The sequence below is a fragment of the Larimichthys crocea genome, chromosome VI (genome assembly GCF_000972845.2).
Source record: "Larimichthys crocea isolate SSNF chromosome VI, L_crocea_2.0, whole genome shotgun sequence".
Lineage (NCBI taxonomy): Eukaryota > Metazoa > Chordata > Actinopteri > Sciaenidae > Larimichthys > Larimichthys crocea.
The window spans coordinates 2,030,570-2,255,590 of record NC_040016.1 but is presented as its reverse complement, the minus strand read 5'-3'; the positions used below and the strand labels follow the sequence as shown (position 1 = coordinate 2,255,590).

General features: G+C 40.3%; 14 protein-coding genes across 23 annotated transcripts in view; 9 read left to right on the top strand and 5 right to left on the bottom strand.

Annotated features, from left to right (window-relative positions):
- The first annotated feature begins 1,777 nt into the window (after positions 1–1,777).
- On the top strand, positions 1,778–4,546 carry myl2a (myosin, light chain 2a, regulatory, cardiac, slow). Its single transcript, XM_010742140.3, has 7 exons — positions 1,778–1,871; positions 2,325–2,417; positions 2,985–3,060; positions 3,290–3,394; positions 3,496–3,574; positions 3,795–3,843; positions 4,084–4,546. Exons 1-7 carry the CDS (start codon positions 1,869–1,871, stop codon positions 4,186–4,188), a joined length of 510 nt encoding a protein of 169 aa, XP_010740442.1. The 5' UTR covers positions 1,778–1,868; the 3' UTR covers positions 4,189–4,546.
- Positions 4,547–10,856: 6,310 nt separating this feature from the next.
- On the top strand, positions 10,857–36,219 carry pxna (paxillin a). 2 transcript variants are annotated; one of them, XM_027278913.1, is made up of 14 exons: positions 10,857–11,154; positions 25,353–25,528; positions 25,653–25,738; positions 26,027–26,166; positions 26,323–26,518; positions 26,657–26,804; positions 27,647–28,939; positions 29,860–30,135; positions 30,446–30,772; positions 31,997–32,155; positions 32,795–32,968; positions 34,255–34,336; positions 34,447–34,595; positions 34,692–36,219. In XM_027278913.1, exons 1-14 carry the CDS (start codon positions 11,142–11,144, stop codon positions 34,956–34,958), a joined length of 3,486 nt encoding a protein of 1,161 aa, XP_027134714.1. In that variant the 5' UTR covers positions 10,857–11,141; the 3' UTR covers positions 34,959–36,219. The 2 variants fall into 2 exon arrangements, with proteins under 2 accessions (XP_027134714.1, XP_027134715.1); XM_027278914.1 differs by lacking the exons at positions 27,647–28,939; positions 29,860–30,135; positions 30,446–30,772 and having other exon boundaries at positions 10,885–11,154.
- Positions 36,220–39,228: 3,009 nt separating this feature from the next.
- Positions 39,229–41,947, top strand: rplp0 (ribosomal protein, large, P0). Of its 2 annotated transcripts, XM_027278915.1 has the most exons (8): positions 39,229–39,368; positions 39,644–39,751; positions 39,880–40,055; positions 40,285–40,372; positions 40,905–41,051; positions 41,142–41,327; positions 41,429–41,569; positions 41,732–41,946. In XM_027278915.1, the coding sequence occupies exons 2-8, from the start codon at positions 39,698–39,700 to the stop codon at positions 41,882–41,884; spliced, it is 945 nt and encodes a 314-aa protein (XP_027134716.1). In that variant the 5' UTR covers positions 39,229–39,368; positions 39,644–39,697; the 3' UTR covers positions 41,885–41,946. The 2 variants fall into 2 exon arrangements, with proteins under 2 accessions (XP_027134716.1, XP_027134717.1); XM_027278916.1 differs by lacking the exon at positions 39,229–39,368 and having other exon boundaries at positions 39,644–39,771; positions 41,732–41,947.
- A 566-nt stretch (positions 41,948–42,513) lies between these two features.
- On the top strand, positions 42,514–45,230 carry golga7 (golgin A7). The gene is made up of 6 exons (XM_010742135.3): positions 42,514–42,609; positions 43,049–43,171; positions 43,254–43,406; positions 43,519–43,620; positions 44,088–44,146; positions 44,432–45,230. Exons 1-5 carry the CDS (start codon positions 42,601–42,603, stop codon positions 44,133–44,135), a joined length of 435 nt encoding a protein of 144 aa, XP_010740437.1. The 5' UTR covers positions 42,514–42,600; the 3' UTR covers positions 44,136–44,146; positions 44,432–45,230.
- A 128-nt stretch (positions 45,231–45,358) lies between these two features.
- Positions 45,359–51,919, top strand: r3hcc1 (R3H domain and coiled-coil containing 1). Its single transcript, XM_027279264.1, has 9 exons — positions 45,359–45,526; positions 45,788–45,926; positions 46,592–46,729; positions 47,181–47,712; positions 47,848–48,029; positions 48,221–48,291; positions 48,384–48,479; positions 48,599–48,739; positions 50,488–51,919. Exons 2-8 carry the CDS (start codon positions 45,829–45,831, stop codon positions 48,706–48,708), a joined length of 1,227 nt encoding a protein of 408 aa, XP_027135065.1. The 5' UTR covers positions 45,359–45,526; positions 45,788–45,828; the 3' UTR covers positions 48,709–48,739; positions 50,488–51,919.
- loxl2a (lysyl oxidase-like 2a) lies at positions 49,029–76,272 on the bottom strand. The gene is made up of 14 exons (XM_010742133.3): positions 76,081–76,272; positions 73,382–73,695; positions 70,688–70,863; positions 62,882–63,090; positions 60,479–60,695; positions 59,288–59,471; positions 57,601–57,752; positions 57,350–57,517; positions 53,947–54,112; positions 53,381–53,621; positions 53,113–53,228; positions 52,754–52,890; positions 52,178–52,289; positions 49,029–50,275 (listed from the first exon to the last, which is right to left on the bottom strand). The coding sequence occupies exons 2-14, from the start codon at positions 73,662–73,664 to the stop codon at positions 50,205–50,207; spliced, it is 2,232 nt and encodes a 743-aa protein (XP_010740435.2). The 5' UTR covers positions 73,665–73,695; positions 76,081–76,272; the 3' UTR covers positions 49,029–50,204.
- A 2,415-nt stretch (positions 76,273–78,687) lies between these two features.
- Positions 78,688–108,945, bottom strand: tacc1 (transforming, acidic coiled-coil containing protein 1). 4 transcript variants are annotated; one of them, XM_019253360.2, is made up of 14 exons: positions 108,794–108,945; positions 89,674–89,783; positions 86,013–87,468; positions 85,448–85,489; positions 84,976–85,039; positions 84,058–84,247; positions 83,221–83,285; positions 82,640–82,768; positions 82,466–82,542; positions 82,295–82,338; positions 81,532–81,695; positions 81,348–81,454; positions 81,080–81,200; positions 78,688–80,432 (listed from the first exon to the last, which is right to left on the bottom strand). In XM_019253360.2, exons 3-14 carry the CDS (start codon positions 87,395–87,397, stop codon positions 80,367–80,369), a joined length of 2,454 nt encoding a protein of 817 aa, XP_019108905.2. In that variant the 5' UTR covers positions 87,398–87,468; positions 89,674–89,783; positions 108,794–108,945; the 3' UTR covers positions 78,688–80,366. The 4 variants fall into 4 exon arrangements, with proteins under 4 accessions (XP_019108905.2, XP_027134994.1, XP_027134993.1 ...); XM_027279193.1 differs by lacking the exon at positions 108,794–108,945 and adding an exon at positions 103,415–103,500; XM_027279192.1 differs by lacking the exon at positions 108,794–108,945 and adding an exon at positions 91,326–92,023.
- On the top strand, positions 96,327–102,955 carry aggf1 (angiogenic factor with G patch and FHA domains 1). Of its 2 annotated transcripts, none has more exons than XM_027279195.1 (16): positions 96,327–96,401; positions 96,487–96,548; positions 96,707–96,938; positions 98,052–98,151; positions 98,242–98,465; positions 98,657–98,788; positions 98,890–99,090; positions 99,258–99,327; positions 100,517–100,616; positions 100,904–100,955; positions 101,058–101,159; positions 101,247–101,412; positions 101,606–101,685; positions 101,767–101,894; positions 101,979–102,078; positions 102,169–102,955. In XM_027279195.1, the coding sequence occupies exons 3-16, from the start codon at positions 96,726–96,728 to the stop codon at positions 102,421–102,423; spliced, it is 1,923 nt and encodes a 640-aa protein (XP_027134996.1). In that variant the 5' UTR covers positions 96,327–96,401; positions 96,487–96,548; positions 96,707–96,725; the 3' UTR covers positions 102,424–102,955. The 2 variants fall into 2 exon arrangements, with proteins under 2 accessions (XP_027134996.1, XP_027134995.1); XM_027279194.1 differs by lacking the exon at positions 99,258–99,327 and adding an exon at positions 99,927–100,368 and having other exon boundaries at positions 96,329–96,401.
- Positions 108,946–112,502: 3,557 nt separating the features above from the next.
- On the top strand, positions 112,503–117,599 carry nsg2 (neuronal vesicle trafficking associated 2). 2 transcript variants are annotated; one of them, XM_010742130.3, is made up of 5 exons: positions 112,503–112,752; positions 113,102–113,235; positions 113,523–113,639; positions 115,146–115,256; positions 116,189–117,599. In XM_010742130.3, the coding sequence occupies exons 2-5, from the start codon at positions 113,107–113,109 to the stop codon at positions 116,387–116,389; spliced, it is 558 nt and encodes a 185-aa protein (XP_010740432.1). In that variant the 5' UTR covers positions 112,503–112,752; positions 113,102–113,106; the 3' UTR covers positions 116,390–117,599. The 2 variants fall into 2 exon arrangements, with proteins under 2 accessions (XP_010740432.1, XP_010740430.1); XM_010742128.3 differs by having other exon boundaries at positions 112,504–112,752; positions 113,081–113,235.
- A 377-nt stretch (positions 117,600–117,976) lies between these two features.
- Positions 117,977–133,726, bottom strand: stx18 (syntaxin 18). The gene is made up of 11 exons (XM_010742127.3): positions 133,521–133,726; positions 123,613–123,680; positions 121,979–122,094; positions 121,741–121,818; positions 121,427–121,493; positions 121,217–121,308; positions 119,862–119,953; positions 119,492–119,550; positions 118,975–119,044; positions 118,800–118,880; positions 117,977–118,703 (listed from the first exon to the last, which is right to left on the bottom strand). Exons 1-11 carry the CDS (start codon positions 133,671–133,673, stop codon positions 118,608–118,610), a joined length of 972 nt encoding a protein of 323 aa, XP_010740429.1. The 5' UTR covers positions 133,674–133,726; the 3' UTR covers positions 117,977–118,607.
- Positions 133,727–195,738: 62,012 nt separating this feature from the next.
- Positions 195,739–198,202, top strand: msx1a (muscle segment homeobox 1a). Its single transcript, XM_010742126.3, has 2 exons — positions 195,739–196,685; positions 196,882–198,202. The coding sequence occupies exons 1-2, from the start codon at positions 196,253–196,255 to the stop codon at positions 197,298–197,300; spliced, it is 852 nt and encodes a 283-aa protein (XP_010740428.2). The 5' UTR covers positions 195,739–196,252; the 3' UTR covers positions 197,301–198,202.
- A 3,100-nt stretch (positions 198,203–201,302) lies between these two features.
- LOC104927934 (limbin) lies at positions 201,303–220,627 on the bottom strand. 3 transcript variants are annotated; one of them, XM_027279372.1, is made up of 23 exons: positions 220,021–220,623; positions 219,762–219,837; positions 219,254–219,435; positions 218,892–218,948; positions 218,588–218,774; positions 218,398–218,498; positions 218,203–218,268; positions 217,932–218,066; positions 217,613–217,752; positions 217,201–217,525; positions 216,743–216,982; positions 216,459–216,634; positions 216,103–216,262; positions 215,815–215,991; positions 215,414–215,724; positions 215,151–215,325; positions 214,394–214,543; positions 213,940–214,167; positions 213,600–213,832; positions 213,427–213,514; positions 213,108–213,283; positions 210,139–210,240; positions 209,348–209,920 (listed from the first exon to the last, which is right to left on the bottom strand). In XM_027279372.1, exons 1-23 carry the CDS (start codon positions 220,273–220,275, stop codon positions 209,515–209,517), a joined length of 4,146 nt encoding a protein of 1,381 aa, XP_027135173.1. In that variant the 5' UTR covers positions 220,276–220,623; the 3' UTR covers positions 209,348–209,514. The 3 variants fall into 3 exon arrangements, with proteins under 3 accessions (XP_027135174.1, XP_027135173.1, XP_019108891.2); XM_019253346.2 differs by having other exon boundaries at positions 209,507–209,920; positions 220,027–220,624; XM_027279373.1 differs by lacking the exons at positions 209,348–209,920; positions 210,139–210,240 and adding an exon at positions 201,303–201,374 and having other exon boundaries at positions 220,021–220,627.
- LOC104927935 (uncharacterized) lies at positions 206,303–208,863 on the bottom strand. Its single transcript, XM_010742125.3, has 4 exons — positions 208,414–208,863; positions 208,260–208,304; positions 207,211–207,357; positions 206,303–207,111 (listed from the first exon to the last, which is right to left on the bottom strand). The coding sequence occupies exons 1-4, from the start codon at positions 208,756–208,758 to the stop codon at positions 207,010–207,012; spliced, it is 639 nt and encodes a 212-aa protein (XP_010740427.3). The 5' UTR covers positions 208,759–208,863; the 3' UTR covers positions 206,303–207,009.
- Positions 220,628–220,825: 198 nt separating the features above from the next.
- Positions 220,826–225,021, top strand: part of evc (EvC ciliary complex subunit 1) — a 7,493-nt gene continuing 3,297 nt past the window's right edge. The window contains exons 1-9 of the mRNA XM_010742123.3: positions 220,826–221,352; positions 221,434–221,547; positions 221,712–221,798; positions 222,493–222,716; positions 222,824–222,908; positions 223,030–223,128; positions 223,236–223,364; positions 223,459–223,620; positions 223,746–223,962. Of these exons, the coding sequence (XP_010740425.3) occupies positions 221,173–221,352; positions 221,434–221,547; positions 221,712–221,798; positions 222,493–222,716; positions 222,824–222,908; positions 223,030–223,128; positions 223,236–223,364; positions 223,459–223,620; positions 223,746–223,962 (1,297 nt within the window). The 5' untranslated portion in view covers positions 220,826–221,172. The remainder of the gene's footprint in view (positions 221,353–221,433; positions 221,548–221,711; positions 221,799–222,492; positions 222,717–222,823; positions 222,909–223,029; positions 223,129–223,235; positions 223,365–223,458; positions 223,621–223,745; positions 223,963–225,021) is intronic.

Here is a 225,021-nt window from a genome sequence, read left to right as displayed (position 1 = left end):
CACCCCGGCCCATTCAGCTCATTGTGACAGGCTGTCACTTTTCTTGACCTGGGAGCCACAAGTGAAACTGGATGACTTGTTAATGTGTACGGAGAGACATGGCACATTGTAAGGATGTGTTCGGTGTCAGCAGTGTTGCACTTGAGTATCTCACACCTACTGCTGTTGACAGCACTCAGTTTAGTTTTACAGACTCTTCAAGCCAACACCAATGAAGTGTTCAAAGTAGACCCAAGACATCCTTTCATGCAACTCCTTCCATGAATTTAGTTAGTTCATTTGTTTCAGGACCAACTGAGCTGTGGGAGCTTCTTTTCATCCCATATAGAAGAAGCCAGTTGAGGTGAGAAAGGTTCCAGTTAGAGATTTCATTGGCATGAATGTCAGCCAGTGCATTTACCTTTTAAAGAATAAACGAGGTCTCATAAATACTACTAGCTACTATGCGTGCTGTGCCATACTATGAAAAGGTAAGCAGGCGCCAATAATGTGAAAAAGCATGTGAGAAATGTGACTAAGGTTGGTGGTAACACAGTCCTGACAGGTCAATAAATTACACTTAATGACCTGGTGAATTTCACGCTCTCTCATCATGTCTTGTATCCAGTGAGGACAAGAAATGATTGATACACAGATCAAATTATTAAATCAAAACTGGTAAAGATTTTGTTGGTGAAAGTCCTTGGACGAAGGCCTTGCCAGTTCCTTTTTTTCAAAACTTCAGGTGAGTGGATCAAATATGTTTGAAACTTTGAGATACACCTCTTCAGACACACATATTAGACAGTATATATACGATATATAGAATAATTTAGGATTTTTCTGCAGTGAGTATCCATTGATCCAAGAACAGATGTATAATGTATTTTACCTAGCATACAACAGTTGCATCACATTGTCTCAGTCAGAGGTTTTCAAAGTGGGAGGTTGGCTTCTTCAAAGGGGCTCCAAACTGTTTTTAGGGGAGGCTCTTTGAATGGAAGAGGAAAAAAAACATCACATAGAGTAGTTGGAATAGTTCTGTGATACAGATGTTTTGGGGGATTTTACTGTTTTTTTTTCCTTTACTAGAGTCTGAAACTAATAAATCTCTTAGGACAGGCATTTTTATGTATTTGATGTAGTTTGAAGTTTCAAGTGCTGTGTGTCTATGGGATCAAATAACATAATCATGATCCCATAGGCATCCAGGGTTTGAGTAAAGCAAGTAAACTAAGGGAGGGTCAGGGGCGGCATTTTTCCAAGCCCACAGACTCAGACTTTGCAAACAACTGGTCTAAGTAATATTTAATGCATTAGGTGGGGGCAGACCTCCTAGCCTTAACATTGCTTTGTTTTCTTTTTTAATTTTTTTTAGTCCAGTTCAGAATACATATTGTTTTAAAATGGGACTGGATCACCCAATCAATCCAAACCCCAGTCACTGAGTTATCAGTTTTTAAACGGCTGGTCTAGGGAGTCATTTAAAGGTTAACTGTGAGGACGTTTCTGCCATATTAAGAAGAAATTTCAACACTTCATCACTTTCCTTGAGTTGATATCACGGTTGTCTGTAGTTAAGACAGTCAAGACAGTGGTCTGTGGCCAGAGGGCAGTTTAAAGTGATTAACTGCTTTAACCTTCAGTCTGCTCTTGATATTCTAAACCAGTTATTCCAATCTCTTTGTCCAATGTCAGTCATGACAACATTGAGCGAGTGCATACAGTATGTGCTGTATGAAGCATCATTTACCTGTCACTTCCTAAACAGGACATAGTTTATAAATATCATCCAGTGGAGATGAGGGTTGGGTCTACAAAAGGCTACGCACAATCTCCCCCATTGTTCACTGGCATCATTGTTGGACTGACATCCCAGCTGCTCAGCTATGGTAAGTCAGTGTGTATGCGTGTGTGTGCATGCCATTTAATGATGCATGGACACATATGGGACTTTTTTTTTGTTTTGTTTCAAGAATGCCAACTTTATTTTGGACAGACATGTGCAATCAATAAATACTTATAAAATAAACTATTATTTCAGACTATTTCAGTCTTTAGTATTTTTGTAAATTTTCTGTGATGAATGGTCAACTCAATAAGATGAATACCAAAAAATTAAAACATCTTTGGATTGTCTCTTACCATTGCAATTTTGCCAACGTTTCAGCAGGGTTAGGGTTACAGTTAAGCTACGTTTAACATATCCTACATTACAAAACATCTTCTAAGCATAAAATGTAATGTTTGTCCATTTTTCACCATTTATTTCTGTTGTCTGACATATTTACCATAATTGGTGACTAGTCTCCACCTCATCTCTCCTCCTTTGTTTGTGCCAAAAGGCCCCCAAGAAAGCCAAGAAGAGGACAGCAGAGGGAGCCAACTCCAATGTGTTCTCCATGTTTGAGCAGGCTCAGATCCAGGAATTTAAAGAGGTGAAAGCTGTTCAACTGATTTTTATTTTGCTGAATGGTATGAGAATTGCGTATGAATATGCATGTTGGCTCACCGTGCCAAGTGTTTTCTGTCTTAAAAATACACAGCAGGACACACACACTGGTCTCTATTTCTTCTTCTTCTTCCCTCTACGTCCTACTCTTTCCATTTCCATTGTTCATTGTTGCAGTATGTCCACCTGTCTATTTTCCTGCCCCTAGCTTGGCAGCAGTGAGGCTTGTGGTATGTTGGTATGAGAGTCAACAGTGCCCAGACAATCCAGACCGTGTCATCAGTGATTAGGCTGCAGATAAACTGCTGGGCATGCCCTGGATGCCGGACTAAACTCTGGGGGGGTCGCAGGTTATAAATACTTAACAGTGTTCACCTATAAAGATGGCACATAAAATATTCAAAGGAGGAAAGGCAATCTAAAACAAGTGTGTGACAGTGATTGGATTCCTAAGTTCTGAGACGTGGCCTGAAAGCATACGGCTGCAATCTGTTTGCAACTATGGTTTCTCAAGGAAGAGAGACTCATTCAGTATCCTGTCCACTGACCTCAGGCCTTCACCATCATGGACCAGAACAGAGACGGCTTCATCGACAAGAATGACCTGAGGGACACTTTTGCTGCTCTAGGTATGTTGACATCAACTTTATTCAGTCTTACAAGATGTGAGTTGATTAGTTTTCATGTGTTTGATGTGGTTTCAGAAAGCAAAAAGACCATAATTTGAGGAGTAATCATGAACTAGAGAAAAACAGATCCTAAAATCAACACACAAAGTCCATATTTTTGTTCATGAGCAGCAACTAAATCTGTCTGGTTTAATGTTTAATTGTCATAACATAATGTTTGGTACCATAGGACGCCTCAATGTGAAACAGGAAGAGATCGATGAGATGCTCAAAGAGGCTCCTGGCCCAATCAACTTTACCGTCTTCCTCACCATGTTTGGTGAGAAGCTGAAAGGTAAAGACAGCTTTAATCACGAAAAAGTAAATCCAAGTTATGTAAGTAGTGTTACTTATAATATGTTTGGAGAACTGTGCTCACTGTTTTATTGTGTCTAGGTGCTGATCCAGAAGAGACCATCCTCAATGCTTTTAAAGTCTTCGACCCTGAGGGAAAAGGTGTGCTGAGGAAGGACTAGTAAGTGACTTAACACACTCCGCCACTCACAGCATGTCAATTTGCAATATGAAAATTCATTGCAAGGGCTATTACGTAAGCTTTCACTCAGTTTATGACTGTGTCTGACTACAGTTGTTTGTCCCAGTCCACAATAAATAAAGCCACTATGAGCTGCACATTTCCTCCTCCAGGCCTCGTCATCTCATGCAGTGTTTTTTTTCTCTCTTTTCCTGTTCAGTGTGACACAGATGCTAACAACACAAGCAGACCGATTCTCCCCTGAAGAGGTACGTTTGCAGTAATTATCATTATTATGTCTGATTGCTTTGTGTGGGTGGGTGAGTCCAAAAAAGCACAGCAGGATGAACATCATCATGACGATTGTACATCCACGTCAGAAACTATTTCATACAAAAAAAAATGAAGCTCTCAGTGAATCATCGTCACACCTTTCCATGCACACGGACTTCTTGTTGTATTTGTGACAGGATAAAGCCCTGATGAATCTGTTTTTTTTTTTCGGTTAGATGGAGCAGATGTTCGCTGCCTTCCCCCCAGATGTAGCAGGGAACTTGGACTACAAGAACCTGGTTCACATCATTACCCACGGAGAGGAAAAGGACCAGGAGTAAACCATCTTGTCATCGAATAGAAAGTCCGTCTTTTGTCAGTACATGACTTAAAACTGGCCCACTGCCCTTGAAGGAAATATAAACTGTGGTGTATTTATACATCTTCATGTTGGCTGCATTGTGTCTGTACAGTACTCAGTCAAGAGGGTGAAGACAAAATGTTCTCTTCCAGGCCCCAAAAGTGGACAGTTCAACAGCAAAGTGGGCTATCTTGCTCCCTTTTAGCTTTTTCCGCAGACGAATTAAATGATTTCTCATCATTTTATACACTCAAAACCACTTGCCAATATTTTTCACAGAAAATATCCATTTGCTAGTTCTGTGCATGTTCGTCTAATAAAAGTTTTCAAAGACAGTAGCCAGCCTGCTTTCTCCTTCTGATTTTGAAACATATTATCAAGTGTGGTGCTTAAATGTTCATAGCACCATCAAATTACTGCATGAACACATGTCTATACTAGCCAGTCCTTTAATTCCATGTTAGGTAGTGAATGTGTGTGCTTGAAAATAGCGGATATGCAGTTGGTGCTCCTCTTAAAATCCCCAAGCGATTAATTTAAAACATGTGTGGCATTGTTTGTGTGTGTGTCTATGAGTATTTACGTGCATATAAGTAGGGGATTTGTGTATTGTGTGTGTGTTTGGCTATTGAAACAGAGGACTTTAGTGAGACAAAGCCCTGTTGTTATTTTAGTTCTGTGATTATGTGAGGAGGGTAATACTATACTGTTTGGTCAGCAGACACCCAATAGGATGCCAACAAGTGGTCCTGATAAAATCCCTCCCAAAGATACAGAGAAGAAAGAAGAAATATGCTGTAGTGTATCGTTTATTCCTATCAGTATGGAAGAGGTCGTTTTCTGCAGTGGAAACAGGCTGTATACAATTTATGGTTGAACACATCTATATGAAAATGGTTATGTACAGTAATATTGGTTAAGAGGAGTATCATAGCTAGCTTTTGTGAAGTCTTACCATACAATTTCTCTGCAGGGTTAAAAGTTAGGTGTTTCATACCTGGTTGCAAGTCAGAATGACCAACAGCAGGTTCTAAAAAGAAGAAGTCATCCTGCTCATTGTAGACCTGGACCAGCAGGTTATTAATACTCTACTCGAGGGAGGAGGTTAAGAGGTTTAAGGTTCTCTAGTCCACCTACAAAAGGAGTGTACATTGTTGTCACACATCCTCCTACATTATCTTGTCTGAAAGGCCATTGATGGCAGTCTCAGCTGGTCCAGAGCTGAAATAAATTTGTAAACTGCGACTGTGGCCGCAAATGCACAGCTACAGACGTGATTATACCATCAAAACGTAGGAAAATTCGAGGCGGTCGCAGTGATAACACTGTTGAAGCTGTCTCTGTTATAGTTTTGGCTCCCTACGCGCTCATTGATCGACTACTCCCATCCTCAGCCTCATATACTCCCATGTTAAATAGGAGGGAAATTTTCTGGAGGAAGGCAGAAGTAACGTTTCTCCCTCTTGCTCCTACGGGCACATTTCTTTATTTATCGACACCAAACAAGTATGTAAAACGATCGGGAAGGTCTCATCTTGCTTGTGGTTAAGCCAGTTCAATGATTGAAAATACGGTTTTGGTCAGAAATCCTTCCTGTTCGAGAGGAGGTCTCAGCATTTTCTCTCAGTCTCTAACTGACATTCTAACAGGTGCAGTAACTGCTCTGCTGATTACAGTTGGTCCTGGTTGCTTGGCAACCTCAGTCTGCTTGAAGGAGGAGAGGGGCCAGCAGAAGCCGAGCGGCGGCCATTTTAGTAGTTCTTGGCACTTAATTTGAACTTGTCTGTCTAAAATGGCAGATAGAGATAGCAGAGCAGCTAGCGCGTTAACATGCTAATGATAATTAGCATTAGCCACAAGGAATTAAATACATGCTAATGCTAACATGCTAATGTTAATTTGCTAATATTAACATGCTAATGCTAATGTTAACTGCTAGCGCATCAGCGTTAACAATGCTAATGCTAAAATGCTAATGCTAACATGCGAATGCTAACATGCTAATGTTAACATGCTAATGTTAACTGCTAGTGCATCATCATTTACATGCTAATGCTAACTGCTAGCGCAGCAACGTTAACATCCTAATGCTAACAAGCTAATGTTAACTGCTAGCGCATCATCGTTAACATGCTACTGTTAACATACTAATGCTAACATGTTAATGCTAACTGCTAGCGCAGCAACGCCAACATGCTAATGATAACAAGCTAATGCAGTAATAAGGCAGGGGAAGACAGGGCCAGAGTTAGGACACTCAAAATTTCTTTAGAAATTTTTCTAGTTTATTTTTTTAGATTTACCCAGCCTACAAATGTCTGTCAGTATATATACTGACAGACATTTGTAGGCTGGGTAAAGGACTGGTGATGGTGCAATGAAATGCGTTATGTACATGAGTCTGTACAACAGACTAAATGTAAACAGTGAGGATAAATAAATAAATAAATTATAATGAGCAATATAATAAAAGTTCAGCTCCATTTACAGGAGTTTTTACATTGTGACCAAGTTTAAAATAAGGGAACTGAGATAGTTTCATGTGTGACAGTAAACTTTATAGTATATAGTTGGATGATCTCAGGAAGATAGATCAGACTCAACCATGTTCCGATAGCTGATTAATTAATGTTAAGAGGAATTCTATAAGAATGAAGGGAGATGTCACATTTTTTGGATATGTGGCCCAGATGCAGCAAAAATAATGTCAAAAATGATCTGATCAATCAAACAAAGCTTTTTAAGTTCCATCAGAAATCAGATCAAGAAGATACAAGATTTGTGCCTGAAATTGTGTTGCTAGGACACAGCTCAGATCCAAGTTTATTTTGTATGAGCTACCTAGCATTATACTATAATTAAATGTAATTATAATCCTGCTAGCTACAGACATTAGCAAACACTACACTGCATCAGAAAATAAAGCAGGTTGCAGTTATAATATTTATAGTATGTCTGAGACTACTACTCTGCTCATTTTATAATCTGTTGTCTTGCTCCAGGAACAGGATTTAACTCTGAATGAGAAAGTTACAAAAGGTTAAACTATGTATGTATGTATGTATATACGACATGTTTCCCTTTTTGTTTGAGAGTGCCACCTTAGACTTTTCATTTCTTACAGTTATCTGCAGCCACACAGGAAAGACACACAATAAACACAATGCACTGTGTGACTATACCTGAACTATACAGACATGTTCTTTTTCATTCATATTGACACATGATTTAAAATGACATTTCAGAGTACAGTAATTTGTATGTCCATCTTGTGTTATAACTACCTCTCGAACCATCTGCTTGCAGATGATCCTCTTAAGCTGGTTAATTTCTTCCAGTCAGTTGTAGTATTGATCCCTCAAAATGTCTGCTTTCATTTTGATCTGAATACACAACAAGGTGCAGTTTAACGTTAAGTGATAAACTGGTTATTCCTGACTCATGACACATAAATACTTTGGCAAATAACCATATACAGGTTTGTGATGATAACCTACGTGACAAATATGGAGTAAGATCCTGATTAAATCTAGCAGGGAGTAAATCTTATGAGGAGAAATACCCAAACAGTTGGCTGGTGCATTTCTCAATTTCAAACATAAACATTCTGAAAGCATCTAAAAGCATAATATCCTATTTTATTATATGTAGATTAAAAAAACAGGATATTACCTCCAAAAATTAACAAAGTCAAAGTAGTAGTATTAAGCAGGAATTCTGAATCTGAATCTAAAAGTCTGTAGAAGATTGTACATGAATACCCCCTGGTGGTCACTCAGGAAAATGAAAGATGAAATAAATGAAATGTGTACCCCAAATGAAGAGTTGAAATGCTCACAATATGCAGAACATAAATACATTCTACAGAGCTAAAAAAAATCTTAAATCTTAAACCTATGAATCATCATGCACCTATTTATTATATCTTTCGAAGAAATCTTGTTGAAAAGACATAAAATACATTTTTTTTTTTTTTGGGGGGGGGGGGGGATTTTTTTGGGGGATTGTAGGCGAACCAGAGCTCCTGGAGAAAACCTACAACCCTCAACCCCTCCGCCACCTCACTTTACACCGTTGCACTGATGCAGGAGAACCTCCAGGTTGGCCTCCATGACAGGATCTTTCTCATCTTTCTCATCCTAAAGAGCCTGACAAAAAACCTTCTGAGGGGTTTATTTTCCAAGGACTCCTGATCTTCTCTATGGCCTGAGTGGCCCTCCTCTTGGACCTCCTTCACAATCTTTTCATCGATCTTTTCATCTGCTTGTACTTGTTGGTTGGCCTCAGTCATCTCTTGCTGATCACTTGTGAGGGGTTCGCTTTTCAAGGACTCCTGCTCATCTCTGAGGGCTGAGTGGCCCTCCTCCTTCTTCAGTTCCTGTAGCTCCTGCAGAATCTTTTCATTGATGTTTTGATTTGCCTGAACCTCCTGCAGCCCCTGAACCTGCACACTATCTGGTCTGTCATTCTCAACCATCACCTGAAGTCTCTGGATTTCTCCCTTAGGAGCTTCATTTCCTTGCAGCACCTGTCCCAGCCCCTCTTTAACCACAAACATATTGTTTGAGAGGTCAGGAATCACTTGCTGCAATCTCCCATTGTTTTCCTTCAAGATCTTATTCATTTCAAGAAGTTGGTTGATGTCATGCATCTCTTGCTGATCACTTGTGAGGGGTTCACTCTTCAAAGACTTCTGGCCCTCACTGAGGGCTGAGAAGCCCTCCTCCTTCTTCAGTTCCTGCAGAATCCTTTCATTGATGTTTTGATTTGCCCGAACCTCCTGCAGCCCCTGAACCTGCACAGTGTCTGGTCTGTCATTCTCAACCACCACCTGAAGGCTCTGGATTTCTCCCTTAAGAGCTTCATTTCCTTGCAACACCTCTTCAGCCACACACTGAGCTGAGAGGCCTTCCTCCTTCTTCAGTTCCTGAGGCTCCTGGGTCTCTATGTCGTGTTTCCTATTACCTATAGCTTCCTTCAGTTTTTCCCGAAGAGCATTTATCTCTATATTTAGGTAGTAGCTTTCTTGATAAACATCAATGTTTCTGTCCATAATGCTATATACCAACCCTTCAAAGTACTGTCTCCAGGGCTCTGTGACATATTGTTGGCTTGCATCAGGGTTTGTATTAGGATAGTTAAATTCAAATGGTTTGTCCCACTCATCTTTTAGATCTCTGATAAGGTGTGTGCTCCTGTCCTCTGGGTCCAGGCCCTGTAATTTGTTTATTATTCTTGGCAATTCCATTCTCAATGACTTGAGGTTTTTGTATCTGTCGCACAGTGTCTTGTTTACACTAAGATTTTTCTGAATTTCCCAACCGATAGCTTCAATAGTTGCCCTTTCAAACATTTTGTAATTGTTATTGAGCTGGTTTTGTAACAACCACTTTGGACTAATGTAGTTATCCTACCTGCTTTTCGCTTCTCAAGACTTGTCTGAAAATACTTGAGGTATGCCCGTGCTCTAAACGATCTATTATATCGAAAGCGCGAACACAGCGTCACGTGGTGGTGGTATTTTCCTTTGATCTCGTTGGAATTTTCCAATCCAAATCCCGTTGCTATGGTTTCGGTTCACCATGGCAACCATCGGGCCTACCATAGAACTGTTTGAGCAGCATGAACTGCGTTGTGTCTATCTGTCGTAGACATAGGTTTATGAAATTATTTCATTTTTACTTAAAAGAGATAAAGAATGACTAGTAAACTAAATGAAATGTATTTATTTGGCGACTCTTGAAAGAAAATTGGTCGCATTTGTTTGTTTCTTTTCTTTTCGCACAATTAGTCTCCATTTTGGGTTGTTCTATTACCTGGCAGGGTGTTGCAGTCCGAAATGTGGACAGTACTATTTAAAATACTATACCACTATAATGGCGCATGAGCTTTCTGGGATACGCAGACTCTGACCATCAAACAAACCAATATAACATTTTTGTTTGTTTTTATTGTGTTTGCTTTTTTTTCATGCCCACGTGGCTTTGACTTGTAGACATCATCAAATTATCGTGGTGTAATAATTATTAGCTACAGCAACAAGACTTTATTGATACCCAAGAAGGAGGAGACAATAGAAAATACACTGTTGCCCATAAAGTTGGAATAAAACATTTTCACCTCTTCTCATGAAATTATTGTGACAATGTGATTCTTGATAGATAAAGTGTATCTTCTCAAAACTTTACTGATCAATCTCTTCCAAACATATCACAGTAAAAATGAATCCGATGTGTATAAATAGGAATAAAAATAATAAAGTGATTCCAACTTTATGGGCGACAGTGTACATAAGGAACTGATTCGATGAAATAAATAATATCTATTATAATGCAAAACAAATGTATCTTAACTGTCAGTAATTTAGTAATATTATTATTTTATGGATTGTTATTTAATTTTTCTTAAATACAACCTGTAAACACAACGAGACTTGCTGTGAAAAACAAACAAAAAGAAACAACAACAGCATATTGTAAAGTTAAAAAATCTTTGAAGACAACAGTCTACGGTTTCACACTGTGATAAGGACGCTGACATCCAGTCTCTTTTATTTATATGATAAGGCTGCAGCTAACTGCACCATTTAAATGTTATGCACTGTCTGGAGAGTCGCGTCAGTTCCGCCCTCCGTCGCTAGATGTCGCTGCTCCCTGTGTGTAGGGGCTGGTGGGCAGGCAGGGGGCTGGATGTGGACTGTTGGAGCCTCCAGGGGGGCAGCAGCAGCAGCAGCAGCGGGGTATGAGCGCGTTTGTGAGTGTGTTTGAGGCTCGTCGAGCTGCAGGGCAACTTGAAAACTTCACTGCGATCAGTGGGGGAGGTCTGTGATCTGAGATTTGGCGACTGGGAGCTGAATCGGCTGCTTACACTCCAGCTGTGATCGACAGACGAGGACCGGTCCGGTTCTCAGCGTTGGAACGATTTCCGGCCAACATGGATGATTTAGGTAAGTTCGCTCGCCGTGAACATTTACACAGCGCGTGTGTGTGTGTGTGTGTGTGTGTGTGTGTGTGTGTGTGTGTTTGTGTTTGTGTGCTGTTACCGCAAACAAATAAAGCTGGTATCACATGAACGTCCGAACCAAGCTTTTTTTTTAATTATTTAAATGAGGCTGTTGACTAGTTGTGTGTTTGGGTCAGCGGTTTTTCCAGGTAGGTGAAGTTAAACAGGTTCAGCGCGAGCTTACATGCCCAAAGGCCCCGCGTGCTGACACAAGGAGGCACCGGAACCTGGTTCATTGCAATAAAATTGTCCTAATTAACGTGTATTAGCTGGTATTTGTAAAGTATGAACCGTGTTTGTGGGGACAGTTCGCCCTGGCAGTGTCTGTGGGCGAGTTACGCCTCACAATTCCTCCACATCACTTAACCAGGCATGTTTAGCTACTCCACGGTTCCTGTAACTTTTTAATGTCCAAAACTAGCTGAAATATTTAAACCAGAATTCCTAAATGACATGTGACATTTGAAGAGACACTGACCTATTGAGCCCCTCCTGGTGATTACATAACTGGCTCTGCTGCAGGTGGGATGGTAACAGCTGGCTTGCTGTGATTGCAGTTGTTGAATGACCAACAACCTCTGTGGAGCCAGCTCATTTTCAGCCCTGATTTCAGTCGATTGTCACATACGTGTCTCATATACTGTTGTGGATGGCAAAGTGGGAGCTGTGCTGTCTTCCTGCCTGTAAAGATGAGCTTTACTCGGTGAATTCTGGCACACTTGGTGACAGCAGGAAAATGTAATGCCTTAGGGCAGATTGTGGTGACAGGGAGGGCGTAGGGAGCTCAACAAAATGTTCTCGATGCGCACAAGATTGTGGTTCCCCAGACTTCCTCTGTGACAGTTCATTTGCTATTATTCTTGTAGTTTAAAATACTTCCAAGTATGACGCAAGCAGTCTTTTTTTTATGGTTTTAGCTTAGCAGTGCATATAGTAGATATAATAAGACTGCTACAAACCTTGTGGGTGAAAAACGATGCGAGTGGTGGAATAGTGCAGTGTGATTAAAACCAGAAGGAAACCTCTGAGGTAATGCAGCTTGCACAGTGCTATCAAGACCAGACGAGTTTTTGGTATTCATTTGCAATCATTGACTGTGCACGTTGTCTTTACAAGGCTTCGAGTTTTACCCTGGCAACTGTAAGGTTAAGTTTAGCAGGACATCCGTGTAATGCATCGAAGGAGTCAGGTTCATGGGATGCTAAAAAAAATACCCAAATGTGTTCATAAAGTCAAAGATGATAAATGTCTTGTAAAAGCCATCCAAAAGGTGTTACTTCCCTCTGCTAGCTTCTAGTGTACTTTCTATCAGGTATGCGATGTGGCTCTGTTTACTGTATGTTAACATAATTTATACTCCAGGCAGGACCAGACTTTTTGTTTTCTTAGACTTATGTTTGAACTTGTGTTTGCTTCACAGCAGAACACCTGGATATATCTAATTTGGGCTTCAAAAAAACCCAGTCCTCTGCTTGACATCTTGGTAGCGAGAGTGAAACTGTACAGAGAATATTGGTCATTCTATATCCTGTCAATATTTATGGATACCTTCTCAGCTTTCAAGGGTAAAGGGCTTTCCTTAAAGTAGCTGCTTAAAAAAAGAGTGTCATGCAACCCAGAGTAATTACCATGTCACAGGGTTGTAAATTCTGTCATCGTTTTAGCAGAGACCTGTAAAAGTGTGGTACACAAACTTAGAGAAATGTAGGTTTCAGATGCTTCCCTATCCATATGCTGTATCCCTCATGCTGTTAGGATGAGACTCACAGAAGGAAATATTTCCTCCATTTGTGAAAAATAAAAGTTTCAAAATGGTTTAAATGCTGCCCTGGATCTTAAGAAGCAAAGAGCTTAAGTGAGGCAGTACAGAGTACAGGAAGTCATCCTCCTCAGACCCAAGAGAGGACAACGAAACCTGCATGTATTTTTAGCGAAGTCCTTCTTCTCAAGTGCTGAGCCAGCAGGACCTAGAAACCTTCCACCAGCCAGCAGATATCCCTCTTTTCCCCATTCCCTCTCTTTTATTGTTTACTTCTAACAGTTTTCCTAATTCCCATCTTTCCCCGGGACATCAAAGCAGTGACTCTGACTGGCAGGTTCGCTTTCTCCCTGAAAGCATCATTGCTCTGATCCGCACTTGTACACACACTCAATTTACTATATCCTCATGGTTCCTCCAACACCAGCCGTGGGAGCAGACTCACGCTGCTCGCAGGCAGGGCGTCGGGGTGGATCAGGCCCACATGTAGGGATTGGGCCTCAGCCAAATTTTATCCTCCTTAAACACTGCACTGCCCCACCCTCTCTCTCTCTCTCTCTCTCTCTCTCTCCCTCCCTCTCCCTCCCTCTCCCCACTCCCCACCATTCCTGTGGTGAACCACATAGGAAGCTGCAGGCTGCAATCTATTGACAGTAAAGCTGGCTGAGTTTGCAGGAGTGCAGATTAGCTGTTAGGAAGAGTTGGACGAAGGCAGATTGTGATGTTTGATCTCTGGTAATCATCAGGTTTTGAACTCCAGCCGCTAATGAAAGTCAGAATTGGAAAAGCTTTCTTTTTATTTCCGTAGACATGTATTTCTGTCATTTGTGTCTCCTCTTATTTCTGCAATCTCTGCAGTTAAGATGCTGTGGCATGTTCTGAGGAAAACTTTCACTGACCTCCCCTCCTCAGCTATCAGCGCTGCCAAGCGTTGCTCCTTGCTTCACTGCTTTGGGCCTGCACCAACAAGACATGAATGTCAAATAGCCTCCAAAGTTAACTTCCTCTTACTTACTTTGAGCTGCAGTACATCTCAGTATTTTCTTTTTTTTATGTCTGCAAATACAGTAAATGTTCACTGATTTGTTCTACTGTCGCTTTAGTGGCATCATTTTCAACGTTTGAAGTGAAGTGAATCCCCAGAGCCCTGTCAGCACAGCAGACGCAGCGTTAGAAATGTCACTCATGGAGTGGGCGTGGGTGAAGTAGTTCTTCACTAACCCAAAATGTGATCTGATTTAGCCTAGATACTCAACCAAGTCTAAATTTAGGTTGGTTCATTGTTCATACAACAAAGTAAATGTCAGGCAGCTCATGTGTGGACATTTGACATTTCCACTACATGCTCGATATGACTTAACTGGCACTACACCCTTGTCAACTTCTTTATTTTAATAATGATGCAGTGATGAATCAGTAGCTCTGTGGTTCCTGCAGTGTAACAAACAGTGGAAACAGTGAAAAATTGCATGTAAAAATTCTGTCTTGTTAATATGAAAAATAAATGCTATTTTCCCTGTGATCTTTCATAGAGAGAAACATTAAATTGATATTTTGGAAACTGCTTCTTTGGTGTCTTGGCAGGAGGTGAAGATGAGAAGACTGATTACTTCCTCAGTCTGAATATCAAGCTACAACCAGCAGTTGCTTAGCTTAGCATGAAGACTAGAAACAGTGAAGTAGCTAGTCTGGCTTTGATTTTTAAGACAGGATATCTTTTCCCAAGCTACTTCAATTATGACCATTCTTTTTTTTTAGTCTGACTTTTGCAACTCCCCAAACTTCGTAGGAGTGAAATGTTCTATTCTTTTAATATACTTCTGAGTGTAAAGTCCGTCTGGACTTCAGAGTTCCCATATTCAAAAATCCCCGTCCATTTAACTTCCTCTTGACTCAAGCTCAAAAACCTGGCAAGTTTTTATTGCAAATTACATCTTCACTAGCAATAGCAATAAAGGACAAGCCTGCACTAGATGATAAGTCTCTTGTGTGTGACACATGCATATAAATCACACACAGAATCATTGTAGCATCTAAAGGCTTTGAAGAGAATCCTCTGTATCTCCTTCAGTGTTTGTCCATCTGTTTGACTTTGAGATGAAAATGCTGTGGGGCTTTGAAACGCCATATGTTTCAAAGCCCCACAGCACAACACAAACACACACGGACACACAAAACACTCATACACGCTCTTGATCACAGGCTGCTGGTGTGGACAGACAGCTCCAGAAGGGGAAGCTGACTAAGCAGCGACAGCTCTACACTCAGCCAACCGTCATGTCATCTCTCATGGGCCCAGCACACCATAACAACAGCCTGCAGGGTCGATATCCGAACAGATACTGTAGGTTTTTGGAATCAGGGTTTCCATGTAAATTAGCCTTCAAGCCAAAAACTGTGTTTAGCCTCAGGGATTCAAACAAAAATCAGGCTGTGGTTAGGATCTGTGCAGTTTTATAGACCAGCATTTCATACAGTATAGTTACTGCATGTGTCAGTCATGTTCCTGTGTCCTGCTTCATGTCAGCTGAGCTCAATGAGCCCTTTTTATTGGATAGGCACATGTGTCATGAAAGTGCCCTTAGTGGCTTCTCTGTTGTAGTGGTAGTAGACATCATATTTTAGTCATTGTAACTTGTGGCCATGCCTCATCTTGTTCTATCTTTGGCAACTTCTTTAATGTGAACAGAAAGGGAAGTGGTTTGGTCTTATTTCATCCTGAATTTTCTTTCTTGTTGTTTTTCGCTGTTTTTCATCTGGTTTCCAGGCAACCAGATCAGCTCATTAGCTTGATGTAGCATGCTGTCAATGGGAAAAAAATGAAGCAAAGTGAGGAGGAAATAAGGTGTAGTTATGACCCATTTTGTATCGTGCATTAGGTACATACTGTCAGCCTTCCACCATGCTGCCACGCTGTGATGAACTGAGTTCCCTGCTGACTTTGTGAGATTTTCCTCCCGGCATTCAGTCTGATAGCGACTGACAGCTCGCTTGACGTGATGCTACTGATCCTCTGATGCCAGCTGTAGTGGGAAAGCAGATGGTATAATGGTTTTGCCTAGAAGAAGACGCCACATTAATTTCAAAATGTGATTGGAAAGAACCACTAAAACTGATGTAAAAAAAATAATGCCTCTTTGCTCCAGTTCAGTGAATACTTATCTGTCACATAAAATGGAGCTCTTACAATGTCAGATGGCCTTTCAAATACACCTGCATTGGGGTTTTTTTTAGGCTTTCCTCTAATTGGCTCTTAAATGTCATTTTTCTAAGAGGATGTATGGAGGCTTGGCTGCAGGCTTAGATAAGACATCGCTCTTTTATTAGGAAATGGGTTTGTGCCCAGCAGGTTTCCTCTGGCCCTGGCGCAGGTTTAAATAGTCACTAACACACTGCTGGTACTGCCCTATTTCGGATATAAAGCCACCACAATGAAGGCCTTTGATGCATTGGGAAGTTAGAGGGGGTGGAGAACAAGTCAGTGTGCGCATGTGTGTATGTGTGTGTTTCAGATTGCTTGCACTTTAGTTGGATTTACAATCAGCATCTGGCTTGTTAAAGAGGATCATTCACGAAGCCCGATCTAGACCCCACTCGGGTTAATGAAAGCATCAGTGATGCTTAGGTCAGGATTACTGGTATACAGGTTTATGGGGTGTTTACACACATATGTAGGTCCAGGCATCCACACCGAGCTGACTGTTTTCCAGTGGAATGATTTGGCCTGCTTTGCCGACCTCACAAATCCTTCTCCCCATCCTCTTCCCTCTGTCCTTGTCCTGCCGGTGGGGGACAAAGAGCGGCTTGTTTCTGGGCCTGTGACCTACTTCAACCCAGAAAAGACAGAACCAGACAGAACTGATTAGGGGAAGGAGGGGAAATGACCATCCATCCATCTAGCCAACTATTTTCTGCCACTTCTCCAGGTCACACAAAGCTAAACAGAGTAGCTCAAGAACTGAGCATCATGCTTGACTTGACAAAAAAAGAAAAAACTTCACTCAAGATGCTCTTTTCCAGAGCTTGAATGTCATCTTGAATGTCTTTCAGTAGGTGGAAAGGCATCACCACAGGACATATGCTTTGGATTTCCATTTGATAATATTGCTGATGTATGGGGAAAATGTCTTATTTAACAATTGTTCAGTGGATAGGTTTACTTCCACTTGTGTTCTTTTGTGTGTACATTTTGAGTCAAAAGCAAAGTACCAAAACACATTTTGCTCTTGTTTGCAATTAAAAAAAACAGCTCACAAAAGTAGCAATCGTTCATACAGTCTTCAATAAATGCACCCTCAGTTCTGCTGAAATGCTCACCGCTGTTGCAAGCATAGAGATACTCAGAATAACCACATGGGGTAACATGTAAACCACAGGAAGGCTTTTGTGTCCGCAAACTACCACTGTGTTTCTCTGCAAGCCTTTCGATGTGGGGGAGAAAAAATGGGAGGTGGGTTTGAGACAGCAAGAGGAGAGTGTGTTTTTGTCTCTTGACTGCTATTGTTTTAGTTACAGATAGTCTCGCCTTACTGTTTTCTTAGAGTTATTATAGTCTGTATGTACTGAAGGTAATACATTATTCATACATTCAAAAATCTTTTAATGATTTTTATTTAAATGTAATGATCCAGTTCAGTAGATATTTATTATCCCTGTGGGCATTTGGTTAGCAACAAGGTTTTAATAAACAGTGCAAACATGACTAACAAACTGTAACAGAAAGCAGTTTACCAGAAGTGAGAAGACGAAGTGCTTCAGTGTGATCAGGGTATAAAATTAACTTTTTAGCATGGTATGGTAATGGTAATAGCTTGTGATTGTTCATATTTTAACAGTGATAGAGTACCATTTTGTTTTTTGGCTGGTGAGTGGAGCAAATCTACCAGCCACTTGAATATTTAACAGCATTTGGCTGGTGCTAAGTTTGTGCCCAGATTGTGGTAATGATAATAACAGAATCTATTATTTAGAGTGATCACAGATATTATTTATAATGAGTATGTTTTGCTCTGAGCTGCACAAAGTAACTGTTAAAAAGGAATTATAGAATATTTTTTTATGTTATGTTATTTCCAACATAATGAATTTCCCACTCACTCTTGCAGTTAATCCCAGAAGACATAAAAATACTAATTAAAAAGTCCAATCCAAAATCTCACATTATCCAGTTTTAGGCTGTTCTACCTGTAACAGTGCAAACAAAGATGATACAGTGGCTTGAGTTCAGTTGTGAGACTATTTTACAATATATAGTTATATACAATATAGAGTATATATTATAAAACAAATGCTGGAATGATTGACCAACAGAGAGAGATACAGATAATGTTCTTAATCCACATGAATGCCATTTTTAATTTCAGGTCTTATTGGGCATTAATGATTAGACCCATAACCTAGAGTAGTTAATCTAAGTTTTGGCACAGCAGATTTTTTCATACTTCAAGGTCAAACGTAGTGTGAAAACACATATCGGTAAGATAAAAGTTGGTTATAAACAGAGGTGAAACGTCAGACTTGTGACTACTTTTTAAAGTCAACTGTGAGAAGAATTAACTGCATTAAGTGCCATGCACTCGGTATGAAAAGAACTGGTTGATTGCGATCTTGTCAGTACGTGATTATCAAAGTGGTAGTTCTGTTTAAAAAAAAAAGCCTTGATGCTAACCTATAATTCGAAAAACATTTTGAGTTACAGTAGAGGATCGATACCCCGCTCATGTCTATGCATTAAGTATGGAGCTTGAGCCAGGACGTGGTTAACTTTGCATATAACCACTGAAACTAGGGGGAAACAGATAGCCTGGCTCTGTCTAAATGTCACAAATAATTAGATAAACATCTTAAACCACTTTACATGTTTGGTCACCTCTGTTGAATTCTCACAAGCAGAAATGTAAAAACAAGTGGCAGAGTTAGTCCACAGAGAAATATCTTTATCTTTAGCTGCTTCACCAGCAAGTCGAGCTTTAGCTACATGTTTTGTCTGGGTGCCATTTTGTGCAGGACTGTTGATTTAACATTGCTTTTTTTTTTACTGAAAACAGCTCCCGGCTGCTGCTTTGCCTTCATCAGAATCTTGTCTGTGTAGATACAGACAGGAAACATGGGGAGTGAGAGAGACGATGTGCAACAAAGGTCCCCTGGCTGGAACCAGACTGTGGAGGCTCATATAAGGAAAACATCTTAAGCAGCAGCCCAGCAGGAGGGCCCTCGCTTTATGAAGCTGATGGTTTTTTTTTTTTTTTGTTGCAGCATCTGTCATAAGCCTAAAATTTGTGTCAGCTTGCTCTGAGTGCAAATATCATCTTACACACATACACGGGAGTTTTTTGTCAATTTGAAAATTGTCATGCTGTGGCAGTTTGAAGTCACACCGTACTTTAAATCCTAATAATATATTACCATATTCATGCTACCACGAGCGGTGCCTTTCATCAGGAATCACTCTCTTTCTCTATGTGTGTTATATTCAGTCACTTTGCATTAGACTAGATTTCTTTCTCAGCCTGAGTGCAGCATTAAGTTTTAGATTGCATATGTCTAAACAGACTTGCTGTAATTGTATTTATTAGTTCAGAGTGGAGTGCAAGCTGCTGCGTAAGTCGTATTTGGTGCCATTTTCATTTAATAGCATTCGTAGCAGCAGCACTCCATTGATCTGAACATAAGAAAACTCCATCCAGGCTCTTCTTTATAACATTTAGAAGTGTATGAGAGTACGTGAGTACTGTAGATCTAATGTAATACTTAGTATAGTCTGGTTGGGTGGTCTGTAATGTCCTACTGTTCCTTTGACCAGCATGGCCATCCATCATCACTGTATGCCTCTGCTCCCACAGGTCAGGGTCGAGCTGGATGGTATTTATAGTGAGCTTAGATGCCTCAGTCTGTGTCTGGTATGTGTAGGCAGCCTATCTGGCACCTGTGTGTGGTGTTGTTCTACTGTTGCACCTGTATTTGTGTGTGTCTGTGTGTGTGTGTGTCCACTGAAGTGCTCCAAATGAGCACAGACACAGGCTTTCTGCTGTCTAACGCGAGGCCAGACGGGAGGAAAGTGTGCCATGTTTGAGATGGTCTGTCATCTTGTCACACTGAAAGGCCATCTCTTTCTCGCAACCAAACATGAAAGGCTGTCGACTCGTAACTGAACGTTGATCCTCACAATAGAGATTGTTTTTACATTTTGCAGATATTAAATTCACACACTCCCTTCGACTCAAGAAACAACTATATGCAAAGCGTCTGACATTTTGTTTTCGTTCATCTGTCTTTATCTTTCCCTTTTTTAGTCCCTGCTCGCCTGTCTTATCACACCATCTTCTCCAGCCTGTGTGTGCCTCGCATTACTCCGTCTTCTCTCATATTTTGAAGACGAGCTGTGGCATGCTAGGAATTCATATCATCCAGAGTGCACCTTGCAACATGTCATATACAGAGGGAAAAAATTTAAAGGAACGAGTGTAGAGAGATGCAGAAAGGAGGTCAGGGAACACAGGTAAACTTGCAGCACCGACAGAATCTTACAGCTGACCTTCATCCTGTTAGATTCACTTTGGTGTCAGCTCATATCTCAGTAAATGCCTCGGCATTTATGAACCCTCACAGATAAAGCCTGCTCTGTCTATCAGCCCTCAGAAGAAAGAAAGAAGCCAGGCGTGTGTGTGAGTGCTCGGCTCTCACAGACGATTCGACATCACCCCCTGCAGGTTGTTAAAAGCCGTGTTTTGTTACATTACATTTGATAGGACATATTCACTGAAAAGAACCGCTACCAGCTGGTCCAAACAGACACGAGATGTGTTGAGTAGTAGACAGCATTGATTCCCTCTTTGCAGTGGTCAGCAATGATAAGGGCTCAAGCAGTGCATGCAATGCCAAGCAGGCAGGATGTCCTGTCAGGGATAATGGGGGCTTGCCTCTGTTGACGTTCAGGAATTATATTGATCAAACCTCACAGAGCAAAAGTAGCGCCCAGCGTTGCTTTGTTTGATTTATATTTAAGTTTTTATGTTGATTCTGACCACGAAAGGTTGCAATTCAAAGGCTGATCCAACATCTGTCCTCCCCTTTGCTGTTAACATTCTTGACTCTTCAAATGGTTTCCTTTCCCTCTCCTCATTTTCCTGCGTCCCCCTCCCTTCATTTCTAATTTTCCTGTCTTTTTCATCCCTTCCTCTGCCACCCCAGTCTTCCCAGTCCCCCCTTTTTTTTTTTATCTCGTTCCCTCTCTCTTTCCTATAATGAGCCCCATGCGGAGCAGCGTTTGTGTAATTAAAATGCACACCATTCATCTGGGAGGAAGGGAGGCTCCTTAATCTGCGTCAACCCACATTCTAGCCTCTGAGGATTTGCCTGCCGCGCCACGCACACACACTTCCCAGTTTCACTCGCTCTCTCAGCACTCCAACCGCCGTTCCTCATTGTTTGAGCCCAGCTGTGTCCTGCCATGTCACATTTAGTGTTGCGGACACTCAAGCTAACCGAGTGCTGGTGATTTTTTTTTTTTTTTTTCATTGTTCATTAGTGGCAAATAAAGAGGCTGTGCTGTTAATTGATACAGGCATTTAGCCTATTTTAAGTAGGCAGGAGTAGATCCGTCAACCTCCAACAACTTTGTGCTTCTCAGGAACATGGGTCGCTTTGGGTTTTTGCATAGCTTTGTTCTTATTACACATCAAACAAAAGTTTTATCCCATATGAAATGAATTCAAGGGATTCCTGTCCTTCATGCGTTTCTCTAAAATTTATGCTAAAATAAAGTATTTTCTAAGTCCTTGCCTCTCCTTCCAAAAGATAAGATTGATTCAGGATTTTTTAAGACTGGGCACTGAGATCTTATGACTTTCTCATTTTATTGTAGTTCCATTTTTGGTCACTTGGGATCGAGTCTGTGCTCTGAACCAGAGTCTGTGTGTCACGGTATGTTCCCTTGGCAGAGGAGGCTGACACACCTCTGTGTGTTTGTGTAGTTTGTGGATGGGCCAGAGCATGCCTTGCACACCGTTTGCAGTGAACAAAGGCAACCCTTAGGCTTATAGTGTCTATGTTTTATGTTTAGCCCCAATCCTCCTAAATTATATGTGTGAAGTCCAGCTACTTTGGTGAGAGATTTTAAATCAACTTGCCTCATCTGAGACCTCTTAGAGATTAAAGTCAGTGTGCCGCTCCAACACAAGAGATTGCAGAGCAGAATATGTATTTAATATAGGAAGGAGGTCTGTGTTTTAGCATAACTTTATTTTGGAGCTGCAGATTCTTTATAACCAGGGCTAAAGCCAGTTCAGCTCGAGAGCTAACTTGATTAACATCTCTTGTGTAAACCATCTGGACTAACATCTGTTGACTGAGGTCTCCACCAGCTGCAGTAAAACTTCTGACATCAGCAGCAGATAATGCAGTGAGGCCTTCAGATTTTGCCTACATTGTATTTATGCTGTATTTCAGACAATCTCAGACAATACTTAGTAATTGTCTCTGACAATTTCAGACAAAGTTAAATAGTATCTGATGAAATCTAAATTATGTTTTTGGTTTGGTTTTTACTTCATTCTAGATCAATGTCTGGACTTTGTCTGATCCAGTCTTTTTTTGTAGTTTGTCTCTCTTAACTTAAATGCCCATTCATGTTGTCACCCTCTCTCTTTGTGATAAAAATCAGTTGTGGTAAATGTCGAAAAGAACAACCTCTACATTTGAAACACAGGAAAACCTCTTCGAACAAGTTCACACGCTTGTTGACTTCTCCTTCTCTTGGTCCAGAGACTGCAGTGTTGAGTGCACCTGACTGTTGGTTTTTGTCATACGCCGTGCTAGGTATGAACTATGAATATTTGTTGTGTTATTTCTGCCTCTTTATTTCTGTGGGTGTGTTTTTTGTTAGTACCAAGCACAGAGCTGGCTGCAGTAGTGTAAACACCGGGCTGTACTGTATCCATAATGAAGCTCTCTGGAATGTGCTCGGGCTTCTGTGTCCAGAACGGAGTCTCTGCTGTGAAACCTAGTCAACTGGTATGTTAACCATGCTAATCATGCTAATGCAAAGTTGGGCCAAGTGGATCTGGCAGTGATCTGGCTCTCCTTCTGCTGTGTCTCCTCTCAGTCTGGGAGATGTTGCATTCTGTGTTACGCACTGTACTGATAGTACACCTGACGAAATCCTGTTGTGCTTAGAATCTCAACATCCACATGCTTATAATGCAGAAGAGATCATTAATAATCTGATCTTCATGCACTTTAATGTAGCATGTAACCTTTCAAATGTGGTAAAAATGAGTGTGAGTCATGAGTAACCCAAGCAAAGCGCTGACACTGTGAAGGAGGGGCTGATAATACCTTTCTATACCTTGTGATACCACTCCCTTTGTTGGGCATGCCTCCGCTGATAAGAGCACTACTTGCGCTCAACTTTTCTCATTTCACACCAGCGCATGCTCCTTCTACTGCTGTAGCGTGCTCAGCCTGCCAAAGTTGGACAGCTCCGTCCTCAGAGACTGTTTTCAAGGGGTCGTCATTTGCGTGAGTAGTATCTGTTACTTGGGCTTTCAGGCAGCTTAGGTTGAAGCTGACATAGCAATGGAAGGGGGGCTAACTTGGTGCCGTCCCCTCTACCCTGACCCTCTCCTCTGCTCTCAGTTGCAACCCCCCCCCCCTCGTTGTCTCTTGCTCTCATATGCTGATGGTAGAGTTAAGAAAGGCAGTTCCTGCCTTGCAAACAGTGTGTTTGGGTTGTCCTTTTCCTCATCCTCCTCCACCGCTTCTTCTTTCTCTGTATTATCTCCTCTCCACTTCCCGGGTTCGTCTTGTCTTTTTCTAAGGTATGTCTCATCTAAATGTTACTCTAGCTATGGTTTGGTCTGCTTTATTTTAAGATGGAGCTTTGTAGAAGTTGGTATGTCTTCGTATATCTTCGCCATACTGGAAGTATTGCATTATACCTTGAATTTGAAAGTTTAAATAATTTTCAATAACCTTTTCTGCGATTAACATTGTACTTTACAGTTGCTGTTTCTTAGTATGGTTTGTTTAGTTTTACATTCATTTATGAACTTCATATTGACAGCCTCAAATATATCAGTATAATATAAATATAATTATGTGTGAACAGTTATTTTGTAGTAATAGATCAGACATTTCTTGTTAGAGGAAGTTTACTAATTTGAAGCTTTTATTTTTTAGAGACGTGAAAGTCTGCAAGAGAAACTAAACACTGCTGTGGTTAGTGAGCGCGCTAAAATAAGCCCAGGTATTCAGTAATAGAGTCTCCACTCTACATTAAATCCCCTATAATGTTAGGCCTGCTAAATTAGTAGTTGTTTCCTTGGCCTGTGTTCTTTCCAAAATAATAAATAACCCCTTCATGTAGAGATTGTAGCTGGTGGTGTGTAGATTGTAAATTTGAGCATGTATGACCTGGTCGCACACTTGACAGTGACTCTTGACATGGTAAGACTCCAGGCTGACCAGAGTCAATGAGTAACCAAAGGAGTGGCTATGACAGTCTGCATGATTCAACTTTTACAACTGCACCCCTGATGTCGAAGCACATGCGTTTTTAGAATGATTGCAAAAGACACTTGCAAGTTTTGCTGTGTCAGTTGTGTAGATACAAGATAGACCGTAGGCTGTAGACCTGACTGACTGATATGCAGTAGTTGAATACTAACATTGGACGGGGTGTGCGTTTCTCGTTTTATACTGCAGTGTTGATTAATGTAATAATATAGTACTAGGAAAGAGTGAGTTAGATACTTGGAGTTACTTTTATCCTATTGATGCAAAAATCATGTAAATCTAATATTGCTGTAAAGTTTTGCAACATTGCCCACAAAGAGAGATATTAAATGGATAGCCAGCTCATTAGACCTCATTTTAAATGGTTTTGGTTGAGGCTCTGTCAATGGAAGTGTAAAAAAATAGTACATTTTGTTTTTACATTAGTCATCAAATGGAGATTATGAAGAAGAATGTGTGTGATCTGGTAGATAGTTCAGAGATACAGTCGTTTTGGTGGATATTACTTTTATTTATTTATTTATTTATTATACTGTTACTGTTATTCACACTTTCCCAGAGTCAGAAACTAATAAATGCCTCAGAACTGATAATTTGGTGTTGTCTAAAGTTACATAAAACAGCAATATTAGGATGTTTTGGCTCAGTTGTTGTTTCTATAGGATAAAACAACATAATCATGATCCCATAGATATCCAGGAATTGAGTGAAACTCAGCAAATAAGGGGGTTGAGGCCTTTCTTCCAATCTTTGGGTGAGGGGAAGCCCATAGTCTCAGACTTTGATACTTTTCTTTCACCCAGCCCTACATGTGAATATCATTAGCTTCAGACCTGTGAACTTACAATCTGTGTTTTGTATTTTCATAGATGCTTTGTTGGCGGACCTTGAGTCCACATCATCCCACATTTCAAAGCGACCACTCTTCCTGTCTGACGAGACCGCCTACTCCTTCCCTGTCGGGGGTCAGACCCAGCAAGACATCTGCTCTCCACCACCAATCCCACCCACTCCCTCTGAGCAAAACGGGCTAGATGAAACAGAGGTAAATGTGCACACACACACATGTTATTGTGTATGTCTTTTGCACATTAAAGATAAATTATTGATGTAAAGCATATATTAGTTTCTTCATTTGCAAATGGTCTTCTGGAATTTCCTGTCCTTAGTCTTTCAGCTCAGCTCAGAGAAGTCCCTGGTCTAGAGATAGCAGCAGTCCAACCCAGCCCATTGGTGAAGAGGACCACGTATACAGGTATGTCTTGGAAACATGCTGATCAAGAGTTTATAAAAAGTCTCGCAGTAACTTGTTATCAAAAAAGTGACCAAACTATAACTTATTTTACACCATGGTTGTGAAAGAGCTCAACCTTATTGTGCTAACTAGAGGGAGGACATCCAAGTGGAAGCATAATGTTTTTTTTTTACCTCTGACTCATCAGTGAGCCTGTCCAATGATGATCCTAGTGTCAAAATATAGCAACAGTCTCAGTCCATAGCTCTGTTGATGATAAATATTGGTTCTTGTCTCTACTCTGTATAGTTTCCCTAATAAGCAGAAGAGCAGTGAGTCATCAACTGTTGCCATGAACTCATCCTTGGGCAGCAACCTGTCTGAGCTTGACCGGCTGCTGTTGGAGCTCAACGCTGTCCAACAGAGCACCCCTGCCTTCCCCACAGAAGGTACACAAAGAGATGTTTTTCTCGAGAAACTCTAATGTCATTAACTAAATTTAGCACTTGTTTTTCTGTTGTTGTACCTACTCTCCACTATATTGTCCTGTTTACAATTCTATGAACTATGGACCCATACATTTAGCATTTTGTTTTCTGTAATAGAAGAAGCAGCTCCCCCACTGCCTGCCAGCACCATCATCCACCATATCCAGGAGAATGGGGTCTCTACTGCCAACAAGACTGCCCCACCTGTAATGGAGAAGCCTAAACGCAGTGTGGCAACTCGAGGAATAGAGGATGTACGACCAAGTGTAGAGAGCCTTCTGGACGAGCTGGAAAGTTCTGTGCCCTCACCCATGTAAGCAACACATCATGAAAGCAGCATAAAAATTATGCTACAGCATGTTAGAAGTTAAATTAACAGTCAGTAACTGATCATTCATATTTAATGTAGAAAGTCTTTACATTTATTTGATTTTGATCCTTTCCTCTTTAGTCCCACGCCGTTGGTTGTGTCAGATGAACAAACAGATGGACAAGAGGAGACCCCAACACAGCAGCAAGCCAGAATGTCTGCCTCCTCTGCCACCAGAGAGCTAGATGAGCTAATGGCCTCCCTGTCTGACTTCAAAGTCCAAAGCAATGTGAGTATGGTTCATAAATGGGTAGATTTTGAGTCATAACGGATTGTGCACTTGATAAAGGATGTTTATATTTGGCATTGTGCATCTGTTTAGGGCTGCAGATGTTTGGGGGGGATGCACAACTTATTGTAGAAATGCATTCCGTCAGACTAACTTAATTTTCCATATTTGTGGTTTTGTAATGTTTCTGGATTGGTTTTGGATTACTGGTAGTGTTCCACAATAGAAATGGTAACATTTTCCTTGAACGCATATTCTGCTGTTTTAATGTTTCCTTATATTTCACTTACAACCGTAATCGTTTACAATGTTGCGGTGGCTTACTGGATTCATTTACCTCAACTGCAGACAGAATTATTTTAACCTGCCCTTGATTTTGGACCCAAACAAAATATTGTAGAACTGACCTGTAATTAACAACCAACTTTGAACTTAGAATATACTTAATGTTGTTGTTGATGACCAGATGAGGTTTAGATTTTTTGTGGTTTATTTGCATGACTGCAATTACACAGGTTTTGGGGTTGGAAAATCAATATATGTTGACAACATAACATCACTCAGTCCAATACAGTTCCTCATTAAATACAATTAAAACATAGCAATCAATGTTATAATTATTAACACAATCATTTGATTTATTTTAGTTTATTTTACTTACTTTTACTTTAAGACAGTTGAGTGACATCTGTCCCTGCTTGGCTTTGTTTGTGAGACAACTTTCAGTTCACTCCCTTCATTCTCAATGTGTTTTTCCTGGTCTCTCTCTCTTTTCTCTACCACTGTGTATGTCTTGTCTTTATTTGGACATTGTAACCTTTACATCATGGCACCCAATTCAGCCTGGCTCTCAGTTGTCTGTGAATCAGGAGGCAGTAGACCCTTCATTGGTAGCTGATTCAACAGTTGTCCAAGCTGTAACTGCCCCATCAATAAATCCTAATATTGACGTAGTGGATACTCTGCTGCCTTCTAGTTGCACGACTCCCTCCTATACACCGCTTCCATTAGAGCTCCATATAGATGAGGATGGTTGTTCAGTCCCTACATCTTCAGCTGGTTCCACTGTAGTTACTGTGTCATCCAAGACCCTTCAGTACTCTCAGATTCAACAGATAGACGATGGGGGCAGTGTCACCTCTGTGATCTCTCACCTGGAGAGCCTCAGTACCTCAAATACTAAAGAGCCTCCTAGTCAAACTATAGGTAACATCCCTATGTCAGTCACTAAAGATTCTGATAGTAAAGTGTCAAGTCCACTTGGAAAGAGTTTAAGTCCAGTTACTGTTGGCAAAAGTTCTAGTCCAGTACCCACTGCCAGGAGCTTCAGTCCAGTAGTTGTTTCCAAGAGTCCTAGTCCACCTAATCTTAAATGCTCCAATCTAAGTCAGTCTAACAAGAGTCCAAGCCCAGTCCCTAAAAGCTACAGTCCAGTTCCTATAAATCATAGTCCAGAGATAAAGACTGCTAGTCCAGTCACAGTTCCATCTCTTTCAAGTCCAGTTCCGAAAACTGCAAGTCCATTGACAGTCCCTAATATCTCTAGTCCAATTACCATCCCAAAGAGTGCTACTCCAGAAACAGTTCCCAAGAGTGCTAGTCCAATGCCAATTCCAAGACTTTCAAGTCCAGTTCCAAAGATTTCAAGTCCAGTAACGGTTCCAAAGAGTGAAACTGCAGTTCCTAAAAGTCCAGCTTTAGTCACCAGAAAAACTTACACTGTTCCAGGTACCAGCAGTTCCAGAGCTTCACCAGTTCAGCTTGCTGCTGTACCGTCAAATACCTCTTCCCCTCCTTCAGAAAAGCAGAAAGGTGAAATACTTGATTTAACATGGCCATGCCGGGAGCCTTTATTGGATGATGCATTAGACAGACTCTTATTCCCTGACTCCACACAACCGACTGAGAATCAGCCACCTGCCTCCTTTATGCCTGGAGATGAAGACAGATCTTGGGAGGAGGAGGACGGGATTTACCCTGATCTTAGCCGTGAGGGAACCCTGACACCAATGACTGAGTCCAGCTGGATGGATGAATGTTTCACCCCCTCCACCTGCCCGGGGACACCAGATGCAGTGATGGACCTTCCCACACAGCAGCCCTCGGCTGTTGAGCGACTATCTGCTTCTGGCCAAGTAGGACGTGCAACTTGACTCTCCCAAAATAAGCTTCTGGCATAAAGCTAGAGAGACTTAAGTACCCCATGTGGTATTTGGACTTGTAGCCTAAGATATTAATTACCCCTAACAATAATGTAGAAAGGCAGCTGTTCAGCAGAGTGTATCTCTAGTTGTTGAAACAAGCTTATTTTTGGAGAGCAGCTCCTGCAAAAATGCAAGAACAAAAACACCAAGTGTCTTGATGAGGAGAAATTCCTCCATCTATGCAGTGTGATGCATGTGGTGTCATTACATAGCAATTGCAAAATGGCCTGAGGGAGAAATTTCTCTGTCGAGACTATTTGTGGCTGATGTTGAAAGCTTTGCTGAAAGGATGTTTCCGCACGCCCCTACTTGCCTCAGTCGACGTTGCTGTGTTAGTCACAGGGCCTGGCCTGTCGTGTTTACGCAATGAATGGATGATGCAAAAAAATCTGTTTTCAATCAAGGATTGTGTCAATACAAAAACAGTGGGGTGGATACTTTTCCCTTTTTTCCAATGCATATAAGCACCAAGAATGTGGACATGTAAGAACTTTGCTTCTTTGATGTTTGGCCTTGCTTTGGTACATGCAAACTTGTGTGCAAGCATTTTGTGATAGACCTGTGTTGTCTTGACTTGAGTTATAAAGCATGCCATGCCACTGATATATGAGAAGTAGACTTGACATGGAAAGCTGTTCTTAGCTAGGTACGTTTAATTGGAGTGCCTGACAAAACCTCCAGGACATTTTGAAAAAGTTCAAGTCTGGAGTCAGTGCTTGAGCATTTTTGCCACATGATTGAGACAACCTGTGCTTGGCCTGTCCTGCTTGTGTTTGTAACCCAACATGGACCTTCTGGTGAATGGCACAACCCATGCTTCCCACACGTCCTTATATCCATCTACTCTCCAGCTCAAGTCAGTTATCCGCCGCACCAAAGAGTCCACCAATGTGCATCCAATGTACAGGGAAGGAATGTTACGGCGTAAAATGGGACCAGTCATTGTGAAGAAGAGCAACTCGCAAGACCGACTTATTGAGGAGCTGCAGGGGAAACTGGGAATTGGGCGAGCTGAGCGGAGTGTCCGGCGTAAACAACAGCCAGATGATTGGCTGACAGAGGGGGTCATCGTTATGTCCAACCCACAGCGAACACGGGAAGAAGGGGCCCATCCATCTGTGGATAAGGTAGAGGCACACAGCAGGAGGCATCGCTATTCTGGGACCACGTTAAACCAAGAGTCAGAAATGATGTCCCTCTGATGGTTTAGCTTATGTTTGTTTGGCCTGTCATCAAGAGATTAACTGACACATATTAAATATAAATGAATCATCACATTACCATGAAAATTTGTCATCTGCAGTCACTATAAACAGTTCCGTTTGTGGTGCCAATTTTCTTTTTATTACCATTTCTATTTCTTCAGTCTGACCCTTGTTTTTCTATATTATCTGTTTGCTCTCTTCTCTTTCTTTCCTTTTTCCTTCTTTCCATCAGATCGTTCTCCCTCCAGAATCTCCTGCCCCACAGAGAAAAGTCCTTCCCCCTCCGCAATCTCCCCCAGCACCCAAAAAGCCTCCCCCAATCAAGCAGACTCCACCGCCACTACCTCCTCCTCCTCCGACCCCTCCCCCTCCTCGACAACCTACCCCTCCACCTCCCAGGGAGCCTACTCCTCCCCCTAAGGAGCCCACGCCTCCCCCAGTCCAGCCACAACCATCACCTAGCCCCCCTCCCAAGCCCATCACGCCACCCCCACCTCCCAAGGTCTTTGTATCAGTGGGTTGTCAGACTGAGTACGACCCCATCTTCCCACCATTGCAGGCATGAATCACCTTTCTTCACCTATCATTTTGTCTGACCTCATACTTTCTGTCAGCCGCTTTCCTTTAAACTTTGAGTTGTTTTACTTGAGTGCTTTTTGTGAGTTATCTGGTTGAAATCCAGTCTGTCTGGTCAGCAGCTCTGTTTTCGAACTTTGGTTTCCATTCATTCCAAGTTGCAACAGGTAGCCTCTTTCGAGCTTTGTCTGAAATCCAGTCAGTCCAGGTTATGAGTGGTGCTGACATTCAGGCTCGAGAGACTGAGCCCCGTTTCTAATTCTGACGTCTGGTGGCGCCAAGGGCTGTGTGTTCAGAGTAGAGTGCAGATTTTAAGAGCTTAGAGGCAGGAGGAGCGTAACCCCCCATGTTCCCGTTACACTAACCATCCTGCCATGCGCAGGAATGGTTGGCTCGCAGTGCAACCGAAACCTAATCTGCCACATGACAGCACAGTTACCACCACAATTATAGCATCTTCCACAGGACTTCCGTCAACAGGTCTCAATAGGTTGGATCCCAGCACGTTGAAGATGAATGTCATGTACCGCCATGTCTTTTAAAATCATAGTGTCTTTATTGATGTAGTTCTAGAGAAGATTGATAGGAGGGCTAGAGTATAATTGCACTTGAGGGTCAAAGGCGGCATGGTGGCTATTTTATTTGTTCAAACGTAAGTGTGTGTGTGTGTGCGTGTGTGTGTGTGTGTGTGTGTGTGTGTGTGTGTGTGTCAGAATACATAGAGCAGTGATGCTATTTTCTCTCTGAGGAATGTAAAAGTCATGAAGCTCCAATAACCACACCATCTGAGAAGGTGTCTGTTTGCTTACATTACAGTAGCCAGACACATATAGACACGCATTCACACACACACACTGTTGATTAAAGAGAGTCCTCATCAAAGCCTGCAGATGTGGATTAGGGTTGATGACATATTTTGACCTAGTTAATATGCCCATTACTTATCTTGGTATTTTCTCTCCATCTCACGTCTGTCTACAACAACAAATGACAGCTGACCATCATTTAGATTTTTCAGGGAGAGACTATTTTAATATAACACAGAGGTAAGTCCAAACAAATGATCATTTAAAATTATTAGAACCTGTGCCAAACACAGGAACACTGATTTAGTCAAGAAGAGCGGTCAGTAGACCCCCACAAAGAAAGCATTACAAATTATGATTGCAAAACTAACTATGATTCTTTGGTCTTGCGTCTCTGACAGATCCAGTCCCAGGGAAAGACCTCTCCCACCAGTCCACCCAAACCAGCTAACAAGCTGGACAACATGCTGGGAAGCCTGCAGTCTGACCTCAACAGACTTGGAGTGCAGACGGTGGCTAAAGGTGTCTGTGGAGCCTGCAAGAAACCCATCGTCGGGCAGGTAACGAGAAACCTGAATCGTAGTGCTCATAAGAAACAAGGCTTCAGTTTGTGCACACATGATTTCTGTAATATCTACACAAATTACCAAGTGCAGCATAATTTAGAATACCACATAGGCTTCTAAAACATCATCATAGTTTTCTTGCTCAGAATGATTTTAATGCACTCCAGATGTATTTGCCCAAGTTGGATGGATTGTTCCACATATCTCAGCGCTGCCGTGCTGAATGCTTAAGGTCCAAGCCAGTCAATCTATGAATAATTCAGCTTTTATATAATTGGCAACCAGTAAGTGGAGCAATATAATCTTTTATTCCGTGATTTATTACATTTACTCTACCTACTTACTCTGCGACTGTAACGAAGAAGTGCAAACATATTCTTTCCTGTGAATAATGGTCCAACTGCAATGTACAGAGGTTATGTTGAATATATGTTTTTTTTTATATATATAGAATATATAACATGTAAAATGTATTTTTTATTTTTTTTAAAAACCTTGTCATGAGATCTGCATCTGTTTGCAGTATCCCCCTGGCTTCATGCATGCAAGACTGCAGCGATTTTTTTTCTCTGCTGAGCCAGGTCTTTTCCTGAGAAGCTCATTTTAATTTAATGCGCTGTCTCTCTCCACCAGGTGGTGACTGCCATGGGCAGAACGTGGCACCCCGAGCACTTTGTGTGCACCCACTGCCAGGAGGAGATAGGCTCCAGGAATTTCTTTGAGCGGGAGGGACAGCCTTACTGTGAGAAAGACTACCACAACCTGTTCTCACCGCGATGCCACTACTGTAATGGACCCATACTGGATGTTAGTAATGCATACATTAACACACACACACACACACACACACACACACAAAAGCGTATGTACTGTGGATGGGTGGGTAATGATATTTATTTATTCATAACTTAATGGATTAAGGCCTTACTGGAAAAATCACTACATGTCGGAAATTGCCTTTATTTCTCAAGCAAGCTGACATTTGCAGTTGATGAGAAAGCCCCACACACACACACACACACACACACACACACACTCGAGGCAGCAGAAGTGAAGGGCTCACTAACTCGTGTCCATCTCACTGCATGCTACTCTCCTCTCTCACTTGTCAGCGCTCAGGCTTATCCTCATAGTGACACACTCCCATTGGGGTTTTTCAGCTCCAACACATACCCACATGCAAAAACACACACACACACACAGTGCCAGAGGTACTGAAAGGGAAGTAGACAGTGGACATTACCCTTGGGAAAGGCCAACATGAGTCACTGCCAATGTGTCCTAGTTCAATACTTCTTTCTTTCTTTGTCTGTCTGTCTTTAGTGAGTCATTTTTGTACTTCTCTTGGTTTACAGTCAAACGTTGGTTTGAGGTTTTTTACCAGAGAAGCGTGTGAGGTTACACCTTCTGTGAATTTCTAAATAAAGAAACCTCTGAAAGAGCTTTAATACAGAGCTGTATATATACATTTTTATATTGAATAGTGTTAAACATCTGAGTGGATTGAATAGCTCAATTGTTGTTTGGACCTGATTTGCTTTGTTGATACTCACATGCAGCGTTTTTACCTCTTGTTGTAATACTTTCGGTTTGGTTGCTCTCTTTCTATCTAGATAATGAATGTTTTGCACAACCTTTAAAGAAAACTCAACACTGCACCCCCTGGTGGCAAAGCTAACAATCACATGTGTTCTTAAGCATAAAGGGCTTTGTAATTGGGGTTTACAGCAATGAGCAATTCTTGCCCTGCTGCAGAAACTCAGCAGGTGTGAATGTTTTGAAATCTTGTATAAGATGGACAGTGTGAGAGTCCATCCAGCTGAAGCTGCTGAGAAATGCTATCAGGCCTGGAAAACATGAGGTAACAGTCATAGCATTCCAGCACCTCCCACGCTCCCTCTGTGGACTTTGTCTGCCCTCTCCTGGCCTCTGACTTTCTCACTGTCTAATAATGACAGGCATACATATTTACACTGTGTGTCGAATTTCTTTTAAAGTAGCATGAGGAAACAACTCTTTCAAGATTGTTTATGGGTCACATCTTTGAAGCAGAAGTGGAATGACTCACCATTTGGTTCTTCTTTGTTTCACAGAAAGTAGTGACTGCTTTGGACAAGACTTGGCATCCAGAGCACTTCTTCTGTGCCCAGTGTGGAGCCTTTTTCGGACCAGAAGGTACCAACTGCTCATCAATTAATAACAACACCTGGCTTGTGTAGAAAAAGAGCAATGTTGAACTTTCATGCACACAGAGTGAGAATGACTGTGTCTCTGCTGCCCTCTAGGTTTCCATGAGAAGGATGGAAAGGCGTTCTGCAGGAAGGACTACTTTGACATGTTCGCCCCTAAATGTGGCGGCTGTGCTCGTGCCATCCTGGAGAACTACATCTCTGCTCTCAACTCTCTGTGGCACCCTGAATGCTTCGTCTGCAGAGTGCGTCATTCGCCATATCTGGAATGAATAGGAATGAAATAGATCATTTGTATCAGCCCGTCAGTATAATGTATCTTTTCTTCTCTGATTTTCCAGGAGTGCTTCACGCCTTTCATTAACGGCAGCTTCTTTGACCACGACGGGCAGCCGTACTGCGAGGCCCACTACCACGAGCGGCGTGGCTCGCTGTGCTCTGGCTGCCAGAAGCCCATCACGGGCCGCTGCATCACAGCCATGGGCAAGAAGTTCCACCCAGAGCACTTTGTGTGCGCTTTCTGCCTCAAGCAGCTGAACAAAGGCACCTTCAAGGAGCAGAACGATAAGCCCTACTGCCAAGGTTGCTTCATCAAACTCTTCAGTTAGATCATGCATTTGTGTATAAATGTATGTGTGTGCACACGTCTACACGTTTATTTACTAGCTGAATGCACGTGTGGAGGTGTGTGCACTTGTGTCTGGCATGCATGAGTCAGTGAAGTGTTTTTTTTTGTTTTGTTTTTTTTTTAAGACTGAGGGTGTTGATGCACTAGTGGATTACATCATAAGGGTGACAAATGTCTCTGACTATTATTGACCTTTGACACTGAAGGGACTTCACTGATTGTCCAACCTCTCAGGCTCGCCATTTCACACTTTTGCTAAAGACATTTTTAACAGAGCCCAAAGAGATTTTTATTTGGAGTTTTCTTTGTGCGTGCAACAAAGAAAATACATTAATTTCCCCTTGTGCGTGTGTACACATATAAGCATATGAGGGTAGACTTTAAAGCCCTGATTTGTAAATGATTTTGCTCCCCAATTGCAGGGCAACACATTGCACCATATGGTGGTTTTATGCAGACATGAGACCGCTACTTGACTGCATGGACCACCAAGAGTTGACTGAAGCAGTTTTAAAATATGATGAGAGAATACCCAGTGCTTAGCCAATGAGTGTTGGAATAATCTTATGACAAAGATGTATTTTTCTAGCTTTGGAAACTATTGAGGTGCCATTTAAAATAACCATGAAAACACACCATATGTACACACACACAGAACTCCTCCTTTGTCTTCACTTCTTTAAAATACCAGTTCTAACTTTTTGCACACTCTCTCGATGAGACCGTCTTAAGGTGCATTTTACAGGTGTCTGCGAGATATTAGCTAGTCCTTATTTTTCTACTGTTTTACTATGAAAATGAACCCAGATGTTTTCTCAGTTTCAGTATACATTACATTCACATTTGTGCTCTTGTAACTTCAGTCAAATATGAGTAACCAATCAAGTAATCATGTTGGATTTTTCTCCCTGTAGCAACTTTGAATTTGTGTGTTGTGTCATTTACATTAATAATCCAAAAAGAAAAAATAAACGGTTGCGACTCATGGAAAAAAGTAGGTCAATAAGAGTATTATATGTACTATGGTTATTGTTGAACTTGCGATGCAATTTAAAAGCCAAAACAAAGTTAACTGTCTTTCCTCCAGTCTAAAAGTGGAGATATTACTGCTGTATGTACCCAAACAGAATAAATCAGAATTAATTTCAGAATAAATAATGCTTCAGTTCAGCATTCTTCACCCATATTTTACTATTTCTTTTGTTGTGACTTAATAAAATCTATTAATGTGGCCGTTTCAAGATTTAAAATGTGCATTTGGATTCAAAGCATGCTTTCTTTTATCTGGAGTTTTCTCAGCACTCGCTGCCAGTTGTTACAATCACAATCTGAATTTATATACCTGTAATGTGCTCGACTTTGTGACAGAACTGTGTTTTGTCACTGTTTTGATGAAAATCTATATTTTTGAGCCGTTTGGGCTCACACTGATATGCAAAGAGCTGGCTCTATTGGCATGTAGGCTAAAAGATAGTTAACCCCCTTCTCACACACAACACGTACCAGCTTAGATTCCAGTGTGTCAAGACTTCCAAGGAATCGCAGCTCCTAATCTTTTTATTGTGAGTCATGAATTACGATCCTGCTGTCTGAGTTGACATCAGCACTCGGTCCACTAATGGAAGCTGGATGTCGGTGTTAGCTGGTGAGGAATCAGAATGCAGCCAAGCCTTGAGCAAAGTCTCTGTAATGACTCATTTCATCTTTATTTTACTTGTTGCTCTGTTTTGCCGCATATATGAGACAGCGTGTGACTTTATTATTATTTTTTGACAATATTGCCTGCCTTTCATTTTGATCACTAGGTGTGCAAGGCGTGAATACACAGTATCCACATTCAGATTATTTTGACGTTGAGGAGATGTTTGCTCTTGTGCCAAATGTGTCAATGCAATAAGGTCTTATACACTGTGGAGTTCTCAACCTTTCCTGTGATTTGATTCTTTATGGGTCGAACTCTGGGTGGGGTTTCTTCTGCTGTGCTGCACCCAAAGGTTTACACTGTATTAGACAAGCCAAGGAGAAACCTTCTGTACTGAGTCATTCAGCAGACTGTTTAGTGTACACTTGTAGCTGATTCAGATTTGCAGAAAGTAGCAGGGGGAAAATGAACAGGAAATGAGTTAATTTTGCCCCATGTATAATTATCTGCTTATAGTTTTTGCTTCTGTCAAAGAATTCCTGGAAAAAAAGAAAAAAAAAAGCCTTTTACTGTTAATGAGAAGTGGACTTTGTAAATGGAGACATTCATGTGATCTTTTACCATTTGAATTTTTCTCATGAGCCAAAAATTTTACTGGCTCTTTGTTTGGGTGGGGTGTAAGCCTATGTGGGGTCATGATTACTGACTGATTATTATAACTGCTGCAAATAAAATAAGTACTTTATTTCTGGCATTGCTTTGTCCAAAATGTGATTGTGTGACTTTTTTTTTTCTTCCCCCACCAATACATTTACTCTAGTGTGTCTGTGTTGCGGTGTGTATGTGTGTGTGTGTTTTGCATAAATTAAACCAGATCTTTGGCACACAAGATTTTCACAAAACTTTAAGACACCCAGAACTGAAAGTAGTTTATTGCATTCACAATGTCTGGGGTTTTAAATTTACAAAATAATTTCAACATGCACTTCAAACTAGGGCTGAACAATATGAGAAAGTTATAATAAAACATATTGCAATTATTTTGATCTTTACAGATTCTTCACTGGTCAAAACAATATGTCAACAATCCGACTGGTCTGCTAAAAGACAGGGATTCAATATACCGTACAAGCACAGGTACAAGACCACACATCTCTCTGCTGTGGAGAGGCTGTCACCTGAAGTCTGTTGTTTGCAAGAGCTTGGATTTTTCCACAAAATTCAGGGAGACGCATGTGGCCATCCAGAATCTCCAAATATTCCAGGTCCTGAAGCTGGTGAAGCTGTAAGAAATCTTTCTCTGGTACATGCTCATGCCGGAGTTTGAGACTTTTGAGCTTTGGGAAAAGTTGAGGGATTCGAGCCACATGAGCTCCCAAATGTGAGGGCCAGGAGTCTATGTGAAGGTGCAGGAGATTTGGTACCTGCACTGCTACGGCTGCCATGTCCTCTGAGGATAGTCCTGCAACACACAGTGTGAGGCTGGTCACTGTGGCTGGGATGGAGGTGACATACCTCTGAACAGGTGGGCTACTGAGAATGACCAGGGTTGACAGTTCAGGGAGGTCACTCAGCCATGTTTTCAGGCGACACACAGGTGCTGGGCTGAGTTCTGATAGGACCCTGTACATAATAGAAAGACTCTTGAGGCCAGGCACCAGTTTCATTAAATCTTCTGAATCTATCGAATCATCGAAGCAGCTGAGGAGCTCCAAACTGGACAGGGACGTGGCACCAGCTTGTCTGTGTGCTCCCTCTAAGGAACCTGGATTGGGTCGGTGCCAATCGTAAATGACTTGTGGCATTTGATGAAAGGACAACGAGAGATGCTTCAGCTTAGGCAGGGAGACAGGTATGGAGCTAACCAGCCATGTTGTATCTTCAAAGACGCGCATGTGATGACAGATCAGAGACAGAAGGTTTGTAAACTGGGAGACACAAGAAATGAAGGTATCCAGCGTTAAGCTGGGCTGTGTGTAATCACAGATACTGAGGTGGGTCAGCTGCTGGGGCTGTAACACTGCTGAGGGATCTAGCAAAAGAGGAGTGCAACTGCTTCTGATACTCAGACGCTTTAGATTTGGAAAGTCCTTCAAGCAGGGGAGGCTCTCTCTGGAGCTCTGCTCCATCACCAACGTGCTGAGAGCAGGTAGACACCGGGCGAGGTTTTTAAAGTCCTTCACTTTGCAGCTTCTCACCACGGCGCTGGTGACTTTTCTGTGGCGGAGCGTGGCCCAGAAATGACTGTCGTAAGAGCCCCTTTGAAACCCCAAAACTATCGACCAGTCTTTCCACAGAGACCCGTGGTCAACAAGCTTTTTGAAATACTTGCAGGATGCCCGGACGCTGAACTTGTCCGCCGGTGACAGATAGCCAAAAACGTGGTTCCACACCTCTGACGGAAGCTGCAGAGCGGGCTGTGCCATGGTAACAGTTCACTCTACTACCGGTTATTAAGTAACGACTAACACCGGCATCTATTTTGCGAGTCCCGGTCGCCAGTAGTCCAGTTTGACAGACAGAAACACGGTTTCTTTACACCGAGTTTGTCGCTTGAAGTCGAAACGGCGTTTATTTTGTAACGCTTAGTGGGCGTCTTCTCATTGGCGGTAGAGGTGGTTGGCATAGCAACTATCCAATAGCCGTGCAGCTACGACCGTAGCTTCTCTGTGATTGGTCCATATCTGGTATATATAGTTCGTGCGCCTTTCTTCTTCCTCTTTCTTTCACGCGACCCTATCGTAATAGGTAAGGCCTTTATCCCCGCGCTCTTTCTTTATTAATATTCGGTGAAATTACAGCGTATTAGATATTTGGACTCTTATTGTTAAAGTCACACGGCACCTAAATGTATGTAGTGTGTCTTGCTGAAGTTTGGTATCGTCATTTTAACCTAGTGCGGCCTGTGTCGCTATTAGCCTGCTAGCGTTAGCTGTCGGCCGCATGTCTTCCTGCGCCATGAAGATCATGGCCTGTGTGTTTCTGATGTACATGTGCTAACACCTTCATTCTCGTGTCTTTAGGTACTACCTTGTCTTTAAACCAGCTGTTAAGCGATCCTTGGAAGCACTGCAAAGATGCCCAGGGAAGACAGGGCCACGTGGAAGTCCAACTATTTTATGAAAATCATCGTAAGTAGGACTTGACTTATGTAAGTTTATATTTACACATAATCCACTTTTTTTTTTAACTCTCTGTAAATGGGGATTTATAGATGAGTCTTGATTTGACTGTATGCTGTTTATTTCCTTTTTTATAGCAACTTCTGGATGATTATCCAAAATGCTTCATTGTGGGTGCAGACAATGTGGGCTCCAAGCAGATGCAGACCATCCGCCTGTCTCTGCGCGAGAAGGCTGTGGTGCTGATGGGTAAAAACACCATGATGCGCAAAGCCATCCGCGGTCATCTGGAGAACAATCCCGCCCTGGAGAAGTGAGTTTACCGCCCCGTCTGTTTTTCTTATGGCAGGATAAGTTACAATGCAGCTCGTGTGGTGCTGCTTTGTCGTTCCCCCTGCATACAGTAACTTGTCTCCAGCTATCCCTGTCTGTCTACATCCTATGGACATCCAGGGACGCAAGGTCTCAGACACTTAATAACTTTCTTTTTGTGAGAATGTCCATCTGCTCACACATGTGTAACAGATCTTGCGTTTTGACAGGCTCCTGCCCCACATTAAAGGAAATGTAGGCTTTGTCTTCACCAAGGAGGATCTGGCTGAGGTCCGGGACCTGCTGCTGGCCAACAAGGTAAGAGTCCTGAAGATAAATCTGACCACAGGAAGCACCTGTACATGATGGAACCACTTACCTACTACAGTTTATTGACTTGTACACCTAATTTGCTGGTTTTGGTACACCTCACTAAAACTTCTCACTGTCTTGTAGTTTTTACATTCAACGGCACAAACTTCAGCCTCTTAGGTGCTCCTAATTTGAGCTAGCACCTCAAATGTGGATTGGTTTTATGGCAAGGCTTTTGTAATGCCTGCATTAGTTTTAACAAGGTGTACCAGAAACTCATGTATCAGCATTTAAAATACCAGTATCTGACCGTACATGTGCAGGATAAGTTACAATGCAGCTTGTGTAGTACTGCGTTGTCGTTCCCCCTGCAAACAATAACCTGTTTCCTCGCTATACCTGTCATGTCAGCACCCCTCGACTGCCAGGGACGTAAGGTTTCAGACACTAGATCAAAACTTGACTTTTAAACACTTGTGCTCAAACTTCTCCTTTTAAATTTGAGCAGAATATTAAACTGTTTTTTGCTCCATCTCAGGTACCTGCAGCTGCCCGTGCTGGAGCCATCGCCCCTTGTGATGTGACTGTGCCTTCCCAGAACACTGGTCTGGGTCCTGAGAAGACCTCTTTCTTCCAGGCTCTGGGTATCACCACCAAGATCTCAAAGGGAACCATTGAAATCTTGGTGAGTTTCAAAGAATCATGTTATGCTAGCTGGAATGAAATGGACATGGTATAACATTTACAGTGACTAACCTGACATTTCTGTCCTCAGAGTGACGTCAGTCTGATCAAGACCGGCGACAAGGTTGGTGCCAGCGAGGCCACGCTGCTCAACATGCTGAACATCTCGCCCTTCTCCTATGGGCTCATCATCCAGCAGGTGTATGACAACGGCAGCGTTTACAGTCCTGAGGTGCTCGACATCACTGAGGCTTCTCTGCATGCCAGGTTCCTGGAGGTGAGATGCAGTACTCGTATACAAACTAAATCACTTGAGAGCATTGTCGCATCATGTTTGAAATATCTGTAGCTGCAAATGCTAAGTTATTTTTGCTTTAGGGTGTGAGGAACATCGCTAGCGTGTGTCTGGAGATCGGTTACCCCACTTTGGCCTCTGTACCCCATTCTGTCATCAATGGCTACAAGAGAGTCCTGGCTGTTGCTGTGGAGACAGACTACTCCTTCCCTCTGGCAGACAAGGTAAAGCAACAGACTTCATAGTTTCTAGTCAGGGTCCTTGCTCTCAGACCGCTCAGTTTAAGTTGTACTAGAATGCTTTAATCAGGCCTGAGACATTTCTTTGACCAGGAAGCCACTTGGTGTAGCCTGTAAACTAATGTCATACCTTTCTTGTCCTTGCAGGTCAAAGCCTTCCTGGCTGACCCGTCTGCTTTTGCTGCTGTCGCAGCACCTGCAGCTGCTGCAGAGACAGCTGCAGCCCCAGCTGCCAAGGAGGAGGTTAAGGAGGAGTCTGAGGAATCAGACGACGACATGGGCTTCGGTCTGTTCGACTAAGAAACACAGCGAACAGAACATGAATCAAATAATACCATGATTCAATAAAAACTGAAAACTATGTGCCTTGTCTTGTATTTGAATCCTATACTTGTAGGTTGTGTTTGTCATAACTGATACTTAACATGAAGGTTATTAACACAAATGTTAAACTGATGCTGAACTAGTTGGTCGAGGCTTAGTGTACGGGAAGTGACGCATAGTGTTGCGTCAAAATTTAGTAGAAATTGGACAATGGGCCCCAAAGACTTCCTGTTGGGCGTGTCAGCCTTCAAAATAAAAAGCTACCTTCTAATATGTATCTTAGATTTAATTAAAACGTGGAAACACTTGGCAAACGGTGCAGGTGGCTTATCCACTGCGTTCTTTAATGATGCCATATTCTGGTCTGTTAACTTCCCACGACCTTACGTTGTACATACGTCTATCAATCAAGCGTTTTACTTTTTCCACTCGAGCTTTTGCAACATTTGAATCACATTTTGGCTAATCGTGCCGTTTTAAATTGCTATGACAGTGGCACCAATATGTTTTATCTGTATGCTCTAGTAGTTAAATGGCATACACACTATAAAACAGTAATTTTAAAGTGTTTCAGTTCACATATCAGTATTTCGGGTTGGAAGACACTCTTATTGTGAAAACAACAGACCGGAAGTTGCACTGAGCCGAAACGGGAGCGTCGATGCGCAGCAGCTTCAGGGGAACCGTCCACTATGGCTGAGGTAAGATTTTTTGGGGGGTTTTAATCGTTTTTAGAGATTGACATGTTACTAAATGTTTCAGTAATGAACATATTCATGATAATTTATTGGTTCGGGTCATGATAAAGGTTAACGCTGCCGTACTTCCTAGCGGCGCTGATGGGTCAGCAAACGTAAGCTAACGTGTTATTAGCTAGCTAGCATGTCTGAAGCGGTTCGTAGTCTTTAATGTTATTTTCTGTGCATAATTTCCCTTAGTAGCCACAATTAACAGTGTCAACGATACATAGCTCGTATCTGTCATCGGACTAGAGCGATAGAAGAAATGATATGTGGTAACATCAGCTGTTACCTTGGCTGAATAACAGGCTTCCCTTTATAGTTGAAGCGTAGCTAGCTGCTCAGTAGGTGAGACTCTGCATGAAACACAGTCGCCTAAAGTTTTGGATCGTGTGTCCAGACCCACAGCTTACAAGACCTCCAGCAGCCGGCTGTCTCCTCCAAGGTGTTCATCCAGAGAGACTACAGCTCAGGAACCATCTGCAAATTTCAGACCAAGTTTCCCTCTGAGCTGGAGTCCAGGGTATGTGTATGGTGTTTGTTTAGATGTTGTAATTTCTGACCGGATATTAAAAGATAATGTTTAAACTTACGTGTGGTTGCAGCTTGATAAGCAGCAGTTTGAGGAAACCATCCAGACTCTAAACAACCTGTACGCAGAGGCAGAGAAACTAGGGGGGAAGTCTTATTTGGAGGGCTGCCTGGCTTGTCTAACCGCCTACACCGTCTTCCTCTGTATGGAGACACACTACGAAAAGGTAAACACACCCCGCTGTATCATCAGCTCATATGTTTTTATCCGCTAAGTTAGACAGATCTGTATATCATTGAATATCATAAATGTATATATGTTTCTGTCTCTGTGTTCAGGTGTTAAAGAAGATTGCCAGGTACATTAAGGACCAGAATGAGAAGATATATGCTCCCAGGGGCTTGCTGTTGACCGACCCCATCGAGAGAGGCCTCAGAGTCGTATCCTTCACCTGGCTAATGCCACATGAAACCAGTGATAACTGATCGTGACGGAGTCCGTACGGTCCTGTTTTGTGTCCATAGTGAGGATAATCCACTAACAGCTGTCCGCTTTTTCTTATCTCCGGATCGGACATAATTGTACCGGATAAAGCCTGTAGCTAGATGCACAGTGTGTTGACATATGGCAGTAAACAGTGGGGTCGAAAAGTATTGATGTTATACCGCTGTAAAATTAGATGATGTTGCCTGGCCCGTCTATAAATATTTTATCTACATGCTTGGCGATGTTATTCTTTGAGGCACATATAATATTACACTCCACCTTTAAACTCTCTACTCAACCATGATCTATTATTATTGTTATCATATAACAGTAGTACAGGCTAAGAAAAGTCAGATTTGTTTATTATATAAGAAACTATGCATATAGCATTGTGTGTTTCCCTTAACTCGCTATCTTCTAGGTTGAAATCACCATCTTTGAAGACAGAAGTATTGGCTCTGGAAGATAAAGAAACTTGGGGTATGGAGTCCTGATGTATCTTTAATGAAGAGTGAGCTACAATTTGACATTTTTATCCTTAACTCAAGAAATCAGAATTTTATGAAGGTATTTTCTTAAAACATTTTTTTAACTGACTACTTTTAATTCTATTATTTAAAAAGGCTGCTAATCACTGAGCTGGATATTTACTACCATCTAGTCAAAACATAAAATGAGCCATAACGCTGAAATCTCCACTGTCTGCTCCTGTTGTTTTTTCTCAGTGCTAAAGGAATCTTCTTTTCTTTCTACCTCACTGTACAGGCTGATGAATCTGACCAGATAATCTTCATCTGTCTGGCGGCACATATTCAGACATCTGCTTCACCTGAATGGATGTATATAATTCTGATCTGATCCATTTCTCTATTATTTATAACTACTCGACTGTCTGCCTATACTTATATGTTTTTAAATGTGTTTTCATGTCTTTTTTTTATACATGTCAAGATGTATAAATGTCTTAGTTGATCCAGACCAGTCATTATGAATAGTGCCATTGTGTTAAATGCAACTTTCTGACCATGGTAAAAATAAGTGATTTGACTTGAGTATTGTTTTGTAAATGATATAAAGTCAAATAATATGTAATCGCCAAGAACTGTTTGAGAGATAAGTTGGGACCGAGTTGGTTGTAGCCTTTGTTGAGGCAAATGTTTCCGTATCTGTGCATGAATGTGTCTTTTAGGGGTTCAATCAAGTCCTGTGAAACGCACATTGGAAGTCCTGAGTTGTTTTTGTGACTTCAACGATGGAGCATGTTTACCATTATTACAGAATAATAACATGATATATTACATTTTGAGAAATGTCTGTCTCTACAGTGTCATAATATACCTGCACTAAATCTCCTAAATCATATTCAACCTGTTAAAACCTGTTAGCTGATTCGCCATGTACTTCACAAATGTCATCTCCCTCTTTTCATTTTCACCAAACACCACAGAAACCTTAAACACTCTGAGTTCCACAGATGATTGCTATAGTTGGTGTTTGATAAAACCGGTGTACTTTTCTTACAAATATTGTTCTGTTTTATCTAAATAAATTTTCCTGAAATCTGTTGGCGTTTGTAGAGAATATGTATTATGTATGCATTTGATTTTTCAATCAAATTCTACAAACTAAACTCGCATTAAACTAGTTTAGTCAGATTTGTAGAGCGTCGCTTTTATTTTGAAAAAGTCAGACCGGAAGTCGGTGCTTCTGAGGCGAACATCTGCTTCCGGAAGCTAAATACTGATCGCTAGCTACTGAGCCACTGCAGCATGTTACTCTAACTGTGGTCACCTCCGCTCCTCTGGGAACAGCATCCTACTAACACAAGCCCAAGTCAGAAAAGTCACTTTAGCCGTAACAGTAAGTCAACTTTAACCACTACAAGCTCGAGCTAATGTGTGGCAGACTGACAGATGTGTCACGTGTGTTAACCAAAGTCCGCTAGCTTTGTTTTGAATTTGTTGATACGTGGTTTGGAAAATGAAAACATCACAGCCAGACAGATTTCTGCTGCTCTTAGCTCTAACTAACGTAGCTGTGGTTAACATTTTAATCCATGCTTACTGGTCACGGTGGTTGACTGGTTTGGTGGTTAAAGCTAACACAGGTCACTGTCCGCAGGACCCGGCCCCCTCTGTCCACCCTGGCGGGCTCTGGTTTCGATGGCATTTAACTGTTACCTCCCAAAGCAAGAATGTCAATTCATGCATCTTGTTCGGGATGAGCTGGAGACATATCAGCAAAAGAGCAACCGCAAGAGGTGAGGATGCGACCACTGAGAAAAGTGACAGTGAAACATTTGTAGCATTCATTCATGTGACATGCAGTTATTTAATGATCAGACAAATTATCTATAGACAAATCCATTGTACACTTTACCACCGAAGCTCATGGGAAACATTTGGCACAGAAACCGATGATAAAATGTTTTTCTTCTACTGGAATAAATCAAGTTTTTCTCTAGAGGACAGAGAAAAACTTCATGTTTCATTAGGGAAATAAATATCACAGTACTCATCAGTATGTACATTATATTAATTAAACAACAACAAGAGAACACATGAATGTATCCTATTAACGCTGACTCAGTAAACTCACACCTCTTCTCAGAGTTAAATCTTGTGCATCTGACTATATCCGAGGACTCTTGATAAATCTTGAGTAATCTGCACTAAACATTGAAATGAATTACAGACTGCTTTGAAACTTCAGTTTTGGACTTTTTTAAGTGGTTTTCTTTTTGTTTTTGTTTTTTTTTTTGATGCAAAAGTGATTCTTGTTTCAATGAGACTGCCCGATTTAATACACATTATATGCAATGAAATTAAAGCCTCAACTGCAAATGTTTGTGTTATTAAAAATGAACTTTTTTATAATATCAAAAGAAATTAAAGCCTTACTGTTTTTCTCCGTGTCTCTGTGCAGTGTGCTCCTGTTTCCCCCTCTACCCAGCAGACTGCGATACCTGATCCACAATCACATAGAGGAGGACCCAGAGCTCACCACCTTCTCAGTAGGGGAGAGCTGGTGCCGTAGGGTGGTGGTCTGCCATACTGAGCTCAGGTGCTGAAAGTGGACACATTGTTGACTGAACTAAAATCTATCTTTGGTCTATGAGAAACTGATTTGTTCTGATGAGGTGGATGCATGAAATTGTGACATGTTAAGAGTTACACGTGACTAGTATTTTAAACAGGTTTATCCGATGAGACTGAAAGAAATCCCATTGTTTGTTTTTTTATTTAGCGTAGAATATATAACAGCCAAGGTTGACTTAGAGGAGAAAAAGTGTTAAAGTAATTAATGTAATCATCAAATTTGTAATTTAATATAAATGTCTGTCTGCAGACAAACATACCCATGCAGAAGTTTCATGATATGTTTTAGGGCTTGTGCCTAGAATGAATGTCCACACATCTTAGGTATTTGAACTGCAATAACTATCTTGGTTATCTTGCTTAGTAAATGCACTTTGCCAGTGTTTCTATGTGAAGACATTTGTTTTTTTCTGTAGGGGAGAAGCAGAGGAAGACATTGACTTGGAGAGCAACAGCAGCTTTTGCGAAGATCCCCTAACAAGCAGAAGTAGGGAGGAGAAGGAGGGCAATGCCAAGCCAAAATCTTCAAACCCATCACGAAGCAGAGGACCTAAAAGACCAGACAAACCCCTTTACATGCCACGAGCCGCTCGTGAGAGACTGTCTTTACAGAACTCACAAGGACCCTCAGGAGAGCAAGAGTTACCCAGTCCAGCTTCGAGTAGCTGCATCAGCACATCAACTGAATCTTGTTCCTGTCCCGAAATTAAAGACAACACAAAGTCTTCATCGACATCCAGACGGGAACATCTCCCCAGTGTAGTTGACAGTGTCGTCAACCATGTTGCTGACAGTCCAGCGCTTTGTGCTCAGGTGCTGACACTGCACGAAGCTGAGCCTCTTGTCTGGGACCAGACGCAGACCTGCTTTGCTGTCATGAGTCTGGAGGAGGATGAGAAGGACAAGGAAGCCCTTGCTAGTGTGGCCTGCAGTGACGTAACTGAAGAGGTGAGCCAGCCTACACACTTTTTTTCTACTGATACATAACTTACACATCTTAGTGATATACAGCGCACATCATTGTTTTTATGACTAACATTCATATAACATTCACCTTTTTTTATTTTGTGTTTGTCCTGTCAGATCAAGGCACAGCTGAAAGAGGCAGTGAGTGTTTCCATTGAGCACGCTCACAATGACTACACCATATATGTGAATGTGTGTGTCAATATCAACCCGGACGAGTTTCGCCACGTGATTGAGATCTATGACTTCCCTCCCTTATTCAAAACCGATGACCTCCTGGATGCTTTTACAGAGTACAGGTGCGAGCAGTGTCCACACATCTGTCAGCGTGTCAGCAGAAATTCTCATTTTTGTAATGTGTGATTTAGATATTTAGACAAAAAAACAAATCTGAAACTTAAGAAAAAACATCTGGTACATCTACTCTATGTAAACTAAGATGATCTCAATCTAGTTGGCGGTTCAAAACGTGTTTTCCTGTTTGTCTCAGTGATGGTGGCATGAAGATCAAGTGGGTAGACAACACACATGCCCTGGGGGTTTTCTCCAGTGAGTCAGCAGGTAAGAGTCCTCGCTGCACAATGAATATGTTAAAGGTGAAAAGATGAATGAAAAATGCAAAATGTGCTAACGTATAGCAATGTCATCTGCAGCGACCCACGCCCTTTCCATCTGCCATCCCCTGCTGAAAACAAGAACGCTGGCTGATGGGAGTAAAAAAGCCAAAGGCAAGGCCATGAGATCGGCAGGTAAGTGATTTACTAAGCTTATTTGAGCCTGTAGCTACGTGAAATAACATGGAGGTAATATCGTAATCTTTTGCACTGGATGATGTGGATCAGACGTCTTTTTCGGTACCGTGTTCCAGAGTTTATCCAGCCAGTGAAGGAACGTCCTAGGACAGACTGTGCTGTTGCCCAGCGGATGGTGACCAGAGCCTTGGGGCTGCAGGGACGAGGCAGACTGCAGCGATACTGAAGGGAATCGCCAACAGTGTTGGCTAATGCAGGTGAGCAGAATGACACAATTGACATACAGTTTTAGACAAAGTAAGCAGAGCAGAATTAATAGAAAATGATTTTTTTGTGACCTGAAAGTCAGTCTGTTGACTCTTACTATGATTTTCTGAAGAATTTTTGGTTGGTGCTGCTTTTAGGTCCTTAGTCCAATTGTAACTACCACAAAGATCAGAACTTGGGATAGACCATGTAAAACCATTGTCATCCTGGATTTATATTTGTAACATTTCAAACACTGAAACACACTTTAAAAAAAAAACTTCAACATATAAATTAGGATCTGGTTTAACCATTTTTTAATGTAATGCTTTTCCACATTCACCCATGCATACAAAATAAAAACAGTCAGGCAGCAAGCAACAAGTACCCTTTTTAGAATGAAGGATCCTTCACTTTGTTGCATTAAAAAAAACTAATTTACAAAACAACAAGGAGGCATTTTCACAGACATGTGTGGCTTTTACAGAACATCCACAATGTCATCATAGTCCCTGACAATAATAATACAACAAAATTAAGACACTGAGAAAGAAGCTGAGGGGGTACATAGATCATGATGATGAAAATGTGTCTTTTGTAGAAACCAAGAATGAAATCAATAAATAGGGAAAGTGTGTGGAATATATATTCTTGGAAGAAAAAAAAAGCAGTTTCCCACTCAGCTTAATTCTGACAATTTATCACTGAAAGTCTTTACAAATCAAAGCAACTGTTGTCATAGGTTTTCAGCATTGGAGGGGCCCGAACAGACAATGTAAAAATAAATCCAACTTTTAAGTAGCCTATATTACAGTTTTGGTTACAAGTTGTCATCTTTTATAGAAATACAATCTTTATAAGTTATTTGTCTTGTCAGTTGAGTTGTTGCCATAAATGTGACGTGTTGCTTTACAGTAATTATAACAATGTACTGCATTTTTTTGTTTAGTTAAAGCCTTTAACTTGAACTGTCCAATACTGTGGACGCAGACCCTTTTATATGAAACTGTTTCAGGGTTAATACATGCAGTGCAAGATTCAGTTTTAGCACCAGATTTAGCATCTTAGCATTTTTCATCCAGGTTCAAAGTCTGATCTAATAGTTTTCCTTTTTCCAAAATCTTGAAACTTTGGCTATCAGGATAACCTTTGGCACCGTTAATTTAATAAGTTATTTGGCTACAGCCCTCCCTGACATCTCCCCCAATAAGCACCAGGTTAAACTCTTCATTTCACTGATGAAGGCACTTAATGAATAAGAACAATTTTGTACAGCTGAATGTGGTTAATAGATTTAGTAAGCAAGCAGTTCATTTTCCCATTGAATCATCATCTATTGTACCAGTTGAGCACTGGTCTCAACAACAATCCAGCTCTGCAAGGATGCACAGCAGCACAGCCCCCTCTAGTGGTTGTCCAGTATTAATATACTCTTCCCTAATGTCCGTCCATATGTCTGCGTTGTCCAGCTTTGGTCTACCTGTGTGAAAGCTGATTGGTCAGCAATCCAGGGAACGTTTCCTCTGTTTCTGAACTCAGTGAGCCACCTGTGAAATCAGACAGGGGAAAAAAAATGTAAACATCCAAACAATCTATTATAGCATACAGTAACTACCCTTGATGTAATGAGGTGACCAGTAATGTCACAACTAGAAAAAAAAATTAATGGAAATATTTATTTTGTACCATGTTGTGATAAGATGCCTTTGATCATATTGTCTAAGACTCTTTTTATTTTCTTTCGGATCATCCACCAGAGGTCTGCCTCCATCCTCTGGCCCTCTGTAGAGGCTCTACAGCGACCACAAACAGCCAGCTGATCATTGAGAGTACGACTACTGTCCATCACTGTTTGCCTGCTGTGCTGATGGTACTGCAGGTTTGCATGATGAAGGAGGAGACTGCCACACATCCACCCTGCTTAAGTGTCCTCAAGCAAGACACTGAATCACCACCAGCCTGAAAACTGCAGCTCTGTTGCTGAACCTGACCCCAGTGGACATTATGAACAAATGGTAAAGGCTGTTGAGGAAAACTGAAGAAGCTCTTTGCTTGTGTGTTCCATTTCCAGGCAGGGAAATTAAGTTTGTCACTAAATTGGTTGCATAATTCTACGTATGTAGTAATTCCTCTTTAACTTAACGTTGAATTAATCCGCAGTTTACTTCTCAGGATTTGGTTTAATAAATCTACCACATTGTGTGTTGTAATCACAGTCAGAATTTTATATGGAGTGTACAGCTTCAACTGACAAATGTAATGTAAATGATTTGTCAAAGATGTAACACTAAATATTGTTTTCAAGAGATACAGTTGTAAAGAAAAACAACAACATGTAACTGCAAAGTTTTACTGCACTGGACTGTACGTAGATATTTTCTAATGTTTTATTTCATTTTAAAATGTGTTTTATTTTTTGTAAAGATGTTGCGAGATTCTCAGTTTTTAATATTTATTATTTTCCTCTAAATAACGAAAAACTACCATAGGATTGCAAATCAAATGTTATTTCTTACTCTACATTATATACAAGAGAAAATATTACATGTTGGTTTTTTTTATATACTAAAGTTTGCTTTGGAAACTTGGAAATGTTAAGTCCTCTGCACCTGTTATTGTACTGACTTAACACCTGTCTCACCTCTGTAAAGCGGCTGTTCAAAATGCTGTTAAGAGAGAATTATATAAGTTTGTATATAGTTGAGAAGAAGATGTTGAGTATTTTATTTTTTTGTCATAATGAAGTGTGTTGTTTCCCTGAAATCATTTATGTGCCTGATGTCTGTGGTATGTCTCTATGCATAACCTACAGATCGGTGACAATGTAAAGGAAAATCAAAAAATCAAGTGTCTTAATAAGTTGCTGTGCCAACACAACAGCTTCAATGTGGTATCTGAACTCTCCTGCAGGGAGATTATCAGATGATATTCTCTCATTTGTGTTTGTTTCTCTACAGTGGTTAGCACTGTCACCTCACAACAAGAAAGTTCCTGGTTCAAACCTCAGCTGGATGGATGGATGTTTCTCTTCTCATTTATTCATGTTTTTCCTTTAATTTGTCACCGATCTGTATGTTGGTCAACTGTAGAATTGAACTGCATCCATTGAGTAATTTCAGGGAAAAGAAGACCGGATTGTAGCATTAAATACTGCACAATCACATAACAGTAAAACATATAAAACTATACTTTGTTCTTAACTTGTTTCATTGTGTAAAATAAGTTTCAGTGATGTCAAGTTTTACATAAACATACACAGTATACAGTATAGCCAAGAAGTTGAACCTACTTCAACACACTGGATTATAAATGAAATGAAATAAGATTATTAGATGACTAAACTTTTAAAACAAAAACCTTTGCAAACATCTGGTTAAGAGTATGAAAGCTGTAAAAACACATTTAATATTTAAGTTCTAAACTCCATGACTATAAGATAGTGGTCTCACCTATATGACAGTTGTATGTCCATATCCGCTGTCCATCGTACCTGGAGCGGCACTTCATAATGTTGTTGGTGTAATCTGATTCTGCAACCTCATAATTAGGGTTTATCACAACCTGGGAGAGCAAAAAACAATATCTGTGAAATACCTGAAAGAAATATTCCCTTTCATTTACATATACAAGTAATTTGTTTAGGACACAATAATAGAGATTTAGTGACTGGCCGTAGAATAAGAGGGTAGCATAGTGACTTAACAGTGGCTGTCCTGAAAAGAATAAGTTACAAGTTTAACTGCTGCAACTGATTCAGAAATGTTATTTTATATGCCTAGAGATTGTAAATTTCAGCCAAAGTGTCCGTCAGATGTCTCTGTGTCCTCCAACAACCCCTGCTTGCTTGTTTTAGTCTGAATAAGAGTTTACTTAGACAAAATGCCAAACATAAGCAGATGCAGAAAGTGGAAAGTCTTAGTTATCTGTTTGGTCTATAAGACTACGCTGGCGTGAGATGAGTTAATCTTTCCAGCAGCAGATGTTCTTTATCTGCTATGGCTGGTCTGACAGACCAAATGTATTACCTGCAAGATGTAGTCGCCGGGCTTCAAGTCTGTGATGTCTATCCACTGACAGTCAATGTCGTGCCTGTAGGTATCCGAGCAGCCAACTGTGATGCCCTGTGCCCCGAAGTTTGCACATTCATACCTCTTCTGGATACCTGTCGGGATTCAGAGCAGTTTAAGTTTTGGTATTAAGCCTTCAGACCTGGCTTTATCAAGATATTTTCATTAAATCAAACAACAGCATAGTTCTTAACTTCCAAACATAATCATAATTTTAATGTTTTTCCCTCCTTGTGAAAAGAAATCAGTAGCATCATTCTACACAAAGCCACAGCATGTAATAAAAATGAAAAGAGAAGGAAGAAAGCTGCATTTACCTTCTTCACAATGAGTGTCCTCCAGACAGAAGCTGGCTTTGTGTCCCTCTGCCACTTTAGTGCCATTTAGACTCAGCAAGTCATAATGGGTGAACACCTCCATACTGTGGTAATGTCTGGATTTGATGAGGAAAAACACAATGTCGACACAATGTTATTATTGTATGTTTATTATATGTATATGATTTCATTCAATTTCACATGTACAGTATTGAATACTTTCACATTAACAACATGTAACCAGCAACCTACAAACTGTAGGTCTCACCTGTGACACTCATGCCAGATCCAGGAGTGGTGTGCTGCCCGTGGTCTGAAGTCTGCCTGGCCGTTGTTGTGGATCTGGGAGGAGAAGCGGAGAAGGCGGCGGTAGGAGCTGGGGTCGGCTTTGTCAGCACTACTGGACAGACAGTTTTCCTCATGGGCACACTGCAGCACGTACATGGGTCTGTCCTCCAGGTAGGTGGTCTGCTCCACAGACTGGGCATTGAGGACCAGGTCCGGGGCCGCTGGAAGAGATCGGGCAATATGGTGGTTAATAACGGCATGTGTTAACAGAAACTCTATTCCCCTACTGGCTATGTACCCTCAGGTTAGTCTTTGACAAGATGTTTTAAAGAAATTTTACCAGCTTTAAAAACTATACCCAACAAAGATAATTTAATACTTTCAACATGTTTAATTTAATTGCAACAATATTTCGCCTAGTGGGAAAAGCACAGGTGGTACTAATATCCAACTCTGTCCTAGTAAGCCAGCATGAACAAGACCAGGACCCTGAAACTACATTATAATTCTGAAAGTATGCACTATTTGTGTTCTACAGCATCTTACCTTGAGTACAAGAGACTCCAGCAGCAAAGCGTCCACCTCCTTTGGGACAGTGAGTGTGCTTCCCGTGATGCAGACACTGTTCCAGACTTAACTCAGCTCCTGAGCATCTCACTCCACTCATTATGATTGCATCAGCTGAGGCATCTCCTTGCCAGTAGTATGTTTCCTGATAAAAGAGAAGCACAGAAAACAAATTATCACTCCGCATGACACCCATCAAGCTGCCTTTCGGTTGGCTTAGACAGACCTGTGATGCTCTGGAAAAGTTTCTGCTGAAAATATTCTGTAAATTTGAACTCACATTTTTGAAAAACAGATGTTCATAGGAAATGTGTACGGGCAGCTGCAAACCTTCCAGGTCTTTGAACGCTGACCATTAAAATGCCACAACATTACGTGAACATACGGCCAGATGTTTTTGCTTCTTGTTTTGAAGACTAGTTGTAGTAGTGAAGTCCCCTTAACTCCCCAGTGGATTCCTTAGTCCTAAATTCTGTGATTTTAAAAAAATTCCATATTTTGGGAAATGTAGTTATTTTCCTTCTTGCTAAGAGTTAAATGAGAAGATTAATATCACTCATATGACTGTACAGTAAATATATTAACAGCAGCTGGTTAGCTCAGCTTAGTGCAACAACTGGCAAACACCTATAAGACTTGCTAATTAAAATATACTTTTCGCCTAATCCATGCATAAACTGAAATGTAGCCTCTCCTTAATACACGTTTGTTACCTTCTGACAGAGCCAGGCTAGCTGTTTCCTAAATAGCTCTTGTTTTTGTGCTGGATGCAGGCTGTAGCTTTATTTATCATGTAGTTATAAGAGTGGCATCAATCTTCTTATCTCTTCCAGAAAGAGCACACCACATGTCAAACCATTTCTTTAAATCTAACTTTAAGTCTTGCTACGTGGTTGAGTTGTTTATGCCCAGGCTGGAATCAAACAGATCAAGATCATTTTGCTTGTTTTGGAAATTTGTGTGGGAACACTTTAAGCAGAAACATTATCTTAATTTTCTTCCTGTATTTCATTTGCAGGCTTCTTATCCCAGTTGTCCCACAAGGCAAATTTAATCAAAGAGTCTATTACACATCGCACACAGCATAACACAGGGGATTCTGCTGTCCTCACAGTCCTGACTCAGCCTTATAACAGCAGTTTGCAGACCACAAGGACACGACCTGTAAAAAAAGGACCTCATATTTTCCATCGTCTTCCAAGGAAGTGGGGGATTCATGAGAGCGAAATTGAGCTGAGGGATATGGATGTGGGAGTATTTGCTGGTGGGTTGAGGTGGACAGACATACAGCAGTATAGTTTGAGCTCTGTGTCATTTGTTCCATGCGGTGGTTGGGTTTGCCTGCAGAAGTATTTAAAAGTCAGACAGGAAAGAGTCTCTAGAGGGGCTGAGCTGCCCTGATAACAAAGAACAGACATTTATGACTCCTAAACCTTCCATTAACATAAAAATACATGTAATGGCAACTTATGGCATGTGGTGACAAAGGGATACATTATTATGATACCAGGCCTGATAAAATACACTGAAATATCTACTTGTAATTACAAGTAGGCATTGAATGTTGAACTGCTCCAGCAGTGACCACAAACACACGAAGACATGTTTACATGTTGCTCCATTAGAAGTGCATGGCACATAATTGTACCAAAAACACTGACAGCCTCCAACAGATCTTGTCCAATTTCCCCTCATAAAATCCCCTGCTGTTATCAACGGACGTCCCCATGAGTCACACATATTTTCCAAGCTTATATCATCTTAAACCACAAGTGGCACACCAGCTTCAGCCTTAAAAAAGAAATATATAAAGAACACAAGAGGGGGGTCTAACTTTATCAGCCTCTCACCTCATGATATACAGGGAGCCCTGGAATCTCCTTTAAAAAGCAAGAGGTAAGCAGCAGGACAGGACCGTGACGCTGCAAAATCATGCCACGGGCTTTAGTGGTGGAAGGCTCCACTAAACTTCAAACAGCAAACGAAGACTTTCCCCATAACTCCCACAGAGGAGTTTAAAGCTCATCTGCGTCACAGGTTTACCATCCCTGATCAGGTCTCCACAGCAAATGTGTGTTTTTGATGTTTCTAAGACAGCAACATCCTTATTTTGCCCTCTGGGATCAATAAAGCTCAAGCTTGTTTTGGTGAGAGTTAATGGCATCCACTGACATGCACACAGAGCCATTAAAGAAGGTAGTGTACTGCCAGTGATTTCATCTCGCCTGTATCTTCATTTCATCTCACACACTCTCAAAGTGATTAAGATAAATATATTTTAATTTTATGAACATAGAGTGTGTGTATGTATATAATTCAGCCAATACATGTTTTGTTTGGACTTTTTAAGTTTTAATTGGACAGAGACAGCTGAAGAGTGATACGAATCTGCGGAGAGAGAGATGGGGAATGACATGTAGCAAAGGGCCGCAAGTCGGATTCGGACCCTGGGGCACTACCGCAAGAACTGGGCCTTTGTACATGGGGCGGATGCTCTACCAACTGAGCTAATCGACATGCCCAATTCATGTTTGTTTTTTTAAATGTTAGTTCAAGCCCCTACAAGGAACTTAGATTTTTTGCGATTCTAGCCGCCCCTGTGGACAGGAGCGGTAGTGTTTCCTCTACCTAGTTTCACTGATTTCAAGGAGAGACCAGCCAAATCTGACCCGGTGGCAGGTATTATGAATAACTATATAGAAATAGTCAATCCTATCTCTGATAGTCTTGTTAATGTAAGCCATATAGAGGCATCAGATAAAACTGTAGCATATAAACTATTCTAGTTTATTACTATTATGCAAGCTGGCTTGCATATAACTATTTAGCTGTTCTACTGTTGTTAAAGTTTCTGTGGGGGGCAGATATTCCATACACACATAAGTGATGTGATGTGGTTTAGTGACTTAAAGCACAACTTTAAAAAGATTTTCCTTCTGGGGTGTCGTTTAGCTCAGTTGGTAGAGCAACCGGCCAATGTACGAAGGCTCAGTCCTTGCCATGGCAGCCATGGGTTTGAATCTGACCTGTGGCTCTTTCCCACATGTCATTCCCCATCTCTCTCTCCCCATTTTCCTGTCACTCTTCAGCTGTCTCTGTCAAAAATAAAGGCTAAAAAATATCTTTAAAAAAAAGATTTTCCTTCTAAATGGAAGTAACAATGACATAGGTCTACAAATAAAAGAAGGGAAATATAAATTTGAATTTCAGTTACCCATCAGTGTATTAAATCAGCTGGATAAATTATGTCCCATCCAGTTTGTAGTGTCAGTGTTGTGCCAGAGCCCAGACCAAAACCAGCCCATCCTTTATGGGGAAATTCTGTACAATAAAGATAATCCCATCTTTAAAATGATTTGTTAGGAGTAGATATGGACCTTACCTGGAAAGCATGGCTGGCAAAGCCTAAGCCAAGCTGTCTGCACACCACCATGGCCTCCATGGTCCCCCAGCTGTCACTGCACACTGTGCCCCACACCAGAGAGCCATTCCTCTCTGCCAGCACCTCCACACGGCCCTCATAGGGATTACGGCCACCAGCTAACCGAAGCTGAGGACAGAGATAGGCAGATGAGACCTCCAGGTCTATATATAATTTTTATGTGTTTGTGTACTATAGAAAGAAGTACTCACTCTTTTGTGGAAGCCCATGGCAGGAATGTTACACCTGACTGATGCGTCTTCCTCATGGCTGCAGCCCAGGGCGTCACGGTTGAAGTAGCACTCAGTCAGTGACTTTTCAAACCCAGAGCACTCCACCTCGTTCATGTGGACCGGCCCAATCCCTACAGGGAAAGCCATCAGACATGTATGTATGTTATTCTGTTGAATTTATGACTAAACTTACTGTGACTACAAATTAGACAAACAGGTGGAGCATTAACGTCATGAATTTTTCAGACAATGATCTTAAGAGTAGTCATCTAGTTCCCTTAATGGAAAAAAAGAAATCTGATCTCTGGGTTACTTAGTGTTTTTAGGTGTTCTGCCCACTATTTCTGAGTACAACAGCAGCAGGCTCGCCTGCTTGTGTGTGTTTTCTTAGAACAAGTCAACCAGATGTCACGTTTCCTTTTCCCTAGTATTACAGCACAAATGAAACAAGCATTCAGCTATGTCAAATGAAAATGAGACACTTGAGGCCCAGAGTTTTCGTTATCAAGTTAAAAAAAAAACTCAGTGTAGCAGAGTTTCCACAAGAACATGTGTGAGTACTCCCTCCATGTTTTCCCAAGTGGCTGACCAGGAATTTCTCTAGTGATGGGAGCTCTAAAACTACAGAGCCCAAGAGGCAACCTCACAAAAAAAAAAGAAAAAACCCTCACAAAACAGGAAGAACACAGTGTCACTATAATCACAGTCAATTTCCATGTCTGACTATAAAAAATTAAACAAACTAAATGTCTATTTTACTTATCAAATGCATGACAAGAAAATCACAGTGTGTAAGAACTATTCCTAGTCTCCAACACAAATCAAGGAATCACTTGGTACTATTTCAGTTTTAGTGGCATTCTTGTTTAGTCCATTTCAGTGACTTCTGAAAACAAACACAATAAGCTATTTCATGTCTGTGTGTGTGGTGCCATTTTTGGATCCAGTGGTCAGCTCATAAAGAAGTCTCTGAAATAACCCTGTGCACTCTCCAACAAAGAATTCCTCCTCTGAAACTCATAAAGACTGTTTTCCTTGTTGGAACATTTTGTGCGATCTTGTGTTTTGCTCTGAGAATAAACCCGAGGAGAGAACAACTGCTCTACTGCACATATGATTCTTATAATGCTGTGGTATATATTATTTCGCAGAATCAGGTTCTGGGTCAAGGTATAAACATTGATGTGTTTCCACATACATTCCACAGCATGTTTATATGCTGACTTAAGGTCTAGACTGATTGAAGTGAGACAAAAGCAGGGAGTGATACAGAGGCCACAGATAAGGTGGAGGTAAAGGACTCTGGTTTCAGTCCACACCTTTCATTTTCACAGCTGGGAATGAGTTCTGCTTCAACTTTTATTGAGTGATAAGTGTGCTGTAAATGTGAAATGCCATCAAAACTAAAAATCTGTGAACAGGTCCAAGTTCATTGTTATCTCAAGATGATCCCTGTGTGTGTTTTTTGAGTCCCTGTTTCAAAAATGTGAGAACAAATATAACTTACATTAAAATTATGATTTCTAAAAATGTTTCTCAAATCAGTTTTTTACTACTACTACTACTACTACTACTACTACTATATTATGTTAGCAGAACTCCATGTGAGTATACCATCGTATACGGTAGGATTATCTTATAGAGTGATTAATCTGTAGAGTCATACCTTGTCCCAGTCTGGCACCCGTTAAGGCCTCTTTGGCGCTACCGAATCCCAGCTCTCGGCACACCACGGTGGCAGCTCGAATGTTCCAGTTGTCGTCACACACTGTCCCCCACTCTCCATTCTTCAACACCTCTACTCGCCCCTCGCCAATCATAGCGCCGCCTCTTAGACGCACCAAGGGTTGCTACGGAAACATTCCACCAAAAACTAAAATCAGTAAAAATGTTACAGACAACAGCCTTGTGAATTACTATTGTTAAAATTTACAGCGGTTAAAGAAGTTTGAATAAAATTGATTTGTTTACTTTACTTTAATTCAGTTATCCAATTTCATTTAATTTGGACATGATTACAATTTGGAGAAACATGTGACATCAGTCATTTTGTAAATATAACTAAATTAGAAATTCAAATAAAAGAAGCTGAAAGTTTAAAAATAACTGACTTGTGATTTTCCTGGCTTTATTTGCTCTATATGAGGTTACAATTGTTCCTTGTTTTGTGGGCTAATTAGAAAATACATGTTACCTTGGTAATAACTTTCCAATAAATAATAAACACCAAGCAGAAATGCTGATAACTTCACTGTGTACATGACAGATGTTCAGCAATCATTCATAAAAAATAGTTCCAGATGTGTGAGATATGGGGCCAGTGCTGGATTCAGGAATATATCATGAATTGATTATAGGATAGTATATCATGTGATTACTCAACTCTGTACTACTACATGTGTCATTTAGTTTGTAGTTGCTCTCCAACAAGACCTTCAGATGGAATTGCTCTGAACAGAATACACAACTGTTCTGACAAAACTAAAACACAATGCAATTATTGACTGTAACTACCTTTCTTTGCATGACATGTTATCTGCATTCATACAGTCATTTATTAGTTTTATCTGTCCTAAGCACAGATTTCCTTCCTGTGCTCATTATTTCAGTATGCACTGTAATGATTCAGGAAATTGCTTGCCATTTCGCAAATGCCACCAAGACAGATTTTGATACATTTACTATAAAACAGCCAAAAATTCTCATGAAGTTCTGCTCATAAACAGCACTGTTCACTCAAGCACTTACATAATATGCAAACTCAACACAGAAAGTACAAACGCTCAGTTTGAAACCAGGATTTTCTTGCTGTGAAGCGAGTAAACCACTGATCCCCTGTGCAGCCAGTCTGACCTACCTCCACCCTGTAGGCCTTCCTGAAACCGGCGCTGACACTAGGAGCGAAGGCACGTCCAGGCACACAGCTGACCACTACAGGCATGCCATTATCACAGGTGCTGTTGCCCTTCAGCTCTATTTCTCTGCCAAGCTTACAATCGGACAGGTCGGCCTCATTGCCGGTGCAATTGACAGAGAAACCCCAGTAGTTCTTCTTACGACGCTTGGCCAGCAATCTGAGAAGGAATAACACAATAATATAAATGATTACAAATTATATTGTTTAATTTTGTTTTATTACTTGTATAATTTACATCACTGCCAACCATATTAGAAAGCATGTCATAGGTTTTTAGATGAATGAGGAATATCAATAATTTCCCAATTTTTCTGGTATCAGTGGTTATCAGTTCGTGTCAAAACCTGCAGACTTGCTTCACAAAGTCAATTCATCAGAATGAAGTCAGTCTTTTTTGTTAGTTTACATTACATCACTGTTGCATAGTAATGCTGTTAGAAGGGTTTTTTGTGGTGCACTGAAGTGTTGGTGAAAGGTTCTGACATCAAACACTTAATCACCATCTGCTGAGCTGCATTGCACTCTTAACATTCAGTTGTCGAAAGACCTCCTTGAGCACATCACACAACAGCAAAGAAGAGCTTTCTAAACAATCTGTTACCAGTTGGGTTATGTAACAATGGTGACATGTGGATGCAAAGGACGTCCTATATCAAGTAAGTTTCTAAAAAAATATATTTTTACACAATTCTGGAATTCAAAATTAGATGTTTGGTTTGGAAAATGTTTGGCAGTACCTTGAAGTCTTCTAATTTGAAATATCTATGTACGTCAGACACTGCAGTAGCGCTTTGTTTGTGTAGAAGAACACCTAAAATATTTTACCATTCTTTCTCACACTTGCTCACAATATATTCAGGAGCTGTTTTATGGGCTTTTAAAATGTGAGGAGTTCAACAATGCCCATCCTATACTGTGAAACACAATGGGAGTATTGTTGTGAGGTTACCTCATGACCCCCATACTTGAATGGAAGTCTTAAACTAAGGGTCAATGAGGAACCCAGCAACGGTGGACCTTGAACCAGGTTCAGGCCATGTAATAAGCAGACCATGTAATGAAACCAGCATGAGCTACATTTACAGTCTTTCAGTTCTTACAGCTTATTCAGATGCTATAACATACAAGGACGATTTGTGATCCATGAAATTTGAAGAGATGCCAAATTTGATTAAGAGACTGTTATCAGCATGTTCGGTAAAAAGAACTGTCCTTTGTTGCTACAGATAAAAGACAGATTGAATGTGATCTTATCCCTCAGTAAAATGGTGAACCATGTGAAACCACTGCAGCATCACACACAGTGTAAAACTCCACAAGCTTTGTGATCTTAAGTGATAAACAAAAAAACAAAGTGTTCATTGCTGGTTTGATGGCCTCCTTCAGTTAAAATACATCCACATGTAAGATTTGCATCTAATCAGATGAGATCACGTCTAGTTCTTTGCCTTAATCACAGCATGTCATAGACATACCAAACCAACCAAGATATGGTCTTCTTGGGGGGCAGGTAGCCACATTTATTTCTAAAAAAAGTTTGATTCTTGGATTTTTACCTCAGGCTGGGCTCTTTAAGACGGAAACATGTTATTCTCTTCCATGCAGTCACCAGATCAGGAGATTTGCTCATGTGGTTATTCTCTCGTGTGCTGTAAACATCTGTTTTGTTTTGAACTTAAGTTGCCTTCTTAGCAGATAAAAATTATGAGACACGAAGTGTTCTAAGAAAGGCTGGCTTTGTGCTAGACTACATATTGAAAATGACATTTAAGAAGGGCAACATGTCAACACTTATTCTAAAGAGAAACCATTAGATGCAGCCAAAAATGCCACTGTTTCACAATGTAATGCACTCAGACGTTTCCCAGCAAGGCCCATCCTTCAACCTCTAAAACCTCCTCTGGCAGTGTTTGGCTTCTTGTCAAGAATCTCTGGCTCAAGTCTGTTTAATCTCAGTATGCAAAATGGATGAAGTGTTGAGTAATGACCAATGTAAACAAACATTGTTATGCAACCTTTCCTAACATTAGTTTGATATGGTCAAACATTCCTAAATGGACTTGACAGTTAAAAAAAGGTAACTTCTAGGAAATGCAATATGTTTAACATAAAAAGTGTTTCATACAGGAATGTGTGGTGTACCTTAAACAACATCTTTATCTACACAGGTGTACATTTAAATTTATTCATTATATGTGTAGCATCACTATATTCCCACAACCTAAACTGTAATTAACTCAACTAAAAGCTAAATGTTTATGTTAGAGTCTAGCTCATGTGAAGACTTTCATTATGTCTAATAGGTCTTATTTAAACCCTGCTGGCCCCGACACCATTACTCACTTATAGGGTCTGGTATTCACGCGTTTCTCCCCGGGGAAGCCATACATGCCACAGATGACCCTGGTGTTCTTCTCTGTCCACCCCTCATTACAGATCTGTCTCCACTTGCCTCCATCTTTCACCTCCAAGAAGCCATCTGTAATGGGAATCCTCTTTCTGTGAGAGTAAGTGGCCCTGATCCTCACATCCTCCACCTGCACCGTCATTCTCTGAGAAACAAAGCAGAGGAAATGATTCATCACTGCATTCCACATTTCAGATAATGTACAGACTTTAGTACTATATGATCAGTCAACCACTGGCCAAAGACCTGATGATGAAGAGCTTTAATGCCTTTAAAACTCTCTACCTGTCCTGAAACATGATTTTTAGCCATACTAGCTGCAAAGCTCTGTGGCTGGCAAAGGCAGTATATATATATGTAATATATCAAGCTATTGGTAGGATGTAACATGAAAACGTGGAATGGATTTCTCCCCAGTTTTCACTCATTATTAGCATCCGAAAAGTGTCATTTTTCATGCTTAACATGTCAAATCAAACAAAAGAGCCCCTAAAATCCCATGGGTGTGATTTCTGTGAAATATTTTGTATTCACATGCAGAACTAATTTTGCATTCCCTTGCAAAGCTTTTGTGTTCCAACTGAGTCATCTTTAAAAACCTCTAACTAATTAATTTACCTCTAAATCATGTTTCCATAAACTTGCAGCACAAATGCATAGCAGCACATTGCACTTGACTGACTTGAAGTTTCCATAAGCTATACTGACATATAATATATTATATAATTAGTGTAGTGAACACAATCTCAAATGAAATACGAGCTGTCTAACAGACTATTATTTAGAGGATGTAGTCGGTTATTTGTACTCTGGACTTCACGTGTACTGTTCCACTTGGTATTCTGTAAATAAAATACAGCCTATACAGCCCAGTTAGGTAATGCAAAAGAGTTAAAGAACATAAAAACCCACTGAGGCTTTTTAGGGACTGCACGGTTTGCACATATGTTTGAAAATACAAGTGAAGTTGAAAAATCTGTAGATGAAATCTTTGTTTAAACTTGTTAAGTGTTGCAGAGAGGCCTTAGGAGGTTGGATGAATGTCTGGAATTTTTTACTCTTCTTTCTACATCTTTGTTGGAATAAGAGTTTAGACGCAGATGTGTTAAAACCAGTCAACAGTGTTTCAGTTTCCTCAGAAAAAAAATTGTAAAGGCAATAAATAGTAAATCAAATCAAGTGTTATAACCTTGATGAAAAGTTACTGGATATTCACAGATGCTGTGAAATATATATACAATGTCAATATTCCCATTCAGATGAGTCGAAAAAGAGAGCACTCACTGAAGAAGTTAAAAAGGAAAATGTTATCCATGAAATTTTAATTATAAATCAACATTTTAAAGACAGAAGCTGCTGTGACTTCAGGTTGGGAGAGTGTCTGTGGGTGGTCTTCTGTAAAGAGCTATAAAGCCAGTTGGTCAAACCGGGGGTCATCAACGACAGCATCATGTGACATGAAGACCCCTAAATCAGGAAGGAATGGTAACCTTTGACCTCCAGGGCTTTATAGGAAAACAACTACCTAATAACTCTGCCATTGTTCATTTCCTTTCTTGGGCCAAGTTTTGCTCCTGGCTGGTTGGGAGGCTGCATTGTGGGTGCCAAAAAGAGCAAAACTCTGAGCTTCTCTGCGGTATGCCGATGCTGAGCTTAGTCATTTCGTAACAGCCAGTTCCTTTAACTCTGCAAAAAACAGGATCCAGGCACGTCTCCCAGAAATATTAAACGTTTGCCCGCAGGGTGGTTTCCTGAGATGGCGTCAGCCTGAGGGAATGTTCAAGGATTCAAGGACTCTTAAAGAAGAAATGCAGGAGGAGCCATGACTAAGTCAGACTATTTCTACAATGACCCCAGTCCTCCCACTGACCGTAGTGGTTGGAGCGGGTAAAAAACACTCTTTCATAGAGACATTCCTGCTGGCCATAGCATGACAGAGTTTTTTCCGTCATGGGAAGGTGAGGAGACGTGATCGTGATCAGGAATCTGGTGTACTGAATTTATCTTAGTGTGCTTTGGTTTACTTTGTTTCAATATAAAGGATGACAAATGAAGATATAAAAACATGAAGCTAATTAAAAACATGTAACAACAAAAAGAAACAAAGAGGATAAAATGAAAACCATACTCACAAATGGCTAAACCAAAGTAAATATGATGTAGAACTTGAAATCAAGTGGAAAATGTGAATAATCAAAGTGAAGCCAGGTGTGAAGAGAAAAATACCAGACAGGATAGGGGGTACGAGGTGAGTATGAAATGGGGCACTGAGATAGGTCTGACCAGTGTTACATTTGGCACAGACAGAGGAAACTGGCTGTCTGCACGTGTGAGACTGAAGAGAAGCGGACTGATACCCACAGCTGGGATCAGTCCAGGCGTTTCCCCCTCCCAAACCCAGTCCACCAGACATAAACTCAGCATAATCCTGTTTGGCCAAAGACCAAATCTACACAGTGGTCACTTTTTTAGAACTCTTTGTAAAGAAACTACGGAAAATTACTGTACAGCGTGAAGAACATGGACCCAGGATGATATCTGTTCACATTCTCTGACTAAAAAAGCTGTAGCCTTCATAATACAAATTTTATAGAATCTATGATCATATCATGCAACTACCAGCAGCCGGTCAGCTTTATTTAGCATAAAAACAGAGGAAACAGCTAACTCAAAAAATAACAGAATCTGCCTACCAACACATCTAGAGCTCATTATTAACACATTAGAACTTGTTTATTAATTACATACAGTACAAAAAACAGGGTAAAAATGACATGTAGTGGATGGATAGCTGTTGCTTCCTATTTCCAGTCTTTAAGCTAAGCGGTTCCTGACAGTAGTTTCATATTTAATGTACAGACATGAGAGTAGTATCAGTCCTCTCATATAACTCAGCAAGAAAACAAAAAAGTGTGTTTTCCAAAATGTCAAATTGTTCCTTGAAGTATCAGAAATAAAAAGATGTCATCAGAACCAGTGGCTTTGACCATTTTGGCAACCAGATCAGCCTAGATGTGTGAAGGAGGAATGTAATGAGTGTAGGCTTTCCATTCTGCAGGTCATTCTTTGCAGGACATTTCTATGAAGCTGCCTCATCGTACAGTTACTTTCTGTGGACCTGTAGTGATTCATTCCTGCTGTGGCTTTTTTGTATAAATGGCCAGTATTTCATAATCTAAATATTTAGTTCTAGTTAGCTGGAAAGTGTCTACAAACATGAATCATTACCTATTTATCTAATTAAATGTTTAATGCAACATTCTCAAATACAGTCACATATATTTTGGTCTTGTTTGTTCAAACATTCCTCATATAGCTCAATTCATTGCTATTCTCTGAAGTGAGCTTTGACCATTACTAAACTCTTTCCGACTGGAGAGCAGACTTGTTTTTCTGACTGGGCCCCCCTCAGTAAGTAGATGTGAACAAGAGACTTTAGTCTAGCCAGGCTGACTAATGCTTCACTACTGTGCATTTCTTCCGATTATTTCAACTCTCCAGCCCCGACGCACATTTCTCAAACACGTGCTTCCAGACAACCCACCCACGAGCTCCCACCCTACCTTACAAAACATGGCAAGCATGAATGATAATCATGCCAGAGTTAAGATGAAAAGCAAGAAAACAGCAAGGCTCTTTGAAAATTACTTTCACATCTGCCCCACCCCAGTCTTTGCCTCACTGGCCCTCAGTTTGTCTGACTGACTGACTTGACTGAGGAAGTGTGTGTGTGTGTGTGTGTGTGTGTGTGTGTGTGTGTATCGATGTGCTTTGCATCTGGAATATCTATCAGTGAGTGTGCTGCTGCCATCACGGCAATGAAAAGGAAAATAATTATTACTAAAGGTAGACACATGCACGCACACACCTAGTCTCAAACTGGGCTTAAATCAGTAAAAAAAATTATAAATGACCAATCATTTTTTAATATTTTATTTTTACTTTTTTTTTTATATTTTATTTTTACTTTTTAAAAAATATTTCCAGCATACTGAAAGCTGCTGTATCTTGTTTGTTTAATCTGTACCAACAAAGAAAAACAACTTTCTTTTGTTTGTTTAATCTGTACCAACAAAGAAAAACAACTTTCTTTCACAAGGGAAAATTTCTAGTCTCAACACAGGACCAGCTCACTGCTTCCAGGCAAAAAAACTCACATCGACGTCTCCATAAAGTCACAACATTATTTTCACATTTCAGTATTTGAACTGATTAAAGACTCAATATCATGTGTTAATAATGAGATTTAGAGGTGCTAGTAGGCAAGTTTTGCTGCCTTTGGACAGATTTAGGCTAGTCAGGTTTAAATAGTTTCTAGTGAAATGCTGAAAAATCACTGTAATGTAATTGTAGACTGGGGCTGTAATTGATAGCATTTAAATAAAAGCTGCATTTATAACATCTCTGAGATTTTGTTTTTAGGTGACTCATGACCTCTTTGTTCTGTTATTCAAAAGCTTTAAAAAAAATGATAAAAGTAATATCTGAAACTTTAGTATTGATGCATACATGCACTGCACATAAAATTCAGTCAGCACAGTGTGCAAATGGTAATCATACAGTACAGGCTTGAATAACAAAAGTCTAGACTTTGGGCACTGTGCAGCCCAAAGGAGAGCGAAGGCTGCAGTGGGATCCAGCTGTTGAACATGTGGTGGATCTCTCTGCTACTCCACCAGCAGGAGAAAGACTTGCTTCAGCCTCCTAACACATCAACCTTTTCTCCCCTCGATCACTCTCCTCCTCACAAGCCTCTTGCATACATCATGTTGGAGGCGAATCCAACTTTGGCTCGGGTTACCTTTTGTTGTATAGCAGCTAATGTGGAGAACTGAAATTCTTGTAAGCAGACACCGCCGCGCTCCGATGGTGCAACCTTTGCCCTGTTTAGATGAGCAAAGATTCAAAAGCCCTTTCAACCACCACATTTTGTTATTACATCTGGCATCTGACGTCTTTGTGATGGCTCTAGATGTTAAGTGTTTGGTTGGAGTAAATACACGAGGCAGTGTGGTGGGCAACTGCAGCTGTTTTTGGTGCACATTTTTTTCTCGTCCCAATAAGAAATACATACAGAGATTGAAATTCTTAGGAAGGTATTTTCTTAGGAAGGACATGTATTTAGTAATCATCCTGTGGACACGTGCAGCACACAATTCACATGTGAACAACAACCAAACATGGCAGAGTTGGCTGAAAAGTCCACACGAACAAATGATAAACAAAGTTGTCTTCTCAATCTTAGTGTTTGGATCGGGTGACAAAGGTAATCTTCCCTGTTGCCTGAAAAATCCCCTCCTCTGAGCCACAAAAATGCTGTATTCATAATAATGCTACTAAACAAAGCAACTTTGTCTGATTAGACAACAAATAATAAATGTAGGGTTGCTGCAGTGGTGTTGCGCACTAGTTGCTGTATGTTAAAATAATTAACATTATTCATGACAATGATTCAGTCATCCAGGAATGTATGTTCTGTTGTTGTGTTAGTAGAGTTGCATAACTGGCTGACAAGGCTGACAAGACATCTGGCTTTTGTCTTCAGTAGCAGCAGTTCAGAGGTTAAAATGATGATTCTGACAAGAGCTTGGACTCTCTTTTTTACGTTATATTAAGTTGATATTTTGCCCGAATATTAGTTCTGCTTATGCTGAAGGGTGCACGTGTCCAATTTCAACTCGTGCCAGTGGAAGCTGCTGTTTTCATTAATGACAGACTCATGTTTTCAGTAGACTATTATTTGTGGTCAAAGCTGAACTTGCCAGAGTGAGCTGTTCTGGTCTTATCTTCACATATTCCCATACACTGTAGTCTCATGATGTATCCCTCACAAAAACAAAATAATTGTAGTTTGAAGCAACTTTGTGACCTGTAGATTTACTCCTGAAATACACTGGTGAAAAACTACTCAGTTTACTGCCACTGACATTACAAGTTAAGAGTCTTAAGTACAGACAATGTGCTGGTAAACTGTTCTATCTTTATATGTTTATATGAGCATAAACATACAAACTTGTAAAGATAGAATGTTGGACAGCATTTACAAAGAAGCCAAAATACCATTTGCTTCATCCTTTCAGCTGACCTCCACTTGGACTGGAGTACACACTTGGTGAGGGTGTTAACTTTCCAGATTGAGCACAGAATGTCAATTCATACTGTGAATAAACAGATTGAAGCAACAGTGCTACCCATTGCTGACGTCAGCCCAAGCATGGTTAAAGAGGTGTAGCTACACCTTTTCCCATTCCTCTGCTCTGTGACATGAAAGGCTACAGCCAGACCGAGGAAATATTTACAGGGTGGGGTACTGAACTGCAGTAACACCCCAGAGACCCTAAATACACAAGACAAATAGGGAACAAGAGGGTGCTGCTTACATACACAACAAATAAAAATAAGAATATTCTGGGTTCAGTGGTCCATTATTAAAGATTTCTCCTCTCGTCCACTCCTCCTTTACCATGACTCATCTAGGCCTGAGAAAGAACTTAACTGAATCCAGTAAAATACACAGTCATCAGCATGTTCTAAGCTGCCAGAGAAATTGTTGCTTCATCTCTATCTAGTCTGGTTTTACTAGGGAAACCCTCTACGGCACTCCCTGCCTTTCTCCTGTCCACACAAACCCACGCTGACTTTCCATCCGGTACACAAGGCAACCAGACAGGATGGTCTTCCTCCTCTCTGAGTCATCTCCCAGGCTGTACAGTGGGGGTCTGGTGTGGGCTAGGAGAGACTAAAGGGAGCCTGGCAAAGTCATTAGTGCAAGTGGTGCAATGGACAGCTTGACATTAAACGCTGACTTGTAGATTATTTCACTGGCTTCATGTCATGGCAGATGTGAATACCCCAACGGGAAAAGTGACGTCTCACTTTTTCCAGACATACTGATTTGGTATCCATTAGGCCATTATTTTGATTACTAGTTGTATCCATTTAATCATAGATCTGGTTGCAACAGCTGTTCAGAGGTTCCCAATAAATTTGCCTCATTATACTGTGCACCATGCATTATGTGTTTATCAAGTGGAGAGTTGTGTATCACTAAATTAAAACCAGTTGCACACACCGTAGTTTGTACATAGAGATGAATAAACACAAACTTCCAGGTGTAACTTGGCGTGCTATTTGATTAGACCGTGCCACAGTTTCCTAGCACCTTATTTACACCTCACCTAAGTCCTTAGTCTTTACTAGCTTAAGTTTTAATGGTGCAACCCAATCTAGAAAACCATTACTTCACTACTAACTGGCTTCTACATAGGAAAGATTTTATCCCACAACTCAGAACTGTCACAACACTCACAATCTGTTTTCACTAGCAGATCTTTTTCAAGGGCCAGGTTTGGAGGAGGGCTTTTCAAAATTTTGTTTCATAATTTTACAATAATAAATTACAGCTAAAGATAAGAAACATTAGTCATCTTAATATCTACAGACAGACAAACGTTTTGTTCATTCCATTGATCTGTCTGAAGCAATCTGGAAAGTTAGACAGAAAATATTCCCTTGGCGCTTCTTGGAGCAGTGTACGGTGATAAAGGTTTTTGCTTTCATCTTAAGCCTATACTCTGTTCTTTATGTGTGTGCTGAACATCTGTTCAAGTTACGTGTGTGTACTTGCACTCTGTGTGGTGCTAATATGATGTTTATATGAGTATAGGCACAGGCCTATTTACTGTAAGTGTACTGCATGTGTACATGCTTAATTGTGAGTGTGTTGCTCCATGGGAACCTACCTCATCGTTAATGGCCTGGTTCCGGATGAACTTGAAGCCTGCAATGCGCTTCTGGTTACACACCACTCCAACATCTTCTGAATGTTTGCAGTCAGACACACCAAAGCCATTGGAATGGCAATGAGCCAGGCTCTTCTCTCCTCCAGTGCAGTGCACATTGTCTAGCCAGATATGGCCTGGAACAGAGAGAGGCAAAGGTGAAGCAGATGGTTATATGCTGTGATATAGATTTTTCTTCAGGAGACCCAAATGAGGTTTTTGCTTTGTTTAGTTTACAATGAGTTGATGAAGCCAATGAAGATTGTAAAACTGAACGCATTAAGTTGATCAATTGATTAGCCAATCTGCAAATAAATCATCTGAGCCATCTTTCAAGCACAAAGAGAAAATATTACCTGAATACCTTTAGGTTTTGGATTTTTGGTTTGATAAAATGATCAATCTGGAAAAAGTCACCTTGACTTTCTCACATTATTTAAACATTATACGACCAAATGATTGATTGCTTATTTGAAAAAAATAACCAACAGATGAATCAACAATGAAAATAATCATTAGTTGCAGCTGAAAATTCATTACACTTGCAGGGCTGCTACCACACCCTACACGCTTCAATTCAGAGTGACTTTCCCTATAATAATAAGGGATTAACTAATGAGAACATATAAATGGAAGAATGGTTAGAACATCGTAGCTTGACAGTATAAGCCGTGTGTCGCCGTGTTTTTCCACATTTCCACTTATGTCTAGTCACAGAGACAGCAAGCCTACTCACGTGGAGATGTGTTTGGCCTCCGACTTAACCTGATGCATTCTTTCAGTCAAAACCTGCCCAATAAATGCTGTCACGGCTGAAGCGGATCATCTGCTGTAGAGCCGGCTGTTCTGAATCATCCGTGAGAGAAACCACATAACTGTGGCCATAGAAACCACCACTGCTCATCACTCAGACAGACATGTTGGAGGAACATCCTGATCATACCAAGAAAGTGACTGCATGTTATACGGTCACATAGCCGCTTCCCAGCAGAGAGATGTTTACTACTGGAACATTTTCATAATAAGTGCCAAATCCTCCAGAGCTGAATTACAGCCGAGTCTCCAAGTGTGAACCAGCTTGGTCTCAGCACACTTTTTTCTAAACAAATATTCAGCATTGCCAGCTGTGATAAATGTGAATTGCTCTGTTAAAGCTGTGCAGGCCTTATGGGAATGTAATTTCAAGCCAGTCAAAAAAGAATAAGGGGAACACTGCACAGGGAGCCATGAGTTTTCTGATCCAGCTTTTATTGCCAACCACATAGCCATAACTCAGAATCATAACAAAGTGGACAGAGCACAGTGTTCTGAAGACAATCGGATTTTGTGCAGCTGCAGTCAATCCTGTGTCAAGCCTTTCTGAAATTTTTTTCACACTTTTTTTTTCAACACTTGCAAATGATAGCTGTGTAAAGGCAGCACAGGCTCTGCTTTGAACACCCCTGCAGGAAAAACCTCTGCATCCAAAAAGGATGTCCTCGTACTTGTTAAGTAGTTATGTCTTCAATTAAAAACACTTACTGGTTTCTTCCAGTTCCTAAGTCATCATGATGGGAAAATGCTCTTGATCATTTTTATGGCCATATGTTTTTACCAAAAACAAGAAAACAGGCTGGATCTCAAATACTCTCCTGACAAAATGATTTCTTACAAACTAAACATTGATTTGCCAGGAAAAGATCATTACCTAAAAGATGTTTGGTAATCCCCTAGTAATGTTTTTTCTGCAAACATCTAATGTTAGAATTTCCTTCCCCACCTGGTATGAAAAAAGCTGCACATTTAAACATTCAAAGTGATACAAGTATCTTTAAGAAAGCTTACAGAAACACTGAAAGGGGATACCCTAACCCAATCCCAAAGGCCCCCATCTTTATATAGCTAAGCCACAGTGCAGTGCAAACAGTTGTCTGTCTGCATGGACAAAGAGCTTGTTAATTACTTCTTGTAAAATATTATGCAAGTGCAACATTACATGTGTGGGGTATATTATTTCATGAATGTGATTGTTGAGATTGCTATACGCTTGTGGTGCTTTGGTAAGCAAGTAACTAAAGTGAATTACTTCACTTTTGAAGTGGCTTGCTGGATGTGGCCGACACAGTGGGAAAACATGTGCCTTTAACAAGGGACGCTGAGTTAATTAACAGTTACCAAGTGACATTTACCACCAGTAGCCAGCAGCCATCAGTTTTACAGAGTTGGGAATCTCATCAGTATTTTTACAGTGATGGAGGAATTTAAACACGACAGAGTGAGAGGAGATGAGATTACGTCTGTGTGTGTCTGGTTTGCACACCCAGTGTTTCCAGTGCCCCCCCACCCTTCATGCACAGAGCTGATTGGCGTGTCTCAGTTCTCGTCTAATGGGGAAACCAGTGCCTGAGGGTATTAGCAGTCAGACAGGGGGAAACGTGTACCTCATTCAAGGATTTCCATGGAACATATGAAACTGTTTGAAGAGATATACTGCCTTTGAATGTGTGTGGTTGGCTGGCTGACAGTTTGCTGAGATTAACACCTCATAATTTAGCTGACTAACAAGACTTTGAGATGATTTTTGGAGGGTTTGGAATAGACAAAACAAGATTCAGATCAAATCCTAGAAACAGGACAGGACAACACTTATAATAAAATCCAAGCTAATTTTCTCACCTTCTCCTTTTCCGTACTTGGCTGACGGCGACCAGGTCTCTGCATCAATGAAGCCAAGCTCTCTGCACACTACTTGGGCAGCGGAGATGGAGAAGTCATCATCGCACACTGTCCCCCACTCTCCATTGTAGAAAACTTCCACGCGGCCTTCATAGTGTTTCCTCTTCTCTCCGGCTAGACGTAGCTGAATTACAGGGGTGCCAGAGTTTGTCTGGGCATTGCACAGCGTCCACGTACACAGCAAAGTGGACAAGACACAGTGGATGGCACCTAGGCGCAGCATGATGCAGGACGAGGGAGAAAAAGACAGTGATCTAGACGGAGAAAATAAGACAAAAGACTGTGAGCATCAGTAATAGAAGGTGTTTTAAGCTGTATATGCTCTATACTGCCCTACAGTACAAAGACAAAACAGTGAATAAATACTTTATGCCACAGAATTTTTACATTTGCAATAACTACAAAACTGACCTAACCAAGCCATACCACTCCTTCTGAAGTTTAACTGTATAGTTTGTGCCCTCGGGTCTGGAAATCTTAGGACAGCTGCATTCTTTACCATAAAAAGACTGCTGACTAGACAGCTAAGAGAGCTATATCAAGTGAAAGCCAGCTTGTGAGACAGCTTTAGCTACCGCTCACTAAAACTGCTGTTATATGTAAATGAAAAATATTCATTTTGATGAACTGACATTTTGGTTTGTTATATTCCACATAAATAAATAAAGCAACAGTTAAAGGGAAGGGTTTGAATTGGCATGGTTAATCTATCTTTAAAGCACATACTGATTATTCTAAGCTTTGGACTGTAAAATAAATTTAAGTTAATTTTCCAAAACAATCTAATTAAAATAGAAAACCTGAAAGAACACCTTTTTTTTTTTATTATTGTTGGTAGAGTATCCCCCTGTGAAGTTTAGGTACTGTGTGGGTTCTGTGGCTGTTCTATTCTGTTATCTATTTGGGTAAAATAATCATCAATCAAAATTAAATCCTTACAAACTAAATATGTGTTTTACAGTGGTTGTAAATTATTTTTTTCTCAACTTCAATGCTTCTGTAATTGCTGCTCTCTTCCTTTGTAGGGCAGCATGTTTTTGAATACTTCTAAATGTGATGGACTTGTGGAAGTAACATGGAAGTAACATTTTCCAATTTCAGTTAAACTGAGGGCTGGATGTTGCAGAGGCAGACAGTAATTTGCGGTGTGTGGTAGTTTTGTCCATAGTTTGACTGAGTGAGCAGTTTCAGTATAAAGTCTTGCACCATTACAGTTTGGTTTGGCCATCGTCAGACTGCCAGAGATCCCTTATTGGCCTCTGTGCAACCACCAGTATAAGCTTGTGAATCTCAGCAGAGTTTTACAGTAGGGCCTATATTGAACAAACAGTGCAAATACATTTGACTGCCAATAAGAGAGAGAAGGGGACGATTTTGGGAAGGTTTGGGTGAGAACGAACGTTACGTTGCTAAAACAGGGTTTCCTCTCGCTCTGTCATTATGACAGCCTAATTATGAGCAAATGTGGGCTCTTGCAGGGTGGATCCTGCCCCTCTCATTTATCTAGCTCATTTGAGCCTGGAGGCTGCTGAGCTTCAGAGGGAAAGTTGACTCCACCACGATATTTCATGGCGAACCATGAAAGTGTCAATGGAATCACCAAAAGCCCTCTGGGAGGAATGCTCCTGAAGTAATGGAAGGGGAGGAAGACAGTGAAAGTAAGGAGACCTTCAGGTTTTTGGTATGCTTTCTGAGGTGACGTCATAGTAACAGCCAAACAATCTGCAGAGCGCACAGGCTTGAAAGAACACAGTATACAGTCAATAAATTGCCAGACTGCATATGATGTCAGCTTGTAATTCACAGACTGAAACATCTGGTTTATCTTCCCATGAAAGGAACAAGTTCAACAGGAGGAAACAGCTACTTTAATTTGAGATTTCAACATTAAGTGTGTCTTCCCATAGCAGTTAGAGTGACAGAGGTTCAGAGTGTTATTTTAGGTGTGTGCTTCATAATGTTCTTTGTAAAACAGTTCACAGTTAATCTGGCTCAGATTACTTGACTTTTAAACGTGTTGTAAAGTAGACTTGAACACTGTAGAACATTTAAAACGTGCAGCCTTGCATAAGGACAAAGGCCAAAGAATAAATAAAATCTGCCTGTCAATGAAAGGCAGCCAAGTATGGTCAAGTTAACTTGGGGATCTAAAATTCCACATGCTGAATTGATTTATTTCTAAGTCAAAGCCATAACTAATGTATCATCCATTGTTCATTTCAGAAAAGCACAAATCAACCATCAAGTGTTTGTTAAGCTCTGGTCGGCACAGATCCCAATATTCACAGTGATGAAGAAAAGCCTTATGAAGAGGCTCCAGACTATGGTATAAATAGTAAAGTGATGCTAATTTCTTTTAGATTGGGGTTATCATTTAGGCATTAAGACACTGTAGTAGCTCATGTTCTCACGAGGCAAACTTTTTTTGGGCTGTGCCTTTAATGGAAAACAAGTTAAATGAATTTAAAAAGAATGAAAATGCGACCTCACAGCATTTTTTATGTTTATACTCGTCCAGTGAGGCCAAAAAAGAAAAGATATTACATTTCACAGACACAATGTTTCACAAATGTATGCACATGCGAGTCAGTGGTCTGCATATCGCGTGAGATAACTCAGAGATGAAAGGAGACACTTACTCTGACAGGCGAAGAACAAGCAGCACACCCTTTACAAGAGGCAGACTTCGAGGTTTCCAACCTGTTGTGGAGGATGAGGTGTGGAGCAGCGGTTCTTTGTCCCTTCAGTACTCTTCAGTACTCTTCAGGACTCTTCAGGACTCTTTAGTACTCTCCTGGCTGCTTTCTCTGCTCCCCTCACAGCTGGCCGCGCTCTCCCGTCCCACTCCTCACCAAGCAGGACAGCCAATCAGAGGTCGCCTCAGCATCCTGAACCCGCCCTCTCCGGTGCAGTCACCAGGGTTACAAAAACACACTACAAGCCATACAATGTCATGGACCTGGATCTGTGGATTATGATTCATGAAACCCTACATTCATGTAAAACTTCCATTTACCAACCTTTTAAGACTTTATATGGTCTCAGACTGACACTATATTTTTCTAACTAAATTAGGAAGTTAAAACATTACTGACTTCTGTGGAATGTAGATTATTTATTTAAAGTATTGCTATATGTAATAATGTTTATTTTGTGTTTTCCATAAAGAGGATTTTTTTTTTTTTTACTGGGTTCAGTATGTCATCTTTGACACCCAAAACTGGCCCCACATCCTAAAATATCCTCACAGCCTCACTCTTGATGGAACTGTTAGTGAGTAAGTAAGTAAATAAGTAAGTTTCACATTATTAGCAGTGAAATGTTGGGCTAAATGTACTAAATCTGTGTTTAGTATGTCATTAAATAACAGTTAAACTGATTCAAGTAACTGCTGTAATTGTGTGCAGGTGTCTAGTACTGCAAGTTTCACTAAGAATCAACATTTGACTCTTATCAGCTCTTAGCCACTGTTAGTTCAGCTGTGGTTCTCCTGTCTATATAGACTGTATACGTGCCAACTGCATTCAATCATATCCAGCAAGCTCAGTCAAGTCCACTAGCTTTCTTCCCATCCTGCCATGGCTGACAGTATAGTATAAGGTAAAGGAGTGGCTGACTAAACAAGGTAAAGGGAGACAAGTATTTTCTTAAGCTTTGGACCAAATTGATGAGAAAATGGTAGTAAATGTTCTCACAAAGGAGAACCAATTTTTTAGTCTAGTAGTCAGATATTGACTTGCTCTGCTATTTAGGAAAGTTCAGATGAAACCAAGAAAAAAATATGAATTAAATAAAGCTTTCCAGGCTGTAAGCAATCCTTCTCACCCTTAGGTCTTACCATCAAAGTTGATGAAGACAAGTAAGAGCCATCAAAAATATGTACAGCCAGTCATTTCTGGATAATGCAATACTGAATGCAAGTTCTTCGTGTCTGTCCTCACCAGCTGTCTTGTGTTGTTTGTAGTGTTGATCTGTCAGAATAAACAGGACATCAGGGCACATGTGGGAGAAGTTTCTTCTGCCTCTCTCTCTTGTTGCTTGAACTTAGTAGTAAGATTTTCTGACAGAAACCAAGAGAGTGTCATCAGGACTGGCCTTGTGTTTGTGGTACTGTGGTGTTTAAGAACACCACCATGTGGTGAGAAGGGTATGCAAAGACTGACATTTGGACAAGGTCAGCTAAAATAGGTGGAAACTGTTTTTGGACAAATATATCAATAGTTAACATGTAAATAATAACCTAAACATCAGATAACAGGTAAGTCTTATAATAATTACTTATAATAATAAGTACTTAAAGTGACATTAAATTTTAAGAAGTGAGTGACCTGTTATCGGATAAAGTGTCACATTACTTGCCACCGTTTTGTAAGTTTTAGAAACCAGAAGCAGCAGTAAAAGGCATACATGACCTGTATACTGGAAAATACCTTTTTATTACTGATTTAAAAATTATTTAGTATGCTAGGTACTTTTAAAAAAGTGATACCTGTTGACAAGATGACTGCGTCTTGTGTTCATCAGCTATGTTACACAGATTTCGTCTTCTTCTAAAATGTTTTACATGGAATAATTTGTAGTGCATCTGGTGGCACAACGATGTGGCTTCAACAGTAAAATGTGCTGGTGACATTTGGTAAACTACAAATTGGTTTGGCCACAGGGGTGTGTTTTAAAAAGCAATTAGGATTTAATGAGGATGACCACTTGTTTTGTCTGAGTAAACATCATTAAGTTATACCTGCTGTGGATACAAACATGAGCACTTAGCCTGTTCTTGTGTATAACTGATTCATGATATGGTCAAATGTGTACAAAACAAAGGGTTAGGAAGAGTTATTGCTCTCTTTGTTTCTTCTTCTGTCAATCCAAAATGTGATTTACAGCTCTCAACAGGAAGGAGACCTTAAGTTGCAACACAATGGACCAAACACACAACTGCACAAAACCTTGTTGATGCTTTTAAGACTATGTCATTGAAATAGCTAAATCTGTGCTGGAGGAAACTGCATGCTCTTGAGTTACAAACAAAATGCCACTAATGACATGTTTGTAAAATCCGACGGTGCAACGACCACAAGAACATGAAAACAGTGAAGAAATTTGGCTTCTGGCTTCCCTGTAGGAATAAACAAAGACAAAGTTTGCATGCGTTTGTGTTCATCAGTACAATGATAACAGGAACAAAGATGTTATGTGTGTCTGATTTGTTATGTGCTCAGTTTGAAAGGAGGAAACTGACAATATTAAATCTTAACCATTTATTCAGGAATGCACAAAATATAGCAGGTAACATACAATCTGAGTATACTTAACTCTTCAATTTTACAAATATTAGGAACAAAATCCTTTTCATAAAGTATAAAATTTACACATATTGTACTGTAACAATGGATTTGCATTGAAAAGCACCTTCAGATGAACTTAACACCACGACAATATGACAGAGTCACACTGAGACCCATCTCTTTTTACAACAACATTTGGCAATAAATTGTGCTGACGTGAAAGAAGAAGAATCTGTCTTTTGTATTTTAAACATATCTGACCAAAAAATACACTTGTGCGCTCCTTCAGGTTCAATCAGACCAGAAAACGCTGATGTTAGCAAAGAAGATAATATTGCATGATGAAGCTCTGCTCACCAAAACACTTCACCTTATAGAGTTATGCAGCCCACCATTCATCTACTGCAGGTAAACCATTAAAACTGCAAACCCACTAGAACTCATTGTTGTTAAGAATATTATGATCATCAATGATTTATACTGTATACAGTACACTTTGGCAACAACAGAGATTGGAAACAACTGCATGATGGAAACTAAGAAAACTACATTTTTACCCATTTTTACAAAATAGACAAAATAAAGGCACACCAGCAACATCTGGGCTCACAGATAAAATGTGAATACAGTCCAACAATATCTACATGGCAGCGACAGAATGTGATTCTAACTTTTCCACACTCAAAAAGCAGAGTGAGAAAATTAAACATGGCACATGGCTTAATATTACAGTATAATAAGAGCAAAGTTTTTACTACTTCATCTTCAAAATGGACTTTAGTTTTCCACCCATCACTGTCAAACTATTATTAAACAAATTTAAGATCTGATTCTCTTAAGTGCTCTTCATATTTAATAATCCCAGAGATTCATGGCGGGGTTTAACTTCACACTCTTTATCACACATTGTATATGTTCTCCTGTGAAACAAGAAAGACAAACAAACTCAAAGGCAACTTAAGAAAAACTCTATAATATTCCTTTCAGTTCATTTGCTGATGGAAGAAGATAACCAGCATCCAGCATATGCGACCAGCATAACTATCCATCTGTATCATAGAAGAAATGGCAGCCAGAAATATTTATACACCAGAAAACTAATACACTATGATCAGTTTAGGCACTCATTAGAGAGATTTGTCCTTTCTGACGACTGTATCATCAACACAGGTGCGTGGTATATGTGGTAAAAGATGTATGTGCTTTGCATCCACGTTGTTTTTCCCTTACTTCTTGCCTCCTTACAGTTTTGTGTTAAACATGCAGTATAAAATGGTGATGGAAATTCTTTGTAATATAACAAACTAGCTGATTTCATTTCAAACGCACAACAAGAATCAACAATGAGTCTTTACTGTAAATCATTGACAAAATAATTAAAATACATCTCATTATAGGTTTGTGCTTCTTTAACTGCCATGATATGATTAACGCAATGGTCAGTTATTGATCTGATTTGATATTTCAGTCTGAAAAATTCAAAAGATGAAGCGATCCACCATTCTGTATTTCCATGTGTTTAAAAAGAAAACAGGGAGTAGATATGAGCAGAGCAAAAGTAAGGTTGACGTGTGCTTAAATGTGATCATGTACAGAATTTACATCGATGCTGCAGAGAGAGTTTGATTAAAGGCCTCTTATTCTGTCCCCAGTTTGGCGATCAGCTCATCACAGATCTTAGTGAGCTCCTCGATCTCTTGATTCTGTGAGAGAAAGAGAGAGGAGTGTTTAGACATTGGCTGTAAAGCTACAAATGGCAGAACAGAAACACAATTCTGCCCAGATACATTAAGGTGTACGCAGAGATCTAAGTACTTCTTCCACCACAGACACTTACTGACCACACTGTTGGCTCAATACCCATTAATAATCACAAAACAGCCCAAAACATTTAATATTTATTTTACGCTTTAGTCTCTTGTGTTATTGTCAGTGATTGATGATGAGGTTCTGTCTGTAATTCTTCATCTCTACCAGATTCTGGTTTTATTACATGAAACACTGCCCCCTAGTGTTCAATGCCTTGCCAGTTTTTTTTTTAACATTGTCAATAGTTACACAAAAGAGGCAGATACTTCTTCAATGCTAGTAGAGTTCCTCTTAGTGCAACAAGTAATACATTGTTGGGACATATATATCCGTCTCACTAAACCTTAAGAGAAAACTAAACAAAGACAATGAAGGGACAGAAAAACAACAGGTTTTGTGGGAACTGTGGTCTTAACCGTGGAAAATAATTGTGCTGAAATCTTACCACTGGTATGAAATAATAATAATAAAGGACTCTCTCTTTCATCATACCCTCTCTGCACTCACACAGTTAAACAGTGTTAATCAGCAGTCATCCTACCTTTTGAAGAACAGCTCTTTCAAGTGACTCGACCTTCATCTGTTCCTTCCTCAGGCTGGCGTTTAGTGCGACACCCTCAGCATTAGCCTTGGCGCGTACCTGGGCTATCTCCTCATTAGCCCTGTTAGACAGCGCGTGAAGGAGATGAGAAAGATTGTCAAAATAAGATATTGATGTCTCGACTTAAGGTAGAAATGTTTTTTTCAGGATTAAAAACCTATCAAAGGATTGAATCCTGGAATCCCAAATTACAGACATGAAAGCTTACTTGTCCAGTTTCTCTTCAGCATGCACTTTGAGGGTTTGGTATCGCTGCTCCTCCTGCTTGATCCGCATTAGGTAATCCTGCGCACACTTCTTAAGCACCTCCTCGTTCTGGAGAGACAGATGTAGAGATTATCAAGTGATCTGGTTGTTGGATAGCATGAAAGTCACATCAAAGCTCTACTGACCTTTTTGAAGCCCTCCAGGACTCCCTTCATGTTCTCATACCTCCTGAAGAGGTCTGCGAAGGAGCGTTCCACAGAGTTGAGGTCTGCAATGGCCTGATCCCTCTCAGCAGTCAACTGCCTGACTGACTTACTACAGGACAGGGTCTTCTGCTGCTGCTCGTCCTCTGCAACCAACAGAAAAGTCAAGATTTGAAAGGAGTTAGACGTGTAAGAATTATCTTAAAAACTGGACTGAAACAGCAACCTTGAAAGCAAAGGCAGAGTTATAAAGTCTCAGCGGCGTATTTTCCATTGTTTTAGATCTGCAGGCCAGTCTAGCACAACATGTTTGACAAGAAGCAGTGACTATAAGATTAGTGCCAACTCTCATCCTTGTAAGCGCTTGAGTGGGACATACTAGATGTAAGGTGTAGATTCTAAGTCCTTTTTTTTTAATACATACTAGTAGTTCTCTAATTTTGAGATAATATAGCAAGTCAGTGATCCAAAACATACAAACAAGGCAAACAAGGAGTCTGCAAATGTGGAATATATTTGATTAACCAGGTCAAAAACAACACTCTCAGAACATTGTGTATAGACACCTTAACCTCACCACAACAGACTTGACTCTGCATGTTTTAAGTGTCATGTATATAATGTAATGTATCCTTGAACTGTATGTATCCTGGAGGTGTAACTGGAAGGAGGAACAGTCATAAAATGACACAGGTAACAAACACAACCATGTAGAATATGTCACCACCAGGTGGCAGCAACTCACCAATCATCTGTGCAACGGTTTTCTCATATTCCGCAACAATTTTTCTGTCAGGATAAGAATAGAAAGTACAACATTTGTCAGCTTCATTCCTCTAAATTGTTTATATTGCATTATATTTGCACTGTAATACTTTTAAATGTGGAGGTTCAGGAGAAACGTGAAGCGTCATACCTCATCTCCAAAACCTCAGCTCTGCTCTCCTCATACTTCCTCTTCCACTCATTGACTTCAATCTCTTTAGTGATAATCTAATTAAAGGAGAGAGTATGAAGAGAAAAAAATGTTCAGATCTTAAAAAATGTATGAAATGAGTGCTGTCTTTCTAAGTGTTTGGCAGTGACGTACTTCTTCTCTGATCAGGGTGAGCACTGCAGCTTTGTCCATCTCACTCAGAGGTATGTTGTCCTGGGACAGGGCTGCTGTGTCTAGGGCCTCACTGCTGGTCACCTTTGTTTGCGTCATGGCTATCTCACTCTGTGGGACATGCAGAAAGCACACAGTGTGCTCAGTCTAAGATATGATATCCACCATTTTTACATTTTGTAAGCAAACCACAAATCACTACTTCAGCTGTTTTTATTTTGCATTTCAGACCACAGGATGTTATGCAAAGAGTTCTCAGGCAAAACAGTTCATATTTGAGTTGATTTAACATTTGTATAACTTGAAGGTGCAAGTGTGCTTATCTTAGGCAAATATTATGTGCATAACATCTATTAGATTCTTGCTAGATGGATCATGGGGCATAATAAAGCAACACACGCAACTATTGTTCCAGGATGAAAAAATAAAAAAGTAGGACTCCAAATATAGCTGAATTATCTTTGTCCAAATTAAGATAAAGAACAGTCCGTGCAAAACAAGCCAGTCATGTTTAACTATTCATTCTGCTCCCTCCCTCCCGTTCATTCTTATAGTCTACTTACTATATCATCTTTCAGACCGCAGGTATCCTTCTCCTCCAGGTGATCTGCTATCTTAGTCTCAGGACCTTTTAAAGAGACAAAACACACAATTCAATGGCAAATTACAACTGTAATAATTACCTATATCTAAAAATTAAAAGAAAGAAGCAGAACCACACAGCAGCAAGTCTTGTTTCCGTAACGAAGAGATAGCACGATGCACAGGCTGGTTTTAATGCACAACTGGTATAAGCATTCGGTCCCTGGTGTAAAACTTCCTTATATCCAGGACAGGGTTCTGCTGAGTAAGCATGCTCCATTTTTCTTCTTCATAAAGTTCGACACGTTCTCGAGGCTTCACAGTCTCCAGTAGTACTTGTTGATAAAATTATGTAACTGAATCATCTCTCCTTCAATTTATCCTATTGTTGGAACTGACACCTCTCTGGTCATGCCTACTTCTTTAACAGAATGCCTCACACAGAGCAAAGCCTTTCATATTTTCTATTAAATACTACCAACTTAAATGCATCACAAGTAAATTAAGAAGGTCGGGTGGAGCAAAAGAGACCAGATATTATAACTAGTGGTAGAATTATTTAGTGTACTAGTGCTGTTTGCTTCACATAATAAAAGCATGTATTCCTTTGACAGCATATTAGTTAATCCATCCACTAAAGTTGACTTAAAGGGATAAAAGTGTCACCGTTAGCATGACTTAATAATCACCTTACAACAAACTCTATCTGTGAAGCTAAAAAGTTTCTTTTCACTGTCTGTTATTGTTCTTTTCAACTCCTAACACTGCTTTACATTCTGCACACAGTGGAGGTTCTTGAAGATCAATCACAAACATACCATCCATAACTAATATGTCACTGATTGGCTGTTTCTTCACAGGTGCTTTATTGCATTCAGGCTCTCCTCTCTCCTCCTGACTGTCTGTTGTCTGGCCCATAATGCCAGTGGAGGCAAGCTTCTCCTCATCAGTGGCATGATGAACTCGCTGAGTGATCTCGGGGGTCTGAACCACCACCTCATCCTCCTCCTAGGAACAAGGGAGGAAGATAGGAAAGCATTATTCACACTAATAAATTCAATTCAATTCAATTCAATTTAATTTTATTTGTATAGCCCAAAGTCACAAAGTACATTTGCCTCGGAGGGCTTTACAATCTGTATATGAGTGACACCCTCTGTCCTTAGTTATATATTTATTTAAGAAAATTAAACCAGTTTTTTTTACATAAAAACTAAATGTATATGTACTGTTGTGGATTTAAACTTCATGTGAACAAATTTGGATATGGATCGTGAGTACATTACTTCAGACATGAACATATCACAGTCCCATAGATCCAATGCAACTCTTGTCTTTAATGGGCATATTGCAGCTGCTTTGGTGAGAAATGTACTATACATTGTGTTAAAGACAAGAGAGGGTGTTATATAATATCTTGAGAATATCACCTATGGATAGAGAGAAGTGATAATGTTGAGGGCACATGGCAGCAGACTAATATTTGACTGCAGTGTGATAAGTCACAGATCTGTCACCATGCCAAGCAGGTACTGCAGAGCTGGAGACACTGCTGATGCTACTGCCAGCTTGTGTCACAGTGTGTATATATATATATATGTGTGTGTGTGTGTGTGTGTGTGAAGAGGTGAGGCCGGGAGGTTAGACAGCTGCTGAATAATGGACATTGCGGTGTCACTGCAGTAAAGTGAAACATTTCAGCTGGCACAACACTCACACAGAAGAACACACAGTACCTGATTGCACACGTCAAGCACCAAGGACTGGCTTTCATCGTATTTCTGAACTTTACAGGAATTCCTGCAAAACAAGCACACAATGACAATAGTGTCAGAATATATAGACTACAAAGTAGTGATCCTCAAACATTTCAATTCTTCTCCCACCTGTTACTACATTCTTAGAGCTGCAAGCATTTCTGTGCTTTTGAGCTGATTGCACTGTGCCATCATAAATGAGGTACAGCTACATACATAGCTAGTATAACCATACTAGTGCTGCCCAACTGAGGGATCACAAGATGGGACAAATTAACTTGTTGATGTAACAGGGGATGGCCTTGTGAGCTGAGATGAAACCAAGGAAGACATTATTTCCCTCACATGCTCCTGAAACAGGTCGCTTCTGACGAGCGCATGCCACGATGAGAGTAAAATGGGAAGCCAGCATGCATGAAAGGAAGAGAGCGTCGATAGTGAGAGTACTTACAACAGAAAACAGAGAAACTTGACTTGTTCAGATGTCCTGGGGCTAATCGTAGTGGACGAAAGCAGAGTTTGAGGGTTGCGAAACACACAAGAGAGGGAAGAATGAAGGATGAAGGGGATATTGATTAAGGGAATGAAGAACAGAGCAGGGGGAAGAGATAAAGAAAAGCGTGTGAGTGACTAAAGGTGTTCAGAGCAGCATGTTATATACTCAGCAGATAGTTTCAAGTTTTGAGCATAAACACAAAATGCAGACAGACCAGGAAAAGCTGAAACTAGTCCAAACCACTGAAGCTATAAGTACTTTCATGAGCCTATATCTAAACTGGGAATTGCATCAACGCTCAGTATGTAGTGTTAAGTGTTTGGCATGTGTTTAAAGCATTGTTTGGTATGCATCCAGCCACTTGCGGATGTAAATACTAACACATTCAACCAAAGCACGCTCAGTGGAGTTATATATACAGTCATATACAGAGAGTATATATTATATACATTGAAATCTGAATTTGTATTATTGGTGATAATCAAAATTGCAAACTCCTGGGACAGGAGGAAAAACTTACGTGATTGTCCTCTCTTTGCTCTTCTTAGGAATCTGCCTCACTTTCTTCTCCCCCGTTGTTTTCGGTTTACCACCATCTTTCACTTTTTTCTCTGGCTGAGGGGCGTTACTTGTTGAATCCACTGTGCTCAGGGTTTTGGGAGGTTTAAAAGGGTCCACAGAGTCATCAAAATGGTCTGGATCAAAACTGTAGGAGCCCTTAGGGAGCACTGGAGAATTGCTCATTGTGCTATTGCTACCAAACGGATTGAAGTTCGGGTCATCCCACTGACTGGGATCAAAGTTATATGTTCCTTTCTTAGGAATAGGAATATCATCAACGTTTACAGGTGCTGAAGAGTCTGAGGATGGCAAAGCAGTTTCTGGAAGAGGATCTGAAATTGGTTCTGATGCTGGTTCAGAAACTGGTTCTGATACTGGTTGTGAAACTGGTTCTAACACTGGTTTGGAATCTGTTTCTGACACTGTAGGTTCTGGTGCTGGTTTGCTGGAAGCCTCTGATCCTTTTGGCTTCTGCTTCTTAGCTCCGAGTTTGCTGATTGTCTTTTTACCACCTAATTTCCGCGGAGGTGGCTTGCTGACTGTCCCCTCGTCCAGACCGAACTCCAACTTTACAGACTTCGCCTCTGATAATGACTCCGTCATCTCCACCTCCACCTGTGCTGGAGCTGCTAAGCTGTCCTCAAAGGCAGGTAATGAGGCACCGAGCGGCTCGAGCCTGGGGAAAGAACTTGAACCATATGGTGGGGGAGAGTTCTGGATTTTGGATCCACCACAGGTGAAAGGGTTAAAGCTGTCATCGAGCTGGTCAGGGTCAAATTTGTAAGTGGCCTTGGGAATGGGAAGTTCTTCTTCCTCATTTGATTGGGGAAGCTCGTCCAGTGGGGTCTTTACCTTCAGGGATGGAGGCTTAGACTTTCTGGTTTTAGTCTTTTTAGTGGGCTCAGTCTGGTTGAGGTCATTGCACTGTGGTTCTGGTTCAGCAAGGGGTTCCTGCTCAGGGGGCTCTAGAGCTGGGCTGGCTGCAGGTTCACTGCTGTAGACTGAGTCTGGTTCTGGGCTTGGCTCTGGGGTTAGAGCTGGAGCTGGAACGGGAGCTGGAGCTAGAGTTGGTTCTGGAGCTGGTTCTGGAACTGAAGCTGGTGCGGGAGCTGGAGCCACATCAGGGGCAGGATCTGCAACTAGGATGGGGACTGGGGCTTGGGATGGCTCAGAGAATGGCGCTGCGTATTCAGACACTTCATGCGTTTCCTTCACTGAGGATGAAGCAGGGACAGGCACAGAGCCCAGGGATTCTGGAAGATTCTCTGTTTGTTCTGCTTCCAGGGTCTGGATATTTACTTTCAAGGGACCACCCATGGGGACTGCAGGTTCATCCTGACCCATGTTGTGGCTGAACAAAATATCCTGATCCCGAACAGGAGCAGTCACTATCAGGTGCTCCTCTTTTTCCACATCTGAAGAAGAAATGAGAGAAAAAAAAAAACACCAGGATTAACCATAAAAAACCACATTACAAATTCAAAAATCTGCATGCACACTTCCTCTGCCTACTATAATCTCTCCAATCAAATCTAAACTCAGATGTAGGTGATATCTGATTGGTTACGAGCCAGCCAACTGTTCCAATTGCTGCTGTTGCCATGGCGATGTCTGACTACGAGGGCCATGACATTTAAACCAAGTAGTGCATTCTAAAATAGAGAGAAGTAGAGAAAACGAGAGCTGTGATTTATTTTGTGTGTTAAGGACAACAGGGACAGTGGCTGCTGTGGTGTAATTATCGCCTCCAGGGAACCTTTTGACACATCAACATATTTCAGTACGCCTGTCATACCCGCCATATTTATGTAATATTATGTTGCTAGGAGACTAGCACAGCCTGCTGTGTTTCTACCTACTTCAGTTCACGTTAGCTTGTCGCCAGAGTGTCATTTTCAAAATGTTCCTGCAGTCCAGCCTGCCCATACAAACACGTCCTCATCCAAATCCAATCCATATGCATGTACAAGAGAAAAGTATAAGAATCCATATTTGTGCTCATATTTGTGTGTTTATAAAGACCGAACATGTCACATCAGGAAAAATCAATTCAGCACCAATAATGCACAAAACATGTAGTCTAATTTGATTAACAAAAAGAATTGTTTTGCATTTTACCATTTTTTAAAGATATACTTCACTCATTTTAGTATGAGTAAAAACTGTACCTGTGCATAGTAACAGATAGTAATCGAGGTTTTCAACTGAACACAAATCTATATTATATTAATGATAATCATGAATTTAAAACTATTTTTGCAATGTTTTTAAAACCAAAACGTTGCAAAATAGGGTTGATGTCAAAGTAGTGTAGTGTCAAATACCACTTTATCATGCATATGACCACAGGAGACATCAAAGCAACCATCTGTTAATGTAATCAGGTACCTTTTTGGCTTTAACAAAGTCTTCAATTATATCTATTAAATATTTATAACCTGTCATCGTGTATAGACTGATGCTGATGTAGTAATGGAGACTTTGGATGGGCACGGACAAACGCAGCCATCAGCATGTTTATATTCAAAGAGGTTTCTAGAGGCACTTTGACTCCTGCCTGCCAGGATCCAAACTTCCTTATTCACAGCTGCAGGAAGGGATGTTTGTGGTGGAAACAAAAGTGAACTCCCTCCTTGCTCTATAGCTACCGGCTGACTTTCACAATGAACACTCTTGGAAAATGTTGTTGGAGCTGTTTTACAGGAAGGATTTATTCCTTCTGTGTCAACACACAGCCTCCTAAAATCCTTCTTAAAAAGCGAGCTACATGTTGGCTTCAGCCTGATAACTGGCTTTGTTCAGTCACTCCCTTCATTGTGACCTCTATCAGTTCCCAATACAAAACGCGGTGAACCAAAGCTTTTGTTCAACCTGTTGAATTCCAGAGCAAAGGCTATTCCCACACTCTGCTCGAGGCTCCTCCTCTTAGTCATTCAATAACAATGACAGCTCTTCCGCCATCATCACACCCTACTGAGTGTGCCTGCCAGCTTACATACCGAGCATGCAGAGCATGTTTCACTGCTTAGGTATTAGTAACCTTAGGCACCTGTGCTAAAACACTGCAATTCAGGAACATGTTTGTATCCATAAGAAAATCCAATATTGCACTATTGTACTAATGCAGAAGGTGGGGACATTCCTGAGACAGTCAGACGGACATATGTATCCAATTACTCTGGCATGGTGAACCTGATACACCACAGTTCACGCACAGTAGTGGAATTCATGTATGCCCAAACGCCCCATTTGAAGTCATTATTTTAGCATATAAAACTCTGATGTAGAAAAATTTCTTCTCTCGTTGACTATAAAGACAAACACATGCACACACACACAGGACGTCTGAAAATTTAGAGCAACATCAAAAGACTCTTGTTTCCATGGCAACTTCAAGGAGGGACATTTTCTGTAATATGTGCTCTGTGTATATGTATAAGGCATTCTGAAGTGTTTAATATTTATATTGTTATCGTTACTATTTATGTGTGATGGTAATGAGGACTTACAACTACTCAAGGGGTTACTGCAGCGTGTTTACATCTTGGAAAGTATGCCGACTCTTGCCTCTCCTCGTGCTTTGTTCTCCGTGTCTGTTATTTACTCAGCAGTGGTCTCACCTGTTTTGTCTGGATCAGCGTTGTTGTTCTCCAGCTCTCCTGGGAAGGTTGGAGGGGCACGGACAGGAGTTGCTGCTTCAGGAGTGTCAAAATGACCCTCTGAGTCAGAGCTGTGGAAGCCAGAGAATGAGAGAGAGAGCATGAACTTCCCAAACAGATTCCTAAATAACTGAGGAGTAGTGAACGCATCATAAATACTCAAATTATGCATACTCAAAAACAAATGGCTGAATCAGCACTGTGAACTGTAAAGATGACTTGCATAAACAAAACTGCAGTAAACTGCATTAAAACGTGCAATATGTGCGAGTAGAAGAACATATATAACTCTTTAGTTCTACTTTCTCCTAAATCTATTCAAACATACAGAGATATTATCTGATTCCAGACACTGTAGGACTTATTGCATCGTAATCTGAGGTGTGTTTCACAACCTGTGTTAACTTGTGATCCTTCAAAATGAATCAGAATCTACTCATGACTGCTCATCACAGTTGGTTCCAGTTCAACTAAAGTGTATTCCTAGAATATTTCGTAATATTTTGTGGTGAAAAAAAAAGATCATAGAAAGGTGATCTAAGGGGTACAAAAGCACCAGTGTTGTTTTACATATGAATTTGAGGTTTACTGAACATAATATAAATCATACACACATTTTAATATGTATCATATGCAAATAGGTCTCCAATTTGCCTTTATTAGTTTTAAATGTCCAAATTCCATCCACAGTATCTTTTCTGATGTCATATTGCGCTTTGGCAACACTCAACACTCATGCCTGTAATGGGGAGAAAGACTGAGCAAAATGCGAGAAAGAGGAACTAGGGCAACCCACTCTTTCCTGTCACATTTTCAGCACTATACATTATGAGGTATAAGACTGCACCAGACAAACATATATATGCTTCGATCTTAATATAATATGTGAGCATTGCAACTGAATCACAGTTTGGAATATAGTTGGACCTGTTTCAATAGTTGGACCTGTTTCAAACTAACAACCGTCAGTCCGATTTGATCACTTCAGGAAGCAACATCAGTGTAGTTAGATAGCAATAGTAGATAGTAAACAAACGTGTTGTTGGCAGGGTAGTGATACATTATCTGGTCAATATACTGTTAAAGTGTGTACAAAAAAAGTGATCTTTGTGTCTTCTTGGAACAATGGAAAAGATAATGTGTTATCCAGGTGGACAGGAGGAGCAGAGACAATAAGGCCATCTGAGCATGGGTCATGTTTGTGTGTGAGCAACGATTACATCACCAAACTAAACCGTACCTGACTGCAGTGCTTGTTATTTTTATGTGAAGCCACAGAAATGAGGATTTACCAGTCAGGCTGAGGCAAACATTCAGTCCAAACACTGTCACAGTTTAAACCACGACCACACCAGGAATGCGTGAACATAAAACATTAAACGTGGGACATTTCTGCACGTCAACGCACACATTTTGATGCAGGTATGACAACAGGTATGTTTTTTCCTCTGCCTATTTAATCTAATATTCACAATATTAAAGGTTCCTCAATTTAACAGGTGGACACACACACACACAGAGTCATGAACACACATGTGAAAATGCCCCCTTCTCCTGTCCAGTCAGTGTGAATCACAGTATCAGTAGTCTCAGGGCTCCAGAACAACACTTGCCTGCAGCCTTGAGATCTCTCCTCCTCCTCCTCTTCCTCTCCTCTCCTACCACGTTGCTCCCTCTCCTCGCTGGCCTCCAGCCCCTCTTCATCCTCCTCTCCCTCTCCCCCTCTCACCGCCGTCCACGTCCATTTGGCCCATGACACAGGTGACAGCCAAGACATCCCTCCTCTTTCCACGAAGGGAGTTCTTCAACCTTCTGTCTACTCAAGGATTCACTGGGCTGGTTTCCAGAGTCTGACAGATCCTTTTCTGTGCGTTCTTCTTCAGATTTTCACCCTGCCAACAGCTCTCACATCTTTCCACAAAGCCTCTCTCTTCACATGAGTTCCCAGTTTCTCATGAAGGGGAGGAGGCACTTCATTTCCACTCTTCTATTTGGATATCCTCGGTCTTAAAATCATAAATCTTTCAGCTGTCTTCTCTCTCTCTTCTCTTTTTCTTTTTTCCAGTCACGCTCCCTCTCCTTCTGCCTCTGTGGCAGAATACCACAGCTCTGATCAGCTGGGTTTCAAAATGCTGTTCTCACCCTCTCCTCCTCTGAACCCCCCTCCAACCGTTCCCTTCCACCTCGGACTAGTCCACTGACATACTACACAGCAGGGGAGGCAGGAAGCTTTAAGCGCTAAAACTGAAGCAGCTTCCTTTTACTCTACTAAATGAGTTGCCCTGTGGTTGGAGAATGGTATGTCCCTGTCAGGCAGTTCTTCCACTCTGAAGCAGAAGGAGGGAGTCAGAAAACAAACACAGGAGGAGGAGGAGGAGGAGCTGAACTGTTGGGGCTCCACATTTTATAGCCCAGAGAGAGGTTAGGAATGTAGGGCTGGATCTTTAAGCCTTCTTTGCTCCCCAGGGCTATTAAACAGTTAACTGTTTCTCACATCCAGTGGCAGACATGCATGACCAAGGGAACCAGTTCTGTTGGATAGCCTCAGAAGATATACCTGGCTGGATTTAATTTGTCTAAGGGTAACAGTTCAGACCAGTTCAGTGCACTCATTTATGGACGATAAAAACCCAATATAGCTTGTGACACAGGTGAATATTGTTGAATGTCGTCAAAGAAAAGAAACAATGATAGTCTGAAATACCAATACAGAGAGACTATTCTCTAAAATGACTAATGCTGTGAGGAAAAAAAGCTATTCTGGCCAAAGCCATTCACTAGTATCACCAAATAACTTGTCAAATAACATAATCACACTGCTACAATCAATCTGTTACTAAGATCTGATGCTGGTTATTGTGCAATTTAAAGATGATCACCTTGATATTGATAGTGCACTGCTTTAAATCATACAGGTCAAACTAAACTTTCTCTGTGGTGGTGGTGACCAGCGTGGTGTTCCCCAAGGCTCCATACTTGACCCCCTGTTGTTCTGTATACACAAGCTCCTACTAGAACAAACATTGATTACCATTGTCACATGGATAACACTAATCTCTAACTATCACCTAATCCCAAATCAAGTCCTATTTGTTTTACTTTAGTTTTAATATGTTTATTTGTCTGGTTTATTTCACACTTTTTATCTTATTGTTGGATATTTTATTCTGTTGAATTTTCTGTACTTTTAGCGGGCTGATTATATTGTACTAAATTGTTTTATCTTTGATATTTTACCTATTTTTTTATTAATTGCATTATTAGTGCATTATTTTTATCAAGTATGACGGCTTATGAAGTAATGCTAATGCTAATAAGGGAACAACATCCACAGTCCTCTGTGGACCAATAAATCAGCTGATATTAGCTGACTACATTGCAAACCTGTTTGGCCCGCTGTGTAAAATGTAAATACAAACAAGATGTGGTGATGTGAACCTCTCATAAAATAGCACAAAGACAACTTATAATATGTTGAAACTGTCTTAAAGAAAGATGTCTTTATGGCTAGTATGAAGAGGAAAATTTATTACAGCCACTAATAACTCAATTTTATTGTACAAGTCGACAAATGAGTACCGTATTAAGATAGATTTGATGATTGATGATACAGATAAACCCTATTGTAAAAAGAAGTAGCTCTCAGGGATTTGACAGACAGCTCTCTTATAAATGACAATATTGTTACCCACAGTTGCAGCAGCATTTGAAATGGTCATTTATTTTAGAACATTTTCAAGACCACCATAGTAGAGCTGATGTTTTTGTCTTTTTGATAATTTATCATGTGTGTATTGTTTTCTAATACTGTACTCCCCCTCCAGAAACTCCTTCAGGGTTTGACTTGGCCACGCAGCAGCTAAACTCCTCCAGAATTCCAATGCAGGAGCGGAGACACACGTGCCTCAGTCAGGCTCAGAGTTTCCACACTGGCCCAGAAAGGGTGGAGTTGTTTTTATCCGCCCACTTATTTACTGTCTGGGTCTGGTGGAGCTTGAGCTTGGGGTGACGATGAGAAGGATCCCTGCTTGCATTGATCATGTGCAAGTAGTAGTTAAGATATAGTACAGAGAGATTATCACTGCAGCATGAGGCTCTGTTTGTGCCTCTTTTCTGGAGTTAGCATCTTCTTCTTGTTGATAAAATATTTGCTCATAAAAGCACCAGGCTTTCCTACAGTATATTTGAAGTCAGTGATCCACAGGGAAGACACTCAGTAGCACAGGCTTATTAGAACAAAAGATTACTGTCTTCTTACATGTTATGACTGGGAATATATGGCAATAATATTTAAGAAAGTGTGATACTGGAGTGTTTTCTGCATCTGTGTATGTTATTTATCTCAATAAATTGATGTTTGTAAGTGGAAAGAGCATTAAACTCTTTGTTTCCATGGATTCTCTGTTTATTCTAAATGGCTGCCTGCACCAGTGGTGAGGGGCCAATAAAAACATCATGGTAGCCAGGGATAAGTAGGTTACATAAGAAAGGGTTCCTATTACCACCCCAAACATAAAATCGTGACAATTTCTTTCCAGTTTTTTTTTAAACACAATAAAGAAACTGAATCTTCTCCACTCTTTTAAAAACAAACCAATCATACTCTTAGTTGACAGCTTCACGTCTGCTTTTTCTAGTCTAAAAATGGCACCAATAAACATCAGTAGACCTGTGAGGCAGCTGTGTGTGTGTCTTTAGATGAAAGACCACCCCATTCTTACAGGCTGCTCTACCACCACCACAGACCAGAGGTCCTGCCAAGGAGTCTAATGCTCCACCAAAACCCAAACACAACTCAGAAGAGCTCAGATTTCAAACACAGTGGGAGGAACCTGAAAGTCAATAAAACTAGAACAAAAACAATTCTGGCCTTCTCATCCTGTTGCAAAGTTTTTCTCAGTCGACACAGAACATTCTGCCTGTCTCAGTACAAATGTGACTAATTACTGATTTATGTTTAGTCTCAATGTCTGACTTAATATCCAACAACAATATTTTTAGGCCAAAGCTGCTCTGTAACTTCACAGCTCGAGTGTCTGAAAGAATGCAGAGAGAGAATATGCTCGATATATTTACACTGCGTCTACAGTGCGATACTTTAAATACACTTTCACCATAAATAGTGATTGTGTTTCAATTTTAGAGAACAATAGTGGAGCCACGCCATTATACAACAGTTCTTCCTCCTGCAGCCTGAAATGGGTGCAGACAGAGACGAAGGAAGTAAATCAGAATATGACCAGACTCATAGTTATGTGTACTGTTAGGGAACAGAGGAGGAAGAGGAAGGACAATCGGAGCTAAGGGCATCTACACATGAGACCATGTGTACAACAATTAGCCTTTGTTAGCCTATAGTGTAGTCCTAACTTTTGCCTTATCGCAACTGTGAGGGGAACGTGTCAGGAAATATGAACATGTGGCACAAACTGAACAGTGTGAGCTTAACTTTCATCAACGAGCAGCTAAAAGTGATGACCATATCCTGCCAGTGATGAGTACATTCACAGGTCAATAAAGTTCAGAGATGAGTACATTCACGGGTCAATGAAGTCCTTATACACACGTCATAATTTCCCTGTTTCACCACACTGTTTCACTCTGAGCTGTCAAACAGCAAAATGTTTAGTAGTGTGTTGCAGTGACATCGAGTGGTGCAAATACAGAATGACAGACAGGCAGTGCACCTTCATCTTATTTAGAAGAAAAACGCCGTTTACATATTCTGATAGTGACAACCACAATCAACTTTCATACTTAAATAACAAAGCTCAAACTTAAACCTAAAATTACCATATGACATATATATTATGTGACACACCTGTGTAGAATACAAATTCCAATTATATTTAACATCACTATTACACGCTAATAAATAGTATAAATGTAGTATAAGTATAGTTTAATGATGCATTCTAGCATATAGAGCATAAAACCCAGCATACAGTCACTTGCACACTGATCAGTGAACAAAATATTCTTTATAATGACATGTACAGCCCATGAGTCATTATGGAAGCATTAAAATGAATTAATGAAAGTATAAAAACTACATTTAAAGGGTCCTCTTCAACACCAGCCTTTATATTCATATCACGTCAGCTCAACTGATATTTTAATGGTGAATACATCAATTAAATGACCCCAAAACATCTGACCCACAGTAAGCCTGGAGCTTCTGGGGCAGTTGCTGCTTTGCCTGGCTGGTTACTTAGGTTGATTTTATAATTAGCAGTTATTTTATTGTACAGATGTACAGTCTGTGTAGACACATCTAAAATTTTTAAATAATAAATAAACATTTTTGTTTAAATGTTTGGAATGCTACAGTAAAATCAAGCCACTGTCTAAAGCTCACTGCACTCTTTATACAAATACAGTGTGAGTGAGAGCAGATGGAGCACTGTGTGCTGTTTTATGACACTTACCGGGCTCCGTAGTACCACATGTGTCCGTACTGAAATATTTCACACATGGTTAAACTTAAACTATAATCGACTAAATGTGCAAGTTGTGCTGCTGAAAAGAAAAACACTTCGTCGCTGGGTGGCAGTAAGGTTCTGTCAGAGCGCCTGGTGAAATGAAGTCCGCCAAACCCGAAGAAGAAGTCCTTCCGCCGTGACGTAGTTAGCCAGTAGTAAATGGCGGTTGCGCTCAGGGTGGACAGTAAACATTACCACGGTTTAACTGTAACTGTCTAATTATCATCAAAACATGTACTCGACTGTGTCGGAAATACAGGGTAGTTACAAAATGTCCTTTTTCAACTTTCAGGTCGGTTCATGTGCCGCGCTGACACGAAATTCACAGCTAAAGAGACGGAAACGAAGCAAACGGTGAGAGAGCATCTTGCAGGCAGCTAACTCTGTTAGCCAGGGTTCATGCTTCACTTTAACAGCGGTGCTGTGTTTATCTAAAGTGTGTGTACGTCCAGAAACACTTTAATGAGCCAGCGTTACCTTCTGTTACCTAATACTCTGACTCTCCTGTGTAGCGTTAAGTTACGTCGTTGAATGTTCACGTCCTCAGCTGAGCTGATGGAAAACGAAGATGGAGAAAAAGACACGACGGAGTCCGAAGAGGCTGAGCTCCGTCTGAGAGTACAGTCACTGAAGAAGGAGCTTCACGAGTGCAGAGCCGAGCTGGCTAAGTTACAGAAACAACTGAGCCAGTCCGAGAGACTGCAGAGGAGCACGGAGAGCTACAATGAAGACCTGAGGAAACAGGTCAGCGCATACCAACACTGTCACTGTGTCACTGAGTGTTTATTGATACTGTAAAGCCCTGTATAGGAAGCTAAAAGATTTTCTGAATGGGTCTGTCAAAACTCTGTTTTTCATAGTTAATCTTAATGGACTAGTTAATCCTAATTGTATTAGATGTTTGTATACAGTCACACTAATGCAATTCCTATGATTCCTGTAAAATGCACTGTGCTGTGACACTGCAAGGTTTCCCTAATGAAATTAGTAGTGAGCCACACAGGTCCTGACAAATCTCACCTTGTGATGATACTAGTTAGTAGATAATAGTCCAAAAATCAGAGCAGAATTAATGAATTTGTGCAAATTAGAGAAATGTTTTTGTTGTTGTTGCTTCTACCATGATTAGTATTCATTTAAGATTGTTTTTTTAAGCATGCACAATCCATGTAAACAACCTAAAATGACCACGAGCAGGCTTAAGTAATAATAAAGAAATATTTAGTAGATTTCAGTTTAACCTTTTGAATTTGAGATATTGTTTAACTTTTTTTCCCCACTTTTATCACCATTAGTTCAAAAAAAGGATGAACATTTTGTCTGAAGAGTCAGCTAGCTAAAATGTAGGACACGTGGTCAAATGTCAAATTCAGTGCTGAACAGACAGGGCAAAACTATTAATCATTTATTGCCCAACAATTATCAATTCATCACTTAAACAAATACACAAATAAAGAGCTGGTAAAATGCCTGACCACAACTTTACAAAATATATTTTGAGAACCTTTAAAAATACAAAAACTTGCTCTAAAATAATACATCTGCTTAAAATTTTAGACTCTTTGGATATTTTAAATATCCACATGCAAGTTGTCCAAGTAATCTGTGTTAATTTTGATATTGTTTCACACCGTACACTAACTTTGAAAACCTGAACTAGAACATCTGCTTGTTTTATTTTATAGTGTATTCATTGTTTATGATCTAAGTGGAGATAGTCTTTATTTTAGACAAGGTGGTCCACATCTGCTATAAAATCCTAAAATTGTGAATCATCACAATCCTATTATCTTGTTATTACAGTGGACGTTTCACGAATGCCTGCCAAATGAATTTATCTGACATGTATTGTTTTAGGTTGACCAGCTAAGCGCGGAGATTCACGAGCGGAAGAAGAAAGATAGAGACAGAGTCAACAGGGAAACTCAGACAGAAGAACATGTATGGACAGAAACTGGTGAGTTACTTTTGTATCTACATGAATTAAATTGGGTGATCATTTCAGATAGTGAGAAAACAAGTAAACTGCTACTATTTTTATTTCCAGATTATTACAACTACTACTATGGAGGCTACGATCAGAACCAAGAGGCTTCGTACTCTCAGGAAGCCTTGAACACAGATGCAGCAGCAGTGGAAGCAGCAGCAGTGGATGCAGCAGCAGTGGATGCAGCTGATGTTAGCGAGGCAGCAGAGGTTTCAATGCCAAATGAAGCAGCGGCTCCTGATGTGTCAAGTCAACCTGACAACAGTGTTCCAGCTACAACTGAGGTTAGTTATACTAAATAATAGTTATAGTAGTTAGTCATAATAGTTAGTTAATCATATTAAAATGTCACTTTAAGCAAGAGTAATGCCTTTATGTTATAAATCATTGAAAAAATTAAATTAACAACACTTATCCAGAATACTCTAATACAGGCTTTTACGTTATGACTAATAAATAACTTTGTCTCTTTAAGGAGGCTGATGGAGGATCCATAGCTGATATGTTGAGAGCCACAGCTGAAGAAGCTATGACGCAGACTGGGTTTGTCTTTGATGAGACTACTGGGATGTACTATGACCACAGCACGGGCTTCTACTATGACTCGGTTCGTCAAACACCCTTTTCCAGTAAAATTAATTCAGTTTCTTATTTGTCAGACATTGTGTGCCTGTCTTTTGATTTCATGTGTGGTTTACTCCTCCCCAGGCTAGTCAGTTGTACTATGATGCCAACACAGGCATTTATTACTACTATGATGCGGAGAGTGGACGATACCAGTTTCATTCCAGGATTGAGGTGCCCACTGCACAAACGGCCGCAGAGCTTTGCCAAGACAAGAGCACTGGTGAAAAGAAGGGCAAAAAGTTGAAGAAAGGGTTTAAGAAAACAGCACACCAGGACGATAAGGTATGTAACACCCAGATCTTTTCTGATGCATTTCATATTTGGTTGCTGACAGCTGGCTTTGACTTTGTAGTTCCCTTTCAAAACCTCATGACTTTTTGGTCTCCGTCTTCAAATGCTGTATTTTTTTTTTTAAAGCGAGTTGACTGATAGATTATCCTCTGACCTAGGTGCAAGAGGTGACTAACTCATTGGCTAAAATGAAGATTTCTTCTTACTGGAATACTGCTTCCCACAGAGGTACCACCTTAATACTAGCATGTAAAGCAATTCAAGAGTAGTACAAGATACTTTTAACCTGGGCCTATTCAGTAGTTTTGCCATTACAATAGGAGGAGGGATTACTAATAAATCACTCATACCATTCCAATAAAGGTTGGTTCTGGTAATACCATAAAAACATTTGAATGTTATATAATGATTTACACAATGTTATTGGGTCTATGTGAAGCTCTAAACTAATTGATGAAGTTTAGACACAATCAACAAATGTGATGGCCAAACTAGTAAAGCCCAAGTGGAATCTGAATCATAAAATGTTCAGTTATTTCACATTTCACATCTGTGTGTTTCAAATGGTTATTAGTTACTCTGTAGTGTGTCATGAACCACAAGGATTTGGTCAGCTATGCTAATAAATGTGGGTGCAAAGTAATATTTAGGTCACTGACCATTTTCCTGGGAATCCTGTAATTTGGAGGTCTATAGTAAATTGCCTTTGAAGACTGAAACCATGTATAAAAGCAAGGAATGAGACATGGGATCTACAAAGTCAGCTTGCCCGCTGTTGTTGAACATCAACAGAGATGTCAGTCTCACTCTTGGCTGTCTGATGGCAGGATATCATACTCGATGGGGTAAAGTTGGAAGAAGAAGAAATTGACTGGGTCGAACAGCAAACAACTAAAAGGACCACTGAATCACGGAAACTCAAGCGAAGGTCTCGCAGTCCGGATGTAGCTCCACGTAGAAAAGACTCTTCAAAACACCGGGAGGAGAGCGACAAATCTTCATCAAAGAGGAAGAAGCAGAGAAACGGTTCACACTGTGACGATAAGGGTAGATCAAAGAAGAAAAAGAAGAAATCCAAGTCAAAAAAGCAGAAGAAGAAAAAGAGCCCGGCTCTGAGTGATAACTCAGAGGGGAACAGCGAACCAGAAGAGGGTGAGATCACAGAGTCGGAGAAAGAGGAGTGGGAATCCACTCCCTCGGTCTCATCATCGTCTAGCTCGCCCTCCAAAGAAAGCCCAGAGTCTGATATGGAGATTCAAAATCAGGAAGGTGAGAAATGGGCAGAATTCAGAGCTTGCTCGGGGCACACATCTGGTTGTAACTTGAACTTGGTCATCACCTATGTGTTCCTAAAACTGTACCTTTTTTGAGGCTGCCAGGTTCCTGTGACAATGCAGTGAGTCTATTTTTCTTGCAGTTTGGCCGCCCTGTGTCAGAGTGACAGTGGTCAGATCTCCCGTGCTGCAGGTGGGCACCCTGTTCATCATCACGGCCGACTCTCCAGCCACCATCGGCAGGTTTGTACTATTTCCCCTCTTGTCATGTAGCAACAGGCGTTACATTTAAATAAGAGGGTTGAAGCTTTCAAACCCAAGCAGAAGTGAGTATGTGTCATTTTTAGAATGGGTTGCCACAGTGGGAAATGTTAGTGCTGAGGCTGCAGGAGCAAAGATGCAATGACTGATTGCTTTGTGAGACTAAAAGTAGTGTCTCACTTTGGGAAAATATGAGGAATTGATCTCTCAGTGAGCCAGAAAAAAAGCTCCAAAATCTCCAACAACAACATGCTGTCTTTGTGTTGCAGAGAGAAAGATATGGACCATGCAGTCCGAATACCAGAAATTGGAGTCAGCAAGGTACACCTCTCCACTCCAATTATTCTCCAGAGACCGACATTATTCATTTGTGTATTGCAGGATTGTGTGACGTTACTAACTGTCAACTGTGTTTGGTTCCAGTTCCACGCTGAGGTTCACTTTGACCAAGAGCAGCAGTGTTACATGTTGGTAGACCAGGGAAGCCAGAATGGAACAGTCATCAACGGCAACAGGATCTTACAGGTTTGTCTCAGTTTGTTGCCTCTGAATAAAACAAAACCTCAACTCAACAATTACACTATCAACCAATCACCAATCACTCTTTTGCAGCCCAAAACCAAGTGTGAGCCACATGCACTGATGCACGGCGATGAGGTAAAGATGGGAGAGACCGTGCTGTCCTTCCATATCCACTCAGGGACGGATACCTGTGATGGCTGTGAGCCAGGTCAGGTGATGGCTCACATCGGCAAGCACAGGAGAGAGGAGCAGACAGGTGAGGCAACAGTAACAGATACAGTAGGGAGCTCGAACATGTTAAAACACGTTTGAAAAGCCTGATACGCATTTTATTTAAGGCTCTATGTGAACTTGCAGTCACAAGATTTTACATATGTTTGAAGACGTGAGAAAAACAAAAAATTATTTGAGTGAAGTGGAAGATTTAGCTTTACTCTGTTTTCCCAAAGGCCCTACACTCACCAAAGAGGATAAAGAAGCACTGAGACAAAAGGAGCTGAAGCAGATGAAGGCTAAATATGGCCTGCAGGTAAATGTTATCAGTCAGTTTAAGCTTTAAACCCTCTTCTTGTTTTTATGCATCTGATCAACTTTGTGCTTCTGTGAACAGAGCAATGAGTTTGAAGAGGCCAAAGCCCTGAGGAAATCCAAATACAAAGACAGAGCAGAGTCTCGGCGACAGACAGTCGGCAGCGAGGGTGTTTTCCAACGAGATGATGCACCCGCTTCTGTTCATGAGTAAGTACTTTGTCTTTTGAAATTAAGTGCAGAAGGAGGGAAATGATGAACAAAGTGGTAATCCTGTATTTTGTCTTCTTAAAGGGAAATCAGCGAAGTCAATAAAGGACGGAAAATGCTGGAAAAGATGGGCTGGAAGAAAGGAGAGGGATTGGGTAAAGAGGGAACTGGAATGAAAGACCCGGTAAGACAATGTGACGATGTCCCAGATTCTGTTTCTACTAAAACGTATTGTGAAGCAACAAACTGATTTTCTTTCTCTCACTCGTCACAGATTCAGCTGAAAATAAGAAAGTCCCAGTCAGGTTTGGGGGCTGGTGCCGCCATGTCTCTAGATGATGTCTCTATGACCAGATCAAAGTCCCAGAAAAATTGGGAGAAGGCGCGTGAGAGATTTGCTGATTCGTGCCAGCCTGACATGGTGTCAGCTAAAACACAGAAGAACCAGTCTCCCAAAGCCTGGGTCAGAGGAGAAGAGACTGAAATAACAAACACAGAAGCGGGTGTCGATACAGATGGCCAAAGTTAGGAGTGAGAGTGTATAGATTTATTGTGGATTTAAGAGCTGGGAGGTTTGAGTATGAGGAAAGGGAATCAATTTACTGTTTACAAAAATATGATAATACTGTGTTATTAAATAATATTGATCACAGAAATTGAGTGTTATTTAGCGACTCACGCTGAAGAGAACAGACTAAGACCTCACGTAGGTCACTTTATACAATCAACTGTTTGTCCAGTTCTGTGCATTAACAGTTTGTAAAAAATCTCTACCAGTGTTGCTGTTTTTTTAATCCTCTAAGTTAACTGTGTGAAATGTTTACAGTTTCAAAAAGAACAGCGGTGTGTGTTTCACAATCCAATGTGTCTATAGTCCAACCTACAGGAGGGCAGAGCTGCCACTGTGCCTCCCAGAGCAAAGATGATGTGAATCGCCTCCAGCAAATATTAACACAGTGAAGCTATATTTCTCACAATGAGACAACTGATCATATTAAACCAGTCACAACAGCTCTCTGTAACACACTGTCCCAGCTCTCTCTTTTTTTCTTTTTTTTTAAATGTTGCACATTAAATTTTGAACATGTTCAACCGTTTGCTTCTGTGATTCATTGCTTATTTTATTGTCTATGCTGTGTTTGCACATGGACACACACATCCACATACTTGTGGAAGGCCAGTGAGCAAACATTTTTAACAGTCCATCTGTATGCACTCTTTATCTGTGGCTTCATTTTGAGGGTGTGTGAATATTTGCATGTGCGTGCAAGTGTAAGCTTGAACAGAGGCCACTGTCACACCAAATGGAAAAAGAATGCAAGTTTAGTTTGGAGCTTCTGTTTCTGTTATAACTACATATGTACTATACAAATATTAAGTATGGTAGTAATGTGTAAGAGCAGAAATACCTCACTTATCCATGGTTCAATTGTGAACAGCACAAGTTTAAAGTCAGTGAAGTGGCAATAATTGTATAATCAACTAAAATTAGCTTTAAACAGGTGAGTGAATTGACTCACGTAACACTGTTGGCGTGTCTCCTTGAGCTGCCTCGCTTGCTGCCCTTCTTCTGACTTATATTGCCACCCATTTTGCTCTTCCCTCTCGATGGATAGACCGACACCCGTGTGTATTTCCCTTAGCTAGTAGTCATTACTCTCCTGCACTCCCCTGAGACTTGTCAGAAGTCAACAGTGGTGCTCCGCTGTCAGGGTTCTTCTCTCTTGACAGGTGGGTTCTCCTGTCCCTCCCTCCTCATGTCTCCTCCCTCAACTTAACTGCACGTACTGGAAGTAAACATTCGGCAGCTGATACAGTAGCGTAATAAAATTGGGAGGGATCAGCTTGTGTCCTCTGTGCCTAGTTGTATTGGGTAGAAAGTCTCACCCATGAAAAGATGTGAGTCATGAGATGAAGTGAGGATGTGGCTCAAGGCATTTGAGAGATCTGGCTTGACCAGTTCTTGACACTGCGAGAGCACTCAGAGGAACACTGGGTCACTGTTCTTTACCATTTCAAACATTTTACAGAGTACACTATACAAAGCATGTGAAGTGATTACATCCTTAATGACAAACTCAGCTAACATGAGTACTCATGGCCTGTTGCATGATAATAATAATACACCAGTCTTCTGTTTTGCTGGCTGTGTTGAACTGAATGCTGGGGAGTGTTGTGAAATCTGTCCAACACAAGCAGTACCAGCACATATTAATCTTGCAGAAAGAATACACTTTCATTTGTCTCACTGTGAGAAAATGTGACTATTCCTGAGGCAGCTGAGGTTTTTCCTTGGATTGTATCCTCACAGGCAAGTGAAAACAAGTTCTCTTTAAGTCTGAAACAGAATCTGGGTTATGTGGCAGACAAAAAGTTGTGTTCATAATCCTGGATTGTTTAATTCTAGCCTCTGCCCGAATAGCAGTAAAACAAATCTAGGGCTGTAGAATTCACAAGCAAAATAAACAATGGGGATTTAAGAAAGTGGAAGCAAGAGGGGGAGGTAGATTTCAGTGTGAAGCAAAGAAGACGGCCATTCAAATAGTGCTTTCAAATCTAACTGGAAGGAACAGGAAGAAGCCACAAATGTGACCAGAGTTCTGAAAGTTACAATCACCTGGAATCATTGCAGTGTCTCACTCTCATAATGACACCTTGTTTTCCACCACTCCTGGCTTTAAGCTATGCACAGGTCAAAGGTCAAGGAGCATGAAAAGGCCATCCCTTTTTACATACCACACGTGGCATCACGTATACACAGCCAATCGCAAGACTTGTAGGAAACGCTGTTATGTGCTCCATTTTTAAATATTAAACAAAGAAGAAAGGGAGCGTCTCACCTGCAGATAACAGAGGTATGTTTCTAATGTTTCTACCATGAACAGACTGTGTCAGGTATCTAGATGAACTTTACATCTTCACTTCCAATCTTGATAGTTGAGATAAGTCAGAAGTTACTAATGAAAGAAAGGTATTTTCTTGACATATAGTTCTTATTAATGTACAGTACACTCAAAAAGACACTTAAGTTAAATGTTGTTTTTATATTAAAACTGTTGTAAGCTTGTTTATGCATTCTCAGGAGAGAGCCTTGCAAGCTGGTTTAGCCAGCAGCAATTAAAGATGGAGTGCACAATTCTGGAGAAATCCAATATCCAAAGATATAGTGCAAACAAAAACACAGCAAATAATGTGACTGTAAGGTGCAACGTGAGCTGTGCTGTGGGCTTGTTACTAAAGTTATTGCTCTATGGATACCATGCAGAGGGGGACAAGCACACAAGCTTAAACACTGATACTCACTCCTGCTGCCATAGCTAACATCACAGCCACAGCTTATCTTGGGAAATTAGAAAGTAAGCTGAATGTCCAGGGGCAAGTCATTTAACAACACCTGACACACAAATCCTGGTTAGAATAACAAGTTAGTATTGTGTGGCTCGCTCCAAGCCATTTTGTTTGTTTCCCTAGCTGTGTATGTGTGCCATCACCAGATTTGCTTTCAGCACACACACAGAAAGAAGGTTAGCGAACAGTGAGGTGATATTCGTTGAACTCGAAAAAAGCGCATTGGATCAGAATTGCATTACCTGGAATTGCTTACAGCACATTTAATACTGTTTTTGAGAGGAGTCTAATATTGAGCTTTTCTGAGATGTTGATTCAACTCTATCGACACTTGAGGCCATGTTGTCAGGTGTTTTATGGGTTTAGGTCTAAGGTGCCCTTAGATAGATGCATTCACTGTTTTATGGCAGTAATTACCTAGATAAATATAAGGGAGGCACAGAATCATTAAAAAAGGATGAACTTTTTTTTTTCTTTTTATTGTTTGTTTTTCGTGTGAAATAGTGGATATTTAAGGTTAAGATCTATTTACAAAGGTAAACAAAGACAAAAAAGAATGTAATTAAATACTTTTAATAAATTACAGTAAAAAAGTTTTTTTTTTAATTTAAGTTAAAATTATACATTGAAATAGTTTAAATCAAACAAAAAGTAAAATATTCAAAATATTTTCTTTTTCTTTGAGAAAATTTTCGTCATATGCATCCTATTATGTAATTCTACATTTGGCCACATTCTTTATCTGCCAGTGGCCATGAAATCATCTTTCATTCCATCTGATTATTATTTAATACACAGTACATGTGGATCTAAAGAGAGGCCAGGAAGTGAGGAGTTGTGCAAATTGTCATCCTCTGTGTTATTAGATTGTTTTGATTTATTGGTAAACTTAATTTAAAGCTGATTAAGTCACTAAGAATCACCATAGAAATGTGCTTTTAGGAGGTTATTATTGTTGTGTTGTTCCAAAAACAGTGACAAGATGAGGCACATTACCTGTAGCAGCTGTCTGAGTGACTGAGAGAGTCTTAGGAGTCTTCTGCTATAACTACTTCTCTCAGAGTTAGGACCCACTTTTAGCACTAAAATGTTTTGTGTATTACTAGATGTAAAGGATAAAAAACATTATGATAATCTCTCACACTGCTTTGCCACCCTGTGGAAGATGGGGAGAGAAAGTTATCAGCGAAGTTAAACGTGACCTGTCATGGGTGAAGCCTGACATCAGCTGGTAGACTGTGAACACTACCGGAGTCTGTGTATTGTCAACTTTCTCTGCTGTGAGTCAGAGCGCCCACACAGAAATAGTAAGAGAGCAACTCCTTCATCATCATCATCATTCATAGTTTCCCTTCACGGAGCAGGACGTCATTCATTTCTACGGTCTTCCATCATGGTCAAGGGCTGGGCTAGGCTGTGCTGCCAGCAACGCTCACTGGAGTCTGTAATTTTAGGAAAGTATACCTCAGAAATGGAGTTCAGTGAGGAAAACATCATGACGGTTTTACTATTTAAAAAGACCTGAAGCTGCAGTTGCGTGCGTTTAGAGCTTGTCTTGGTGTATTGCGTTGCTCAGAGCTGACCACAGCTTGTTGTACTTTAAAACACCAGTCACAAAGTGTTTATCAGAGCGAGGCATACAGCTGTGTAGCAGAATGAAGTGCTTGTGTAATATACGGTGCACACACAAACAGCCACAAAATGACACAAAAGACAATAGCTCTATAGACAAATGGGCATCCTCTCTTTGTAGTCCACTCCACTATGTTTTGTTACAGCCAAGTGGATTGCAACAATGAGATCAGTAGGGAAATCTATGTAGGTCTAGCATAAAGAAAAATAATATTCTAAATGAAGGATGACACAAGCATGTTTTTATACTAATGATCCAAAAAGATGTGATGCTTGCTTTTTTGCATGCCACTGCTGATGCAACATTTTAAATAAGAGCATTAATATGCTTTTGGATTCTGTTTCAGTTACACTTGTTTCTGCTCTTTTCTTCTCTCCAGACAGAAGCACAACATTACCCAGCCAGACCCAGCTCACTTTCATTTCACTTCAGTCCGTCTGTGTCTGTAACTCTGTGTTATCGCAGCCTCAGCCTGTATCCATGATTCCATTGAGAGGCACAAGACCAGAAGCAACACAAGTGTGAGAAACACAAAGTCCTGTGTTGACTCAACTTCCACCACCACTACCCCCACTTCACTTCCGGCTCAGTCAGCTCTCCAGAGTTATGTCCGTCCGCGCCGGTGACCGTGCCTCTATAAATCAGAACAGAGCACTCAGGCTGAGAACACTGCAACAGATTGCATTGTTTTAAAACTTGTTTGGGATTCTTGGGAGGCAGTCCAAAGAGACTGCAGCACAGAAAAGCACTTGTTGGATGTGAGTGTTCATGTGAGGAGAGGAGAGGTCAGGAAGTTGGGGGTTTAAATGCTTCTGGAAGTTCACAGGTCATCCAACTTGATCTTCGTGACTGAAAGGAAATTATCCTCATTCCACACACATTCCAGCCCGAATATGCTTTTTACTTAATGAAGCACACCCTTTAAAAGTGTTCCTGTTCATGTTAGGAAATTAGATTGCGCTATTTGAAGATCATTTGGGTAAAAATGAGGTGCATTATGTAATCCTTTTGTAGCTGTCATAAGGCTTTTGTGTTTGAAGGGGTAATGGCTTTTCCCATGTCATACCATGTGTCTCTGTAGAAATACCACACAAATACCACAACTGAATGGAAATTCCAACAAAACTATGGCTTCCTCCCGGCAAGTGACTCAGTCAGTGCTGCTCTTGAACGTCGTCCACCCCCGGCCTTTCAGTCCGAGCCTCTGGGTGTGTCTCCCTGTGACCTCATCTTCCCAGAAAATTCTCCAGAAACCTCAGGAGCACAAGCGCTCACATGATGCAGCCTCCTGTGCAAGACGTCGTCAACAACAAACCGGTCACTTTATGGAAAAATGTCTAATTTAGCACTGATGGTGGTGCTTGTGCTCCAGCCTGTTCATTCAACCAGAGCATCAAGCACAGTGTGTGTGTGCAGCCTCGCATCCTGTTTATACAGCCTGGCTACTATTGCCTGATGTGAACAAATCAAACTTTCAGTCCGAACCTTATTTTACTTTCCATTCAAATCTTTGTGACTAATTCTTCCTCAAGGGCAAAAATCTCTTGTTTGCAAACTTTCAGTAACCTGCCTGTTACTGTGAGCCTTCACAAAAATAGCATTAAGTACTTAACAGCACCAGACATCACACCCACCACAATGCTGGGTCGACTATGACAGGAATTATAGATTTGTGAAAAGAGGCTTTGTGTTCATGCAAAGACAATAGCTCCCACATGGCAGCAGGACTTTTTAAACCAGACACAGCACATTCAATGAGTCATCTGACAAACTGTCCAAAAGTTAGCGGATCAACACCAGAAAACATACAGCTAACTAAAGCAAACATGCTGTACTTAAAGCAAATAATGTCATGAATAACGGGACACCTGACAGGCAGACTGGTTCAGAATTTTGAGTTCCAGAGTGTAAATCATACCTCGGTTTCTCTGAGAGCTGACAGGCTGTGACGGATCTGCTGGGAGGTTTGTGTCCTTCACAACCAATGGATGTAAAAGTCTGTATTCAGTGACAGAGGGTCCTTGAGGGAGTCTGTGCTCAGACTGCTGCCGCTCTCTGAGTGAAAATACTTGTTCTCTCTGCGTGGCGGAGCTAAGTCCATGTGGCTGGATGGGAAATGGGAAATGAACTGTCTGGGCAAAGTGCCAAGAACAGAGTGGGTTTTAAAGACACAGCAGTTTGCAGTACTATATGAGGTTTAGTCATACTCTACATTGTGTAAGTTACATGTAAAGACATTTTCACTTCCATGAAACTGATTAGTTTATTTCCTCTCTTATTTTATACTATATACCATAGTTGTTTTAATTTTGCTTTTAGCATTAGACTATAAAGAGTACATGCAACATTATGTAGTCATAAGTCAGCAACTTTTGTAGCTGACACTTACAGAATTTCCCCCTATGTTATTTTCTATGTTATGCTCAATATCAATAAATGAATACTTTATTGATCCCCCTGGGTTTCACACAGTGTACCACAATCTTTGAATTCAGGCTGTATATTAGTCTGAAATTACTGATGATACTGAGTATTTTCTACCACATATATTATTTACTTTTACAGCACATTTTGAATGATAGACTAATAGTAGAGTAATAGTAATAGTAGTAGAGTATTTCTGCAGTACACTGTGGTATTACTTTTATCTGAGTACTTCTTCCACCACTGTCCACTTCTGAGCTCTCTCCTCCTCTTGGTTATTTTAGTAACTCATCAAAAGTCCTACTGAAAATGAGATTTATATGTGCAGTATATCAGTCAATTGAAAGGGAAACATCTGTTCACTTGTGGGAATCAGTTGGCAGTACTGTGCTGCCTCTTTGTTGTGTCTGTTTAAATTAGAAATAGTTTTTTTTTAATAAATTCACTTCACGTGATGGTGATGATCGCACACTTAAACACCAATCATCACATTATGAATGACAAAAACAGCCATGAGTTGTAACTAAGCAGGTTGGTGTCTCCCTCTAGTGGGTTTTCATGAGAAGGCAAATGCAGCAGAACACCCTGCTCCACATCTGCCTGCAGCTGCTGAAAGAAAGTCCAAATAAATACAAACATAAAATAAGAAATATGTTTGCTTTATCATACAAGATTATCACTGTTATTCTATATAATGATATGTAACATCCTTTAAACTGGGTTTTTCTGCCAGCCTAATGATATCAGTGGCCAATGACTGACAACATATTGACTTGCTTATACTGTTTGCTATTTATTTGCTAAATTTGGCACATTGTAACTCATGAGTATTATCCAGTTTATCCAGAATCACTAACAGTTTTCTGCATCCAGCCCAGGTATCATTACACATCTAAAAGGATAAAGAATATAATGCCAAGCTATCCAACAGAGTCACCGTACAGTCACTTCCTCCCCACACTGCTTTCAGGAAACACAATGACTTCACCTTTCAGGCCACAGGGAGGAAACATCTGATAGCTGATGACTGTGTGTAGACTCATTTGACTCTTTATCGGACAACCCTACTGCAAAAGCATCGCACAGAGACACTGCAGCTGTCATATGTAGCCACCAGGCCGTCCACTGATGAGCTATAGTTTCTACTCTCAATGTGTGATGAGATCACCGTCATTTTCCCTTCTGCTGCTTCCTTTTCACTATGGATTAACATGCATCATCATCACAAGCTGGATCCTCTCCTAGCCCCCTTTTATTTACACTGTTGCTTGACAACAAGCAACCGGATAATATGCACAGACATGGCTTCATTTAACCATTTCTAGGTACATGATGAGGAGTCATAAAGTACTCAGTAAATTCAAAATGCTCTTTATTTTAACTGGGATTATGTAATGTATGCTGGGATGTCTATTTATTAATAATTTAAGGTGACTATAACAATTTATATTATTCTGATGCAGTCCAGCATTTTTTAAAGGTTTATTGTCACTGTCTCACAGACCTGATAAATTGCATCTTTTTTCTTTTTTAATAGGCTGCAGACCACATCTGAAACAAGGGAAACTTTGATGACCTAATATGGAAACTATGCCCATTTGGAGGTCAAAGCATGTATTCTATAAAGTAATTGTAATGTCAGTGAAAGGATAACAGCCAGTCACTACAGAATTAGTTCATAGGGTGATCTCCGGTCCTGAGAACTTTTTTCTATGTGTGTGTGTTCAGGATCAGATAACCATTTTCACTATTTTCTTAAAGTTAGAACAAAATTAGCAACAGTTTTGTTTGTTGTTATTTCACTTGAGGGATTTCTGTTTTGCCTTTTTCCCAAAGCTCTTCCTGCTGGTTTAAGGTGGGCGGTACCTTCGGTTGAATTACACCCTTGGGGTCTCTCTCTGAGAAACGCCACTGAACTTAGTGCAACAGCAGGAGATGTATTCGAGCAGCCCGTCTTTGAGAATCACAGATCTGACATCAAATATTGCACAATTTCACACAGGACGATGCAACAACACATGAAAACCTATGAACCATCCATTTCCTGTAACCTGTCAGTTCATCACAGGACTGACGCATAGAGACAAACAACAATTCACACTCGCACACCATCTACGGGCAATTTGGAGTCACAAATTAACATAAGTGCATGTCTTTGGATTGTGGGAGGTAGCTGGAACCTAATGTTAATATTTAATGTTTTCAACATAACAGCATAACTATGTTTCATCAATGTAAAATCACCTTAAAATAAGAATCGTTATGTTTCTGTGACCTTAGAATGAACCTTTTGTCTTGTCTCTACCAACTCCTGACAGAAATATTTGTCTCTCTAGCTGTTAAAAACACATTATGTTTCCCAGATAGTCACTAAATGTGTCTGTGTACTTAGCAGGTAGTAGAAAATCTTGGGTTTTGAGAGCTTTTCCACTGAAAAGAGAACAAAGCTGTCAGAAGAGTGCAAGTAAACCGGGACGGTAAAGTTAGAACCTGACAGCAACAAGGGCTGAAAGGTGCTATAAAACTTTGTGAAGCTGAGGGAAACTGCTTCAGATTCAGGTGATAAATCTCTGCAGGTTCATCTCTGTCACCTTTTCACATTGTCTTTAATACATTATTATGAAAAATATTGATTACAATCATATCACCAATGTAACCAACAATATATAGTCAGTCACCAATTAAATTAAAACTATATAATATACTGTATACTGTTGCCCACAAAGTTGGAATAAAATAATTTTTACTTCTGAAATGATTGTGACAGTGTGGTTTATTCTTGATAGATAAAGTGTATCTTCTCAAAACTTTATTGATCAATCTCCTCCAAACATATCACAGTAAAAATGAAACCACAAATAACCTGATGTGTATAAATAGGAACAAAAAGGATATATATGCATATATACAGTGTATATATGCCTAACACAACTTCAGTTTTTCTGTTTCACTTTATCTTCCACTAAATCTGCTCAAGCAACCATAATGCATCAAAAGAGCAAAACAAACACACAAACATTGTTGAGGACACACTACACCTACAGGCTGTTACCACAAATGCAATACTCTAGACATATATTCATTTTGCGTAATTGCCTATAAAAATCCCTCTTTTGTTTAAAAACCAAGATACCTCTCATCAGTGGAGATAAATATATATTAGTGTCCCTCTAAATCTTAGCTGGTAATGGGCTCCAGCTTTACTGCCACTGATCAGATGTGTATGGATGGATGTGATGAGGATGTTACATCACTTGCAGTGCAGCCAGACGCCAGCAGCAGCATCCAGCTCGGAGGTAACGCGGCGCACAAACCCAGCTGGCCATATTGTGCACCAGCTCTCCGCAAATCGGCTGCGTCACACCTAAAAAAACATATCGCAGCGCTGGAGCAATAAAATCAGCACATCAGGAGACAGGACGCCGTTTGAAAAAACGTTACTCGGGTGCACTGGTAAGTGTTTGGATGCGGTAAATCATATTTTTCTATTATTTAATGCATCAGTCTCATTATGTGTCGAAGCCTTGTGTGTCCTCTCCTGCGCTTTTGTGGTTAACAGGCTTTCTCCTGGCCCACAAAGCGCCTTCACATCATGCACATCATTTTTTTTTTTGTCTGGTCTGTGGTGATGTTTGCATGTATCCAGACTAAAAAAAAAAAAAAAAAAAAAAAAAAAAATCATGATTATACACTTGAATGGTTTATGCAATCACACAAGAACTGAGAATAATCGTTAATTCTTCTCGATGAGGAGTAATAACGCTTGTTTATCCCCCTTCAGGTTTGTGTATTTTTCGTGCAGGGAAAATGGTTAAACTGGGGAATAATTTCAGCGAGAAAAATAACGGGAAGGTGGTTTCTGAAGACGGATTTGACACCATCCCCCTCATAACACCATTAGATGCCAGTCAGCTGCAGTTTCCGCCACCAGATAAGGTAAGATTTTTTTTGTTTGATCATTTCCATTGATTTATTTAAATTAAATTTGGTCACAGGGGCCCTCTCTGATTAATTTGTCTAATAATCAAGCTATCAAGCTGCTGAAAATGAATTTTTTTTGAGGGGGGTGGGGGGTAACCAGTGTTCATCCTTACAGATCTATTATATCTATATGTAGAACAATACAGAGAATTGTACCCATCCTGCTTCAGAATTCCCTGCTGAAGATACAACTGCAAGCTGATTGGATAATCTCTCATGAACATGTCTGTGTTTTCTACCAGGTGGTGGTGAAGACAAAGGCAGACTATGATGGTGAGAGCAAGAAGGGGAAGCTAAGATCTCCCAAAATCGCAGAGTTCTCCATAAGCATCATCGAAGGCGTATCTGAGCGACTCAAAGTAAGAATGATCTCGCCGCAATCGTCCGTGTGTTTCATACATCATTCCATTTTTCAATATCGCTCACACACTCCTACACTTGCATATGCCGGAGAGCAGACAGCTGTCTCCCTGCAGCTCAGGACATTTGTCATTGCCGTCATAATATTCCCCCTCTCCAATCCAAGTTATACTCTTCTTTGCTCAGGCCATCTTCATCTCCTGTGTCCTGTGCAGCCTGTCATGTTGTCGGGCTACACAGGGAGACATAATGCACAATGATTCACTTAACCCCGCCCTGGAACTCTCATTAATTCAGCTGCTGCCATGGCGATGGCCTCCAAATGGCAGCATCTCTCCCACCTTCCTCAACGCCCCCCTTGGCCAGCAGATGTGTTTAGCTGTTCACAGCATATAGAATGATTAAAGCATATGCTCGTGTAAAAGTAAAGGTCAAAACACAATCCTCTACATCTGAGTTTGGTTACTAAACTGCACACATAGATAGACATCCATAAATACTTTAAAATTCATAAAATCAGATGCGTTCCGCATGCAGACTCATTCAAACTCAACAAATGGAACCAGAGCTATGAGGTGTGTCAAGCTTCCTTTAGTAATAGGGCTTATTTCTCAAATATCTAAAAGGCAAGGCACATCACTGCCTCAGAGAACACAGCTCACATCCTCACATCAGTGCTTTGAAATGCTGCAGGCAGTCCTTTCATCGCAGATAGTCTCTTTCACAATCTCCTGTTGCTTTGCTTTGTACGTGTTGTACTGTGTGCTCCGCTGTGCGACTGCAGGATTCATACAGACAGATAAAAAAGAAAATCCTTTTATTCATGTTAATACATGCTGCTAACAACCTGTGCCAAACATCCTGGGCAACAGTACAAAAAGTACTCGGATACATGGCACCGTACACCCAATCCAAGAAATCCTCTAGGATATTCTGTCGGCACAAAATCAACATTTGTATAAAGATTTCACTGTTGCAACTATTTATTGATTTCTCTCCAACTGCTCCACAAGCAAAATAACATTCACATCGACTCATAAAAATAACTCAGGCACACCTTGGGGCTCAACATCTTCGCCTGTAATGAGGTGATTTCTCCCGCACCTCGTCTTATCCCCCTCCCACTTCCTAGAAACACCAGTAGCAGTTACATAACTCCCCTGAGAGGTGAGAGCTGGGCTGTACAGATGGTCACACAAGCCATTTTCCTGTTGAGTTACTATATGCAAAATGTCCTATAGCCCTCACAGTCTGTTAGTTATTGTTATATATACATCCATGTATTACATATGTAATTTGGTGTACACCTCGCCTACACTAATGTGCAACTCATCTCAGACTTGCACTGCTGTTTGACTTGTAATATTAAAGAGAGAATTTAAAGAAATCAAATCTTGTTTTGTTTCATGAAGACATACGGGGTAGATTAGTTGTGTCCTTTAGCAGCGTTGTTACACAGCTCCAGTGCTGTTGATGGAGCTGCTGTGCGTGTGTGTCTCCTTTAGGTGACCTTGTTGGTGATCTGTGCACTGGCTTTCCTGGTGTGCGTGGTGTTCCTGGTCGTCTACAAGGTGTACCAGTACGAGCAGCCCTGCCCCGACAGCTTTATTTACACGGTAAACACTCATGAGCATCATTGTTTGTGACACCGCATGATGGGGACATGAGAATGTGATTATCATTACCAGAGTTAACCAATGTTTTTAACTTTGGAGGTATTTTTAGCATTGTTTTACAATAAGTATGCCATATAGATGCATCATACAGACAGCAAGATTGTCGTAATGTTAATATTACAATGTGTAGCAAAGATGTTATGCACTTGCAGCCCCTCCCTTTAATCCACCCTATTAAAACGTCTAAAACTTATTAGATTGTTTAAGAGCAATTTAATGTATCTCTGTCTCTAATCAAACCATTTTCCATTTGAAGATAGAGATGTCAAAGTTATTTCTCCACTACACATTATCGCCTCTCAGTTTCTTTTTTAATGAATTTAAAGCGACACTATGTTCCTTCCAAGACGGACATAACACAAACTTCCTTTCACAAATGAAAAGTGGAATCAATAAGCAATAAAAAAACACCATTACTCAGTTCAATACACTCAGGGTATTTTTTTAGCTGATACAGCGTTGCCTGATCAAATTGGCTAATGCTAGCTAATGTTAGCATACTTTGGATAAATATTGCTGTGTAATGCACATTATAGAGTTATTATTGATTTTGCTTACTTTATGACTTCCAGTAGCATTTTGGCTAAAGGCTGAACAGTAGCATTCAGCACTGTCCAATCAACCAGTCACTTTTAGTTATAATGGCCACTGTGTTACAGTCCTGCTATTAACTTGTAATCCATTTTCACAGGTAATCAAGTTTATCTGGTCTTGAATCTTTTTTTTTTTCTGGTCCTTGTTCATTTTACAGCAAGATATTTTGGTCTATTTTGTCACTGCAATCAACAGCTGAATCATAATTTCATCACCTTGTGTTTTCCCCATGTCTCATTTTGCTACCTTTAATGTTTTTCTCTCTTTCTTGTGAGCAGCAAGGTCGCTGCATGCCAGCTGGGATGTATGGCAACTACCCCCCTCAGGGCCCTGGGGGCCGCGGGCGCCTCTTTACCCTCATCAACCACTACAACATAGCCAAGCAGACCATCACCCGGTCAGTATCACCATGGATGACCATCATGTCTGAGGAGAAGGTCACCCAGCAGGAGACTGAGACTGCTCAGAAACTGGCTTAACCAACCTGGGATCAGGAGGTGGCCTCACCAGGAAAAAAATAAATAATATGATTGTGCCATTCAAGCAAACCTCAGAGTCCCATGGCTTTGTGTGGGTGAAAAACCAACTTCTCTTGCCCGAGGTGCTCTGCTGCTTTGTTGATGTAGTTTCATTGGCTGGTGTATACTGTTAAGAAAATCACTGGAAATTTTAAACATGTTTACAGCAGAGTGGGCTGCACAGTCAGGTGGATTTATGGTTTGTTTGAATAGCATGTGTTATTATTTATTTACACTTTAAAACCAGAGTGGCAAACGTGTAAAGAAAAAAAAAAAAGAAAAGGAAAAAAAAAACGCCACAGGAATACAAACACAGACACACACACACACTGTCTTTGTACATACACATATGTAACAGAACTCACTTTAGTACTCACATTGTGAAATGACTGTGAACCATCTTGTGTCTGCGTCGCTTGTTTTAACGCACATGCAACGCACAACTCTAAAAACAATCAGTTTGCTTTGAACCTGTTTCTTTTCAATATACATCAAATACTGATAGCGCATGTCAGACCTTGTGAAGGTCCAGCAAGTGGTAAATTTCTCATGAAGTGACAATATTTGCAACTGAGGTCATCTGTGTCAAAATATTTTACTGTCATGATATTGTAGATAAATGAGGCTTGTCCTGGAGGAAACCTAACCAGCGGAAAAAAACAAAACTATTTTAATCGTGTTGTTTTGATGCAGCCCATAACTGCTCTCTGCATCTTGTGCTGTTAAGGAGTTTTTAGGATTTGATGCATCAAATCTTTTTAACCAGCATTAATGATTGTCTCCATTCATTTGAACTCTTTGTGAACACCATGTGCTTTTCTTTGCCGGCTATACAAGACTTACTAAACCGTTACTTTTCAAATTTTATGCCACTGTATTGAATGTTTTTTTTGCATTGCTAGTGAAGACCCTGTATTGTGCAATGCTTCGCATTGATTAATGTCACCATAGATGGCTGTTGGTAGCCATTGCAGATACTAGACTTAGGTTGATGTAGTGGAACAATCTGACTGAGTAATCGCTCGCCCTGTTGCTTTTTTCTGTATTTGTCATTTAACTTAAACTGTCACAAATGATGTACCTTTTTCAAACAATGTAATGATTACCATTGAAGTGCATTTGCTACATAAAAATGTTAAATGAAAAACTGAAATAAAGTGCCCACATTTCACACCAATGTCCAAGTGCAATCTTTCTACGGATAAGAACATTTTCATGAACTGTTTCAGTCTGTAATACTGAGACTCCCTCAGCGCAGAAAATAAATACAGCTAACAGCTCCAGTTCCCTTGAGTTAAGATCAAAGTAAAATGTTCTAAGCGCCGTAATGCTTCAACCAGAATATAGGTTAATCCTAATAAACAGATTAGCAGAAATATCAGGAGGGTGCGTGAATACAATCTTGTGTCGACAGCTTCCCTTCTCTAGCTGACACGAAACAAGACAGGCTGAGGTTTCCTGCTGCTCCTTATGTTATCTGACAGCTTGACAAAAATATGAAACATATTAACTGTTATAATTCAAAGTAAAGAAAGAAGACGATACAGATTTTAATTAGGAGAATTGCTTAATTTTACTAGAAATTGAGTGGTGTGTCAGTACAGTTATGCTGTGATAGACGTCAAAGAAATTGTTCTGCTGCTTATAATTGCCTGGAAAGAAAAACATTCTCAACATTTGACAGTGAAGAATAATTTATGTCATTGAGGGATACAAGTTTCATAATCTATTGAATGTACATGAGACAGCAAAGTCGATGTAATGTCAGTCTGCGCAGTATCGTCCAGTCTGTTTCAAAAGGAATTATCAAAAAAATCTGCGTTTTTTTAGTCAGTTAGACAAGAATAGTCGGTGCCAATTACCTCTGCTTTTAGTGGTGGAGAAACATTGACTGTCCAAGCATACACACACTTAAAGTGGACACAGTGCTCCATACAAAGCTCGCCTCTGTAGAAGTGCTTTTAAACATGAAAATAGATAGTTAGCATCAGGGAAGAATAAACTGCCACCTCCACTTGAATTATCTTAATCAAGAACACTTTGTTACTTCGTACACCAGGTCCAGCATGGTCAGCCGTACATTCCGTCTCAGTGTTGTCTTCGCCTTTTAACGAGATAACCAATATGTGCCAGAGCCGGACGCTTTCCTGTCGTATAGAGTCAATTCTGGCTTGCTGTGTTAGCTGTCATACCAGTCCAGGAAGAGGAGAGAGAAAGAGCACATGACCAGGAAGAACAGGATCCATACCCGGAAGCCAGCGTTGTTTTTGATTGCCTTGTGATAGAAGTAAAGAACGACATTTTACTGTACAGATAAAGGAAAACATAAAGTATGAATAGCCTGTGCAGAATAGATGGGCTTGTTCTTTACCTCTCGTATATCCTCATTGCCTTCTTTGACGTTTTCTGTAGCACCCACAACCAGCTGATGAATATTGTCTATCTCTGTTTCCTGTCACGTAGAGTGAGATGGTCAATAGGTGCAACCTATTCTAAGAATACTGTGCATTTAAGTGGCAGAGTGGATGAAATTGAAGTCAGCTCACTTGTTGCAGGACTTTCTCAGCAAAGATCTCCTGCAGTCGAGAGATCTCCACCACCTTCCCCTCGATTTGCCTGGCATGAAGCATACGAAATATCCCATGATGTAGTAGTGTGCATAACATATTTAAGCCCTTAGAGATGACGTTAGTATTACAGGGGCAGGTCTGGTGTTGTCTGGATCATTTTGTTATATCTGGAGCAAAACATGTCAGTGATTTTCTCTGACCACCACAATCATTTTTAATAACTTCTTCTGCATACATCCATGTCCTTGGGTTATTTTAATCTGGATCGACATCTGGTATTTCAATTGTTGTCTTGCTCACCTGGCAATGGAGTTACCAGGATGTCTCTTGAGTTCCCAAGTACATCATTTTACCATTCGCACTACTAATTCACAGTACTGATGTGTGAACAGAATCCAATCACTGGCATCCTCTGGTAACAGTCATGCTGTCCAGAACAGACTTAATAAAAAGTCAGGTGTGAAAAAACAGGTGTGCTGAGACTGGGACTCACCTCACTTCATCCACCAGGCTGTTCATCTCACTCACCAACCTCTGGTTCTCCTGCTCAAACTAGACAAAACACAGAATTTTAAAACATATTTATCATTAATACTTATCTAGATTACAGACATTTTAATAATGAATTAAGTCGATCCAGCAAAAAGGCAAAATTCACTTAAATGTGTACTTTTGGGAGAACATACTTTACTGACTTTTTATTGTTAAACCCTCCTCAATAAAGCAATAAATGTGTGCTTTATTGAGTCCCTATGCATTTAGACATAAGTACAGCTGTACATTCATGGAATGCACATGAAGCATACAAATCTACATATACAGCATGACATAAATACTAAATAATGACGTCTGAGGTGCCACACCATCTGGATCTCCTCAGGAGAGAGCTCATCCTCCACTCGGCTCTCCTCCCACATGTTGACAGGGTTGTCCGGGACCTCTGGAACACTCTTCTCTACATGACAAAAAAACAAAACAAAACAAAACAGACAACTTGAAAAGTCTTTACGCATCTTCAAAAACTCCTGAATACTGAAACAATGAGTGAGAATACAATTAGAAACTGCAGGAGTGCGGTGATTCATCATGATCATGAAACCTAATTCGCCTCACACCATGGCTGTTCGCTCTCTGTGGTGCTTGATGAAAATGGCTCGTTTAATCAAGAAGAGTGAAGAGGGGCTTCTCGAAGCACATAATATTGTTGTCTGAGAGGTTCAGTAGCAAGGTGACAACATACAGGACAAATATTATGCTGCCAAGGTCTTTTTATGTATGCATGACTGTCCGGTTGTTTTCTCCACGCATTATGAGCCATGTTTTTTTAAACACAGTGGCAACAAATATAACTGCAATTATGTGCAATTTTTAAATGAGTACAAGAAAAGCCAAAAGTTATTTTGGTGCCTTCAGTTTGTGATAAAAATAATAAGGTTGAAGACGGCAGCTTTCACAGTTCACATAAAGATTCTGTTAATGTGATAATGGAAATTAAGCCAATTTGCTTTTTGACATAGTCATAACATTAAAAATCCATTTTAACATTAAAAGTGTAATTGCAGTAAAGCTGGAGAGGTTAACGAAGCATACAGCTGTTGCTGTGTGTTTGAATGAATATATGGATGAGGATGGTCCTGAGAATATTAAGTGATGTACACCTACACCTGATGGTTTTGATTACATAACCCTGGAAAATTACAAGTTAATGGTCGTGATTTAATCAAAAGCACCCACAATGAATCATCAGGCATAATGGTGCTGCGCTGTGGGACAGCGCTTTTCAAATTAGAGGTTGCAGATGAAACGCAAATATCTGTTCTGTTGCCTTCAGGAGGCTGTAGAAATGGAAATAATGAGAAGGAAGACTTTTATACAATGTCAAGACACACCTAAGACACACTTTGAACACCATGTTTTAAGCTTTAAGCTGCCTTACTGGCATTCTTGCTATAAAACCTTCAACTGTAGCAAATATATCTACTGGTTTAAGAATGTTTATCCTGAGTGTTTCCCATATTTTCTTGACCTGCAAGGAATCAAAAAAAAAAGTGCACTTCACAGGGCACAGAAATAACTAAATACACAACAAAACAAAAACAAACCAGCAAAGAACAAGTCACAGTCTGTGAAGCACGAACATGTAGCAGGCTTTCTTCTAACAGTCTGTGTGCCGCCACAGAAATACAGTCTCAGCGTCTCGGGGGACTCACTCACTTACCAGTACTTTCCTCCTTGACAGTCTTCTCCTCTGTGGGCTCCACCTCTGGCGTTTTCTCCACCCGACTGTGGTGCTCTGGTGCCAGCCTTGATCTGAAACCACAGTGAATGGGGTCATGTGAATCAGGAGCAAGTTTTTAAAGTTGAAATAGTCCTATCACGGGGATAGGTAACAATAAATGATGTGAAAGAGGTATGCATAGAAACTCACAGCCTCTTCTTGTCCACCATTCTCTTGACTCTGATGGCTCTCTGCTCAGAGTACAGCTTACACACTCCTTTAAACAATTAAGATACACATGGTGTTAGCATCCTGTTCTGTTTGCTACAATATTGGTTCAATAATTTCAAGTATGCAGTATGTGTCCAGCAGCTCAATAAAACCAGCCTGCTGGGCTTATACACACGACTCGCTGAGCCAGTAAATGTCCTGAAGATAGACAAATGGATTCCTACAAAATAGTCCACAGAGGACAAGGTACCAGATATGTGCTGTCAGAATTGTAACGAGTTGCATGAATTTACCTCTCAGATACATTTCAATGAGGTCCAGCACTGCCCCTCTGTGCTCCCTTATCTGAGCTGATGTCACCTGCTTCTCTGCTGCAGTGATAACAAGAACACATTCACTTATTAAAGACAAACTCATGTGTGTTGATATAGTGCCAAAATTAGTGACATATCCAATTTGTTCTCAGCTCCCGGTTGATGGTATGAAAGTAAAAAAAAAAAGAAGAGAAAGAACTTTAGAACAAACACATACCTTCATTGCGTAGCTGCTTTATGGCTTCAGAACACGTCCTCATGAAGATCTGAGCATCCTGGTCAATCTGGTCTCGTTCATTGTCCGTCATACGGGTGAGATCTGATGAGATGAGACTGTAAATGTGCAAGGACAACCACAAGAAGTTTAAACACTTAGTGGGCAACTACCAAAAGATGAAAAAACAAAACAAAAGGCAGGATGAAGAAACAAAGGCAGCTTTATTATAAGTGACCCAAATACTGACAGATGTAATCCTCCTCCCTGATATTCATGTCTACCTGCAACCACTTCTACACTCCCCACATATTCCTTTTCAGCATTATGTGGGGCAGACACCTATCCCATGATGCACTGGGCAGACAGTAGAGAATCCTCCCAAAGTTCAAACACGAAAACAATTTGATACATTCAAGCTTTCACAAAAGAGATGAGTTAAGTGTTATTCACCTGAGCTCATGTTTTATTCCCATGAAAAGACATGAAGCAATCTGAGGAAATGTGCACCAATGAGACTTGTTGTCTCCCTCTGGTGGACACAAGACATGCCTCAAGACACAGTGACACTACTTTACATTAACGTGAAGATTTTATTTGGCTGTGAAGGTAGATTATGAATTAGCTTGATGCTAAAACGCCAAACATTTTCTAATATCTTTGGCTTTTGGACGGCTGGTTGTACATACCACTTCATTCAGTTAAAAATGTTACTTTGGGCTATGTTAAATTGTGATGCGTCACTAATTGCTGACTTCTTACAGACAACATTTTTAAAAAGTTATAATTGACAGATTTAATAATACTGAAAATAACCATTAGTTGCAGACTCTAAATGAAACAAACATCAAAGAAGAAAGATGGCGTGATAAAACGTTAAACAAGTCATCCTTTGCCCAACCTCTGGGTGATCTAAAAAAGCATCCTGTTCAAGATATAGTCTTAACATGTTGGAAGATATTGAATGACCAGCTACACTAATTATATAAACATTTGCGAAACATAAGTGACTACTGTATAATCCACAGTCCCTAATTATTCTGTCAGGCAAAGTCAAAGTGTGGAAGGAGGATGATAAGAAAATTGGAAGACAGGAATGGCTAAAGACGAGGCTGAAGGCAGACGCGATGTGCTCACATACCACTGATGGCTCCTTGATGGATTTCCCCACATCAACTCCGCTGCGCTCCACCCAATGACATCTCTAATGTTTAGTTAATGTGTTCTGTTGAGGCTTTATCAACAAACCTAACAAAACATAGGCTACTCCACACACCCACACCTACAAAACACAGAGGGGGCCTTCAAGGGAGGAAGGCCAGGATTAGTCCCAGGGCGTGATTTGTTCTTCACTTGGTTGCAGCTCAATTATTCCAGACAATTAGACTGGAGCCTGCCGCTGCAGACCACCCTACTCGCTGCTGACCTTGTGCCAGCAGACAGCCCCTGCAGCACACACATACACACTGGAGACACATTTGACGGTAACTTCAAGTAGCCCTGACTCCTGACCTCCTCTGAATTGTGTCAGAATCAAAGTGTTCGTCTCTCTGCCGGCCTCCCCTGCAGCCTTGAAGGATTTAACTGCTGCTGTTGTTGATTGTGTTAGATTACAGTGACTGTTTGGAGAGGCTTACCTTCCGGCGCTCACATAATCTTTCCTGTGTTGTAGCAGAAAGTCTTTGAGCTTGGTGATGTTTGTGATCTGCCAAAATAAAGCGAGAAGAAACATTACTTGACGGCATTCATGTCAATGAGTCTCTTTAAATGCAACGCATCAGTGGCTCCTTCAAATATGTGAACCACGTCAACACGGCTTAAGAAAGAGTTTTCAGACATGTACCAGGAAACGGTTTTCTCCCAACTACATTTAGACAGAGCCAGAGTAAATGTATAACTCTGTATTTATTGGATGTGACAAGCGACCAATGTCCATCTATCTCTGTGAATTCTCAATATTTGCTTTTGACAATTCATCAAGTCTGGGACATACAAAAATCAAACCTGCAATTTCCTCGTCAAACAGCTCCCATAAATAAAACCATGAGCGGCTGCATACAGAGCACTGACAGAGCCATTTCTAATAAGCTTTAAATTCATGATCTGTTACTATTTATCACCGAGAAAATGTCCAAGTGTATGTGTGCTCAAGGAAACCAGAGGAAACTTGGTTCAATCCAATATTTGCTCCTGTAATTCGGTCAAATATTAAAAAAGACCAAATTGCTTCCCTGTCCACAGAGTTCTGTTGGCAGCGAACAAGTGGGTGTGAATACGACGTACACAGCGGGCTCTGTTAGATGCAGAAGAAGACAGAACTGAGACAAGCTAAGGATTGAAAAATGACACAATGAGTTGGACTGTGACAGCGACCCGAGAGCGTGGGAGATTATTTTGATAGCATAACGACGCTGTCTTCGGCCTTCAGCTTGTTCACTCTAACAACCTCAATTATCAAATTGCCTTGGCTGTAAGGGGTAACCTGGCACCAGCCGTCTAATAATGTCTCTAAACATTCACTCCTAGCGTCACATTGACCTGAAGCAGTGTTTTATTTGAGCTGACTGAAAGCTCGACCTCCTTTTTTTGGGGGCTTGAAGGTAATTCGGTGACGTATGACACTGCTGTGGGGCACTAACTTGAGCAAGGGCTGTTAAGGCAAGCCGACCCTTGTAATAATACAATTATTTGAGGTCAAGAGTTAATTGTTGTTCAGAGCAGTTGAGTTTAGAGGGGGGTTCAAGGGAGAAGAGAACCTTTTTTATGGTTCAAAGTCTTTAAAAACTTTGTCTGTGTTGTAGTGTGTCAGTAAACGAGGACATTTTGAAGCGGGCCTCTGCGGGATTGGTTGGACAAAACTACGGCTATAAAACCTCCAATGAATAAGCTGCTTTTTATAATGTCCTTGGTGATCATGTTGGTTGGGAAGGATCTTTTTAAACATAATTAGAAATAATGATTTTGAGTACAAGTACCAGTAAGTTGTGGCATTTTAGTTGGTGCTTTATTTATGGTCTTTTGTGATCGTTGTGATTGGTGTTTCATCAGATCTTATGTTAAGTATTTAATGTGGTCTAGAGCTGAAACAATTCGTCCAAATTAATCAAATGAAAATGAATTTATTTGAAGCATTTCTTCAAACTCATTGGCTCCAGCTGCCTGTGAGTTAATATTTTCTGATGTGCTTTGTCTTCAGTATCGGTGGACTGAGTCTTTTTGGTGTTTAGACAGTTTGTCCAAGAAAACAAGACAATCACCTCGGGCGCTGGGAACTTGCGATGGGAATTTTTTTCTATTTGCTGACACTCTGTAAACAACTACTCAGTTAAACAAGAGAATAATCTGTGGATTACTGGATAATGAAAACAACTATTAATTACTGCCCCAGAGGTACCTTGTAATCCTGTCAACATATTTATATGTACCCTTAAAAGGATCCCGTATTTGTCCAAGTCTTTAAGAGCTAAAGATGTGACATTATGAGACGGTTGTCATGATGTGATCTTATTAAGCGTTCAACTTCTTTATCTCAAGTAAAACCAGATCTGCTGGCAAAATGGTTATTCATAGCCATGAAACCCGCCGTGGAAGCACATTTCTGAATTCCTATAATCCACAAGTTTTCGAGACTAACCTTTGCCTGCCACAGAGTTGAAAATATATCCTCTTACATGGCATGACTGATTCATCTTTTACTATAATCTATACTTTCTGCTTGCAATTAGCACTTGGCGTCGGGCATTTATTTATGTACAAACTATATTTTCCTGCATCTGTCCCTGGTACTGCACCATTCTGACCAGCAGGCAGTGCTAAATCCACAGCATAGGAACATGCCTAACCAGACAACTAACAAGAAGGAGGTGTGTGTGTGTGTGTGTGTGTGTGTGTGTGTGTGTGCGTGTGTGTTGTGGGGGTACCGGGGAGTGTCAAGAGTGCTGCTCTGGGGGTTGAGCTGTCTCCTGTGTGTATACATTGGAGCTCAGATTCCCAGCACAACCTCAAGGGTTTGCAGGGGGTCATGGGGATCAATTGCTCTTGTAACTTAAGACCCTAAAGAGCAAGTAATTCCTCAACAATGAGGAAGGGGGTGGCCTTGTGCATGTGGCTCACAGTATATGTGAGTATGCAGCCATACGCGAGTGTGTGTGCGTGCATACGTGCTACCGTCATAGGTGTATGTGTGTGTGAGGCAGAGCTTGCAGCGAAGGCAGAAGGAGACAGTCTGCCGGGCTACATCTAATCTCGTCATCATCAAAGACCCCCACTTTACCTCCTCACTTTCTCCTTCCCCCTGCTTCCCTCCAGCCCCGATTGAGCCCAAACAAACCATCAGGGGGGATTATTATGAGGAAGAAAAGAGAAAAGGCTTAGCTAGCAGATTTCTAAAGGGTTTGGATGGCTCTTTGTTTTGTTAAATCCAGGTAACTGACAGAATTTGATGATGACTGCCCTGCTTTGGTTTAAGTCCCTGTGTGTCCTGACCGAGGGCTATCCATACTGACGCCATGCCATGTTGTGTTTAGGTATGTGGGTCTGATACAGAGAGGATGCTTCAGTGGAGAAGACTCTGCCGCATGTTGATTTTATTATCATGTTTATGTCTGAGTCTCTAATGGGTTCAGTTTTGGATTCTTATGTCTATTTGCAGTTAGAGCGCTTTAGTCAGCTCTATAAACAAACAAAAAGTACCATCAAAGAAAACCTTTAAGACTATTTATGAACATGGTCTTTGACCTTTTTTGATATGTGCTAAAGTTGTATTAATGTGCTTTGATTTCTACGGGATTATTCATTTAAATTCAAAGCCGTAGTGAGGAGCACTTGTATACAGTCGTAGCGTTTATTCATTTTTGATCATGCGGGTCAGATCATGCATGGATACAAAATGTCAGCTTAAAGAAACAAACACTGAGGCCCATCAGTGGAGATGCTGTAACATAACAACAGAACTGCCACTGTGTCGTGACACTGTGTCCCTTCTCTATATCTTCTCCCATTTACAAGTTTAAAGTGTTTAAGAAGCTTCTCTGTCAATCACAATCTGAGCTCCAACTGAGGCCGACCGCGTAGGTGACATCACCGTTGAGACAGGTCTCGTAGGGTTTTTGTTTTTTTCTCGTTTGGATGTAATTCAATGGAAACTATACTGCCTCATCTCGAGACAACTAAATCACATTTCAACAATCAATTTCACGAGAAACAGATGTATTGGTTGGGTCGTCACGTTTAGCTCTCAAAATGTGGACATCACAGTAAACAACAAAATTAATTAAAAAAAGAGGCAATGTGACATCAAGGAACAGGTCATAGTCACACAGATAAAGCAAGATATGATGTATTGTAATCTAACAAATAGACTGCAATTCTTTAGGGAGCGTGCAATGTAATAACTGTGATCGTATCATTTGTGATGATTCAAATATCTAAATAATCGGTACATCTTCTCTGAAATCTCAGTGACTCTGTGTTTCCAACTAAACAGTATTGAGTCATCCCTCCTCATGCTTGAAGCCTCACTTCATCTTTTAAAGTGTAAAATCCAAAATGGCGCACACCTCTGATTTACACTGAGAAGGTGCCCCTTGAAGCATTGCCACAGTATCATCAGCCACATTGGTTTTTATTACTGTCAAATGATTTGAACAGTGTACGCAAGCAAGCGAACGGGTTGTTTTAGGTCAGGAGTTAAAGCTTTGTTCTATTTACTCGGATCAGATTAAAAAGGTAAAAAACAAATAATAATTACATACATATATGCTAATTAATAAATGTGGATTTTGTAGGCACTATGTAAATATATAAAATACAGCTGATGCTTGATATAAGGTCCTAAAAAAGTAGCTTCAATAAAAAAGAAGAAGAAGAAAAATTTAAGGGAAAAATAGGATGACAACTAATAATCCCAGATCATGATGACTTTCTTTCTCTATTACACAGAATCCAACTTGGTACATTTATAAGGGGATTTCTGAAAAGGAAAACACTCTTTATTTCTTTCTCATCTCTAAATTCAAAATCTGGTCTCAATAACTGTAAAGACAAAAATGACAAAAAGAGGATTTGTGCACGTAGAAAAAAGTGCTATCAGCTATCTGATACGGGATGACTGCTTTGAATAAACCGATATAATTTGAGGGGAAAAAAGGAGAAAGCAACTATAATCAAAGTGCACACGCCTGGAGCTCAACAGACATTTCAGTTGTGTGAATGACAAATTCTAACAACACTGTAACACTCAGGCTTCATTACAAACATGGAAACAAGCCTTACAGAGTCTGCACCTCTGAAGCAGCAACCAGAGTATGACTGCCTGATTTCGAAACTTTTCTGTTGACCTTTGCCTTAAACAATGTCTTTCATCTACTGTAGATGAATAGTGACCGCAACTGACATGCAGATATACAAACATACTGAGTAAACAATATGTTTACTGTTAGTTAAACAAGATTATCTACTTTAGTTTCACTTGATGCATTCAATATCAATGTGAAATGACAATACATAATTAATACCCCATGTGTTATTGGACTAACATTTTAACAACTTAATCTAGAATGAAAAGGACGTCAGTCTCTTTAAGAGGAGTGAACATCTGTTGTAGTTTCATGGTTCAAACTCTCTCAGTACTTTGGAGTGTCAGGGTCAAGTATGCGGCCTGTTGTCATCCATGCTGGTAGTATTTCAATGATTGTAAATCACAATAACTAGGGTTGTCTAATGACTATGCTTGACAACATTCAGCAACAGCTGCTGCTTTGGTTTTGCTACATGTTTGAATGTTTAAATTGAGGCTCGTCTATTGAGCTCAACATTACTTTTGTTCCGCTTAAACTATTTAGTCTGCAGAGTATCTGGTGTCCATCTCACGATTTAGAGTTTGACATACATCTGTAAATCTGCGTTTCACCACTTTTTCCTCTTATTTTCATTTTCATGAATCATGCAAAAACATTTTGTTGCACGCAGGGAAACAAAATCAAGATTGTGCTCAGGCCTGACAGCAGATGCCTCAGAATTCAATTTGCCTGGCTTTGATGGGAAAACAGTGCAGAGATTAGGCCAACTGGTAAAGAGACCATTTAGCAGCACGTTCATCTCAGAGTGATCCCTGCAAATCTCTTCCTCATGGCTCAAGTACTGACAGAGTATAGTCTCTGCTTTGACAGCTGTACTGTATGTGCGCATGGTTTTTTACCTATGTGCCAACATGTGACCTGATGAGCGTTGAAAACTTTGCAAGTGTCTGTGGGTTGGAGAGATTATTATATTTTTCAACAAATGTGGCTGTGTTTTTATAAATATTGTTACAAAAATTATAGATAACACACTTCAATCAACTTGTATTTGTTTTTTGTTTTTGTGTTTTTGTGTTTGGACTATTTATTGGATCTGTGTAATTTATATGAATATTCAATTTGGTAAATTTTAGCTGTAGTACTTTTACAATTTTGTTTTAAAAAAGAGGTCTGGCAAAACATTCCAGAAAAAAGATTTCCACACATGCAGTTTATTCTCTGAACGGCTAACTTAATGACAACTCATAAATGTCATTGCTGTATACATCTCCAGCTGTGGGTGCCCAAAAACCTGTTAAAGACAAAAGCTTTGCAAATATGCTCCATCTCCATCTGCATGACACCATGTTTGATGTCTTTTTTTGCAATTTGCAGATCACTGATTTAACATATCCCAGTGTATTTCATCTGGAAAATATTTTACTTTTATTTTTATTATCTGACATTATTTGGGCAGATATAATCCTGAATATTCCCCAAACATAACTTAAGAAATTCCAAATGTTTAAAAAACATTTTGGACTTTGAAACTTGATCGTCACAAAAAAAAAAAAAAAAAAAAAACATTAAGTAAACCAGACTCTTAAAATTCAAACTAAATGTTTTGAGAGTATAAAAGCATACTATTTAAATGTGAAAGTTGTCATAGGGAAGAGCCCCCCCTCTAACAGCACAACATACTTTTAAGTGCTAGCTGAGAGCCGCACTTTTCAGGGTTTTTAAGAAAACACTGTGAGAAGGAGCCAATTTTGGAATACCAATACTAAAAGCACAGTGGGGAGCCAAGCACTATTTTCTACACACAATTTACCAATTTTAAAGTGACCTCCTCCATTTAAACTCGAGAAGGGCAGCATGCTGTGGAGAGAGACGAGGTGAGCGGTGAAATGGAGATCACAGTGCCCCAAACCGACCCCTATGAGGTAAAAGATTCCCCTGACCAAACCCCACCCTGTAAACACTGGCCCTCTTATTAGTCAATCAAGACTTTTTTTTTTTTTTTTTGAATAGCCTTGAAAGAAGCTGCATTTCCTTTCTCATTGAACTGCTTTTTGACTGGAAAAAGGCCTCATAGGACCACTGTGTATTTGTCAACTTTGATGTTTTCTTTCTATTTTTGTGAAGCTTCAGTGGGAACTTGGAGAGTTATGCACGTCTTGAAGGGCACCCACATCTGTTGTGCATTAGGTGCCGGCCGTCAACATTGTTACTGGGGACCTAATTTAATATTTTCTCTGTTTTGATCTTCCACCTTTAATCACTGGCTCTTGGGAGGATCGGCTTTCCCCAAGAAATTGTTCGAGAGCCGAAAGAAAATGTTATTGCAGCATGTTTATGGAATCATACATGTGAAGAGGGGACTTGTACAAAAAATGCTGCCTATGTCAGACTGTACAGAGGAGAATGGATAGTTGAGTTGTGGGTGAAAACCGCAACATAACTGTAAGCAGTCAGGACATTCCAAACTCGCAATTTCAATTTCTGCAAAAGCTGCTTCACTGAGATGGTTTGAGATTATATCTGCAGCGCGAGGGAGACAGCGGTAGGGGGGAGGAGAGCAGAGGGCAGGCACCACAGGATAGGTTTGGGTTTCTTTGAATCAGCACCACTGCTTTTATTAAACCACCATTTCTAATATCAGTGTAACAGAACATAACAAAAACCTGGTTGTGCAGAGCTGCTTGTGACTGGGCTCACGTTTGTCTCAGACTGATGGTTGGAGACATCAGGTACAACTTAAAGTCCTGACTCCCTGAGGGAAACATAAAGTGGTTCTTCAAGGTGCCTTTGAAGAGGTTTGTGTTCATGATATTCATGACAGGCCAAGGACTTCTGGCTGTAGAAGCAACAGTCATAGCATGGAGCAAAGCTTTTTAGTTGCCAATGATCCATCTCCTACTGCCAACCATTGACGATGTCTCTGTCCCTCAATGGAAGAATAAAATTTGAGATGTTTTGTGAAGTTTCCTGAACTAATTAAACGCCAATGTTGCTTTTCCTGCCAAGTTTTTTCGAGGTCAGTGTCCCATGACAAGAGGTTCAAAACAACTTCTTTTCACAAATACATTTAAGACTGTGAAATTTCCTACAGCTCAAGACTTTAAAATTGAAATTTACTCACTGATAATGTAATTACAACCTATGGCTGAACATTTGTCTAAGATTTAATGTCTGCTTTAATTAATTCAGGACATTACAAGATAATCTGCAGAGTCTTTTCAATCTGAATTAAATGAGGAGAATGTTCATGACTATTTTTGTAAGTAATGTTTTGGCTTCGGCTAAGTCTAGATCACATTGAACAATTTTCCGGGTCAGTTCAAAGCCCAGAATCCAGGCCTGTCAGTGTTGGGGGGGGCACTCGGACGTGACAGCTGGCACAAAATATTCTGGGCTCAAAACTGCTGAGTGTGGCCAGCTGGCACAATGTGATTTTTTTTCTCAAAACAACTGAGCTTTTGTCTTCCCAGATCTCAAGCAGAGCAATCGTTCATTCTGAACTGTAGCCTGACCGAGGTTCAAGTATAAATAGTGCCATTTCTATGAGTGCTATGTTATTTCAGTATTTCTCTGTGTACAGCAGATTTTCTTTCTTTCACAAATAGTCTGACTTAAATTGCTGTGATGTTCTTTACCGTCTTTGGTCCAGACAGTATTTAGTCACTGTATCTACTTGAAAATACTAATTAATAATTATTGCTGGCCATGATATGAGCACAGTTTGCTGGTCAACCAGGCAAGTAACAGGGCGGACTTGCAGGCCAGAAGAGGACGTAGCCAATTAAGTCTGAACTAAGATATATAATCTCAAGACACATCCCATTTGCTAACTGCAATTTACACTTTGACACCAGAGCAGTGGGAAACCCTGCGAGATGAGCTGGAGAAACAGGCGGAGTGTATTAAAAGCAGGCACAACGTTCCAGCCTAACTGGCAAGCGTGATGCAATGAAAGACGAACAAAGGGAGGCCTTTGAGTAGGCAAAAGCTCTTTGGAAAGCTACTTTGTTTTGAATACATGGAAGGAAAATGCATCCTGTAAAACCTGTAAAATTGAATTTAGGTTTATAGAAAATAAGTACATAAGAGTTCTAGGAAAAGTAATTTCCTTTTTAAGAGTTGTAAATAACACATTCAGGGGGAAATACAGCTCTGACTCACTGACTAATATAATTACAGTTTCTGGTTTGAATGAGTGCTCTGGAAATTATTAGTATACACAGTCAAGGCCATGTGGTTAATATATATCCATTATAAAGCTGTGAACTACAGCAACTTCCTGGACATGAATAAGATCACAGAACTAGTAGAAATCATGTATAATTACGTTATCATATATGGGTGTTGGTGATGCAGCCTCACAGCAAGAAGGTTCTTGGCTCTAACCTCAGCTGAGGACTTTATGTGTGGAGTGTGTATGTTCTCCGGGTAACCCGGCTTCCTCCCACGGTCCAACGACATCCACTTAACAGGTTAACTGGTGACTCTAAGTTGGCCCATAGGTGTCAATGTGAGTGTGAATGTTTGTTTGTCTCTGTGTGCCCTGTGACGAGCTGACGACTTGTCCAGGGTGTACCCTGCCTCTCCAGGTCCACCGTGACCCTGATGAAGATGAGCGATTACAGATAACGCATGACAATACTGGAGTATTTTTGATAGACGGGGTTATTTTGTCCTTTATGTAACCAGTGGCTGATCAGATCAGAGCTCAAGAATTAAAAAAAAAAGAGCTTATTGATCAACACACCGATTGATTACGACCACAGCTGAACACACAGCAGTTTATCTTTGCATCAATGTTGTGAAGTGCTGTGACTTGTCATCTCATTTGCTTAATTGGCATAAAGCAGACATTGTCGCCTTGTTATTAATCCATTAAGAGTTATTTGACATGAAACCTTACTGTATCATCATATGAAATAAGTAATTGTAACCGTACTAACCACTCCTGTTTCAACACAGTGTTGTATAATGATGCACACTGCTGAGAGAGGCCTGGCTGATGTACAGCTGGTTCACATCGCACTAAACTCGAGCATTAAGTTTCACTTTGGCATCATCGAGAATGCCTAAAAATAGTTTAGCTTGCTGTACACGTTTCCTACGCTCACTGCTGCTCCCACAGCACACCGTGAGCCGCAGCCGGACTGAAACAGAGCAGCATGTGTGTGTGTGTCCTCACATGTGAAGCCAGTCTGTGCCGAGGCTAGCCGAGTTAGCCGAAGTTAGCCCGGGGAAACACTCACCACTTCTTTCGCCTTCGGGGAGAAGCCACTCTTTGCTCTGCTCCTCTTGAATATTTCATCTTTCGTAGAGTCAAATCCTATTCCTATGGCCTTGTTCCTGGTTTTAACAGTCTTGACACTGGCTTTGAAAAGCAGAGTTATGTCCACAGCCATGTCTGTGCAGCGGCTGCAGCGCTGTAAACAAACTGACACGTCACCAGCTGAGGGCGTCATTATCCTGCGACGCTGTGATCAGCTGTTATTTACCTCACGCCACCTGATGTCAAGTCACTCATGCAGCTCGATTGAGCTGCGACTAACTTAAATTCCCCTAATTACATATATAAATATATATAATATAATAATAATATAATAGAATAATAATAAATATAATATAATATAATAATATAATAAATATAATAAATTTTATTTCATAGCACCTTTCTGTCACTCAAGACACCTTACAATAAATGAGAGTAGACAGCAAATAACAGAAACAAACAAAAATAATCATAAAAGTATATCAAATTACAAGAATACAGCATTAAAAACTGGTTAAAATAGGACAATGCAATTGAATATTGCACTGTAATACAATAATATAATGTGATATAATACCTTAAGTTTAAAGAGACTTTGCCTTTCAGTTAGATGGTATATTCAAATTAAGTCATGTTGAATTTTCTGCACTATGTATTATAGGGATGAAATAGGAATTTCTTATTATTTTTTAATATATATTTTTATTAAACCTTTATTTGGGAAAAGGAAAGGTCCCATTGAGATTAAAAATCTCGATTTCAAGGGAGTCCTTGGCTAAGACAGACAGCAGCACAAACTAAGAACAGGTCAAACCAAAACAGACAAAACAAACAACATATTACAACACATAGTAGTCTAAAAAATGGTAAAAGTACAACACAAGCCATGAAATCAACAACATCAGCTAAAACAACAACACCTTGACGATTCAATATTTATTTAAAAGCATACAAAGAGATCAGATCTTTGAGATGCACACACAGATAATTAGTTATTTAATCAAACTGTGTTTCTCTTTGTGAAAAATGCCCCTATAACTTCTCGAAGGGATTTCCAGCAGAAAGCGAAGACCCAACTGGACAGACGAGGAGTGTCTTCTTCTTGCTCAGTTGATGCAGGAGAGGAAAGGCATAACAAGAGGGAACAGCAGCACTGGAGTTTCAACATACGATAAAAGACTCGCCTGGAAAGAAATAGCCCAAGCCATCAATACTGCCTTTGCAAAGTTTCAGCGTACTGTTTCTGACTGTAACAAGAAGTGGGACAATCTGCAGGCAAAGTCAAGGGAGGAGATCAAACAACAGAAAAGGCAAGCGGGTACAGGTGAGCAAAGTCTGCCGTTTGTTAGCAATAAAAATATATTTCTAATCTTATAATAAATGATATTATTAAATCTACAAGACCTGTTAAACAAGCTGGGACGTTGAGGGTGGTTGTGTAGGGATGGCTGTAGAAAGATAAACCTTGAGTTATACGTATTATCTAGAAGAAATAATAACAATCAAATAATAAATAAATAATGAATACACAACATGATTTGGTATTCACAGAAAAACTCTCCCTTGAACAGTTTAGTACTGTGACTCAAGTAGTAATTTCTGTGATGAACCTCTGAGACATGCTGCAATAGGACAGAGAAAACTCTTCAATCTCAGAGTTGGGGAAAACTCAAAACAGGTGATAGATTTGAATGATACTTTTTGTAATTTGGATGAACTGACCTTTTATGTGTAGAGGATGAAAAGCAAATTCTTGTCAAACATATTTATGGACAAGGCTTGAATGAAGATGGAAATGACCACACAATGGATGAAAAATTTTCAAACAAACATCTACAAACTGAGCTTGATTTCCCAACATGTCTGGATCAATCCACCTCTCCAGCAGAACAAAAATGTACTTTCACTAATGTTCCACTTGCAGTGCAGGTTAGTACTCTTCATGCTGCTGGCTTTACTGCAGAACCAGTAGATACTGCCTGCTCTACTTCTCCATCCTCAGTACACTGTGCAACTTTGCAGGAACCAAAGGACTTGGAAATACCTGCGTGAGAAGACAAGAGGCCGTTCTCAAGCTGCAAGAGGAATATTACAAACTAAAAATTAAGCTGATGAAAAAACAAATAGAAGAAACACTTTCATGACTGAAATCTAGAATGTTTTTGGCATAGTTAAGTGTAGCGAAACAGTAAGAAGAGAACATTTAATTTGGTTGGCTGCCATTGAAAAATATGCCATTAAGGACTGGATGGCTAACAACTTCTTGCAGTTAACGGCACTCCTCTTTATGCAGCCCTCATACCAAACCCACCCCAGGTTAGATAAACGGTTGTGATTGGGCCAACCCAAGCTAGGTTGGCTGGAGACCTGTCTCAGCAGAATAAATAGCAATAAAAAGCAAATAAACATGAGCTGGCAGATTCTTCTGCTCCCCAGGCTAATCTGTTTAGGAAAGCAGCTTTCCCTGCTATGATTTCAAATTATGTGAAATATTCTCTTGTACTGCTGTTCTTGTCACGGCTATTAGCCTGGGGAGACTGTGGGCAACCATAAAGTTCCTTTGAGACACTTCTTTCCAATTGCCAGCCAGGCCAGTACTACTAGTCATAGTCCCCAGTGAGACAACACAATCCCTCACTGACTTTCTCCTTTCAAACAGGGTCAGTTGTGTTCACTGCAATGTACAACATGTTGCGAAGACCACACATGTGGCAGATGATGAACCAAACCCAAACCCCAAAAACCTGATGAAACTAGTATGTTAATCATGCATGACATTTTGTTTGATGTTCTACTTGATTATACGCATTACAGATGTCTTTTTAAATTCTTTGTTGTGTACTGAAACAGTTACAACAGCAAGCTTGTTAGTGTAGTTTGATCTTACAGACTTAATCCCGTTATGATGAGTGCCTAAGGTACTTTTGAAGTTTAAAAAAAGCACTTCAGGGGTGTTGTTTAGCTCAGTTGATAGAGCATCCGCCCCATGTACAAAGGTTCAATCCTTGCTGTGGCGGCCCAGGGCTCGAATCCAACCTGTGGCTCTTTCCCACATGTCATTCCCCAGCTTTCTCTCCCCACATTTTCTGTCACTTTTCAACCTGTCTCTGTCAAATAAAGCTCAAAAAAGGTCCCAAAAATATAGAATAGGATCTACCATGAGATAGATTGCTGCTTTTGTTGTGTGTGACAGTGAAATTGAAGGAATTCACCATGTTTGGTGCCTCATATTGCCTTATTACCACTTCACAGTCTCAGACTGAAAGACAGATAAATCAGAGCTATATAGTATAATGAAAACTGTAATGATCTTTCTACTACGGCCAATTCAAGGGTCAGGTTTTTGGTCTTGTGTAAATCATTTGTTGCTTTGAATACACTTATTGTTATAGACTGAAAACACTGATTAGATTTTGATGATTGTTAATGTCATAGTTACTCATCTACAGTTATGAGAGTGTAGCTTATACTTACTAGTACAAAGAGAACAATAACAAAAGCTCACATAACCTTGAAATATTTTCCCAGGTGAATGCAATGTGCCATAAAACTGTGGAATTACAACTACGCTCAAATTCTTGAAATCACATTTATTCTTCGTAGGAAGTGTAGTTTAGTATATCTGGCAGGGAAGTCCGACTCATATGTATAGTTTTACACTGTGAGAAATTTAGTTTATTTGCTGATTCATGCCATTTACTCCTAAGTGCGAATTTGGAAGCTGTAAATGTTTGACATACACCAATATACATATTTATGAAAACTGAACTTGGTCATGCCAATGTAAGTAAAGCTACAATAATGTCCTGTCTAGACAAATGTAGTAATTTGTGCGTAATATTTCTCATAAATCCGTTTATTTGTAAGTGACTGAGGTTGGCACCCAGATGTAAGCAGTGGGGCCCAGAGTGTTGAATAAAAGTCTGTTATTTGCTGTGTGGTTTGCTCATTTCCTTTGTTAGTGTTGTGCCAGACTGTGTTACAACTGAGTGCTGTGACTGTCTCTCCCTTTCTGCCGCCTCAGCATTAACTCCTCGTCATTTTTTTTTCATTCACTCTTTTAGCTTTGACTGTGGAAAGAGAGCAGCTTTTCAAGGACCAAGGTTATGGGCATAAAAAGGAATGAAAAGCCTTATGATTCTTAATGTGTTGATACGAGAATTCTAACAGAGCATTAAAGTTTCCTAACTTTTATCTTACCACAAAATAAAACACACTAATTGAGCTTGCTGCAACTGTACTGGGCTAGAATGGGAAAAAGATGACAGACTGCTACTTCAACAACTGATTTTATCTAAATGTTTCATAGAGTCACAGAGCGTTTCTTCATATGCTGAAAAGCTATCGTTTCTCAGACAATGCTTATTCACCATTACAGTGATTCATACCTTTTTTGTCTGATGTACTGCCACAGCCATTTCAGATGATCTCGGGTTCTCCTTCTGCTGCACCGCTCAGATATGTTCTTATGCTGTAAAACTGGCTAGCGTTTTATTGTTTTTGTCATATAACCAACATGCAATTTATCCATTTTTTAAAATCATTTTCAACTGTGTATTTATTAATCACTTTTATAACAATTTCGGCTATTCAACTACTATGCAGCATTTGCTGTACTTGGCTATCAAGGTGCTCCAAAGCTGACATTTTTGTATTTTGTGCTCATTTGTCTATTGAATTTATTGCATTTGTTTATTCCTCCTAACAAGAGCATCAGCAACACATCTAAGACAACTGTAAAATGCAAACATGCTGATAAAGTGGACTACTGATGAGAAACTGATCAACAACAGACTAAGCATTCTTTACAGGCATTCCTAGATAGTATCTGTCCCTCGGATGAAGCGTCAGTGAAGGTATCCATTCCTCCCATCCCTGACAGATGAGCCATGTTTTGGAGTGTCCTCTGGGCAGTCCACTTAACTGCCTGAAAAGGAACCCCTTAATCTCCACTTTCTCTTTGTTTGGACTATTATCAGACCTGTCAGTCCCGGCTGCTTTATCTCCACAGAACTCATCTACTGGCTGTTTGACGTTGGCTTAATTCTATCAAAGGCCCTTATCTCTGGTTTGCCTGAGGATGCATCCTTCCTCTGACTCGCTAGAATGGTCTCTGCTCTGATAAGAGGATGTCTTATTAGGGTGAATAACACTGTTTTGTGTAAGGGCTAAGCATGTAGCTAGCGTATTAGCCTTACTTTTTCCTGTTGTATTTTTGCCCTAGCTATGCTGTATTTTCTGTTTGCATTGTTTATTGGCAGGGTGTAGTCTGAAACCTGAGCTAATGACACAATGATATCCCATCAGCCACCGCTCATCCAGATTGGAGATAGTCCCCTTTGATGGCAGTTAACTTTCTGTCTTTTGGCATTAGTCACTTGAAACAGTCTGAAGGAATGTCATGCAGCTTGATCTGATGAAGAGCAATTACATGGGAGGGAGCTGCTGCCTTTGAGGTGGAAGCTTACCTGCCACACCCTGCAGGCTTACAAATAAGCTTCTGGACACATCCCAAACGTGTGAGAATGGTCCCTTTTCTTCGTGTCCTTCTCCTCATGACATATCGTCTGACAGGATTTGACAGGTGGGGGTAGAGAGGGAAGTGTTGGCCAAGATGGTGAATTAACTCATCTGGTTTGCTTTGGTTGGCATTATGTCAATGAAACAAATAGAAGAAGCCTTTTCAGAGCCCAGAAGAAAAGATATTTGGAGTTTGGAGATGAGTCAGGTCCTAATTGTCTGAGTTTATTTCTTTGCCTCATGTAATAACAGTAAATGTATTCTTATTTAATGACAAAACAATGTTAATTAAGCAATTAACTCCTCATTACTTTCATGTACCGCTGGATGATACTGTGTACCATAGTATGACTGTTCCGTATGTTCTGCACTCTGCACATGGGTTTGCATGTCTGAGAATATTTAGATGTTAATTCTTTTTTACCACTGTAATAACCAGGACCCAGTTTTTGCATATGAATCATAAGCATTGCATGCAAGGTCATGTTCATGTAAGTTTCCTGGAAAACTAATCATGGAAAAGACATGCAGCTTAGCTACTTGGACCGACAAAGAACTACCCATAGGTTAAGTACAGATGTTGCAATCACAAATTGGATTTTCCATAATGCAGTCGCTGTTACAAACGCTTAACTTTATTTAGATTAGAAAGGGCAATGCCCATTACCAACAGGCTTCAGGCACAATGTCTCTGCTCCAGGGATTAACCGCAATTTATGCTTTTATTTTGTTGGCGTGGTGACAGCCAAGAAAGGGAAACTTTCTAAAAGGACACGGTTACAAGGCACATTACCCTTTACCCACTTATTTTATTTTGTCTTACCCGTCACCACAAGCACAAACAAAATGGTTATTAAAGAAATGACTTTTTGGACACTGAGTGATTGGACTATAGCCATTAATGTTATCGCTGTGTCTTGTTTGGCACAGAAGTGTCTCTTGGTTCCTTCTTAGCATCAGTTTGGAGGTGGTTTTACAGAGACTGTGGATATGTAAGTTTCAAATATAATATAATCATGCCATGGCTACACTACGACAGTCCAGATTTAAGCATTCTGGATATGCTTGACTTGATCATTTTCCACAATGGTCTTCAGAAACGGACAGCAATTGCCCCACCAATGAAAGGGGATCCTCTTTGTAATTAAAGCCAGTAGAAAATTGGATCATTTTTTGCCTGGACAGCTTTCACATTCCAGCCTAATATGGCATTGGAAGCTTTTGAAGTTGCTGTCTTGGCAGTCCCAAATTATACCTTTCATCAGCCAATCATAAGAAAATGGCAACCTGACATTCCCAATCGCAACTTACTTTTGAGCTGGAGTCCATGTAATCAAGGGGGAGTGCATGATACCCACTGACAAATCGACTATGAATACTAGAATTACAATTTCTCTATTATAACTCATGGAATGTTTTATTTTTAAGATCACAGAGAACATTTTAGCTTGATCCGCCAAAAGTCAAATGTATATAATTATCTCGATAATGATTACTTTTTCGATGAGCCCTGAGTAATGCTACTTATTGTAATCTTGTGTGTTAAAAACTGTCAACTTTATCACTGTACTCCTATTTATAACTATGACTAACATTTTGAAATATTTGTTAACCTTTGGGGTATTTACTCCTAGTTACGTACCTGCAACATCACAGGTCTTCAAGTCTGGCAGGGGACCTTTGGCATTTATAATATATGCAAAAATGTATATTTTCCAATATGAAGCTTCCCCCTTCTCTCTCTTTAGTGGTTGAACTGAAATTGCATGTTCTTTTCACAACCATGATATTAACTATGGACAATAATCCTATGCTTTGACAGTCACTCATACAACCAAAAAGTTGTATTTATTTTTTCTGTCAACCAAGGAAAAAATACCTTGGCTGGATTAAAAAGTCACATCCTGTTACGGCATAAATATGTTAAGTCTTACCAGAAATATAAACAGGCTTAGTGTCACATTAAGTCAGCAAGTGCAGGTCAGAATTAATCATGTTGCTTTGTCTGGACAGTTATACCGCTTCGCCCTCTGAGCTAAAGTTGAACACATTTGTTGGGGATTCACTTCTGCACGGTCACCCAATTACGACTTGACAGAGCTGACACAGATGAGTACATTCAATCTGACACAATAGTCTTTGAGGAGTAAAAAGCTTCATGGAAGCATTTATAGAGCAAGTCACTGGTCGCCCCATTGCCTCATCCTCACTGGACAGCTGTAATGTTGAAAATGTAATGTTGAGTTTGAAATGACTCTGAGAATTATGGGCGTGAGCTCAAGTCAGTGGGTTCACTGAAAAAAATCTATTATATAGGAAGATTTTTATACTGTGGTGGCATAGGTAACATACAGTATACTTTCTCCTCCATCAATATTACAGTCTATAATTTTTGTATAATCTTTGTTGACCCACAACGTACAAAAGGCAAACTCTTCCAGGACGACAATTGGCCATTTGAGGTCAATTAAACTTGCGCTCTTCTGCTGAGAGACTGTTGGCTGACCAATGCAACCCTAAAACAATGGCTGCTATTATGCATCCTTAGGCATGTCTACTGTACAGGCACGTACTTTTGCCCCAGAACAAACCAACCTCCTCTGAGACACTGGAATGAAACATGAACTAATTTGTGTCTTGGTGGTTTCTCCCATTCTTAACCCCAGGCTTTGGCCAAGGCCAGAACGTCGCGAACGGCTTTATGTATTTATAAATAGGCAGAGAGAAAAAGGGGAAAGAGAGAAATGAGCCCAACAGATGACTGAAACCATATGGAACTGGTGGAGAGTAACTCATCTTGTGACAACATAGCACGCAGCTCCCCCTTGCCCCCCATCCCCAAGTCCCACTCTGTCTCATGTCACAGCCGTTCAGGAAAGACTGCAATTGGAGAAGGTCAATCGGTGGCTGGGGCCAAGAACAAAGTGATCGTGATTTTCAAAAAGTACATGCGGCATCTGAGGAGGAAATGGTTTTGCCGCCAAACACTCAATTACACGTAATTACAATAATTCAACCTTGGAGGATGGTTTATTCCATTTTATTATGAGGTTCGCTCTTTCATGTCTTCTGGTGGTGGTGGTGGGGAGGGAGGGGGGGGTCGTGAACAGCGACAGGGACTATGTGAAACAGATACTTTGTCCCTCATCTGAATGCTTTCATTTTTTCCTTTTATGTCCTTCAGGAGTTGAGCCCATGGACAATTATTTTTTCTCAAGATTTGATAGGTCATTGTTCACACACACTAAATGTCACTCGCCTTCCATGACCTTTATCTACTAGAAAATTATAGACCACAGGCGGCTGAGTATCCTAAACATTTCAAGTAACTGTTATAACTAATCAATTACGTAACTTATCAATAAAAATGACAAACAGCTTGAGCTTCTTGATTGTGAGAATGTATTTCTTTTCTTTGTTCATGTCCTTTTAAATTAAATATCTTTGGGTTTTAGACTGTTCGTGGGACAAAACAAGTTATTTGAATATTGTGGTTAGATTCCAATTTTTTCCTGCTATTTTGTAGATAAAACAATTCCTGTGGTAGATTCATTCAACAAATAATCAGCAAAGTACTTGACTGTTAAAATCATTGATCTAAAATAGGTCTACTTCAGTTAGTTGTTAGTGTTGCACTTTTATGATGTTGTGGGGTTCATAATGGACACATTAAAAACACAGAATGCTTAAGATGGAAGAAGCAGAGACTAAGATAACCGGAATCTAAATGATCCTATATCTCCCATCATGCAGTATTGTCTTTCATTAGACCTTCGCTGTTTTCTAATTGCCCGTCTCTTTAAAATCTCACACCTTCAGTTTGTGAGATATTAAAGAATTGTGAACAGAAAAACAGGCTTTTTGTTAAATATTTTAAAGGATCAGTGTGTAGAATTTAGTGACATCTAGATGTTTGGTTAGTAATTGAAATTGTGTCACCTCACCTTACATCAGTTTGCGAAATGAGTGGGGAAAAAAACAAAACATCTGATCTAGAGCCAGAGTTTGTCTCTTCTAGAAACATGGAGGTTTAATATGGTGGGCTCATTATAAAGTAACAAAAACATAATGATTCTTATTTTCATTAATGAAAACATAGTTACATATATTACATTTCTGCCATATTCTATAAATAGAGCCTCCAAAATCTGACACACTGGACCTTTAAGTATCACAAGCCAAGATAACCCCGATGGCATCATTAGGGCTTTGGAAAGCTCCCTCCAGATCCACAGAAGACATTATTCAACTATTTACTCAGACTGTTCAATACTCCTCATGACAAGTAAACTAAACCTCATGTGTAAAATTACTGGAGTGCCCCTTTAAAATCTAATCTACAAAAATCCCATGTGAATTTTGTGCATGCTAAAAATGGCAATGTGCATATAATAGATACTGGATGGATATGACTCTGAAAGCCCCACCACAAAATAGGAAAAAAAAATCTTTTTCTTCTAGTGTATTCAAATCAAAAAAATATTTCAAAGATGCAAACAATTATGTCAGCCTGCTGCATATTGTATCTGATTCTGGATCACTTTAACATTTAACTCAAAAAGCATCTTCAGTGCAAAAGCTCTGACACATCATTTTCATTTGATTTGGGTATTTTTCATTCAACAGAGGGTGATTGTGCATTTCCACTGAACCATCTTTACAGAGGACAAAGACCTACTCACTCTTGAAGCAACTGAGCTTTGTGGCTCTCGACTTTAAGAGTTGAAAGTTTCCCAGCCTCACTGTAAAGTTAACCTTCCATTCCAAAAACACACTCAAATATCAGCCCACTCAGTGTTGCAGGGTTACACCGCTGAACGTCCAGGTCTGCACCACCATACCTCAAATGGAAGACTGAGAACTCTGTGTGATTGATAGTCACTTTTAATTTTGCTTAAGGTTTTCTGTGTGTTTCTCCGCTGAAATATAGGCCTCTTAACAAGACCGAATCACAGACATGGGCAGAGAGAAGGCTTTGAAATGCGGCAACCCCTGAACCAGAAAATAATCAAGGGGACTTAGGCATGGCACTGTGGCCGGAAATTCACTGTGAATACTGGTTTCAACCATGACCATTTGAGAGCCCAAATTTTTGGCTTTTGCATTGATTTCGAGTCCCCCCCCCCCACCTACCTCCTCCTTCTCCTGTCTCCCTCTCGGCTGTATGTCACACACTCAATTTGGGCTCCCTCTGACCTAAAAGTTGATGAGTAGCGTCTCTGTTTTCAGGGCAGCTCTTGTCAGCAGAAAATGAACTGATGTATGCCTTTGGTCCACTTGTGACACACACAAACATGCACACACATAACGTGCCCCCACACACACATAGACAGACACACACAAATATACAGTGTGTCCCTTTTAGACCTGTGGCTTGCCTCCGTTTTTCACAACACATCACAGGGATGGCTACTTTTCTGCTCGTCCAGCAAAAACGTTCACTCACCGTTCCCCCCTCTGTTATTCCTCCTCATCTTCTTCCACTGCGGAGGAAGAAATTGCGGTCTAGAGTTTAGGCCAAGTCTCCCCACAGCTTGTCCTGATTACTAAGTAGACAAGTACCCATGGTTAGATGGAACCAGGTCTCTCTGGTCCTCGTTTCCCCTCCTTCATATTCTGGAGTGACAGTCTCTGAGGTTTCTGTCAAGGACTGGGACCTCATTGGATTGTGGATGGTCCTAAAATAAACCTGCTTTTAATCATCACCACTGTGGTGGTTAATATGTGTTATGCAGACATTATGATTGCACACAAAGGCATTGATAAAGTGGGTCATGACCTCATTCAACATGTGGGAATACACACAGTATAATTTAGTTTTGAATAAACAAGGTTTGACCGCATGTCACTGTCTGGCATGTCCTTATAATCTTAATGTTCTCATCAGCCCTCAGAAAGCCAACCAACCATGCACTTTTTTAATCTGCAGTTTCCACTCCTCCTTTCCTTTTTTCCCTTGTCTCCTCCTCTGATCACCGTTTTCCCTCTGAATTGTATCAGCAGCTTACTGCCTTCCAGCCAATTAGTAAAGGCAAACACAACAACAATCAGTCTCTTGGCTTAATGCACTCCACCTCTTCAGCAGTAAATACCAACTGATTCCTCAAAGTATTGTCATTCAGATGGGCCCTGCTGGCTCTGGTCTTTGTCGAGAAGAGAGGTCCCCCTTTGAAATGGCAGGCCATACCAAAAAACACAACTTGTTTGAGATGGAGACAAAGGCTAAAGGGAGTTTCACAAAGGCTGATGAGTCCTGATAAAGGCAGATTACAGTTGACTGGCCGTTTCATCAGTCGAGCAGGGTGTGTTTTATTATGCGACAAGGACGGGTCGTGCCACAGGCTGTTAGAACTGTCCAGCGTTACGGCTCTGATTTTAAAGAGAGGGCTGCAAGCTTTTAGCTGCAAATGTTGAGAGATTGTTGACTTGAATCATTGCAGGTTTAAAAAAATAAATAAAATTCAGTTCAGAATTGGGGAAAAAGTTGGTTTTCTGTTTTAACAAGTAGCAATAGGATCTAAATTAAAACAACAATAGGATGTAAACAACAGATCTAATGCGGATGCATGATGGCAACAAGACCAAAGGGAGAGATTTAAGCGCTATGGAAACTGCAGAAAATAATGGCAAGTGTTTAAAAAAATGTAAATAAATGAACATTGGCATAGCATCTTGTTTACACATCTACATACAGTTTGTGCGTCTCATGTATTACTGTTATGTCTCTGTCATAGAGCTAAGCAACGATCACAACACTTAGTGCTGTTGTGAAGGTATTTCCAGAATCCTTAAAGAGTTTTCAAACCATGTAGATGAAAAAAATATAATGTATATTGCATATCGTATGTATAGCATATCTGCATATATTCTTAAGTTATTTTGCATGAAAATATAAAGATTGAACAGAAAGTAGTAGTTTGGGTCCATGTTGTACAAACTGAGCAAGTTGATATATCATTTCTGGCTACCATCTTTGTTTGGGTTACTAAAACGAAGCACAACTTCTGAAACGTTCTTTTTATTGAGCAACAGAACAGATTTAATCTGAAAATACCTTCAGAACAGCTCCACATGTTGTTAAACAACCCGTGCTTTTCAAAAATCAGATGGATAGCTCTGTAACTGTAATGTAATGGTAATACAATAAATAATAAAAGATGAATGATGAATAAATGATTTCCTCCTGATTTGTAAGTAAATGAACATGTTTCAACAGGCAAGCATGACAGCTGATGGCGAGGTTGAATATATATCCACACATATACATTTTATAGCTACAAATAAAATACAAACATTCATTCTTTTGCAGTTACTAAATGTGACCAGCTTTGATTTACTTTATTTGTATATTCAAAGGTACTGTGAGCCCGGAGAGTAAATTGGCTTTATAGCCTGCTGACAAAGTCAGAGGTAAAGACAGAGAGCTTCATCACAATAACAAAGAAAAGGTAATCAAGAGACAGTACCAAAGAGCATGACAAAAGGAGCACGCAGTAAAAAGAAAAATGCTTTGTATGTAAATCATTTGAGTTTCCTTGGCGTCATGTGAAAGTATGCAACACAGTGCAAAGAATCCCAGGCATGTTGCTGGTATGAGAAGGCCCTGACGCCAGACCGAGCGGCGGTGCCATTGTCAATTTGTCCATCAGAAACACGGAGAAAGAGGGAGGGATGGGAACAAAGGGATGGATGGGTAGACAGACAGAGGGTCAAAAAAGGATGAAAGGAAGGAGAGTATGATGTAAGGAGAGAAAAGATGGAGAGAGGAGCTCCGAAACAAACCACTGACGGGGCTTAGGGGGGACAGGTGCCTGGAGGCTATATGTTGGAGACGAAGAGAGGGGTGAGGAGGAGTGAGGAGGAGGAGGAGGAGGAGGAGGCGAGCCAGGAAGATGGATGAAGCAGACCCCTGCTGAGGGTCCGTCTCAGACTCCCGTCTCTGACTTTTCTGCGCTCCCCTGAGCACAGTGGGAGAGACTGAGGAGTACAGCAAGTCCTCACTACACATCCTTTTTTTTATTCTTCTACATTTCTCTGCTTTCTCAATCATATAAACAGGTTGACATGCAATCTTCACACATATACACACCCTTGCTATCCCCCATCTATCCCCTGCTTTCTCTCTCCCTCTCTCTCGCTCATTAGGGGCCATTTTCACTTCAAAGCCCCTCCATTATCTGCCATCTCTGAGGGCAATTAGGAATGGGGTGACTTTGAGCGGCAGGCACGGCCACAGCATTATAACTACTCATCCTCTATCATGAGGGCCTTTGTGGGGGCCGCCGACATTGATGGAGAGGATACTGGGGGCCCCCGCATCCCTAGCCCAACTCCCCCCAACCCACCACATACCCCCAGCCGGCCCCTCCTTTTGACTGGTAAACTGGAGTAAAACGGTGTGTAATTAAATGGCAGTCAAAGCAGGTCCTGTTTGGCTGTGTGACGGGCTTGGCAGGGGAGAGTTGGGGTTGAGGCGGCAGTTTGGGATGAATGAGAATGGCAAGAACACAATAGTGAGGCTATGAAGCGCAGAAGGGGAAAAACCCACTTTGGATGAAATAAAGTCAATGTTTACTCACCTACAGTTACTCTGTGTCAAAAAAGGGAGGGAGAGTTGTAAATAGGGTCTCCGGCTTACATGACTAAGTGCGAACGTATGCAAACAAACATGAATAACACATTTATCCATTCTTTAGAATAAAAATAAAGATTTCCTACAGATACACTACCCCCTGTAGAGAGCTCAGTTTAAGAGTTAGTGCCTCTCAAATCAAAGTACTGACCATGTTCACGACTTCCATTTTGCCATTTACGGCATCTCTTTATATGAGCGTGAAACAGAGGCACAGTGAGTGAAGCTGTCACCAAATAAATGTCTCATTATAGTCCCTTTTCCTTTCCGCAACGACTTGAAGCGCTGCATGCTGGTGGAAGTATACACGCACAGTGCCCCTCAGTGTGTGTGCTGAGTGGTATATGAGATTTTCTTAAGGATGGCGGTTACTGTGTTACTGCTGCCAAAGTCATGAAAAGAGCCAACAGTAAACTACAAAGTGAAGACAGCTGTTCTGTTAGACACATTGATAAGTAGAGATACATGTATGTATCACAAAATGTATGAAGCGATGAGAATTATGAATAGTTTGAGATGAAAATCTGGAATAAAAGTTAAAAACTTCACAAGAGAAACTCTTCTACCTCTACTTTCACCGCCAAAGACACTCAAATCTAATTTTAGGTCGTAATTCTTTTCTACAAAGGACATACTCCCTTTCATATCTGCACCTTGGAGGAATGCAGTGACTGTGCTGCGGTGGAAAGGAGCTGATTTAGCCGTTCTTTGATGCTCCCACTAGTTAGCCATCTCCCACTGAGCACTGACATCCTGTCAGCATGAAACCTCTTCTCATCCCCCGGGTTAGTCACTACATGACCGCAAGATGTTTGTGTGCGTGCGTGTGTGTGTGTGTGTGTGTGTGTGTGTGTGTGTGTGTGTGTGTGAAGGAGAGACAGAAAAGGAGAGAGCTCCCATAAAGGAGGAAAGAGAAACCATGAAAACAGACTAAAGAAAAGGTTACACTTGAATTCAGTTATAAAATAATTTTGGTTTATAGAGCCAATGTGAAAGTGAACTTCCATGTTCTCTTATAAGTTAACCATCATTCAAAATCACATTTAGATTTGAAATAACACAAAATCAATCCCACAAATCCCAAACTAACTTATGTTAAACGTTACCTGCTTGACAGAAGTGTTGAGCACATAGGGTGAGCAGAGAAGATGTGTAGACAACAGAAATCGAAGCTAAAGTTGTAAAAATGAGTTTAGAAGAGAACACTGGCGGATGTCAGAGATATAGAAACCATAATATGCAAGTATGTTTGCTGTTATGTTGCTATAGGAGCTGTGGTTATTTGTATGTTTGCAAGCAAAATATCTAACTTCGATGCAGTCATAAAAGAATACATTTAAGATTACAGGTGCTGTAGTAGATGCTCATTTATCTTCTTTAGAATAATAAAGCCAGTTGATGAGTTCAGTTTTTGTGCAGAAAGCACAAATAAAGGATGTTACTGGCATAAACAGGAAAAATTTCAACAAAATGATTACAGTAAACATGGTTTGTTGTAGGACATTGTGGCCTAAGATGATGTTAGATAATCTAAATTATCTTAGTGAATTTACACCTAAATAAAGTTTGTTGTAATCCTATGCATAGATTAATGGATAGAATTTCAGAGGATATTATTATCTATTGTTACAGTTTAATTTCACTCCAAATGTCACATACACACAGCTTATTATTTGTCATTATTTAAACATGAATTAAAGGACACCTTATTCCAACTTTCCAGTATTCACAATTCTTTATAGGTAATCAGAGACTAAAAAGCTCAGCTCTCAGCTAAATACCCAGCTTGTAATATCCTGAAGGCTGGGTGGAATTAGTTGCAATTACTTTTTCAGGTAATTATAAATCCTCAGCTCTCCAATAAAGCTATTCACACAGCCCTCTAGGGCCCTTGACGCTGTCATTTAAATGCGGTGTGGAATTAGTGTGAAGTAAACCCAGGTCTCACGCCACCTTAATTGTATGGTGCAGGAGCCTGTGGGTGGTTGAGGTTTCAAATAGCTTTAATTGACGCTGAGGTAACAAACAGGTAACAAAATAGGTGGGAGAGTACTGCCAGCGGGTTAACGATGAAAAATGGTGAAAGAGTGTCAGTGTCAGAACTTTGTTCACCAAAACAAATGCTGAAAAGTAAGATGAAGAAACTGAACCACGTTCAATTGTTGTCCATTTAGCCCAATTTATGCTTTGACTTTTACTTTCCGCATATTGTTATTTTGTACTTTTTTGTTTCCTTTGCTTTCTTTTTTTGTCCTTTACACATACACACACCACCCAGTTAACCCACTTTGCTCTCCCCGGTGTGTTTGATGGAGCCGTGATACAAACACTCCACCCTCTTCCCCCACATCTCCAAACACCAAACTGTGAAGTCCTAATGAGTAATAATCCCTATTCTCGCCCCAGCTAAAAAGGGAGAGTCATTGACCCTGGTTTTCGACAGCACGTTCCAAAGATTAAGCAAACACTGGTAATTGCCCCTGAGATCAGGTTCTGTTTTGACTGTTTGTCGTCCTCACGCCGCCTGGTGTGTATTTGATCTGCAGTGGGATGGCAGCAGTGCTCCCTGTTCACTCCTCAGATCTCAGCTCCATGCAGAGAGACAGCAAACCACCAGGCGTGCTGGGAGCCTGGGATCACACTAATGGTAAAATGTGAATTAGCAACCACTTACAGCATGATGCATTTTGTTGTGGCCATTCTTTCTGACCAAGCCATAATGATGTCAGGAGTTCTTCTAAAAGTGGCTAAAAAAAAATCTTGCACAAGCAAACAGATCATGCATGTGCTCGCATGCAATGGGCACATAAACACACTTGATCAAAGTCAAATATTTACTCAAACACTTAAACAACAAAATATATTTCTAATAAAGTGTAATTCTGCTTCATTATCTCATCCCGAGGTGATTTTGGAGGTCTCAGTGGAAAAAAGACATAAAATTTCATGCTTCCATGGTGGATAACATGGTCATTAAAAACAAACAATTCCTGCCCGCTTTTACTGGTGCAAACAAATCATGTCCAGACGACCACAATAAGCACCACTTACTAGTCACATTTCTTTGCTTGAAAAAATCACATGGTGTCGGTTAAAAGTCGAATCCCAGAAATTAGAAAATAAGAAAGTAAAAGAGCAGATTGAGCATTTGGAAACTGCAGACAAAACCCTATGATACTCATGGTATAAGTAGTTGTTTTTATTTCTTAAACCATAAATTTGAAAAGCCTAAGATGGAATGAATTGTCAATATATTAAAAAACAAATTTGCTGAGGACTATCAAATGTCATTTTATATGGTTTTCTGGCGTTTTTTCTGTTTTGTTTTTTTCCAACTAATCCTGACATCTGAGCAACATGACATGCTGACAAATGATTGCACAGATGAGTCTGGAGAGCTTTGCAGTCAGTCATGACAACCCCACAGCCAGTTACAGCTGACCTTGTCAACAGGCTCGGATCAAACCAGTCAGAAGCGAGACTGTTTCAGTAGCCGGGCCTGACCCGTGGAGATCAAACCAGAGGTGGGGTTAATGCCTGCTGGAACAATCAATCTGCTTTTCATTTCCAACCTGCTGGATCATCTCGGGCCTGTTTTAATAGATCTCTGTCAGGGGAGAGAAAAAAAAGTCAATTTTTGCAAGTAATTTTGACATGTCAATTATTGTGGATTTACTGTTATTAGGATGATTGCTCCAATGAATCCGCCCAGTGAGCTGCGTGGATTAAAGGAACGTTTGACTTTCTTCTGCGATGTTTGACAGGGGAAACCTGCAAATATTTTTTTCTCACTCCATCTCTGTAAAAGAGAATATTAGGCACGCACAGTTTGCTTTTGAATCCTCAATTGCAATTTGTGGTAATTCTTGTATTTTTTTGTAAATAAAAACCTTTGAGGCAGCAGATGATTTTAGGTTTTGGGATAAAAAACATTTTTAAAAGTTCTCTTATGACATTCTGAAATTTAATTGACGATAACATATTTAGTGGTTTGTTTTAGATATTTCGCTGATTGGATCAATTAGTTCATAATATTCATTTTGCTTTATTGATTTGATGATTAAGTTGTTAGTGGTTAACAGTATTCTCAAACAGTTATGACCTGACAGCCATGGGAAGGATTCGGGCTCTAAATGAGGCATAATGACAGCCTGCGGGCAAAGCTAATGCTAATAAAACCGCCTGACAACGCTGCAGGAATGTTGCCACAATTAATGAAACCTACTGGCCTCTCTTCTGTCTGGTGCCAAGGCACATGTGGAACCTCTAAAAGCCTGTGTTTCTGGTGGAGTGAATTACCCCCTCAAACCAGTCACACCAGGATATCAGGATGCAGAGCTGACTGAAGTTAAAAGGCCCAACGCAGGGCCAATCCCCTAAAAGCATTATTGTATACACGCAAGCTCACGGGGATGGCTTGTGTACGCTTAAACACAAATGCACAGACAGGAACTTGGTTTACTAGCAGATCAATGATAGAGTAAACATTGAGTTAAAAGAGAGATGGTTGAAAAGGTTCATGATGGACTTGGGGGGGTTACCAGTTCTCGCTTGAATCTCCTCTCGAGCTGCAAAGATGTAATGTTTGAAGGCATAGTAAATAGGATTTTGTGCAGAATATTATGTCATACTTTGTTTTCAGCAGCAGTTATGTTTAATGCTAAAATGTTTCAAATGTGATGGAGAAACAAAGTGACAGAAAAAGAATGTAAGAGGCCAGAGTTTAGTAGACACAACAAAAGTGGCAGACGGCAGCAGCAGCGTGATGAAGAGCAGCAAAAGCAGGGAGGGTGGAAGAAGGACGAGGGGGATCCTCCTGTAATTGCTGGAGTGACATGGGGGCCGAGTCAAGGCCTTGGGCTGATATTAAAGTGACCTGAGACACTCCAGACACAACAGGCCTCTAAACAGTCCTGGCTCCACTGTGGAATGAGCCTCCCACACTGGACTACCCACTTCACAAACATCACTGTCCTGCTGGCTACTGCCAGGTTGGCTGACCAACATGCTCAACACTGCTGATGTGTCATGACATGAAGCTTGAGGAATGAATTGGAAACAAACCAGTGATGTCTTTCATGGACAGCGGAATGTCATTTTTAAATTTTTTAAAACATCTTTACAGATCAGTTCAGGTGGTCCGACCGCGGCACCAGAAAAACATCAGGTTCTTGATTCAACTTAAACTCCATGTAATGATAAATGAAACAACATGCTAGTGTTGTTATTGTGATGAGCAACCAATAATTACATTGTACCATAATGAATTACAATATGCCTTAATAACAGTCATTTAGAAGAATTCTAATTAAGTGTAATTTCCAGTTTTTATATAAACAGGCGAGACTGCACTTGATTTATAATTAATGGGAAGCAAAGCAGTTTGGCTGCTGGCTACAACTTGGAAAGCCAAATAAGTTTTTTTCAGTCTATTTAAAATGTCTAATCTGATCTGAAAATATCACAACATATTTGTGAAAATGTTATACATAACACATATGATAAATCAGTGATAACTCTGAACAAAGCAACTCGATGTAGATTTCTCAGATAAGTGTGTGAGGGGAACAGAGATGAGCCTGCAGACAGCAACATGATCGTACTGTAAACATGCCAAGACATTCAGATACTGTGTATAAACATTGCAATATTCTTTAGTCTTTAGTTTGGCATGTCTAACACACACGTGCACACAGTGATCAGACAAAATGACCGACATCAAGCTCAAACTGTTTAACTTGCCATCAGAGCTGCAGAGTTACATCCAGGGCTTCCCACCACTCATCTAAAACAGAGACCACATCCGCTAACATAACAAAGAATTTATACATTCTTTATGAAATTAAACCTTAATATGGAGGGAAAGGGGAAAAAGAAAAGAGGAGAGGTGCAAGGTTCAAGCCTTTACTTAAATAAAAATAACAATACTGCAATATAAAAATACTGCACTAGGAGTAACAGTCCTGAGTTTTAAATGTCAAAAGTTAATGTACTGCAAACAAATCTCTCTTTCAGTGTATATGCTATTATACTATTATATTATGTTTATCAATACATTGATGTCTATGTAGCAGTTGTGCAGCTGGGTAGTTTAATCATCATAGTTCATCACATGAAGAATCTTGTAGAAGTATCGTGTATGTAGAAGTCACGAGTAACTAAAGCTGTTCAAGAAATGTAGAAGAATAAAAAGCACAACATTTCCCTTTGACTAGTAGAGTAGTATTTGTGTAAGTATGAAGTAATATCCATCGGTACATGAAGTATATTTGTACCTAATCATTCCACTAGTGCTGGTATCATAACCCACATTGGCCTTTTTTTTTTTAAGTTCCACATTTTACACGAAACATTGTGTGTTCTTTTGTCCTTCGTGTGAATCAAAAAAATGCTTGTTTGTGTGTGTGTATTTTAATCAGGGTCATCTTTTGTCAGAAATATGCTTTAATAAAAGTGTGTTTGTGTTGTTGTAAGTGTGATGATGAACAAACCTGTGTGTATTCCTCTGTGTCTGAATGTGTGCGTGTTTACCGCTGTGAGGTCCAGCGGTGGCTGACTGATGCCTACCTTGGTGTAACACCATAGTTAACACAGTCGCACTGGCTCCACAGTGGGTGGAGTCGCCAGACAACATAACTGGGCCCTGCAGCCCACTGTAATTAGCCTTATTGAAGCTGTCACTCAATGAGCTGCCCCGATTTGGTCCCAGAGCGACCCGGTGCTAACATCAAGGAGAAGGTGCTAGGAGGCGAGGCCCTGGAGCTGCTGGCCGTGTGACGCTGAGAGCAGCTATCTGTTACTTCTTTAATAATACTCCTGACAGTCCCTTCTGTTTTCAGCCATTCTTCCCCTCACTAGTTTTTCTCATCCCTTCTCGGAGATGTGTTTTGACAAACTGATTGTTCGTTGGCATGACGTGATGTAACGAGGGACACATGTTGCCGGGGAGGAGGAAGAATATGAACATCAAAGAGAGGAAAATCAGATCTCAGACAGGACCCAAATGTAGAGCGAAATTGGACTTTTAAATATGTTTATGTTTCTCAATGAAGATGTTTTCAATTGGGGGAAATGTAGAGCTCAGATATAAGGGCATGCTTGAGTGTGGGTTTGATAGAATAACAAAGTCCACATGAAATAAAACGTGCTGTGTCTAATAGGCTCATAGCCTTAGAGATATCTGCTGTTCCTCTTAAACTCACCAGTGGCTTTCCTCCCTGTTACCACGGCACTGACATCTGCTTATTAATATGCCATGTCAGAGAAGAACAAATGCTCAATCATTTTCTCAAACAAGCACACACCCATGCTAAACAAAAGGCTGTACACACACCCAAACACGCTACTTGAGATTTTCATTCACTGTTTCCTGAATTCAAGTTACTGTTTTCACACGAGTGCTGAAGCCTAAACAGCGAAACTTAAACTGTGTCCAAATATCCTGAGGGTGATATGAATGGTACGCTAGCACTTTATTTTCATTGTAACCTCCTGATATCCATCAGACATAATAAAATGTGTGTGTAACATAGTCAGTGCAAACACATGCTGTTTATGCTGCAATGTTCAGGAACATTAAGAAAAGGTTGCATGTCACATTAAGTGAATTTTCTGTTTCAATCCGGTATCTTAGATTTCCGAAGATATTCCTTTATTAATTTAAGTATTGAGAGTTTTAGATACGATGATATTATATAATAAATATTTACAGTTTATAGAGGAGAAACAGATAAGAATCTGAGTTTACTTTTCTTGAAAAACATTCAATGCTTAAAAGACGACTGTGTCCATTGTACACATCACAGTCTGCTTACAGGTCTTAGACCTACTACTGGGTTGTGAAAACAGTTCAAAATGATGAATAGCCTCAAGTGATGTCAGTTGAGTCAAGGTCAAATGGAAGACTTCAGATTTGAAAATGAAACAAATCTTAGGGTGTGGTGTTAGAAAGAAACTTACCAGACCTCTGTAGCCTGCTCCTCATTTGCTTAAAGCTAGTGGCTTAATGCTATATTAGCCACTTTCTAGCATAACACACCCAAATCTCCCAACAGAAAGTTTCGTCAGCTGGCATTGTGGGTGATGTAGATTTAAAGAAGAAGAATGTGTGGAATAAAAAAAAGTTAAACTTAAACTAGGGGAGTCTGTTTTAGCACATTATTCTTTCTGTTGGGTTAGTGTAGGTTATTATTTTATGTTCCGTCAGAATGTTGTTGCTGATTGATTTTATTACCATCCATTGATTCAAATTACAGTGAATGGTCTGATATTACTGTCTCAGTGTATACATCTGTCAGAACTTGGTATTTCCTTTCACTGTAATTACAATTCATTCATTTTATTCAGTAAATTACTCATTCGTTCTTTTTTTTCATTTGGTTCTACACATATTGTTATGTAATTCTACTTTGAAGATAATAAATATGCTGTGGTTGGTTCATGTATTTCTGCAGTGAACATTCATTAATTTTATTTTTGCTTGTCAGGTTCTAAGTGTTGAACTGAGAACAGAACCTGAACTAGAAGACACTTCAGCGCTTGTGAATAATGCACAAAATATTTTTTTAAAAACAAAACAAACAAATCTCTAGTTCTTATGGACTGTTGAAGATCTGACTATTATGTTTTTCTTATAACAGAAATTCACTAATGTTGCCCCATTCCTGGCTCATGAAAGCTGGCAGCATATTGAGCTTCATGATGCACAAAATATTTGTCTATAGGACTCTCTGATATTGAGGTGCAGTGTCTTTTTTATGTGACCTTTTTTGTCAAGGGTTAAAAATCAAAAAATCTTACCGTAACTGAACCGTGAATCAATAAATGATAGCATTACTGTGTATTCACCTTCATCAAAGCAGTGAGTTGTGTTTTATTTTATTGTCAACTATTTTATTATTTATTCTGTTCAGGCAGAAAAAGACACAGTGACAGAATGTGAATGAAGGAAACTGTGATTCTTACACCGTGACACAATACCACTGTGTAATGGAAGAGATGCATAAGCACAAATCTTCTCTTTATGGAGACTTACATTAATTACAGTATAAATTAGCAATATCTCAGGACTGATAAACAAACATGCAACAAGATACAATGACATGTTGTATTGTGCATGAATGATTCCAGAGTCATTCCCTGCCAAGGCTCTTGTATTGACCACTTAGTGTTAAGCAAAGTACTTGCATGCTGCTAAAGGCAGTAAAACAGCTTTGCTACAAAAGCTGGAGGTATTTGTGGGCTTAATTACATTCATTTTATTCTTGGCATTTTGATGGTAAAACCCTTAGCTTAGGAATTTTCATTCCCTTTGTACACCATTGTAATGAACACAAACCCATAATTGTTTCTCACCCATAGGCACTAACTGGGCTTTTTAATTTTCCATCGCTTGCTGAGTAGCTGTGCCAAGTTTTCTTCAGGTAATGTTGAAACTCTGACTCACAGGGGTGCAGGCTGCGAGAGCCAGGCCAGCTTTGAATGGAGCTAAATATATACTATATTCATAAACGCTTCCCGGCATTTGTTACAAGCTGACTCTAGCCATTGAACCTTTGTATGAGGGCACGACAGAATCACATGTGCTGTTTTTTGTAATTAGAATTGCTATTTAATTATGTCTTCCTCAACAGCATCATTGTGCTTTGTTCGTGGAAAGCAATCACTCAAAGGTAATTAAAGGCTGAACTTAAATTCTGAAACAGCCACATCCATCACAGCTGCACTTTAATGATGAAAATACTGTGTTGGTCTCGTAATTATTGCTTTAGTATTGTCACAGAAGAAACAATATGGGCAATATGTGGATTGTGAATCAGCCTTGCTGGCTGCGGGCAGGAGAGAGGTTTAGAAGAAAACGTATCACGGGCAGAGAAAGTAATTTGTTGGCATGAAAGGAGCATTATTAGCTTGTTGCTTAATTCTGAGTCACTCCCTGACAACTCGGGATGGTTAATCATGTGTATCACCACACAAAAAAAAACATCTCTGCAGGATGCACTTGACAGTAATAACAAACAAATGTTAATTTGAATAGTCAGTCATGCCTCGGGTCTCTGTTTCGTATTGAGCTGAGTTATGCAATAAAACTAAATAGCAGCAGCTTTTAATTGGATATGAAAAACAACAACACAAAAAAATCGTCTCATCTAATCATATATCATCTATTTTAGGCCTTTAAAGATGTTATACATATATTAAGGTTAGGTGTTAAATGCAGCCCAGTCTGACTGTTGAAAGAAGAAAGAATAATTGTCAAATGGGAATTCATACATGCTGCAGTTTTTATCAGGCATGCTTAGAAACGTTGAGCAACTTTTTCTGCCTGCAAGTTATTACCACATTTGCCAGCTTTTAAATGCTCCATATACACCATCAGTGCACGCTGGTGTGGCTCTTCTCATCATGGCTGTTTAAAGAGCTAAAACTTATTCTTGCATGTAAAGTTTGTGCTCAGTTTAATTCAATCTCAACAACAATTAACACTCACGATTCCATGGCAGCATGTGGATGTGTGTTTTGGCGCGTGGGAGGAATCGAGGTTACACTGAGTGCTATTGTCAACACTGGCTGCATTCCTCAGAGTGAACACTGGGGAGAGCCCGTCTGCTCGGTGTGATCCCGGTCTCTGCGCCCCTCCCCTCCAGGTGAAACAGTAATCACTCTGCTCTGCCCTATGGTTTCATTTGTTTGTTTTGACAAGATTATTAACTTACAAAATGGCACTATGAAAGCATGGGGTAAGTCATCAGGAGAAGTTAGTGCACAGGAGATGTCGTTGACAGATCTGCTACCTTACTGTGATCTCTGGTGTAAGAAACGATTAATCACTTTGCTCAATTTATGAGGCAAATATGATCAGCTATTGCCAAAGGTTCCTCATCTAACCTTTACAGTATTTAGAGTCATGCATTTTTTCCCAGGACAAAACATGCACCAAAAGAGCGTCAAACTGTCTGCCACATGATGAGCATCCCTTTTCTTATTTTACATGTGTGATTGCTCTGTTTGGGTGGTCCTGCCATCACATTCTCTTATTTAGGTGTGCAAACATGAGAAACGTTGGTAAATCTAATCAAGATGCAAAGATAATGACGTGCTATGTACATAAACACATGCTTTATATAGCAGACATTCCCCAAACAAATTTCAAGTCTACTTAAATCATGTATGGCCTCTGAGGCCCTATGGGAACTCATCATCACGAGCTGGATTCCCAGCGGACATCATGATGGGATTCAGATTTTGTCTGTCTTTGACAAATGGAAATGGATTACATATCAAGAACATACAAAAACAGACAAAAAAAAAGGCAGGCACTTGATCGCACACAAACAGGACAATACATGTGCAGCCAGGACACATGCATAAAAGCATTAGTGTGTGCACGTATGAGTGGAAACACACACACACTTAAATCCACAACAACTGTTTAGTTTCTGAGTCATCGCCATGTGAACCGTGTGACAGATTGCTGAAAGACAGGGTGGTGCAAATAAAACACTAATGACAATATAATGGCTCATTAGCTTATGATGTGGGCACCATTGTGTGCATGCGCACATGTGAATGTGCAAGCATGTGTGTGTGTGTGTGTTTGTGAGTGAAGTGGAAGAAATGCCTGTTGTATGAGTATGTTCCCAGGCTAACCTGACAAGGTGAGACTCTCTGGCACCAGCCTCTCAGTGCAGCCCTGGGGGGAGCTGTACAGTGCTGCAGCCTAGGAGCTGAGGTATGCACACACACACACACACACACACACACACACACACACACACACACACACACACACACACACACACACACACAGAAAAAGAAAAAGCCTATCTTGTCTGTATTTAAGCACGGCTCCTTTCAAAGCCCAAAAAGTGCGAATGACATGATGATAAAACATGCTGCATGGACATGTTTCACATACTGTGCATATCATTTCATTGACACATAATACTTTCTAAAAAGAAGCTACATCATAATGCTATTTATATTCCTATTACCACACTGCGTTACACTCCGGTGAAAAGTTAACATTCTGCTCAGTGGCGATGGGTGAGTTTCGGGGTCAGGTCTCTTCATGTGTTTGACATTATTAGCAGAGCTACCATGTAATCCAGACTCAATCCTCAGGCCAATGAGACTTTATTGGGGGTAAAGGGTGATGGTTATGGAAGCTATTAGACAATAATGGAATAAACTCCCCTCCTTTAACTTATTCAATCCCTGGAGGATGGTCCTTTTCTACCGAAGTTCCTTATCGCTCTGTATTTAGACAGAATGGTTGACATACCTTAAAAGGTTTGGGGGAGCTCTCCTTTAAAAGCTAATCTCTGAGCCTGGTAATCCCTGTTTTGAGTTATGGTTTAAAGTATTGTAATCTCAGAAAGTGCTTTCCCAGGGTAAGAGCAAGGGGGCGAGGGATGAGATGAGGAGATATGATCAGTAACTAAACTATGGGGATGTTGGACATGGACTTTTTAATTTTCTTTCTTGGTAAAAATGATTAAACCTCTCAGCCTTATTAAATCATAATTGCTGCATGTTTGTGGGCTAGTTCAATTACGGTGCACTGTGTGACTCACTGGAAAGGGAGGGAATTAAAAGTGATACGTTTCTCAGCCAACCATCACTGTTATAAATCACTCTTAAAGAGAACAAAACACAACACATTCCTGCTGAGTGTTAAGTCACATCAAAATTATGAGGAGCCCTCTCTTGCTCTCTGTATACCAGCGTTATTATCCATCATTAGCGTCTATTACACACTGAGTTTGTTCACTGATCATCGTTTTTCAAGGAGCCATAATTACAGGGGAGGATGCCAAAAAAGGTTTTGAACTGTCTCAGACAATATGGCCTGACGAAGACAGATTCGCAGCAGGTTGCCTTCACAAGGAGAATGGTGCTTCAGCCTCCAGTTTGCATTGTGCAGTTTATTTATCACAACTCTGCTGCTTCTTTATCCTGCTTCAAAGCGGAACGTATTATTGTTTAACTGTATGAGGGAAAAAAAGGAAAAGGAAAAACTTAAGTAATATAGGCTACAAAAATTAAAAGAGCAATCCTCTCATTTCAGGATAAAATCCTAGTCATAGGAGACAGTGTGACTGTCCTTTTTCCCACCACTCATTCATCCTCAGAGCAGAAGAACAGAGGTACGTAATCCTCAGTCTAACCTGTGTGGGTCCCTGGGAGCCTGCGGTGGGCCGTTCGGCTCTGTGAGAACGCGGCGTGGAGGCTAAGCCCCCTGTTCCACTGGAACGTGTTTTCCTTTCTCTATGTTTGGACACACAGCAGACAAGTGGAGGTTAGGACAACACTCCACTAGGAGCCAAAAGACTTATCTGACAAGTAATTAGGAGCGGGGTCAAGTTGAGAGAACTAAGCCCTGTAATTCCCCCTCCAATGCCACGGGTGAGGTAAGGCCGGACTGACCAGTGAGAGGGAGAGAGAGAGAGGTTGAAGAGTAAAACATGAAAAAATAAGATCAAAGAAATTCATCATTTTACTAATTTTACATCAAAAACCTTAGTTAGTCTTTTCAGAAGGGAAGGTTATGTATCACATTTTTGTTATCAAAAAAATTATATATAAATGCAGGCCTGTAGTTAGATAGATAATTATGAATAAATTATATTATTGTTATTAAATTATACTCTTTATATACTTTTTTTTCACAGAGTCTGACTACTGATCCTCAGCCATAAATGTAAGATGAAAAATAATTAAATAAGCACAGTCCTTGTCAGGTATGAGTGATAATAATAATCCAAAAAAAGTGGTATAAAATATTCATTTTATACCACTTTTTTATATTTATTTAACAACAGAAAAGTAGCCTTCGTTCTCATGTAAACTCTTAATCTATACTACAAGATGCAGTTGCCACAGCAGCAGCTCTGAGCTAATCAGATATTTTAAGATCAGCCTGTTCAGTATGTTTGCTGTGTGAAAGACACACAGTTACATCGTGGATTGTATTCCTGCTTCAAGGTGCACCTGAAATTGCCAAGCGATGAAAAATCTTATTTACATTTTTGGGCAAAATCTCCTTTTGATGGTGGCACTGCAGAATGCGTGGTCTGTCCTTTGGCCCGGCGTTCTCATGCGAGAAAACACCCATGATGTTTTCATAGCCACAGTAGGCCTGTGCTATTGACCTTCACCCTGGCTTTCATGTGGCCCAATCCTAAAGCAAACCTCAGAACCCACAACATGTTCATAAATCAGTTGCTCAGGACAGATGCAGGGGTAATCATTCAGTTCTGAAACCACATAAAGAACAAAATATATGACAAAAAAAGACATTCCTGGGGATGTTTTGCAATTTAAATCAGTTACTGTATGAACAGTTATTTTGGTGCCAGCGTTTTCTCTTCACTTTAGACTGCAGATTCCTCTCAGTAAATAGTGTTTGGTTGAAGGCTGCACTGAAATATCATTTTCAGAAGTACTTTCATCTTCCAAGTTATCTGTTTAGCTCTGCTGGCTCTGTTACAAAAGCCCTCTTATCCATTTAGACAAATGCAGTCACAAACATTTACAAAGCAGCTTCATGTCAGCAGATATGAACATAATTTGGGCTTTTGTTTATGTATCATATTAATACCAGAAGATTATTGCAATGGGGAAAGTTATGGAAATTGCAGAATAAGTCCTTTAAAACTCCAGTTTCAACAGAGGAACTAGCCTTAAAGGGAAACTGAAAAAAGTCTGATGTATTACTGTCTATACGTACCATGTGTTGTAAAGGAGGAACTGCTACATGTTAACGTGCACCGGCCTCTGTATTTGGACATGCCTGCATGTTGTTTGTTGTCTTCACTTTGCAGCAGTGGTGGAGGATGTTATGGAAGGACGGATCAGCCATCTCAGCGTTGGATTAGACCGGACTCGGAGGCTCTGCAGGGAAACAGGGCCTTCATTAGAAAAATGGGAAATAGACCTCTGTTTCATAAAGAGCCATTAGCGTTTAGTGATGAGACTAATGTGTGTGTTTAAAGTAAATTAGAAGGGGGGAGGCTATGCTTTAGGGGAGCTGGTGATGAAAGGCTTGCATTAATGTAAATGGTGGACGGACTGCTGTTTTCCATTTGAACTAACCGCTTCCCCTCTGCCCAATACACCAAACCGCACACACACACATACGCTACCTACTTAGATATACTGTATACTGTACATACTGACACTCTCTCTCTCACATACACACACACAAACACACACCAGTCCTCCGTCTCAGCAGCCTACACATGTAAGTCATATACTAACCAGAGTAGGCCTGGCGCCCGGGGAGAGCAGCCTGGAATTGCCCCTAAGAAACCAAATCCACTTTATCAAACTGCCAGATGTCACTACCAATCCTCTTCCACTGGACGCTGCTTTCACCAGGCAGCAGCACAGAGACGCGGAGCCTGCTGAAGCCTGCTGGAGCCTGCTGGAGCCACCGTAGAGACACGGGCACAGAACAAAAATAAAGATTGAATGAGATCAGCCCCGTGACTTCTGTTTTAAATGATGCACTTGTGTATGATTTCACAATAAGAAGCACTTTATCTCCTTAAAGGAATATAAATAAACACATTTTTACATATTATACCAGTACATATGCAATCATGAACAACATATAAACAAATAGACACAGATATATACACATTTCATCCTGAATCAGTTTTATTTCATTTAGTTGTTTAGCTGCAAATGAGCTTTAACAGGACCTACAATATATGTTCATTTTTTTCCAGAATACATGTTTATCTGTACTGTCCCAGTTAAAAAAAAAAAACAAACACATTAAAAAAATGTAGTATAACCTTTTTTTTTTGTCCATGCACTTTTAGTGCTGCACAATTATCATCCATAAAGTAAGGAGAGGTACATTAAAAAAAATTTTTGTCGAACAAAAAAGATAATTTCAAGCAAGATCTCATGACTGCCATTTCAGTTTACCCATTCACATTACTGGATCAGTTCCATGCACTGTTGGGATGTTGCTGTTGTAAATAAGGCATGCACAGAAATTAACTTTCCAAAATTATTCTTCATTACAACAGGGTCACGGTTACCGGAGATGCCAAGCTAAGCAAACACTTTTCAAAGTCCAACAGCTCCCTTGACGGCTCAAGTGCCTGCTCAGATTGAACAGGAAGTGAGCGGTAATTTGCCGTGAGTTCTGTCCAGCCTCAGAACTTCCAGACATTGTGTCGTCCAATTAGAGCAGAGTCGCGTGGTTACAGAGACACAGAGCCAATGGGTCACAAAGTTGAAATGGATTCCTACCATCCCCAGACAGTTGTTGATTGAGTTCCTGGTAATCGAAATGCTGAAATCATTCTTTCCCCGTTGTCATTTTTTGGTCATGAGCATGTGTGCATGTGTTTTACATAAATGAGCCAGCCTCATGAATCTGAAAAATCAACTGCAAGTGGGACGGCCAAAGAGAACGGTAAATATCTTTTGAAAACAAAATACTGTATTACGGGTGCTTTGAGGAATGGAAATGGGAAATGGGGACATGCAACGTGAACAATATGGTTTGAATCAAGTCAACCTTATTTTGCCATGATTATGTAACTAATTGCATTTCAGGCTTTTCCATTCTGAAAATGAATGTTGTCTTCGGTGGGAGAGAGACATTTTAACGCATTTCCACGCCATAATTAATTAGTTCCACTTAATAGCTTGGAAAAGGCCCCTGATTGTAGTAACAACATGCTATCTTTTCTCCATCATGTCCAGGCACAATCAATTATTGATTGGTCTTCACAGAAGAATCATCGTGGTCTGAGTTGTTAGGGGGCAAAATCCACAAAGTTATATTTTTATTTCAAAATGCTGAATCTCTCAGAGGAAAGACAAATTATTTTACACATATTTTCTCAATTTAATTTTGAACTGAAACCAGACTGTAAAAATGTTTCATGTGAGCTTATTATGGTCTATGATCCACACATGAATGAAATGAAGCACAGAATTTCTTCCCATCTGTTTTATACAAATAGACAGAATGTTCGAAAATAGATTTTAGAGCAAATTTCTCTACAGTAGGCTGCTGCTGATCAGAACAAAGCAATTTCTCACCAGTTCTTACAGTGGAGTTATTAATGTGCAGGGAGACAAAAACTCTGTATTAATCTATTCTGCTATGCATAAACTGAATATATATATATTTAAATACTTATATACGAGTTTTTGCAGAGTGTGAGATGAGAAGATTGATACCAGTTTCATCTGCGTACCATGAATATGAAGCTACTGTGGGCAGCTAATTAACTTAGCTCAGCATAAAGGCTGATGGGAAAAGGGGAAGCAGCGAGCAACCCATCAACGGTATCTGTGTTGTTACCATAAGGTTTCCAGGCGACCAGTGGAAACCCAGGACATTCCTGCAACCGGCCAAGAAATAGTCCCTGAACCCACAATGTGCGGATTTTAGTTTGGACAAAGCAAACGTCATATACTATGTTAATCATTGATCTTCAGTGGTATTTGCACTTACAGCAATCTGGCTATGTATTCGGACAGTCTTTATGCTGAGCTAAGTTAACCTAACCAGTTAACTTCATTGTACAGACAATCTTCTTATTTAACATGGTGTTTGAGAATATGACCCAAAATTACTATTTCTTTGAAACAATGTCTGTCTGTACACGGAGCAGCACCCACGCTTAACTCATGTACTGTTTTCACAAACACACACACACACACACGCACACACACACAAACGGCCCTTAGTCTGTCCAGACACCAACAGTGAACTTATGCGATTTTCCCATCATACACAGGAAGTGGTTTCTCAACCATCACCATTCCCAAGTTGCCATGGGTAACATGGTGTTTCCTTACCACCTCTTCACCGTCTTCATCTTTATCCCCTTTCTCTCCCTTGTTTGTTTGTTTCCCTGATGTTTTTATTTAAGGCATCAAAAGACACCCCCCACCCGCCGCCTCCCTCGCGACGTCCCCCCCAAGCCCCAGAGCAGTCAGGATGATTTGTAAACTTCAAACGACCAAGAGCCCCAGCCTGGTCTCCTCTGCTCATTTAGGTAATTCAATAAGCCAGGGGGGACAAGCGCAGCGGCGCACTGCTTCCCCCTCCTGCCCTCTGTGCCCTCACTCTTCCGACTGAAGCCTCTGTGGGCTATCTGCAACAAATGTCAGTCTACAGAGTGTACAGTGGACAGAGCTTCCGCTAAGGAAAGTTCGTCTGTACAGAAATGCCTCTGATACTTTAACCACTAACATGTTGTACTTTCAAAAAAAAGAAGAAGGTTGTCCTTATGCTGACCTGTACAATGAAATTATAATTTAGAAATACAGTTTTCTAATCATTTTAAAAACGATGTGCAAGAATACAGCTTTATTTATGTAGAATTGTGTCTTTGAAATTTTGCTATACACCTGGAAATAATATAGATGTACAAGATCTGAGATTTAATTTTCCCCTTCAACAAATCCCACTGACCAATGAATGTGAAAGAGGCCTTCGTGATTAACCCTGATATTGACGTCTGCGTTTGATCTGATAAACATGAAACAGACAGTGGTCTGACAGAGACACCCTGGGGAAATCCTCCCTGCAGCTGTCACAGCTTCACCTCTACGTGGTAAACGCTTTATCAGTGACGTCACTCTATGTGTGTCAGTCTATCACTCTTTGACCCTCAGTTGGCATGATGGGGGTGATAGCATGGAAGAGGTGGGGTACGTGGAAAGGGAGCTGTTAACGATATCCGCTTCCCTCCCAGTTTGTCGAGACAGAGGTGGCGGCAGGTCTGAGTAGGCATCGCAACAATGGCCCAGACCCATAAACGCTGGAAGAGCATAAATCTCTATCTTTATCAAAACCACACAGAGACATTGGTGGCCACTCCCCACTGTGGCTGCCATACCCACCAAATCTGCATCTGATAAACTGCCCCCCTCCCTTCTTTTAGCCCACTGCTCCACATCAGACACAGCTAATAATGCCACACAAAAACTGGTGGGAGAGTAAAATGCTGCTCATACTGGCACCACAGACTACAGACACTTATTTGACATCGCAAGACTTGTTGCAACTCATGCTCAAACCCATGTCGTTATACACCCATAAATCAGCTTTTATTGTAAATAGCAATTAAAGATAACACCAAAGAAAGGTGGTGTAGTCTTTGCTGCTATTAATGAGACAGTTTATGATTTTATCTGCTTGGTTATTCTCTAACTAATGAACTTTTTACCAGGACACAAAAATGCAACTTCCAAAGAAAAGAAATCTTAGTACCTGAAACAAAGTGAAAAGGTACAGTTTGACTCCCACAAGCACCAAAAAGGAGAAACAGAGCATCCTGTTGCCCAGGCCAGTAGCGTCTCTCTCTCCCTGCCTGAGCCCACCCCCAAAGGAGGCAGTAAATGGTCCATTTTATCTCTTTCCTGTCAACCATGACTGCAAGAGCACCAGATAGTAATCTGGGGGAAAAAGAGTAAAAACAATTTAATTGCCCCCTCAATTTTTTTTTTTTTACAGTTGTCCAAAAACCTTTCAAAGCGAACTATGATTGGGATGAAATTGCAGAGCCTCTTCCGCAGGAAGGAAAAGCTGACTAATCACCTCGTCATTAATGCTGAAGCTCATCAGGGCCTTTGCTGCCTGTTGGCACTGCCCACATGGCCACGCTGACTGCTGCTGTCAGAGCGAGGTTGTGGGTGATTTGCTGCAAAGCGAAAAACAGCCAAAAGAGAATATTTGGATTGTGCTGTTCAAATATTTGGAGCGCCCTGACACGGCTGCCGCCATCCAGAGCTGGCGAGGCAGATCCTGCCTGTAATTGATTTAATTATCAGTAATTACCCAACTGTTTTTTTGTATGCTCTGTAGTCCTGCACTAGGGAGGAGAACGGAGGGGGTTCTGAGTTAATGATGTGTTTCCATCTTATTTACTGCTGTGGTCCAGTCTGGTTAAAAGGCAGGCATACAGACACATGTAGATGTAATTTTGTGGAGACTGACACAGATCGACGCTGAGGGTGGCAGTCTGATGTGAGATGAAATGAGTGAAAGGAGAATTAATTTGCTAAGCTGTAGAGAAACAATATATGAGGTGTTACTTTGGGTTTATTAAGATTCAAAACCCTGAAACCTTTGAACTCTTTTTAAACACCAAACAATAAACCAGAACTGAGGATATAACTCCTAAAAATGCAGTGATTTGGCATTTTGATAGCTCAGCAACTACAACAAATCCAATCTGTGTGTGTGTTGCATGTGAGCTCCTGCATAATATGTGTCTGAGAGCGAGGGTGGGGGGAGCTGTTAAAAGTCTTGAGTTCTAGCCTGTAAATGTCATGTTTGGTCGAAGATTTCCGTTTTTGCCTTCTAATTGGTGTCGGGGGATTTTGGTTTTTAAAAGGGGAAGGTGAAAAAAAAAAAAAAGCAAGTGAGGAAAGCAGGGAGAGGGGGGAGAAATAAGCCGACAGAACTGCAGAGTTGCACTGAACCCAAACTGGGTTTTAATGGTTGCTACTCCAGGAGAGCATGGCTCGGGTCATTAGGACGGGAAAATGGGGTTGCGCTAGAAAAATAATCCCCCGCTTTTATTTGACAGCACAAGAAAAATATTGTGTCAACACATAAAAGAGAGTTACTGATCATAAAGTACTGTTCACAACGTGCAGGGTTGGGGGGCGTCGCTGAGTTGACAACTTCAATATAGGAATTAAAAGTTTTACAAAAGGTAGGACTCTCATACATCTTCATCTTTGGATTGTAGAACTCTTCATAAGACCTTTTTTCATTTAACAGAGGTCTACTTGTGAAGTTTTCTAAGGAGGCGGTGAGCTGTTGTCATCACTGATGTGTATAAATCTGTAAGCATTTCTCTTTCACACACTCTATGTTTCATCTGCAACCACCCTCCAGCCCTCCAACACCCCCACGTCTCCACTCTCTCCACCCCCTGGTCTCGGTCTCGACAGTGAGTGGGTTACTCTACTGTTTACAATATTTCCAATTCCCTCTCAAGTGTTTGGCTTGGCAGGTTGTCCGGCCTTTTCCCTAGCAATTACAGGCTTGCGGGGTTTCTCAAATGGGGCTTTTGAAGAAATAACACTTTTCTCCCCAAGCTCAAGGGAAAAAACGGAGACATTTGGCCAGCAGCTCATACAGTCAATCACACAGACCAAGCTCAAGCTCTGTCTGACGCACTTGGCTACTAAAATATCCTCATACCTTGTGTGTGTGGAAGGATACATACACACACACACACACACACACCTCTCGGTACACAGTTTAGAGTCAGTCAGAAACTGTCACTAATGTGCTGTAATGGAATATGAAGATTTCATGCAAAAACTGCTAATTGTGTTTAATTTCGTAAGCAAGCATTAAGATGTAGGAATAGCCGTGCCAATTTAGGGGGATGTAGGAAGTTGTGATAAAGTAATATATTCTAAATAATGATACTATCAGTTATAATATGCTGAGAAGCCATTTGTCATGTTGTTCACCTAAGTGTAGACACGTGTCACGTCTGTTCAGTGGTCAATGTCCACTCAAGACGAAAGGTCTACAGCAATGCAAGCAATCCTGTGAGCCCGTACTTAGGCACAACAGGGCTTTGACTTAAATACATGCTCACAATGATAATACTAACACGCCGGTGTGAAGCAGGTATACATGTTTATCATGATAACCATCTTAATTCAGCAGGTTAGTATGTTAACTTTTAATGATAGCAATAAACACAAAGCATGGCTGAGGTTGATTGGTTTGGTATGTATTCAGTCCTAAATGAAGGTCTTGCACAAATTAACATTTAAAAGATAAATAAAAGTGATTACAATTAATGCTGTAGCAAATGTCATCCATTCAGTAGTTATGTTATGTTGTGCTGTGATGTGTGTTCCTTTGTACTGACTCAAAGCAGCTTACAATAAAGACAATAAAGACGTTTCCTGTTTAAAAGGTCCAGTGTTTTAAAGAAGATTTAAAATGAGCCTTTTCAGAGCTAACAGGTCCTTTTACAGTTCATCATGTTGAACTGAAATGTTTCTACAATAGCCCACAAAGGACAAAGTAAACACTGGTTCTAGATAGGGTCTTTCATGTTTTCTGGCCATTGTGACACCATATTTCACGTTAAGAAGGACCGTGTGAAACGAGAGGGTTGCAATCTGCTGCTATGTAGCTAAATCCTTCACACTGGACCTTTAAGAATGAAACAGATGAGAGTGAAGGAGCATGGGAGGAGGAGGAGGAGGAGGAGGAGGAGATGAAAGCTCAGAGATAGATGATGATAGTTTATTTGTCCATAATTGGCTACGATCAACCTCTTCTGCTTTATCTCCCATTACACCAACAAGAAGAAAGATAGGCGTAAAGACAGAGTGTGTGAGCGAACAAGTGCAGATGAGAGCATAACAAAAAGCATTTAAAGGGCATAAGTCATTGTCCCATTCTAGGAAATTACAATAAGCATAATTGCACAATTGCTCTGCCAAACTTTCTCTGTGAAGATTATGATGCCGAGTTCAGATGAAAGGCTCAAGAACATCAACATAGTTGGCCTTGCATTGTCAGAGAGTGGAGAGAGGGGCTTGGGTGGAGGGGGGGTTAAAGGAGGAGCAGAGGGGAGGTGGAGAGGGGGGGGTCTTGAGTTCCTTACCCTGAGGCTAAGAATCTCCCCTCCCTCTGCTCTTCCACCTCCCCTCGCCCTTCCACCCACACAAGGGAGTTAAAAATCCCATTTACCCTGACTGGAGCCAGGAGTTGGCTTGAAAAGGCCGGGGACAAAAAGCGATTTTCCACGGAACAAAACCATTACAATGGTCCCACTTTGATCTGCCCCCCCCCTCCCCTTCTCCACTCCTACCAGTGCCAATTGAACTTTGTCACCATGCAACTGTCATCCGCAAAGGGAAAGCCCTTCTACTCTGAATGAAGCGGTCCACAGCAATTTACTCCAGACAGCGCTTTGAAGTGTCAGGGAGAAGTCCAGCTCCACGACTGCACTTTTTGGACCACTCACACTCTCTTCTCTCTTTTCCCTCGTTCTCTTTCTTTCTCTTGCCAATTTCAAATGGCCAGCAGGACAGTGCGGACAGTCCGGCGGGGCAGCGAAAGAAGAGAGAGAACATTAAACGTCCAGCATCTTTGCTTTTTTCCTCTCTTCCCCTCCCTCCTTCTCGTCTAAGTAACAGAGGCATGCAGCGCTGGCATGTGGATAATCAGCCATGGGGCCCCGCGACATCAAAAGCTTGGAGAGCCCCTAAGAATACAAATGTGAGGCCTAATGGTACACTTCATTAATGTCCTCCCCATCAAAGGCCACTTTACTGACTTGGGAGATTGACTAATTTACACATTGTGGGAAATTGCTCCCAGCCATGCGTAAAACTGCCAAGCATTTATATAGAGAGAGTCAGAGAGGGAGGTGGGGGGAGGTAAGTGGAAGGGACAGCCTCTGTTCTCTTCTCGAGTGCTTTCTTCAACTGTTGGAAGTGGCTGAAGGCCAAGCCACATTATCACACATATGAACACCAGGGAGTGCACGCCTTTGTGTCTCATAAGGATTATTACTTTAGGCATTTCAGTGCTCTATCGCCTTTTCTCCCCTTCTTCTATTTCTCGTCCTCTCCTCTTCGCTGCCTGCTGGATACCCTTCTCACTCCCAGCTTTCCATTTAAAGGAATAGTTCAACATTTCAGGAAATACATTATGACTTTCTGATATATAATCTCATGTTTATGTGTTTAGTATTGAGTTGAAGCAAGTCTACAGGAACAGCTCTGAGCTGAGCGGTATTTTTGGTGTTGTGGACACGGTTGGAATTACACCTCACAAGGTGACGAAAAGCCAAAAAACACTTTTTCCCATACACGACGTATGATTAGTGACTGTTTGAAACATTTATTTATTCGATGCAGTAAAAAATTAAGTACTCTCAAGCCAACAGGAAGTCTTCTGGCTCGGCTTGTGAGCATCTTTCATTGGAAGAAATAGGGGCTATTTTGGAACACAGTATTCCGCCTTATAATGAGCTGGAGTCAGGGCGTGTTGAGCCTTTTCACATGGTATAAATTGTTCGTTAAACATGTACATGAACAGAAACGCAAAAAATCTGTGTGTAATACTTAAAACTTAAATAATATAATTGTTCAGTGTCTCTGGCAGTGCAAGTTGCTTGATATAGTTGGTAAGCACATATTTTTAAGAAGTTCAGCTTTCTGCACACAGTCACTGAAACTCCCCCTAAAACCACACTTGTTACATTTCTGTTTATGTACAACTTTACTGTTTCATGTTCACTCATCCCACTCTTGTAGCGTTGTTTCCGGAGGCAGCAGGCAGCTTTCAGCAAAATTTTTGAGAAACCCACAATACTCGACTTGCCCAGCAGCAAACATCCTACAGACATAGTCAGCCTAGCTGGAGGACATAGTGGAGCATTTATCAGCTAAAGAGGCAGATAATTCCCACAGGAGTTGGTTGAAACCAAAAACAGAAATAAAAGGAGAGTGAATGATGGGCCTACATTCATCAGGTGGACACAAAAATAACTGCATATTAAAGCTAATCTTGCTCCATATTGGGTGGATGTGTAAACAAACTGTTTGCTGACATGTTCGCTCTATCAACTTGTATGTCAGTGTTGTGCCTGTAGCTTGTTTCTGCTGCTCCCGAGGGAGGTTTAAAACACAAAGTTGATCCTGATTGTTCTCACTCCAATAAAAGCAAATGCGCAAATTTCTGTTTCTGTTCAAGGCACTTCTTTAAACATATACAAATCGACTAATCCCCTACAATCCAAACCTTCATCTTTCTGCACTCATTTATATACATTTTTCACAATCACACACATTATCTAGACGCACACACACATGCAAACTCATATTACTGTCATCACCAGTTATTACAAGCTGGAGCCATGCGTAGGCCGGCATGTTTTACAACCACGTTAACCATGCTATGGGGACTTAAGTGACTGCTTGAGATATTTTTTGTAGCTGTCTTACATACATGTTAGTGTGAGCATGAACCACAGTGTGTGTGTGTGTGTGTGTGGGTGTGTTTGGGGGGCTGGAGGGAGTTAACGCCTGCTTTGGGCCGTGACACCTGTGATACAGAGCAAGTCTTTCAGCAGGGAAATTATATGGCTTTAATTTGTCTTCTTGAAACAGTGTAGCCGGCCGCAGACACTGATGCCAAGTGCTGCTCGGCTGTAGCATTGAGGAGAATGTTAAAAGTGTGTTGAGTGTCTGTATATGTAAGCACTGCCTTGACATAAGTAAATACACTGGCTTGGGTGGAACACCTGTTTATGTTGGAGACTGGGGGAGCTGACAGATATTATAAAGGAGTTTTCAATGTTTTCCATGTAGCCAGAAAGTAGCTATGAAACTTTTTCAAGGAGTTTTGAACTGGCAAAAAGTGCTGTGCCACTGGACTGGGGTTTGCTGGCAGGAAGGGAAAGCCTAATGTGTCTCGTTTGCAATCTGGACAGAGTTTTGTGGTTGGCCCAGCCTGCAGTAGTACACACTTCAGTCATTGGCTGGTCAACAGAGGCGATTTGAATATCGTGACTAATTCGACCAATTAAACTGTCAAAGGCCTTTTTTCAATGGGTCTTTTTCACAGGCTGCTCATCCATAATGCTCTCCTCTGTTACCCCGGGGTTTGACTTTAACTCTCTCTATTCACAGTGAAGTGGTGCAATGAGCTAGATCACAGAGTATGTAAAAGCATAGCCAGAGGCAGTATTGGGCCAAGCCACAGATGAGGGGGGATCTTTACAAATTGAACAATGAGGTCAGTATAAACAGTTTGAGACACTGTTATTTGGCTGCTTTCAAATCAGAAGCGGTCAGGGTGGTCAAAACAAAAGTTACTGAAATTATATGGAAGTCATAGAATACAATTTACTACTATGAATATAAAGAGAACGTCGTCATATCATCTCTAGTGTGATAGCTGTACCTCGTCTAGTACACAGTGTGAATCTATGCGACTTTGTGCTACTTTTCACCTAAATGGAACTGATTTTGTTTTGATACAGTTAAACACGGAGGATAAATACACAGAAAGATAGAGATACCGGATTTTGCTCAACGGCAGCCATGCTCCACATCCCTGCTTCACAGCTGTTGCTGAACAGCAGTAAACAGTGAACCAGGTAATTTCACTGCTCAGGCTACCTCTTTTTGAGCCGCAGTACAGCTCAGGATGCTGGATAGAAAAAATGTACTGATCACATCAAAGGGGAAAAAGATGAGCGAGACTTGATGAATCATACAAATAGAGATAAAGGTGCACACTTTATTTCCACTTGATGAATCATACAAATAGAGATAAAGGTGCACACTGGAAATGTTTGTGTTCTTGGTTTTGCACACTGAAAGTTACAAGTTGCGGTGTTAAGAATAAAAAAAAAAAGAGTGTGAGAGTGTCAGTGAAAGTTCAAATACTTTCTCATTTTACCTGGCCAACTGCTGTGTGACATAATTGTAATTGTCAGATTGCCTGATTATGCTCCGCTCTTCCCCACAATAGCAATGTCAGTAAGGTGTGGGGGTTGTTGATAGATGATCTAACACGCAGTTCAACTTAAGCATACAGAGGCCTTTGGGCTGTGTGCAGACAGACAACAGCATTGTGTGAAAAATGTGGCCTCTTTTCTAATTTCAGTGAGCAAAGATATATGTTATAATGTAAATGGAGTAATTCTACTGTTTACCTCTGGCTCATTGAAATAGGATAAAACCATTACTTCTATGATAATTTTCCAAGGATGTAAAGTCCTTCTTCATTGTGTTATAAAGTGCTGTGTCGTGTTTTTGAAGACTGATCAACATTCAGGCTCATGGATCTGTTTCTCAAACTAGCCTTTCTAGATCATATTTTATCGTCTTATTGGTACCTTAAATAAAAACAGTCTGGAGGGGTTAGGATTGCTTAATATTACAAATTGAAGACTATACTATACTACTAGAGTATTTTGGCACTGCATGTCATGTTAACAGTAAATTTAAATGTTCACTCTAGTTAAAACATATACTTCCTCATACACTCATTGCATAACCCTGCAAAACATGATGTACTGTTGACTTTAAATAAACCCTGCAATTAAAACATTCTATCATCTAAAAAAACAAACACAGAAAGCATGTTGCCGACTGCAGAGAAGAAGGTGGTTATGGCCAAGATTAAAGTGATGAATGCAGATAATCGTGGGAAAGTCAGTTAGTTGAACTTGGCACTGGTTTGTGCACGTGCATGTGAGTCATTCTATCGATATGATTCATTTTGTTCTAGGTTCTTTTCATTGTTCTTGAACTGAAGCACAAACAAACTGTTACAGAGTGACGGCTGACCAATGGAGACATTTTGAGAGACTGAGGGGAGACTTGACATCAATAGACTAGAGTCAGGTCTCGTGAACCTCAAAGGGAGCGCTTGAATTCACCTTTTGTCCGTCCCTAAACGAGACGCTGGGGAGACCGCGCCAATCTAGTCCGCAGATCTCAAAGAGAGGGAGAGCCACACTTGGATTTAAGTAATGCGGTGCTCCTTGTTGAACAAATTCACCATTGTGACTCGTTAGCCTGATACTATCCACATACCTGCTTTTGGGGAATGCATGTGAAAAGGCGGTCTGGAGTCTCTGCCAAGAGGAGGGATGGAGTGGTGAGGAAAGAGGAGGGGCTCTCCTTAATGGGTCACAAATTCACATTGAGAGGAGCCACATCTGCATTTTATCAGCAGGGCCCAGATAGTGTTACAGGGGACGATTGTCTGCAGATTGGCCATTGGGCCCTCTAAAGTGGTAAATTGTTGAGAAAAAGCAGAGCTGCACACAGGATGACGTAGCATGTAGTCGCCTGCCACTCACAGAAGCTGTCGGGCTAACACCATTGAAAAAGGCTTGATGAGTATGTTTCGAAATACTCCAAACATTGTTCATCTAATTAATAAACCTTTCATCTCTTTATGCTGTCGTTGCAAAGGCTGTATGTGCTACCCACATGCACGTAGACATTCGAGCAATTCAGACTTAACTGGGATTCACATCATTTCAATAGTAGGCCTTAGTTCAAGCTAATTCTCTTTTTATTTACACTTTCCAACATCAAAAGCATCAGCGGTAATTTGGCAGAAAGCCGTTATCTGCTCAGACATGGTCTCTTCCCATGGCTGACCCAGAACATCCTCTGACACATCTCCTCCACAGGGAGCTGTGGACGTGGGGGCCAGCGTGGTCTGACAGCAAAACAAGTCCCGAGAGGCGGTCAGAGTCCCCGCAGGGACCTCTTGTCTCTTCCCTCTGCTTCATTACCATCTTCCCCCTTCTGTCTCCCCTTTCATCTACAGGCTATCGCTGGCTCCAAGCCGCTCTCATCCGGGAATATGGTGAATAGGGGTGGGAGGCTATAGTCAGAGCGGGAGCGGATATGGGAAAAGACAGAATAAACATTACAAAGAAAGGGGATTTTCATTTCAGTTTGTAAAGCCCCCCCCCTTTTAACAAAGAAAATGGACACAAAAATAGAAAAAGAGGCAAATGTTGGCAGTGGGTTGAAAGATTTCTCTTCTCAATTAGGGCTCAGGTGGTTTTAAACAACCAAGTGATTCATTTTCTATTCACATGAACTATTCTCCGCCAGTGACAGGGTCAACTAGAAACTGGACTTCATCACATATAGAACCTGTGATTAAACATGACAAGCCAATAGCACTTTAGTGGAATAAATAAAGTGCACCAATAGAACATTTATAAACAGGGATAAAAGCATAAAGGGTAAAATGTATCATGTCAGTAACAAGTACTTTAGCATTGATGCTGCTGGAGTTGATTATTATATATTGCTCATTATAACTTCTCCTGTTGCATAAAAACGTTGCTATCATGCTTTCTTTTATTGTCGCCATTTATCTTTGCTTTGAAAGAGATTTTGATGGTTCCCCGTATGACAACAAAACCCACCGACTGAGTAAATCATTGAGCCACATTGCACAGTTCAGCAAGAGTTGCACAAAACAGACAAGAGAGAGTTATTCAATTTGTCTTCGGCAAAGGTTCAAAGCTTTATCTTAATTGGTTGAGTAAATGGGCGGCGGAGCCATTTCAGTTTACTATCACCTATTTGCCCTCTAATGGTGTTTATGAAAAGGACGGGAATAAACAAATTAGGGCAGATGGACAGGATAAGACACACACTCACACACAGCAGAACTTTCAAAGTTCAGAGATATTACATTACACAGAGTTATTGAAATTTGAATTCTCCTCATTTTTTGTGCATGGAAATATAAACTATAATAATATAACTGCAGCAATTTTCCATTTTTTAAATAAGAGGTTCAAACACATTTTTGGACATATTTGTGGAAACAGTTCAGCTTCAAACCTTTGAGTGGGCGTTGGGTGACATCCTAGCCATGTAGCCTATGAACACTGATACATAACGTTTTTACGCCTTCCTCGACAAGCACACATTGCATTAGTTATGTACTGTTAGCGATTTAAGCTGTCTGTCCTTTTTCAACATTTAGCAATGTCGTTAGTGCTTATTCCCACTAGATGTTACTGTACATTCATGTTATTTTAACACTTGCTGAGCCACAGCAACGCTACATTCGACCTCTATTATAAAAAAAGATTGCCCTCTTTTTCATGACTCCAGTTATAGTGACACCAAATGACCAGACTGTCTCCCCCTCCTTTCTCGTTAAACACCGTAGTTATGAACTGTTAGTGATCGTGCTGGAAAGTGGAAGCTAGTTTACATAGCCCGTAACACTTATTTCCACAGATAGTGGAGTAGTTAGTTTTCCCGTTATTTTAACAGCTCGCTTCCAATTCCTGACACAGAAAATTATGATGGAATAACTAACAAACAAAGTAATCAAATAACGTAGGGACAGCGTATGGGACAAACTAATGGCTAACAAAGTAAATGATTTTTAGAAACCATTGAAATGCCTGCCACCAATCAAAGTAATAGCAGCTACACTGTCCCTTTGAAAGATAAATAAATAAAGGGTAAATAATGTTTCCTCTTTTTGGTCCAATAAGCCAAAACAAAAAACAGTATTTATTGATTCCTTAGCAACAATTGTAATTTTCATTTCGACTCTGTCAAGACATTAAGCCTGTTTGGCAAGAAAGAAAATCTTAACTCCAGGTTTTTAGTTTCAGAAGATATTACAGCATTCATATGACGTATATTATGTTCCATTATTAAGCAAAAGCGTCTGTTCTTCAAAGTGAGATAACAGTGAGATAACACAGCCGTTTATGTTGATTTATTTCAGATACATTTTATAGACAATAAAAAAGGGAATATGCACTCATTCGCCAGCCAGAGATATGAAAGCAATTCAGCAGTTTTATTCGACAGGCAGTAGGTAACTGAGGCTAATTTATTGCTTTATTGGGGGCAGCTTTGAAACACATTTTCCCATGACTCTCTGCTTTGATTTCTCTGACCTCTGACAGACACACACCTTCCCTAAATGCACATATAAATCCACGCACACGCAAGGAAACATATACACACATGCTAACCTTTGTTTATGTGCATTTCTTCTGCAATTCTCACACACACACACACACACTCACACACACACACACACACAAACACACACACACACACACTGCAAGGGGCCTTATCGCCAGACTCTCATGTGCCCCCAGACTCCACTAATCAAGACAAACTCCAGCCATTCCCCTCACCCCCCAAAACCCACCCTATCATATCCTTCTCTCGTTCCGGCCTCCCCCCTTTCCTCCATCCACCCTCATCCCCTCCCACTTGGCCCTCTGTGGCCGTTGGGCCGCACAGGGTCCCACTGTAATTGGTTTAGACATAATTTACTGCCCACTTGGTAATGTAGCATTTCAGCATCTGATAAAAATCATATCAAGTCACAGCAATGGGCGCTACGGCTTGAAAGGGACTCATTGTAATCATTTAGATACCAGAGGACGTTCCTGCTCTCTCGCACTCAGTTTCTCTCTTGTTCGCCCCCGCTCTCTGGAGGTCTGTTTCTGTGACACACACACACACAAACACACAAAGACAGAAATATAAACTGATGTATTCACATATATATATGTGCATGTAAAACTCTCTGCTGGCATTTTCCTTCTTCACTTCACTTTTTACTGCAGGCCATTTTCAAGGGTCAAGACAAAGCACTGTACCCATTATTGTAAAAAAAAAAACATGGCTGCAGTTACCCGCTTGACTACTCGTAATAATATTCTGGTTTCCCCTTGTTCTTGTGAAACAAGAGAGTTGGGGAGAAACAGTCAGTGGGTTAGGAAAAAAAATTGAGACTGAAGAGGAAATCTCAGAAATAGAAGTGAAGTGAGGAAATCCAAATGCTGTGACAGTGAATTGATGAAAGTTGTAATTATTATAATTAACTTAGTTTGGGGCTTCATATGGAATTGCAGGAAGTGCAGCTGTCTTTTCTCTCTGTACTTTCAGTGAGCCATAAATTGAGCCCCGGGCTGATTCTGTTGCCACATTTGTTTCCACACTATAACTGCTGAGCTACTGTTGCACTGTGGTTAAGAAATGACGGTGTTAGACTGCGCTAAAACAGATGTCAACGGGAAATGTGCTGTTGTTGGGTAAAAAAATATACCTGCAGGTTATATTTTTTACAGAAAATATAAATTACACTAGTATTTTATATATATGGAATGAATGAAACTACCATCGAACAAAGCTGCAAAAATATGTATCACATGAAGGGAGCAATGATAAGGGAGAAATTCTTTTTACTTTAATTTTAATTGTCACAATAAGTCTTTGAGGTGGGTAATGAGAAGATGAAAACTCAGAGTTATCCATAGCCCTCAAATTTAAAAGCTCTGTATAACCGGATATTGAGGTAATTGGTGTGATGCGTAAGGATATGAACTTTGGGTTCAATTGCGTGTGAAAGGACTTTTCTTCCAGACCTATGAGAGCGGAAAGGAGGCTTATGAACCAGCTAATCCAATGATAACACGTATTACCCCTTAGTTTGCAGATTGTGGTCTTGAAGTATGTATGTGTATACTTTTCCATATTAAAGTATATATATGTAGCATTATTTGAAATACAGATAAGGTGTAATTCTTCTAAATATTTCACATTTTTTTCCTTATTAGCCAATTTAAATGCAACAAGACAATATATGTTTATAGTGTATTTTGTTTCATAAATAAACTAGTGTGAAAAATACAAAACTAATTTTAAAAAGTCAGGACTGTTTTCAGTTTTAGGAAGAAAAATAAAGATCAAAACTTACACCCACCCACAGAGTTTAAAAAAAAAAAAAGTTGGCTGTGGTATTTGAGATTGAGAGGAAATTTAGTGGACCATATTACCAGGTCCTGAAGCAGATAGCTAAACGCACACAATTTGCCTTGTGTTTTATGAGCAGCACTAAATCTGGGTTTTATCAGTGTTAGGGAAAATCCTGATGCGCTCTTCAGGTTTCACTGAAGTTCGGCGCATTCACCACAGAAGTCCAGCCACTCTCTCGCCAAGGCTCATCTGCTCCACGCTTGACCACACAAAGGAAGAAGCCACTCGGCTAACAAAGACGCTATCTGAACACTGAACAGAGGCCTCATGTGTAGAACAGTCCAGATAAGTAGACAGGTGATCAGGCTGTGATCAAAGACTGAACATTACTTCCAAGGAGATCCTTTTCTTTAAAACAACACGACTGATTGTGCTAATTACCAACTGCCAACTCCCATTCAACAAGATAAGCACTTTCTGCTCCATCTGTTTGTAATGTCTGTGAGGAGAGTCAGAGCTTCATCACATTTTGCCTTTTCTAGTAGTACGCAATGACTCTATAATCCAACTCCTTCTGCATCTGCAGAAATTTGGATTTGATATCATGCATAATAAACATATGCGTGAAAGTCAATATTAATTTTAATAAGACATTATGGCTGTGCCAGATTGCAGGGGGATCTTTTGCAGAGCATTTAAAAAAAATGAATTTTGACATGCCCAATAACACTAATTATGCTCATGTGCAGTCTGTTTTGGCATTTTCTGCTGGTCCAAATTTAGCCATGAAGGCTTTTAATTCTTTTTCTTTTCTTTTTGCAGAGAAAAAAAGTTGCATTTGTGCTATTATAGAATTATAAATAAAACACAAAATTGACTTGACATTATAAATATACTTTTGCCTTGTCCCACAACTATAAGGCAAACAGAACTTGATACTGGTCCTAATAAGAAAGTAAAAAGTGGATGATGATTTATACTAACAACAGGTAAAAATGATGAGAGGAGAGGAAATTTGATTGGTCAGAATGACCACTGAATCTTGGCTAACGCTACAATCATTGACAATATTGAATAAGCAATCGCTGTCTGATTGATAGTGACTCTTTTCCTTTGCTGCCTCAGTCTATGTGGAATAAATTTCCTTCCAGCCAACTAAGAAAACGTTTTATATTATGTTTTCTTAAGACACTCATTAGAAAGTTCCATGTTTTTGCACACCAGGATTTAACCAAGATCCATGTTGAAAGTGACCACAAACCACCACTTGGTCTTGTCGTCCCATCATTGGGAAGTTACCATTAGGCTTGGTTGGAGGTTCAGCAGCCACTGATGGTGTCTAAGCAGCAGGGTGGAATAAGCTGTGGCCTTCATGCAAAGAGCCAAATCCAGTGTCGTCTGAGGTTAACTGGCTATTCTCTGTGTTGTTTGCTTGCAGCGAAGGAGGCCGTCACAACTCTGTGAATCTCACATGCCGCAGGGCCGCTATCCAAGGGAGAACTATTAGTACTCATTGTGAAAAGTGAGTTGTTGAAGTGCTCACTAAATCAAACACAGACTTATATCTTCCAAAGAAGAAGGGCTTGGAAGTAAATAGGTGGTTTTCTTGATCGTTCCAAAGTAAATAAGTTAGGAAACTGTTTCCATCCACTTTGGAGCTCAATCGTCTGGGTCCTATTTACACCATGAGCTATTTAGCCATCTTGCACCAGCACATCCATGACCATACGCACAGCTGAAAGGTATTGTGCACTTAGCGAAAAACCTTGAGAGAGGCCAAATCTTGTCGAGTTGAAATAACAGAGAAAGGATTAACAATGCGTGTGGCTATGCGGTTAAATGCCCAACCTCTGACTTGATAGTTTTAACAACTTAATAATATGTACAAAAGGGAAAAATTGAGACTCTAATTATGGTGGGACTGGAGAAAAATACAATCTGTTCACAGGATTGCTTCGGGACTGGAAACCATTTCAGAAACCAAACAGCTAAGTTAAGTGTTTTATATATCGCTTTGGTTCGTAAGCCTTAGAAATCAGATCAGGTGTCATTGGTGGACAGAGTAATTGCATATTAATCCCATCTAATATGTCTCAAAACTGTGTAATTAAAGAATTAATTCATAACAGCGCCTCTTACCTCCCATGCCTGCAGTCACTGGAACATTTTCAAGCTTTCATAATCCCTTCACCTCGAACGAAACTTTGCAAGAAAGTGAAACCTTATATCACTCTGCACTGTGGTCCTGACATCATCATTTCACTGGTGTGTGGACTCTTACAGAGCGCTCTCTTCATACAAGAGAGTGCACTTGATAAGACTTACAGGCCACTTAAGAAGCTTTTTAGTTGTTTTCAGCCCCTGTCAGGAGTCAAGTGCAACCCTTTCGCTTTGTTACCGCCAAAACTCTTGTCATTCATTTAATCTTTCTCCAGAACCATTGAGCATGCCTCACGCACTCACCAAAACTCTGTCTAGTGTCAGGCCATGGGGGATTAACTTCAGACCAATAACACGCAATTAGATTTATTTTCCCCTCTTAAGCCTATTAGGCTACAGCTGAGCAGTCAGTGGTTGTGCTTTAGCTGAATTTAATTGTGTTTCTTATGCCCAATGAGCTGTGTGCTGCAGGGGGTGGAGGAGTGGAAGAGGCCCTTGTGTCAGCCTCCAAAAGTCCAACAAAAAACCATGCCTGAAGGGTTCACAAGCATCTGAGGCAATCTTGTCTCCGGGGGCAGAACTCCGCTGAGCTTCCACGCCTGAAAGGGCGAAGAGGGAACTCTTCAAACTGTAAAGCGAAACTGACACCGAAAGTAATCGTGTCACTTTGAGCACTGTCCCCTTTCATCAGCTCACTAATCCTGTTTCGCAAAAATAAAGACATGACCACGTCTCTCACTCCAAGGCCTTCTGCTGTTCATTTACAGGCCCTTTTGGCTTTGTATATGTAGGTTTATCCACCATTGTTGGTTGAGTGGCTCCCCTGCTGCACTGAACAAGAGAATAAAGACACAAAGGGGAAGTTGAAACGGTCAAATATCAATTCAATCTCTGAAGCGAATTCCTGTGATGGGAATGACTCTCACTAAATACTTCATGATAAATACTACTTTAAAGTATGTAAAAAAAAATCATATTTTTGATTAGCGTACAGTATAACAAATGAATAAAATACACAATTAAGCTCACCAATCACTTTTCGCGCAACTGCGAGTACCGCAGAAATGAGAGATCTAAGAATCTTACTCTGGCAGACAATAACTTGTGGTACCTATTCTTCTGATCACATTTTCATTCAGACCAGAAGCTAAATCACCTTCAAAGCCCCCTCGCTGTACATGCTTTCTTTTCTATTCCCCTGTCTTACGCTCTCTGTTCAGTTACACATGTGACATCTCACCTCTATTCAGTTATAGTATTTGACAAATGAAATATCCTACCTTCCTTGACAGATGGATGTAAAATCTTTGCCAGCAAACTGAATGAATCCATAAGACGAGTACTTAATCACATCCTCATCCATGTGGAAAGAGCAGCGGAAGCACATCAATGGAAACAATTAGAAGTGGAGAGAGGAAGAAGTTATCGTCTGTAGCTGTGAGCACAGGCACACAAGGTGGGAGAAGGATATTCACATGCTCCTGGAGTGATTTCTCCTGAGCAGCAGACATGACATACAATACATCGCCAAGCCACCAAGTCAGAAAACATGATTACTGTATTATATTACCTTGTCTAGAAATGGCAAGCCTGTATACAGTCCATGACACCAATCCTGGTATACCCAACAAATTGCTGCTATTAAAAGTAGATTGCTACACCCATAATGAGACCAGTAAGCAGTCGAGGACACATCAAGCCTCACGCAATCCAATCAGAACAAAAACAAACATCTGAAGCTCCAAACTCTCATTACACCATCACCCCTCCAGACACACACTTCAGTTTGAAACACTTCTTGATGACTGAACAAACAAATCCCAACATTTTTAGTGTTTGGCTTTTGGGGGGCAGATTAGTAATCATATCTCTGTCCTGTTATTCTATGTCTGGGTTGGGAGGAGGAGGTGTGGGATGGGTGCAGATGAAGGAGGGAGAGAGAGGGGTTGGTGGGCTTTTGCTGAAAACATAATTGGCATTGCCCCAGTGACACTGTCCGTCAGATTGTGCTGTGCCTCTCTGTGTGCATTCGCAGGGCCCCTGCGATGTTTCATTAAACAAGAAGTGGGGCCTCTGAGGAGATGTTTGTGCAGCCTCTGTGGCTCCACCACACAGCGAGAAGCGCGCCATCGTGGCCCGGTGTTACTATAATTAGCTCTGCAACCCCAGCTCATAATGAGTCTCCAAGTACACATTTGCTCAAGTGTGTGTATGTGTGTTTTGGAATGAAAAGTTGTAATCCTTTTACATTTTCATGAAATGAAATCACACTCTTTGTACAATGCAATAGTCATCATTGTAGTTACATTCTGTAATTACCTCTTTATATAGTAGTTTCCATTGTTGGTGGCAGGGTCCACCATTTCCGTGCTGGTTTCAAGTTACCTAACTATTCATGAGTGATTTAAAAGAAACAATGTATGCATTGCTGTTTGTAATTTTATCTCATTGTCATCAACCTCACTGTTTACTGTTCAATCTCCTACAGCTGGGTCACAGCTGTATTAAGTAATAACTTGTCCTACTATTACACATTAAAAGCGCTCAACTAGCGGAACATGGGGTGGCTTTTATTGTGAAATGGCCACACAAATACAATGTATTTGTCACAGAGTTTAGCGTTGTCAGTTATCGTTATCAGACAGTGGATCAATTTTAAATATTGCGGGGAGTAGTGGAATAAAAAGGAGCAGTTGGGTCCAAAAATATCTGTGTCATGTGCAGCTTGAAATTTGATTGACGTGGCCTGAATGAAAAAAAGACTGAATAATGACTGACTTCCTTATTAACAAATGTAAGCATGTTTGGTTGCGTTATAAATAGATACACCAAAGGCTCTTCTGTTGCAGTGCTGACAAAGCAGCTGCTCAATGAGGGCTACCCCAGGAATTCTGGGAACTGTAGGCTTAAACCACCACAAGTAACCACAGGTGTAACCAAATCAACCATTACCAAGACTTGGTAGGATAAGATTATAACATTAAAGAAGTGCAAACTGTTCAACGTGACTCATTGAGCTAAAGTACTGTTGATATATGTTTTGATTGGCAACTCAAGCAAAAATTAAAACAGGCGTGAAATGTTCTGGCTCATTGCCACAAAGTACTTGCTAAACTGCTTTCGACTTCTGAGAAGAAGTGAGCTGAATGGCGTGATGTTAGACTAAATGAAGTGTGGTTATATAAAAGTTACACAATGATGCCGTCTTAGTTTGATTGTCATCACCTGGTTGTTTCAGTCATAACTCTGAAAGCATGCCTTCCTGTAAAACATCTGAGCCTGTTCTAGTGAAATACAATAAATTGTAACTAAATCTGCATGTCTCCAAACAATCACTTCAGAGTTAGTTCACAGTAACAATGAACAACCATCTGTTGGAAACTAAACCAATTACCCAACTGTTACACTATGACACAGAAAACATAAACCAAGATCCAGTTGTGCATAAAAGGGCTGGGGCTCCTGGTCATGGACCTCAACTTCAACAGAGATAACCATCAAAGATATTGAATAAGGAGGATGTGAAGATAATATGAAGCATGCAAGCCAGAGGAATCCACACTGCCTTATAAGGTCTTAAATGGTGCGAGGGCAAAGAGGTTAGTGAGGGCACAAAATGGTAGTACAAAGTCATCCATGGGAAAACGTGTGCCTACAAATGTGGAACTAAGAGAAGTTTAATAAATAATAGCATATCCAAAACAGATTCCATTTTGAGTAGGTCACCCGTGTCCCTTCTGGATTTAATTTTTCAAGGTAGAGCCAACTTTTATCCAACTTTTCTTTTTAAAAAAGAGTCAGTATTGGAGTAGATATCCTTTTCTGAATTACCCTTAATTCCACCATTCAAATGGCTCTTAGTATTTTCCACTAAGCCATCCAATCCTGTCCTCCCACACTGGAGTTAACAGCTAGATCCACCACTAAATAGCACACTTGTACTTCTCGTTATGCTCATCTGTCCATCAGGTGAAATGTAATAATCATATTTGTGTAACTCAGCCTCATAATTCCCATACACTCAACAGAAGCTAAATATATACCACTTCAGCTGGCTCCACACGTCTAGTTGTGTCTGCTAGCAATTAGTATATAGGTTTGCGCGACTCCATTGTTTGGACTGCCGGCCTCTCAGGGAGATAATGAACCATAATCGTTGAGTGACGCTATAATTGCCAAGGTGTATGGTGACACGACAGCCGATGCAATTACCCTACTTTTGACATCAATGCACTCATTAAATGATGTCATTGAAACATGACACGTTGCATACACATACACACCCAACCAGCCTTTCATTTGTGCCCACGTGCACACACAGTCTATAAAAGGATTTACAGATATCCTGGATATATGACAAAAAATTGTATTAAAAAGTTTCTAAAATTGTTACTACAACATTAGCATTGCACTAAACAGCACTAAAACCTTTATTTATTTAGGCAATAAGATTATTAATATTAATTATTCTACTGTACTGGCTCCACCTGCTTACTTACTGTTTACATCTCAGCACATATATTTATCACTACTCCTTTATATCAGTACACATTGTAGTATATGTATTTATTTATTACCATTTCTGTTGTTGTGCTGTTTACCCATCACTGTATATACAGAACTATATAATTACATGCATCCTGTCCACAGTGTTTTACTATTACAGTTTGTATGTTTTATTATTACTCACCAGGTTAACACAGTATTATATTTTACTTTTTTTTATATATTATATTTTCTTCCTATATTTTAGCTGCTTCACTATTTTATGATTTTAAATATTTAATATAGAGTACATTTTTGTAAGAGATGTATAACAGAGGGAGTCTGCGAGCAAAGAATTTAACTGAACTTATTGTGTGTGTGACAGTAAAATAACTTGTTTTCTTATTTATCCATCCACTCTTTTATCCATTTGGTATTATGCACACTTGTTACTTTATTGTGTTGCTCTCTTTGGAAGAGTTTATTATATGAGATATTATAATATTGTATATGGGATATTTCGCACAAATTGTTACTATTTTTAGAAACATTTTTTAAGCCAATAATCATTTTTCCAAACCTTACAAACCTGAGCAATAGTCAAGCACACACAAAACAAAGGTTTACCATTACTTTTTCAGTCATCTCTGTGAACCTTAACCCATACACAGTGACTGTAATATCATTTCTGTTTTCACTTAAATCTGGCTTAGAACTGCATTTACAAGGTGCCTGTGCAAAGCATACAAAAGCATTTCTTTATTAAGTGTGAGGAGCTACTGGTGTTTTAGTCACCACTTAAATATATGCTGTAAAAATGTGTCAAGCAAATAGCTTGTTACAGTTTTATTGTCACACCTAACACTATTCATCCGAATCGCTTTTCCTCACTGTACAAGAAACTACAATATGAGAAGCAATAAATAATAACTCAACACTGCACCTAAAAACAAACTGAAAGGTCTCATATTTACATGTTTCTTATAAGTCTATAAATAGATATTTTCTTAAATAAACTATATCTATCTTAGCATACTTACACACCTCCTTGAAACACTTAACATCTTTCTCTTTCTAACACACACACACATACACACACACACACACACACACATACACACACCACTGACCAACCTGCACTGACAAACAGAAAGCAAGCAAAAGGCCATGACCATAAATAAACACAAGAATTTGTAAGGTTGACTTTTGCAATTAGGACTGCAAGGGAAAATATATCTCCGAGAAACATTTTAATGAGCTTCTGCTTAGCAGCAGTGCTTTCTAAAAAGAGCACCCCAATAACAGTTCATCACTCAAAAACTGAACTGAGAAAATTCTTGAGGATGTGAGATATTTCACTGTGTCCAGTGATGGCTCACTAAAGAGCCCTGGGCGTCATAAAACCTGAAGGCAATTAAAAGTGGTTATTTTTCATCCCCGTTTCTAAACTCTGTAGCAATTAATCTGCCCAATTTGATTATGAACTGCACAAATTAAACAATAAAGACCTGTCTAATGAGGGATTAATTATGGGTAGCAGGAGGGGAGTGAGACCGAGGCAATAGCCATACGTCAGTGTCTCCTGCAGACAGCGCAGGGCCATAAGGAAGACAGAGAGTCTCCTCATCCATGTGGTCCCGCACTGATAGGGCCCCCCTCATCACAGATCAGTAGATCCACAGCCCATGGAGCCCATAAACGGCTGGGCCATAATTGAAAGTGCCAAAATCAATAGCGTTGACAGGCCTTAATTAAATTAAATATGTCTCCCGTAGGAGAGGGGTGGGGTTGTGGAAGGAGGTGGGTACAAGTGCTGCTGCCAGAGTGAGCTCACTGTTTGAGGAGCAGTAGGGGCATCTTTGGTGTGTACGCACTAGGAGTATGCGACAACACCCTAAAACAGCTTATGATTTTATTATATAAAATGACAGTTTATTTTTCTTCTGCCCTCCGAATACAAACAGCATAAATGAACAAAATCCTGCACCGCCCTTTAAGTATCCAGACTTTTAACTGTAATGCCAGCAACACAAGGCTCACGTATTGCATACACATGAAATCGGCATACATTTGGACACGTTTAGGCACAGCTTCGGTATGTTTTTACTGTTGGTGAGCTCAGTCATTTACTGGTTAACCAACATCGAAAGCAGTATGGTTTCATTGGTCTCACAGAGGCTACCACACAATTATTCTTTACTATATCTCTACAAGGAGTCACTGCAACTTGCAAACAAAATATAACTTGAACACATTTAAGGAAGGTGAAATGGTATTGTAAAGTTGATTGGACTATAAGAGAACTTTCCTTTAATTACATGTCCCTAAACATGTCCTTGTGCCCTCATGTTGCATGTAACAAATCCATTTGTGTGGCTGTTTGGTTGCATGGATTTCTGCTGACTCAATAGGCTGTTTAAAGTCAACAACTGTGGCACTCTTGATTATAGATTTGCTCACAGAAAACAAAGGGCGATGTACCATAGAGTAGTGATTCTGCATGGCTGAATGTGGTACAAATCCTCCTGCATTCCTGCTGCAGTCTGCTCGATGTGGGGTTTGCTGCCTGGCCCATTACAACCATAGGATCTCCTGTGTCTTTAGGCTGATCCTGTTGGCCACAGGGAAAGGCAAAGGACATCACCTGTATAAAAAAAGTCCAACTCCTCATCATTTCAGGCTTTGCCCACATTTAACGGATTAGGCCGTTGGAGTCAGAAAAGGGTCACTGACAGAGTGTTGCTCTGGGTGGAGGCAGGCAGAGGACAGGGGCGGGTAAGATGGGATGGTGATGGGGGGCTACGAGAGGCTCAACCCCCTCTAGATAAACTTGAGTTGCAGACTGTTGAGACTTGTGAGATTAGGATGGAGCCAAGTCTGCTACGCTGTGATCTGAAGGATAGGGCACGCAGCAGCTCGCCATCCACAGTGCGACTTCTCAGACAAACCCCCTGATTCTGCCCCCCTTTGTTGTTTTGGTTTCCTTTTCTTTGGCCAGATCTAAAGCGGGTGAAAGCAAGCCAAAATGATGGGCTTAAGGTTTTTGTGAAAGATGGTTTATGTACATGGTGTCACTGGAAGGGCAAGGCAGAGATTTTGCTGTGATATTTTAAAATGGCTGAACCACACACCACTGTATAAATCCTGATGATTGCATTTCAAACCCTGTTTTTTAATCTGATGTTCGTTCCCATAGAATTAATTTCCAACACAATTACCTACAGTTGCCTATCTTATTGAAAATGGGAAACGGTTATAGCTTTTAGAGGGGAAATTGATTTATTGGGGAAGGAAAGTATTGATGATATCTTCAGAGAAAATATTATCTATTTAAACATATGTTGTATTTTTCATATTTAGTTCATTTTTGTGTGATATCATACTTACTGTCAAATAAAACATATACTTTATTTATTATGTTTATCTTTTTTTCTATTGAAACATTTACTTTATCATATTTAAGGATTTAAATTGCAGGAAAGAATTATATAATAAATAAATATGAACCCTGACTTATCCCCTAACCCAATTTGAAGGATATATTAACTTACAGCAATTCCTATGCGTACTACTACTACTACTACTACTACTACTACTACCAATAATAATAATAATAATTTTACTGATCAATAGAATAAGTAGTTGCAGCAGTATTCTAAAATAAGACTCAACATGTTTTCATTATTCCTGTAATTTGTTTTGGATACGGCTGGCAGCGTTTTGATGCTCCACATAATTTACCTCATCATTAAGCATCTTTTAAATCACCACACATCCGATTATAGAAAATGATTTGTTGCTGAAACTATAGCTTGTTATGCGCTTATTAAGCATTTCATTTAAGACTCTATTTAGTTTCTAATCAACACGCGCACTTGGCGTTTGAAAAGCCCCAAATGATCGACTTATCCAAATAAATCCAATGATTTGTCATTTGTTAATCAGTCCATTTAGATGGCCTATATCATATTACGCAGGCCAGTGATTTGCAAATGATTTTTAGTGTGCTCCCTGTTTAATGGCGTGAAAGAAATAAAGGGGCGATAATTCAATTTCACACCAATACCTCGGGTAATTGAGATGTCTTTGACTGAACGATGGAATGTTGTAAATTCAAAAAGGCGCAGTTTTATCTAAGTTTTACAGAGGAGTGAACAGGCAGGCAGAGAAACTGATACCGCGGCTCACATGATGAAATTATTTTGATTTTTAAAGTCATGCAGAGGTCAGAGTGTGAAGGAGGGAGAGTGATCCTATCTCAATCTGTGTGTGTGTCTCTCTGGCTGAATCACGGAGGGGGGAAATATTAGAATACAATACAGTTCAGACTACTATCCATGAAGGCAACAGAAAAATAAAACAGAAGTAATATTTCTAGTAATAATTAGGCCTCTTTAAAATTTTCTGATTTTATGAATTTTGAATTAATGATAGTTTATTAAGTGTACAACAATAAAAATAATAACAATAATAACAATAACAACAACAACAATAATAATGATAATAATAATAATAATAAATAATTCAATAAGTGGTCAATATTAAATATGTGCATATTTTTGTGAATCTTATCAAACGAACAAAGTTAATAATAAGTTAATACAACAACACAACTAATCTTTTAAATGCATGTCACTGAGATTTAATTTAGTTCATCTTTATGCTTAACTAAATTATGCTTTTTTAAATAAATACCTTGCTTTCTGGGTGCATATTGAAAAATACTAATAACACAAAATCAGGCCAATAACCACTGATCACAGAGCAGATAAGAGTTATTAGTCACATTACATTGAAGTCTATTCTAGAGGCTAATTAGTTACCTGGTTTGTAATTACTTTGAAGAATTCATCCGACGTACACAATTGCTCCTAACAAGTGCAGTCACATTGAAGTAACAGTGTTGGTTTGTAATTAGAGCATTAATATTTATTAACAGTGATGCGGCCACAGGTGTGTGCGCCGTAAAGTGCTGCAGCCAATCACAGCCGAGCACCGGATCTGTCGTCTATGTTGTTAAAAACGTGCATGTGAAAGAAAACGCGCACTTTTATGAAGCCTATGCTTTAAAGAAATGAGATATTAGATAATATTTCCGGTCATTACAGGATATCCCAGGATGCCGATATTTTCTTCCAGACTATTTTAAACAACAACACATCATTTCCGGGTGATTTTTCAGGCGATGCCAGGCGAATATTTCTTTTTACAGACTCTCTTCTAACAATATGCCCCCACCCCCGCTATGATGGCGACAACGCTTTGTTTTTTTTTATATAAACCGCAAGAGGGTTTTTATCATCACCGTGGGACACATTCATCCTGCCTGTCAGCCGGGGGAAAGGTGAGGGAGATGAATAGGGAATAAAGTTCACTAAGCGGTGGATCTGATTCACTTAGAAGAGTTAATAATTCGAAGAGAAGAAAAAAACAAAAACAAACAAACATCTATTTCGTCTTCTTCCCTTCCTCTAAGCCGCATGAAGTCGCTTGACTCGCCGAGACTTCACATGCATTTATCATCGTCATGCGACGAGCCTTCACATTTGGAGTCTATTTCTCTGCGTAATGCTGTTTTCCTGCCGCTCAGCGAGTCTTGGATGAGTTAACAGCGAGCTGCCTCAGGTTCAGCTGATTCTCTCCTCAACATCAAAACCTGGACAGAAAACTGAAGGCTGGCTGCTGCTGCTGCTAAATATATACTGTAACTGTAAGATTTGCTTTTTTTATATTTCAAATCAGCGCAAATTTGACTAAATGACAATAATGAAAATATAGAGGCGCACGATGATATATATAGCCCATCATATTTAGTTATCATGAGGTAAAAATAATAAAGGAATAATCAACATTATTTTAATTTACATTGAGCTTACCTGTTAAAGTTTTATATTATCAGCCTATATTTCATCTTCACTTGTAACATGCACAAACACTCTCTTGTACTAATATATATTACAAGCCTGTTTTCTGTGTTGAGGATTAAAGGAGCACAAACTGGCTCCAGAACACGAGGTGCTGACTCCTGGACTCTGGGACACTCATACACCTGCCAAACTGACTGAACCTCTGGTCTGCAGGCGGACCCGTGAGCCGGAGTGTGAATGGCATCTTGAAGCTTAAATGACCGTCAGGCATTGTTACTTACTGGCAGCAAAGTGCTCAGATCCGCCTGATTGCGCTAATTGCTTTGAAATAGGATACATTATGTATAATTATGGAGACTTTTTTGGGCTGGGCTGCCGGCTGTTTGCTTTCATCTCTCTCTGAAGGTGCGTCATAAAGTCAACTTTAGAAGAAGTGCAAATCACTACAAATGTTGCTCAGATTCATTTTTTAGCTAAAAACAAGACAAAAAAATTAATATTTTCTCATCAGACAACCATAAATCTAAAAAGATGTTACAGCTACTCACATGAGCGATGTCATTGTCCCCAAGACGAAATGCATTTACTTACACGAAGTGCAAATATTTTGCCTGAAAATGCCTTTTGACATGGACTCTCCCTTTTATGTCTTTACACTCTAAATTGACAGACCTTGCATGAAAAGGGTTAAGACAACTTTGAGAGGAGGCAACAATGGGCCTTTGTCTGGAGTCCCTGCCTCCTGACTGGGAATCAAAGTAGTTTATAAAGTTAAATAAAGGCCCGATGAGCCTTACAGTTGTTTTGTATCTCAGCTCGGCCCTCATTTGTTGCCTCGGGATTTAAATAAAACGGTATGGTAATCGTCTTCTCCATGGCACATCAGTCTTCTTACAGCCCAGTGTTTGGGATGCTAATTGCCAGCAACATTGTTTTCCAGCACCGCTGTCCCCCTCTGTTCACAAGACAAATAAACTGCAGACAGATATACTGCAACAACCGAGGCCCACAAGCAAGTCAAACAGATGTTCTTTAAAAATCATCGTACGGCCCAGATCATATTCAGATCATCAGCTATAAATGAGCGGGGATGGTAGTTTACTCTTCATTTCATTTTTGGTTATTTTTAGCTGGGCTCAGGATAATTGATCACAAATAACAAAAACTCTGTCCAACATGGGAAACACGCAGTGGGAATAACTCTCCCAGATCTACAATCACATCGTTGCAACACCTCACCAAACCAGCGCGCGTTAATGCGTCTCAAGTGCGCTTATTTGTGTTTACGCAGACTCGTTTAACGAGTTGAAGGTTGGAGGACGGGTTAAGTGTTTAAGGCCCCCAAGCGGAGGGGACTTCAGACGGACGTGGCAACCCCGGAGACTCCGGTGACTTCAAAGCTTTTCGGTGCAATGCCACTCGTTCCAGGTTAGAGGCTTTAAGTGTTTCCAAACACGGCGCAGCTGCACATGGAGCCTGCTACCTGTACACACACACACACACACACACACACACACACACACACACACACACACACACACACACACTACACAGGATGTGCTGCTGAGGAAATGATAAATTAAGACATGTGTGTTAACCGACTGGAAACACGTTAACTGTTGTGAAAATGCAAGACAACAATTAGGGAACACCTGTGGCTGCGATTTCAATATCAATGTGTCGACCGGACTGGTTCTACTTGTTGTGCAAGAAATATTTTAAAAGACATAACTTTTAGTGATATATTTTGATCATTTACACATTCATTTAAAATTATAAAAGATATATTTTGATCATTTACACATTCATTTAAAATTATAAAAACCAATACACACTCACATCCCATTTGTTTTATTTTATTCCCTTCCTCTAATCATAAAAGACCTCATGGAATATTTCCTAAATCAGCACTGACCAGCCTCAGCAAGTAGCAAATTATTGACCTTATCCTGTCATCTTTATGGCACATGCATGCAAAGCAGCTACCTGTTAAATCACTGTGTCACCTTGAATGTTAATTGCAAAGTTCAAAAGAAGGAAGTGATTTAATATGTCAACCGTGACTCGACTACACACCACAACAAACTTTATGAGGCTTTTGGTTCGCGGAGCGGGTCTGGGTTCTTTCCTAAAAGTTGAAGGCACGATGACAGAGTATGAGGATGACTAGGTTTGAGGTCTCCTCTGTATTTAAACACCCCCACGCACACAAGTCATAACAACAAACACCTCCTCAGACGCGGATCCGTGGTCTAATGTGTATCTTGGGAAACACTCGCACCGAGGAATCCTTTTCAGTCCGGGACTCTCTGAGAGTAGCCAGTGGGCGCTGACCTTTTCTTCTGAGGAGCCTGCTATTACACCCGACTATAGCGCTCATTTGAATAGATGGAACTGGCGTGCGATCGGCTGAGAAAAAGCAAATATTTCAGGCTGAATGGCTCAGTGTCCCTGGGCTAGGGCGGGTAGAGGAGGAGGCGGTGCTGCGCTCTCGGTGCGGGTTCAACTTTTTCAATAGTCTCCCTAAAGTCGAGCGCTTTGATCCGGGCACTGCTGGCGCCTAAAAACAACATAACTTGTCTGCCCATTAAGGAGACTGACAAATCGTGACAGATTGTTTATGCTTGGCAATTAGCGACGCAGACGCTTTTCTGAGAAACTGACTACACAGCAAAAACAGGTCTTATGTTGAGCTTCACTCGAAGGTATGTCTTAAATTTAAAGCGGCAGCATCATTTTGATATAAAATCATTTTCTCCATTCTAGATATAACACAGGCCTTTAGCAATCCAGGGACATATTTTCTGTGCGCGTAATAGAAATTCCCCTTTTTTTATGGACTGCAGATAATGAGAAGCCACACAGAGGTATAGCCAGGTAAATCAATGACAGTCCTGGGTTAAATCTCTCCTTGGCTCCACGCTGCTGCTGCTGCTGCTGCTGCTGCACCCCCCCTTATCCTTCCTCCTCCTTCCGACTCCACATAATTTTTGACTTTAATGGATGTAGTCAAAGGGGGGGGGGGAAATCCGAGTGATCCCCCCCTACTCCACCCCAAGCCCGATAATTACCCCTAAATGACTGCGAAGGCCTGTGTGTTTCAATCTGATTAGAGCCCCGCAGCCATCAATAAACAGCGCGCTGCACGAGGTTCATCCCATAAAGAGAGGGGCTGTGAAGTGTTGTGCAATATTCTAGAGACACTTGAACAGTTTGAGCACGTGGTCAGAGTCAGTCATGGTGTATTTATTGATCTGAGTAAATCATGTCAGAAATGTCTGGGGCAGAAAAGTTATCAAAGATGGTTTCAGAATGGGGAGTAATAATAAACATATTGCTTATAGGCCCATTTGTAAAATGTCAGTAACTTAATTGAAGGGTGATTATATGGTCTACTTTCTGGTAAAACATCAGCTTGTGGGATTTGAAACTATGGTCCATTAAGAGTTTGTTGTGTTTTTGTTTATCTGAAGAGGGTTGTTTAAAAAAAGAAAAGCAACTATTGTTAACTTTCCCACTCTGATTCTTTTTCTTTTCCTTCTTTTCTTTCCTTTTTTTTTTTTTTTTTTTGAGAGTCTCGCAGGGTCCAGCCCATCTCGCTTCTGATTGGCCGCCTCTCTCTCCACGCCTGCCTTATTATAGCCCTGCACTCCACTTTGGTCACATAAACATGAGGATACCGTCACCTTAGGACGCACCACATTAACTTTGTGTAACCCTTTCTACTATACCCACGAGAGTCAACTAGTCAATCTCACCCGTGCCAGTCGGACCTGTATGGCCCCATCGATCGCCATGTCAGCTTTGACCGCTGGTTTGAAAACCGAAGATCTTCCTCCCCGCTCGGTTCTCGTCAGCAGAGGAGACATGCAGACCAGTCTGAGCCCGGCAGAAGAGACTGGGAAGCCCAAAGTTGCTATTTTGCCCTTCAGTGTCGAGGCACTGATGGCTGATAGGAAACCAAGCAGAGAGGTGGCATCCCCTGATGCCACGTCCGTTCCCGGGACATCCCAGCTGCTGGGGAAGGGAGCAAGGATGGGTGCTTTCGGTAGTCTGGATACTTCAGTTCCTGGTTTAGGCATGAGTTCCTCGTTTTCAGTGGGCGACATCATGAACATGCCAGAAGACGTGTTGATTAAACCCGAGAGCCCGGACAGTAAAGAGAGGACTTCATGGATACAGAGTCCTCGTTTTTCTCCCACACCTCCACGTAAGTTTTGTGCCAATGCAAAGCCTTGATCATGGCAATAAATAATATCTGAGCTAAATATGTGTGATGTTTTATATGGGGTTTGGATGCGTGTTTACATGAGTATTTTCACTTCATGCAGTTGATTTGCGTGCAATTGCGCATTTTGCGCATTTTAATCCAAGCATTTAAATTAAAGCGTTATGTCATCTCACAGGAAGGTTGAGTCCTCCTGCATGTCCACTGCGAAAACACAAGACGAACAGAAAGCCCCGGACCCCCTTCACGACGTCCCAGCTGCTGGCCCTGGAGAGGAAGTTCCGTCAGAAGCAGTACCTTTCCATCGCCGAGCGCGCAGAGTTCTCCAGTTCCCTCAACTTGACGGAGACCCAGGTCAAAATCTGGTTTCAAAACAGGAGAGCCAAAGCCAAGCGGCTGCAGGAGGCAGAACTTGAAAAACTGAAAATGGCAGCTAAGCCAATGCTGCCACCAGCTTTCGGGATTTCCTTTCCTCTCGGTGCGCACGTCCCCGCGTCCTACGCTGGGTCACACCCGTTCCAGAGGCACTCGCTGCCGGTTTCCCCTGTGGGACTGTACGCCGCTCACGTCGGATACAGTATGTACCACCTCGCTTGACAGGGACGGAGGGACGAGGGGCACGCGCAGTGGGACACAAGGGGGTTCAGACTACTTAAGTGAGGGCCCCGAGCGAGAGGGGGTCCTTCGGACAGTCGAGGTGACACTGTACTAAATAAAAAAGCATCCTGGCGGTGGGCTCAGTGTCACATCTTTTCAGGGGGCCAAGACCTCCAAACAGACCCCCTTCTGAGGACCTTGAAGTTTATCCACTTCTCTTGACCTCGCCAGTAAGTTCACACACTGCAAAAATAATCCAGCTTCATTAGTCATTTAATCTTGAGTTTGTTTTTGTCAGTGGAATTTGCTAAAGAACGCAATGATGTTAGACATTTTTATTCAGAAAAAATGTGAGAGTGTGAGACTAAATGACTTTAAGATGGACATTTTTGCGGTGCAGAGGTGGAAAAACGATGTAGTGCCTGTAGGCCTATGATATATCACGACTGGACTGTCAAGTATGGACACTGGGCTGTGCCACAGTGTGTCAAAGATAGCCCACTCCTCTATCTTGGTTGCTTACAGCAGGTAACGAGCTCCTATGAGCAAGACAGAGACTTTTGCGCAGTTTGACATTTTGGGGCCAACAAATATGTTGGGCATTACATGTGTGGGCTGTTGTCACACTGCAAAAAAAACAAACAAACCATACTTTCTCATTCTTTGCATTCATATCAGTGCGTAACTATAGTGGGTTACCGAATCCAGTGTCAATAAATGCTCTTTGTGAATTTGGAGAACCACAGCATTTGCTTTTATAACAGCACTGTCTGTTGTTGGAATGATTCCCTTCGGAAGGGATATGTGTACTGTAAAATAATGTATATTTGAAGAATATCCTCATTTATATTATGAATATATTTGTGACATAACTTAACAATAAATTGTTTATTCTTTTTCATTAAGCAGTTGTTCGTTTTGACTGACACTTGCATGGTGCCTGTGGCATCAATATTTTAATCTTTCACACAAAGCAGAGGGAGAAAAATATTATTTTTTATGTTTATTAAAAACACAAGCGATATATTAAATCTTTGAACAATTCTTTATCTATTACATAATGAGGTTCAGGCTTGCTGCGAGTGCTGTAACTTCTTGGACGTCTTAAGTTTAAAGTGCAAAAAAAAAAAAGAAAAAGAAAAGGCAGAAGATAATAATTATTTTCAGGACTCTGACACAGTGTTATAGAAAATAGGAATATTGATCAGCTGCTGACAGCATGATTTAAATATCATTGACAAGGCTAAAGTCTTGATGTCCCCCCCCCCCCACCTCACTACAAACAACACTGGCAATCCACATTTCTTCAGTTTCTTGCACTTTCACACTTTCTGCGCCGCCTGTGCTGTGAATCTAAACGTGTCACATGTTATTTGCTGGAATGCATCGCTACAGCTGTTGCCTATTGCTTTGAAACAACTAACCTAGATTTTGTTGGCGCCAGAAGAGTTTAGGGAGGGGGGGTGGTGGTGGTGGTGGTGGTGCGGTTGGGGTGGGGGGGGTGGAGGGGTTTTTGGACTTCAAAACACACCGATAAATATTGGAGATTGCTTCTCTGGGGCTAAATTGCTTGTAAACAATCCGCCGGAGTGTCATTATGTGTGTGTTTAGGGTGTAAAATGAGCCGGGTGACACCCCCATTATGAAGAGGACAGGGTGTTCAGAGCGCATGTGCCACTCCATATATAAACCTATTACCTGACATGGAGCGCGTAAAGCAGATATTTCATCCTTGTGATGAACGCTGGAGTCATTCTGTGCCACCAGGAAGACTTGAAATGACAAACAGGGATCAGATAGATGAAGGGGGGGAAATTACAGACCACTCCACAGCAGTTTTTAAAGGCTTTCTCTTGAGTTGTCTGCCATTCAGGCAGGGGTTAAACTGGAGTAAAATAATTGCTGTAATGAGCAAAGGCAATCTGCCGCAGACGGAGGCCGGCTCCAGCGAGGCTGTAGCTCCAGGCAAGGCGGAACTTTTATCATTCCTAAAATGTCAACGGGGGACTGGGACGGGCAACACTTCTTCTGCTTCTTCTTCTTCTTCTCCTCTCTGCTGTGATTTCCTCCTCAGCGCTGACAAGCTGCTGTCCTGAACAAGGCCAACTAATAGTCGTGATTTATTTAGAGACACATACATGTTTAAACTTTCTAATCTGACACTCCATTTTAGAATATCCCATCTTAATTTAGATGTAATTAAAGGGCGCTTGTATCCTACTACACCCACTAAAGGCAATACATATATATTTTTTAAAATGTTGGTGTGTTTTTTTTCTCTGACAAACTCCATTTTTTATCCGCGAGGCATGAATTAATACTGACAATAAGTTTAAATCACACGGATCAACGCTCCGCCTGAAAAGAAGAGAAACTTGACACAAAAGAACCAAAGGGGATCCATCCATTCTTCCAACTCTTTTATTCTTTTGTCCCCCGGCCTCTCTATCTTGCCAGGAGCCAAAGAGAAAACAAAACTCACTAGTTTATATCACCCAAAAGATCACAGGAGGCTGTTTGACTATGTAGTTAAAAAAAAAAAAAAAAACTTGACCCCCCCCAAAAAAGAAAGGGAAGTCGTCTCCACAGCTCGGATAAATGATTATTATAGCAGAAGAGTCAGTGGATGTTTAATGGACCTTTAACCTTTATTCTGTTTTTTGCTGTTAGGGCTCTTTTTATAAACTGATGTCTCCTGTGTAGTTTATTTACGTTTAGTCCTTATAAATAGTGTCACAAAAACAATTGATGTTAATGATGAATGTGTGTTTGACGGTCACACATAAAAAATGACATCTTTCATAGTAGCATATTTAACCAGGTGTAAATAAAAAAAATAGAGCTGACTAATTTTAACCTGTACAATAATTAACGAGACACAGTGCAGTTATTTGATCATACATCTAATGGTTTTGCAAGTGTGTTTATTCAATGAGGCTGTTCTTATAAATGTATGAATTGGTTCTTTAATTAAAAAAATAATAATAATAATCGTTTCTGCACACAGCAATAAGTGTCTGTACATTTAACTGTCTTTTATTAACGTGTTAATATGTTGGCCTGGCTAAAGTTAATCAGTTACTTGTCATTTTATTTAAAACATCAGACAAAGTTTTTTTCAGATGATTAAACATATACACACATATATGAAAAAATATATATACAAAAACAATAAACACGTATGAACACAAATGTGAAATGCGGAAAGAAATTGACCTTAAACTCAAACGTCTCAAATCAAAAATCCATGAAATCTACAAGCAGCAGTTCTTTTCTCTGTTTTCTTCTTTCAGATGCCACACCACCACCTTCTGTTCAGAGTCGGAGTAACATAACAAAAGGCTCTCTCGTTCCCAATAAAAAGTAGAAAGTGTAACCGAGTAAAACCAGCTTACTAAACTAAAAACTACACTGTTGAAATAATCTTTAAACTTTGCGCCAAGCCTACATTAACCTACATTAACCTACATTATATTATATCTCTGTTTAGTAGACCTACGTGTTTATATTTGGGCCCTTTTAATATTTTTAGAGAAAAGTGACTAAATAAAACATAACGATAAGAACACATTTTTAAAACGTGAAAATAATAATAATAATAATAATAATAATAATAAAATAATATAAACTATTAAAAGTATGCTGGCAAAAAAAGCCCCAAATCAAACTGGAGGCTTTGTGCATATGCTGTGATTTGAACGCCTTTTTATATTTATATCGTATATTGCTTTCTATCAATCTGTCTTATAATGTAAGGTCAAATAAAAGGCAAATTGTCGTTGAGATTATTGTTTTGTTTTGTTTTTTACATGTGTGAGTCCGAACAGATATGAGAGAAAACTAAAATAAAGTGGTTAATATTTGAATTTCCATGTCAAATCTAAATACAACTAACAGCCTCATTTAACTCTGGCACATCGGATTAACGTGAACGATGCAGCCACATGCTGGAAATACTGTTAGGCCTAATAATCATGCAGCGGGGATGTTATAAATCAATGTTCACTTACCAGCAAACAGAGCCATCATCACCAATTTCTTGCGGCAGCCTTTACCGATGAAGACCTATAAAACCTGCAGAAAAAAACAGATGTTCTCATATAGGGAATTTACATACATATTATAGCAGTTACATATTAAAGAAATGACATGCAATAAGCTTACTGTACATACAGTAAAATACTGTAAAAGTCGATATTAAAGCACATTATTGAGATGGAGTTGTTTTGTGTGGCTCTACACATGCTGATAGTCAAGGATGAATATCATAAATATACACATATTATTTATCACAGTGCTTAACATATACCCGTTTATCAGCTTGAGTTATTCATACAAATGCAAGCAGATATAGCTAAATATAGTGATTTATTATTGAAGAATTAAAGTTATAAATCTCTTCATGCTGGGTTTAAATGGGCCGTAGTGTCCACCAGGGGGCGGTGGTGTCTTGGCCTGCTTGCCTTTAGTCGACCCATGTCCATGACCACAGTTTGGCCACTTAACACTACAAGGTCAAAGTTCACCACCGACACACCAACATATTAATCTCACATGAACTGATAACAACTGTTAATAACAGCGTTTAGCTTTTTGAACAGTTCTTATTCACACAAGTCCTCCGGTGACCCTTCATTGAATAATTACTTCAACGTGTAAATCAGTGGAACAATTGTGCATTTATAAAGATACATTTACTGTTGACAGGAGGGGAAGCTTTGGTCTAATATGTGAGAGTTTTGAATCTCACTATAACACTATAACACACCTCCATCCAGCATCATTACAATGGTGTGTGAGCAGAGTGTGCCAATCATCTATTGGAAATTAAGAGGGAAACATTTTCTTATGTGGACTAATGAGGCTACACATTTCTTTTAAGATGCAATAAAAGTGCTCAATGTGATGGAAAATTGCCTGAAAACCCCATAAAGCAAAGTGAATCACAAGCTGCATCACCGATGCTTTAATGTAAATGGGTTTCTGATCAGTCCTTTACAAGGTAATTTATTTCAACAGGGCAGAGAATGATTACGGTCACCCCTCGGCTAAGTTGTTGTTGTTGATTTTTTATTGTGCAGCATTTAGCATTTTTGGTGCAGTGTCACAGAACATTAAAATTGTTAAATTACCTGGCCGCCTGTGGTTTAAATGTTTTGTTCTCGTTTTGCCTTAATGATAGAAAATAATGTGGATTCTACAGCCCTCTAATGATGATCAACAAGCACAGCAATTAAGCTTTATAACCGCACTGCAGGCTGATTTCTTAACGAGCCACATGCTGCTGACTAACATTTTCAGGGGGGGTTTTGTAGGGTTGGTTAATTAGCAGTGAGAGGTTCAGACCTGATGGTTCAGAAGTGCAAGGAGATCATTCTTGGCAGAAAAATAAAAACATGCTTATTGCAACATGTGCCGAGCTCAAATTAAAGTGCAGGCTGTTAAATGATTAGAAACTGATTAGTATGTGTTGTAAGATTAAAAAAATATTCTGCACATGACTGCTGAAACTGAGTGTTGTTTGCGACAGTTGGGTGTTGTGACATTACAACCATAAATTATTGTGCTTTTTTATTAGAGGTTTTAAGTGGTAAACCTCTGGGTGTGTGGAGCAAACGTCTGCAGCGTTATCACAAGTTTGAACATCTTTATCAATCCATGTGTTTTTGTTTTCATCTCTTACTAAAACATCTCTATTTATCAGGAAATAATTTGGACCTTGATGCAGATTCATACAGTCTATGTTCAGCAGTATAGAATGATACTAAACCATCTTCATCTGGTGTGGTAACAAATAGCGACATCTTGTGACAGATCATGGTACTGTCAAACTCCCCCTAAAGATGAACATGCAGTAACAGTAACTTGATGGCCATTGCATTGTTGCCCTGCCTCTTTTATCAGCCTGACCCAGTTACAGTGCATGACTGGCACCCCAACAACCCCCAGTATAAAAGTCATGGCCAGCAGTTTTTCAGATACCCCGATTCCTGACAAAGATGACGTCAATCTGTACTGTAGTGAGCTGCAGGCCTAACACATGAAACAGACAGATATGTGAAGCATCCTACACACATCGTGTTCAAGCAGCAACAAAATACATAGCAAAGCAACAACAAAATATAAGGCTCTGAAAGGTTTGATTAATGGGGATAAATGCTCATAATTTAATATATTGATAGACAGGTAATGCAGAAGTAAATAAATGCCATTTTGAGAACTCTTACTGGTGGTGTACACAGTTCTTAGGGTTGAGTCTGAGTTGCTAAATGAGCCACAGTGTGTTGTCAGCAAGGCAAATAATTCACAAATAAATGTGGACACAGACACAGTTTCTTTCATTAAATATTAAAAATAAAATACATTGCTGTTTGGTAGTCAGATCATGCTGGTGTCTGTCAATGGATCAACAACCAGAGGTGTCAGAAGTATTCACCTTCATTACCCAAGTAGAAGTATAGTGGGTATGGGGTTTAAAAAGACTTCTGTAGAAGTTGAAGCATCAACTCAGGCATTTTACTCAAGTAGAAGTGTAAAAGTACTGGCTTCAAAACTACTTAAAGTATAAAAATAAAAGTAATGTAAAGAAAATAAAAGACATCAAATGTTATAGGCCCTGTGCCACAGAGGCCTATAGTGCACTACACGACCTCCCCCCAAAAAACATATATTTTTTTAAAGGCCATAATGACAATAATGTTATATTAAAATGTTAATGTTGAAAAATTTGGGATGCACTAGGCTGCCTGTTTCAGCCTCATATATGCCCAATGAAAATTAATGCATGTTAGTATACTGCAAATACATTAAAGAACCATAATTTATATATGTGCTACTGAGCATCACCGTGTGTTTCATGGAGCGGAAGATATGATGACTACTTATATGCCTATAAGTATTGTAATAGTATACATGCTATGCTATGTATAACATCCCTATACAGTATAGTGCTGTCAATGAGTAATCCAAGTGATTAATCAGAAAAATAATAATTCTGATCTCCCCATTTGTAATTTGTGAAAGATGTTACAGATAACGTTACTTGACACATGCTAAGAAAATAAGATAAGATTTACAGCCCCGCTGCACTCATAACCATGTTCTCTAATGCAGACATCAAGTTTAAATATATGACCAACAGTGTTTTACATGATGATTCTTTAAACAGCTGTTCTGTTCATACTATTCTTTATTGTCTTTTCAATGCAATTTTTAATCTGTGAAATCAAACTGATACTTTTTTCCCCAAGCTTGTCTTAAGTTTTACTATTTCAAATAATTAACCATCTACAGAACTTCAGTACGTTATTGTTCTACTTCTTCTTCTCATCATCATCATCATCATCATCATCCAAACAGCACCAGGATGAAATAACAATAAGAGCAACTTTTGCAGCCTTGTGACAGTTTCAGTGTGATGGTGAGCTCTCACCTTTCTGCATCACTACATACTGTTAATAATCAAAGAAGCTCTGGGGCTTTATATGTTATAATACAAGATTTCAGCATTGAGGTACAATCAGGCTTCATTCATACTAATTAAAAAGACACACAACAGCAGACTCTCTGCATCAGACGAGTTCTCACGTGTTGACTAAATTTTAACTGAGTCTCAAAATGACGTCACAGCTCTGTGACGCAGTCACGACGAGTCCATACTACCATAATACTGTTTAGATGCCGCCCTGCGTGGGTCATTACAGTGTCATTGGTCAGGCGCGCACACGCTGTAAACGATACCATTGGCTGTAGAGTGTGACAATCTGTCAGTAAAAATCTGATCTCATAAGTCGCCTCTAAGAGTAACGAGGCTGTTTTGAAATGTAAGCTGTAGAAAGTACAGATAATTGCGTGAAAATGTAAGGAGTAGAAGTAAAAAGTCGGCTGAAAAATAATTACTCCGGTATAGATACCTAAAAATTCTAATTAAGTAAGGAAACGAAGTATTTGTATTTGTAGTTGACATCCCTGTCAACAACACACAGAATTGCCACACAACAATTTGACAAGAAGTTGTCTGAATGTGCACAGGGACAAATTACCTGAATTCAAGACCCTACAAGTAAACACACAGGTACTGATGTAGAAAGGAGGACTTACCGACAGAGCCAGTGAGACTGTCGCCCAGGGGCCTTTCACCGCCTGGGCCAAACCCAAGGCTGACTCACTTCTGGCTGGTTTACACCACTTACATCATAGATTTATTCAAAACATGGATTCACTTTTATGGGTTGAGCAAAGGGCAACACAGGTCAGGTAAAATGGAAATACTTTCTCCATTGCAAAACACAAAGCAAACATTTAGAAAACGAGAACATGTTATTACATATTTATGGTCCAAAACCAGAGCACTTTGAATATGTCTGAATGGAATACACTGATATAGCCCTCTGGATGCAGATTATAGAGTCTGGCCAACAGAGGGCAGCACAGGCCATACATAATCAGAGCAGCAGACTCGTTTCCAAATCCAACAAGTCATTGCTGTTCTCAAAACAATGGCAAATGCACCGTTACATGTGAGAGAGCTCTAATGCTCGAGAAAACAATGATGCTTAACAAAAAAACAAAACACTCACACCGTGAGTTAATATTTAATTCTGTTTTTGTCCCCTGAGCGTGCAGAGCCTGTGGTTTATGTAAAAGCCACTTTGCTTCACTTGCAGTTCAATCACGTCTTCATTTAGATTTATTGTCTTTGTGGAAATAAAATACTTTTTTGCTTTTGCCCAAACAATGGTTACTTAAAATACAACTGTACTTTAGTTTAGCAGCGACATACATACTGTTTCTATAAAAAATAAAATGAATACATAATTGACACATGCTGAGTGAAAATCAGGGTGAAAATAACCTCACTCTCGTTTTAAATTTTAGAAAAGAATAGATCATGCTGATTCACAGACTGGATATGAGCCACTTTGGTCTCAGTAGTTTTGTGTGGCCTTTCCCAGAATCAACTGGCAGACATTTTGGAAATAACGTCAGACGATAAAATGAGCTGATACATAAAGAGATTTTATTACATAATGGTAGACGTATACAGATCGTCATTAAGTATGCATAAAAACAGGCATGTTTCTAATAAGTTTATGTCAGTGATGGCTCTATTATCTATTCTGCTTTGAAACAGCACTATCCTAACTATTTTGGAATAAACAAGTTATAAAAGCTTTCTATATGAGAAAACTCTGAGGGAACACAGCGTACAAGTGTGAGAAAGCAATGCTTTGGACATCAACTTCTTGCATAACATTTTTTCAATCGCCATGTTTTAGAAAATACTGTACAGTGCTCCTTTAAGGCATGTTAGTCAGACCAAGGGTTATAGCAACACAACATATTACTCTTAATGACACAAGAAGCTTTGATCAGCCCTGGTAAGTAAGCAGCGGTTAAGCCTGGCTCACAAGCATCTCTTATTGGTTTATTATTTCAAGGTTTACTTCGGCATGGTTGGCATTCAGCAAATTTCCTGTGGAAAGTTCTGCACTCCTTGCTGGAATGTAGCCACACATGTCTACTAACATGAGTCTGCAGCTAACGCAGAGCCAACTTGGTACAACATGAAACATCATTATGTGTGTTGCCTATGATGCATCCTAATGCAGTGCAGACTGTGGTGTGTATTGTGCATGCTTTACCATTCTGCATATGTGTTTTTATGAATGTGACGGACCAATGATTGGTCATCTGCTCTGTGTGTTGCTCATCTGTCCTCTTGCAGTAGCTGAAGCCTGTCCTCTGCATAGTAAGGGGTAACGTGTCCAGTATCAATAGCCTCACAGTCGTGTGTGAAAGATACCAGGTCCTGCCAACCAAACAGAAACATGTATAAGGTTACACCACTTAAGCCTGAAAACAAGAGTCTTGAGGTGAAAAACAGTGCAGAGGTTTCAGGTGTCCTTACCCGATAACAAATTGTGGTGATAATTTTGTACAAGTTCTGGATTTTACGTTTCAGCAGCACCATTCTGGGACGGTCTCTGCAGTACTGGTTAGGATGGTTCAGCACCACATAGAGAAAGTCACGGAGCTTGGTTGTGATGCACGAGTTCTAGAAAGATAAAACTTTGTTTTTGCATGACAGTATTTACAGACTGTTGGTCAGGGACTTGATTGTACACATTTCTAAATCTAGGGTACTGAAATATTCTCAGAAACCTGTAAACATACATACAATGGACGCATATCAGGTGAGATTTTGTCACAGTACAAAATGAACTGAATTGTCTTTCTATTCAGAGTGAAAGCTTTTCCTGCATTGATTTTATATTAAATGAATCAGTCTCACCAGGCCGCCTGTGTCCAGACCACTGTTTAAGTGAGGTTTGGACACAAACCAATTGGTCTACCTCGCTGTCAGTCACCAGATAGTTAGCCCTGGTCTTTTTGAACACAAAAAAAATCAAATCTTTGTTGTTTCCCTTTTAACCCGTGTTACTCATTAGTCACGAGGCTGTTGTGAGCTCATAGTCGCTGTCAGTTTCACCAAAAACCTCAAACATTACACTGGTTAGATGTGTTACTGTTCTGTAATGACACATCATATTTGGCACTTTCACAATTATGGTAAAATGCCTTTTTCCCCCCTAGGTGAACATACATTTTAAAATGTATGTATAATCCATTATAAATTGTGACTTCAACAATTCACTTCAAATAAATCTTATTTTTCCACATAGTCCAGATTATTCTGAAAAGGAAAATGCGTAGTACATCTTTATCTGAAGCTAATAAGAAACATGACAGGAAATAGTAGGAGGAGAAACATTGAGGCTCTAAGGGTTGACTTTACTTACTCTTATCTAACTGAAATTAAAATGTTATCGGGGAGGGAAAAGTGTTTAAAAATGTGATATGCAATTATCCCAAATTTCCTGGGAATCCCCCAAAACCCCTTCAGCACCCCCCATGTGTCCCCACATCATATGCATTACCTCACTGTTAGAAACTTACATGCACATCAATGAAGATCGTAGGAAGAACCTCGGCGCACACTTTCTGCAACCCGACAAACATCATGATTAGAAGACATGACACAGAAAACAGAAGTCTAAAATGGTTAACACGGTCTCGTCTGCAGAATGTGACAATGAAATAAAGGGCTCACCGTGCGATGGTACGTGTGTATTTTATCCAGCAGAGCCATGACTTCTTTGCTCAGGTCGAGCGCTCTGGAGTAGCAGGTCGGAGGAGCGCAGTCCGACAGCCACACAAAGCTGAAGAAACACACGAGAGTGGCGAGACCCAGCCTCATGTCGGCTACAATAACTCTGCTTCCAGCCGCTGAACAGTGGTGCAAATAGTTAAGTGGAGGACTTGCAGCAGTTTTAAAGGATGGAGTGGTCGAGGGAAGAAAAAAAAAATGATGGACGATGACGTGGAAGCGCAGCGAGGCTGAGGAAAACATTTGGGGTCTGCTGTGTTTGGGAGAACAAATCCTTTGTTCATGCATGCTCCAAATACCAGGGATAACTGAACTTCACCTTCTGATAAACACAGCCAAATATTTTGTTGTGTTTTTTCCCCACGTGATTTTTGGGTTTGATAGTTCCCAAAAACAGGATATTATCAGTGAGGGAGTTTGATTTGGAGTCATGCAGGGGAACCCGAGATGTTCCAGGAATATTTCCAGGAAACTGTTTCAAATGAAATATTCATCATTTCATGTACCTGTGTATCTTGAGTGTTTAGGGAGGTTTACACTCTTAAAAAACCCCAAAACAAAACATAAAAACACAATTATATCTGGAGTTTGAACATGAATAATAGTGTTTGACACCAATGTTTGGAGTACACCCCGATATTACAGGAAAAGGATAGAACTGTGCTATTTTGAGAATATTTAAATCTGTATTTTAGATCCAAACAAATCCAGCTGCTCCGGATGTAACTCTTCTGAAAGAAAGATGAACTAGACAACTGAAAATCTTCACAGTCTTCATTTTAAAAGTGTATATTTGTGAATATGTACTTTACTTTAGTACAGTTTTCCCACCATTAAAACGATGTCAAGACAAGACCATTTGAAAAGAAATAAACTGTTGACCACAATTCAGCTGCCTTTACTTAAAAACAAAGCCAGATACTACATACATTTAGAAAAAGCATTTTTTTGTTGTTGTTGCTACATAGTAAAGCCATTGACTTATTATGATTTATCATATAACATCAAAATGTACCATCGTTAAAAAGATAATGTCTGTAAGGGTCAAACTAGGTTTGTTGGAGCCACTGAGCCTTTCTTCAGGTTGAGAAAGTTCCTTTTCCTTTTTCTTTTAGGAGCATCCACACACTCGCATGATTCAGGTGGATCCCTAAACACAAACAACCTTTCTCCAGTAGGAGGGTTGCCCTGTGGGCTGGCAGATGCAGTTGTTGCGTATTTCTCTGCTGTGCTGTGTAACGCTTCACTCGCTGTGTCCACAAGCCTCTCTTTTGCAGTGTCACTGTGCTGCTGTGTAACTGCGCTTGATTTATAAATAGACTGCTGTGCTTTGGTAAAACCGTCTTCCTCTCTTTTCTCTTCAACCAGCAGTGGTGCAACATCTCTTGGAACCGGGAGACGGGATCTGGGGAGCAGTTTTTCCATCAGACTTTGCCTCTTTTCCTGGAGTCTGTGAGATTTGGAGGACAAAGGAGCTGTTGTTAGTGGGATTGGAGTGTTAAAGTACTAACCTCATGCCTGTGTCACTGCAACCCAGCCATGTAACTGATAAAAGGCATATTACACAATAAAAGATTGGTCTATGATGTAGCTCATTAGACCACAAATTAGTCTTGATGATGGTGTAACAGCAAGTCTTTATATAGCAGCTAGTAGAGTAGCACTCACCTCTCTCTTTCCACAGTGCAGCTTGGCATATTTAGCATATTTTTATGCATCACGTCTTCTCTCAGTTTGACAGGTAGAAGTCTGTTTAAACCCCCGGCACACCTGGTCAAAGAGTCATCAACAAATTTTAAAGCTGGTAACTGTGATACAATCTGTGCTTTGGCTTTCATCAGAAACAAACAGTTATAGGCTATCTTAAATGCTGTACTAACTTTTCATTAGTTTACTTTAGAGGGAGAGCTTTGTGTTTTTTCCCCCCATTAGATTAAATATTGAATCGCTTTCCTAATAGGGTACAGCATGTTAGGCCTGTCAAATAATTAATTAACACAGACACTTCCAAATGCTATTTCTTAATTAATATTATTAATATTCCAGATATCCTCCAAAATGTTGCTTAAAAATAAAAAAATATATAAACTATTTCATGGGCAGAGCATTTTCCTGCAGAAACAGTAAATCATGTGCATCGTCTTGTTTATGTGAATTTCTTGCACTGTACTACATTTTTAAAAACACATAAAACATAGTGTCTGTCAACTGATTACAATGTTCACAAAAGCAAAAAAGAAAAAGAATATTGTCTGTCAGTCGGACTAACAGATGTTATTTCATTACCTTCAGGTTATTTCACAGGTTACTGGTGTTTGATTACATATGGAACAGGCACTGAAATCACCACCCCTAACAATACTTACCTACAAATGTCAGAGAGCGTACAGTAACTGATGGGAGGTTACATGCAGTACACTGAAGAATGCCAAGGAGCAGGAGGGCACAGAACAGAAGTGGATGAAAGACGTACTTGCAATGAAATTTTAAATTTGAGATAAACTTGATGTATTACAGCGTTTAATGTTTGCCTATATACATTTAAATGGAAAAATGTATCTTGTATATAGGTACTTCATCAACAAGGGGTCTGAATGTATATTTGTAAATGTTAAAAGGACCAGTATGTAGGATTAAGTGGCGTCGGGCAGTGAAGTTGCTGATTACAACCCTGTCGATTCACCCTCTCCTTCCTAGCGTGAAGGAAAAACTACAGTGGCTGCAAAACACACGAAAAACCTAAATGAGCCTGAGTTTGGTTTGCCCGCTCTACTGTAGAAACATAGCAGTTCAACATGGAAGAGGATCTGCAGTGTCTGTAGAAATAAAAGGCTCATTCTAAGGTTACAAAACATAATGATTCTTATTTTCAGTTGATTTTACACTAACACAAACATAGTTATGCATATTATATTCCATATTTGCCCTATTCTCTAATAAATCTTACACACTGGACCTTTGAAACATATCTAGCTGATGTCTGTTTGTACTTTTCCAGTCAAAATCAGATGATGAAGATAAATCAGATAAACATAATTCCTAAAATATTAAGAGCAGTTTAATATCAACGTAAATAAAGTGATTTGATTTTTAAAAATCATATCGACAATCCAGCCTTGGCTAGTCAGATCCAACAACTTCTCAAATTCTTCTTCTGTAATTTAATGTTACTGCTGCTACATATTAAAAATACAAATAAGGTTTACATTCCACTGTTTACTTGAATTCAATTAGTAAGATTTAAAACGTTTCTAGAGAATGGGTAAAGTCTATTCTGCAAACAAAACGCAGGAACAAAAGAGCTTAAAAAGAAAAAGGAAACACATGGCTCACATATTGTTCCAAACTCAGCATTTTCATTCCCTTGTCCTTTGGCCAGACAGCTCCGATCCAAAGAGACCTCATGCATGAGACATTATTCATCAGTAAAGTAATCCAAACTCAGCGGGGGACAGACATGAGTGCTCCAGTGTATCAGGAAGAGGGAAATTAAATGATGAGTAAAATCATTTATCTCTCCATCTTGGCTCAGGGTAAAGGACTCTGGTGGAACTGGGCTCAAACAGTATTTGTTGTTGAAAATGAAGACAATGCTTGCAGATGGGTTTGTTTCAGCCAGTTGCTGTGTTTCAGCGCTGCTTTTATTTAATCAGTGACTTTGCTCAGAAAACTACTTTCTAAAACCACAGAACTTGAATAGCAGAGACCCTGGCTGCGCACTTTGGGCAAAAAGGTTTTCGCTGTATTCAAGCGGTTCTTTTCATGAACTAGGAGACCAGCGCATGACAAAGGGCTTTTGTTGGCTTTGCACATTAGTTGGTAACCAAACAAACCCTTATTTGCAAGTTGGAAGAGCCAGATGGACAATTGCCATGCCATTTTTAGTAAAACAGCAACGTTCTGTAAGTAATAATTATATTATGCGGTAGTCCAAATAAGTGCAGAGTTTCATGACATGCACATTTTAAAGTCCTGTCATCATTAAATCTCTCTCTCACCATCTGTAAACATACATGTCTCATTAATGCATGTTTCTCACACAGGTTCTGCACAAAGTCCACTACATATATTATCCATTACAGTTTATAGATAGTTAATGTTTTGCTGCTGCTGTGCATATGTCTTTCTCTATCTCTGTCTATTTATCGGTCTACCCCCTCCACACCTCTCTCTCTATCTGCCCCTCTCTATCTTTAATTCAACCAGTCGTGGTGGATGACTGTTTACCAATGAGCTTGGGTCTGCCCGAGGTTTCTGCCTGTTTTTTCCTCGCCACTGTGCCACAGTGCTTGCTCTTTGTGGAACTGTTGGGTCTCTGTAAATAATATTATAAAGAGTACGGTCTAGACCTGCTCTGCATGAAAAGTGTCATGAGGTTTGACTTTTGTTATGATATGGCGCTATATAAATAAAATTGAATTGAATTTACAGACATAATCCTGACATAGCTTTGAAGCTTTGTACCTGTAAATCAATTATCTCTCTAAAAACAAATTTTCTATACAGATATTTTCTTTCTTTCTTGTTGTGTGTGTGTGTGTGTTTCTTAACACACACACACACATCTAAAGTGATCGTACAATGTGTTCAACTCATGAATGTTTGCCAGTAGCCAAAACACTGAACCTGGTTCTTACCCCGAGTGTTCCTGCTCTGTACATGATGAAACAGTGTGTTGTTTGGGACAGAGGGCATCGGTAATGGAAAGGAGTTCACTTTCAGGAAGGGTGGGCAGCAGGAGACGCAGGGCTTCCAGGAGAACCTCTGCAGACACCTGACTCTGCTTCACCAGCCGAGACGCAAATTCCAGATCCTGAGAGGAAGTGCAGCACACACATCTTAGATACAGATTTTCTCTGCTTTCACTGACACACAGAAGCACGGATGTCTTTGTATTTTTCCATTCCATTAATACGCTTCCGTTAAATACAACATTGGAAAAATAGAAATTCAGACCTGGTCACAGTTTGCATAGAGTCTTTTGAGCCCCATTTGTTCTTTTAAATCTTCTATGGCTTGATTGTTGGCAGTCATTCCTTGTGACCTGAAAACATTGTGAAATTGAATGGTCCGTGTCGATCCACAACATTCCTTATTCCTCCTGAGATAAAACTGATGTGACAGCTCACCTCTCTGCCAACAGTGTGAAGACCTCCTCACACTTATAGAGTGCCTCCTGGAGGATGGACGTCATCCTGCAATCCTGCCGCAGCTGAAACAGCCTCTCCTGCTCACTGTCCTCCTCTCCCTCATCATAGTCCTCTTTCTGTGTTGGATTTGACTTGATGCTGGACTGAGACATCTGCAGGCCATCCAACTCTGTCCTCTCCTTCTGAAGCTGCTGTTCTGCTTCTTCTAGGCCCTGTGGGAAGAGTAAATTACGCTAATAAAAGTCTACAAAGTTTTGTGAGAAGTCTCAGAGGAAACCCAAAGCAATATCGGGGTTAACAGGAGTCAAACATTTCCTACCAAGCAGTGGTTTTGTATACTCTTGGCCATGTCTTGTCTCTCCAGGCTTTTCCTCTCTCTGAGCTGCTGAATGAGCAGGCTGTGCAGAGTGAGCATTGCTCTGGAGGTCTCCAAGACCTTCGTCTTCCTCTCAGCCTTCTGGTAGTGGATGGTGGCCATCTGCATTGCCAGGCTGTCAGCCTGAGAGCGCAGATCATCCTCTCTCTCCACCCGCATCTCCTCCATCACCTGCCAAAATTGGAATGGATGTATTATAGTCATCTTGCATGAACTCAAACCACCTTATGTGTAACGTAGACATTGAACTTTAACATAGATAGTCGTTTATTCAGGAAGTATAGCTTCTGCTACTGAATGAGATTAATGCACTTAATCCCCTTCCTGCCTTTCAGTAACTTTATGCACTTAATAGTGACTAATAATAAAGAAGTAATCACTAAGAACACAACTTTACTTTGTTCATGACACTGCTCTCCATCTCCTTCTCCTTCTCCTTCTCAAACAGCTGGATTCTGTCCTCAAGCCTGGTCTGGAATAGCTGCAGGTCAGATGTGTCTGTTTTCGTTCTGGCCTCGCCAGCTTTCCCCTTGGATTGCATATTCGCCTGCAAAAACCACAATATCCATAAGGTGGTTGGGAAATGACTCCAAACATGTCGTTATTAGTATTAGAAATGAAACCACGCTGTGGAGCCCTTTCTGAATAACAATGTGTACTCGTCCAGCAGCCGCACAACTGAGGCTGATCGCAGTGTGGTTTGCACTGGTGGTTACCATGGTTTATTGAGAAAACATTAAATGCACCATTATCGCTTGATGTTGTTACAAGTGACAAGTGGGTTCTGCATTTTGAATTACCTTCATAATCATATCATGAAGAGATTAAAAAGTATTTACATCATCAAAGATAGCACAGAGACATATATCTGTGAATGTTCCCACCACCATGCTCGTGTACACTCATTCAATGATGTGGCTCCTTTTATCTAGTATTCTCAATGATTTTTATTATTAACGTTGTTCATAATCTAATATCAGTGATTCAGTGCTATGACCTATAAAAAGGTGACAAATATTATTCCAAAAGCTTTTCTATCTGGCACTGTGACTTTTTAGTAGATCACTACCCAGAGTCAGATGTTTTCTAATCCTACACAAAGAGGTTTTAAGAACATATCAACTAAAATCAATGGTGTGTGATTCTGTGCTCACCATCTGTTGCTCGCTCTCCTTTCTCCAAGCTGCCAGAGCGGATTGGAGTTTGGTTCTGGAGACAGCATGGGGCAGCACCAGGCAGCGGTCCATCACAGACAGACACTTCTGAAACTCTAGTTTCATCCTGAGCTGGTCGTCTTCACACAGAGTCAACTGGGACGAACACAAACGACTGGGCCAAGAGGAAGACAGATAAACACACATAGGACTCGGAATCCCCTGAAATCAAAGGTTATTAAAAGTGTTATAATATCACTGACCTGAAGAAAGCTCTGCAGTGCGCCCTGAGTTCCCTCTGCTCCTGCAGCTCCCTCTCCATGACATCCCGCAGAGCCTCCCTGGTGCAGCTTAGGGTGCGTAATGCTGCCTTGCCTTCCTGGTGCAACTTTTCCTGATGCTGCAGGAGGGTGCTTGCTCCTTGTCCCTGGACTTGTCCTGGTCCTGCCTCTGGTTCTACCTGCAGGAGGGAGCACTGTGTCCCAGGAGGCAGTAGTGTTAGCAGGGCCTGGGTTGCAGAGGGCTGGATGGTTTTGACTTCAGTTATGGCACCCTGGATCACACGCATGGTCACCTATAGAGGATCAAGACATGTTGTTAATCAAACTCAATCAATGATATATTTGTGTGTGTGTTTTCATTACATGAATGAAGCTGATTGCACCTTGCGGATGTCTGCAGCAGCCTCCTCATCTAGGTTGTTGATGAGCTCTGCCAGCTCCAAACTGTGAGCCGTCAGTAAGTTCTGCCAACAGTGTAGGTGCTGGGCTACATCTATCTTTCCCTCCAGACCCTTAGACAGACCCGACAGATCCTTCTGTCTCTGTTTTTGGATCTGCAGCTGGAGATGGCAGGAAGAATAATTACAGTTGGAGTATTTAATGTGGTATCAATCCACAATGGGCACATAATGCAGGTGTTGTAACATCCTAAATAAGCATGAGCTTATCACCATGTCAGAGATGAGCTCCCGCCGCTTCTTGATGAGTCCACAGCGCATGGCTCTCCTCTCTTGGCTTAGCGCCTCGTCCAGTCTCTGCCTCACCATCACCAACTCTTTTTGGGCTTTCTCCTGTAGCTGGTCAATCTGCTCTGCAGGCACAGTGCTCCCTCTGGTGGAGAGAATAAAGCATGGCAGGTTAAAAGGCAACTCTGCTCCTACGTTTGTTTAAAGCAGCTGTAAAATGATCCCATTATACATTTTAAATTACAAACAGAAGCACATCACATTACATTTTTAAAAATGTTTGGTCATACTGCTACAAAGTTTACTTGATGCCCCTGTTGGTAACTACAATAGGTACCAACCTCTTGATGTGAGTGAACCAGCTGTCCAAATTGCTGGAGGTGCTGGAGAAGGTGTCAGAAATCAGGCTGTTGAGGCTGTGAAGGCTGTGCACCAAGAACTTCCTCTGCGCATGGCGTTCAGCGAGCACATAGCGCTGGTTGGCAAGGACCACATCCAACACCTCCTCTAGATGATCCTGGACAGAACAGAGAAGGACATGTCCCATAATGTAATTTAAATGTTTACACGAGAAGTACTGATTGCCCGAAAAGAAGAAGAAAATAATGAGGTCTTGCTTGCTTACTTGACAGGCAAAGTAATCATGCTGAAGACTTTTGGCTGTGCTCTTTTCTAGCTCGCCCATCCTGGTGGCCTCCTCCAGTTCCTCAGAGAAAATCTTGTGCAGTTCCACCCGGCGCCACTCAATGATTTGCCTCTGGACCTTTGCGGAGGCCTCTTCATGTCGGACCAGCAGTATGCGCTGAAGCTGATTCTGGCTCAGCTTGTGTAGCTTCTCCAGGAGGACACTGCAGTGGAGGAGCTCCTGGTCACATGACAGTTTGAGGTTTACAGTTTAGTGACAGCATGTAATGAAAGCAATAAATGGATAAACAGGATTCTCTTGGATCCAAGAAAAAAACATTACTTCCCCAAAACGTTTACATATCTTTGTTATTTAAGTTATTATTTGCTGTGCTTTTAAAAAAGGTAGAAAATACATAAGGCAAATACTGAAACAAATGTCATTACTGTCATTATTACCTGTTGGTCTGCATGTTGACACAGCAGCTCGGCCTGTGCCTTCTCAGCAGCTTCTCTGTGGTGCTTTGCCTCCATTTCTTCACGAGTCTCCAGGTTACATCGGCCGGCCAGAGCAGCCATGCGGGCCCCTCGCTCCTCCTTCAGCCGACCCTCCATGCCCAGAAGCTGTCCGTGAAGCACACTGAGCAGCCTTTGCTGGGCCTGGGCGCTGGCCTGGCCTCGGAACCGTAGGCCGCCCAGCAGCGAGGACATCACGTCCTTGTAGATCTGAATCCGGGTGGCCTCCAGGTTGTTGGTGGTACGCAGCAGTGTAGACATTTCAAGACTTAATGGGAACAAAATGTAGAGCAAGCAGCAAGAGATATTAATAGAATAGAAAGATATTCTATTGACTTTTGACAGGTCTACTCACTTTTCCAAAGCCTGGTACATGTTCTGGGGGTCCTCCAGCACCATAATGTCTACCATTTTATCTTCAAACATTGCCTCATCTTTTACTGTCTCACTCATGTTGCAGTCTGCATACTCTGGGTCTGAATCACCTCTGTTTCTCTGAAACATGAAAACATAGGCACAACTGTCACTGACTGTAAACACTTTGGTTGGACAAAAATGTCAGCTTTCCAAAAACAACACTTTTATTACATTAAGAAACACAAATACTACTAAATGGAATTAAATGAGTTTAATAGCAGGCCACTGTCATTACGATTAAATAAAACAAAACACACCCTTTGCTGGAGAAGGTTCAGCCTGGTCCTGAGACCTATCAAGTTCATGGCCAGAAACCCCAATGACAGCAGCACCAACGTGACGAAGAACCCCACAACAAATCCAGCAAAATGGACCCCATGGTTAGGATACATCTAAAACCATGGGCAGAAACATCAAATTTTTCATTAATGCAATTTCATGATCATAAATTTGACAACAATACAACAAACACACAATGCTTAGAAGCTGCAGGAGGCGTTCCCTGTTATGGAGCTGTCCACAGCTTACCCTGTCAGTGGAATTCACCCTCAAGGTAAGATTAACTGTCAATGGACCAAACATGCTGACATCATTCTGTAGAGTCAAGAAAACAATACTCAAATATATTATACTGACATGGTGAAATTAATAACAGATTTACTATTTGGGTTTGGCAAAGTTTTCAAGTTAAAAAGAGGAGAAACGGTGCAGTAGAATAAATACCTGTGAGGCGTTAGAGAAGGTGAGGAAAGCTGGAAGGTCCAGGACTTCACTCTTATGACTCCTTACGTGAGCAGTATAATTGACAATAATTTGGGATCCAGCTATATGCAGAAAATTAAAATACTTTAAAGTTTAAACCAGACATGTTTGGTAGAATCATCTTTTAAAACATTCTGACTCCCAAACATACCAGACAGTGAATCAATGGCAAACGTCTGGTAGCCTCTTTCCACCACCCTGCCTTCAGTTTTTAGGGGTACTATTCCAGAGATGGAGTCCCGAATAGCCACCTGAGACAGGTTGGTGCCACCCACTGGGCCCATGTTGTGAATCAGCAGGAAGAATGTCAGCTGAGGGGGATCAGTGTCCAGCTTCACCTGTGGACCACACGATTGATGAGGAAAAATATATATCACTTCAAGGTCTTTAAAGTGTTCAGAATTAGTCCAGGAAAATATGTTTCTTTCTGTATTCAAACAAACTTGCTGATGTACCTGGGCACACTTGTGAAATTTGACCCCAAATGTAGATAGAGGTGCTACACTCTGAACCTGCAGAAACATTCAACACAATGTAAAATTAGTTTCTTTCAACATGACAACCTTTATAACATTACATGTTAATGTGATGGTTTGTTTGGCATATGAATGGCGATTCAACATATTCTCATTTCATAATACCAACACACAGCAGAAATACATAAAATCTACACCATAACAAAAAACTATACAAAAATCCTGCCATATAAAACACTAAACATACCATTTTGACAATAAACTAATGGAAACAATCTCATGAATTACCACTTACATGAGAGGGTGCATACTACATCTGCATACTGTTATTAGAAACACACCTGAGGCAGAGTGTGGCCCGGGTTATATCTGGTGAGTGTGCTTCTGCGGCCCCGGAGGTTTAAGATGTTTGACATGTACGTAAATGAAGAATAAAAGGAGTGTCCCCACGGACCAGCAGCAGCTGTTGAAGAGAGTGAACCCTCTGCAGACAACACCATAGGCCCATTCATTTCCATTGTTCCTGTCAGGTTAAGTATAGTAAAGCACAGTTAAAACCCCTGAAATTCACAATAAATGAATTATGTAATACTTATATATATTTAGTACTATATTTAATATTGTTTTTTTTAACTGATATACTACACTACAGATTTTATAAGTCTGTATATCGTATTTTTAATCATCTGTACATGCAAAATTGGGAAACAAAAAAAAGTATTAATCAGGCAGATACCTATCATGGACTAATATATAGTATAATTGTATAATATATACAATATAATTGCCCAGATGGTGCACAATATAAGTTAGTAACTGTATTGTTGATATATAAAATTGAGAACAAACCATCCATCTGAGGGAATGTCAGCTCTGCGGATTTCTCACAGGGGTCATGTTGCTTCACATATATACTGGAGAGCCTCTGACAATAGAAACAGGGGTATTCAGTATTGCAGATTTAATACAGTAACTGTTCAACAAATCTTAAATAGCTTCATGCAATGATCGCACACAGACACAGTGCATAAGCAATGGTACCTTTCAACAACAAAATAAACAGCTGCAGCTGTAGGAACTGGTTATTGACATGGGAAATAGTATTTATCTTTACCATTAGGCTTCTCGCCTCCTGTTTCTCCGAGAGAGGAGGAGGTGGTAGCTGTGTGTGCCATGACGCGCCGTCATAACAAGGCTGATGTCCAGCACTGGACTCACACTCACCGGCGTGCCGACCCTCACGCCCGGTCACATTGTGACACCGGCGGAAATATAAAGGAGGTGGAAACAAACATGACACGTGGATATTCAAGATAAATGAGCATATCGTGACCCTCGTCGCGATAAAGTGGACCTGAAGCATTCGTAAGTCGGGGTGCCACCCTCACCGAGGAGAGCCGCTAGCTCACGGGCTGCATTGTTTCTGGATGTTGCCGCTGTTAAAATCCGCGATGGAAACATTTCCCACTCCTTTTTCTGGAGGAACATCAACCGAGGCAGCGCTTCTGACGAGCGAGAACATCTTAATGTATGCCAATACTTCAGGAGAAACTGTGGACACCGTTTAAAAAAAATTAAACACGGACACAAGATGAAAATCAACGTTGCTGCACAACTTCGGAAAACATTTCCAAAACTTGGGGAAAACGGGCAACTCCTCAGGGAGTCATAACAGCGATAAAGCATATGCGTTTCCGGTCAAGGCTTTCAAAGTAAAACAATTTGGGAACTGTAGCTGCCTAAATATATATAAATATACCATGAAACAATAAGAAAATATAATGTGTTGTTTATATATTCCACCTGTATTTGTGTCAATGATATTATGAAGAAATATATGTTCACTTATTTATTTATGTTTTAACACGAAACACTTTTGCTTTTATATTGAAGGCACGTATATTTCTTTTCCGGCATAATTCAAGCTAGCTCTACTGTCTGGACGCTGCTCGGTCCTCCCATCTAAAATCTCCGTCCACTCATTGGCTAAAATATAAACAAAGTTTGTCGCTTTAGGGGAAAAAAAAATACTGGAAATAAGTTGTGACTAATTGTAGGTTGCTAATGTTTCAAAATACAAAACGTATCCAGGAGGGAAAAAAGCTTTTAAAACCATTTTTAAACAAGAAACTTCAGCCTGAGCAGCCAGAAGCTACTTTCCTCGAGCAGATACGTTTTGGTAACATTAGCGGACTTAGCTGGATGTGGCCGATAAGATGCTAACATTCATAAAGTTACTTCTTCCACACTTTGATGAGAAATGGCTGAGCAGGAACTGATAGCTGGATGCGGCACTGATGTGTTGGTCAGTTTCGCCGAGTCGCTGCACATTTACACAGGGCTGCTGACAGTGGCTGCAGTCTGTGGAGGGCTCTCAGGGATTTTAGCTGCTGCTCTTCTCTATGTCTTCTGCCTGAAGCCTTTGCTGTTGACGAGACAAGTAAGCAAATGCCTCTCAGTCTCAGTCTCATCACATTATATTCACTCCTTGGCTGTTTATTCACATGTGTCATCCCTGCAGGGCTACAATGCCAGGCGGCTGCTTGAACCTGATGATGGAGAATTAGACAACAACCAAAGTGACTGTGTCAGCAACAGCAGGAAGGAGGCTCCAAGTGCCACCACTAATGATAAAGTATTGCTTTCTTTAACATTCAAGATGCACTTAAGTCTGAGACTTATACAGATGGATGTCACTGTTACATGAAATCTATACCAGTGTCAGCTGTGTAAAATGCCACCTTATGTCTACTTATTAACTTCCCACTAACCTATTAAATCTGTTTACTCATTGTCCAGGAGAAGAAGCAGCCACCCATGAACAGTGATGTCGCTGCATTTGCATCCAGAGCAAAGGTGGTTTATCCCATCAACCAAAAATACAGAGTAAGTCTCTCATAAGTATGCAGCATATCATTGTAATAACCATGCAACTTCTGCCACGTAAACGACATTAAAAAAAACCTATATGAAACTACTAAAGGAAAGTAAGGAAAGGAAAGGAAAGGAAAGGAAAGTAACGGAAATTAATAAAGGCTTAACTATTTTGATCAAGGTCAATGATTTTATAAGGTATGTGTATGTTTTTGTTAAGCACAAATAATTGAATAATTTGTAGACTAAACAGTTTTGAATCATATATACACAACTTTTCTTTTTTTTAAGATTTTTTTTTTGGCTTTATATACCTTTAATGATAGTACAGCTGAAGATAGACAGGAAGCAGGGGGCAGAAAGAGGGGGGGTGACACGCAGTAAATTAGCCGTCCGATGCGGGATTCAAACCGGGGCAAGCTGCAGCGAGGACTATAGCCTCCACACATGGGGCGGCCGCTTAACCCACTACGCTACCAACCGCCCCATATATACACATCTTTTTAATAGAACTGATGGAAATAGCAATTTTTTGGCCAATTTGGTGTGAGAGAAGAGGATGCAGAAGACAGGGTTAGATGGAGGCAATTGATTCGCTGTGGCGACCCCTGAAGGGAAAAGCCGAAAGGAGAAGAAGAGAAGAAGAAGAAGAAGTCACTAAAATTACACTAAAATTTTACCTACAACCTTTTGGTGTAATTGTCAGCCTTTAGCAGACGGAGCGTCCAATCCATCACTACACGAGCACTCCAAGTTGCCAGCAATGCCTAACGAGGAGTCATCCTCATCCACGGATGGAGAGTCTCTAAGCCAAGAGCAGGACAACGATGACAGCAGTCAGTTCATTTCCTCCTCGCTGGTCCCTAAGAGCCTGCAGAACCAGAGCTTCACCAGAGTTTCTCACTACCCTCACACGCTGACACAACCAGGGTAGGAACCAGTGGTCTCTAAACATTAAGCCATAACCATACACCTTAAACGTATGCACAAACCTGAGTTTGCTGGAAGTGATAAAAGTCTTGTTATCTCCTCTACAGTTTTGAAGGTAGGATCAGCCTTTACTGTCTGGCCTTGCAGAATATACAACAACATTGCTCTCAGCTTCAGGAAGAAAAATATCTGGTAGGTTTTTGTCTTTTTTCTTTAATACAGTAATAGGTAATGGTATCAGGTATAATTGTTGAGGTGTGTTAAAGTTCAAATAGTTGTTTTATTCTCTTATATTACTTTTTGTCTGCCATAGATTTTTCTTCAAATGATGAAAATAATATTCAGCAGTCATTTTCCAAAAGACAAAAATGATGCTGCCTTCTCCAAGAATATTCTTCAAATGCAAGAAAAGGTAGAGCCAGATTCTTACTCATCACTTGTTCTAAATTGGCTGTGTATTGAAACACTGCCATTTAGATTTGAAACCATAGAAAAGTATACTGTATGTTGTTATTTCAGGAACTGAATGAATTGAAGGAACAGTTGCCAATAGGTCACGCTGCCAGCGAGAAAAATGATGATGCTCCCTGTACTCTGGAGGAAATAGAGAGAGCTCAGAAAGATCTTCTTGAATATGGCCTACAAGTGGTAAAAACAGAGAGAAATACTTATAAATGTATACGTTTATTAGACATTGTCATTTATGCTGACGGAAGAAAAAAATGTCTATGTGTCTTTACAGTCCAAACGTTTCAGCAAACAGGTGGAGGACTTGTGCCAGTATTTGTTGAAGAAGACCAGTGTTTTCTCACCAGATGAAGCCCAGCATGTGATTCTCTCTCTCAACCAGACTCTTGTGTTAGTAGAGAACCACCTGATGAACACACAAGAAGCTGATCTAAAGGTAAAGCAATACTAGTCACTGGTTGGCATACCTTAATTTTGCCTCCCATCCATTGTGTCATAATGTGAGGAACTGGATATACAAAAGAAAAAGTTGAACCCAGTCTGATCTTTTTTGTCTTTTAGAGGATCCAGCAGAAGTTGCTATGGTGGGAGGAGCTGACGGGACTTCTTCAGTCCCAACCTGCCTTGCTAAAGCGCGAAGTGTCTCTAAGGCAGGGCGTGATTGCAACAACGCTGGAGCAGCTGACGAGCGACGACGTCTTGACCTTTAATCACATGGAAAAGTTGCTTTCAGATGTTCAGGCAACTCTGACGGAAGGCCTTCAACAGTGCACTGAGGGTAAGATGTGTCAAGTGAAAATGGTTTCAGTTTAATCAAGGGAAATTCATTGCAAGGCCAGAAGACAATAGACAAAAGGTTTTTGGCATTTACAATGCGTGTAGTAACACAGTTACCCAAATAGTGACCTTATGTGTGTGTCATTTTCTCACAGTATTCTTAACTAGTTTCCAATGGCAGGTAGCAGTGGACAATGTCTGGCCTACTTTTCAGACTTAAATGACGTACTCCCTCAAAATAGACCATTTTCTGGGAATCTTCTTTAGCTCCTTTAAATAAGGTCAGGTTCTTTCAGGACAGCACAGAATACCCTGCCTATTACTGCATCCCATACTTTCATGAAAAACCTTGCAGCATACTGTAACACTTGACACAGATTGTTCATGCTGATCTCCTGTGTATTAAAAGCTACACTAAAAATGTTTAACAGTGCAGCCTTACTGGTTTTCTTTTCTTTTGGACTAGATAACTATAATGAAGCCAGTGTTTTAATATTAAATTTGTCCTTCAGAATCAAAATCACAGAGATTATTTTTAATTTATATTCATTTTTTTTTTATTTCCATTAGCATCATTAGATCTACAGCAACAACACCTTTAACTATTGAGTAAGATATGTGAATGTTATTTATTATTATTATTTGTTGGCCTTTTTGAGCTTTATTTGATAGAGACAGCTTAAAGAGTGACAGAAAATGTGGGGAGAGAGAGAGAGATGCGGATTGACATGCGGGAAAGAGCCACAGGTCGGATTCGAACCCTGGGCTGCCAAAGCAAGGACTGAGCCTTTGTGTATGGGGCGGATGCTCTACCAACTGAGCTAAACGAAACCCGTGAATGTTATTTCTAAATCAGTATTATCATATTAGCTTTTTCTGTCTTTGTGAGTGAGAAATTAAATGCAAATTACACTTTAGAAAATAATTTGTGCAATGCATAAAAATCACAGGTTGGTACAATTTAAAATGTAGAATATTCTGAATATTGTCACTCACTATTTATTTATGCCAAGAATAATCTATATGAATTGATTTATACCATAGTCATTCAGCTGACATT

Excerpts from the sequence above, each read along its gene's own strand:
- myl2a (XM_010742140.3), top strand. Across the intron at positions 3,395-3,495 it reads GTTTGGTGAGAAGCTGAAAG|GTGCTGATCCAGAAGAGACC; the intron begins GTAAAGACAGCT and ends TATTGTGTCTAG. Across the intron at positions 3,844-4,083 it reads ACCGATTCTCCCCTGAAGAG|ATGGAGCAGATGTTCGCTGC; the intron begins GTACGTTTGCAG and ends TTTTTCGGTTAG.
- pxna (XM_027278913.1), top strand. Across the intron at positions 30,773-31,996 it reads CCATCTTCCCACCATTGCAG|ATCCAGTCCCAGGGAAAGAC; the intron begins GCATGAATCACC and ends CGTCTCTGACAG. Across the intron at positions 34,596-34,691 it reads CTGAATGCTTCGTCTGCAGA|GAGTGCTTCACGCCTTTCAT; the intron begins GTGCGTCATTCG and ends CTGATTTTCCAG.
- rplp0 (XM_027278915.1), top strand. The coding sequence starts at position 39,698 with ATGCCCAGGGAAGACAGGGCCACGTGGAAGTCCAACTATTTTATGAAA. Across the intron at positions 40,056-40,284 it reads AACAATCCCGCCCTGGAGAA|GCTCCTGCCCCACATTAAAG; the intron begins GTGAGTTTACCG and ends GCGTTTTGACAG. Across the intron at positions 41,570-41,731 it reads CCTTCCCTCTGGCAGACAAG|GTCAAAGCCTTCCTGGCTGA; the intron begins GTAAAGCAACAG and ends TTGTCCTTGCAG.
- golga7 (XM_010742135.3), top strand. Across the intron at positions 43,407-43,518 it reads TGGAGACACACTACGAAAAG|GTGTTAAAGAAGATTGCCAG; the intron begins GTAAACACACCC and ends CTCTGTGTTCAG. Across the intron at positions 43,621-44,087 it reads TCGAGAGAGGCCTCAGAGTC|GTTGAAATCACCATCTTTGA; the intron begins GTATCCTTCACC and ends GCTATCTTCTAG.
- r3hcc1 (XM_027279264.1), top strand. The coding sequence starts at position 45,829 with ATGGCATTTAACTGTTACCTCCCAAAGCAAGAATGTCAATTCATGCAT. Across the intron at positions 48,292-48,383 it reads TTTCTCCAGTGAGTCAGCAG|CGACCCACGCCCTTTCCATC; the intron begins GTAAGAGTCCTC and ends TGTCATCTGCAG. Across the intron at positions 48,480-48,598 it reads CAAGGCCATGAGATCGGCAG|AGTTTATCCAGCCAGTGAAG; the intron begins GTAAGTGATTTA and ends ACCGTGTTCCAG.
- loxl2a (XM_010742133.3), bottom strand. The coding sequence starts at position 73,664 with ATGCTGCGCCTAGGTGCCATCCACTGTGTCTTGTCCACTTTGCTGTGT. Across the intron at positions 53,622-53,946 it reads TGGAGTCTCTTGTACTCAAG|CGGCCCCGGACCTGGTCCTC; the intron begins GTAAGATGCTGT and ends GATCTCTTCCAG. Across the intron at positions 52,891-53,112 it reads GGACACTCATTGTGAAGAAG|GTATCCAGAAGAGGTATGAA; the intron begins GTAAATGCAGCT and ends GAATCCCGACAG.
- tacc1 (XM_027279192.1), bottom strand. The coding sequence starts at position 91,489 with ATGTCTTGGCTGTCACCTGTGTCATGGGCCAAATGGACGTGGACGGCG. Across the intron at positions 82,769-83,220 it reads GCGGTCTGAAAGATGATATA|AGTGAGATAGCCATGACGCA; the intron begins GTAAGTAGACTA and ends CATGTCCCACAG. Across the intron at positions 81,696-82,294 it reads AACCGTTGCACAGATGATTG|AGGACGAGCAGCAGCAGAAG; the intron begins GTGAGTTGCTGC and ends TGTTGGTTGCAG.
- aggf1 (XM_027279194.1), top strand. The coding sequence starts at position 96,726 with ATGTTCACGTCCTCAGCTGAGCTGATGGAAAACGAAGATGGAGAAAAA. Across the intron at positions 99,091-99,926 it reads CAGCACACCAGGACGATAAG|GATATCATACTCGATGGGGT; the intron begins GTATGTAACACC and ends GTCTGATGGCAG. Across the intron at positions 100,369-100,516 it reads GGAGATTCAAAATCAGGAAG|TTTGGCCGCCCTGTGTCAGA; the intron begins GTGAGAAATGGG and ends TTTTTCTTGCAG.
- nsg2 (XM_010742130.3), top strand. The coding sequence starts at position 113,107 with ATGGTTAAACTGGGGAATAATTTCAGCGAGAAAAATAACGGGAAGGTG. Across the intron at positions 113,236-113,522 it reads AGTTTCCGCCACCAGATAAG|GTGGTGGTGAAGACAAAGGC; the intron begins GTAAGATTTTTT and ends GTTTTCTACCAG. Across the intron at positions 115,257-116,188 it reads CCGACAGCTTTATTTACACG|CAAGGTCGCTGCATGCCAGC; the intron begins GTAAACACTCAT and ends TCTTGTGAGCAG.
- stx18 (XM_010742127.3), bottom strand. The coding sequence starts at position 133,673 with ATGGCTGTGGACATAACTCTGCTTTTCAAAGCCAGTGTCAAGACTGTT. Across the intron at positions 123,681-133,520 it reads CCCCGAAGGCGAAAGAAGTG|ATCACAAACATCACCAAGCT; the intron begins GTGAGTGTTTCC and ends TTATTTTGGCAG. Across the intron at positions 121,819-121,978 it reads AAAGCAGCTACGCAATGAAG|CAGAGAAGCAGGTGACATCA; the intron begins GTATGTGTTTGT and ends TTATCACTGCAG.
- msx1a (XM_010742126.3), top strand. The coding sequence starts at position 196,253 with ATGGCCCCATCGATCGCCATGTCAGCTTTGACCGCTGGTTTGAAAACC. Across the intron at positions 196,686-196,881 it reads TTTTTCTCCCACACCTCCAC|GAAGGTTGAGTCCTCCTGCA; the intron begins GTAAGTTTTGTG and ends GTCATCTCACAG.
- LOC104927935 (XM_010742125.3), bottom strand. The coding sequence starts at position 208,758 with ATGCATGAACAAAGGATTTGTTCTCCCAAACACAGCAGACCCCAAATG. Across the intron at positions 207,358-208,259 it reads CGATCTTCATTGATGTGCAT|AACTCGTGCATCACAACCAA; the intron begins GTAAGTTTCTAA and ends TTATCTTTCTAG. Across the intron at positions 207,112-207,210 it reads TCACCACAATTTGTTATCGG|GACCTGGTATCTTTCACACA; the intron begins GTAAGGACACCT and ends TTTGGTTGGCAG.
- LOC104927934 (XM_027279372.1), bottom strand. The coding sequence starts at position 220,275 with ATGCTTCAGGTCCACTTTATCGCGACGAGGGTCACGATATGCTCATTT. Across the intron at positions 219,436-219,761 it reads GACATTCCCTCAGATGGATG|GAACAATGGAAATGAATGGG; the intron begins GTTTGTTCTCAA and ends TTAACCTGACAG. Across the intron at positions 214,544-215,150 it reads AGGAGAGCGAGCAACAGATG|GCGAATATGCAATCCAAGGG; the intron begins GTGAGCACAGAA and ends TGGTTTTTGCAG.